This window comes from Ornithodoros turicata, chromosome 9 (genome assembly GCF_037126465.1).
Source record: "Ornithodoros turicata isolate Travis chromosome 9, ASM3712646v1, whole genome shotgun sequence".
In the NCBI taxonomy this organism is placed as follows: domain Eukaryota; kingdom Metazoa; phylum Arthropoda; class Arachnida; order Ixodida; family Argasidae; genus Ornithodoros; species Ornithodoros turicata.
This window is the reverse complement of record NC_088209.1, coordinates 25,430,943-25,688,283: the sequence shown is the minus strand read 5'-3', so window position 1 is coordinate 25,688,283 and position 257,341 is coordinate 25,430,943. Positions and strand designations below refer to the sequence as shown.

The 257,341-nt window shown below is 45.5% G+C and overlaps 3 protein-coding genes and 1 pseudogene across 3 annotated transcripts; 1 reads left to right on the top strand and 3 right to left on the bottom strand.

The window, feature by feature from the left end:
* Positions 1-6,156: 6,156 nt before the first annotated feature.
* Positions 6,157-29,842, bottom strand: LOC135368452 (trichohyalin-like; annotated as a pseudogene).
* Positions 29,843-43,928: 14,086 nt separating this feature from the next.
* On the bottom strand, positions 43,929-257,091 carry LOC135368450 (protocadherin Fat 3-like). Its single transcript, XM_064601731.1, has 64 exons — positions 256,673-257,091; positions 219,106-219,298; positions 152,806-152,871; positions 142,055-142,215; positions 132,805-132,861; positions 130,749-130,844; positions 120,835-120,930; positions 118,354-118,473; positions 114,343-114,474; positions 114,069-114,168; positions 112,658-112,767; positions 89,132-89,305; positions 88,839-88,973; positions 83,731-83,901; positions 81,207-81,418; positions 79,031-79,160; positions 78,118-78,203; positions 77,895-77,979; positions 76,946-77,074; positions 74,583-74,894; positions 71,671-71,910; positions 69,906-70,269; positions 69,716-69,843; positions 69,473-69,597; positions 69,211-69,389; positions 66,303-66,541; positions 65,143-65,326; positions 63,290-63,429; positions 61,716-62,534; positions 60,637-60,926; positions 60,352-60,571; positions 60,159-60,266; positions 59,431-59,574; positions 59,180-59,320; positions 59,004-59,120; positions 58,351-58,441; positions 58,136-58,263; positions 57,906-57,996; positions 57,138-57,271; positions 56,952-57,074; positions 56,667-56,847; positions 56,092-56,210; positions 55,766-55,969; positions 55,544-55,642; positions 55,337-55,453; positions 55,051-55,227; positions 54,728-54,977; positions 53,775-54,056; positions 53,313-53,407; positions 53,108-53,248; positions 52,925-53,027; positions 51,456-51,713; positions 50,407-50,555; positions 50,121-50,292; positions 49,908-50,045; positions 49,651-49,820; positions 49,317-49,535; positions 49,136-49,224; positions 48,989-49,072; positions 48,806-48,874; positions 47,105-47,299; positions 46,861-47,028; positions 46,004-46,180; positions 43,929-45,076 (listed from the first exon to the last, which is right to left on the bottom strand). Exons 2-64 carry the CDS (start codon positions 219,218-219,220, stop codon positions 44,989-44,991), a joined length of 10,236 nt encoding a protein of 3,411 aa, XP_064457801.1. The 5' UTR covers positions 219,221-219,298; positions 256,673-257,091; the 3' UTR covers positions 43,929-44,988.
* LOC135367832 (dnaJ homolog subfamily B member 6-B-like) lies at positions 146,741-147,968 on the top strand. Its single transcript, XM_064600949.1, has one exon. It carries the CDS (start codon positions 146,875-146,877, stop codon positions 147,922-147,924), a length of 1,050 nt encoding a protein of 349 aa, XP_064457019.1. The 5' UTR covers positions 146,741-146,874; the 3' UTR covers positions 147,925-147,968.
* On the bottom strand, positions 220,406-222,205 carry LOC135367830 (beta-alanine transporter-like). The gene has a single exon (XM_064600948.1). It carries the CDS (start codon positions 222,102-222,104, stop codon positions 220,509-220,511), a length of 1,596 nt encoding a protein of 531 aa, XP_064457018.1. The 5' UTR covers positions 222,105-222,205; the 3' UTR covers positions 220,406-220,508.
* Positions 257,092-257,341: the final 250 nt, after the last annotated feature.

The following is a 257,341-nucleotide window of genomic DNA, read 5'->3' as shown; positions in this document are numbered from 1 at the left end:
AGAGGCGAGTTTGACTCCGGGTTACGCTGTATTCATTGTATTCTTTCGCAACTGTCGGCGCGGCTTCTCTGCGCATTCCTGTTGAAGGGCAAAAACAGGAACTCGTAGGCAACAAGCGTGGAGAGAGCCGTTCCGTGTAACCAGACGCAGATGGGAACAATGTCATCTTTTGTGTCGACCGCAGATTCCGTTCGCAATATGAGAATACGTCACCGGCCGCGTCATCCATGGCATCGCTGCGTCTTCTTTCGGCTCATGTCTAGGGTTGCCACCTTTCGGAGTGCAAAATACCGGCTGAGGGAGAGGAGGTGGAATAGAGGGAAAGGAGGAAATGTTCGCGGGAAAAGGAAAGTGGGTGAGGGGTGGAAAGTATACAGAGAGAGAGAGAGAAAGAACAAGCGTACTCGCTCAAGACAACAATGATAATAATAATGAATAACTAAGAAAACGACTGGTGACTACGGAGTTGGGTCTGTGCTCCAGATTTATTCAAGCTGTAGTGGAATGTTGAAAGGAAAACCCCGTAAAAACCCCTATGAATGGTGTTGAGCCACAAATACCGGCAAAAGGCTGCCGGTATCACCTTCCTACCGGCAACCGGCAGAGCGAGCAAATAACCGGCCCTGCCGGTATAATACCGGCCTGGTGGCAACCCTACTCATGTCCTGGACACATATTTGTTCCGGTTCACAGGATAGTAAGAGTTTTAATTCAAGGCTCTCTCACATTGCTTCTCTGAAATCGAAGCTGCTACGAAGACTGAGCAATTAACTTGCCAAAAAATAAGAAATAAGAAACAGTTTTTGTGAGATATCTACTACAGTTAAGCAGTGATCACGGTGCTGAAAATTTTTTTGTACTTTTCGTGTTTTGTTTTTTGCCACATTAACCAGCTCTTGCTCATTCCAAAACATATATGCCCTTGTTGTGTTTGTGCCGGAGTTGAAACAGAAAATACAAGGTTAACGAAAAGTAGAGCCGGAAATGACAAAATAATAATAATAATAATAACGTCTGCGCAATGCATACTCATTCGTACTTCCTAAAATAATACCCAGTAGGAAATAGCGGTGAGGAACAACAACAAAAAAAAGTAGCCAGAACATCTGTAGACATACCACAGAGAATGGAAGTTACAAACTTTGTGAACAAGGTTCGAAAGCCTTTATTTCTATTGCTATATGGGAGCAGTCGTTGGCATTAATTGTGACGGCTTGTTGTTACGCAGCTAAAAAGCTCCTTATAGGTAACAAGCTACAACGAACACAACATATACGTTTTTTTGACTCTCCACGGAGAAGATTCGTGCGCTACAACGCGCCGTTAATCTGCGACGTTTCGGCCCTGAACTTGACGGAAAGAATGATAGCTGGGAGCTACCTGGTGGCCAGAGGTGAAAAGGTGACGTCACCCGCACGTGTGCGTCATATTTACTTCTCCCGGCAAATATCCGTCTCGCAACCACGATTTCCGTTTCCCCTTCTTCTCCGTGCTGTTATCGATTCGGGCAGTTTGGGCTGGTAGTTATATCAATAGCGAGTTTGAGCAGATCGGAAGACCTTAGCGATAACACTTCGGAAAGCATGATAACTCAATCGCAGTTTCCTTTGGAGTGGCTTACATAAAGTTGTTTATCATTGATTGGACAGCTTCCTTTATCGTATCTTTGCGTAGTGTTGCCGATCTGTTGCAACTCCCGAGAGACACAGGAAAGCTTAGTACTCCCAACAACAACAGATAAATTACATGGGAAGTGAGGACATACTGGTGAGTAATAAAACAGTAAAAGACAGTAAACGAAACAACCACAACGTGTCAGATCAACAAAGAAGCGATAAACAACACACAGTACAGTCAAACTCCTTTACAGCGAACACCATTTTAACGAAAATACCACTACAGCAAATTTTTTTGCGGTCCCGCTGGAGCCCTATAGGTCCAATAATAGACATCCTTTTTAACGAAAATACCTTTACTGCAAATTTTTTTTTGCTGTCCCCTGAGTTTCGTTGTAAAGGACTTTGACTGTATAATTAAATAAAGGAAATGGGTTGCATGTTTTGAGCATTCTGCCAAACGCGATTAAGCGTGGTGGTGGTGGTGCGGTAGCTTTATAAGGTAATCTTCCGATGTTGATCGCTGATCTTCGGGCGCTCGCACTCTTCTGCTTCTTCTTCTTCTTCTTCTTCTTCCTCTCAAATGATGGCCGCGAGCCTCTTCGGTGCCCGCTGTAGCTTCTTCTCTCTCCGCGACCGTTACGGACGGACATACACGGCTGTCTACGTTATAGCGCTCTCGGTTCGGTTCTTCTTACTTTCATTTTAAAACGCTCAGTGTGCACGCATTTGATGGTCGTTTTTACACCTTCTCTTCATGTGGGATTGGACGTATCCACCATCTACCACTTCAACATTTCTGTGGGTCGAAACACGGGATTGTGATTCAGCCTGAGGAGAATATCGGTTTCCTGTTCGTGGCTGTTCCTCGCTGTGGGAGTGTTTGTGTCGGGGGGGTTGCTGTTTCTATTTTTGCGCCCTTCCCAAAACAGTCGTTGCGTCAGAGTGGATCGCTTTTCGCCTTGCCTCACTTGGAGTGGGCGACCGTGCATTGCTGGCCGGGCAAACGCCTCTCTCCGATGCCACTTGGCTGCAAGGCCTGGCCTCGCCGGTCATGTCACTATACAAAAAAACACGTGGTAAGGTCGCCGACACAAAATATCATGTTTTGCCCAACACTCTTTTCGGCACACCGACGACGGAGTTTGCAGAAGTTATACCTGAGTAGCAGTCTGCCCGCTGACGTCCCCTAGCGGTGAAATCGCTTTCTTTATCATAGTAGCGATTTTCTGGCATGGAATTCAATATTTTACCTTGCTTGACACACAACTATAGCTGAAGTTACGCAGCTGGACCAGGTAAGCTTGGCTACCGCTGGTCACCTTCGGGGTGCTATCTAATGGTGATGATGAGGAAGTAAAGTAAATATATATCGTATTCTTTAAGTAATTTGCAATGTAACTCATAGCTCTTTCGGAAGTTCAGCAGATGATGACGATGATGATAGGAGAAAGAAAATTAAAAAAAAAACATTGTGTAGCACACAAAAAGGCAAAGTTTCCACGTCTTTGTATTGGAGCAAGTTCTTCATCTCAACGAAATAAGAGTATACAACGAGATAAAGAGATACGTTATTAAAAAGGCTGCTTGATCAAGCAGGACGATATAATTGTTGCACAAAGAACAGCACGTATACCTGCTTGGCGGCGAAGGATCGAGAAAACAGTTCTTTAATTTACCGGAGAAAAAAAAACTGCTTTATGATACGTCCGCGTTCCTGACTACCTTGCTGTGCACCGCTGACGATTAGTATATTTGAAATCAATCTGTTTCTAACTGGAGCGGAACTCTGAATGTGACAGTTGTCTCAGGCCCACAGAGAGCACGCCATTCCGCAAAGAGTGCAGCGTATACACCTCAAGGACTCTTACGATCAATCAGTCAATTATTCTTCGGTCGGTTTCTCGTTGCAGGCTTAACTCTCATTACGCCTGCTTTTCATAAACCAACGGTTATCTATTTTGTTATTAGACAGCACTGACATCAGTAGCAGCCAACACGGCAATTCTCACAGGACTCATAGCCATTAGTGGCTCCTCGTTCTCGTCGCAATCCTTCTGCTGTCCGTATGTAGTGTCGTCTGCAACTTGCTGCTCTGCCATGAAGCACCAATTCGTTTCAGAAGTGTTAAAAACCACGACGCTATCCAGGCATAGGTGCTTTAAATTCTTGCAGCGTTTTTTTCCCAGCGAAAGTAGGGCTTATCTTTTCGTGATTCGGGGACGGAGCCGCTAAATATACCTTGCAGACGACACAAGCTCTCCTTCACAGAAGACACATTCCACGGGTGAAAGGTACAGATATACTTATAGCGCTTCACGTATACTTGTCCACAGGTGTGTACAAGGAAAGGAGGCCTTCACATCCGCCGATAAATAGGTAATAAAGTAATAGACAATAATACTCGTTATTTTGCACACAGACTGTGTCATCCTCAAGATGTTCTTGATGGTTGCAGAAGACATGACCTCCTTCCGACACAATATCGCGTAGCTGATATTTATTATACCTCTTGCCCTCTTTTACGGAACATGCTTGAATTAACGTGTCTTTCTTTTTTTTTTTTTTTTTTCTGCCATGTGTAGCCAACACTAGCGTGTTAATTGGTTACGTTGTCGCACTCGCCTCGGATGACATATTTCAGTGGCTCCGCAGTAGTACCCACGTTTCGTCAATGACCTTATAACATCACTGTGTGGAGCTCGCCAGCAATCAATCTGGCGTCGTCGTATACATCAGAAACGTAATCTTCTATAGCGTTAACAACTTGCACGATTTTAAAACCAACGTTTTGTGTCGTTAGGCAGCAACTTTCCCACACCCTGCTCCGCAAAAAGCGACAAGACGAATAATTGTACGTTTCCTTCACAGCGGAGGCATGTGAAATATTTGCGAAAGTGAGAGGACCGTCTTTCCTTGTTGTCTCTTAGACGTGCAGCCATTCGTGACCTATATTTGAGGTCCAAGTATTCGGAATGCGTCGGCTCCTTATCGTGGATTATCCGCTGACACCCACTCCCGGAACCCATTTGGGGCCACATCGGGATACAAAGAGCGTCGTTGGAAACAGAGACATCCAGCTGGGAAATAGTGGCGTCCACCTACACTCTGGGGTCTTGCATGTCGGACAACGGGCTTCTTTCAGTAGTCCATTGTTGTAAACGGCATTTATTATTGAGCAGCATAGTTTGCATGGGCACATAGACAATGCACTTTCTGGAACTAGCAATTCTTTTCGCTGCTTCCAGCGCCGTGTGCCGGAGATTTCCGGCGCACGTCAACAGAACCTCAGGTGGTCGAAATAATCCGCAGTCTAGACCAGTCCTATGCCCTGCGGCACGTGCAGCATCCACACAATTGTTGGCGGACTCGCCTGCGTGTAAATCTACTCCCAATTATTATTATTCTTTTTTATTTTATTGGATGCAGAAGTTTAAGTAACTGTGCGTATTATATATAAGCTGTTTTACATCTTAAGTATGGCTATATAGGTTGACCCGTTGGGACCAAAAGAAAGTGTAACACAGCTCTTGTCAACCTGTAGCCTCTATACACTCCAAGAAAAAAAATGAGCAAAAATGAGGAGTAATTGATGCTTCTAGTCCCCTAGACTGCAATTACTCCCCATTTTAGTCCCATAACACCAAAATTTACTCCACAGGACTGGCAATTATCACTGAACTTCGCGAATGGTCTTCCGAATGCAACAGTCTACGTAAATATCTGCTCTTCGTGAATTTGATGGCAAAAGTGGTGTGTAACTCAGCCAACTTAGCAATTTTCCACCCACACAGAATTAGAAACAGTTAACGCTTCTTTCTTCGCAAGTTGTGCCGTATGTATGTGGCAATATTTTATAGCACTCGATATATCACGGTTGACGGTTTGATTCGAAGTACTTTCATGCATGCACACGAATTATGTACCTGGGACTCTTAGAACAGAGTGCGAAACGTAGTCTCCACTCTGTGACATTCATTTGCTCCCGTACATTTACTCCCGAAAGGGACTATTTCTTGTGGCAATGCATTTAGTCTCCAAAAGGAGCAAAACTACTCTTTTTTTTTTCTTAGAAATCGGCTGTTTCTAGATCCTGTAATAGATATTTAGGACTAATGAAATAAAATGTGTAGGCGGTATTTTGAAGCTTGGCATGCATCGGTTTGTTTTTAGATTACGTTGTGTTTCTCGTACAAAGTCAGGGGAGCATCCAATTCGTGCGAAATATACCGCATCTCGAATTGCTTACAATCGATAGAAATCCCGAGTGCTGAGTAAAAGCAGAGACTGTGACAGTGCTCTCAAAGTATACACAACAGACGCACTGAAGGCCTTGTGTTGTGTCGTCTGGCCTTCTACCTAGCACGGGTTCTTTTTGTTATCGTTCATAAGCGACGGTTAATTAACCTCCCCACATTTTAACTTTGTTTCGCATCATCACGTTTCATAAGAAGTTACAATTACATTATGTCTGCCGGTTTTTTGTGACACCTTTTTCTCATCATATTCCCTTCGTGAAAGGTGTTGAAGGAGCACAGGATCGTGTTCAACGTCTTTTATTTTCTGTGCGGAAATCAAATAGAAAGAAAAATATAAATACAAACATTGAAAGATATTAGCTTGCAAAAGGCGAATCGAGCACGGAATCAGGAACTCGGCTAGGATTGGCTCGGAGCTCTTGCTCTGCTTGATAAATGCACAACCAGATGCGGAGTCCCAACTGCATTCACAGCCATGCAGGGAAAGAGAAGAAGGAGAAAGAAAGGAGAGAAAGAGGAGGAAAGAAAGGGAAAACAGAGAAGAAGAGAAATGCCATTAGCCTCCAATAGCAGACGACAATTTTCATACGTCACAATCACGGTGTGGATTAGAGCGAAGGCCCTACTGGGGACTTGATAACAGATGTCGTCACGGATTATTACTGGAAACGGCAATCAGTTTGTAAGGTAACGTTGCTTTGGTTCACCTATTTTGATTTTCCTACATCCGCTGATGGTTGGAGCAATGGAAAGATAATCACAATCTCCTGCCGCTCGTAGTTATTGTCCGTCACAGCATAAGCCCTCTTTTACGAAGCAACGAGCATATTAGCACCAAGGTAGATAAGGTCGTTTGCACTGGGCTTAAAGAGAGCGCTCCAAAAAGGGTACTTCACCCCACAACACGTTCAGTGCATACGTGAAATTATCGCACGGGTATGCTGAGCCTTTTGCTTAAAATCAAATCTCCATCTTTGCGAACTGTCACAGAACGGTGTTTTGAGTGTTATCATATCACAAGTCAAAACGATAACATTAATCCTGATTGGGTTTGAATACGTTATGCGGTGAATGTTCTATTCAGGTGTGTGACCTCAGAAAAAGGAGGCGCCATAAGGCGGCCGAAGATGCTTCGTCACAGCGCAATTCCAGATTTCACACCGTATTAAGGGATTCCGCCTTGAGAAGAACCTTAAAAGAATTTCCGCGCATAGTACAGCATTCTTTGAGCTCTCGCTCTTGTGGTTCACGCCCTTATCAGTATGTCAGCGGATAAGCACTCTGCGGCAATCAAATACTATACTAGAAGTGGAAGGAAGAGAAATAGAAAGGTTGAGAGAGAAGAGACTGGTGATAAGGATTTGCAAAATCATGCGCCACTTTTGGCAAAAATTGTGACAGCAGTGACGGTCACGTTATCAAGTCAGCGATAAGCTGCCCGAGTGCCATGCGATTGGATAAAGGCAAAGGTGCTCTATTTTCTGGGTGGTAGCGCCAGGAAAAAAACACCCTGTTGACCCGTTGCACACAGGCAGTACTAAGCCATAACACCACCAAAGCTAACAACAACAACAAAAAAGAAGAAAAAGAAAGAAAAGAAACCGCAACATCAATGTGGCATTAAATCTGTTAAATTTCATTTGGCATTAAATCTGTTGACTAGATATCATCCATTGTTATGTACAGTCTGCCTTCAAATAGAGTCGTTCAAATATTAGACCTCTGCATCAGTAACTTAAATCTTGCGATAAGACGCGAAAGACCGTCTACGTATCAAGCGTTGTCACCAACGGGTGCCGGGAGGATGGTATTGCGAAAAATACTATTTCGAATAATATTTCGCGGTGACAAGGTTAAATTTCACCTCGCGAAGCGCTGTGGACCACAGCGTGGACTGTCATCGTCGTCATCGATATCTTATCATAGCTTATTATCGATATAATATGGGGATATCGTTTCGAGGGGGCGGTTGAGCCTGCGAGAGTTTGCAATGTAAACTATATTTTATGAGTGCTGGAATCATTCGAAAATATTGTTGGATAACAAATCTTAACCGACGTAAAACTTTGATATCTTGAGAGTACCTCTTCTTGTCTCTGGATGTGATACACGCGTCTGATACGGTATGAAAACGACCTTGATTCGCACAAACTGACACCGCGAGCAGTGCCTCCGAAGCTCTTATTTACAGTTATCCTAAGATTGCGGTGTCATAATGGACGAGGCGAAGCTATGCTTTTAGTATGGATTAAACGATTTTGTACGGGCAGGATGACCTTTAAAATATCGCGCTTTTTTAGTGATATGCGATAAGGTAATTCTTTTTTTATCTTACAGTTTCGCCACCGCCGCAGTATTCTCCTCAAAGAACTCTACCTTCTTCGCACTAAAGTATTCCCACAATACCATGTCCCAGGCAAACGTTTGTTACACGAAAGGCATTATATATCGTGGTCCTGCCCCTAGGGTCCCGCCCACTGAGCTACATGCTTTGCTGAGAACATGGGAGAGATCCCAGGGTACTTGTAACATGACGTGTCTCGTGTCCAATAAGAGCCCAGTAGCTCGTTAAGACAGTCTTTATCTTTTCTTTTTTGCGCGAACACTAGCTGTAGTGGCACTGCAGTACCTAGACACAGTTTAAAGTATCGTCTGCTTCGTACCTTAGAACAGCGTTCACGTCAGTAACACAGACAAACAAACATACAAGGCATCGTTACACGGAAGCTGACATCCATGAATGTCGACTATAGGATGATCAACGCATAATTACCTTTAAAAGAGACATCCCGCACGTCACGTGGTGTACTTTCAACCAATCAGGCGATGAGTGGGATATCAGGAAAGAGGTTACGGCACTACCAATATTTACACCCGTTCGGGTAATCAGTCTGCTTCATCACGTGCGCTTATTATCACAATATATTTTTCTTCATATTGTAAGAGGTCCGAATGGGAAGCTTAGTACGGTAGGTGCCTTTCCACGAGTGCCTGTACATAAATATGTATATATAAATACAGAACGTATCACAAACATTTAAATAAAATGAAAACAAACGGCGATATCAAATCGCAGTGTAAAGAAAATTCGCGAAGGTGCACCGTGTGACTTCAAGATGTGTTAGAATGTAAGACGCACATAAAGGGGTCCTATACCAAAGCTTAGCTGCATTGTTGCGCGACCGCTACTTTTGTGGTGTCTTAATCGAAAAAAAAAAATAAAGAAATAAAGAAAAAATAAAGCACAACCTATGCGCTCAGTTAAAGCACAGACTCGGTTAATTTCGGATATTTAACAATTGCATACAATTCGACATGACTACTCTGTTTCTTTGCCCTGCCTAAAGCCGTTTTCAGGAACTAAGATATGGCATACAGCAAAATTATACTATGAATTAGACGGAGGACACATACACATTCTTTTCACCTAGATGCGTCGTCGCTGTCTCGTTTCTTTTGTCGCCTGTCTAAGGGATGGACGGAGGATATTGCACAGTGATTGTGTATTTCGCGTATACGCCCTGCATTAGCCATCTCCCTCGACACTCGAGGCAGTTTAAATTCACTAAATCTTTTTTTCTGCGTGCACCAACGACGCCAAGGTTGAAAATTCGAGCCTCACCGACGACGTCTTACCCTCACGATGGAGGTGCTACGCAGCATGCTCATCAGGACACCGAATATACCGCAAAGTTCGGTTACTGTAATCGTCCGTCAGGATCAGTACTCTCTAATCTATCAGTTAGCCAATCCATATGGAAGAAGAGGGACAAGAGACATCATGACGTCACACGGTGCAAGACCCCTCACACTGAACACAGGCTTCAATGAAAGCCGTCACTATATTAAAGAACGATCAGTCCCTAGTGATTTTGATAGTGGGACGTGTTAGGAGGAGCCCTGTAGGTGACTGGGACGGCGACAGAGGCGTGATGGAGGAGATACTCCTCCGGGTTGTGGAGTCCACGGGCCACGGGCTTGGGCACCATTTTTGGGGCCCCTTCAGCCTGAGGCGGCGGCCACGCAACGTTCTTGCGTCCTGCGGATGGGGATCGGGCGAAGGGAGGCGTTCTAGAAGCTGTGGTGGGCGACGTCGGGTGCCAGGCGTTGCCCGCAATGCGGCTCGGAGGCCTGGACGTGCCATCGGCCTCCTCATGATCTGGTGGTGGTGGCCACATGAATCGCTTAGAATCCTTTGAACCTGAGGCGAAAGAACGGTCTTTTATGAAAGCACTCTTCACTTTTCTTCGACTGACTTCTCGAGACAGCCTCCTCCTCTAACATAGACGAGAGATATGTAAATAGACTTGAAACCCCTACGCGAGCAATGAGAAATGCTCCACGGGTTTCAAAGAGATAGACTGTTCAGGGAAAATACCCCAGGACGTGCATGCGAAGGGGAGTATACTAGCATCAGCGTGACATGTACTTGTATATGTTAGTTCTGGTCATTGTCAATGATCTTGTAAGTTGTCAGAAACAACATATGTCGGTCTTGTAGTGTTCTTGAAGCCTCTGACTTACTTTGGCGCGAGAGGTGAGGTGAAAACCCAGTCTTAGGCACCCATCGTACGCTGGATTCCTGGAAGGAACGACTGTTATATATCATACAGTTTGATAAGGTAAAACCCCTCAAAATTATGTAGCGTGTAGAGCCGTATTGTTTGGCGTTGACTTCTATTGATCATGTCGACGTCGAATTAGTATCCCTGTCTGGCACAAGATCTCTCTTGTCCCATCCTACAGTTGGCAATAAAATGTACCTTAGGAGGCCATGCATTGTCCCTCCTCCTGATGGAAGGAGAACTCTGTGGAGAGAAGGACATCCTCGTTTCCCGAATCTTGTCCTCCCACTGCTGAGCCTGATGTCCGACTTGTTCCTGGTGTTGGGGTGAAGTCGGCAACCCTCGTCGTTCACTAGACCACTGACGGTTCACAGACGTCGGGTGCTGCTGCTGCTGTGTCTGTTGTGCTGGTTTCTGTTGTGTCCGTTGATGCTGGTACTGTTGCTGAGGCGCTTGGTACTGCTGCTGCTGCTGGTGGTACTGCTGTTGGCGAGCTTGCTGCGAGATATAATGGTAGATATAACACAAAAGTATTTAAACATAATAAATTAAAGGTGTATTTCCCGTCGGAATGTTCAGATGAACCATGTCTTGGTGCTTTCATGAGAAACGCAGACGTCTGCTCTGCTCTGTAGGTGCTGGTTTAACTCCTCCCACACATCGATTTCTTTTATCGCCTTATTCATCTTTTATCAAAGAGATTGCACGCTAAGATTTTCCCACATGCGTACTGGAAGTTACATCCCCGTGTGAATTAAACTAGATGTACATCACTCTGAAACGAACCTACAAATTAGGAGGTTCACTAATCGCGACTAATGTTGTTCACATTCTCTCCACAAATTGCGCAGTCCTACCTGGACTTGTTGCGCCCTCTGTTGTTCCTCCTGCCACCTTCTATATGCCTCCTGCTTCCTCTGCTCCTCTGCTCTTCTTTGCTCTTCCGCTCTCCTCTGCTCTTCAAATCTCCTCTGCTCCTGAAATCTTCTCTGCTCCTCAGCTCTTCTCTGCTCCTGAAATCTTCTCTGCTCCTCAGCTCTTCTCTGCTCCTCAGCTCTTCTCTGCTCCTGAAATCTTCTCTGCTCCTCGCTCTTCTCTGCTCCTCAAATCTCCTCTGCTCCTCTACCCTTCGGTGTTCTTCGAGCCTCTTCTGCTCCTCCTGGTACAACTGCGCGTTTCTTCTCCGTTCTTCTTCTTGTTGTATTGCACGTTGTCTCTCCTTCTTCCAAAGTATCTCTTCCTCACTTTCTTCCTGCTTCCTCTCCTGCAACTGACGGAACCTCTGTTCCTCGAACTCTACCTGTTTCTGTCGCTCTTCTTCGTACAGACGCTGCCTTAGTTCAGCCTCCTGTATCTGGTGCGACCTGTGCTGCTGATCGATCAAGGGAGTAGGGTAGCTTTCCTGGCTGGAGTATTGCGTGTGGTAGCGCTGCTGTTGCTGCTGGTAGTAGTTGGCTGGGTTGACCTGTTGATAGGGGCTCTGGGGTGTCTGAGGTTGGTAGACGGGTGTGCGAGGATTGCTTCCTGGTGTAGACGGCTCTGCCCTCGCAAAGTGAGGTGGAGGTATGGCTAGAGGATGAGATGGGGCAGCTTTCCTGCAATGGTGTTTGTTGTGAACGTGGAGCGACAGCCTTTTCGCACTGCGTGTCCCATGGGGACTAGTGCACGTACCTTGATGCTGCGGTCGTAGCGTTCGCCGGTCGATAAACTGCAATGAGAGGGAATTGTGATGCAATTGTTTTGTCACAATACAAGAAAGCGCCATCGTTATTTTTGGAACTTTTGTGTCATGTTTTATCAGAGCACGCTTGTACAAGAGGTACAAAAGGTATTTAAGTTACTGAGTACCGAGCAAAAAAGTAACTGTGTAGAGTACTAAATACTCAATCTTGAAAAGTATTTAAGATAGAGTACTAAATACTCTTAAAAGTAACTCGTATTACTTTCAAGATACTTTGACGTTACAGCTGGAATTCGCTATCTATTTATTTATTTATTTCTATTTTTCTGGTGCCCATGAAAGGCCACAGGGCCTCCCTAATGGTTTACCATACAAACAATCAATACAAAGAAATAAATTAGAACACCATAATTACATAAAATAAAACAAAAACATAAATACTGTGACAAAAGGCAAACTATATAGATTACCAAAGAAATACGAAGGCGCGAAGTTGAAAATGGCATTACCTAAAAGCTTTACTAGCTTGCAGGAACAACTGCTTTCCAAAATTACTATCCAATAGCCTGTCCAGTTTAAAAAAAAAAATACATTAACAGTAATCCTGAACAGCTGCTCTACGGGAACGACAGAATGTACTGTCGTTTTCTTTTCTATCGTGTCGTTAACCTTATAAAGAGTTATCGATATCTTACGTGTCCTCCTCTTGCTACAGCTCTCGGCACGGGTCTTCTATCCTGTCTGATAGGGGTCTCAACGGTTCACCCGCCTACCCTTCGGGACAAGACATCGCCTCATGCATGCACCTAAACCCGAGGCGCTGCGCGCAGTGGGTTACCTAGAATTTCGTCCCTGGGGGTGTGTCCAGCTCCGCAGCGGTGTTGTGACGTCACAAAAGCTGATACCCACAACACGCAGGCTACAACATGCAGGCTACTCCCATGAATTTTTATGCTCTTTGAAGAAATATTGCGTCATCTCACAAAATTTTAGGGGCTGTCTCTCAAATTTTGGAGGGGTGTTAGGGGGGGGGGGGGGTCTGGACTGGATAGATCACTGGCTGCGCGCTAGATCTTCCCACGAGGGGCGTTGATGTCTCGAATATCTCAGACGCTGAAGAGTACAGCACATGGCGCATTGTCGAGGCAAAAGAGAATCTTTCACTCGACCTCCGTGTCACGCACAGAGGATCTTTGAAGTAACTTGAAAAATGAGTAGAAGTTATCGAGAACAGTATTTAAGTTAGATTGCTAGATGCTGAAATTTGAAAGTATTTGCAAGGTACCAAGTTACACCCAAAAGTATTTAAGATACGCAACTTAAGTACATCGTTAAGTACTCTACTCAAGTTACTGCACACGTCTGTATCAGAGGAAGTTTACATAAGTTTTGGAATCTCAAATTTTGTTAGAATAAGCATCGTCTTGGCAGACACCGATATGTGAAGGTCTCCTTGACGTAGACAATCTAATCAAAGTAATCCTGGCTTGATTTGTTATGGGAACTTCGTTCCTATCAACACGGGTAACTCTCCCAATGGTCTACAAAGGTAACTTGTTCGTGCCTTATCTTGCCCAACATTGAAGGTGACCTGTATTTGGAGAAGTCACTCTGAACCGAGAGTAGTGAAGTGAGGGCATGATACGGCGGATACCCTTGCCTTCAGATGTGTATCTCACCGAACCTGCATACTGAGTCACCTATGGTGCACCCTTGAGGAGTAATCAATGCACGAGTCTAGCGTATTGAAACGCCTGTGTTGACGACGTACCTGCTATCCTCCCCGTCTGTTAAAATAAGGTTGATTCTACTTCACGTTAATTCGGAATGTTTTCCTGGAGAATGACGGGAGTCCCCCCTGGAAGGGGGTGTCTGCTTTTGGCGCAGCCCTCCTCGTGTTGCGCCTCTATTTCGGAGTCTCACATTCCTAGGCCCTGACTCTGGGCTCTGGTTGATACTTATAACCTGGAAGGACGGCCAAGGTGACTTCCTGCCGGAGGGAGACCCACTTGAAAACGCAAGCTCGACGTCGAAACGCAGGTGTCACGCGTCTCGAACATTTTTCGTGTTTCTTTCTTCGTGTTGTGCGACGGCGTTCTGGAGCAGTCAGTGTCCGGTTAACGAGTCGAAGCACTTTGGTAGCGTTCTCATCTCGCTAAAAAGGTCCAGTCGAATCTTCCTATCGATATCCGTGACAAGGTAAATTGAACGAATGGTGACGCTTTTTGATCATCATAACGGGAGGCTATAGGAAGGGCTGAAAAGGAACCTTTAGGTTGGTAATGGCGACCAGAGCACAGACCGGGCGTGACCACTTTTTTTTTTAATCCCATGGTAGCGCCGCGAAGCAAGTGTGACTATGAGTGGCGTACTGATGTGGACAGATGGAGAGAGGACAGCAGGAAGGAGTGGGGGGCAGGGGGGTTAGTATACGTCCTGGGCCGACTTCAGGGAGAACTGTGCCGGCATTCGTCTGAAGGTCTTCGGAAAACACAGTGAAAACCTCGGACAGCACAGCCGGTGGTAGGTTTCGAACCCACTACCTCTCACTCTTCAGCACGACCTTGGCTGCCACAAACGAGCGGTCGCCTTAACCCACTCGACCATGCCGCTGGTCCTGACCACTTTGCGGCGCAGGGCGTCGGGTAAGACTTCGTGATTTTGGGACCTGTCCGATAGATCCACAGGCGTGCACTGCTCCAATGGGAATTTATGGCTATACGCCGCGAGACAACTATGACCGTCAGGTACGCCACAGTGATGAGCCCGTGGATTCATTCTGCCCACCTAAAGGCTGTTTAACGTGCACTGTCCATGTTTAAGGTCTCTTACTGGGGACACCGTGTGTAAGCAACCTGTGTCATGGCACTGAGTTGCTGGCGCCCTCGACTGGGTTTGAACCCACAACCTTGGGGTCAGTAGGCGGACAGTGCTACCAACTGACACACCAAGGCTTCTAGGACTTTTTGGTCATTCACTAAACTGTACGAGGCTTCATCTGCGGATCATTTAATCAATGCCCTTGAAACTCCTGCCGATCATCCTGCCAGCGGTTGGAGAGTAGCGAGAAAAGCACGTACCGGATTCTTCTTCGTTGACAGCTTGTAGGACAGCTGAGCGGACAAGAAGGCCTGGTGGAAGTCCTGCCGTATGGTTCTCGCTCACTCTAAGGAAATGCAGGAAATGAGAAGTGGTCACTAACTTTACAAGGTTCACGCCGATTGATTGCAAGAAGCCCAACTGTGCAACGCTATGAGGACGCTGTTCAGGGAGTTGTTCACAGAACATTAGTGGTCCCTCAGCACTCATTACTTTTCCCTTAGCTATCATATTAGTTGTTATCAGTTGTTATCATATGCTTCAGTTCCCTGGTATAAATGAGCCCATGTTTGGTGTTTATCTATTCCTCTTTCTCTTTTACCTATCTGCTTTTTGGTATAGAGATAGCTGTTAAATTATTCCCACAAGATGTGCTATTGTATGTTATCAGTGTTTTGGAACCTTGTATTTATTTGGGGCTGCGTCACAGACCTGCCCTCGCAGTCCCACATTTGACTTTGTGTGTTCATTATATTAAATATATGCTTTAATAAAAATGCCAAATAAAATGCTTTGGTCGATTGATTTGTTTGATTGACCGTGTATTTGTAAGGACGTTGTACAAGTGTCTGTGAGAAACCCTTTCCATGGTCACTTTTACAACGTCCCTAGATCCTGGTAATATTTTTCACACCTTCTTTTCTCTGTGTTAATGACGCTTAGTGCATTGATTGCCACGATAACTTCCCTTCCAGTCTTGCTTATCGATAAGCTAGAAACAGTCAAGTGCTGTTTCTGAATTTGCGAAATCTGACCCAAGAGAGAGAATGAAGTAAGGTCCACTTGTGTGCCATCGCAAAGTGTAGCTTCTACAAGTGTGGCTGCTTGTTTGTTGGTAGGTGGTTGATATTTGAAGAGCCAACCTTATCTTTTTTTGCTAGGCTTCACTTATTATACGCCCCAGTACTGATAAGTGTGTCGTTACTGTAACAGGCCCCAGCTGCCTTGTACGTACAGCAGGATGCCGTTGCAGAGACTAGCTTGCCATGGTCCTGTTGAACAATGGCCTTTCCTTAATTGTATTTGGAAGAGACAGTACTTCGCGACCCAGGCGGTGAGATGATCACTTTTTTGAAGTGAGCGATATTTTAAGAGGACGTGACGTACCCGTTCTCTTGCGTGAGGGCCTGTGCCGTGAGTGCCAAGGTCTCTGCAACTTTCTCTTGAGAGTACAGGTGCAGGGGTGAGTTGTACTGATTGTGCACCACAGCCTTCACAGTGGCCGGCTCTCCCTGTAACGAACATAAGCACCCCATATCGCATCATACATCGCAATTACCATTCAATATCGCGAGCTTACCCTTCTGGGCTTCTGAAGAAAATCCTCTCTGTAAAGGAACAGATACATCATTTTCTTCAGGCACATGACGCACAACAAGAAACCGCAATGACATTATTTGATATCATGACATCTTTGCCATTATCTGGTATTATGACATTTTTGACACTCGACTTTCTTAATTTGACATTATTTGAATTATGAGATTATTAATGACACAAAACAGTGACAATAATATTTCGTTTCTAAAATGTTGGTTTGGTTTGGTTTTAAGAAAAAATAAAATGTCTACTTGTTGCGTCTATGTTGTTCTGCGTATTGCTGCAGCGAAATACCTTTTCTTTACCAAAAGTATTTCCCACCCGTGACTTAGTCTGCGCTGCATGGCAGCAGCGTAGTTGTTGCCGTTGTCAAGACCCACCTAGAAACGGTCTCTACAGATCAACAACTTTATTTCGGGGATGATGACCTGGGTGCTTCATCGCCACAGGCGATATACTCTCCACAGAGGGCGAAGGTACAAAATACTGTGCCTCTGTCTCGAGCATGCTTGTCCTCCCATACTTTTCGCAGCACAGTTAGTATATGGGTCATGTGATGCATTCAGCAGGTACAGACTGCAGCCATGCATTCTGGGCACCAAGGAATACGACACTGCCAATAGCAAAACCACATGCAAGCAGGACAATAAGGAAACGCTTGGAAATCAATGTTTTTGGTTTTGTGTCGCCTTGATGCCGTCGCCTACTACGCCCTACTAAGCCAATGGACGAGCTTCATGGGAAAAGCGTGACGTCATTAACACCGGAAGTATTGATTGGAGCGTTGCTTTTGGCGGATATGAAGAACGCACTTGCATGAAGCACCCCGGTCTTCGGGTTAGCTTTACAAGGCTACATCGGACGTGATAAAGCATGCATGATACTAAAAAGAAAAAAAAAAAAGGCAATCTTTGAGCACTAATCCAAACGGGATGAAGTGGCATAGCATTATAGGGCCATCGCTGGCGATAAATTTTTCGTGAACTCTTTTGAAAATGCTATTGTATTTTTATTGCACGCCTTTTAATATGCTGTGAAATCGTTTATTTATTTTGCATTGTTACTGTTGTGGTGACACAATTCCACCGTACTGCAAGCGCTGTCTACTTATCACGTGGTGTCACGTGATATCGCGTGGCCCTATTCGCTGCGAGATCGACATATAGGGGGCGGCACTGTCACCTTTCTAGTGTGGATAATACGCCGGCCGATGTTCGGAGTTGATGGTTCTTTTTCGTAATTCTTGTGTATATTCACCGGAAGATCACTTGTGCCGCGATGGTACAATACTGTTCAGCTCCCCAATAATGCTCCACCTACTGCACTGAACGCGGAATAAACGTGTAAAAGCAGACGACGCGAGGAAGCTATCCACACTACGGTAGTTCATCGTTTCTCCGCAGCGCGCCGGCACCGTTCGATCTCGGAGCGATATTCGCCACGCGATAAGCGATAAGCTATGAGTGATAAGCTACGGACAGACCTGCACGGGGTTGGCCCTCAAAGCTACTGCTTTAAAGAAAAAAAATAATGAAATTTGTACTCTTGACGGCAAATGAAACATAAGGAAGATTCCTTTTTTTCTTTTTTTTTTTTACAATAACGAGGTTTCTCGCAATCAATAAACCACGTATTTCTGTCTTTTTAACACCTCATTCTCTTACTGACTTTTTCATTTAGATACGACGCATGTTATTCTGTTTTTTAGAAGTGGCAACAGTTCGTTTTTCTTTTTTTATCTACAGAGCTACAGAGCATAGTTAACCGTTGATGGGACTCTAAGGGAGGAGCGACCAATCAGTGCAGCTCTTACGTCTCGACGAACTTCTTGAAGGGTAAATGGAAAAAGTCGACCATGAAATCCAGTAAGATAAGTAGCAGCGCAGTGGCAAATATAAGCGTATCATCCATTGATAAGCACCTGAAATTTTGCCCCTGTTAGTAAAGTGCAAGCACACACGGGCTTAGAAAGAGAGAGAGAGAGAGAGAGAAAATAAGCGGAGAGATAAAACGAAAAAAAAAAATGACGTTCCTTACTGGGGATATTTTTGGAAGACGGGATGTTCACCGTTTATTTTAATACTGACAGGGCTCTTCGTTTACGACTTGCACCTGCCCACAAATGCATTCGTGACAAGTCATCCGTGGCAAGTGATAACGCATGCTTGTAATCAATTACGTTCACTGATAACTAAACGCGTAGTCAATTTTACTTCTCGTGCAACATTTATTAACCACATTTACTATAGTTGTGTTCACCTTAAGAAGGAAAAGAAATCAAGTCCGTCAAGTACATATGCCGTTGGGGATAAGGAGACGCAATAACGCGCCAGGAGAAATACTGCAGCGCCACCATGCGCCGTCAGTAGGGGAGCGCACTTTCTACCACAGTGTAGTGTCGCGCGGCCAATACGGAAACAGAGTGGGTATGATGGGTTACATTCTCTCGCGCATGATGGAGCGTGACCTCCCTGTGTCCAGCCATCCTATCTGCGGCGCAGTAATATTTTGAAAGCTGACGGACTAGATTTCTTTTCCTTCTCAAGTTGAAGGCGACTATATAAATGAGAAGTGATAGGGTGCTCTACTCTAAATACCCTAAGTAAATGTCTTTAACACATTATTTGAGAATTGCAATTCGCCGACCATTTAGTTATCAATGAATGGATCTGATTACAGGCAGCGTTATCACTGGTCGTGGATGACTCGTCACGAATGAGATTAATCAGCTAATTACATGTTACGTAGAGCTGCCCTGCTCGAAATCAACTGATACATGATAAGCTCCCAGATCTTGCAGTGGATTGATTTTCCCTCCTTCTGTTGATGTTTTCCTCTATTTTGTCGTGTCACTGCCTGTAGTTCTTGGAGTTTGCGGATCAAGGCCAAGGATGGTTACTCATATGACGTATCACAGAAGGTGCCCTACATGACGTGCACATCTTCAGCGTGTAAACAATGAGTCCCGAATTAGTTCCTGGAGGGGAAGCTTCTCTTTTGTAAAGATGCCAACGAAGGCTTGAGAAAGTACAAAGCAAAGCAAAGCTTACAAAGAAAGCACCTTCCAGTGTCCTCAAAGGATCTTCGACTGTCACGAGTGCTGTTATAATATTGTGCACTCGAAATATCAGAGAGACGAAGCCCGAGTCGCTTCGAGATTAGTTTTGGATAATAATACCAAATTTCTTAAAAGAGAACCTCACTGCATATCGCGCTCGGCCAACCATGATTGGGGCGCTCCCAAATGGTATCATTCTCTCCTTTGACTTGTTGAAAGCGCGAGGCATCGGCCTGTTTATGACACACTTGTGCAGTGGCGTTGATTGTCAGAAAAAGGCGTGCTCCCTTCGCTTTCCAGAAATCAGGAGTGAACGGTATAATCCTGCGCAATGATTGACCTTCAGCGTGCGATGTGGTGAGCGTAAAGTAGAGCACCAAGTTCCCCTTCACTGTGTGATACAACTTGAACACCGATGAGAAAGGCTTCGAAAATGCTTGGATACGCGCTGATAAAGTTGACAAATTGAGATGTACGACAGGGAAACTTCAGAGGGCTCGAACCGCTTGCCAAGCTGAGAGGCATATCCGTCCATCTGCGCACGACGGAGTGAAGCCAAAAGAGCGGTGTCACTCGAGAACTTCCAAATATTCAAGAAAACAGCCTTCCATCACTATTCGAGAACGCGGGCACACCTCCAAAAAAGATCGTCCATCGACAAGGTACTTCAACAGAAAACCTTTGAAACAAAGACGAGGTAGACACCCACGTCCAACTAATACCGATATGTACACCGATGAATATGTAGTCAGTCTAAGAAAGGGCGGAACTTACGCGGGCATTTCAAACATCTTGGACGTCTTGAATGAAGTTCGCACCAACAAGTGAAACCTAGTGTAGAGAAAGGGGAAGAGCCAGCACCGTTGGGAGGATGCTTCACACTCGATGTCTTCAGCTGCTCTGCCAAAGTGTGCCAAAAGAGTGGAGGAAAGGACGGCACACCCCACCCCACCTCCTTCTCTCCGGGAGGTGCGTTGCTCTAAAATTTCTTCCTCCGATGCTAGGCGTTGGCCGATGATTTATTTGCATAGCCACCTAGCCGAGGCTATACAACCTCGAGCCTCGAGGATCATCACTTCGTTCGCGTACACAGTAGTTCCTCCAAGAAGGTTCGAGACACGAGCAGGGTGGGGCGTCTACTGACAGGCGCATTCTATGGTTCCATAAGAGCACATTTGCTGATTGGCGGACTTTGGAGAAAAGGCAAACCCGTGACACAATTAATATTCCCGTAAGTTTCAAGATCTGTTCTAATTGGTTCCTTCTAGAAACACTCGAGAAGGAGCTGAGAAATTCGCCCTTCGAAGCACAGGTTGCAGAAGGGTAGAAAATCCAGCGAACTGGTGAGGAAATGTTAAAGGAGGAGCCTCAGGCGTTGCGAAACAAATCCATAAAAAGATCAACATAAAACAAATTCATAAAACAAATCCTCAGATGCATATCTTCCGCCAAAACAACGGACCAAGAAACCGCCTCTCAACACTGTCAATGTTTTGTCAAACGACTTGCTTTACCAAAAGTGGGTTCCCTCTGCGCTGCGTAGTTTGTAGAGCCACGTCATTGCGTGTTATCCAAAAAGAAAATGAAATCGGGTAACGGGGGACCTTTCTAAAATCAGATCCATTACTCTTCTCAGTCGCATCTCAGCGTCGTGCCAGAGACATTCTTTACTTGTTTATTGACTTTTTCCTTCCCGACGGGGGATGCGACTAAAATTCGCTTCGGTCTATATGTTTGTTTAAGCTGTAACACAGTGACTGATACTCTCGAAAAAAAGATTAGGATATTACAAAAGAAGGAAATTGAGAGCTGTCACTGGAGGGCGTGTCAGAAAAGGGGCGAACTTAATTGGTTTGGATCACTCGAACGGCAATGGTGTTTGTCTGTCACTCGGTGTTTGTCTGTTATCGTCCCTACCTCGTCTCGGGTTTTCAAGTCATGGATCGTCATCACCAGCTCGCTTACTACCTAACTTTCCTTTCGTTGGCAATGGTAGAACGCAATGTATTTTGACACTTCTTTGGTACATCGAAATGCCATTAATCGTTATTATCCTGTCACGCAGGTACTACCAGATGCAATGTGATGTTTGTTGTCAATGCCATTTTGTACTTGTCAAAACGTGTAAAAAATTTAGAACATCATTTACTCTGTCGCCCTAGCTTTCCACTATTTGTAACAATTTCCCTGAATCTCTCTTTCTATTGTTGCTGTCGCGGACAGTTCCGTTGAAGCTGTCAACTCCGTAGCGCAATCCGTTGTTCAAAACATTGGGACATAATAGCAATATTGTATACATAGCTGTATTTCGAAAAAGAGAGACTTTACGAAACACTAGGGATTTTAGAAAATACAATACGGAATACATAAATGTAACCATATTTTTATGTGGCTCTGGTGGGAAACGGTTTACTGTGGCTCGTCTCGCAAGGCAAGGCACCGTCAGGAAGACTAAGGCATGTCCAGGAGAGCAGGAATAAAGCCTGGACTGGCGCCTCGTGTGAGTTAGAATGGCGCGGATGCCTCCGCAGAGAGGATACAGAGGAGCTTGGTATCTACCAGAAAATAAGCCTGTTTCGAGGCAGGAGTGACAGCGTCTTTCTGCTAGCCTTGAGTAGCCAACAATGTCGTCATCTCAGCACGGGCTACAGCCGTGACGCTGCCCACGTGCGTGATGCCCAGCGGTTTATCCAGAATCACAAGCACGGGGATCGGTCACTATTACTGTTACGTTGTAACAGCTGTATGCATCCCACTATTCCACTACATCATCATCACTTATTTGTTGTTTTTGTTGTTGTATGCATCATCGGCGACATGTGCATAAAGCTGAAAAACCAGAGACCCCCTGTAGGGTGTTCACAGGAAAAGAAGGCAGGGGGTGTTGCCAAACACTTTGGGGGGGGGGGACTGTAAGGGGGTGTATGGGGGTCTGGATAAGTCACTCGTGATGCCAACAACGACACGTCGCTTTTCTGCACCACCACCGGATGATAATTATTTTTCTAGTAATGTAAGCAACGTAGAGATCAGCGCCAAAGCCGTTTCTAGACACAACAGGCATCGGTCATCTGCGCCCCTGGACTGACAGGAGCCTCCTGGCCAACTGTGCCTGACACGAATACCGGTTTATTTAGAGAGCACGCCGCGAATTATTATTCGCGCACTCGGACGCTTTTGCAGATTGAGTGAAGGATTTATGCACAGGTTTGGAATGCGCAAACCGAAAGTGTAAAGAACAACTTGGCACGGGAGCGGTGGGACGTGCCTTCCAAATAGACGAAGGAATCTGTAGCCTGTCTCCTTACCGAGATCCGTTGTACGGAGCTTTAAATAACGGTCCGTTCCTAAGCTGGTAGCTGTTGTGCCGAGATAAGGATAACGGCCTCTAGTTTTCAGTTCTAAACTCTGAAAACGAACAATGCTGCAATAGTCTGTTAGGTTGCGTCGTGTGTGTTTGTGTGGGGAAGCCATAAGTTGCCATGGGTGACCGTACATGCATTGCGTACTGATTCCCACAGAGCTGAGAATTCTTTAAAATTGTCAATTTTAAACCTGCTGATGGTATCATTATCATTAAACTTGTCGTTGTCTTATTTTAAATTTGTCCTGTCATTAAACTTTTACCTTGTGCTATTGATCCTGTATCATAGAACTCTTTATGTGTGTGTATGCACGCAGTTGTTCATATGAAATAAATTGAAATAAATTTCAATTAAAACACACACACACGAAACAATGAACAAATTCGCAGACAAACTGAACGGCCGAAGCCGTTCTATTAGGCCCGAAAGGCTTACTTGTTATCTGACATGACGGTATTACACTTAAGCTTCTATATTTTGGTATGAAATGTTGGACTGTCTGTAACGGTGCCATGATTTCATATCGAGCCATCGAGCAAGGGCTACCTCGAGGATGCCGTGAATGGTCTAAAGGGTGTGCTGTCTAAGATTTTCCGGGGTTTTGCTGCAGACTCCCTGAAGTCCTGACTCCTGTCCCCCACTCCTTCCTGCTGTCCTCTCTCCATCTATCCACGTCTGTAGGCCGTGCGTAGCCACAGTTGCTTCGCGGCGCTAACGCGGTATAAAGAAATCAGAAAACTGATTTTCTTCTTTTTTTTCCATGTCCTATTTAGCTGACAATAACACGACAGATTGCGGCATATGTATGTAGCAAGGCAATAACATTAACATTGCAAAAAACTGCAGTCTCAGTATGGTGCTTTGCCGGGTTCTTTGCTACATATATAGCAGTGATTCGTCTTGACATCTTAGCAGGGCGCGTTGACAGCTCTGCTATGCAGTCGTGTCAGGTGACCGTGTTGTTCTTGAACGTGAATCTGTGTCTTCACCGAGTATGCCGTAGTTCGCTAAGCCGCCTTCACAACTGTGCTGAGCAGCCGCCGGTAAAGGTGTAGTTCAAAATGATTCAAGATGAAAATGAGAGCAGAGCTGTTGCAGTTAACGGATACAAGAACGATGGACACCTTCAGTATAATCATCTGTCACCACCATCTAGACCGATCAAGAACGCAGCTGCATGATGAGTGAATGCTCAGTTGCATTCGCTCGGTGCGTCAAGATAACCTAATCGGTGGTTGCTACAGACGTCTTGTGCGTTGTCTGCCCACAGGAATGCTGCAGTGATACCTGAGTGCCATTCAAAATCACGCTGGGTTTGAATGCAACAACAACAACAACATATACACTGATGACGATGAATGAGGAAATTCGCCACCTGGGTTGTGGCCCACTACCCCAATGCCGACGGGACTGCATGAGATGTAAAATGACAATGAGGGGACGAAGGGGGAGAGACCGTAGGCATGGCCGCGTTTGGATGCAACAGCGCATGCGTGTCACTGGCCGCAACGTGTCTCACGTATCCCTCTAGACCAAAGCGACAGAAGCTGCGAAGAAAGATGTTGTATAGATTGAGACACCCCCTCTAAATGAAGTGGTGGTGGTGGTGGTGGTGGGGGGGGGGGGGTGACCAGGATCTTACCGACGACTTCACGGGGGAGGGCAGTTGTACGCTAGTATAATGTGCTATATCTATATACACTGTATGTTCCCATGTTGGAGATAAGACCCCACGGTAAGCAAAGAACAGCAACGCGGACTAGGACAAAAACAACAAGAGAAATCGTGCGTGTTTCGTTCGCCGGCAACGCGTGACCTTCCTCCGCACTTGTGTTATTTAGAGGGAGCTGCTCTTCCTCGTTTTTAAAACAATTTCCGGAACCTATCTGACCGGAAAATCAGAGGCAACAACAACGACATCCTTCCCATCCTGCAGGACATCTAGTGCACCGCAATGCCGTGCGAAAAATAAATAAATCAATTCGACGCCTACGTCGACTCCCCGGTAAAAAGCTAAGCCTCGTCTTCCAAAAAGTCCCGCTTCGTAATGGCGTCACCTTTGTTCATTCTCGAAAAAAAAGGGAAAAAATTGTCACTGGTGGAGCTACTCACATGTGTCGTGCATCGGTTGTAGGCAGTGCAACGTGCAACGTGCAGTGGATCCCTTTGCCCGAACCACACGGTGCACTCTCGGGGGGAATCTATTTTGGAACCGTCTCCAGCCCCTCCCCCCTAAGACGATGCGCCGGGAGTAACGTTCCATTTCCAATCCACCGGCTGTTTATCCAGAGTCTTTATTTATTTCTGGAGGGAACTGGCTACTTTTGTGCAGCAATGATTAATTGGGCTGTAGGTAACAACGATAATGCGAATGCAGGGAAACGAATAGCGAAAGCGCGTCTTTGGAATGTCAGGGCCTCTAGCCATGCAGACACGATGTAGATAAGGCCGTTACTGGCGCCAGAGTGACAGTCACGTGTTCAGAGGGGACCAATCGCTAAGGTACCCCTTTGTTCTGGCTGAACAATCACTGACGCGCAGTAAGGGTAGGACGACTTACATTAACCAGAGCCGTGTACTCCTCTAAAATAAGACGTATCCCCATAGCACGTGCATGGCATCGCATGTATACACAAATGCATGCATACATATACTATCTACTCTTAAAACAGTACTTCACGACCCCTTTAGGGGAGTAAGTAGCTTGTCCCTAAGAACACTCCCTTTTGGAGTAAAATTTGCACACTCCAAGAGGGAGCTCCACTTTACTTCATTTCCCAGGAGTAACCATGACACCAGTTGTACACTCTGAGAAAAAATAGTCTGAAAAGGTTAAATTTCTATAGTTCCCACCTAGGTCAACATAGCCTCTGGTAAAGGGTCTAAAAGGGTGGTAAAAGCAATTATCATATATCCAAATTGCTACAAAAAGGCATACGCCCCCTCGCTCACCGAATGAGAAGCGGTAACCCTATCATGCGTAGGTGGCGGGTAGAACATTGCATCCTTAGGCGCAACATATGCGACAACTATTACCTCCTGAAAGGTGTAACTGCTCCACCCTTTTCTTCTGAGAGTGTAGTATCATGCTGGCACTATGAAACGAGTTTATGCCAGTACTTGTGCAGCTGCCTTGAAATCCTCTATGAAATTTCTGACTTCAGAATATCTGTGTATGCGCATATAAGCAAGTCGAAGCCGAAGCCGAAGCTCAATCGCTGCGTCATCGTACATGCTCGATGGGACTGGGGAAAGTTGTGCGTGAAAGAGGAAGGAAGGTAGTGTAGAAGAGGTAGGGTGTGCGATACATGTTTGTCTGAAGTTTGGGTAGTACTAATACAGAACTATTCACCAGAAGGACGTGCGAGGTTCTCTCAGCAACCTTCATTGGCTGTGTATTTTTGTCAAGTAAGGAACCTGTCTATGGAGACAGGCCCTTTTACACGTACTCCAACTCTAACCTATACACACTGGGGAACAAGTCCACCCGAATGTGGATTGCTGCGTGTCCCCGCCAGACCATGCGAACAATCCAGAACTCAGGAGGGATCGCTTCGGATGCTATAGTACGGTCTATCTCGGCGGCTAGAACATAAATCTCCCACTCACATTGAACATGGCGAAAAAGACGTGTGAACGACAACCACCAGCGAGAACACTCCAGGGTACCATACAGGCTCTGCCCACGTCCAAGGTGAGGACGAAGACAAGCACGAATGGCATGATGGCACCCTGCGCTCCCGGAGTTTAGGGGACCGAACGCTAAGCGGCACCGGTTAGTTAACACTCGGAAGTTAATTTCCGTCACGAGCAAAGCGAACTGATTCTGTTCCTTCCGTGCTACAGGTGGAGTGTCTAGATACCTCAGCGTGGCCCAGTCAATGGAAAGCAGTCCATACAGTTTCTCTACCCGGCTCCAAATGTGTAGTGTGTTGTGGCATCGCGAAAAGACATTCTCTGCCGATTCGGAAGCTTCACATGCAGGACAGTGGTCAGGGCAAATGTTAAAGCGCGACAAACGCGACTGCAATGGAAGCACGCCGAGCATCTAACCAACCGGCCGTGATCCTACGCCGGCCACACATAGAGGGCCCCTGAGAAAGGACTCCTCCCGCGGGAGCTCTACTAATTTCACGAAGCGTCATATAGAAGTCACTTACGTCCCAAAGCGCATGTTCTCATCAGGGAACGCACTGCGCACACGGACACTCAAAAGACGAGGAGGAGGTACCTCTGCTCGCGGCATGGCCTCTACGTAGCAAAAAAGAACCTAGCGGAATGCCATAAAAAAATTTCTGAGGCACACGCGAGATACTCCAGCGAATGCAAGGTTGTAAGAATTGTGCGAAACCGTAGTGCCATGCATTTCACCGCGACAGGAGGCACACCGAACACGACCGCGTCGCGTACACTTCGTGAACCTTCATTGGAAAGCTCCCTCAAACGAGGTAAAATCCGGGATAAGCATTCGACGAAATTATTGTGTCAGAAGATCACATCTCACGATATATCCTGATGTAATGGTGAGAACTTCGCCAACTGAGAGCCTTAATGAAAAACAAATGAATATATAACCAAAATGATGCAGCATCTGATTGGCTGCACTGTAGTATGCACAAGTTTGTGATTCAAAAGTCACCGTACGAGAAGGTGGGTGACGTCACATATCACTTGTTCATTAAAATTTGGACGGCAAGAGGGAGTAGCTATTTGCAGTGATGGAGTTGCATGGCATATGCAAGGAGAAAGAGGGAGTACGTGACTTAGAGAGGGAGTGGAAATGGAGTAATAGCGGGAAGTTACTTCCCCGCTACTCCTTTTTTTTTTCTTCTTCTCGAAGTCTAAGCCTACTATATGGTTTCCTAGTAGGCTAGTATGGTCCTAGTATGGTCTCCAAGCTTCCCGAATGGCACTAGAATATCTCCCCAGATTTCTTGAGAACGGAAGACGTACGCCTCTTTGTGGCCCCATGCCCCTTCCTCAAATCAAGAGCGATAACGCTATCATGTTTTGTGAAGTTCCCGCTATCCTGCTTCAACGTGTTATGTGGTGAAGTTCTGTTGCAAGAGTGTACAGCTCACATCAGAGTTAACTTCAACGCCATTCCGGCCCGCGGACCCTGAAGACCCTAGGAGAAACAGTGGCGGAGGATGTTTGGGTCATCCCCATTTCAGTTAGAGGGGTGACCCTCGTTATGAAGGCGTTGTTTACTAATGGGCGCACCCAAGGTGGTTCTCTTCCCGCTTCGCAGGTTGGAGCGCTGTTCAAGTTAACTTTGACGCGAGTTGTACAGGCGAAGAGGGAAGAAAAGTTTGCCTTGGATTGGTTTCTCCAACCCTGCCGAAAGTTACTACTCGAAGGCTCACCTAACGATGAAGATTTCGAGCCTCTTGGTGTTGGTCTGCGTAAGAATGGAGTTGATGCGAGCTTCCGTCAAATCTTCCACGTTGTGCGTTCCTATCTGAATGAGTATATCTCCTTCGTGCAGTCCCTGACGGGCGGCAATGCCTCCCTCCACCACCTGCAATTCATCCACGAAAAAAAAAAAGGATGTTAGTATACGCGCGGCGTTTATAACACACAAATTGCATATAAGGAGGGCAGTCTCTGTCCGAAATATCGGCGGCTGTCGTCCCGAGGCGCTTCCCTAGAAGAACAGTCTCTGTTCGAAATATTGGCGGTTGTCCTCCTGAGGCACTTCCCTTAAAATTTCACATATTATACTCTACACGTTCTAAGAAGAAAGGGAATAAATGGGGGAGCAATTACTTCCCACTTTTGTCCCCTGACCCTAAAATTTACACCCCAGTACTGAAAATGGTCCCTAAACTTCGCATAAACGTCTGTGCATTACTCCCGACCGAAAGGAATCATTGGTTGGATCCGGCATCTCACCTAGTCCTCCAAAGGACTAAAATTAGTCCTTTTGTTCTTAGAGTCTAGTAAGACCGTGGTGCATATGTTAATCGAAATATTGATTAAGACCAGCTATTACACTATGGCCATTACGTTCAATGCGACATAAGTGTTCTGATCAGGGGACCGCCTGCCCCTTATGAGAACTAAAAGAATTCTTAGTATATGGGTAAGAAGAGTATTCATACATAACAATCTATGTCATACGCACCACTTTGAATTCCCCAAGTGTCCTGCACCATTCACAGCTAGGCTTGCCTAAATGTCTGGTAAGGATGTGGCGAACGTCGAGGCACAAAGCTGTACTTCTGGTACCAGTACTTAGGGGTGCGTAATTACATATATGTGAACGTTTATATCATGATGAACTATATGTAATGGGTAACGGAATTATCTCTTGAATCTCTGTAGCTTCCTGCTGGTGTCAGTCGTGTTACGACAATCTCGCTCAGAGGCACGTGCCACGAGTATCCCGTAAGAGTTCATACAGCTTTCATACATTTCAGGAACGTCACCCACCGACACCGGGTAAGACCCACGACGCCACCGTACATTACAGACCCATTAGAAACCCAGTGGAGTTCATCGGAAGTTCATCGGAACAGTTTATCGGAAATAGGTTAATTGGTCAGGAGTTAGTTGGTCAGGAGTCAGGAGACTCCCATCCAGAGTTTGCGCACGGGACAGAAGCCAGGAACTCCCAGAATGCCACCGAGTGTTTCCAGCAGTCAACGTCCTCTCACCTTGTGGACCGTTGGGGATGTACCCAGGTCAGCCCCGCCGGATATCTTGAATCCCCAGGCTTCCCTGGGGTCGTCTCGCTTGAGGATGATGAGGAAAGGCCTCTGGAACGCCATTTTCCTTCAACCCTCCTCAGCAGCTTGAACAGCTGTCGTTTCGGCGTGTTCCAATGTCGTGCTTTCCGCACTTGGAGTGGCCGTTTTCAAGGGTCTCCCTCTGCACCAGGAGCGTGCCAAAAAGTGTTTGTCTGTGCGGCGCGTTCCTGACGCCCTCACTGCCTCCTCCTTCGATGCGTTTTGCTTCCTTCGTGAAAGATCTGCACTAACATTTTTTGTTTTGTTTTTGCGCAGAGGGATTTTTTGCTGGGCGCCCCACGGGGGTTAAGCGTGCTTCTAGGCCGAATTCTTTACATTCGCGTAAACAGGCGAAGAGTCCGAGGTGAAAAACAAAAGTGACCGATCAGGCAAACGAGCTTCACCACGCAACATGACGCTCAAAACGAATCACTACAAACAGTGATACAGTTATACTTCGGTGATTTTATTTTTTTTATTCTTGCCATAAACACAAATGCAGACCCTCACAAAAAGGCATGCGCTCCCATTCTCAACAAATCAGGAATATGAACCGTACATCAATGATGATTGCTGGGCGTGAAGCTGTGTGTTTTGAGTGCACGTGGTACAGTGTCACCAAGTGCAGCTCGCTTTCCCGTGTTGCTCCTCGACTCCTTTCGTGCCTTCTCCCTCAGTGGAGAAAGAGGGAAAGACGGATATGTGTAGTTAATATTCCCGAAGGAGAGGGCGTCGGAATATCGCGCGCATATACACTTCATACAGCACGCGTCACGGCATAACGCGGTCCTAGCCAACCACCGTTCCGAATGAAAGCGTTCTCTTTCTCTCTCTCTCTTCTGATTTGTTGAAAACGGGAAGCGTATGCACTCTTGTGACACGTCCCATTTATGTTTATGGTCACAAAATGACGTACGCCACGCCACGCGTTCGTTCTTCAAAACAGAAGTGAGAACCATATCACTATGTTATGTGCTTGGCCTTGAGTAGTTCTGTTTTTAGAGTGTAAGGTGGGAAGAAGCCGACGATGTTTCCAACGAAAGATCGTACTGTACTCAACCCAACCCGAATCCACGCTACGGGTCCGGGGCCTGTCGTTTGTGGCATATTTTCTAGTAGTAATGTCCTGTGTACTGTATGTGCATGGCGCTAATCTGTCATTAATCGGTAGTAATCGGTAATCTGCCCCCTTTAATATGTAGGGGGATCTATAAGGACTCGTCAAACCTTCTTTTTTGCGTGTTTTGTTTTGTAATTTCTTTGTGTCTGTGTGCCTGGGAGTAGGGAAGAAGGCACAATGAAATAGATGCTACTGCATGTAGCTGGCTCGAGGTTTATAGGACGTGTTGTTTAAGATGCATGACTCGGCTTTTGGCCTTCTGAGCCGGGCGAAGTTTTCGAGTGAGTGTGAACAGGAGCGTTCGGTGAGTCACGCTCAGGTTGGAAGGCAGGGAGAAGCAGCTGTGAATTATTAATAGCCGTTTGCTCAGGCCGACATCGCCATGACAAATCGGCCCCGCTGTTCGCAGAGCCACGAGCCTCACGCGCAAAACACCCTGTATGTGTGCGCGAAATGGGACAGTGCGTCTTTGTGTGGAACAGAGTCACCGACAGGTACATGCGCAACGCAATACAAGCAATGTGTCAAATGCACAAATACAAAGTATTCGCGTTAGAAGGTGGTATGGACTTGCCTGTTTAATATCCAAAAATAACATCGCCGTAGTTGAGTGTTCTAATTTTGGACTTAAGCCTTTAACGCTTAATAAAATGAAAGGAAATGAAAAGTATGTTATATAATGCCGCTTGAGGCAGATTTGTAAGACGCGTACAACATTTTTCCTGCTCGGGTTACGTACTACTTGTGACACACTTGTCAGAAATCTTCATGCAAAGCTACAGCAACCTGCATTGGCTTGACTGCTCCTGGAGGAACTGTACCCTCATTGTGTTTGAGGGTGGGCAGTATGTCGAACGAGTCTATTAGCCGGAAGAAATAATCCTGAAACACCTGAAGGTTTTTGTTTTTGATTTTAACAATACTTCGCCCCTAACAAGGTGCTACTACAGGAGATAGCGCGGGAAAACAAATTAAAAACAAACAAACATACAAATTAAAATCAAGCAACTAACTGCACCCTAGCACTTAGCATGGTATACTCATTAGCGTACTGTAACGCTGTTATGCTATATGCATAGACATTTGTAACAACAATAACAATAAAAAATGACAATGAGATGGTGTGTTTCACCACGGTGGTGCGGTACCCTACCCCATTGCACGTGGAACATTACGTGAAGATGATGAAGGAAGGATGAAAACACAAGAAAGAACTAAAGCGTCTGGAGCAATCCAGCGGACGACAGGAAGTCAATGAACAGGTGAAGAACCCGACGAGGGAGCACAGGATCTACATAGGGGCCAATGACATTTGTAAGTAACAAATGTGTGTGTGTGTGTGTGTTTTTTTTGCCATAATTCTCATGGGTCTCAGAAACAATCGCGACTCCTTTCTCCCTATGGTTTGCCCAGTCATACTACTGCCTTGCCTTCTTCTGTATGTACCCGAGATAAACAGGAATACAAACTGGGCAGTTTGGTGTCGCGTGTTAAAATCCATAAGGGCCGATAAAATCAGTGCCGTGTTTGTTTGTTTGTTTAGACTTTCTTCGCGCCAAACACTGGGGCTCTTATTAATTTTAATAGCCGAGATAGTTCCCATAAAGGCACCCGTACCTAGTAGCACTATACTCTCATCAGTACTGTATAGAGCTTACATTACCTTCATCCCTTCGTTACGTTAAAAAAGACTTCGAAGGCTATATTGTAGTTTTGTCCCCTTGTTTCGAGCTACTGGTCGTTAGTATCCTAGTAAATTGTTTCTCTTTTGTGTGTGTGTGTGTTAGCGCCGCCAAACAACTGGGGCTATAAGCGGCGTGCAGACGTGGACAGATGGAGAGAGGACAGCAGGAAGGAGTGAGGTAGTATGCGTTAGTGGGGTTAGTATGCGTCCTGGGCCGACTTCAGGGGGAACTGTGCCGACATTCGTCTGGAAAGTCTTCGGAAAACCCAGAGAAAACCTCAGACAGCACAGCCTTGTGACAGGATTCGAACCCGTGTCACCTCCCAGTCTCGGCGTGGAAAGCGATCATCTTAGCTACTATGCCACGGGATCTGGTAGTAAATTGTTGTTGTCTGATGCATTTGTTGCTTTTTATTGCGCGGTGGTACGCCGATGTCAATGTAGGAACAGACTCATATACCGACTATGTATACGCAATACTACGCTTTTCACCTTCGTTTATTTGGTTTAGGGGGTGCTCTCTTTTTAAATGGGGATCTGTTCCCCCATTGTGGGAGCACTGTCAGAAACGAATAAATAGAAATAAAAAAAGATCACCAGAACAGCCCTCGTCGTTGGCGAACGTCGTCACGGCAGGAGATCGTGTGTTCCTGAGAACCAATAGGACCCAGTTCTCGCTTCTCTGTAACGTCATTGCTCGTAGCAGCCGTGTGTTCAGAGGTGTGTATTTCTATTTAATCATGTCACGTATGGGATCAATTAGCGGCTGAATATACTAAAGTGTGGCTGCAATAAACCGCAAATATCAAATCTTCGTAACGCTCTTCAGGGATCATCTCAGAGAAGGACGACGTGGTCTTCGATTCGCACGCTGTCCGAATTCTCATTTGAGGATCTCAGCCCCGAGATCATGGTCACCACGCGTCGAACGTCCACGCGTCACGAGTTAAAAAAGCGTCTTTCAAATTTAGGGACGACGAGACGGGGTTCTTATTCCAAGAACTGTGTCGTCAGTGAGCGATTGGCTGTTCGACGTGCTCCACTATTTCACTGAGGACGACTCATCCGCCGTGGTGGGCTTCTCTTGTGAGCTCGTTAGACTTTGGCAGCAGAATTTAGCCCCCTGCCTCATTGCCGAGTAAAAATAACCGGTCGACATTTTCTGACCTTGTATACCGCAGGAGAGAATACTGTCGACACCGGAACTTGAACCCGGATGTGTTTCTGCTGGCATAACTTCATATTGACAACGGAAACCTATCTTCAAGCGAACAGGCCGTTCTGTTTTTCTTTTTCTTCTTCAACGTGTCCTCGTGTTTGCATAAAGCTCTAGCTACACGCGTTTCCTTAGTCTCACGTAGACAACATCTGTAGTTTACCAAGGGATTGGGACGTTTAAAGGTAGTGAGGACATCTGGGGAATCTGGGCTGAGGAAATCATTTTTGAAAGCAGCGATAATTTGAAACTTACTAGCAACAGCAGGCAAATTAGTATGCGACACAAGCTGATAATGAGGAATCCCAACACGGTAAGTAGTTTGGCTTTGTTGGCACCCCAACACTGCTACCGTCCTTGGTCAGAATCGAACTCCCGGTCTTGAGCTCAGCAAGTGAAAAGCAACCGCTTCAGAAAACAAAAACAAAAAACATCAGCTCAGAATGTTGAAATGTCTTCTAGACTTCTTCTCTAAAGGAACAACAACAACCGTAAACAAGCGTTGAACAATTTGTAGATGTTCTACAACAACTGTACTGAAACAAAACTGAAACTGAAAGAAAAGATACAGGTTTCCAATCCACCCGAATTACCTCATATCGACTGTACCTTTGTGCTTTTTTTTTTCTTTTCAAGAGGAGACCTGAGAAGTGAGCTTTGACCTGATGGTCGACGCCCGGCGGATAGCGGATGTAGTAGTTCTTGTGTACGCTAAGAGCTCTCAAACCGAGGCGCGCGCGTACGTGCGGTCGCCTCGGGCCACTTGATACACTTTTGGATTGGATTTCGCGCGTTCTTTCCTCCCAGAAAAAAAGAAGAAGAAGAAGAAACGAACTCAACGCAAGGCGTACGCTGTAAGAAACAATTGCGGTAGGTGTTTCCCGACACTGTCTACAGCTTTCCGATTCGCATCTCGGTCATAAGACGAATAATTTGAAAGTTAACTAATTAGCTAATTAATTGCGCCATCGCAACAAAAAAAAGAAAGAAAAGAAAACCTCAGCAGATTAGAACACGCGACACCTCACAATATGCTGCAGTTTCCATCTGCTTATGACGCACCGTGTTTTTTTACCCCGCTGCATGTTAGCTTGGACACTTCGTATATCATGAACAATATCGGTCACAGTGGACACCCCTGTTTCATACCTCGTTTTACGTTGATGGTACCAACACAATTCCCCTCCGAATTAACGTCTACGGAGCTATCCTCATATATCCGCCTCATCAGGCTTACCGTGCCTCTATCCACTCCTGAAATCTCTAGCGTTTTCCATAGAACCGAGTGCACAACCTTATCGTAAGCCCCTTTTATGTCTAGGAATCCGAGCCATAGCTGCCGTCCTTCTTTTTGCGCAACTTCGATCCGCAAAAAGAAGGACGTCCCTTTTCCCCCTTTTTTTCTTTGTTCTAATAAATATATCCCTCCCCCATCTCCCTCTATTGTCATCTCTTTCAGAAAGCGGTACATATCTGCCGTCGTAAGCGTGTGGTCTATCGACGAGTGGTGTGTCCAAAACACCCACGTGATTTTCACTTGCTTTTTACCATGATAAGCCCCTGTTCGTCGCAAAAACTTAGCAGCACCCTTCCAGTTTGGTATGTTCTCCCGTCCAGCTCTCAATACGGGCATCCGTGTGCCCACAGGATGATTACCCTGCGTCTCTGCCTGAGTTATTGAATATCCCTCGATAAACAGTCCATTACCTCTTTCTATTTCTAGCCTATCTTCTCAGCATAGTGTACTCCGTCTGGCGTGAAAGGACTCTGCTTCTCTGCGAGGGAAGGGGAGGGGTGATGATGTTCAATAATAATAATAATATTAATAACAATAAAAAATAAATAATTGCGGCCTGCCTGCGGGAAAATGAGTGCGGCCTGCCTGCTCAGCCAAGGCAGCAAGTTGAGCGGCGGCGGCGAAGAGCGGAAGGAATACAGGAATATATAGCCACGCGGCCGCCATGGCGCCACCTAGCGATACGGTTCCGAAGCTTCAGAGCAGTCTCACCGAGGATTCCAATTACCAATCCAATCCAAGCGTTGGCTGAGAAACAAGTATGGATTTTGAAGTTGCCGCCGTAGCGCCGAAAATAGCCGTATTGGTGCTTGTCCGCAAGCGTTTTAATCCGGAAAATAGATGTATCTGACCGGAAAAATGGTAGTAAAAATGTATGCACCCAATGGCGAAGTTCACGGTTTCCCCTGGGAGTCCAAAGTACCGAACGAGTCAGAATAGACCCCTCAATATGCGCAAACAAATAACGTCAGATGCGCAACAGCGCCGCCAACTTGGTAGACCGGGACTACTATAGTAAAAAACCAGTAAGTGACGACGAAGCTATATGAAAATACTATAGCATTTGAAATACAAAGGTTTTTATGAAGTTTGATACCCCTGTCAGACAGGCGCACTTTCCATATATGGCCTTTAAGGGCATCTGTCAGACGGGCCTCACTTACGGAATTATGACCTTACGGCTGAAATACCGCCTTAGACATGCGATTGCGATAAAACCATGGCAAAACGTTCAATACGGCGTAACACAATCGTATTTTATTGCTTCTACTGAGTAGACATGCAGTAGAAGGTGAAGAAGTAGGATAACTTAGTTTTGCAGGTGACCTGTAGGGGTAAAAGAACCTTGAAAATTTGGCCTTAGAAAACACCAAGGACTTACATTTTCTCTCATTTTCAGCAAAAAGATAAAAGTTCTCGAATGTGTCAGAATTATGACTCAGTCGAAGGTGCTCTTTATTTTGCAGGTGGAATTGCAGGGGCAGAAGAATAGTGGAAATTTGGTCTCGCAAAACACCAACCTCTTACCTTTGTTTCCTTTTACCCTTTTGCACGTTACCTTTGTTGTTAGCTTTATTCTTTTACCCTACTTTCACTTGCATTTTTAGCAACGATAAAAGTACTTACAATGAGCCCGAATTACGCACATATACTGAGTAAGAGGTGCCCATTTTTTTCGGCACGTGGAATTGGAATGGCAGAAGAACCTTGGAAAATTGGATTCGAGAAGGACCTGGAGTTCTTCGGTTCAGCTATTTTTTCTCAGCCTGGTAAAGAACATGGACGGACAACGAAGGGGGGGGGGGGCTTTGGTACCAAGGATGGGGGGGGGGGTGTTGGGTGCAAGAAATGAAGTAGCGAAATTCGCCAAACGAGTGCAGTTCTTCAAGGGTCCCAGAGCCTTCGGTAGTTTCCTGTCGTTTTGGCTCCGAAACGTGATGGTACGGCAAGGTTATGCGTCGTTTATCATCGACTTAACGCAGTAACTCTTGAGTGTCTTACCCCTTCCCGTTCATTGAGCTATTACGTATTTCCTGTGCATTGGTACTGTATTTTCACCGCTTGATTGTAGTAGAGAGTTTTTGCAAATCCAGGTTGCCCCGGAGGATGTCACGAAGACAGTCTTTACCTCTCATAGGGGTTTGTTTCAGTTTGTATGGAAGCCTGTTGGACTGTCTAACCCACCAGCCAGTTTCCGGCGGTTAGTGGATGCCGAATTGAGAGATGTGAAGTACATTTTCGCGATGGTGTACATGGATGGTACCGTAGTAGTGCTTGCTTTCCAGAACTTTTCAGGAGCACTGAGACCACCTGTCAATCGTCCTTGCAAGCATGATGCAGGTGCGGTCAACCATCAACCCCCGCCAGGTGCAGCTGGTGTCGCCTAGGGTCACAAGCCAAAGGGGATCGTGGAGTATCCCGTTCCCAGTAGCGTTGCAGCGTTACTCCGGTATGGTTGGTTCCTATAGACAATTCATTCCTAATTGTACCGAGTTAGCGCTATTCTTTGTCCAGTGGCTTTTGCAAGTCGCACGCTCAATCTGACAAAGCGGAATCATTCCTTCACCGAAAAGGAGTGCTTGGCGATCATCTTCGCGCTCTGGAACTTCGATATCTACCTGGATGGCACCAGCTACTTTCCTGACTTCAGCGGCTCCACGACCCGTCTGGACGTCTCACCATGTAGGACCGGATGTTAAAAGGCTACTCCTTCCACATGGAGTACTGGAGGCGGGGCTCAACGAACGTGGTGCCAGACACGCTATCCCGTGCGCCTGTACCGGAGGGGAGAGAGAAAGGAACCGAGGCGTTTTCTCAACTCTTGACAGCAGCACACGAGATGTATCTTCTGCTTGGGGCAGGGTCGTGAGCAGACAGTAGCTCCTAGATACTCAGAGAGCGAACGGCCTTTGTCAGCGAGTGTGTCAATGGTTAGCCGAACTGGACCCGGTGGGCACAGGAAGGACTGACGGACGGCATGTCTCCTATCTGCTGGGCGAGCATGGCATTCTGTTCAGATGTATGCCCCAGGCGTATGACAACGATGGATAATCCTTATTTGGAGTCGAGGTGCTATAGAAGTCTCGTAAGCCTTTCGTACGTTACTTTCAGGTCTCGGCCTTGGCAGGTCACAGAAGTGGTAGGAAAGGTTATCAAAAGTTACGTCGTGTTGAGACATGGACAGGAATAAGGCGGGACATAACAAAGTATGTTCGTGCTTGTCCCGTTTGCGAAAGAGTGGTGGTATACTCCCAGGGCACTCCTCGGTTCAGAGCAATAGGCCCTGGCTGATAGTTGGTTTTGATGGGATGAGACATTTCCCCCGTAGTCCTAGAGATAATCAGTATATTTTTTGTGGTTCCTGTAGATCCAAGACTCTCTATTCAAGGTTTGCTGAGGACCTCCAGAGTCGACTAGACATTGCAGCTCGGACTGCTCTGGAGAATGGACATTACAAGGTTGGACCAGGCTCGCCGGCACAACCGTGGAAGATGAAATTTCACCTACAGCGTCGGTGACCTTGTCCTTAGACGGACTTACCCGTTTAGTGATGCGTCGCGCTGTGCTTTGCAGCTTCGCTCGCAGTTAGGTGGGATGGCCCCTTCGAGATTAGTGCGTGCTATTCCCGCCTCACTTACAGGCTTAGCCGCTGTGACACGCTGTGAGTACATATCTTGGACCTGACCTATCACCTTCGAGACCCCGAGGGTGAAGAGGCAGATCTTCAGCTTCCTCTCCAAGACATGGACCAGGACCCCGTTCCCGGACCTGCTTCCAGTCGCTACAATATGCGTCCTCAGGCGCACGTAGCAGCCACTATTTCTATTACTAAGATCTATAGTGCTCGCGGCTTAGCAGGCATTAGTGTGATTTCTGTCCCGCAGTTTTCCACTAGGATTTTTAGGGGAGAGCTCTTTCGAGCCCTTCTCACGATGCAGAGTTGCCCTCTCATCGTATTCCCTTTTTCCTTTATCTTGTCAGATACCATGCCGCGACCGACGCACCAAAGGGTCATCCAGCCACCATGTCCGACGTACGGTTTAAGGGGACCCGCTGCACAGTCTAGGCCTGCAGTTCAGCAACCTTCTCCACCACTTCGTTCGCGGACCGCGGCAACGGTTGTTGTCCCAAGGGACACCCGGTCTCGTGGGCCTCTCATAGTAAGAGGGCCGCCCGACCCTGGAAGGACGCCCTCCTTTTAGAGGGATGACTTTAATGGACCGCCATCCACGGGATCCTTCCGTACCGTTGACCACTGAGGAGCAGCGCTTCCTATGCCCGGTGTGTCGGGCTCCCAACTCCACAGGCTGACCCCTCGACGACACGCCCTCCACCATTCCAAAATCAACGCAGCTGGATCGGTAGGAAAATGATGTCTCAGCAGCCGTGTCAACCCTGTGACGCCTCCGACCGGATTTACTGCAGGAAGCTCAGGAACCCAACCGCATGCCCCCGGTAGACGATAATATAATAGACATGACGGACATTGCCGAAGACGACGATTTGTGAGGTGTGAACTTTGGGGTTTTGTGGGCACGATAGGTTTGACTCCTAGCACGCGAGTGGGAGCAGGATGAGGGTAACAAAAATGACTTGCGGAGAAAGAAACGAATAGCTCTGGAAGTTCGGGGGGCCCAGTAGGCTGTCTTGTGTTGCTGGTCGTCTTTCTGTTGAAGGTATGAAATAAACCTTGTTTTGTTACTTGTTTGACATTGCGAAAAAATAAAAGCGCTCTGGTCGGGCTGCAAGTACGCAAAGATACTCATCAGGAATTGCGCTTTAATATTCCCGGAAAATTTGTACCAAAAAATGATCTCCGATTTTCGGACCTAAAAAACAGCAAGAGCAAGAGGTTAGGCTTACCTTTTTTCTCAATTTTGGCGGAAAAATAAAAGTGCTCAGACCGGGCTGAAATTGCGCACGGATACTAAGCAGGGGCTGCGCTTTAATCCCAGCGCAAAATTTGTACCAGAAGAGGACCTTCGATTTTTTTGCCAAAAAAACGGCAAGGGGTTAGGCTTACCTTTTTTCTAATTTTTGGCGAAAAAATAAAAGTGCTCAGACCGGGCTGAAATTGCGCACGGATACTAAGCAGGGGCTGCGCTTTAATCCCAGCGCAAAATTTGTACCAGAAGAGGACCTTCGATTTTTTGGCCAAAAAAACGGCAAGGGGTTAGGCTTACCTTTTTTCTAATTTTTGGCGAAAAAATAAAAGTGCTCAGACCGGGCTGAAATTGCGCACGGATACTAAGCAGGGGCTGCGCTTTAATCCCAGCGCAAAATTTGTACCAGAAGAGGACCTTCGATTTTTTGGCCAAAAAAACGGCAAGGGGTTAGGCTTACCTTTTTTCTAATTTTTGGCGAAAAAATAAAAGTGCTCAGACCGGGCTGAAATTGCGCACGGATACTAAGCAGGGGCTGCGCTTTAATCCCAGCGCAAAATTTGTACCAGAAGAGGACCTTCGATTTTTTTGCCAAAAAAACGGCAAGGGGTTAGGCTTACCTTTTTTCTAATTTTTGGCGAAAAAATAAAAGTGCTCAGACCGGGCTGAAATTGCGCACGGATACTAAGCAGGGGCTGCGCTTTAATCCCAGCGCAAAATTTGTACCAGAAGATGACCTTCGATTTTTTTGCCAAAAAAACGGCAAGGGGTTAGGCTTACCTTTTTTCTCATTTTTGGCGAAAAAATAAAAGTGCTCAGACCGGGCTGAAATTGCGCACGGGTACTCAGCAGGGGCTGCGCTTTAATCCCAGCGCAAAATTTGTACCAGAAGATGACCTTCGATTTTTTTTGCCAAAAAAAACGGCAAGGGGTTAGGCTTACCTTTTTCTCATTTTTGGCGAAAAAATAAAAGTGCTCAGACCGGGCTGAAATTGCGCACGGATACTAAGCAGGGGATGCGCTTTAATCCCAGCGCAAAATTTGTACCAGAAGATGACCTTCGATTTTTTGGCCAAAAAAACGGCAAGGGGTTAGGCTTACCTTTTTTCTCATTTTTGGCGAAAAAATAAAAGTGCTCAGACCGGGCTGAAATTGCGCACGGGTACTCAGCAGGGGCTGCGCTTTAATCCCAGCGCAAAATTTGTACCAGAAGATGACCTTCGATTTTTTTTGCCAAAAAAAACGGCAAGGGGTTAGGCTTACCTTTTTTCTCATTTTTGGCGAAAAAATAAAAGTGCTCAGACCGGGCTGAAATTGCGCACGGATACTAAGCAGGGGCTGCGCTTTAATCCCAGCGCAAAATTTGTACCAGAAGAGGACCTTCGATTTTTTGGCCAAAAAAACGGCAAGGGGTTAGGCTTACCTTTTTTCTCATTTTTGGCGAAAAAATAAAAGTGCTCAGACCGGGCTGAAATTGCGCACGGATACTAAGCAGGGGCTGCGCTTTAATCCCAGCGCAAAATTTGTACCAGAAGAGTATCTTCGATTTTTTGCAAAAAAAAAACGGCAAGGGGTTAGGCTTACCTTTTTCTAATTTTTGGCGAAAAAATAAAAGTGCTCAGACCGGGCTGAAATTGCGCACGGATACTAAGCAGGGGCGGCGCTTTAATCCCAGCGTAAAATTTGTACCAGAAGAGGACCTTCGATTTTTTTTGCCAAAAAAACGGCAAGGGGTTAGGCTTACCTTTTTTCTCATTTTTGCATTTAATTAGCCTGAATTACTTTCAATTACCCTTTACTTACCGCAGGTAACCTGAGGTAATCTTGAATTTCATTTTATTCTCTTTAACTACGTTTATTTTCTTTAATTACTCTCAATTTCCCTTCATTTGACGTTAATTACCTTTGCTTTCATTAAATCTTTCTCTTAATTACGTATGTCTTGCATTCGTTACCTTTAAACTCAACTGTGTTTTATTTTACCTTACCTCTAATTATCTTTAATTACTCTCACTTCTTACTCTTAATTACTTTTAACTACTTCAATTTCATTTCATTTGCCTTCATTTACATTTACCCTCTTATCTCCCCTTTACATCTCCACTTATACCTCCTTTCTTATACATCCTTTTCTTCCTCGGTGAGGCTTCACCATCATACACGCACACAACTTTTTCCACTTTGACACTCCTAATACTAACGCATTAAAACGACCCTCCGTATAGTATATGTGCTAAAACATTCAGTTCAATTTGGACACAGGGATGCCCTGATTCTCCTTCTTCTTCTTCTCAGGAAGATGGCCGCGACCCGCAAGGGAGATTGGCCAGGTCCAATTCATTATGACATGAGTGTGATAGTGACACTAAGGGCTAGAACCGGTAGGAGCCGGCAACGAATGGAATGAGATTATCTGCGATGACGGGATTCCATTTTCCGGTATGGGACGCCCCGAACGAGAGTAATGCCGGTAATGAGGGAGGCACGGTGAACCCTACACTCTTAAAAATGAACTTCACCACATAACACGCTCTTAGCGAACCATCACCCCGAATGACAACGTTCTCGCCCTAGATTTGTTGAAAACGGGAGGAGGAGCCTATTTTGTGCCATTATGCACGGCACAAAATAGGCTCCTCCTCCCGTTTTCAACAAATCAGGGGCGAGAACGTTGTCATTCGGGATGGTGGTTGGCTAGGAGCGTGCTATGTGGTGAAGCTCATTTTTAAGACCCATCACCACCACCACCACTCTCATTTTTAAGAGTGTAGCAGTGGAAGGGTGAGAGATTGTAGGCGGAGGCGGCGGTATGTACTACAGCTGAGAACGAGAGGTTACGATTCACTTGACACTGGTCGCCAGCGACCTTCATTTCTTTCTTTTTTTTTTTTTCTGTGAAACGGTCTTGCTAACTCCATGTTTTGTAACGCCTTCAAGATTCTCAGCAGAAATCGGATGTCTTCTAAGGTGCTAACTTTCAGACATATTAACCTTTGGGTATCCACGTATGAACTTACATGGAGTAAAAGTGTGAAGGGGTTTATGTGTCGTTCCTCTCTTTAACCGCTGTCCGCTCCAAGTACGCGGCGAGGTCAGTAACGAAAACCTGTAGCAGCAGAGCAGATTCTTCTATTGAATGATTTTACAGTGTTTTCAATAATTTCGTGCATATGTGTATATTTCATCAATATTTAATATGAAAGGAAGTGCGTCAGGACGAGAGCCATCTCTCGTCCTTCCTGAGGTACTTCCTTTCGCAGACTTCCTTACCGGTTCGCTGGATTTTCTACCCGTCTATCGGTCTACAACGTTACGTTTTCTTCTGCTGGCTCCCGCGTAAAGATTGTGAGGTTGGACTCTGTTTGATACACTTCGGGTTCCGCGTTTTCGAAAAAAAAAAGCGCTTAGCATTTTCTTGGAAATTCGGCACGTTCTGAAAAAATCCGAATTACATTACATGCCGAAAGTGCTGTGGCCGATTGCATTTCCCCCCTCTCCCCCACTCCTTCCTGCTGTCCTCTCTCCATCTATCCAAGTCTGTACGCCGCTCATAGCCACAGTTGCTTCGCGGCGCTAACACGGAATAAAAAAAATTTCCCCCCCTCTGGGGCAAAACACATTTTCTTTTTTTCCCCTTTACCTCGTTTCCGGGTGGAATGCAGGGAATAGCGCCCTGCGAAGCCACTACCCTTTAGTTCAGGGAAAAACCTTCCCTTATAACACTTTCACTGCTGGGCCTACGGGGTTTCAACTACACGAGGAACGCCCCAACAAAGGAAAGGAAATTCTTTGCGTTCTCCATGTCCCCCTACTAAGTTGCAATGCTTCCACGAGTCAGTGTAGCAGCCGATTTTTCGACATCCATTTGGTGCGCACGTGTTAAAATGCCGAAAATATCCGAATCTGACAAAACATATAAATGATGAGAGACACCCGCCGAATCTCCCCAGGAATAAATGCCGAAAACGCGCTGCAACCTGCAAATAAAATTGAGGTAACCAACGAAAGAGGCAAAAGAGTTAAAGGAACACATGTAACCTGTAGACTCTAGATTTTATTTGATATAAACAAAAATAAAATAATAGGTATTTTAGGAGCTATTTACAAGAAACAGACAGCATGCAGGTTCTCATACATGATGTACACCTTCATTAGTTTTGACCGACATTTTTTACAACACAGGTGATATCATGAATGTGTATCTCACACGCACATGCACGCATACTTCAGAAGCACAACTGGGGCTGGAAGAGGTGATCTTTCTATGTAAGAATATGCAAAGCCCCCATAGTCGAACACTAAGACTGTCACTGCAAAAGTATGAGCTCAAGACCAACTGCCATCAAAATGGTATCGCCCAGTCTTCTCTTCTGATGCGTTGAAAACGTGGGACGCACGCCACAAGTCCGACATGAGAACGGCGTCATTCTACGGAGCGGTTGACTTTGAGCGAGTTATGCCGCTATGACTCTAGGGTTACTCAGCAAAGTTCTTGGTATGAAAGGCCTAGACACTGCGTTGTCGAAGGAACGCAGGAAAGCCGGATAACGATACATCCGACACGACGAATTACATTTAAGTTATCCAGCCAGTGGCACATTTCATAACGATTGGCACTTGTAGTGCAGCTGAAAGTATATCAACGAAGTCATCAGCATATACTTCATGATCAGCATAATCAAGAAAAAAAAAGTATTCTCTAAGCATGTTGAAGCACATGCATGAGTACAGAGAACTATTTGCCCTTGGCAATATTAGTGAGTATGCAAAATGTTCTCACAAGGCACTTACGTCATAAATTACATCATCATGAAGACCCCAATGCTGCAGGCCACAACAAGTTTGTAAAAGTCACCTTTCTGTAGCACTGCACACACACACACACACACACACTGAGACTCGCTCGAAGTGTCCCATGATGATGTCTGCAACCCGTCGTTTCATGCGTCCATTGCAGACTTGGAGCTTCCCAACGTGAAGCACATTCCGGCGTCTTCGCAGTTGTTATTGGGTTACGCTGTCGGTTGCGGGCAAGCGATGCGCACGTGTTTAAAAAATAGAAAAGAAACGCTAGTGTGAGGAGCGACGCTGCACTCATAACTCCGTTACTGGTTTGCTCCGAGACTGGTGAGACCTCCTGGAGGACCAGCTTGTAAAGTTTGAGCCCGTAACATCCGATTTTCTGAAAGTGATATTAGATCAGAGTCAAAGGGAGTTAAGCGGGCAGCATGCTAAACACTAATCGTATAAGTAAAGCCGGGGTGGGGGGGGGGAGTGGTGGTGAAAGAACATTCTGACGTTCCACAGGAGAAAGTCCACGATGACAGTACATGTCCCTGAGGGCATCCATGCACACAGAGGGGTCGCTATGAAAATTTATGTTAGTGCTCCAGTAACGAAACGGTGGGGCTTACAAGCATTGTTCACTGAACATGCATATCGATCTTACGTTACGTGCAGTGAGTCCAGCAGTAAGTGATTTCTCATCACTCTATGCATGCCATGCAGAGGAGGGCGCTGTCTGTGGCTGCGAGTCAGAGCCGTTTATAGGGACAGGTTGGCCATTAGGGGGAACATAAATTGAAGCATGTCACGTGACGTCGCTAGCGGGTCGCGACGCCATATTAACAGGCAGCTTTGCTTACAGTGCAAAGAGGGACGATGGGTGCGATCATCCCAGAGGTCTGGGGGTCGACGCAGCTGCCGATACCACAAACGGTAGTGGGTCGTACACCGGTATACGACAAATCACGCGCATAAATTGCGCCCTCTACCTGGCCGAGACGCGGTCTCCGCTTGGATTTAGGCTTTTGGGCGGTGCAACGACTCTGACTTCAACATAGAGAAGGCCAAACGGCCCCTATAAACTGCTCTGCTGCGAGTATTGTCAGCACGTGACATCCTACACATTGTTTTGTGTAAAAAAGAAAAGAGGAACACAAACATTAGCAAACATGGCAGTACAGTAGTGCCAATTTCTCGTTTCATAAATACAGCGCACTGATTCACGCACAACGCAAGCTCCCACTCAAGCCGTGACGAGCTGGCACAGTGGGGGCAGCCAGGCCAGGACACGGTCGGTACAGAACCACACGAAAGGTATACCTACACAGTGTCTACATCTCTGTTGTCGTACCAACCGGCTTCATTTTTTCCGTAACGCTCAAATCGTGGGCTACGGGGTGGATTGAGGGTTGATGCGCCATCGGGGGCCGTCTGACGCAACTTCATCTTGTTGTGTTTACTGACTGAGTAGGTATCTGTCAAACTGTCATTGTAGTCCATTCTGAAAATTTAATACACCGGTCACGTTTAACCTCGCATGCAAAGAAAAGTGAAATGCAACACAACGCAAAGCCATAGAAATGTGTCCTTCTGAAAACAGTGCGTCAGGTGCGTACAAAAAACGTTGTCTGAGAAAGGAGGAACGTCATCTCAAGTTACCTTGAACGTGATCTTCCTTTCGACTTGCACTTTACGCGTTTCCGATCGTTTGGATTAAATCAGTATAGTTAACTTAGAATTTCAATCGTGAATTAGCTAATTAGCTGAATTACATTTTCACAGTTAATTTAATTAAAAGTCACCAGATAAATTCTACGCCCAAATTCCCCGGACCTGTCCTACAGACAGAGCCCGTATAACTTTTTTAATGAATTTTCTGGAACATTCGGTTCCTAGTACCGCGTACCTACAACGCCGAAGGAACAAAAAAAAAAGTACCATCACGACATGACAGAGCGAAAGGTATAAGTAACATACTTTGGGGAGGTAGGTGGTAGAGTGTCGTTAAGAACGGGTCAAGGGGATAAGATTATCACAGTTATCGAAAGACAGGTAACCCAACGTAAGAAGGTAAGATATGTAAATGAAACAAAAATTAACAAAGACAAAACCTGAAACGGACACAGGATGAAACGAGAAGCACAAACGGACTATAGCAACATTAGAAGCAACAGGACTCACGGCACGTCATCAACGTTGTTGTACTGCAGATTGGAAGCTGGTGCGCCGACAGGAGGCCCTCCAGGAATACGGCCCCCATAAGGGTTGCCCGCACCTTTCCCCATCAGGGGATTCTTTATGCTGTACAGGCGTTGCTGTTCCCATGTCTTCTGACGCTTTCGCAATTTCCTAAAACGAAGATAAGCAGACGTTTGGAAGGGAGCTCCACGCGGAGAAAAATAAAAAAAATCGTAGAGGTTCCTACTTTCTCTGGCAAGAGGAGCAAAGAAGTACAATGCCGAGGACAGCACCCAGGAATATAACGCTGCTGAGAGCAATGATGGCGATCTCTGTCGTTCCCATCTGGCTAATCTTTTCCTGCACGGATACACCTTGGATACGCCGGATACGGAATGTCTCGAGGTAGCGAACTATCACTTGAGAGTTGTCATTCAGTACGCTGAAAAGGCGAAAAGAATATATCACCTCCAAGACGTCGGAATGAATAAAACACATTAGAATGTGCCGCACGAGATCAGTATCGCACACGATCCTCGACATTAACGGACGCTACGAGTCACATTAGTACTGTATTTACTCTCGTAATTAGCGCACCTCTCAGTTTGGAAACCTAACTGCCGTGTTGTCGTTTCGTTAGCCTAATGCACTTCAAGGGGACCATCCGTGGCACTGGCTCGCTGATCGTTCAGGAACCGCCACCAGGGACATTGAGAAGCGCACCTAGGGACTCTTGAGTGCGAAGCGGGAATACGTACGCAACGCCACCTAGATACTGAAGGTCAGCATAACGCATCCTCTCACTCCTGTGCACGTGGACATGTAAAGTCCATTCAGCCGATCGCCACGTACGATGGCTACCAGTGGCTGCCCACGACGGCTCGTCTCCATACTAAGGCACGGTCATGACTGGCGGACGTTTAATTGTTACGTCACGTAGTTTAAGCGATCAGGTTTTGTTTCTAGGTGGCGTTAGAGTACGATCGTAAATATTGATGCTCTCTTTTCGATTGGTGGCGTGTTTAACGCACCGCGACCTTAGCAGCATGGCCGTCCCACAGCTCACGGCTGCAGTCACCGCCTCTGCGCGGGTGGGCGGGCGGACGTGTGGCTTTGAAGAGAAAGGCCATGCAAGACAATTACTGAGATGAAACCGAAACTATGTGTTTGAATATTGACACGTCCATGGCGCCATCTACAACGTGTTTCTGCGTGTACACGCCTGTTTGAGGCTTCCCTTCCCTTCTCGTGTACTCCTCATACTACTTGTTGTTGAACCTACTCATACTATCCATATAGCCTCTTCCTAGTGTCCCTATAACTGTCCAATCGTAATGATCTAGCCTAACACCAAACACCATGAGATAAGGAGAGAGAGAGAGAGAGAGAGAGAGAGAGAGGGAAAAGAAGACTGAGCTGTATGCGGGGTAGCTGCAGATTCGAAAGATTCGCGTATAGCTCATGTTCTACATGCCACTTTCGGTTTCTCAGAAAATTCTCGAGGACGTTTAGTTGCGCCGTCTCGAGGGCAATGAGATGAGTACCCCGCGAAAACACCGTGATTCATCTGAGACGGAGAATGCTTGTTCATGTCAAGGACAACGATCCGAATGTTTCGGAACAGAACGACAGATGGGTGTACCCCGAGCAGTGGCGTAGCCAGAGGGGGTTTCGGGAGTTCAACCCCCAGAAATCGTACATTTGGTAGTAAATTTGGGAGAGGGAAAGAAGAGTGAAATACTCCTCCCCCATTTAAAGTCCCCTATACAGACCCTCCCGAAATATGTTTCTGGCTACGCCACTGACGGCGACTGTTAGACCAAAACTATCTTCCTCGCATAATTAGCGAACCCTTCTATGACGATACGCGAGGAGCAAAAAGGTGTGTGAATTACTAGGGTAAATACGGTACACGTACAGACATGATCAGCGTTTCGAGGTAACTTACGTCAGCAGTGTGTCCGTGTCCACAATCTCGTTGGTGTCTTTGTTGATAGCATAGAGGAACAAGTCCGATCTGGAAAGACATTGAAAAACATTTGTGCGCATTTCCCATCGTGTTTTACTTTCAGCATTTTCAACAACCAGCAACACAACATGAGTGTCTCGGAAAAACCTTGACACTGCTTACGCTTCTGGGTGTTCAACCTCGTCTTCGTGGTGTGGCTCCAGCTTTGCCATTTTGACATCGAACCCAGTAACGTTCCCTAGGTACCTGAGGTACGAAACGATGTCAGTATCATCGAACATTTGATCAGTGGACTAAACGTCCACGTACCCGAGAATTCTATCGATGTTCTGCTCCACGTGCACCGGAGGAGTATCGGTCACGAAAAGGACCAGCTTGGTTTCCGGCAAGACGTACACCTGGAAGAAAAAGGTTCTCAGAATCCCACGGGGAGTACGAAAGGGAGTAAACTGAGCGCTTCGAGAAAAAAAAAAGTTTAATGGGAGCTTACGAAGACATTTGCTACAGCGGAGTTCCCCCCTTCGGAACCTTCCCGGTCTACTGCCTTGACGTCGAACCCGTACATCTTCCCTCCGTCGAGAGAGAAAGTAACAACCGAGCGCACAATGCCAGTCACTGGGTCAATCTGGAACTTGGAAGATGCGTCTTCTGGCTTCTGAATAATTTCGTAGCGAATCGCTCCGTTGTAGCCAGTGTCAGCATCTCGTGCCTGAAACGAAACGTGCTGCATTCGAGTCCCCTTTCAACGACTTTGTATTCTTTCTTGCAAGCGAGATCCTTCGCGTGGATGTGTGCGTGTGTCTTTTTAAAGGGCGCGTACTTACGTGGAGTTTTGTGACCTGGTAACCAAAGGAGGCTTCCAATGGGACAGCAGCGACGATTGGTTTACCCTGGTTATCGAAGACAGGAGAATTGTCGTTTTCGTCGCCCACGTTGACTACGACTAGGGCCTCATCGAAAGCGACGTGTTCGCTCTCTTCTTCACCACGGCGAACTAGGAAATCGGAAGACAAGGTTTACAGGAAGCACTACAAGGGCTCTATTCAACGGTAGTCCATTTCGGGCCGCCATGTCAGCTTACTTTCGTTATCACGCACTGCTCTTCCTACTCGCCTCTTGTTCATGGCGCGTATTTTGACGACGTACTTGGGCTGCGCTTCCCTGTCGAGACTAGATGTGACCGAAAGGCGTCCGGTGTCAGGTTCAATGGCGAACAAGCCTGGAGAAGATGGGAAGAACATATCTCACAAACGTCCAGAAGGAAAGATAGCTTATTAAGAGAAAAGTATCTTGCCATTGTAGTCTTTTCCAACGATGCTGTAGTCCACCGGACGATGAGAAATTTCATCCGTAGCATTCAGATCAAGCACTACTTGAGGGGCCAACTGGTTTTCAAAGACTAGAACTTCGTACAGCCTTAATGGGAAGAGCCGGACACCTTGACCGCTGCCAACGATGATGTTAACCTGACATATATAGACAAATGTAACATATATTATAGCCGGCAGAAAAGGTAGTGCAGTGTGATCATCAGTCCCAGTGAACTAAGAAGACAGTAAACATTTGTTGTACCAACGTACTTCGGCATGGTCAGATTTGGGCGGGTCACCGTTGTCGGTTGCTGAGACGGACAGTTTGTAATGGCTTTGGTGAAGGCTATCAAGAGCCTTGCTAAGTCGGATCTCTCCGGTACTTGGTTCAACTCGGAAAGTGTCAACTTCATTTGCGTCTGAAACAAGCAGAGAGAAGACGCTCTAACAGGGCACGTGCAAGGATGTGGGCGTTGCATCTTCGTCTAGACCATTCAATACATTGTCTGTAACATCAATTTGTGTCATATACACAGTCACGTCACGTTCATCCAGAAACTCCGCGATTCAAACAGTGTCGATTACTGAATAAACAAGTATTACCTAAGCCCCTGAAAAATAAAAAAGCTAGTTTCCTTGAAAAAATATAATATAATCAATAATAATATAAAATGACATCTTTCACCCCTTAGGAACCCAGCCGGTGTGGGCGGAAATTCGGGCGAACGAGCGAGACAGCCCAGGTTCGGTTAATGGAGTCATAAAGCTGGAGAACATCAACGATATTAGAGCGTGCTAGCACACCGTTGATAAAGTCACCGTGAGGTTATAGTACCGCTTGCGAAATCGACAGCTCGCGGTTTATCTCGGGTGTTGCCAGATCGTTTCTTCCGACAAATAGACTGGCACGACAATATGCCCACCCTCAAACACGATAATGCTGCAGCTTCAATCCAATGCGGGCTGCCGTACCTTTGAATGAAGATTTCAGACGAGCGCGTAGCAAGCAGTACATACCGGAACCAATGGCAGCATGCATGATTCAGAATCTTATCGGTTGACTTGGTGCGGAAGATACGATATATTTCGATAGCCATGTTATCAAGGGTGTACGAACATCATTCCATATACGGATACAGATACCGAGTTTAGATAACTGCGTGCAGTTCTCTTTGACCCGAGCCTTTGATGTAGGACCTTTTTGTACGGATAACTAGTTTTGTGGTTATGTGAGCTGCCTTCTTCTGATAAGCAATATATGACTGTATACATAACAAGTAAGGCGACGCTTTCATAAAAAAAATGGAAACTATTCTTACTGTCTAGCTTGTAGTGGAAGTTCCCCTGGCCGGCATCCAGGGTGTAGACAACGTCTCCGACGCGGGTATTTTCCGCTACTTCCAACGTGTACACAGACTTCGGGAATTCGGGAATGACATCATTGCGATCTGTTACCGTCACCCACAGCTTGGCCATGGCGGTCAAACTTGGCTTTCCCTGATCGTACGCGATCACAGTCATGTTGTAGAACTCTTGCTTTTCATAATCCAGCTTGCTCAGTGTCCATACTGTGCCGTCTGGAAAGACATGAAACATAAGACCTTGAAAGAACTATGTTCTGGACCTTGTACAGCTGTGCTGAAGGAATACTGTGTACATATCGATGATACGTTAGGTCCCACTATAGACTAAAAAAATATATTTATGTTATTTCGTATTATAAATCAACTCAGACACTCAGTGCGCAAAATACAAATGCCGTCAGTCAACATGATGCGCCTCAACGGATTTTCAAATGAAAGCGGAGATCTGCATTATCCAAGAGTAGGTGACGACACCACGACCTGGTGACGGCACCTACAACCATAAAGCCTGCTTAGGTGGTGCGTGGCGATGGACCTGCTTGCCGTAGCCGGCCATGCTCATGCGGGGAACGTCACGACTATCGTAGGGGGAGGGGGGGGGTCGTGCGTCCTGGGCAGACTTCATAAGGAACTGTGCCGATATTTGTCTTTTCAAATGACGGACTCGTTACGTCGGAATTGTTACATCACGTCGCTGAAGCGATCAGACTTCGTCTCTTTGTTGGCTCTGGCGTCTGTCTGCTGACAACAGCGCGTGGACATTCCCGGTGTCCGCTCTCCGCCCCATTTTGGAAGGAGAGAGAGCCAGCAGCTGCACTGAGGAGACGGGTATCGACCTTGAAGGTGCAGTGTTGTCAGACAGGTGGCAGCTTGTGCACACTATGACGGAATACCCCTCACAACTAGAGATTTTATCATACTTCCGCTTCATATAGAGCAACAAGAGCAACAGTGTACTCTGGGAGAATACAACATGGGACATGTACAGGGTGGCCACCTATAAAAGGCTACCTAACATGGCTTCCATCTTGCTTGTTTTCCCATAGGGATTTGGAGATTTTTGGTTGTAACTTTAGATTGCGATGTTGAATCTGTCTGAAATTTAGAACGACGAAACAGACCGATTAGGGTTCCACGCGGGCACAGGAATTTTCCACCTGCATTGAGTAATTGGTGAGTACGGCGCGCCGGCATGGGTAAACGTTTATAAGGTTGCCACCCTGTAGATTGTGATGGCATAAATTTGATAGGGTTCTGAAGGCACAAGATTTAGTCAGTATTGTGGCAGTTAAAGAACACAACTCCATTCCTGTTCATTGTGTATTGTAATATTGTATTGTTTATTGGATCTTTATATGTATTGTGTATTGTGTGTTGGATCTTTACATGTAGAACTTTGTAACGCTCTGCGCTGTCACACTGACCTTTACTGTCAATGTAGAACTTGTTTCCGTGACCACCACCGAGCTTGTAAAACACCAATCCATTTTCACCGGTATCCGGATCAAAAGCGCGAATCTGTGTAACCTGTGAACCAGAGGGTGCACCGTTACACAAATGTAACGAATGATTGATTATGAGTTACTCTGGGTAAGCACAGCCCCGACCTTTTGTCCTGGATCCAGGTTCTCAGGAATCTGAGCCAAGTATGGGTCGGTGAAGAATCTTGGCTTTTCGTCGTTGACGTCTTCCACCGTTATCGTTACGTTCACGGTTGAATTCTGAGGCGGTTCCCCGTTATCCAACGCCTACAGAGAGGAATTCACGTTTTCGTTTACCTCTTTAAGGGATTCAATGGCACAGTGAACTTACAAGGATCTGGAAGCGGTAATCCTTCTTCGTTTCTCTATCCAGAATGCCAGTGGCAAAAAGTTCTCCTGTATGAACGTCCACGTGGAATGGCAAGTCTGGAAGCATAAAACCAACCGTTGTCATTTTGTTAACCACTGAATGAAAGGCGCTCGCGGCATATATTTTTCAAAGCGACAGCTTTATAACTTTGTGTAGATTTATAAGGCCCACCAACGTCGACAGCAGCGTAGAGGCCCATCCGTAAGAGGATGGGGGGGGGGGGGACGAAGTTACAATAGGAAGCGCGGGGCAAGTGCAGCCGCATGAAGATCAGAATCTAAAGATGGCTCTGTAAAGCTAGAGCGTTTAGACGCGTTTGACAGGATGCCCAAAGATGGAGCCGCTACCCCCTCCCCCCCCCAGATTTTCTGGAATAACCCGTAAAATGACGTGCCGTTGTCAGTAGAGGAATAATTATCGTACTTTGGTCCTTCTGCGTAATGAGTGCATAGTCCACAGCTCCATTCTTTCCTCTGTCCTCATCGACAGCACGGAGGACTCCAAGGCGTGCTCTCTCTTCCTTGTAACTTCCTTCCGGTATAGAGAAGCTGTACTCGGGCTTGACGAACGTCGGCTTGTGATCGTTCACATCCAGCACAGTGATGTTGACAACGATGAGGTTAGCTAAGCCGCGTCCGTCAGCAGCGGAAACGTTCAAGAGATAAACCGTCTCCGGTTTGAGGGTACCGACGACGAAAATTTCGCCTGAAATGGAAGGATCAGTTTTATAGGAACGCACTGATGCACTTGATCACAGTATTTGTGGAGCCTTGTGTTTTAGGGTTAAACCCGATAAAACCAGCTTTAGTCTCCCGATTTGCATCATCGTCGCGTAAAGAAATCGCGCCGGAAAACTCATGAAAATCCCCGAAAACGGACTTTACAAAAGACAAATTCAGCCACCAATATAATCACTGGAGAACGCTAAGCACTGCGCATTCAACAACACCACTCGGCATCCCGTGTTCATCTAAGCTGCGAGAAGCGTTTTTTTATTTCCAAATGAAAAAAAAAAAAAATCTGGTCTTCCACCCGATATCGCGCGATTTTACAGCTCCTGATATAAAACCCGATTTCTTTTCCCTCTAATAAAAAAGAAAAAGTAAGAAAGAAAACACGATATCGAAGTACATAATACGTTTACTCTCAGGATTAACGCACATTTTATTCCCAGAAACTGTGTTACGCAAATAAAACCAGCACTCGCTCTGCGCTACGGTGCCCGTCACCGTGTAAGAGGTGCCGGCCGTATACTGCTAAAGCCAGTGCGTGAAATAGAAGAAAAAAGAAAGTACCAACATTTGGGCGACCAAACTCGAGCGGTAATTATGCGAGTAAGTGCGCATGCTCAGTGTCACGGTATTCATTCGACTTACCGGTTTGCCTGTCAATCCTGACGTTGCCTCTGCTTCCAGACACGATAGAGTATTCAACCTTGGAGTTCACCCCTGATTCATCAGCGTCCGCGGCTGCAACCTGGGCTACTCTTGCTCCAGGGCGAGCTGTTTCAGGCAGCAGAACACGGAGTGGGCCATGTTTGAACACGGGGGCATTGTCGTTCTCGTCTTCCACTTTAATTGTCAGGTACGTGGATGAGCTCAAGTTACCCAGATCCCGCGCAGTTACCTACGCGCAGTTAAGACGGATGAATCGTATATCCCCATGCGATAGGCGCCTGTATGAAGTAGATGGTCCTTACCTGCAGTTCGTAATGATCAGCGAGTTCACGGTCCAGTACTTGAACGGGGGTGCCACCCGTGAAAATCACGACACCAGAGTCGAGAATGGAGAAGAGGTCACTACCAGATCCTCCCAAACTGTAACGCACGACAGAGTTGTTTCCACTGTCGTTATCGATGGCCGCGATTGCTGGTGTCTGGTAAAAGGAAAAAGGAATTAGGGAAATAATTCAAATAACTCGAGTCAGGAAAGTTAAGAAACACGTTTTGGGCAACAGTGCCTGCTGAGGACGGCGTCGACCTTACCACCGTGACGAGTGTCCCCGGCGGGGAGTTCTCCCGGATTGTTCCTTGGTACGATTGCATGAAAGTTGGAACTTCATCGTTTACGTCCACCACCTCGACCGTCACTTCACTTACGCTCTGTGAAACAGCAAAGAAAGCCAGGGAGATGCTAGTGTAAACAAATTCAACTTCGCATGGGACCAACGCCATATGAGCGTGACGACTTACCACTTTTGTGGTGGGTCGCTTTTCTTCGAGCATAACCGTGAACGTGTATTTGCTTCTTTTCTCTCTGTCTAGACCGACTCGCGTGTAAATTTCTCCGTCCTACCGTAAGGGGAAAAGAACATAACATAACGTCGAAGAACTCAGAACATCGAACTAAGAACAAAACGTCATCCGTGCCGCACAGTATTATTGCTATCTTGGGTACAACTTTGGAGGCATTACCTGTGAAATATTGAAAAACGGCCTGACATCGGTGTTGATGATGCTGTACCGCATTTGACTGTTCGCCCGCACGGTTCTTGATTGAAGTTCCACCTGGCCGACTTTGGCGCCGGCGATGTTTTCCAGCACGTGGAATTTGTAGTGAAGCTGATCGAACCGGGGATCACGCTCTTCGGCTTCGCTGACGTAAATTTTCATGGTGGTCTGTACAAAACAGCGAAAGGAATGCAAAAGTATGCCGAGACGTGGGACGCGTAATGTTATTTAGTCTTTTACGGTATTGGACATACAAATGCTATCGCGACCTGTAGGGAAGATGTACTCACGCTAGTTCTCCAAAGCCCATCATCGGCTTCGACTTCAATGCTGTACTCTTGGCTTTCAGATATATCCAGCGCCCTCGTAATGTTGACAGTTCCAAGGATAGGATCAATCATAAACGGAACTGAAGAAGAGAGGGACACGTGTGAATGGCCGTAATAATTGCAGAGGGAGTAGCACGGAAACGAAATATTCTATCTTTTGGAGTGTTTTGGAATTCGCGACGTTCAGCACGGCGTGTCCCCTCCCTTACTGACCACATGTCCGGTGACGTCAGAGCTCATCGGATGCACGTCAACGGACAGCTCACATGGTGCGCGTGTTCTTTCAGCGTACGGAGACCCAGTGTCATCACTTTCGGAGAACGAAATAAAAGTTAATAGAGGCGTGCTGAGTGAGTTCGTTGACAACGCAAAAAACAGTCGGCGAAAGGAGATCCTACCACGGATGATCCATATCCAGTATTCATATATTCCACTGCGAAATCTCTCTTGCTTCTGTCTACGGCGTTTAGGGCACATGCAACCACCCAAAATGCCTTCCCAGATCTTCGATTAAGAAACCAGCAATATATGCATACTTGAACCAGTGCTATGGGCGAAAGAATAGCTGATGTTTGTGTTCTTGGGCGAATCAGGATCTGTTGCTCTCACAGTGTCGATCACACCTCCCACAGGGGCACTTTCAGAAACAAATTCGTAATATGAATCCTTCTCGAACTGCGGTGGGCTGTCGTTCACGTCTTGAATGACAATAGCAACCTGCATAGAGTTATGTACGGTATATTGCGCATTATCGTCAGGTGAATTGACAAGCAAATCAGAGGAGTTGCATTGGAACCAGACCGGAATAAACGTTTACTCACAGTAGTGGAGCCCGTTCTTGAAGGTGTACCCATATCTCTCGCTGCTACAACAACCAGATGTAATGCGGCATCGGGTACCTTGTACTTGTCTCGGTCGAGTTCAGATACTACTTTCAGCACGGCCTGGAATCACGGAGAGAAAAATTAAATCCCAAATAAATGTTACCTCCGTTCCATTACACGTACCCCATTTTCATTGACGCCCAACCGGAATTGATTCTCGTTGTTCCCGTCAACTATGTAGAGCTCCACTTGTCTGTTGATACCGTCATCATAATCAGCGACTGGGAGTTGAACAAATGCACCGACGCTTGGTGGTCCTGTGAGCAAAGAGCCTACGTCAGTCATCCACTTACAATTATGGCACGTGTCATTTACGGGTATGTGAGAGTTCCCTAAAATTACACTGCTAGTACAGTGTTTCCTCCAATTCGTTCGCAGCGGACCTGGTATACGCAGACAGCTGTGGAGATCTCTTTCGCTGGTTTAACTAAGGGATTGGAAACAAATAGGGAGTTTTCGCCTAGTTTTTGACCAAACATTTGGTCTGTTCGATAATTTGAACCCGTTTTATGACAGGACGGCAACGGCGCAGGCGAAGCCGTACACGATTAGGGAGATATAACATGAATCAGGCAAGAAACAAGGCAAACACAACACGATAGTCTATCGTGTTCGTTGTCTTGGTTCTTCCCCGTCTCGAGTTCTATATATCTCTCATCTATTTTATGGCTCCTAGAAGTACAAAAAATCGGTCGAGACAGTATATATACCGTCACAAATACGTACGAAAGACACGTGACTTTTAGAAATAAAGGAAAAGACAAAGACACACAACACACAAAGGCTTACGGTGATTAATGCTGGAACAGAAATACAATTACAAAAATTAACTGACAAGAATTCACATGCAGAGCCAAAACAGGGAAGGAAGGAGGTTCGATTCCACGTTACCTTCGGTCACATTCAGGTAGAAAGTATCGTTGAGGAAGGTTGGCGTCCAATCGTTTGTATCCTTAATGATGATGTGCACACCCGCGCGCCCCTAGTGTCAAGGTAAGCTTTATGTAACTTAGTTTCGTCAGTATAACAATGAGTACTGTTCGAACGTTTTGGAACATGCAACGTTGTACAAGTAGTAAACGCCTTAGCAACTCAAACCGAATGCAATCCAGGTAACTTACAGTGTTATTTGCGGAGTCGACAGCTAGTACTTTGAGCATGTATGCGGGCGTTTTCTCCCTGTCGGGTATCACTCTGACGGAGATAACTCCAGTTGTTTCATCCATGCTGAATTCTTCTCCTCCGTTTCCTAGATATAGTGTGGCAATACACGTGTGTGTTGCAATACACTAATAAAAATGCGAGGGCTATAGAAAGCTTCTTTTTGTCTGCTCACCGTCCAAGATGTAGTATCGAATTTTGCCCTGATCTAAACCATCTCTGTCCATGGCTGTCAGGTGTGTGACCGTTTGTCCTGGAGGAGTATTCTGGAAAGATGGCGGAAATTGTAAGGCTGCACACAACCCAGCGGTCGTACTTCTGCGAAATCAGCGCTAAAACACACAGGAGTAAGGGAACAGGGACCGCGCTGAACTTACAACTGAAGCTCATTGAAATCGTGCGAAGTTTAAAGGGGCACCAAAGTGCGAAAATTTGTCTTCGTGAAATGAAATATGTAGTTACCTTCACACTTAAAAGAAACATACAAAAGGAACGCAAATTCATTCGTTGCGTCCTTCCTGATTTATGAGCGAAATAAACCGCAATTTACGCTTTCCCCCTTCATCTCCTTCTGAAGAAGTGCGACAATGCGGAGACGTCTCCGATTAGTCCCCTCAAACAATCCCCTGCGATGATTGGTCAAATCGTGACACAATGCATGAACCCCACATAAGTGAGGCCAACTACGGCAAGCCGGTTTTCGCCGCCACCACCACCACGTGTTCCTTTTGTGTTAGTGCCTATAGGTAACGGCATCTTTTATCCTGCTAGGATAAACCTTCGCAACACAATGTGACTTCCCGACTACACACATAAGTCTTTGCTTACCTCTTCTAGTTCAACAACGTAATCGTTCTTCTCGAAAACGGGACTGTTGTCGTTGACATCTTCCACAAACACCTTGACACGACTACTACCGGAACATTTGTAGTTACTTGCGGTGATCTTATGAAGGAAGACAATAGCATCAGTCATGGAACGGATTGTTTGGTTCTCATTCTTACCGTTAGCGTATAAATGCCTTGTAGAATAGACGGCATGCTGTCCCTGTCTAGAGGCTTTTTCACTTTCAGAGAAACTAGGCTTTGCTTCGTGTCCAATAGGAAGTTGTCGTTTGAGTTATCCTCGGTGATCTGGTAAGATATCTTTAAAAAAAAAACAAGTAGGATAGAGCTGAATATTAGTATATATTTTGTATAGTGCATGCCATGTACGAGATAGTGATTATAACGACAAGGAACGATAAGTAGGTTACCTTTTCAAACTTATCAGCATCTTCAGCGATGAGATTCGGAAGTACAACCGTGTCTGGAGGCGAATTTTCTTGAATCGAAGCAAAGTATTCGGTGAACGGGAACTTGGGGCATTTGACATTCTTGTCGGTCAATTGTACCACGACCTAGAAACGGTAACGCGGTTTAGTCAACTGTTACTGCATCGTAAACTGCACTCTAAGAATCGAAAAAGGGAGTGATTTTTTTCCTTTTGGGGACTAAATACATTGCCACAAAAATTTGTCCCTTTAGGGAGTAAACGCACGGGACCAAATGAATGTCACAGAGCGGGTACTGCCTTTCACACTCTGTTCTAAGAATCCTCCCAGGTACATAATTCACGTGTATGAATGAAAACAATTTGAATTTGACAGTCAACCGTGATGTGCCGAGTGATTTGGAATCTTGCGATACGCATTGGGCACAATTTCGCAAGAGGGAACAGCTAACGATTCCTTCCTCTGTGTGGGTGGAAAAAAAAATTGCCAAGTTATATAGCCGTATTCTTCACGAAGAGCACGTATTTACGTACAGTGTTAAAATTCAGGAGACTACTTGCGAAATTCAGTCCTGGGGAGTAAATTTCGGGGTTCCGAGACTAAAATAAAGAGTAATTTTAGTCTAGGGTGACTGGAGGCTGCAATTAGTCCCCGTTTTACTCATTTTTCCTTAGAGTGTATATTGTAGGATAGGTGAATAGATAGCATACTCCAGCTTCGGCCATGTGCTGTGGATCGTTCCTGTTTACTGCAACGACCATAAAATGGTACACGGGCTGCTTCTCTGCGTCCAGACGATTTGTCGTCACAATACGCCCCTACAAAAAAAAAATATATATATATATATATAAAAGTTGCGTTGAAGTTTGCATAACGAGTCCTCCCGATCAGGAGATGACGCACTGTGTCATGATTGATGGAGAACCGCCGAACGTGACTTCCGTCGTCGCCGGTGATGTTGTACCACACTGGGCTACCATTGGGAACCGTAGCACGTGCTTCCAATACTGTGGCACCCGCTTCGATTACTGACGCGGAGTCCACAGTGTATTGGATGGAAGAGAACGCAGGCGTTGGTTCGTCAACCGTTTCCCTGAACACCTCCACGCGCATTTCCACGGCACTGCAAAGGAAATAGCGCGCGTTCGTAGGACATCGACATTCGGTTGCTTAGCAATCGTAACGAACCTTGTCAAAGGATATATGGAACTGTCAGTTGCGACGATCCTCAACGTTTCAGCGCCGAGCTGCAAAGGTTGAGTGGCGAAGACCTGACCAGTTTTGGGATGAATGGAGAAGCGTTGACTAGGAGGGTTGAGCTCGAACTTGATGTCATTGTTTCCTCCAGCTGAGGAGTCTAAGTCGATGGCTTGTACGCGGTAAATGATCTCGTTCTGAGATGTCGACTGGGGTATGCGAAGCGTTCGTGGCATCGACAGGAACTCTGGGCTGTTGTCGTTCACGTCGTTCACAGTTACCTGAAACGACGTGCCGATTTTGTATCTCATTGGTTTGTTTTAGCACTCTTATTTCTCGCTACATCGTTTTGCTGCGAACGTGGTATTAAGTATTTGGTAGCCTTTCGGTATCAAGCATTTGTAGCAAAATTAATGTTGTGGAGTTAGCGAAATGATTTCGTCGTAGAAAATGTTGAGACTCTTTGCATTTCTAGGGTGGCTCCCTGTAAAGCGTGTTCTGCCACCTCACACGCTTTGGTGTGGGGGAGCCCGCTTTACAAATGCCGCGTGGAAAGGAAAACTCATGCTGAGGGTTTTGGAATAACCAACGTGTTGGTAATGAAGTGCAGTAATAGTTTACAAAAGAAGCGGAGAAATAAAGCTGGAATAAGTACGGAGCTTTCGTGCTTACTGATTTCTCGCCCTGCATCATTAGTGAGTAAGGAGAGCTCATACGTACATGCAGCGCAGCAACAACAACCCTTGTGAACCGTGCAGTGTCATAATCATTATTTTTAAACTGCAATTGTTAAGCAACAGCAACCGTGTTCAGTGCTTGATGTTGCTCTTAGATGGGGAAGAAATAAAAAGAAATAATGCATGAATGAAAGAATATAACACCAACAGCGGTTTCCAATTATTTCGAATAGCTAAGGCTCAGCACCACATGCGACTTTACGTCAAGGAAGGCTTCCTTCAGATTGTATGTCGAACTTTGTGAGCTTCACGTCATAGCTACTAGAAGGGCAAGGAGCAGAAACGTTGCGTTCACTACAAGCCATTGGTGCTACATCCTCCCTGAACACTTACCTGCACAATAGTTGTTGCAAACTGCGGCTCTCTGCCATCATCTCTGGCTTCGACGAACACCTCGAGGTGCTTCACTTGCTCGAAGTCCAACGGCGACACCAACATAATTTTACCAGTTTGCGAATCGATTCTGAAAGCTTCTCGCTTTGTCGCTCTCGCGATCCTGTAAAACACCTTTCCGGAACTACCTTCGTCAGGATCCATGGCGTGCACTTGCACGAGTGGAACATTGGCGGCATTCTCGTCGACGTTGACACTGTACGCGAACCTATCAAAGACAGGAGGGTTGTTCAGCGTACTAGAAACCTTCACTACTAGCATGGTCTTTCCGATGTTAGAGGCTGCTCCATGATCTTGAGCGAACACTTCCATTTCGTAACTGAAGTTCTTCATGGCGCTGCCGGGCAACCCGGCTGCCATACGCACAAGGCCAGTTTTGGCGTCGATTTCGAAGATACCGTGAGTGTTCTTGATCCAGTAGGTGATCTCTCCGTTATTTGCCACGTCCAGATCGATGGCGTGAAGCTGGATAACGGAGCGGCCTGCTTGGGAGTCGTGAGGGATGCTGACGGTGTAGCGCTCTTTCTCGAAGCGTGGGGGATTGTCGTTCTCGTCGACGACTTCAACGCTGACCGGCGCCTTGACGTCAAATTTTCCGTCTGTTGCGGACACGGCGAACTCGTAGCTGTCGCGGCGTTCACGGTCGAGGACTTCCGAGGTGCAGACGTCGCCAGTGCGGACGTTTACGGTGAATGGAATGTCTTTGTTGAGGATCTCGTACGTCAACTGGTCAATCGAGTCACCGCTGTCCGCGTGAATCTAGTTCGGTGGGAAAATAAAGATTAGAAGTGTCGAAGTGTAATGTTAGAGTCACTAAACAAGCTAGGCTTATTAGCGTAGGTTATTTAGTGACTCTAGGTAATGTATATGGTAAGTATAAAGGGGCTGCGATGCACTAACCCTGACGTACGTTTGCATTAACTTGTGTTTGAAGCTATGTTGGACAGCCTTGACAAAGGGTTTCATGCTATGGGGGTTTCAAAAATGCGTACTCACACAGCTGAGAGTTTATTGCCTGTGTGGCTGTTTTACAAGTTACCTTCCTTTCTTCAAACATTTTTATATGCACTTTAAAAGCACAACCTCACAGCATGACTCGTTCAACGTCAATACGGAATCATTCGAAATGATACTGGTCGTAGTTGGTGACGACGAGGGAGCACCGCAAGTTTTGCAACACTAGACTTTCGCTGATATGAAGAATGTTACAGAAAAAAATAAAAAAGCCGTCTGTCTTCAGTAATTAGAAGACAGAAAGATATAATTTCGAATTCTGGTTCCCTTTTAGCGTGTTATGTGGTGAAGTTAGAGCACAGTATCATAGCACGTGCAATTACCTTGAAAATCGAACGCATAAAGGCTCGTCGAGCGTTAGATCAACAAGTCTAATTAGGAGCCAATAACAGCAGCTGCCACGTGGAATCCGTGTGAGCTCAGATTTCGAACGTTGTCAGGCCCGCAGTCTATCGATTATCACCCCTTGTAATCAGTGTCAGTTTGCTAGCTCTACTTACGCTCAGGAAACAATGTCCAGCAGGCAAGTTTTCAGGGAGGGAAGCGGAGTACGCGGTCTTAGAGAACGTAGGGGCATGGTCATTGGAGTCGAGGACGTCTATGGTAACCATGGAGAGGCCGAAGAGAGGTGTGTTGTGGGCTGAAAGAGGCACAAGCATTGGCGTAAATTATTTGCAAAATAATGAGGTGATGTCGTTAGAGGTAAGTGAAAATACTGTTTATTGTTACAACGGAGTGTGTTGAAGCCATATCGCTGGGGATTACGATCATGAGATGCCAAAAGAGTTGTGGATTCAAGTGCTCCCTACAGACACAGGGCATGAAGAAGGTCCCGGTGGTAGTGCTGTCGAAGCATCGTATTATGTTGAAACGCTATGTTTGCAGGAAAGTTTTAGCGTGTCGCCGGATATAGTTCTTTATGAACTTCTCGAAGACAGCAAACGGGTTTAATCTCGTTCCGGTGTTCCATGCCGCTCTGTATAATCAAACTCTTGAATTATTTAGTGTGGTTATAGTGAATACTAGAATAAATTACACGAATGTTATCCTGCATCTCAAGACCGAGGGAGAGATACAAAAGAAAAAGAAGGTGTCACAATGCCCAACTTCCACAGTAAGAACATGTAGAATGTCACCGGTAACGTTTACTGTCAGACCTTCGACACTGTCCCCCTAAAGTACCTATCTCTGTCTCTCTTCCTCCTTCCTCCTCTCTCTCTATTCACGAGTTGCATGTTCATGATAATTGCATGAACGCAGCTTTTATCATCGATAATATAACACAATACGAATATAATCGCATAACACAATAAATGTCGTTACTGCAATTGAGCTACACGGCCAGGAGGAGGGTACCCTCTCGAAGAGAGTACGTAACTACAAGATGACTAATTACCTAATATTAATTAATTAATGCTTTAATTAGGGGATATCAGGCAAAAGCGAGATAGCAGAATGCGATACAATCCTCGCGGAAAGTTATTCCATTTCTTTTAGAAAACCTTAAAACCGGCAGGTGCGCTGAGATATCCACCGTCGAAGCGCTGGCAGGACAGCGCTCATTTCACGTCAGAGGGCCACGTGCTCTGGTGAGATGAAGATGATTGGGGTAAGTGCTGATGTGCTGGTCAGAACCACCGCGTTGCGGTCCAGACAAGCCTCCGTCCGCGAGAGGTCACGCGCTCCAGAGGCGCGCTGTTTTGGTTTCGGTTTCATTTGCATTGCGAAGTTCGGCAATGGATATTTCGCGGCACGCACTCGTTCGAGGATTTTTAAAATGTAGAATGGCTTTGAACGAGGATTGTTTCCCATTCCGCCATCCCGCTTTTGCCCGAGATTCCCTAATTAAAGAATTACTTAAGGAATTTTAGGTAATTAGTCATCTGGTAGTTACATACTCTCTGCAAGAGGAAGTCAGCCTGGCCGTATAGCACAACTGTTTAGATAAGACAGACAGACAGACAGACAGACAGACAGACAGACAGACCAGACCAGACAGACAGATTACGACAACGATATATGTGCTGCTCATAGCTTCGTCATAAAAAAATCCGTAAACGATAAAAAGCACAGCCTGTATAATGATAGTATGCAATATCATTGACAAAGGCCTGGGACACTATGACACGAGGCTTCCGCGGACAGATTCCGTCGACTACAAATGTATTGGAACGCGCGAGAAATAATGAGGGGGGGGGGGGCGTGCGCGGAGATGTCTTCTGCCAAATCCGGGTCGCTCGTAACAAAACGTCTAAGCGCCTGTCGATTCGCGGCGAAAACTTCGCACACCAAGAAACAAAGTCCAGATTGTTGGTGCGAGTAAAGATGGATGCGATAGCGAGGAGGGACTTACAGTCTTTGGCTTGCACAAGCATGACGTATTGCTTCTTTCGGTCGTAGTCGAGGAGATTGATGGCGGCCGGATTTACGCGGATCTCGCCCAACTGGTGGTCGATCATGAAAGTGCCATCGTCGTTGCCGCTCGTAATGTCGTACGTGATCGTGTTGTTCTGAAGGTCCTTATCGGTTGCCGAAAGCTGCAAAGACAAAACAACGTGAGATTCGCGTGTCCTGTTGCAGCAGACGCTTGCACACCACAGCTGCTAGCGACAACGCATTAGTAGGAGAGAGATAACATTACACTATGGTGGTGTCTCACTACGTGCGGCGCATTATCATGTTACTGTTACCGCACATAATTAAACGAAGACCTGGCTTGCACTTCGATTGACTAAACAGGACTTCCCATAAACAACAAGGACATGAATGACGACGGGATGTGGTGTTTCACCGAGACATCAGTGATATGTAACATTTCTCAGGAGACCACCGATGTTTAGAGGGGCGGGCGAGTGCGGTTCTACCTGGGACACTCGCGGCTACATCCTGGTTTGCGGATCGAAATATAAAGTTTCCAAATTCGCGCGCCCCCGCGGTGCACGACGTTATCCACAGTTTATCCGCAAACAAGCATTCTCTGAAGACGTCTCCTAGATGGAGCCAGTGTCTTTAGCTGCTATTATTGGACAATTCTTGTGAATGATTTTTGTTCCTCAGCAGATTGTGTGCTGAGAGGTAAAAGTGTCACCTTTTTGTACGTATCCGCCCACAATTGCAATGACCGCGGATATAAGGAAGTACTCAATATCCGCGCGGATGCGATCGCGGATCTTACATGCGCGAGTACCGTCGATGTCATTCGCTCTCACCTCCACCTTTGCTTTAGCACAGGTACAGCATCTCCATTGCAGCATATCACGTCTCGTCTGACTACGTTCTTATCAGACGCACTATGTTTATTTCTAATGTGAACCATTAGTTCATTTGTAATTGCTTTTGCGTATTAGCTCACATAACAGCCTTTCAATTACTCGACTTAATTCATTCATCCATTCCGGTAGTTATGAGAGCAACAGCTCAGAGCAACATATCATGTAGCGTATGACATATTGCATATGCATTAAGCATTATGTACGTAAAACCACACGTTGCATAATAAAAAACAGCACTTGCCTTGATGATAACACGATCAGTGGCGTACTTCTCCAAGACAGATCCTTTATAGCTGGAGTGCGAAAATACTGGGGGATAGTTGTTGACCTCTTTCACGTAAACGACGACCTGAACGCCCAGAGTGTGGTTTTCCGGCACTCCATCGTCAGTCGCCGTCACAACAAACGCATATTCCGTGCGTGATTCCAAGTTCTTTTTCACAAACAGCTTTCCTGTGTCCTTTTCAATGCCGAAGTATTCTGCGGAGAGATACTTTGTTGTACCTTGGTTCCAGTTTCGTTCAGTAGCCGTCGAACAATACTGAGTGAAGCGACATGTTTTTTTGTTTTGTTTTTTTCATCAGGCTATCTAAGCTCGCCAATCAAATGTGCCAGTGTACATTTCAAGCCATGTCACAGGTGTTGCGAAGAGCAGTGTTTACGCTGGCTCGCCAGAAGGCGACATCACGCACAACATTGAAGCAGCTGGGATTGCGGGGTAGCCAACCGGATGCAAGTGATTTCGGTCAGTGCAATACCGGCTGCTTCCATGTTGCAGAGCTGCTTCCATGTTGGGGAGCAGTTGAACTGCTCTGCTTAACACCGCCAGTGGCACTGTTTTAAATACGGGGTTCGCTTATTCTCCATTCTCTTTGTACGTTAAAGCTCGACCAGTCTAAAATTAACTAGGACTGAGCTGCCTTCAGAACCGTATGTGTACACAACACTTTTCTATCTGCATTGAGTAATTGCTGTGCGCGTTTAACGGCTAACTTTTATCGCGCGCCGCCCTATGCCCGCACACTGAACCACGTATTTTACGTGCAATTGGTTTATATGCAAATTTCGGTTTACCGTTGCGCAGCCTATACCCTATTCAATAATACTTTCGCACATAGGAATAACTTACTGCCTTTCTGCTCACTGACGCATAGATCCGCGTGGCCAAAGCTTGTCCCCAGTATATCAACCTTGATCCGATACTAAACTTTATCGCCTTCTAAGCCCCTGCTTCGCTGGTAAAGTGAAAGTGTTGCCGCTTTATCACCAAGCCCGCGAGAAAAGTGAAACCAAAAAGAAAACATTGAGCGGTAACTGCCGAAAATGACAGCGAAATGGAGCAGCCGCTCCTGCTCATTGGCCCGTCAATCATAATGGCTTTCTCTGTGGCCATTAATCGTAGCCCAAGCTGTGCGAGAATTTGTCACTTTCACCGGGACGTCGGCTTCCAAACAAAAAGTCGCCTCGGCACGTTAACCGAACATCACAGGGCTACAGACGTATGACCTATCGACTCTCGGCACGATAGCGTTTTATACGCCTGGGAGATGAAAGCGAAATGGTGTTTCAGCTACTGTACAGCGAAGAAAAACGCGCCTGCATCAACTCCTAGACCAAACTGCAGGCATATTTGTTTTATTCGCCGTAAAAATCAGCAAAACATGCGCCAAATTATTATATATATTTTTAAAATGTGGTTTATTTCTTTCCAATAGAATTACGGCACTGGTGGTATCTCCTTTTTTTTTCCCCTTCTTATATTTAGCCACCAGAAGCCAATGTAGTTTATGGATCGGTTTAGGTAGAATTTCTTCCTGCCATATTTACTAGTGATCAAAGTTATGTTCATATTGTAATGTATTATGCACTAAAACGTCCATCTGGGCTTGTTGGTACCTCTTGGTTCGTACTCCTTTAGCGGAGTACAAACCGGGCATCGATGAGTTCCAAAGGTCTGCTACCTTAGCCAGCTACGGCCAGGAGCGGCCTATCCGGTCCACTCGCGGTGTACCAACAACTCAGCTAGCTGTTTGTCTGCAGTCACGCGGTATAGGCAATAAGTAACTTGTACGTTTTCGAAAGTTAGCGTAAAGCGGTGGGGAGCGTGGTCTTCGCAAGATTACTAGAATTCAAAATTAGCAAGTTTGGCCACGAGTTGTGCGGAGTTATTAGTTTATCACGGGGAGACTTATTAAACAGCTAAAAGGGACATACATACGCACAGATTCCACGACACTTTTTTGTTACATATATACATTATTTATAATTAGTTATTAGTTCGGCATTATTTTCACGTTAGTTTAGAATTCGAAATCGAGTTCGGACGGCAAAACGAAGAGAAGAGCCGAGCTCCAAGGCAGTCGTTACACCGTATAACTCTCAGACCCTTTCCGACGAGCGCGAACTGAAATGGCCTGAAATGACCCGAAGCGGCGATGCCACAACGGCGGGGCAATTACTCGTCTCACGCTCTTGTATACACCGTCCATCCATTCAGTACGGGCGCTCATTAAAGTCTACGGTCTCGTTAAGCAACCATGAGGCCCCATTGGCCCAAAGTGCCCTTCTGCATAGGAACGGCCTAAGTTACGATCCGTAGTTCTTGCTAGCTACACACATTGAAGTCAAAGTACCATTTGCTGAAGCAAAATAATCTTAAAAAATCCGGTGATGCAGACGTGGTGCGCGCATTAGTTATGCTTGCCAAGAAAGCCGGGGAGAGACGTACTGCTTGGTTGCTTCTCCTGCGTACAGCGCGTCGGTGCAGTGAAAGCACGCTTTACAGGAGACTTACACCGACGGACGGACGTACGCTTTGTCTGACTTTCACCACCCTTTCATTTTTATTTTTTTTAGAATGGGTTCTAAATTATATGTGTACAGAAACGATATGCTTTATTGGTAAGAAGCGTAGCCTAAAGTGACCGCTTGTGTGCTCCTCTAAAGCAGATAAAAAAAATGGGTTGGATATAACTAAGAAAAGGGGTCGTGATGAGCTACAGGTTATGCGGTTCAACGTAGTAGCTATACCCGGCTGTTGCGGTCGTGATCCCGCAATGTGATTAATGTAACAAGAATCACGGGTGTAATCACGAGTCCGGCGAGCGTTCCATTGTCGCACTTTTCTAGAAAAGGGGCGTTAGACTTACCAGCATCCCCATCAGAGACAGCATACACAACCCTGTTCCCGTCTTGATCCTGTGCGTGAATCTGGCCCACGCTCGTTCCCTTGGCAGCATTTTCAGCTACGTAGAAGTTATACGGAAGGCCAACGAATTCCGGGCTGTACTCGTTAATGTTCTGCACCGATATGATGATTGTCGCCGATCTGCGGTTCCGAAAAAGCACGATGCATGTTGAGAATACTAAAAGTCTCTCGTGTCGTACTTTGAGAATGACTTAACGGCTCACCCTGTCCTTGGTGGAGTTCCCCCATCGACTGCTGACAATACGAACTCGTGAGTATCGCTAGTTTCGTAGTCGAGTTCCGATATCAAGGTCAATGAGCCAGTAACGTTATTTACGAAGAACTTGTCCTGAAATAATGAAAAACAGGAGATTAAGTATAAGGTATGAAAAGTGTGGGAACTATGGCTTGGCCCTTGCCATATCATGACCAGGACTACTAGTTCTTAGCATAGGGAATGCGCTTACTTCCGAACCAGTTATGGCAAATTGCACGATCTTTCCATTTCTTCCAGCGTCGTTATCTTTGGCTTCATAGAAGGCAGGAAGCTCGGTTCCGACAGGGAGGCTTTCTGGAAGCTCGAGGGCAAACTTGTCTGGAAAATGATGGGACAAGTTTACGCACGCGTTACACATACGGCTAGAAAGTTACCAGTACCTTCTCCGAACGTAGGGGCATTGTCGTTAACATCCAACACATCGATGATAACCGGCACGGAAGTGTTGAACGGCGAGATCGAAAGCAGGTCCCTCGCTAATACCCGTAATCTGAACTGAACCTGGTTCTCTGGCGGATCCCTGTCGACGCTGTCCATGAGGACTACCTCGCCCGTGTTGGGATTAATCCAGAACTTTCCCAATTCGTTGCCCTCGGTGATCCAGAAGGCCACCTGCTGATCCCCTGGCTGCCGATGGAGGTTGGTCGCGTTCAGAAATCCAACTGTCTCGCTACGCGTTGTGTTTTCCCATATGCGGAAGTTGTACGAAGCTTGCTGGAAAGCCACCAGCTCGTCGTTGACATCCTGTAATTCGAAATTCCCCATGAAGGATACACTCGTTCGCAGTTCACGAAGTGAGCAGGATCTTACAGGAGCACGAGAGGCACCTCGAACGTGGATTTTTTTCTTCCGCGTGATGCGAGCGTACTACTTTCAGGGACTCTCACGCAAAATATTTCATGCGCGCAGCGGTGGCGAACTTTCCCGGCTCCTTCTTGCGTGTTGTGACGTCAGATAATACGAGCACTTTTATTGGCTGCCGAAAGCCGTCGGCTACAGCGTGGGAGCATGAGAACCGGTCGACTGCTGTGGCCTCAGACGTGGAACGCGCGGCACCGAAGCCAGTCGGAAAAAAGAAGAATAAAAAGAAGGAGAGGGAGGAGAAGGAGAGGGAGGAGGAGGAACCAGAAAAAGAAGACGCGCGCCTGAGCGGGCAAAAGACGTGACGTCGCAGACTGGCAGCCGAAGGATGGAGATTTACTGACCCGCGAGATTGAACCAAGATTGAACGAGATTGTACGAGATTGAAAGCTCGTATTTTTCTGCGAATATATGTCCCATGGCTCGTAATACTAATTTCTACTCCTCCTCAACTGTTTTTCTTTCGAGACCTTCCATGTTCTTATAAAGGAACTATGAGATTTCCCGAGCACCCCATCCATAAACGTTTTCTCGCCGAAAACGGTTCTTCCTATTAGGGAGCTCGCACACCAAACATTTACACCGACTAAAGCCCACCGTTTTACCACGCACGGTTGAAATCGACTCCGGACCTCTCCTCCACGTTCCTCCTTCCTCTCGCGTTTCCCCCCTCTCACTTCTTGTCTACTATGGGCGTGCTACTCTCTACGTTATTTCTGCTCACGGGGAACATAAAGGATCGTCGCGCCAATAGAGAATGCGAACGAAATTTGTTCGCTTCTCTTCGTTGCTGGCGTTGTTGACGCGTGCGTACCACCAACGTCACCTAGATACGGAAAGCCTGCTTAATGCCTCCCGTCACGCTTTCGCACATAGACATATAAAGTCAGTACGTCAGCCAATCGCCGCTGACGATTGGCTTTCTGCGGCTACCTCTGGCTCCCCATGTGGCTGCTGGCGGCTCGTCTCCACAGCTATGGCAGCCGAAGCACGGTCGTGATTGGCAACCAGGCTTCGTTTCTAGGTGGCGTTGGTACCACGGTGACGTCACGGGAGACGTACACGGGTACATTGCCAAGATTGTTCGCACGACCCTACTCTGCTCGCCAGGGCGGCACCGACGTCAGACGCGTAACCTTCGCTACTTTGTCTGAACTGGTCTAAACTATCCTGAGAGAGAACCGCTGGCTTGCCGAAGGTTAAAACTTCGGGTATATGATCAGAAACATAAATTCTGTCAAACAGAAACAAGAGAGAAATCTCTTTACGTCTTTCTCGACGTACCTGAACTTTTACGATGAGGTTCACCACGGGGTTTCCAGTGGACGCAGCGTTGGGGCCCTGGAAAGGCTTGATGTTGAAGGCCGCCACTTGGAGCACATATTCGGGTCTTGTCTCGAAATTCAGTCGTTTCGTCGTGGAAATTGTGCCCGTGTCTTCGTTAATGGCATATGCTTCGTCCTCGTTACCGCCAATGATGCGGTACTTCATCACGGCGTTGTCCCCAGTGTCCACGTCTTTGGCCTGAAAAATGGCAGAAACGCATCTATTTGGTTCACATGGAAGAACGGCATATCGTAACGTTTGCTCCGACGATTAAAACGGCAAGTCGGTAAGGACATCGCGAATCTTCTTGAATCTTCCATAGTAGCTATAGTAGCTAACAGAAGTAAAGTCGAAACTTCGATTCTGCTGTCTTCCAGTGGCGAATGTCTTACCCATAGAAGCGTGTACTAAGAACACAACATAACCATCGTTATGGTGAGCTACCCTACCGTCGTTCCAGAGTGTCGGCGCCGTAAAAGTAATACGATGGGAACCGCGAGGGAATAGCGCAGAAGGGAGAAATTAGGCAATTGGCAAGAAGGCCCGCGGCTGCGATAGGGGCATCGACTGCTCGCAACACAAGGGCTGTGTGTGTGATAAGCGCCGACTGCACTCATACACTCGCGCAGATAAAATAACTGCGACATGATATAGGACTGACAGTACGTTACGGGCAATGCCGCCAACGGAAGTCGACGGTGGGGCAGATTTGCTGCACGTTGGGGAATTCGTGAGAGAGAAGGGAACAAGGATGGGAAAATTGATGGCGTTGATGGAAGTGACATTAGGGGTTGGGGAGTGAGGGGTTGCGCCACTACAATTGCCTTCGGGCTGGAACGAAGGAAGGCCCACTAAAACGTATGCGTGTCATCGCCGGATATTGATTGATGATTGCGTTCGGGCGTAACGTCATTAAAAAAAGAAAGAGAAACAGGACTATCGCTCAAAACGGCATCGTTGTATGAGCCTCAGGCTCTTGGGATATAATGGTTGGGAGGCTCGTTTTCTTGCTGTTAACGAGATAGCGATGATTTTAATTTGCCAGGCGGAGTACACGCATCGTAGATTAGCTGGCTATGATTGGCGTAACATAGTAAGCGTCACGAACAAAGTTGAAAAGGAGGAATTTCATCGACACACGCCTCGACGAGGTGCCGATAACAGCTTATCTTCGTCTCCGTAGTGGATTGGATCATCAATCACTCTAACGTTTTTGTTTATATACGTACACGTTACCATAATCGTTTTCTGCAGCTTTCTTTTGCTGATGAACCACATAGCTTTACTTCTCGGGCTACATGTACGCGCGGGACATATGCTAAGAACGCAATGCTTTATATTCTTTTCTTTCAGTTATAGCAGGCTAGCCGTGTGTTCGGAAGAGCCAGTCTTCAAACGCCTAAAGGGGCAATCCTGGTCCTGCATGCAAAGTCTAGGAAGCACTATCAAATGATTTCTAATACTCTTCACAGCCTCAATGCAAAATATTTGATTACAAAATATCGCATGCGATTTTTCCCAAAGTCTTTTGTCTTCCGCCTTCTATCCGAAAAGGGGCCGCAACAAGTTATCTCGTGACTTGACTATAAATTGAAAGTGAAGCGTAACTTCCTGTCCCTGTTCGCGCTCCCGCGTCCCGCGTTGATGTGAAGCAGCAAGTAGCGACTGTCGAATTCGGAACTATAAGCCCTCCTCTGCATGATTAAAATACAATCGTGATCCATCAGCGTAATTCACGCCAGGACAGCTGACCGCCGGTCGCAGTGACGTGCGTATTGCGATATCACCACGTCCCCTGAGAACGTCACGTTCACGTGGTGCGTGACGTGCACAAGTACAAGCTGGGGAATCGCTATTTATTCACTCGGTTGAAAAGTACAAGGTTCTGTGCAGCGACATTTGCATGCAACATGTGAAGTTAAGCTGCAGTCGAATGTATCTAGTTTCAAAAAAAAAAGAAAATAGAAAAGAAAAACAATCAGGTTGTTCCGGAGTGTCACTCTAAGGGTGCGCGACATGCACCTTTCAACCTCTATGCGGTTCCCGATTTTAATTTAAAAGTCGTACAGCGAAAAGATATAAATTGTTCGGTTTGTGTCAAATATGTCTCCGTTGGTAGATCTGGGTGACTTCTAATGACCCATAATGCTAGAGTTTCGGGGCGGCCCCTAGAAACATTCATACAGTGCTCATGAGATCAGAAAATAAAATCATATCTCCTGCTTCGTTAACTTTTGTAGTCACGCGCAAAATAGAGATGCAAGAAATGAGAGTTCTAGCCATTAGGCACAAATACAATTTGCTTATCTAAGATCAATATTTCGTCCTCGTTGAGCATCTGCTTCCTACGCTATTTTTCATCGGCAATGGTTAGCCGAGAAGACGCCCTAATATTTCAGATTCGTGCTAGGTGCAGGATGTAACATGGAGACGTAAAGGGTACGCCGCCGTCAGACCTAACGCCAAGGCGTGGCCTGCGCAGACGGCAGCGCCACAGACGGCCGCCGGGTTTGAGAGTAGGTCGGAGCGCGCATGCAGTGAGCGTGAATGCCAACTGGTTGTAGATGCGATAACCGCCCAATCGAACATACCAAGCCGCTGTCGTCACGTGGTGCATGTCTCATGTCTTATACTGGACGCAGCCTCAAACCCAGATTCTGAAGCACCGCAGTGACGGCGTTCACTCAGGCAGGGCGCTGATGTGTTACAGTTAAGTATGACAGTGGTTGTACATAACATATAACAAGCTCTTAACCGAATGTCCCTGTCGTGCGTGATTGGAGAAACAAGAACGCAGAATGAACTGACGCAGAAGTATAACGAACAATATGGGTGCTACCCGAAGTAAAGCGTAAAAATGGCGATCATACCTGCAATTTGAAGATCTCTTGTGGCGGATCCTGTTCTTCCGGAACGTTCACAAAGAACGTGTCCCCGTCGAAGTAAGGCGGATTGTCGTTGATGTCCTCTACTTGAACAGCCACTGTCGTTGTGCCACTCAATTGAGGGATGCCTCCGTCAAAAGCGATCACCAAGAACTCCAGCTTGGGTTCAACTTCCCGGTCGAGGCTTCGGCGTGTCACGATGTTACCTTCTTCATCAACGTACAAGGCATTGTTAGCGTGATCGCCCAGAATTGTGTAGCGAATGGCGGCGTTGCGTCCGGAGTCCCGATCGATAGCCTTCAAACAGAAAGGGGGAAAATTGATGGAGGAGAGAAATAATGAAGAGGGGCACAATTTCGCTTTTCGTTCAGCGCCTTCATCGTGTCAGATGCTGAGAAATTGGAGCGGCTTTAATTATAAGTTTTCCCACGTTTGCGCCTTCTTGTTCGCAATCGTTTTTGTGTGACGTCCCTTTCACTAACGATGACGGTGGCGATAACGCCAACTTCATCCAAAGGTACAGTGTCGCATAATACTTCTGGTTTTCAGTATTTACCGAAAAAACACCGACGAACGCTAGCCGGTAGACTTTTTACGTTTTCGATTAAAACAATTATACACCGAAAATCACCGGAATGAGCGCTTCATTTCGTTCTTACTTCCTGCCACTTCATGTTGAACTGCTCGGTAGGGGACAAGGGAAATGGGGGTACCCATTTGTTGCGAAACATCATAGCAACAAAATGAGCGGTGTGCGATGTCGCCTGGATCCATTCACACGTATACCTCGCAAGTGATTAGAACAAGTTCCGATTTAATCTATTAGTAAAGTTACTGCGGAAAACCACCGGTTCGTGGTGAAACAAATAACAACCAATTTTTCGCACCCAGTTTATAGAAAATTAAACACCGGAAGCCATAATTATGCGTCAGGAACGCAATCACAAATTCTAACTGCTAATTTACGCCCTGTGAGGCCCACCGTGTTGGTCCCCGTCTCGGGGTACATGGTATAAATATAGAAAAATGCGGAATGTATTAAAATGTGCCACTTTAAAGCGACAACCAGGACTGGTACATAGTGAACTGCCGCACGGAGTGCACTCTGGCAGATGACACATGCTGTCAACTGGTGTACGACTGTGGGTGCTCGAACGCGTTCAGGAATTGAAAATACTTGTACAACATAGTAAAACCCGCACGCATATAACGATACCTTGGACAACGATCGTTGTTACCTTGACTGTCAAAAACCATTAAATTATGAATGACGATGTCATTAGATGTTTCAAGTACACGTTGTTTCAACAATATGTATAACAATAAAAGAACAACACTGAAGCTTTGAAAGTTTAGTATGCACAACGCTTCATCTGGTACCTGGTGAAGCGTGGTCCACCACGCGACAGCTTGTACATATCGAACTTAGAAACTTAGAAACATATCAAAGAGTGATATTAAACGGTAGGAACAACTTATTTATTTACACATGGTAAACAAGACTTTCGTGCACGAGACTGCACTTCTTCAGGAAGAAGTGCAGTCTCGTGCACGAAAGTCTTGTTTGCCATATGTGTAAATAAATAAGTTGTTCCTACCGTTTAATATGACTCTTTGATTTACTCACCACCGGCAACTTGACATCGCCTATTTTTTCTGCCAAACATATCAAACTTAGAAAGCTTCAGCGATATTTTTTTTATTGTTATACACTTCATCTCGGACTTGACTCTCCTTGTTACTCGACATTTGCCGACTTGTTTCAACGAAGAAAGGACTCGCGGACAACGATGGAGCTCGCTGTTTTAAGTACGCATATAGCGATGCCGGACGTCGTGCCGCTCACATAGCATGCAACTTCGGCGCTACATTTAATTTTCGCTGGCTATTAGCACGGCATACAAGACAATCCTTGAAGCTTTTACCCATCAACCTAGTTCAGCTTATTACTTGCCGTTTTCACTCGAAAGTGTTCAGCCGGCTCAGCGCACGTGCTCAATATCAACTAAATATTCCGCGATATTAACTATGACGTCGCCTGTTTATTCCGACATGGGATTTCGTCTACTAGACATTTTTGACAAATACAAAGTGGCAGGACGTTGACACCGCAGCACGGTGGGGACATGGATGGTCCTTTCACGTACAGTGAACCCTCGTTAATATGACCCCCGATAATCTGACATACGCGCTTTACGACCATGCTCCTGGAGAACAATACTGTGAGACATTTGCAAATCCCCCCGTTAACATGGCAATTCCGCACTGTGACCAAAATTTTCGAGAACGACCATGGTCATAATAACGAGGGCTCACTATATATTAGGTGAAAAAAAAAAAAAACTTACACGGATAGTTCCAACGGTGACATTTTCTGCGATCTCCTCGACCACAGAGAAGTTGTAGTAGTTGTGCGTAAAGACAGGTTGTTGATCGTTGATGTCCACGACGTGTACGGTGAGCGGAGATACTGCAGTCTGCATGCACAAAAGAGACAAGGCGCTACGGTGTTTAACCGCGAAGATTCCATCTTTCCATGGCACTGACTATAGCGCGCAAAACTTAACTGGTACCCCAACGAAGAAACAACATGATGGTAACCACATTTACCATATTTAACCATATTTCAAACCATATTTTAACCATATTTGATGAGTAACCATATTTAAAATCGCTAAAAAGTAAAAAAAAAACTGTGCTGCGTACGAATACGACGACACAAGACAAACACGACGACACAAGCACTGATGTAACTGGAGTAACTATCACCGTCGCATGCTTTTTTATGATGCTCCCAATCACTGTACAAAATATTTCAAGTAAATTCGCACGTAAATTCTGCTTAAAACTCACACTGGAATACAATTATATTCTCAAATCCAGCCGACTGCTCCATTTAAACCTATAAACACGCCAACAGGACTGTCCTCTTTCTGACAACGTCCGAATAAATACTGAAAACCGAAAAAGAAATCTTGGGGAAACTCTGGAGTCATTCTCTATTAATGCTCCACATGGATACATGAAACTTGAAACATCCACTAAAAGGTATAGCACGCAACACATCAAAAAGCTTCACTTCCTCTGTCAACGATTCGCGTCTTGTATCAAAATGTGTGGCTGCCAGAATCATCTCGTCCCTTTTTCCTTCTGCGCTGGCTCGATAACACGACATATTCTCTCTGGAGGCTAACAGTACGCCGTTTTACCCCACCCGTTCTAAAAAGATGTCCATCGGAAAGCCCAGTAAACAGGGACCAGCTCGGCCTCGATGATCTTTAATTCATGTCCACTTACGTTGAAACCGTCAGAGACTTGAACGAGAAGATCGTAGCTCTGCTTCTTTTCGAAGTCCAGCACCGTTCCCGTCGTTATCACACCACTGAAGATCAAATGGAAAGAAGCGATGTTACTTATCATTATAAGTAGGAGTCTGAACAATATCTCGTATAAGTTCGTTGTATAATGCGTACGCTCGTATATTAAGCGACGGGGAAGACTTTGTTGCGGCTGTACTCACGTCAACTGGTCCATCCTGAAGGTTTCGTCGTCGTTTCCGGCGATGAAAGAATACGCCAGGGCTGTGTTGGAGTCCAAATCACGCGCCTTGAAAACACGATTAAAGGTTTTAATATCGAAACGAATAACTGGTCATCCGATTCGAATTCCTAATCGAATATGAAATTCTATATTCGACTTATAGAAACGATGTCTCTTCCAAACCGAATATGTTCGTGCATTTCCGAAGCTGCACTCGAAAGCCAAAAAACACCAAAAGATAACGTATGCGGAAAATTAAGCGCTGCTTCATGCGAATATACACATGCGTATGTCACGCATTTATGCGCTATGTCCGTGGGAGGGGGGGGGGGGGGGGTGTTACAGGGGTTAGTGTAGACTCCCTGAATGTGCAAAGGGGGCGCAAAAAATTCCCATGGAGGCGCTCAGGTGCCGCGTACGAATAAAGTGTCATAAGCCCTCTTCCTGACTCGAACCCTGAATTTTTGGAACCCGGGCATGTATCATTGGTGGCAGTGGGGGGATGGATGGGAGAACCGGTTGGGATCTGGGGTCCCCCTGAATTCAGGACGTTGCGCCACCCCTGGCTGCATGTGTGCACCTGTTCAGTTCAATAACTATCCGCTTCAAGTGTTTATCTATTCACCTCGCATTTGATGAAGTTTTAGAGTGACTACTGACACGCCGAATGTAAATCGGCGTCAACGAAGCTTTCGGGCGAACATGCACGACTCCAAAGTAAAATAAAAAGCGGGCACGTATTGAAACACTGCAATATCGCAACTCCGTGAATTCAAAGAGCGGCAGACTCAAAGGAGAACGCGCGTCATGCCAAGGCACGTCCATGCCGCATCCAATGGAGAAGGCGGCATAACGAAGCAATCCCTCGAGCGAGGACTACATCATGCACTTACCGAAACTTGAGTGACGAGAGCCCCCGCGGGTAAGGATTCTCCAACGTGAGCTTCATAAGGAGCTCCCACAAATTCAGGAACGTTATTGTTGACGTCTGTCACGTTCACGTGAACCACAGCCACTGCAGTTCTGAAAACGAATGTGTATTGAGTTAAGTGCAAGCCGCCTTTTAATGAGTGTGCCTGTGCATCAGCGTGTGCGCGCGGCTAAAAATAAGTGCAGTAAAGAGGCGATGCTACATATAGCGCCTACAGTCCTGTTTCGATTCGAATGGATGTTTATTCCAAACCGCATATATTCCAATAGTTCCGAAACGGCACACGTAAGGCGGAAAACGGCACAAGAGATGGTATAAGACAAAGCGAGCACTGCCTCATATTCTGATCCGCATGAATACACCGCGCGTACACCTTGTACATATGTTCCTGCGTGAACTCTGAACATGCATCATCATTCACCATGTTCTCCCTCTCAAGGAATGAGATAGGGTACCGCCTCGGCGGCGAAACATCCCACTATATCGTCATCACATATTTTTTGTTGTTAATATGTTAATATCAGTACACTGTCCAGAGGTACAACTATTTTGGTTTCATTCTTTTTTTCTTCAATTTTCTTTTTATTTTATTTCACTTCCGGATACAGAGATGTGGTTCAGGTACGAAAGGCGAGGCCTGACGTGGTACCTGAACCATCAGCAGTCGGTATTGCCCCTATTTAGCGCGAAACATGCAAATACATCAAATGCATGGGGGGTCACATTTCACAAAGGTGAAAACGTAGGTGATTTCTCAAAAAACACAAAGATACAAAATCCCGTACAATGCTACAGAAATCGGTACACGTGCAATAATACCCAAGAAATGATACCAAACGGATGAATGGCTCCAAACTATCGCATTTTTCTGCACTGGTACTCGTCTCCTTAGCAATAGACGATTTCAGGAAATTCCAGTGCTCCTTGCCCACGCATTGCATCCTGGGAGATTATTGTCATGATGAAGGGAGAATAGCCCTTGATATTTTGTGTTCGACTACCTAGACACCTCGTGGACAGTGGGTCGGGAGAGGAGAAATCAAAACACGGTCTGGAGCTCTGGACACCTTCAGAGAGCAGAAGGCCTGCGCCCACGTGACACAGCATCACACAGGAAGGCCTGCTGTGGACGCTGCTAGGACGTCAATGAAAGAGCGAACAAGAAGAAAGCTCGGAATGCTAACATGTTGTCGCGATCTCATTAAGCAGGAACTGCCATTCAGACAAATTTCATTAGATATCTCCATGTGGCACCGCACGAATGACATTAAGAATTAAGGCATTAAGCGTTCAATGTAATTTTTAGCAGGTATTAGTCTGCTACTCTCACCACTGCGAGGAGAATGAAATTTGTTATCTGCAAGATGCTCTCACTAGGACCTCTGTTATAGTGTTAGGGAGTGCAGTGGAGAATGGAAGCCTAACGGAGGGAAGAAAACACATCAGAGCGATCCGGAAAAACAACGACGAAGGAGAAGAGCGCGCGGAGACACGGCGGATCAGAGGGACCTCTCCTGGAACGTTTGGAATGCAATATCAGCGCAAGATTCTATCGTTCAGTTGGCGCTGTCTCCCTTTGTCTCGATGCACGCGGTATGGAGATGTACGTGCAGTTGGTTAGCGACACCCGCCTTTTACTGAACGGCAGTTGCCGGGGAATTTTTGTCTCTTTCGTTCTTGACGACAACGAAACAATATTGCTTTTGCTGCGAAAGTGAATCGAAGTTTGGAAACTGTTCCCCGTTTTAGAAATCTAGAAAGGGAGCGCGCAAAACGATTCGACGCGAAAAACGCATTTGTGAAGGGTAAGGAAAATACGGTAAGGTAAAGAGAGATAATAAATATTAGTACATATATTAATGGATGACAAGACAATTAACGAGCTTGATGCGCCATTCGTGTGACTGTAGTTATAAAATAATAATTGCTATTATTACTGTAGTTATAAAGTTTACTGCCATCAGGCCAGCTTGTTTAAAGTTCGTGCCAGACGCTCAAAGTGTACCAGCTAAGCTCACGTTCGCATTAATAAAGACTAGTAACGGCCTACAGACGTTTCACAAAAGCCCAAACTTTCTCTCTGTTGTGCCCGTGCTAAGGACTGTTTTACATTGACGCCTATAGAGTTGAACACATACCTCCTTTCATGTACGCTCCTTGCGCTGTCCGATGCGACGACGAAAAAGGTGTAGCGTTCCGGCTTGACAGCAATCTGAGCGAAGCGGCTTTCCACGTAAATGGACCCGTTAAACGGGTGCACCCCGAAAGGCACACTGGAACTCAAGGTGTCGTTCTGCTTGTAGAACACCACGCGTCCGTTGTCACTCAAGTCAGGGTCCAGTGCTATCACCTGTGGGAACAAGCATCTAATATATTGTTTCCTGTTGGAGGAAGTACACTTTAACTACCAGTTCCCTTTCATCAAAACATTATTCGACAGCTGCGTACATATATATTTTATCCATAAACATTTTCCGACGGAACACACGTACGTTAATGGCACACATAGATAATACAGCGTAAGTGCAGGCAAGCTGGTGGATAAATTGCATAGCTGACGAAACCTGAGCTTGGGCATTATCGGCGGCGAGACCCTCACTAGGGTCATCTAGGGTGCCTAATACTAGCTCCCTCTGTGCAGAAGGAGCTAGTATTGAGGCACTCTATAGGGGAGCCACTGTGGCGCCTCTTGGTGGGGACCCTCGTTTCGGTTTCGTTTCTGTTACTTAAAGTAAAAACTGTCATATTGGAGTGAAAATACGACTTACTTGGAACATATATATATATATATATGTCGTTTTCGTCATGCATTATCAGGAAAGATCAACGTTGCACAGCCTCTTACACGTGTAATGCCTTGGTACGCAATGCACTGTGGGAATACTACCCGGGTAATATCCCCACGACACGGTTCGTTCTGTGAACACCAGGGGGCGACTCCCCGTGTGTGTGTGTCTGTCGTTATCTTCCTAGTGCTCAAGCTCAAGTTTCGTATACTATGGAATTAATGGTACTCGATTGTAGCTTCGCGTGCTGCCAAAAGCACGGCGGCAAATTTCGATAAAAAGTGTCGACAAAATGTCTAGTCGTAGCGTCCTCATCCGAAAGTGTTTACTCCTGGCAGACTAATATTATGTAACACACATATTTCCCCGAAATGTGACGAAGTGTGAACGCGTTACGACTTGTAACGCGTTCGTTCTATCATTCCCAAAACTCAGGAGACGCTGGACGCAGCCTTCACGACATGCATTGCCGCGACAGACGTTCCATGTAATGTTAAAAAAATAGTACTGCAACGTGGGTAGGGTGTTTTTAAAAGCTGTTAGAGGGGTTGCATAACTGTGTGAGTTAGCGGAAGGTTCGCCGATTTGTGCGCGCACTTGCTAATGTTTTTGACGTGTAATTATACGAACAGGGACGTCGATAATGTTAGCGGACAAATATCCAGACAAAAGAATAAGAAGACAAAATCTAATCACCATTAAACTCAAGCTGATCCGCGGCATATGTGAGGACTGTCTCGCAGGCAATGGGAGCGTATTATGAACGAAATGCAAAAAGAAAAATGAGGATTAATTCTCGAGGAGCGCTAATTAATACAGCCGATGCAATTCCACGAGGAAAATGCTGTGCTCCTAGTTTACTAAATACCTTCTGCTGAACGCGAACAATGCAATGAATATCGTCTGTGGAGTTGGGACAGCGCGCTGTCGCGGAAGTGTAGCAGACGAAAAAGGAAGAAATACAGCGAGAGTCTCTAGTGTTCAAGAATATTGTAGCAGTGCAGACTTAATCCACGAAGCTTTCGCTCTAAAAAAATAATAATTAGAAAAAGGAAGGAAGAAAAGATCAGATCGACGACAACGACAGAGCTGTTTATTTGAGGAAGGTCACGACAATGACTTCTGTACAGACGCCGAAATCACGCAATGCTGCGACGTTTTGTCAGTAATATGTATTACTCAACACTATCATTCCGCCATCCTTCATATTAAAGCTTCAGTTTAGAAATCAGGGATTTTGAACAACTGGGGTATTTTAAACGATGGATTTTTAACGGTGAGATATCAGACTACTGATAACGACTGTCTATATGCAGTACAGTGCTGATGGAACGACGACTAGGTGATACACCCCCTACATTCCGCAAGCATCCCCCCAAAATTAGATGATGATGATGATGATGATGATAATTAGGGTTTATTGCGCAAAAGCTACCAAGGCTATAGAGCGCCAAGCAATGGTATGTGCAATGGCAAAAGTAAAATCAGAGATGATTATTTAAGAACTACCGGAGACAGTTACCACATATGATAAAATGACTAAAATAACAGTATGAGATCACAAGAGACCAATTAGCTGGATGTCCTTGAAATATTTATACACAGCCAAAATTAGAGTCCAGGGAAAATCCCTGGCCCTGTTGATTGTGGTCCGCCGCCGCCACTTTTTCGTTGTTTCCTCCTAAGCACGTGACGCCAACGTCACAACCAACGTGACTCTCCGAATTGACCAATCTGCATCGCGCGCCTTTTCTCTTTCCTTGGCTTTATCTCGCGCCAAGGGAGAGAAGGGTTTCGGCGATGCGACGTAAGGGACAGGATCTTCGCGAAATTGATCACTGTAGAAGAGAAAGGGATCCGAGTAACGTGTACATACCGATCCGATGATGGTCTGTGGAGGGTCAGTCTCAGTGACAGAGAAGACGTAAACGCCCTCAGGGATGAACTGGGGATTGTTGTCATTGGCGTCCAACAAGGATACCTCTACCACTGTTGTACTGGCCTTCGCCTCGGGGTTCACATTGGGCTTCCTCTCCAAAGCCAGGACCTGAAACGTACAAGAAGAATTACTCATAATAAGGTTCCCGCCCTCGTTCAAGATTGCAAGTAGGATAACAAAAAGCCTCATCGTGTACATTTCGTTTACCGTACCCATGTGAAAAGCCATTAAGATAAAATCAAAAGGATATGAACCATGCAAATATGCGGTGACATATGAAAGGTTGAAATATAGCATTCGCGGAACAGGCCACATAGCTGGCACGAATCGAACCCGCATCTCTTGATTGCGGGTCAAGTGCGCTAACCACTACGCCACGCTGGCGCGCCAGTGACACGCCTCCTCTGCCAGTGTGGCGTAGTGGCTAGTGCACTTGACCGGCAACTAAGATGTACGGGTTCAATTCTTGCCGCTGTCTGGCTGTTTCGACGACTGCCGTATTTGAACCTTCCATTTTCTTAGGCGCCCTGAGCCTTGTGTTGTGTTTGCCAGTTTGTGTGTTCTAGCCTCAGAACAGTCGCTTTCCATCATATTCACAGGATGACCGCCGATTTTATCCCGTACCATCACTTTCATACTGGCGTTCGTAGAAAATTTCCATGCTGACGAAGCGTACGTGTCATACAGCAAACGCAATAACATTAAGAAATATGCATATCAGTACACGTCGTCATGTTATCTTTTTTTAATAATATTAATAATATGTTTATTCGTGCCCAATAAAAGCCACGGGGGGGGGGGGGGGCATGGTATTGGCGCACACATACATTTACAGAAAAGTACAATTGATACAATAAAATTAAGCTGAAATTATTGGCTTTCGATCAGATCATTTAGAAATTAACGCAGGTTTTCCGCAGACGCTTTTAAATGTATCTTGTGTGTATCACCGTGTTCGTGAGACCATAATTGGTCGACGACCTTGAATTTCAAATAACTTGTAAGAGTTCAACGAAGTTCAAAGGGCGACGAACACACGAGAAGGGTACCAAATAATGACAGAAAGTATATTTCCTCTATAGTAAAATACTTCTTCCCTTCTTCGTGATTGAGAGCTCCTTCATGAGCTTAACTTACAGCCTTGAAATCCGATACGCTTTTGCTACACTCTTAAAAATGAACTTCACCACATAGCACGCTCCTAGCCAACCATCACCCCGAATGACAACGTTCTCGCCTTAGATTTGTTGAAAACGGGAGGAGGAGCCTATTTTGTGCCGTGCATAATGGACACAAAATAGGCTCCTCCTCCCGTTTTCAGCAAGTCAGGGGCGAGAACGTTGTCATTCGGGATGATGGTTGGCTAGGAGCGTGCTATGTGGTGAAGTTCATTTCTAAGAGTGTACACTTGCAGATACATTTCAGATACAGTTCTCTCAGACAAAAACTCTTGTTCCTATTGGTTGTAATAGCTAACTCTACATCCCGAAAGGTAGTGCGCCAATGTCGAACCTATACATTGTTAAAACAGAACTTCACCTCATTGCATGCTCCTAGCCAACCATCATTCCGAATATCATTCTGTGTCATGATTTCTTCAAAACAGGAGGGAGGCGCCTATCTGGGACAAGATAATGTGTCCCAGATAGGCGTCTCCTCCCATTTTCAACAAATCAATACACAGAATGATATCATTCGGAATGATGGTTGGCTATGAGCGTGCTACGTCGTGAAGTTCTGTTTTAACCGTGTAGGACAGGACAGAGCTGCTGGACAGAGGCCCTGTGGGCGCCATCTGGTGGGTTGACGGGATACATTTCGCTCGAAAAAAAAGCTCGAAAAAACTTCCAAACGAAAAAGCATTAAGTAATTTGGAAAACCGGAAACGGCAAAAAACGAATCGGCGCAATTGGAATTCCCCTGCCGTAAGCGAATCTTCATCCTTCGACGTCATCCATTTCACAACCGCCTTGTTTCAAGTCCCGCAGACTATACTTCCATCTCCTGCCTGCGAAATTTATGAACGATGTCTGCAGAAGAAAGAGAGCCACCGCTCGAGACCCTTTTTGTCCATGTGTGCTTTGGCAAATTGCACCGCATACGGCGCAGAGCATGCTTATATGAGGAACGCACTATGATTCTGGTTGATCCGGGCACCTGTCCTCAATCTGAGCGGCAAATAGCCCATTTTCCGGGATGGCCCATAATTTTCTTGCTCCGCAGGGCCTTCAGCTCAACTTTTATTGCGCGCCGTCACAGTTGAACCTCATACGAGTCGACTGGACTGTAAAGAAGCCGAACAGAAACCCGTTTCAATGTACGTTCGCTCCGCATAAAGTGTAAGTAGGTTGTGCTGTGCATTTTCAGCTGACATTTTTCGTGTTGTTTTTTTTTTTTTCTTTTTCTTCTGGGTAATAAGCCTTAGGGATACTCATTGAGGTATATTATATGTGGTCATCTTCCAGTGTCATTTTCTCTTGTGGTCAATACTTGAGCGTTCGGAAAACATAACCGGTGTCATCTGTTTGGTGTTATGGAAGGAAAAACCTCAAAGGATGAACACTACGAAGGAATTAGCGCAGGATCCAACGAGGGAGTCTACAGAAACAAAAAAGTATTAAGAAATCAAGAAAGGCTACGAGATGTGAAAGAAAAAAGGATCAGGAACGTTTTCTTTGAGTATATCTCCGAAACTCTACGCTATATGCTACGGTTCCATGTAGGATTTATTGCGGGAGAGTTTATGACTCCTAAAATTCTTCATCGTTCCCCAGGCAACGGCAGGGTGGGGGGGAAGAGAAAGAATCGTGAACAATGTTTCTTGAAGCGAAGACCGTACCTCAGACACACCAAGCCGCAAGATATAGTACACGATTTATTATGCGGTACGGAAGGGCGAGACGCCGAGCGGGAGAAAAACACGAACTGGCAGAAAGCTATGTATGAACATAAATGAATACAAAGCAAGTAGAATACTCTCCTTTCCGCATCGGCAGCTTCCGATTTTGCACTATTCGCCATCCAATCTTTTCCTTTTGCGGTCTTATGTCGAGAGCCTTAAATCTGTCATGCTATACTTACAAACAGAAGTAAAATGAAAGGAGCAGAAATGGGGAAAAGGATCCAAGTAGCATCTCTTCCATATGCCTGAACGAATTTTGCTTTTTCTATTCTTCCGCTGTTGGCAGCGGCATCGCGAAAATAATACGCTTTCCATTTTCCGAGCCGAACGCATTTCTCTGACTGAACACCGCATAATAGCATCCTATACGCCGCGTCGGGTCACTGAGCGCGCGTCTCCGTATGTGTGCGACCGCACGGGCGGCGGTGGTGGCCTGGATTCCCGTCAAAGAACATCGCACAAACAGGTGAAGACGCTTACTTGAAGTAGAACTAGGACGAGGGTCATAAACTGACAAATGTGAAATATACTTAACGTCAGTTTTTCCAGGGCGTGTCATTATTTTATCTCGTGAAAACCATAGAACATCCCAGCATGCATGCTGCGTTGCTTTTACATTTGACATTTGGGAAGGCGTCTCGTATATACCTGTTCACCGTAACCTCGCATGAAGTAGGCAACTTCAAGCGAACCGGTAGCCGGTAGAGTATTAAACATATACGCGTCACTAGCACAGGCTCACACTTGACCCGGGCGGGCTACAATAGAACGTAACCTGTGGGGAGGGAGAAGTAGTATGCAAAAAAAAAAAAAAAAGAGATTATCCGAGGGGGGGGGGGGAGAATGTTTATTAAAAAATAAAAAGCGAAAAAGGAAAGGTTAGTCACGCAAATACTTATAAAATAGAAAGAAAGAAAAAGAACAGAGTAAGTAAAAAGAACACAGAAAGAAAAGAGTGAGTAAACAACGTGATGTCACAACCCGTTCTGTCGGTTGATTATGCGGAGCTCTCGGACTCTGTGAACCTGCAATTGAGGCTTTCTCTCTCTCTCTCCCTTTCTTGCTCTCCTTTGTTTTTTTTCTTTTTTGTTGCTGTTGTTGAATATCTGAAGCCGTTAGGAAGAGCCAGCAACGAAAGCGCTGCCACCAATGACAGCTAAGGTTTGACAGCGTGATGGCATACAACGTGATATCTTGGTTTTAAAAAAGAACAACGTGAACAGTGTCGCTCGTCTGTTGGAAATCAAATTTGATGCGTCACGTTGATCAAATCATGTTTGTATCAATTTTTCTAGAAAAAAAATGGAAAGAAGACGTTACTTGTCCCCATGCTCCAGGTAGCTATACAAAAAGACGTCGGCAGCAACATCTCCTATAGGCAACTATCTTGTTACACCACCAACAACAAATACATGAACTGACGATGAATCAGGAAATTTTGCACTAATTTCTGGCTCACTACACCAGAGCACACACTGGTCAGTCTGTAATATGAAACAAGGAGGCGATGGGTGAACAATGATCCAAGTCCTTGGTATGTCGAAGACAGACAAGTAGAACAGAAGGTGAATACTGACTATTGAAGGACTATTGATGGACATTTAACACCGCTCGTGGTGTGTTCCTCAATCGATGATCACTCAAGCTCAAAGGACAAGCCAATCCAACTCTTCGAATAGTCCAGAGGAAAGCAAAAATGCATTTAATATGCAGCAACAGCCACCTATGATGTGAAGTCACACAAGACATTGTCCTGTCAGGATCTATCTTGTAATTTCCAGCAACCCTGTATCCACACGAGCGACTTCAAGAAGATGCGCAAAACGTCATAGCTTTCTGCTGCCACGTCATGTCTCGTAGTGCTCTTCAAACCATGAGAAATATCCTCTGGCTCAGCCATTAGACGCAGACGCCACCGTCCGTCCTGTTGTCTGCTCCTGTGATACGATACGATGTGATACGATGCCCCGATATTACGCGCAGAACTTCGTCCTGTGAGCAGATTTTCTATTTTTTCTTTCGCTAGAATATTCCGTAGGAATGTCGCTCGTCTGAATACACGGTGAAATGGAACTTTTGTTGACATAAGAACCTCTCGAACGCCTTGCGCTGTAGAGTAATGCCTAGAGGAAAAATTCCTTACCTTCATCCCAAGCTTCTCTACTTTCTCCCTGTCCAGCTTCGAAGGGTCCTTCACCCGAATCCAACCTTCTTTTTCGTCGATCATGAATCCTCCCGTTTCGTCGATCAGGTGATACACGAAGTCTGCATTTTCACCCTGGATAATGAACGTGTCTTAAATCACTTTTTTTTTCTTTTTGGGGAAACTCTCTGAAAAAATATGCTTGGTGTTTCGGACACCGCAAAATCGCCGTACGGTTGTTCATGTGCATCATCAAAAGAGAAATTGAATTGAATTGAATTGAAATAACTCACGGAGTCTCTGTCTATAGCGTGCACCTGGACGACGGTGAAACCCGGAGGCAGGTTCTCCATGATGGTGATGTTATACATGTCGTAATCGAACACCGGTACGTTGTCGTTGATGTCTTTCACCGTCACTTCCACCTTAGCGATGGCATACCGCAGGGAGTTGTCCATTTGCGTAGCCTGCGGGAGCAATGCACATTGTATCAGAAAGCGTAATCAAGACCACTAGAGCGATACCTTGTATGCGACTACTTGCACTCAATAAGAAAAAAAAAATAGAAAAAAGAATAGTGGGCTCTGTTTGTTGGAACGGTCCGCGAGGCTTTGGGCGTATACTGCGTATAAGGGGTGATTTTCGTGAGGGCTTCATTTTCGCGAATTTCGAGAATTATAGTTTTCAGCGAAATTAAAGTCTCGCGAAGTAAATGATTCCCCTCCGAACTCTGTCGTCCAGTATCAACGTACCGGGAACTTAAGGTCCCGCGAAACATTCCCCAAATGCGCCTCCATGCGATTTCGCCAATTATTAGGACTGCGAAATTAACCGCTTATACATTAATTCACTCTCGTGACTTTTAATCTAATTCTATCAGTTTCCGTCGTTTTATCGGCCAATGCAGCTAATTTAACCCTTACACCGTGCCGTAACTCCAAAACGTTGCATGAAATTTCTTAATGGGGCACTAAAGAGCAAACATTTTGTCCTCGCGAAACGAAAGGTGCAGTTACTTCGACAACAATACAAAAGTAACGGGATTGATCCGTTGCGTCGTTCGTCCGCGAACGGAACCGCAGTTTTAATTTCCTTCCCTCCTCCTCAAAAAGGACGCTAGTGCGGAGCGGCCTGTCGTTGGTCTCCTCAAACGATGAGAAATCGTTGCGCTTTATTGTTCCTTTAAGTGTGAGCACCTAAAAGATCGGAAAGACGAAGGTTCTATGCCTGAGAAATGAATAATTTTACTCCTTTAAGAGACTAGATGCGGTGCCAGAACCATTAGTCTCTCTTGGGACTAAATGAGTGGCAGCGGGGACGACATTTCACGCTTTGACGTCACACTCCTGTGTACGTAATTTATGTGCGTAAACGCTGTGAGCTAAACAGATATGCACTCTTGCGTCAAATTTTTCGACAAGGAAATTTAATACGGGCAACATTGTGACGGAGTTGTCAACAATTTCGCGTTCGGCTCTACGACGGCAAAAGTACATCGCATGCGCATAAGAGTGGGTCTAAAACGAAAATAGTCAGCCAGGTAGCAACATCTCCATATTTTTTACATCTCAATCAATCAATCAATCAGCCACGAACCCATCAGGGGCAGCACTGTTTCTTGGCGGATCGGGGATTACTCCGGGATTACTTCCGACGCCATATTACGACGCCAACATAAGCTGCCTGTCTGCTGCTCCCTGTGGTACCTTTAAACATAAATCCATACAGGAGGCTTTCTGATCGTTCCTCTCATAGAAACAAAACGTTCCACTATTTCTTCCTACGTCAACGCCACACCACCCGTACGTGACAACCCAAGTCTCATCTTGCCCCGATTACGGCCAATAATAGAAGGCGGAATCTGCTAGAACATTCACGTCCATGTGCCGACATCACTCACAGAGTATCCCTTGGTGCAAGTAAAGGCAGCACACGGCCGATTGCGTACATTTGCCATGTTTGCAGCGCGCTAGGCCAAACAAACAACGCGCCCTCCATCTTGTCGCTTCTCGGCCAAAATGTTTGCCGTGCCTGTCTACCTGACCGTTTTATCCCTCGTCGCCGCCGGAGAAAGTGTCAGACATGCGTCAAGAAAGGCTGTACAGCCGAGGTCGCGCTGTAATTTGCTTCAGAGGAAGAAAGAGACTGCCTTGTGTCTACAACCTAGCTCACGAGCCCAGTAAGTGTGTATAGAAAAAGAAGTGAGTGACTGACTGCGCGATGGGGGTTACTTTATGTTCACGTTGAGATAATACATTTTAGCAGGCTATACAAGTACACCGCTTTGTGCAAACACTACTTTTCAACAGGATTAAAAAATTTGAGTGAGTGAAAAATAAAAAGGATATGGAAGATTTGGCAACACCAACGTGGGTGGAGGGTACTCCAAACCGCTCAAACTAGACAAAATTTAAATCAGATCAAGTAGATTAGATAGAAATTAGGTGAACGAAACAGATCAATACAGCAATACATATAGTTGAAGAACGCTTACAGAAAACCAATTGAAATACGGCAGTCGTCGAAAAAGTCAGTCAGCTGCGGAAAACCAACCAAGCATCTCTCGATTGCCGGTCGAGTTCTTTCCACACAGAAAAAACGCAGAAGACAGCACAAACAGGTTACAGAATTTACATAAAATTCCCTTTTGTAATTGTGGAAAAGGTATAAGATACTATATCTGTTTTCGTAATTGACTCTTGACTTAAGTCAAGAGTCAATTACGAAAACTAAATTCCTAACCAGAACACATACACACAAAAGAAAACGTCAAAGTTCTGGCTAGTACGCTGAAGTAAATTAAAAATTCGAGTACTTCGCATACATGACTTTTTGTGGAATTATTTCTTGCACTATTTCTGTGTTTTATGAATACTGTATTATCGGTATTGCAAAACGCCTCCTGTTTGTTTAACAGTTCTTTTCTTTCACTGCTTCCTTTCATTTCGTGTTAGCGCCGCGAAGCAACTATAGCTATGAGCAACGTACAGACGTGAACGGATGGAGAGAGAACAGCAGGAAGGAGCGCGGGACGGGGGTTACTATGCGTCCCGGGCCGACTTCAGGGGGATGTTAAACGTTCAATTGCACCAGAAGGTCCTGCATGACTGGCTAAATAATGCGCAGCTGCTGCCTGTAACCTCGCAAAGAAGTTTTAATAAGGCTTAAGCACGTGCTTATGAGTGTATGTATATAACAAAAGAATACAAATAACCGCCATTATTATCACAAGAAATCGATGTCGCCCCCCTGCACCAGTACAGTATGAGACTACGTAAATAATTAGTATTCTAAGCAGATCTATCAACGTGTTACCCGATATGCTTTTGTTGGGATATGTTTTTTTTTTTATGTTTTGGGAAGTTTTTCAGAAGGCGTCACTCATCAAGCTTGATACATCCATCAACAGATGTTAAAACACGAACTTTCTAACGTGACACGTGCTCCAACATTCGTCAGGTAAAGGTTTAGAAAGTCCAACAGCGTTCTGTATACACTACACGTGCCTCACGTTTCCCGTAATTAAAATGTTCATGATGCGTGTAACGATGAAACCATTTTCATAGATATGTGCATTTACCATCCGTCATGCTCCACGCAACCGAGAGACCTTAAGTGCGACGTACCAAACAAAAGTCGCAGGCATATATATAGTTAGGATGTTGTTGCCCCATTGAGAAGCACAAGAGTGGCGCTGTAAAAATAGCGTCTTTACGGCTACGTTCGCAATGCAGTACGCTTTCACCTGCACGGGATGACGACGTGTGAGGGGGGTCGACGACACGAATCTCCCACGCTAAATGATTTACCGCTGCTCTCATATACAGTCATCCTTCACTGTATTCACTCATGCGTCAAACGGTGTTTGTAGGTGCGTCCTTGCTTTCAGAAACAGCGTTGCGTTACTTTCAATTTACTATGGTTGACAAGAGACTGTTCTCTTTGGACACCTCAGTTAGTTGCAAGCCGTTTTTCGTTTTCCTTTTCTCTTTTTTCTCTCTCTTTCTCTCTTTTGACGTGGACGAAAATAGCTGCCGTGCCTGAAGGAGGACTTGTGGTAGAGGTGTGCATGACGAACAACAACAACAATTAGAGGATGAATACCGATGAAGTATAACGAAGCAGTTCGTGATTTCGACACGCTTCGCAGATCAATAAGTTGAATGCCACTCGTATTCTTGTAAAGAACGTATCTAGAGCTAGATCTGCAATGTCCTCTATCCCCTAACTCGCAAAGCAAAAAGAGTGACATTTACTTTTCAGGTACGTATTACGTAAAAGCGTAGCACAGACTATGTTTATCTGAAAAGCTTCCTTACTTTCGTAAATTCAACAGTTCGTTTTCTTCCTACGACTTTTTGTTCACTGCGAGCAATGGAGTGGAGTATCGCCTGTGGCGATGAAACACCTCAGTCAACATCAACATAAACTTGTTGCCTTTCTGTTTTAGTTACATTCGAACTTTAACTTTCCAACTTTAGAACACGTTAAGCATGCATAGTGTGCCATTAACAATAAAAAAAGGAAGAAGAAAAGCAAGCAACGAGAGTACGTGCACAAAACAGTTAGTAGCGAAACATTTGGTCATAAATGATAAACGTTAATTGCACAGTTAAGTAATGTAATCACAAGACATCGCTCTACACTCAGATAGTGAAGTTGTAGGCGTTTGTTGCCATTTGCACCACGGACTTGGCTAACGCGGTCTTGAAAGCTCCTAATGACTGCTGCCAACCGCAGGAAACCGAAATCTCTGAACCCCACGCTCATGGACAACAAGTACCGTCAGTGATACCAGAGGTGAGACGGATCAATCAGCGATCGAAAAGATGGGGCGCACATTAACTTATGCGGCTTAGTTACTTAACTGGTATAGAACGATATACGTTGCAGTATAAGTTGTCATAATTATTTCGGTTATTACACTCTGTCACACTAAAAGGCGTCAAACGGCATAATGCAGTGCATCCTACGCTTTCGTCTGCAATTAAAGCGACAACACTGTCGTCTGCGTTGGTGTCACGGGTGTCTGCTACGAAATCGAATACGCCCTTCGCTCGATTTGTCGAGCTGCGTCAACAAAGTCTCCCTTTCAAAATTTTTCGTTTCTACAAAGCCAGTCGCTGCAACGACACGACTGAGCTTGAGGAAAAGCCCGGAAGAGTACCCAAGAAGTGTACGGGAGGCGTTGTGTGTGATATGCGAAAAATTGCTCCCTTGGGTGACACTCGAAAATCAGGAAACACTTGTCACGCCTAAAATAATTTTCACTGTTTTCTTTTTGCCTAAGGGTCGACTAAAGATTGCATGCATCTTCTTATCGGTGTTGCCCCGAGAAATGTCTTCTTTATAAATCGTGTCCTTCGAATATTGTAAACTGTACTTGTACAAGTTCATAGTTATTAATTATTAGCTTATTATTATTAATTAGCTATCAAGTCACGAATTTTAGTATTCACCATTCGTAGTACATTATATGGATGGAGCATAATGACAATCTGCCCACTAGCTGCTCCGTCGCACCTTATCTTAGCACAAGTTGTTCAGACTGGGTGATTTCCCCTCGTCTTCCTTCTGCACAGTTCCTCATGAAGTAAGCCCAGAACGCCCGATTCCTCCATGCGACAAACATCTTTTGCATGCACTTCATTACAACGTATGAAACCGCTATTAGTTTTAAATAACCCGCAGCATCTAAAAATAACGTAGTCAAGACACATCATCTGCACTGACATCAACCTTCAGCTTATTCAATAAACGACCGTTTACTGGCTCTATTTCAACTCGTTTAGCTACCATTAATCATTTAGAAGATAAAGTGAAACGGAGGGTAAGATAGCCCGCATCGAAACGAAAAGCTTTGCGATAACGACGTCAGGAGAGAAAGCCCATAGTCATTGCGACCAAATGCGGTCACAATACTCCTCAAGAGCACGGTTAATGCACGCCCTAAGGCTAGTCATCCACGAACTCCCAAGAGACTTGTGCAAAAAATTAAAAAATAAAAAAAGGACGAAGAAGAAGAGAGTTACTGAACGCTACGAAACGAAACAATTCAGCTCGACGAACGAAACAGAAGATGAGTGAGAGTATCCCCCCCTCCCGTCCGTCCCTTTACAAAACAAAACCAGACGGAGAGCTCAAGGAAGGGAAGTGCCCTGTGGCGTGCGACAGATTCATTCGCTATAGAATAATCGGCATGGATATCGAGGGTGCTGGTTGTTGTCTTGTACTAGCACATACGCCTAAACAAATGCAGAAGGAAGAATTCGTGTCGAGTAATTAGCCTATATGAAAGTTGTCATCTGTGATGCCTTCTGTTTCGAATCCAGACACGTGCCGCTGCGCTGCCTAGGGGGTTTGCAGCTCCGTTTTGTTTTCGCACCAGGATATTTTTTTAGAGGACCTTTTGTGTGCCGACATTCAAGAGGTTTCTCCGAGCTGATCCCATATAATATATAGATTTACCACTTTTATTTCTTTATGTTTATTCCTTTGCTTGGTATACTTTACTACTGCTTGAATTCATGCGGCGCATTTTGAACGTATAGTTCGCACGATCGCTACTGTAGCGAACTGAAAGCAGGTTACCATAGGAACAAATGTTTCATGCTCGAAAACAAATGATCTTTCGAATTTATTCTGAATGACGGCACATAACACGGGACGGCCTCCCAACTCTGTAGGGAAAAGCGTACCCAGAAAGACTGCCGGTGCTTGTCACAAAAACGCTCATTCCGTATTACACGCGTAATTATGAGTGAAAATGGAGAAATAACTTGTATTGAAGTGAGGACTTGCGTAGGCTAGCACAACATGCAGCCGCATTCATGAAGCATTCATTCTGCCTCGTCAAAACGTGATTGCAGCTCGCGAAAATGTTGCTGTGATCTACGGTAGCGTGCTCTTGCAATTCCGGCAACGTGCGGGGATCTGTGGAGTGCCGGAAGGAACGGTACCCAGTAAATAATTGCAACGCAGGTAGATCCATTGAACACTGGCAATGACAAATAAGGGCAAGAACGCGTGCGCCAGCGCCTTGTTTGTAGAGCGAATATGAACACGGGACTGCTTCCGCACCGTGCGCTCGAGCTGTTTACAACAATAATATAGGGACTGCATGTTATGTTATGTTAGGGACTTCTTAATATGTGTGTTGTTACGCATAGGCGAATGATAATACGCGCGCTGCTGTGTTGATCGTATTAGTCTCCCGCGTTACGAAAATCATATACACTCTAAAAACCGCAACTTCACCACACCATGCCTGTAGTCAACCACCGCCGGAGTCAAGGAAAGGCACTTCCGCCCCCCCCCCCGCCACTGCCCCGACTGGCCGGATGAAAAGCGTTTGCGGACCGCGGTCCAGAGCTGGAGCACGGAGCAGTTCTCGAAACGCAGATGGAAAACACGTTACGTTCGTCGCTTCGCGTCTGGGAGGGCGCGGCGTCGCTTCGAAAAACGCATGTGTGAATGAGCGCTGAGGCGGCACCGCTTTTTGAAACTCATGTGTGGATAACGGCAACGTTAAACGGAAACGAAACTCAGATGTGGAAACTCGGGTGAATAAGCAAAAGAAAGATACAGAAAACGGCAATCCATTCATTCTTTTGACCAAATGCATTGCTACAACTATTATTCCCTACTAGGACTAAACGCACGGAGGCTTATGCGAAGTTTTGGGGACTACTGCAGTGCCAGGGAAATATTTAGGGTCAGGGGGTCATTCTTTTTCTTTTTTTTATGTATATAAGATGCATTATCTGGAATGATATATTTATTTCTTTCGTGATCTGTTGGGAACCACAAGGGTAGAAAACCATTTTTAGAGTGCGCCGTTGCTGTCATGGATGCGTACTTTCTGTAAACACAGTTGCAGCACCTAAAACGTGGTTGTTTTACAATTGCATATGGTACACATTACGTTGTCCAAAAACGTAACTAAGAAAGATAACTGAAGCAGCTACATATGCCGGAATGCTTTGGAAAACTGCTAACGAGTTCGTTATACAATATTATGCACGTAGTATGTGGTTTTCTTTTAAGGGATATAACATATCCCTGCCCTTAGCCGTGCAGGGCTGCTGTATACACAGGAGTATGACCCGCCACATTGAAGTGCTACCAAAGCGTAGATAGTTATAATAGCGCAGCTGTACTGTTTATGTCTGCCACACTGGGTCATTTTTTACAACTTCCCAGAATAATATTGACTGGAAAAGTGTTCTAATACAAATTTTATTCTGCTCCTTTGCAAATTATAATTCTTAAAACGACAACAAACATCAAACGCGACTCCGCATACATGCCAAGATATGCCGTTCGGTTCGCCCACTTCTTCGTACCGGTTAAGAAATATGTTCTTCACGTCAACGGTAAAGAGGAAGCAGGACTTACTAGATTAACTCTGCAAATAAATGCAGTCGCTCAGATGTCCGCTTCAATTTTTCTTCAGCGTACAGAAGCGAGACTGTCTGTGCAATGCATCTTTTTCAAGTCGAAAACAGCAGGTGGCTGTCACTTGAAAAGCAATTACTCTTCATTTTTTAGTAGAAAGGAACGACGATGCAGAACGAAAATCGTCCGAGCATTGTGCACAAAGTGTCCACTTTACGACAAAGGAGTCCAAAAATAAAATACGAAGAAAACAAGACAGAATGCCGGCACGCTACGTTAGGCAAACATGCAGCAATTTCTCTACAGCGTGTCATACGAAGTTGACAGCCATAATGGCAAAAATATTGCTCTCGGTCGTGCGCACATCGCTTCGTCAGAAATGAGAGCAGAAATACGTGTGACGCGTGCAGGATAACATGGCTTCCACCAGGGGTCGTTGAATTTTCATTTCGGGAAGCTGTTGGAATCCGGTAGAGGACATGGAATAACATACCTCTTACCTGGCTACTTCTGTGTGTATTCACGTAAGATGTACTACTAGGAGAAATGGGGGGTGGGGTTTTTAAACTCTTTGGGAGCCGTTTGTGATACGCTGCTAAGGAGATTCTGTGCAAAGTCTATACAGTGTACCGTGAACTATTCAAAAGTGCCAAATCTTGCTATGAAGTGTTTCGTATTGTTCTCGTTAGGACACAGAAAAGAAGAAAAAAGACTGGCGAGCCCTAAATATACCAGTACGAATAAATTTCTGCGACGTTCTGCAATAAAAGGGAGGGAAGAAAGTAACTACCGCCAATAAAAACAATAAATTTCAGGTCATTTCAATGTACCAATGGGTTTGAAGGACATGAGGATCGTTCACCGGTGTCATCTATACTTTGTTGCCAACTGCTCGGATTGAAATTTTCTTCATTTTAAGGTGTGTTACTCAAGTTTTTATAAGTCAAGCGAACGGCGAAGAAAATTCACCGCTTTCAACGGTAATGAGGAAGACTGCAAAGAAGAGCAAAGTATTCAGTGATCCAGTAATTCAATAATTCCTCTCTAATTCAATAATTCCAATAATTCAATAATTCCAATAAATCAATAATCCAATAATTCAATAATTCAGTAAATGGTTCTTCTCTCCTGCCTGCACCATGCTGCACGTCGTAATAGTGTACAATACATTTTAAAGCTGGCGTAAATCCTTTAATCATTAAAACCATACGCACAACGTCAACCAGCAGTGCTGAACAATGTATTGTTGTATATATTTACCCTCTTTGTTGTCTCAACACTTTTTAAGCGTAGTGGTATATCTCTCCTCGGCACCGTATCAGCGGCGGAAGCTGCTCCCCTAGAGTTTTCGCACTTTATTATCTCCACGTCGTGGCAATATACACCCCCGAAATCTATATTTTATTGGCCGTAAACTACCAGCTTTCTCTCGCCTTTCTGCGCTAGTTTCGGAAAGAACTGACGCTCGGCTGCCGCCGTTATAAACCCCAAGAAAATAAACAGGAGAAAACGCAAGTCCCACGTTGCCTGGTTCCGATAAGATATATATATATATCTTTTTATTTATTTATTTTTCGAAGTTTACTGGGAACGGGCATAACTTTCTTTCGCCTTCTAGATTGAATCTGAATGTTGCTCGCTGGGGATAGCGACAGAGAGAAAGCACAAAATAAGATAGCAAAATATAAGGGCATACACAATTTACGAGCATCAGACACAGGCAGAGTACGTGCAGTATCGTGTTCCGCCTTTCGCCTCAGTCGAGAATTTATTGTCACGTGCAAGAAAGGAATTGTGCCTGAGAAATGAAGAATGGGCGCTCAAGGTGAATTGCTGCATTCAGGAGTGCGGTAGCCGTGTGCATCGGCACTGAAGGAACTCGGAATAGAGGGGGAGGAAGAAGCAACTGCAAGCCATACATTGCACGTGAATCGATGATATTTCAGGGCCAATACCTTCCGTCGTTTCATCGTAACTGTGACATATGCCTCGTGTCGCATCACAACAGCAACAATAATTACTTTTCGGTGACAACCGATTGGAGTGTTTACCATTATCAGAGGAAATATGCTCTTACCACATATCTGATGAAAGGGTGCATCAGACAAGAATACCTCGTCTGTTCCGAAGCAATTAACGTGTTGCACGAGCAAGATACGATAGCGATATTACTTACGCTTACGTCAAGTTTTGCCTTGAAAAGTGCATAATAGTAATGTTAGCTTCTAATGCGCCTGTATGTAGGTCAACTTCAGTTTTTTTAATGCATCTTAGCGCCGCGAAACAGCTGTGGCTATGAGCGGTGTACAGACGTGGACAGATGTAGAGAGGACAGCAGGAAGGATTGGGGGACAGGGGATGATTGATTTTTTTCTTAAAATCAATCAATCAGGGGGTTTAATATGCGCCTTGAGCCGACTTCAGGGGGAACTGTGCCGACATCCATCTGCCGGAAAACCAAGGGAAACCTCAGACAGCACAGCCGGTTGTAGGAACCGAACCAACCACCTCTCATTGTATAGCAAGACCCAGGAAGACGAACTTGGTGCCGAAGCATTTTGTCCTATAGACTCAGGCACATGCCCATCGAAAGTTTGTTATGGTACTCAATAAGCAGTCCGTCAGATAGAGGCTCCCATAACGTTCCGACGGCACGGTGCAGTGACTCTCAACGAAGCCGCAAGAAAAGTTAAAAAGCAGAAACGTCGACTGCTTTCGACGCTTCACCATCGAAAGGCATGTCAACTATGAACGCTACGCATCGGCTGTTGGAAATTTCGTCTTGTACGAAGTGCGGTCTTATGGAAGGTGTTACCTACTAACGAACGCAGCAATTAACCCATTTTGTCCGGTCAACAAGGTGGTGGTGGTGGTGGTGGTGGAACTGATTGCCGTAGTCAGCCGCGCTCAGGCGAGCAACGTCACGACTACCGCAGGGGGTATCATGCCGTCATGCGTCCCGGGCCGACTTCCCAGGGAACTTCGTAAATATCGTGTTGGCGCCGCGAAGCAACTGTGGCTAACAGCGGCGTCCAGGCGTGGACAGATGGAGAGAGGAAGGCAGGAAAGAGTGGGAGACAGGAGGGGGCTTAGTATGCTTCCTGGGTCGACTTCAATGCGAACTGTGCTGACATTCGTCTTAAAGTGTCTGAGGAAAACTCAGGGAAAACACTGAAGCTGCACAGCCGGTGCACGGATTCGAACCCGGGTCACCTCGTCCGCTCGACACAAGAGCAAGGAAACATTTTAATTGCAAAATTATTGAGAAAACTTTTCCTTCTCTCCGATGCAAAAAAAAAAGTAAAAAGAAAGAGAAAACTGCAACCATATCCACAGCGAACTTTGTGTCCCATTTATGTATTAAACAACGGCCTCACCAGTCGCATCGTCTCTTCGCCATTCGTTTTAATTTGCACTGTCCTTAATTATCCCCAGTTATTGAACGTCCACCTGAAGCTAGTGCACCCGAACAGAACAAGCGCGTTACTTTCTATTATTGCTGCGAGACAGAGTTTTAATGCTCTTGTCTGCACGCGACCATTTGCAGGCTTGTTTTGCCGGCGGCAATCGAGTTCTCCCTGCTATTTCTTTCTTTCGCTCGCTTCTTGTTTATTTCTATTTTTGTTTTTTGCGCTCACAAAAGTCGATGGGTGCATGAAACGTTAACTTGCTCCAGGCAACATTGTGTTTGTGTTCTGATAACATCTTACGTTCCTGGGATAACGAGTGTCTCATTAAGTGGCACTTACACGACTACGTCCTCAATTTCACTGCTATACTTTGAGCACCGGCCGTCCTTTAAGGCAGCACACAACGTGCGGTGTCGTTCCCTCTCTCTCTTTTTTTTAAAAATATATTTCCGTGTTATCGTCGCGAAGCAATCGTGGCTATGAGCGACGTACAGATGGAGAGAGGACAGCAGGAAGGAGTGGGGTACAGGTGGGGGGGTTAGTATGCATCCGGGGCCGACTTCAAGGGTAACTGTGCCGACATTCGTCTGGAAAGTCTTCGGAAAACCCATAAAAAACATCAGACAGTACAGCCGGTGGTAGGGTTCGAACCCACCACCTCCCAGTCTTCAGCACGCCCTTGGCTACGACCAACGAGAGAGACGCCGTTCGGCCTTGACGCTTGCCCTCTCCCTCTCTCCCTCTCTCTCTTTCTTTCTAGTGCATTTCGTGTAGGAAGAGAAGACACGCTGTTGTTCTTGCTTCCGCATGACATCACCCCATCCGGGCTTCATGAAACCGTATCTGCATATGACAGAAACTGATGGATGGAGAGACAGCTTTGAAGATGATTTGTCAGCGCCAGGCCTCTTTAGGTCCGCGTGTGACGTCAGACGTGGTACACGATATGCTGAAGTTCTGTAGGTTGGACAATTTAGTCGGCTGTTTATATAATCTGTTGAAATATCGAAGAATGGTTCTTACATAATCTGTTGAAATAGACGCATCCATGATCATATGCGTCAACTGTTCTGCGCGAAGACTGTCCTCGGCCTCAACACTGCACGACACTGAACCACAGGCATCATCATTTATGATTTAATTGCTGCTGTTGAACGACAGACAAGACTGCCTTTGTTAGACGTAGCATTAGGTTAAGCTGATGCTTATTATGAACGGAGGGTTTGTTATTAATAATAATTGGGATCATGGTTTACATATAAAGAGAGCCAGCATATATTCGGGTCACGATACATGCACGCGTTTCATTGATAAGAGCTAAAATCTGAGCGGTGCTCGTGAAGTAAAGATTGCATTGTGTGTATATGCGCTGTCAGCCATTTGGATGAATGATGCATGCCCTTTCGAGGTGAATCTTCGCGTCACCGTACGTGGCACCTCTTTATACTTTAAAACAGAGTGCTTTTCTCCCTCAAGTTTCTTTTGGCTGCCGCCCGTGAAACGGCCCAGGCTTCGGGTTTCTACCGCACGAGATTGCAGGAGAAGATTATCATTCACTTTGATTTAAGAGGGACTTTGGACAAATAACTAGGAAACGGGAAACCAAGTGAGGGCGCCGTTATTATCACATGAAATTTTTCGCGGCATCAAGTCTCATATGCAAGCAGTTCTTCTGGTTTTATTTGCTTATGTAACGAAATAAGAGGAGGATTAGGACGAAGGAAAAACAGAGTTACTATAACCTCAAAAGCTCTTCTTTTTCTTTTTTTTTTTTTTTTTTTTTTTACAAAAGAGTCGTTCGAAACTGGTTCACGGAGGGTGAAGCCATTTTTGTCGTGAGGTAAAAGGAGGGCTTGATAAGGGAGTTATATAAGTGCAGCATAGCAACGAAACGAGACCTGGAGCTGAATTAGATCATGTAGTAGATACAAAACAGTGGGGGGGGGGGGGTATACAGCGCAACCGGGAAATATGTATACTATAAGCATGTACAACCTGGTTTCGTGATGATGATACGATAGAGTGATTGTCGTTCGTGTGGATCCTTTTGCTTTTATTATCGCAGGTTGGATGGACAGCGTGAGGTAGATAGGATACCAACGTAAGATGGAAAGTGTATAGTTTAGTACGCCAGCATAAACACATCGGTCATTTATTTAGTGCATCTTGAAAGAATCTCTGGTAAGGCCATCATCTGGAGTCGTTATCATCAGAAAGAAAGAAATGCTTTGTAGCAGTAACCCGAAGCATGCGGATGGAACGAAGTGTGACATTAAGTGGCTCACCGTCATGGGCAATAGATACGATATTATGTGACGGGATCGAATAATTGTATCACGTACACAAGATCGCGTCGAGAACGTATGCCATTATAACGTATGCCATATGAACGTATGTATGCCGTTGACCGTGGCATGTTCGTTTAAAATAATATTCCAATTACCCACTGTTCTCCTGTTTTTTTGGGCTTTTTGTATATCCAATGACTCGGTGCAACTTACGGCTAGACGCTTTTAGAGGGCAGTCAAAATAAAAATTACAGATTTAGGTTCAATCTGCATACCGATACGCGCAGCCTGGTGCAAAAAAGTGACGCAATTCCAACTTTACATTCCGAGCTTCATCCTCTCGTGCCCATGTAGAAACATACTTGTACGAATAACGGGCCACGCAGACCAACATGGCGAAAGCGCCTCGTCAAAACTTCACTGCAAGGCGACCGCCTATTCCACGAGTAATTTATACGCGGAGCACGGCCCAGACTCAGCCACTTCCTTGGAATGTCCGTCATGCCGACCTCGATTTGCAAGGCCCGCCGTTATTAAGGCTAGCCATGTATGCAGATAACTTTGCAGGAGGCAACGGCGGCGTCGGTCTGATTTGTCTTTTGGGGTTTTCTTTTTGTACTTTTCTCGTGTCACCTTGCACATAATAAAGGGCAACCGATTGCTCTGAGATGCTGGTGAAATGAACGAGGCGTAGTTTCATGGTCTTTGTCATTTTGTGGCATGTAGGGTGGAGGGGGGTGGAAGAGAAAAGGAAAGGTTAGCCCGGCAGAGAGCCGGCTTGCTATTCCCGAATGGCCTTTCGGAAAATCTATTGCATCGTGTGTGTGAGGAACATGGATGCACATATATAACAACGAATTGCGTTACATAAGTATTTAGACAGGTAGATAGACACATAGAAGTAATTACGTATACGTAGTCACAGGGACTTACATCCGCATATTTTTAATCAACCAATCAGCCATTAATCGATCAATTAATCATTATTAAAATTTAATGTGAATAGAGAATACACAGAGCCCCATAATTAATTACTGAAACACTCAGTATATATCGGAAATGGGAACAGAAAAGGGATGTAAATACGGAGATTAAATGAGGTGATGGTTAGCAGCTGCAGTTTTTCACCAATGTAGCTGGTACAAGTGATGTGGAGGTGCTGGCCTCTCACTAGTGAAGCCGAAATCTTTTTCTTTTTCCTTAAAATCAAATAAAATCAAACCAAATCAAATCAAGCTACGCGAAACTGATCAGGATCAGTTAAAGTTACGCTGAACGGAGGCAACGAATTCTAATCTACTACTGTCCTATTTGAATGGCTTGTATAGGAACGCAGCGGCTATAACATATAGGCCACATATAGGCCTTCAATAAAACGTGTATTCGTCATGTCAGGGCCGGTGAGGTGCCGTCTCAGTCTTACTGCGATGACACATACGTTGCATTGATTGGTGGAATTATACCTCGCCCAAGCAGAACGATGCAATGAAACTTCGTACGGCAACGCATCGCTTGTAAGAGGTATATATCAGTACCTCAATTCACCCTATTGAGAGCGTATCCAATGTCATCATCACTTCTCATTCATTTATTGTTGTTGTTGTTGTGGGTGCGTACCAGTAGCGACTTTATGAATGACCAGACTTGTACCCGTTACTCCAAAAAAGTAATTGATTACCGTTACCGTTACTTGTACGGAAAAAGTAACTGATTACCGTTACCAATTACTGGACTCCAAATGTAATTGAGTAACGAGTAGAAAACTAACGCGTTACTCCGGTCGTTACTCTGCATTCACGCAAATTATACCCGTCTTTGTGTGCCTCGGAGGGTGGTGGGGGGAGGAAAGAAAGAAATCGTTCAACAGCGGAACAACAGAAGTAACACGAAAAACAAAAACGCGCAGGACAAGTAGATCCCCAAGCAGCACAATGTACTGAAAGTCGAGTGCAATAGGGGTGGCCGGGTGCGTGGAAGGCCTTGAACAGACTGGTGAAATTAAAGAACGTTGATAAGACACATACCGTCCAACCCTATTGCATTTGACTTTCAGTACATTGTGCTGGTTGGGTCTGTACGTCTACTGTATTTATCGCATTGCGTGGATCTTCCCATGACTCACTACACCTCCGAAGCTATCACAATGGTACCACCACACTGGTGTAGTGAGAGATTAGGGAGAGAGGCCCTGAAATTTCATAACCTTATTACAATGACCTCCGCTTGGTATAGTAGAACGGTACAAAAAAGGCTCACTGCACGAGGGTCTTGACTTGGGGCAGAACATCTGAAAGATGAGTTAATCTCTACCGGAAAAGTAATCAATTACTGAGTAATCGATTACTCATAAAAGTAATTTGATTACTCGAAAAATTACTTTGACAGTAAAGTAACTGATTACTCGAAAAATTACTCATAAAAGTAATTGATTACAAGTAACGCAATTACTAGTAACGCGTTACGCACAAGTCTGTGAATGACCAACATATCCGCTCTGAGCATTAGAACTAGAAGGAAAAACGAAAACTGGTGGAGGTGTTCGTCCCGACACTGACCTAAAAAAATAAAAAATAAATAAAAAATATTAAATAAAAAAAAGAGGGAAAGAAATCCGCTTGACCAACAAACCTTGCATTCGTGACCATTATCTATTTTGCTATATTATGTTTCAACGGCGTTTTGCGTCTTAGCGTGATCCGTTCCCACCTCGTCATCCGAAAATGCTTTCTGCTTCCGTATCCTGTACACATGCGGTCTTTCCGTAACGGTTTGTACCACTACCTCTAATGTACAACAACATTTTCTTTCGTGTCGTCATCCTGTCACCAGCCCCGGTATTAAAAACAGCAGGGAACCGTTGACCGGACGTACAATTATACCTTAATGATAGATCCTCAATTAAGGTGTAACGACTCAAAAGACCCGTCTCTGCACAACCTTCGTTACATATCCCCCTGTCAGAGATGAAAAGAGAAAAATAACACGACATAAGCATGCTGAACACTTTTTTGATTATACCGCTTATCCTTCTTTCAAGGCATCGACCATAGCCGCTTTACTGTCAAACATTCAAACTGCTTCCCAGACGACTTCACTGACACAAACAGCCAGTCTTCAGCCGAAAAAGTCAGATGCAAAGTCACGCCTCTCACATAAAACATTGAGCGCAAAACAGCATTGACCTTTTCTTGAATATTGTAAAAAAAAAAAACGTTTTCACTCCTTTCGCGGTTAGACAGGCAAGGTCGCAAGATGACATCACGCAGGGGCGTTGCTACAGGCAACAGCTCCAAACGGAAGAGACAGCTGTCTTAGCTGCCTGATGATCTCAGGGAGAAGCATCGAAAGGCTGAGAAGAATGACGCGCATCGAACGGGGTTAAGTTTGAAGAACGGAAGGGCATTTCAACGATCAAGCAAGCGCGCATACACGAGGCCAGGGTCATTGAATGTGCTGTCGATTTTTTTTGTATACTTTTATTGTTCTCTTTTTGAATTTTTTAACGTCTTTACCTCTTTTGCTTAAGAGATTTTATGGAGCGTTTTGACATTACGAGGCATAGCGTACCGCAGAGCATAGAGGCAGAAAATCTGCAGGGAGTCATTCGATTGATTGACTGATTGGAAAAAGAAAAATCATTCGACGTCGGTCTCGAACACGCTCGATCGCCATGCAACGGTCGTCAACGGTCGTCTGCCAGAGATCGTTCACTTACTTCGGAACTGTCAACTAGTGCTGCAACTAACCAGTCAAAGTCTTAAGCTCATGAACATAATTAACACCACGAAAGTCACCAAAGCAAATTACATGATACCGGGACAAAACCTCGTGGATCCATCCAACAGAGAGAGCACTCTTAATCTTTAATTATTGAATTTAATTGAATTGGAAAAGAAAAACACAGAGATGTAGCCTACTGCATATCACTTATAGTTGCGCGCTGTATGCTAATGAAAGAGTCAAAATACTTTGTCTGCATCGATATCCTGAAGAATTTATATCAGAGCATCCAGAGCGGCAACAACCGTGAAAGTATTGAATGGGCGACTATCCAGGGCAGCGCGTGTAGCAGAGCCACCTTCCGTGTGCCCTGCCCTGCCCTGTAACCTCTCCGCCCTTGTCCCTGTAGCGCTATAAAATTATGATCTCGTACCAACAGGCCCAGTTCTCCTCGTTACATGAGTATTGTTTCGCGCAACGTTAGTACTGTTTTTGTAGTACTCCGTGTTAATGTAGTGTAGCGCAGTACATTGTGTGTACTGTAAAACTGTAAAGTTGTTTCACCATTTATATGTACATTTTATTGCATTGCCTTATATCCCTATAGTTTTCGTTGCAACGCTCCAAAGCCCTGAGGGCAAAAATAAATACATAAATAAACTTCGCGACATTCTGGATTTCATACTTGACGCCATTCAACAAGGCCTACTTCTTTTACACACTTTCGCTCCATTGTCGTGGTTTTTACTCCACGAGTGACAGGCCCAAAAGACTCGAACAAATTCCGTTCATGAATGGCACACCAGTATCATTATTCTGCTCAGGATCCCTTCTTGAGAAAACCTAAGGTCATTTAAATTCTGGTGGCCCTTTGGATGATACGATTGCGTAAGAGAGCTCGTCGTTCGTGAATCCTTTGTGTACGACGGAAAGGAACAACGCGGAGCCGGAAAACAATAGCACGAGGCCGCTCGGCGACGATAACAAAAGGAACGTGTAGCGGTCAGTGCTATAGGGAACGACTGGCGTGACCTTTAGCGTGCCGTGTGGAAGAAAGTGAAGATGGCATCGCCAGCCACTTGGAGCCACGTGGGCCGTAAGTGAAACTGCGCGCGATTGAATACTCTAGCGGAAGATGCGAGAAACATCATAGCCGTCTGCTACCGCGTGAGCACGAATGAGTATGCAGTGCATACTCGTGTGTTTTCGTACTGTTCCAACCATGGGAAATATCCTACCGCGCAGCTCCAAGGTATTCCTTAGAAGACGACAGAGTCGATCGTGTCGTCTGCCGTGTGCGTAGTACCACAACTCCCGATCTTGTAGTGCTGCGCAAATGCTCAACATAAGACGCGAGGAAACTTCTGCCCCGTGAGCGGTGTTTTGATTTTTCTTCCACTAGAATATTCCATTGGGATGCCGCTCCTGTGAACACACTTTATAGGGGAGGGGGTAGCTATAACACACAGAAACAGAACAAGAAAGTCTCCTACGAGTATGTGCGTTATAGGCGTAACAAGATATAGCCGATGCTCTATTGAAGTTCCACGATGTGAAGAAAACGAGACGAACGGGCATCGCTGGCGAATGCAAATCCGTGCCGTTGTCTTTTTGATAACTCGCGCGAAAGAGTTTTCCGTAATCAACTTGTGGAGCTCAGTTACGCAACCTGTCTCGACAAGGGATGAAGTAACCCGTCCGACGCACGTGGCAGGATAATGTCATTGCCTTCCGTGAAGTGAATTACGGAGGGGTTTCTGCCGTGGATATTCGCCAGTCCTAGGCGTCCCGCACAAAAAAACAAAAAGAAGAGTTGTCCCTTTTTTGCCCATCCTTGTGCAAGCTGAACATTTGCATATAGAGCGAACCTGTCCAGAACCGACTGAGCACCCTAGAATGAGGGAGTTTACTGCATTTCTTGGAGCAAAATGAGCTGGACCGTTTTTCGGCTGTGGTTTCGTAAGTTCCAATCCCAAAACGAAAAACAAAAAAGAAAGAAAGAGAAGAAAAACAAAAAGGATACACTACCATCTATACTTGGTACTCTTAAGTTTCATCGCCAAGCAAATTTTCTGGGAGTAATTGTCGACTCGCACTTACGGCTTCAATCACATCCCAGGCTCGTTACCGAAAAGCTTTTTTTTTTATGGTATTAGTGCCCTTTTTTAGAGCAAGGAATTATTTCCCCACATCAATTCTCCTTCACGTGTATTATGCTTTCCTTCATTCTCATCTCACCTTTTGTGCATCTATAAGCCCCATCTAAGCCCCACTTTAATATTGTACAAGTCATGCAACAACAAATAAGTAATAACGATGTAGTGGGATGTTTCGCCGCTGAGGCGGCACCCTATCCCATTGCTTGAGGGGGAGAAGACGGTGAATGATGGTGAATGTTCACAGTTCACGCAGGAGCCCTGTTGCTGCTATGAAAGTGATGAGGGCTTGAAAGCTGATGCGCTGGGTTGGCCGGAAGCCCAAACAGTTGAGAAAGCGCAAATGAGGGTGTCCCTTTGGCTGCAAGTTGGCGCTGGAGGACGCACCGCTCAGTAGAGTACTGCTGACAGTCGATAAGAATGTGCTGGACGGTACTTGGAGTATTACAGCAAGGGCATAGCATTGTGTTACTGTACAAGTTATGCAAAATCGGGCCATTAGGATCGTTTTCTGACTACCATAATGACTGGCGCACTATACTTAATGCAGGACAATTAATATCTCTCGGCGTGCTAAATATAATATATGTCTTTAAAGGAAATTGTACTTCACATGTTGTAAATTACCAAAAATCAGGTGGACGCACTACACAGCAGGAACAGGGGGTTTGCTATACTAGCCTTCCATACAAACTGTGGAAGACAGCCTTTTTTCGTATCGCATGTTAACGAATGGAACCGGCTACCACTGGAAATAAGAATGTGTTCAAACGCAGCATTGTTTAAGCAAAATTTGAAAGGGTTTCCGATACATAACTGTTTCTTGCTGTTATTTTTTATTATTTTTTTGCAGCATGATGTGTCGTTGTTTTAATCGTATTTCAAGCCTAGCGTGTTAATTATTGAGTCACTGTTAACGTTGTACTTTTTGGTTGTGTATGTAATATTAGTAATTGTTTAGTTTATTGTGCTCTTGTGATGTGTATTTATGCTCCGTTGCAATCATTAGGGAGGACCCTTTAACAGGACATTAATCCAATACTGGGTCCTCCATGTACCACATTTTCTGTAATGCCTACTTTCGTGAGTAAATAAAATAAATAAATTTAAAAAGAACAGGATTCGTCCGTCGCGCCGTTTGTGATTTAGGAACGAAAAAAATTTAGCTTAAAAAATTCATGAAAATTGCGTTTTCCCTCACCTGTGATATTAAATTAATGCACTTCAAGCAACCTTTAAAACATAAAAGCAGACCACTTTGAAAGAAAAATTAACTCTAAATAATAGGGCAGCCCACAACCAGCAATTCGAGCAACCTATAAGTAAATACATATCATCAGGTAAATGTAATAAATTTTCTTTATATATAAGTACATATCATGACTATAAATACAAAGTTTCCAGTTGCTTAAACAGATCCAAGGAAAGTTCACCACGTTGTTTTCCCGAGTATTGCACAGTAAGTACCACGCGAATTCAATTTCTAAATACTTTTTTTATTTACTTAACAACTTATCAGTGTACCGTGCTAGATGAGACGTGCCTACCTAGTTTTGTCTCGCTTACATGTTTCGAAAATTGAATCCCGTTCATGACAACTGACACAGTGAAACCACTAACTGTCCTGGGTATCACTGATGTGCTGCGCTTCGCTCAGTTTGAAAACACCCTATTGCTTACAAACGGGTTTTTGGCGAGGTGAGAACGGGCCTGAGATAAAACGATTTTCAATACTTCTAAACCATTTCCAAAACATTTAGCTATCGATTATAGAAATACCTTGAAGCGAAATGGATCGATAATTTTGCGGGCTTATTCCGAGCAAGGAAACGACAGATTTTGCGAGACAAGAACCACCGTGACTTTTTATTTTTATTGATTGATTGATTGATTTTTTACAACAGGAAAACTGCAGGCGCTCATCGATCGTGGAAGATAAAGCGAAATGTCTGATAAAAACTGCGCTATATGTTGCCTGTCCGTGACGCTCCTGGACCAGCTCCGTTCAATATGCATTCACCGAACGCAAAGCAGCCCACTATAACACTTGGTAATGTGTGGGGCGTTCAGAAATAACGGCCACGAAATACGTACTTGAAAATACCGTTCAGTTTCCCTGAAGACTACGCTTTAAAGACTTTAAGGTCAATTAAGTCCTCAGTTTCGTTGCGTTTACTCTTACTAAAGAAATTGAAAATAAGCATATCGAGCTATTCGGTTGTCGGTCACTATCATTATGTTCCCGTTAATGTTGTTAATGTTTGTGAGTCAGAACATCAATCTTTGGCGTGAAGACCTCGGATCATCCTCCGTCGCAAGTTTCGTTACCTCTACTGCACATATTTTGCACATATTGTACATATACATATTTTGTACATCTACTTGTACATATTGTACATATACATATTTTGAGCTTCTTGCTGCGTTGCAGCACAGCGGCCATAAAGAGTCACTAAAACTGAACGAGGAAGTTTGAGACCACCTATTGGGTACCGCGTTTGACGACGACGGCGATGCCAGCAAAGAGCCTAAGGGTTCGAGACATAAGATGACAAAACCCTGCCTGGTATCTCTCCGTTAGACACACAGAATTCGCTACCAACTCACCGCCAGAGCACCAGCATCACAAAGCGATCCATAGATAGAAAAAAAAAACGGCAGTGTCCAACAAGCATCCATCCCCTGCAGAGATGGATGGACCCCACTCTATCGAGGGCGGACGCGCCAAAATAATTAGTGAATAACGGCTGGCTCCTTCCGTGGAAGCTCTCATTCTCACGCGAAGATGGATCCGCCTATATAGTTTCGCTGACGAGGTTCGGAAAATGCGATGTATTCAGAGAGGCGAAAGGGTTGCTTGTATATACATTCAGGGCTTATAGTATCGTCATCACGAGATTTTTGTTTGCGCTTCTTATGCGTTTCTGAAAGCGGCGCCGACTGAGCGTTCGCGACGCGGCCGAGGGGAGCCGGTCACACATAGTGGCCGCGCCGCCAGCGTGCAGACGCGACTCGTTGCAGTTTATACGTTAACATCACATGTACACTTCTCGCACTCTTCGGCCAAATTTACACTGTGAAGCATTTCTGCTCGCATCATCCCTTGTCGGAACGACAGACGTGACACAATATAATGCAGGTGCAGAGAAGGTACACGAACGAAGGTACATCACGAACGGCAGGAGATGCGAGACACACGTTTTCCTGCCGGCAACCAACAGACATGGTCGCACTCAAGTCGTATTCAGTTTCGTTGATTCTGCGGTTCACGTAAATTCCCGTCTCGTTGTTGACAGCTTAGACGACAAATAACTGTTGGTGACAATGAATTCGCTTATACTGTCCCATCAGACACACACAATAAAGGACAAACGATTCCCCTCGCGGTATTGCTATTGTGTTGTTTTCTTTCATTTCTTTCACTACCTTTCATTTCACGAGAAGAAATGTTTGCATTTTAACGCCCCCGTTAAAGAATGGGAAACATCATTAGTTTGTGTTCTAGTAATGAAGTACAACAACGGGTCCACTGTGCAGATAACTTCAACCGCGACGCCGAATCGGAATTTTACAATCTAAAGTCAATCCCCGTGACGGCCTAAAAATCGTTAAAGAAATAAAGGCTACTCATGAAACTTGGTAACGTATCCTGAAGTAACAAACGCTTGTTTCTTTATACGTGACGAAAGAATGCGGCAATCTCAAATGGACGGGCTCTTCGCTCACCGTGCGTTATTTACTTTCTATTCCTTCCCTAATCGATGTTCGCAGCGGCGGTTCTGCTAATGAACTCGTCCATGGCGTGTTTCCCACCAGATGGAATAGACAAAAACGGCAAAGAAACTCACTTGGACTTGGAGCGTGAACACTGGCGATGGCAGGGATTCCAGGTCCACTTCGCGAACCATGAACAGTTCAGCGGTCTGTTCTTGAAGCTCAAAGATGCCCAGTTCGTTTCCTATAAGAGAAATTGCGGCACATGTGTTACGCAATAAATGGGTTATTTTCGTATGCATAGTAATAGACAATCAATCACTCATAGTAATAGAAAGACGAAAGGCGCATCAAAAACGTGTTTCTCATACACGTGCGACTTCAAACACGTTGAATGAAATTGAAAACTTCTCATCCCTAAGTGGCACAGACAATTAGAAAAGAAATGATTTCCTTTGAGTGATTAGGCGCTCCTCCACGGAAAAGCGGTCCAGCAACACTGGGCTCCACCTCACCCGTATTCCTCGTGTACGGCTTTCTGTAGGTTTTTGCTTTAACGCTGGCGAATATTTTAGAGTGAAATCGAGGAAGCAGATGACCGGTCATCCACGCGGCACGAAGAAGTTACAAAGCGCGTGTCCGAGAAACAGCCGCTGGCCCACGTGAGACTACCGATGACGTCACGCATGGTACAGCAGGTAGGAGAGGGAAACTTCAGAAGCAAACTTTATTCCTTACTTCGGAATAATATATCGAACCTATTTACACAGCCATTGTAATAGGTTCGGATTGCCCAGGAGTCTCGCAAGGCAAAAATGCAAAGCAAAAAACAAAACAGGAAGTGAAGTGAAACCAGAGCTAGAACAATCTGTATTACGAGATTGGTCCCGTAAGCAAAAACAGATAAAATCAGTCTAATTCCATTGTCCAACTATTGTCCACTCTCGGGAATATAACGTATCAGAGTATTGATTGATTGATTGATTGATTTGATAGTGCCTAGCAATGGATCATCGTGAGCATCAATGTCATCATCACAAAAATACACGTCGTCAACGTTTTGTTATAAGAATAATAAGCCATGAACCGTAACCCATAAATATAAATCGCACATCAAATTTTTCGTTCTCGAACTTGTCAGCAGTTCAGCGGTCTGCCTTGAGCCAATGCATATTGACGTGTAGCAACGTACAGTTCTCGAAATACGGTTACATCCATATAAACTCGGTTAATGAACTCCACCGCATTATAGTCCTAAAATAGCATCACACGAAACAGTTTGTCATCTTTTGGAAGCGGGTTTCGTCTTTGACATCGCTCAGAGCTTTTAAGTACACGCGTAGTCGTTCCTCCTCGCTAGCACTCGCAAAACTTGCACAGTGTTGCCACTCCACCAAATCATTCAGATATTAAGAAGGAAGCGACGTCCGGAAGCAGTAATAAGCGCTAGATGAGGCCAACGTTTTCGCGAAGTTGTAGGTTCATTCGAAAGATGGTCACGGGGCAACCGGTGTGTATATGTGCTGCCTGCGTAGCGATGCTTACCGTGAATGATGGAGTAGCGCAAAGGAGCGTTGATGCCCAGGTCTTGATCGAAAGCGTGCACTGGGGCGTCCATCTCGAGCTTCACTCGTAGTCGAGCGCCCTGGAACGAGAGACATACCCCATAAAGTATGGGATTAGCCTCACGCGTTGAAAGGAAGTGTGGTGGAGGAGATAATATGACCAGGAACCGTGAACACTTAAGAAGCGTTTCAGTGGAAGTGCTCTAGAGCCATTCGCAGCCGCACTATATAGGTACGGGGAGTGATGTACTTACGGTTATGGCTGCTGATTCGGTAACGTTGGTTCTGTAAATGGGCCGAGTGAAGATGGGACTCTGGTCGTCGGCATCTTTGACGCGAATTGTGACGGTGGTTACGGACTGGAAGCTCTCCGGAGAACCGTGGTCCTGGAAAGGTACATGATTGGCGACCTAATTGGTACACAGCCGGTAAAGTGTGCGCAATTGCGTTGCTTGCTATGATTGGAAGACGTGCTCTTCTGATGGAAGAAGCAAGGTAAACGTATGGGGAGGTTTGCCTTCATTATTTAGACTAGGTACGTTCACGCACGCGAGCTTGGGAAAAAGAAGGGCGATGAGAAAAGGGAGGAGGAATAGAGGACTGCGGAAAGGGGGAAAAATACAGAACAGAAAGTAGAAGGGGACAATGGTTTCTGCTTTCTTCCTACTAATTTTTCTAGGCTTGTTTTGATTTGAAATAAAATAAAACTGAAATAGAAATCGTTCTGTCTGTCAGTAGTGCACGGCTTGTGCCACGAGAAACATTGGAGATTGTTCGCATTGTTTGTCGATTTTGTTCATTCAACACTGATTCTGTTCACTTCGGTAAGCATGATAAGTTATGGTAAGGTCGGAGTTGGTAGTACAGAACAGTGTGGAGGCGTACGCCCCACTTAGGCTGAGCCCTGAGAACAGCTGCCCCAGAGCGATTACTATGTTGCAGACTGGGTCGCAGACACGCTGTGCGTTGGCGTTTAATTAGGCAATTTGTGAACTTCCCCAAATGGCTATCGTCTGCCTAGCGAGCTAAAATTCGATTCCCTTAATTGCGCGTTGCTTTGTCTGCAATGACTTTCGATTTCTTACAGGCGTTGTGTTCCTCTGTATCAATGCAGTTCGATTCACGCCGCAGACGTGATACGCATGGTCATTTAGTTTCAAGGATGAACGATTTTTCGAAACATGGTTTCTCGCCCTCTGTTAAAGAAACACGAAAGGGAAGTGTATGTGGGGGACATGTTTCATAGAAAATAAGTGAGAAGAGGAAATGTCAGCCGGGCTGATGCCGGAAAGTGGAGCATTTGCTGTACTTGGCATTATCTGGCCATGAAGACCTCATATTATTCAAAGGATGAGGATGTCATATATCGTTAATCACCAAACATCCGATCATCTCGCCATTTCATATCTCATACTGGCCAGGTGTGCGCTGGGATAGTGAGCCACAAATCAAGTGGACTCATCTTCACTACATGTATTCGTTGTATTGGCCAACAGGTCTTAACCGAGCAATTACGGGAAACTGCAAAGCAATATGAAGGCAATTTGAGTTTGGGGATTATTTCCGCTTGTTCCTTGTAAACCCGGAGGAACTCCGCGTATTATACACGCGACAGAGTGCTCAGAATCTCTTTAATTTGCTTAAAAAAAAAAGAGAGAGAAAAGAAAACGGGGGTGCTCGGGCAGACGTCTGGTGGGATGTAGTTCCCAATTCGTCAAGCAACACTGACCTATGCACCCAAGATTTGGTTACGTAGCTTACCCGTTGCCGATTTGTTTCGTTTTCGGCTCAAGGTTATGCGGATGCAATGTGGTTTTGCCACCGTACTCGACGAGCAATGCGATTTTGGTGGCAACTTCGACACATTGTTGTCCGTACCTTTTAATTTTAATCTTCTAAAAAATATATATATATATATATACTACGAATGTGATTGCAACGAGAATGGTAATGTAACGGTACTGAGGATCCAGGTTATGGAATAGACACTGAGATTCCAACTCTAGTGCATTTACGGTTAACTTTAATAATATTTTTTATTGTTATTTTACTTTCAATCTCATCACCACTCACAGGTGACGTTCCAAGCGGCACACCGAAGCGCTTTTCGCAATCTTAAGTCGGCACAGTGCATTATCGCCTGTGTAAATGTGGAGCAGGGACGGACTTGTGCGTTAATGAACACTGGAAGACACTTAACGCCGGGGTAAGATGAGCGCTTCCAGAGTAAAGTCATCCGTCTTCATTGCTTTCTGCTTTCCCGAGGGAAAAACACTGTTGGGCTCATTTTGAAAGCCTTCAGTGTTCGCAGACGCCCAGTGAAACACAGAAAGGAACTCCGAGGAGACTAAAGTTGTCTTTCTTTGTTTGCTCAAAGTGGCGTCCGAGCAGATATACTGCAGTGGAGGCTGCACTCCGAAGCGAATCCCCATAGTATAAACAGCTGCATTGGGCCTCGGAAGATTGCCTTCAACAGCGGCGTCTGCCATATTATTTTTCCCGTCTCCGATTAATGTGCCCGTTTGTTTGTTTTGTGCTTGAACTTACGGAACGGTGAATACTGATCTTATCGACACGTAAATTGAATGATTGATTGAAGCGGAAGGAGTCGAACCATACACCTCTTGCCAGTGAAGTGCGCTAACCGGCCATCAAGAGGTGCATGGTTCGATTGCCGCACTGTCTGGCTTTTTCGGCGACTGCCACGTGGAGGCCACGGTCATTTTCCTCAAGAAAGCCGACCTCCTTTCACTTTACATGCAATGCACGCCTTCTATCGGAGTGCGTTCTTTACCACATCACCATGTGGTATCATTATCAAACCTTATCCACATTATCAAAGCTTAAGCCTCTATCCTTACCATCTTTGTTTTTCTTTTTCTATTTTATATATCTATCTGCCCTTATCAGTCTACCTATCCAACATGTAAGTCTTCATGCAGCCGACGAAGGCTTTTCCGCAACCGCTCAGTCTGATCACTTTTGCTATCCTCGTGGGCAAACAATTTGGAATTCGCCGTCGTACGGTGAGCTGTGCTTTCATTACCTGCGTGTAGGCACGCTCAAAAGGGATCCGTAAAGTCAAAAGCTCCGCCGCAAGCGGCGCTGATGTTACTGGCGAAATAAATCAAATCCAGTGACTTTAGGGTGAAACTGACGTTGCCGTTTGAAGTATCCACGCGGCCTGCTTTTACCGACTCAACGGTTGATTGAGTTTCGGCTTACCCCCTATCTACGTGTTTCTCGATGCCTTCTTGATGTTTTTGAACATGCGGTGCAGTACGCCATGCGTTCAGGTAATATGAGAACATATTCAGAATGAACAGAGGTGGCAGGCTAGTGGTACATCATCTTATTGTATTCACCCCGAGATCAAACGGTGTCGGCGCGCTGCGGAGAAACGATGAACTACATACCATAGTGTGGATAGCTTCCTCGCGTCGTCTGCTTTTACACGTTTATTCCGCGTTCAGTGCAGTAGGTGAAGCATTGCGGAACCGAACAGTATCGTACCATCGCGGCACAAGTGATCTTCCGGTGAATATACACAAAAATTACGGAAAGGAACCATCAGTTCCGAACATCGGGCCGCGTCTTATCCACACTAGAAAGGTGACGGTGTCGCCCGCGATAGGTCGATCTCGCAACGCACCAAGAAATGATCATGTGACAGAAAAGCTAGTAAAATTGTTCTGTTTTAAAGCGTTTTAAAGACGCATGGAAGGCACCTGAAACATACATATATATATATATATATATAGATGAAATGAAAAATGAAACACAGACTACGAAGGTATGATGTGACGTGAGTGACTGGTGACGAGTTAAATGCCTTTCTCAGGTTCGGGGAGGGGGGAAGGGGGGAGAGAGGAAATCGGGCGCTACTTTTAAATCTGTAATTCATGGAGAAATCGGGCGATTGTGCCTTCGGGTGTTATCGTGTGTTTTTGTTCCTCTTGTCGATTAAATCCTTTTCTTTAGTGTGTGTGTGTGTTTTCTTTTTTTTTCCTTTTTTTTGATGGGGAGGGGGACCTACCAACGCTAATCCCCGAAGGCATAGAAAGTGCTGACACACATGGGTGTATTTCTGGGAACGTAAGTGGCCCATTCTTACATGCGTTACCCATGGCGACCTTTGTTCGTCTTCAGTGGAAACGTTCGTCGCAGGTCAGGGGGAGGGGGGGAATAACCGGGCGGAATCGGGTTTAACCCGAAAGCCTCACTCCCTTTTATATATGGCATCTTTTAATACAAGCTATACTCACCCTAGCTCGGATTTCAAGTTGATAGACACGTGGCCCGTTGTCGTAATCCAGGGGCTTATTGATGACGATGATGCCTTCCAATGGATCGGAGAGCGCGAACGAGTTGTTCTCATTTCCGCCCTAGACGGAGAGAAAGAGTGGATAAAGCACGAGTTGCGAGCACGCGTGCTCTGAAACGATCTTGCGAGCGCGACGCAACGAAAAATAAATTCGATAAAAATTCGTTAGAGTACGCACCATGTCAATAACCCAGTGGTTTTCTGCGTTCAATAAGAACAAGGAAATAACCGGGGCCGTGTTCTTACGCACTTCGTAACTCGCCAACATTAAACCTGGCACCAGAAATATAGATCTCTCTCAACCCAGAAAGTACGCAATAGTCCAACTGAGAGAAATTGATCAGACGAAGAGAAATCACCGACAAAGAACAGAGCTGGAGTCTGCTCCCCACAGTGTTACGTTTACACTTTTCCTTAGGTTTCCTCTTCCTTTTTTTGTACAATTTCCACAGGCTGCGATAATTTTCGAGCCTGTACTTGTAACTCAGTTATCGGCCTGGTGTCTCATTTTAATATGGAGATTGAGCGCAGCGCACTGTGAAAAGAAAAGAAAAAAAAATGATGGAAGAGAGAGAAAAGAAAGTTGGTCCCGTTGGCTCCTTTGCGGCAGCAATGGAAAGGAACGAGATATAAAATTTCACCGCTTGAGAGCGGCAAAGTCGATTTATTCATACAAGTTATAAAATGAGTAAGCACGGAAAAGAGAAATACGAAAAGAACTGCAGAAGTGATACTTTCTTTTTCATGAAGTTTCGTTAACTATACGAGGCTTCTTTCCTTATCGCCTTCAGTAGTAGTCCCGACTTTTACGAACAAGGGCATCAAAACTGAAATATGATTACGATATGATGATGGGAGATACCATCAAAAATGGTATGCTGTAGTGTTTTTCATGTGGAATCGTTGGGAGACTATAGTGGTGCGGAAGTCACGGCACTTGTAAAAGTAATAAAACAAAATGTGCGATCAATGGTAGCCCGATAAGCAGAAGAAACTTTAAATATCGGGGAGTCCTGCTCATGGTATACTTACATATTGTACTTACTTATATACTTACACTTACTTATGGTACATGGTATACTGACTTGGCGTTATGTATTTGAAAATCAGTAAGTATGAACATACAAGACGGAAATAAAGAGTTACAGTGTCGGAACTACAAGTCGATGGGGGGCGGGGGGGATGGGGGGGATGCTCTCACTAAAATTGACAGCGAATTAGACACGCATATCAACAACAATGGTGCTTAATGGAAATGGAAAGTCTATGTCCCCAGGCGGCAGCGTATGTGACGGTAACGTTTCGTGAACGTCATCCTGCGACGTTACCTAAACGTCGCGACGACTTCAACGATATTTGCGACATTCATTTGTAACATTGGAGCAACATGTGTGCACAACAACAGATTACATCACACATACTGTGCGCCTCTGGTACACATTAGTACTGCAGACACCTATAGTTACGAGGATTGAGTTACAGTTGTCGCTGGAAAATGACCTATTGAAACCAATTAGTCCTCGAATGCTTCGTTCTCTTTTACGCTCCCCCAAGGATAATTAGGTTTTTGACATGCTGTCATTCGCGCCGCGTTAACTCAATTCAGGTACGTCTGCAATACTAGTGCAATGTTTTCTGTATCCCTTTGGATTGGACCTAGAAATAGTATCCTGTTCTCGCATGCTCACTGGCATAGTGAGAAGAAAACTAGACACGCCAGCAGTACCAATTTAGGGAGAGAACTCCTCGTTGGAGAGCTCCACGAGGTTCTCGGCGTGCTTCAGCAACATTCATTTAATTTAATTAATCAAGTTTAGTCTTGCTAGTTAACAAATTCAACTAGTCATAAAATGAAAATATTTTATTAATTAAATTTCTTTCCACTCAATAACTAAAATGACATTAATTGCACGAATTTAATCACTTTAATCCTACACCAAACCGGCGCATAAACCATCTGAAAGCCATAAATTGTGGTTCTGAAAAGGATTATTTTATTTATACGATATATATGCGATTTATTCGCAACGACTACTTAGCTGTCACAGATGAAAATCAATCGCCGCCTATTTACACGAGAATGGCATGCCTCTGCCTTCTTCGTTAGAAAAGAAATGTTAGACAGACTCGGTTTCCCGGTGCATCATGGTTGCTTCAAGGGGGTGGGGGGGGGGGGGGGAATTTATTGGCAGAAAAAAATAAAAAGGAAAAAAGAAAGGGGAAAGGTCAGCCATGCAGCACGCATGAATGAATTTTCAAAAAGAAAAAGAAAGCAATAAAAACAAGAAAGAAAAAGAAATAACAAAAAAGACAAAAAATAAAAACAAGAAAAAAAATGCTTCAAGGTAGTCGGTTCACAACACAAGCGTTGGATATGACGGTATCGAAAAAGGGAACGCACCAAGTCGGAAGGTATACTTACCACAATGGCGTATGTGACGTCAGAGTTTGGGGTGTTCGGCTTGTCGCGATCGATGGCGTGGACGCCACGAAACACAGTAAGCCCCACGGGAGTGAGCTGCAAAGGAACGAAATATGTAAGCGTCAATTCTGAGGAGGCGTTGGAAAGGGCAGTACGCTAGGACAGTACGTCTCTGCGCATGAGAGAAAGAAAAGGTTGAGAAAGCACGTGACAAAGCGTCTGTCCACTGAGAAAGCAGCAATAAGTGGGTCTTCGCACACTGACCACAATACTACAGCGAAAAAGGTGAAGCAACGTGATACCAGCTCCCGTGGCTCATGGAATGTGCGTCCTGGGGCGACTTCTAAGGGAACTGTGCCGACATATGTCTGACAGCGTCCGAGAAAAACCCAGGAAAACCCCAGACAGCACAACTGGCACCGGGATTCGAACCTGGGTACCTCCCAGATTCGACGTGACATTGCCGGCGCGCAAAACACGGAGCCACGCGAGCTGGTGAAGCAACGTGGACCTCACGTGTAGTTCTTGTGGTACTTTATTTAAGAGCAAGTCAATGAGACCGTTCTACGTGCACGAGGGGAAAGAGAAAAGTTGGGGGGCTGCGCGAAAGGCTGACCTACTCTCTTAGAAAAAAGTGTGGAGTAGTTATACACGTTTTAGGAGGTAATAGTTGTCGCATGTTGGCATGATACACATGATACGACATTTATGTAATAACCTACATGTGATTAGGTATGTAGATGGGTAGAAATCCAGCGAACCGGTAGAGATGTAGGAAAGGAGTTGCCTCAGGACAGAAGCCGCCTTCTGTCAGAAGCGGCTTCTGTCCTGAGGCAACTCCCTGTGATCAGGTATGGTACGACAATCCCTGCAGTGAAGCCCCGCACGCAGTCATGTATCCGCTGTTGATGTTGTTCTGGTAACCTTCCTTCTGTCTATGTGTCTGTGTGTCTATGTACGCCACTGGAGAGCCTTAGTACTCGACTGCGTACGCGAAGAAATAGCAGGTGTCCATTCCTCATGCTCCGAACGTAGCTCTGCATATGGCGCGCGTGCAGTGTGAACACTATTTCTTTGCGTGCGCAAGCGGATTGCGTACGCCACAACTGAAAATCTCTGCGACTGCGACTCACAAGCGCGGTGGGTTAAGAATGGCAGGGGATCATGGCTGCGTTTAAATTCAAGTACCGTATAGCAGCTGCAGGATGCAGAATAAGCACTCCTTGGCAGGGGCAAAAAATTCCACGGGTAATCCCTATTCCTGCACTTCATGGACGGAGTTTATGGAAGAACCCGTTTTACGCAACAATTACATGCCTCCATGACATGCTTCTCCTCTTTGCTTTCTGGCAGTAAAAACGAAAATTTACTCGTAGTACTATAGATTATACCGCCATAGTTTATACGATAGTTTATAGTTATTGGTTATAATAAAGCAAAGCGGCCATTCCATTGCGCTTATCGCCTGGCACCATTCTATAGTCCTTGCGAACCCAGTGCACGTACGTATCACGCCTTGCAGCGTCGGAAAGCTGTGCTGTTCCTCAATCAACTCGACACTTCGAAAGACACGTGCACGAAATAATATATGGGAGACGCAAAGGAGTCGCGAGTCGATCACACACACACATAAAAAAAAGGCAATTCCACGCGAGTTTTTCACGGTACCACCAGAATGAACCCCTGGAAAAACCGCGTTCTCGCACGCCAGTGATTCTCCCATTTCACACTTCTCTCCCTCTTTCTCAACGCAAACCAACGGGTTGTAAACGAGAAAAAAAGCGGAGCCATTCCAGAGACGCTGGAACGGGATCCCGCAACAAAACTGGACCGGGGAATAACACTGACAAAGCACACACACACACACGGGCTGACCGGAGGAGGAGGAGGCGGCGGAGTGTCTCCCATGTGGTGCCCCAAGACGGAAGATGTTGTCTTGCGTTACATGAAAGCTGCGATCTGTCGGTTTGAGCTTAGGGTTTTAGAAGGAGCACGCTCCGTAAGAACGACCAAGATGCCGAAGAAAGCACCCCCGAGGGCCCCATAACGAGGGCCAGTGCAACAGCAAATGTCCGCTCTCGTGGAAATGCAGTTTGCCGGAAAACGATGTGTCGTGAGCGTGCCAGACCCCCCTTCCTGACTGCATTGATTCAATCACGTTCGCCGCGTTGCTGTCTGTTTGTTGCTAACAGTTGTTAACAGTAACTCCGCGCGTTAGCAAGAAGCGCGTTTGGCCGCGCTAACAGCCGAATTCGCGACGGATGTAGCGAAAGGTTAGACTGAAGATGAGGGGAGAATGGGTGGATGGAGGGCTGCGTGTGTGTGCAGTGCGCGCACGATGAGTTGCGTAATGAGGCGTGGGCGTAATGATTTATTTCGGAGTGGAATGGGAACGTTCGCTGATGAAGGACCTTCCTTTTCAGCGCAGGAAGTGCTATATTGGAAAATTATGACGGAAAGTTATTATTAAGCACACAAGGCGAGATTATGAGGCGCCAGTTTTCTTCACGGTTTAAACAAAAAGGGGGAGAGCATATATTGAGCTTGAACTATAACAACTTCCCCCTCTTCATTTTTTCCCCCTCCTCTAGTCTAATCTAATCTTAGATTGAGCTACTTGAGGAATAACACTCTAAAAACGAAACTTCGAGCTCCGGACCAAGCGGCATTCAGGATGACATCGATCGGCTTACGACCCTTTACCATTTGTCACACTGCAGTCAGTGTGAAATCAACAATTGAAGCCAATGGCCACTGAACCATATTGAACATGCGCGAAGCGCCACCATGCGTCTGACGTGTCAACTTCTCAAACAGCATTGGATCCAATGCTACCTGACAGGTTGGCACGTTACACGCTAGGTGGCGCTACACGCATGTTCAATGGTCATTGGTTTCAAGCATTGGTTTCACATTGCATATACAAGCGAAATGCTACGTAAAAGGTGTACGTCATCTGTTTCGAAACTCCAGAAAAATATAATGACGTCATTTTATATCGCAGTTGGCTCTTAGCGAGCTATATGTATATGTGCGCCGGAGTTCTGTTATTAGAGTTTGGAGTAAAAAACGACACTTGGATCCCGACAATATCGCTTAGTGAAAAAACGGGACAAAAAAAAAAGAAAGAAAGGAGGCGATGTGGAAAGCTGCGATGCCTTTGAAACCGGTACTAACTTCCGGGAGACTGAAATTTTCGGTCGATATTCCTCCGTCGATAACAATGAAGAAAACACGTAGCTTCCCCGTCGTTGTTAGAGCACATAACACGCGTGCACTTTCTATAATGAAGAAACACGACGTCTTTATTCCGGTACGATACACGGGGCCGTTTCGAAACAATGTCGTCTTCATCACTTATCACTTGATTTTTGTTGTTGCTGTTCAATAACCACGTAAAAAAATCTCTAATGAAGAAGCACAGTGCTGAAAAATATGCGATCGATGTCATTCATCAGTAAGGAACTTTCGCGTACTGCAAGTAATTTTGCCGAATTTTTATTAAAACGAATTTTTTTAATTAGGCCCTGAAATTCGCCAAGCGAGAGTAGCATTTTCTTGCCAGAATCGGGAAGCGCATTGCGGATGTATCCACGTCCATCACAACGTACGCTACCTATAGTGCAATGGTAACAGTTTCAAACAAATGTGCGAAAATGTATAAGGCTGAGGGCGGCAGGCTAGCTGGTGAAACATTCTACTGCGTGAAACCCCCGAGACACGGGAGCGAAAAAAGGAAGGACACGTGTCGACACGACACGTGTCATTCCTTTTTTCGTTCCCGTGTCTCGGGGGTTTCGCTCAGTAGTGCGAAAATGGTTGCTTAATGCAAGAAGCGGCATAAGAAAATGGCGGCCCGCATCGTCCTGTTTCCTTCTCGTCGTTGTTAGATAACTGTAGTGTTGTAACCTTGCAGCCGTTAGCAGCATGGAGGAAGAAACGGAAAGGTGGTAACCATGTACCTCTCGCATCGCTTTGCTGAAGCATCGTGTGGAGTGGTACACGTACACGCACCTGAAAGGTTTCAAGCCAGCATTTAAGTCTTCTGTAGTATACAATGCATGCAAGAAGATTTTCTAAACTTCTCTAGAATAGCCCATTAGACTCGCCGAGGAACGTGGGCAGCATAGATTTTCCTTGCTGAGGGCGCACAATCGTAGAATGCGTGTGGGTAGTACAGGACACAGTTCTTTCATCTTAATTTCAGCGATAAAATTGTAATAATTATGAAGAGAATTCGAAGAGAGATTTCTATTAGGCGAGAGCGGAGCGTTCTTTCATAACGAGAATCGATCCATTGAGACACTAGAGAGAGAAAGAAAGGGATAATTCTTTGGCCCGAAAATACAGGTCATCTTCCTTAGCGCTCCAACCTTGGCTTCTACGGGAAACACTAATACCCCTGTCACACGGGCATTTTCGATCCTGCACGACCGAACCTGCTTGAACCGAATGCAGATCGGATGGTGCTACACGGCCGCTTCCAAGCAGGATCCAACTTTGATCCTGCTTGACTCAAGACAGTTCCCATAACAGGATTGAGAATTTCAAGACGGCTCGACGGCCGCCATTTGCATCCTCGACACCGGTGAACTGTCATAACTTAAGACGGACATGCGCGCGAAGCTACAAATGATGCTTACATCGGTATACGATAAATTACCACTAATATCGCTGTTATATAGGAAACGCGAAATTAATGAGTTCCGTTTATTCATTTGCACAGGTCAACCATTCAATGCGCATTGAAAGTGGCCGTGTAGCAGCGTCAAAACTCGAGCGTGCTCGGGAAGTTCGATGCAGATCGGATTCGAGAAGGATCGAAATGCCCGTGTGACAGGGGTATGAGTAGCGGTCGTAGTTTTGTTTATAAAGGGACAAACGCAATGGTGACGTATTCGAATGTTCGCAGACCTAGCTATATCCTTGTCGCACGGCGAATTGAATGGCATTTCCAGCGAATGACAATCGCGCCGAATGTCATTCATTTGTAGCATCGTGCTACACGAAGAAAAAGAATGTAATTTGCAAATGATGTCACTGTCGATGATTAAGACACCAGGGGCTGAACCTATGAAGCTATAGTATATACAGGTACAATCGTTGCATTTTTATTTCTTTTTCTCGAAACTATAGCGAAGCATTAGAATATTTCGCGAAATCGTTGTGTTTTGGACGACGCTCAGTTGGCTAAGTATCACAAGCCAAGACAAGCAACAAGCCTATGTGCGATGTCAATCCGTCAATCGCACGGGTGTGGGAGTCGACTGGGAACGAGGGTATATAGTTCTCTGAAAAACAGTGTGAAGCCTTTCTTCCTTCCTTCGTGTCAGAAGTTATTTAATTCTTGATAAAATATTGGAGTATAACTTTTCATTCGTGTTTAATTTTACCTAACGGTTTATCGCTGTTGTTTTTGCTACCCCTCTACGGACGACGGTACGCCGTCGATGCGAGACGGAAAAGCAAATGAGCTCCTCGAACTCATTCGCATGTATTGCCATTTGGTTTCACCGTGTGACGCGGAACTAAAGTCATTCAGTGCGAATGTCATTCGCTGAGAATGAGATTCAATTTGCCGTGTGACAGGGTTATTAGCTTTTCAACATCATCGTCGTCATCAGCAGCTCGCAGATAGGTGATTAGCAGGGTTCCTAGCCATCCGCGCTACAAACATTCTAATTCCGCGCCAGAATAGACAGGAAGTTCCGTGTCCCTCCGTCAGAAGGATAACACAGAGTAATTGTCGCACGCCATCAAAGTATAACGCCGCCCTATTGCAACGGCAACGTTGAAAAGTTACATATACGTTACTCGCAGTAAAATGGATAGATTATGTATTCTCATGCTTGGTACATCACGGCACTTGTAGTATAAGTTCTCCGAAGTGACACACGTCCCCGGCGCAGCGCAAGGTTGTTCCACATTCGTATTCTCATAATTTCTACCAAAACGTACCTAACTATACTCTGTGGTGCATCATCGTTAAGATAGAACTACAGCAGTGAGGCAACAGTGTCTCGCTTGACGCGTTGGCATTTGGAGCGGAACTAAATTCCTAATTTGCTTAGGCACCGGCTCTATACCTTAGCTGACGAAACTCGGCAAGCCGGCTATCGTCACCACCACCACCACCACCACGAAGCTCGGACATGAAGCGGGACGGCCTCGATTTTTCTTTTCAACCGTTCATTTTGCAGCGTGGATTTCGATCACTTTATTTCGCGGTACACCCCTTGAAGCATGGGTATCGGCATTTGAGAGAGTATGCACGGATTTGTTGGGCGAGGGCCTTCAAAAAATGTACCGGTTTGGGGGAGGGGGTCTTGCGCATATTCACGGAATACGCATGTTGTCTTCTAGTCGTCTGCTGTGATCCACTAGAAACTATAGCGAAGACATGGCCTAAGATTCATGGCAAAGTGCTAGCACTATTTTCGTATCGAGACGAGGAGTAAAATGCACGTCTTTCAGCAACCAAAAAGAAAGTTTGTGAACGGATTTTAAGTTTGAAAACGTGAAACCACGTTTTTCCGTAACCAAAATTAAAATCCCAATTTTCCGCAACAAACGGAGTCCTAGCACCCATGGTGATTAGATATGAAGAATAAAATAAAATAAACCAATTAGAATGTCGCAATAACTGAAGCTACCAGTAATAGCGCGGTAACAGGACAGTTGCCAGTATCACAGCTACCGAGATAAGGCAAGTTACTGGGATAATTAATTATCAATATTAAGTAATAGCATTACTATTATTACACAAATATGCAGCATGGCATCACACTAAACCATATTAAGGGGAAGGTGAGTTTCGGTTCTACTCGCAAACATTCACAATCATCTTCAATATCGCATATCACGACAGTGTTGTTTGCACTTTCTGTTTGCTGCTGCACTACCAAACTTTGTTTTCGTGTCATGGGACGACCAATACAGGGCGTTCGAACCAGAAAGAAAGAAACGAAGTACAATGACGGATACACGAAGACCTGCAACCTTGAATGTACCCCAAGGGTGAAGCTTACTCGAGAAATGCTCAGCCAGCTTCCAGGAAATTGGGTACTTCGCAGACTCTTGCGACTTGGAGACCTACGCGAAGGATGTCGCACAGTGTGAAGTGGTCTGACTGAGCTTCACGGGCAATATAAATGGAAATCACGCGACTGTCGGTGTATTTCGAGTAGTCGTGCGTAATGTTGGAGTACGGTGCCTGGCAGAAGTTTGAAACGCGTACATCCGCCCTTAAATATTGTCTAATTACGAAACGTGGCTTTATTCTTCAATCCCTCCCACTTCGATTCACTGTTATCAGAAAGGTAATATCAGTGCAACGGATTTCACTGATGCTAGCCTTGCTTGCCCTTAAGCACGCGTGACTACATTTCCAATTGTGCTTCCTTTCAAAAGTAAAAAAAAAAAAAGAATGAAAAACAGCATCATGCGAAAGAAAACTATCCAGTCGCAAGCAAGAATCGTCAGGAATAAGGGCTACCAAGAGACAGAGCGAGCTCGTGAGGGTGCGAAGCTTTTATGATATACTGCAGTTGCTGCTGGAAAGTCAGTAGAAAAATCATAAATCGTGTTACTAATCAAAATTATTATTGCACGAATAACTGGAATAAAAAAATAAACAAGAACGCGCGCGCCTAAGCATCAAACCGATTATCTGAGCGTGAAAACATAATCCATCCAGGAAGCCAGGGCCTTCCTCTTCAGCTTCCACTCATTTCAACATACCGTAGCCTTAGGTCAGCAGCGCACCTGCAGCCTATTTACACACCTAACATGTGTGCGAAAGCCTTGTAAAAGGTAAGGGATAAAATAGCATAGCCGTAGGCCAAGCTGGTGAGGGGATATGTTAATAGAAAGAAAAAAAAAAACTGGTGGATCTCTCATATTCGACTTCCATAAAACGCCTATAGGAGAGCTGTGTTCATTCCAGCCCGTGGAACTGAAGGAGTCCAGATAAATTCGCGCTCCCATTATGATGCAAACAAAAGCAGCGCCCGTCAACCAGATGGTGCCCTCACAGCGCAAAAGAGTGCGCACATTTTTCAGCGAAACTTTGAAGTCAAGCACCTCAAAAGTGCATATCCAATTGAGAGAATGAGGTGAAGTATAGCGAAACGGCAGATAAAAATGCCAAATCTGTTTTCTTGTTATGGCTCACTTCGATGGATGGAACGAATGGAAGAGGAAAGAAATCCTCGTTTAGGTATCTGATTAGTATATGAATCATGATTTGGGGGGGGGGGGGGAGGATCTATTTATTAGAACAGATATAAAAAATAAAAAGGATGAAAGGTCAGCCAAACGGTATGCCGGCTTGCTATTAAAAAAAAAATACACAAATAAAATACAATAAAATAATTAGGAACGGCAAGGAGGGTACAACAGCACCGGTAATGTTTAGTTATGTCTAATGGTAATCTATTCATTTTGCTTGGGCTATAATGAGTAATGCAATGGGAATACGTTTTGTCTAATATGCATAATGAAAACGCTGATTATTTATGATTATTATGATGGAAAGTAACTCGTTCTGAAGCTCGAACAACACAAACTGACAAACACAACGCGCCATCTTTCAATCTGATTAGTTTTGTGTCAAAGAGTGATTGGAATATTCCCGAATATTAGGGAGGCTCATAGTCAGTAATGAAATCGGCAGTGGTAACATCTCTACAACAGTAGATGTTAGAGCCCTTCTATGGTTTTGATTTGATTTGATTTGACCTTACCGGCGCAAGGATAACAGCCCTTCTATGGCAATACAAGAACTGCGTTTAGTGGTATAGCATAGCATAGAAAAAAAATCGAGGTGTACCCGCATTGTATCACATATACGCTTCCGCGATATGGTGCAACTCAAAGGTATTTACATGGGCTTCCTCCTGCTCAATTTCTGCGATTGGATATTCGAGTGCAGACTGGCTGGAGCGCATTGGCAAAGTTTCGGGGCAACATTTTCTGCCTTCTATTTCGGAAAGGCACGCTGCAATTCTATGTCGATCGGAGGCAAGCTATGATGGGGCAATCCACGACAGCCGCGCCAAGAGCCCATGAAGAAGAGCATATTTGGATTCCGATGGTCTCATATGTGTTATGTAATGTTCCTTCGTACCAATAATGAAACCTTTTCTTGCCGTATACGTACGTATGATGTGTTTATTGCCTTCGCGGCAATTTAACTGAAAACCATCGTAATGATTTCTGCGGGGATTTGGGTCACCAGAACAACGCTATCGACTGCTTCCGGCCATAGTCCAATGGTTGCCACCAACATTAAAGCAAGAAAGCTACCTCCCATTAGAGGGAAAGGCTTACGTTCCATAAGATACGGCGCCGAACTTTCAATGCTCTAATAAAAAGCCCACAGAGACTGTTCTAAACGGCTTAATGGCAACTTCGAAAGTCCATATAAGGTCCTTCAACGAGTCTGAGAAGACGGACGAGTATAGAGAATGCAAGTAGAATATACCCAGTGTTGGACCGCGACACAGTTTCGATTATGACAGGTTCGGGGGGTGATGGGTCTCAGTGGCAGAACTTGGCGGTCCGTGAAATTGTTATCAACACCTGAAGGAGGCGCCAGTCGTCACCCTTTCGAGGGTCTTTCCGGCCCAATTCGTCCCATTCCGCTCGAAAGAAAGTCTAACCCGGCCTCTTCTTCTTCACAGAGGGCGAGAGTGGTCGCTAGGGTACGTCTGTTCGCCTTAATGCGTATCCTCCGGTAATGAGCAAATAGACCGAGTCAAGATGCGGCTCACAGGTGAGCGGGAGGGTGTAAGGGACCGAGTGCCAGCCTATTAAGGAGGCTGTCTATCCTTTGAGACGTCTCACCGGCCGAGAAATAACACTTACAGATAACGCGCGAGGACGACGAAGGAAAGTGCGGGTAGATTTCTTACCTCGTCAACCTCCAGGTGATAAGGCACGTTTTGAAACTCCGGTGCGTGGTCGTTGACATCTTGGATGTAGACTGTAACCGGCAGGAATGCTTCTTCCTGCGAGCGAAATAAGCTCAAATTAATTATAAATACAGAAAATTGATTAATTTAAAACTTAATTGGCCCAATAAATGATTATCTAATTGACTTAACACAATAGAACTTAATTTTTAAAGTTAAATTAATTGGTAAAGGCTCGTGTGGCGCTGGCAACCATAGTTTTTTATATTTGTTTTGATGTTCAAGGCTGGAGGATGGGATGCTAACCACATTTATTCTTATTTATTTTATTTATTTAGTCATACTCCCAGCCCCCAGTTGGGCTCAAGGCAGAAGTGGAGAAAAGAAGTGTACAAACACACACAAGTTTTCTACGCAACGAAAGTGCAACATGACGCTGCAGCTTATTCAACGCACGCACAAAGGCATCAGCAGTGTCAATATTAACCGCATGTGTCGTCAGGTGATTCCAATCTAAAAACGGTACGTGGGAAGAAAGTAAGTTTAAAAGAATCGTTACGCCGTGTGAACTGTTGGAACTGTTAATCGTGCATTTTCCTAGTTCGCTGCCCAGATAAAGGAGTTACATAATCTGACGCTCGAATTCTGAATTTACCGTGCACTAATTCGTAAAATGGTTTTAGTGCCTTGCTTCGTGTCTTGCTAGCTTTGTAATTCAGTCCTCTTTGTATGGATCCCTCGCATCAATATTCGAGTACCGAACGGACATAAGTATTATAAGCTGTTAGTTTAGTGGCAGAAGTTGCATGTTTCGGGTTTCCCCCTGAGAAACCACAAATATATTTGACGCCTTCCGGCACATGCATGCGGTAAATGTGGATTTTCCATCGCAAATAATGAGTTATGAACATGGACATGAGCATGCTAAGATAGGATTCCTTCCTATCCCTTCCTCCTAGATATCTGTAATGTGACACACGGGTGATAGATACATTATTCACAGAATAATTGAAAACCAAATGTTTTTTTTTTTTTTTCGTTACCGTCAGCACTGCACGCTTCTTAAGATTCAGACTCAATTGCCAGGATTCACGCCATTCATAAACACGGTGCAAGCAGTCATTACATTGAAAGCCGAAAGTCGTGCTGACTCGGATAGAAGAAATTTAATGAGATCAAGATGCGAAGTCAAGTGCTTGAATGTTACCTACTCCAGGATTTCACTACACGTGCACAGTACGGATGCTGGTCGGTATTTCGACGGATCAGCTCGAATCCCAGACTTGTACATATAACTTTTTTTCTGTGCGTTGTGGATCGGTTAGGTGGGTCACGAATAAGGTAAGCCCTTCTTCGTAAACGTACTTGCATTAACTGGCGCTGCCCACAATTATTATGTCTGTGCGGGAAAAATTTATTCAGTGGGTGCGCACAATTATTTTGTATTGCCAACCGTATAGGATGGGCACAATTATTTGGAAGAAGCAACGGAACCACGGCATTAAGACACTCTCGACTTCAGCAGAAAGCGAAGCATTCTGGTACTCTTCGATGAAGGACATTTGTTCTGGTGTGCACTGTGTTATGCCGCCGCCATCTCGGATTAATGTCAGTAGTGTCAGTGTCAATGGGAATTAAGTGAGTGTAGCTCGTATGCTTGCATGGAGTAGCCTCAAAGTTACACTACCTCTGTCTACATCAGGTCGAACAGTCACTAGACGCAGTTACATGAAACCGACAGAAGCGCGTATCCTATCGAGTTATCACACGTCCTCGCACCTATCCCAACCCGGTGGATTGGTTGACGTGGCCCTGTCGGAGAGGATTTGCTGCGATAAGTCGATACGATACGCATTGCTCGCATTTAAGTAAACGCGGCTACTGGCTGGAGACCGACAGATGTTACTCGGTGATTCTAGCTCAGTCCTCCTTCATGCTATTAGGTGCGAATCGTAGGATGAAAAGTATGTCCTATGTTAAAGAGGTTACCCATTCCTCGCAACTCATCATCACTCTATTGTGTCGAATCATACTATGGTCCCATGCTCTGACTTACCGTTCCTGATGCTGCTCGACAGGTCAACTTGAACTTCAACACACTCTGTGGGTCGGGCTGAAAAAGATGAAAAGAACAAATACTGACAAACAATCTTAAAGCGTAGCACGAAAATAAGTTTCGTTCATAACAGAATATCCACTAGCAAAAACAAGTCGTTTAAGTGTCATTTTATTCTGCAGGTAACTAGGCATTTCTGCACTCGTGACCTTTGAAATGACGATAACACATGACACTTTTCTTAATGACACTTGATTACCATCCACACTCTTCTTAAGGGGCCTACCTCTATAGGTAGTTTTCCCAATTTATGACAATAGACACTTTTATTAAACCACCGTCGTTTTTATTACACAATTGAGAAAGCAATCCTTTAGTCCGTTACTAAAATGCGCCGTCTCACATTAGAGCACTGCAGACAGACACGCATCAAGTACCATCAAGGTCCTCATTTAGGGACGCGCACCATTCTAACCGTTCGACCCAGGCATATGAAGTGTTGTCTTCGCCTAGCATAAGGTATACAAAACACAAAGGTGAGAGCGAGGGCTTTCTCTTAATTGGGTCGCGGCGATTGTCGTAAAGACAGGGTTCACCATTGTCTCTGAAGCATCTCTTCAACCTGTAGCAGTGCTCACACGTTCTAACCCAGTTCGAACGGTGAGTGCACTTCAGTCCGTGTACAGTTCGGGTACATCAAAAGACCTCATGCTACATACAGTATAAGCGTAGAGCACATCCGAAGGAACATGTAGATTTTTGAGCACCATAAAGTTCGCTGCGTGTGCAAGGTTCATCGTCGTCAATTACGCGTCTTCAGTGGTGTCCCCGCTTACAAGCCTTACACCAGCGAGATAATTTTATTGGGCACGCTAGTTTGAATAACTCGTGATAGAGGAAAACCGCTATGTTACTCATAGCTACATAGGTAGTGTTGGTGAAAGGGCTCGCCGTTGTCGACCTCGCGGAGGAGGGCAACGTCACGACTAACACCCTTGGGGAATGTGCGTCCTGGGCCGACTTCTAAGGGAACCGTGCCGACATGTGTCTGAAATCGTCTGAGGAAAACCCAGGAAAAAAAACCCAGACAGCACAGCCGGCACCGGGATTCGAACGCGGGTACCTCCCAGACTCGACATGACATGGCCAACACGCTAACCACTAAGCCACGCGAGCTTTTTTTTCCCCACCTCTTATTAACGAATACATACGAGTACACACAACTACAAGTACGTCACACCCTTGCAACGCAGAGGGCCATTACAAAACCTCTAAAGAGAAAACTCAGTACCTTTTGAATTTGGACGTAACGATTCTACAAGCACGTAAGGGCCTCAGACAACATTTCTAACCAACCTGGCAGCTCTAAACGTCGCATAAGGCACAGCTTAAGTTGGGATATCTCCATCTTAAAGTAACTCACAGGAGGCGTTAACGGTTCTTCATTCCTGTCAGCCATATACGAAGTTTCCAATGACAGTACAAGGCTATAAGCATGGCACTGTCGTACCTGACTGTTTCCCTTGGGTGTAATGGGAGAAACCGTGTGGTGTGTGGGTTAAGCCGCAGTCGAGTTTTTAAAACTTTGTACTGGAGATCGTCCCAGAAAAACTGGGCTTCTGTGCAGTCTAAGAAAAGGTTGAACGAGAACAGCAAGTTGGGCTAGTTGGTACGTACTCAACAATATGGTAGCGCGCCAAACAGTACAGTCAATCAATCAATCAATCAATCAATCAATCATCAGTACACGTGGAACAAGAACGACGAGAAGGGGCAAGCGCACCCGAGAAGGGGAGTGCGCTTGTCCCCTTCTCGTCGTTCTTGTTCCACGTGTACTGCTTGGCGCGCTACCCCGTTGTTTTGTTGTTAAGAAAAGGTGGTCATGCGTTTCAGGAACTTTGCATAATCTGCAGTCTACCGACCAGGCCACGTATATATACCCTTCTGCGCGAGCCATGCCTTGACAGGTAGTGTTGAGGTGCGAAGTTCGTAAAAGAATGTCTTCATGTTTGGTTTGATTGGCATCCTTTGGACTCGAACCAAAACATCCTTGCCTGGCCGACTGGGTGGAATCTCTCGATAGGCAGGCACAGGAAACAATTTGTCGATCAAGTGGGACGCTAGCGTTTTCTTGTTGACAGACAAGAGGTATTCAAGGGTAAATCTGGCTTTCAAGAACCTGTATGCACTCAACGACCTTCCTGAAAAAGCCTGCTAACTGCATCGTTCCCTCTGAGAACGTGACCTGCAATTCCGAGCTGATTGATGGCTAGATAATTGATTCAGTTACATAAATACCTAGGGAAGTACGCTACGCGTATCGTTTTAAAGTCGTTTTTAGGTCTAAGTACTTTATCGGTCTTAATATATGCACTATCGATAAACATCTGGATATTCATATTCGTTCTGGACCTGACCAGTCGGATCTACGTAAGTGAATGATCGATCGATACTTTTTTCTGACCATTTCCATGTATGCACAGCTAATGGGATCATTCTTTCATTCGCGAGTTGTTGTTTACATGTCGACAATGGAGTCAACGGCGTAAACTTTAAAACCAGTGAATAGTGCAATAAGACGTCATCTGCACCACCTTGAGAGAGAGAGAGAGAAAATACCTTGAAGTGTCGCGCACGTAAATATTCGCAAACATTCCAATTCCGAACGCTTCTCAGTACATTCAAACCTCCTGAGTGGAGCTCAAGCTATCAGGTCCGACAAAAAGGCATTCTTCCTAGCACTTTAGCAGCTCGTACGTTCAACGAAGCTCTCCGCCTCCACGTTGCCCGGGAGCTGCCACCTAGACGACGAAAAGGCGTGCTTGTTTCGAACAGAAACATCCAGCCCTGTTGCGTTGTCCCGGATGCCTGTCTCGCATCCAGCTCGGAAATGTATATTACTCGTGACGGCTCGGCATTGTGAGAGCCACTTAGGGACATGAAAATGAAGCACCGAGCAACGAGCGCCGGGCATCGGGGAGCAATTCGGCTGCGAGCAACGGCGGGATAACGCAATTAGCCAGCCACCGAGGACTGTACAAGAAACGTCACTGCAGCAATTACTGCGCTGTTCCATGTGCGCCTGGTATGGCACAAGATGTACGTTAATAGCGAGGGTGGCACCCACTCTGTCTCTTGCTCGCCCTTGGCATAGTAAGGAGCTAACATGAAGGAACTTTACACTCACAGTGTAAATGACTGCCCACATTGTGTATTGCACCCAGCAATGAGAGAAGATTACGGTAACTTTATTAGTAGTATACCTTAATTGCGCGGCCATATTACCGCATTGCGCAACCACAAGCGTATTACGCAACGCGCACCAAGTGTCTTTGCGCAAGAACAAATGACCTGCAGCACGCGCGCGCTAGGTTTCTTTATGTTCACACCCTCCTGAACCCACTTAACTCTTTCAGAGAGCCAGAGTGGTGCTCCCGTTACTCAGTGACGAATAGAGTTCCCCGTAAGTAGCACCGTGCCTTGTCTGTAGCAGACCAACCCCACCTAGATAACACAAGGCCTCTTCATGCTTCCCTCTCCCTGCGTGTGACGTAATGCTAGTTGCCCGGGCCTGATCCCGAGTCCGGTGGCTCGATGCATGCTGATGCAAGCGTTGTGTAACTTGCCGGTCATATCTCCATGCTTCTAGTGTCTGTTTCGTGATTTTGGCCTGTGCGTCGCGTACTGCATTGTCAGATTTCTCGAGTGACAGGTACGCATGCTTTTGGAACGCTCGTAGAGATAGGCAGTGTCCGTTAACTGAAACGATGTTGGTGAGTCAGTTCCACATGGGCCGGTGCTGCGCTCCTCGCACGACGAGGGCCCAATAGTGCATGTGTTCTCGTGTCCACAGGATGAAACTCTCAAAGAATCGTAGCTGAAGGCGATTCCACGCGCAGATTTTAAACCGAGCATTCGCTCCAAGGTATGTAAGCAAACTTGAAGTCACTGCCGCTGGAACGCGCTGTGGGATCTTGCTTACATGTTGATTGTAATACGGTCGTCCTCATTCTCTCGCAGGTCTGCGAACTGCATTTTCAGCAAACGGAATTGTGCCGAAACTCACGCACAGCGATGGGGCCACTGGGAAGACGACTGAAATCGAAAGCGATCGACTACGACTGGTGCCAGGTGCTGTGCCTTCAGTTTATTAAAACTGCCCGGCCTACATGTCATCTACGCGTGCTCGTTGCGAATCAACGAACTCCAAACGCGCCAGGATGAAGACCACGACCCTTCAGAAAGCCCTAAAAAATTCACTAGGAACCAGAAGAGAAGAAGTGATGAAGAATTCAGTGTCTTCTATGACGACTTAAAAAGCAAGTTAGGAGGCATCTTCAACACCAATTTTGGACAATGAGTGTGACTGACAAGTGTTTGATGTTTCTTCACATTGAAAGCAACCCATCATCGCACTTAAGGTTTTGTGCAACCATTTAAGTGTTCGAAGGAGTAAAGTAGTATTTTCAAGGTTCGGATAAATATATAAACTTAGAAGTGCTTCATTCACCAGTTGGCTTTGTTCCTGAGTTGATGCTAAACTCCATTACGTTCGTTAAAACACCGCTTTCAACAACAAGAGCGCCACGTCGCTTGCTTAGGCACGCTGTGGCGGCCGTCCAAGTATCAGAGGCAAGCAGCGGAGGGACAACTAGAGTGACGTCACGGCGTGCATGAAGAGGCCTTGTGTTACCTAGGTGGTGTTGAGCAGACGAGCTTTCAGTGAGAAACGAGATCTCGCGTCTGCTCACCGCTGAGCTTACGTCATACGGACCTGGCTACGTCACGCCATGAGATGGGGCCTTACCTCCAAGGTGACGCCGCACTCCCCAAGCTGCTGTGTGAGGGCTATTTTGTAAACTGAATTGCAGTAGGTAATAAGTGGGTAAAAGTGAGTAAACGTTATAATAAGGTAATTTAAATGATATTGTGCATGGTTTCCCCTGATAGAAACGGGGTTTCGAGCAACAATAAATTTCGCTTCCTTGCCCCCCTTTAAAATGAATTCGGCTCAATATTGTTAGTCCATAGTCCACAAAGGCCTTACGTCGGGTTTTGTGCGAGCTTGTCTAAGTAAGTGTTTGGGAGTTTTGGCACGGGCCGTTCTACTCTCCGTAAGGTACGTCTCCTTCATTTATTGTTGTTGTTGTTGTTGACATAATCAAAGGGCAAAAGAGAAACAAATGAATCGATGAGGTCGAGCTGCTTCGCGCCCTCCTAGAGATGCATTGCCTGCCATGCGTGCCTTGAAGCATAGCTCATTCCAAATCAAACAGTTGGGATGTCAAAGCGAAGCGATCGAAAGGTAGGGATGACGCACGCTTCGGTAATGGTCGCGTCCATATCCATTAAGGAGTTCAACGATTTCGGTCCCTTAGATCGTGACTCCCTCGAACAGCGACGCTTCTGTGGAGGAGCAATAGCAAAGTGACGTATGGGAACGTCAATTCGACCGGGCAAGGACTACATTGTGGGACACCTCTTTGAAGCGAGGGAAGGTCGTGATAAGGTGATGTTCGCTGCATCAGATGTCAGCAAAATCAACGAAAACGCAAAAACGGGCAAGTTTACTGAATTAACGTTTTAAATAACAAGAGGGAACGTTTGAATTGAGAAATTTGACAATCGCGATTCTTGTGTGTTTTTGTTTATTCGTGATCTGTCAACCTAAATGAACGTACAAGAATAATCGGGGAGTTGTGGGAGCCATGAATGTTTAAGAAAAAGATGAACGCAATAATCGAATACTGTTCACTGGGGAGTGGAACTCGCTAGTCGTGTTTGAAATCACGTACACGTACTATTTGCATGAGGGTTATAGGAGAGCGCAAGAAAAGGACACAACGGAAAGCGAGTAGACAGGACAAGCGCTCGTCTTGTCTATACTCGCTGTCCTTAGTGTCCTCTTCTTGCGCTATCCCTCCATATGCACCAACTAGTCCAAAAGATAGTGTTGTTAAACGTACTATATATCTAGTACGCTGTTAATGGGCCCTAAATATCAAACTGAAATCGAGATTGGTTTTAATTAAGTTTTAAAGTTTGCCTCTCTCGATGAAATATAATACGATAATTATTTGCTCCATCGAGAGAGAAAGAGTAATAGAGACTTGTCGTGGCCGCGGTTCTCAAAAGCAGAGAGCTTTTGTTTTATTATTAATTATTATTATTAATTTATTATTATTTTTGTTAGCGTTTCTTCAATCCATCACCATTACTGGCGACAACTATTGCTATACAGTGCAGTTGCAATATCGTGTTCTAAGTTCATATATAATGCGATTGTTTGTATCGCAACACTGCAGCACTCAGACAGGGTAATTGGGTTACAACAAACAGACAGAGACTTCTGCAGACTCTCAACTGACAGGATTTTTATTTTTGTAATTTATGATTTCTATAAAATCTTGTCAGTTGAGAATGTGCAGAAGTGTTTGTCTGTTCGACCTAACCCAATTATCCTATTACAGTGTTGCGATATGAACCATCACCCGCTCCCCTTATCCCATTGATAGTGCAATTATCACTGACGTTGCATGGTTCCCACTGAATTTTGGAACAATTCGAACAATTGGAACAACAACAAAAATTCGAGGATCTTTCAAGGACCTTTCCACGTTCAGCCGTCATTTGGATGTAAAACACAGTTTATGACCAGGGCTTCAATATTTCACAAAAATATTTACTTCGGGAATCACACGAGAGTTGTTGTTGTTGTGATCTGTTCACAAATGTGACTGACGACTCCTGAATGTTAAAGGAAAATTTATTAATGCAACGAAGGGATACGTAAATTTCTCGCTGCTGATTCCTATTGCAGAGAGTGCCCACTCCTGTGGATTCGAAACTATAGTTTGGAGTCCAGATCAGCGGAATTTGCATATATAGCAGCTCCATGAGAACAAGAAAAAGGTGCAAAATCATCAACCACCACCACAACAGATAAATTAATGATGGTGAATGGGGAAATTCGCCACATGAGGTGCGGCCCACTACCCCAAGGCACAAATGGACGGAATGAGATGTGTGAAAAATCACGGTTTTTCAAGGAGTGAGAAAAAAAAACGATTCCAGGGTTCTCCAGTCATAGAAAATGACATTTTCAAATTCCAGGGCATTCAACGGTGTCAAGGACCGGTGCGAAACCATGCCTTTGTATAGGTGAAAAGAAACGTAAACTAAACGGTAGCACCATCCTAAGTAACAAAACAAAAAGAAAAACATGAGTAAAAAAAAAGAGAGAAACGCGATACTATATAAAGTCTATTCCGACAACGCAGGTTCTCATCACAAACAATTTCCCGACCTACGTTAGCACACCCAACAAGGATTACGTGCAACAGAAGTCAAGGCTCAGAAACCACACTATAGACGCAGTGTTGCCAAACACACTTTGAATTCCGTCTGTCAAGCATATCAAATACATACCGAACAACAAAAACAAAGAGAACAGAAAAATGCAAACGACTCGAACGTAGGGGTGATGAGATACTGTATACACGTGCAAGACCCACTTCCGTTCAGTAACAATGCATTCTCTCACCTCGCAAGGAAGAGTTGCGTAAACACCTGCGACTCAGTCCAAACTGCCCCTAAAAAGCCGTTGCTTTGTCTTTCTCGGCAACCCTTAGTAAGGGGCGACAACGTTTACATCGGCGAACACAAACAGCCCCTGAGGTCGTAAACAAGTAGTAAGACAACGTGCGGTAACGACTGCACTGCTACTGGCCTTTTTACAGCTCTTTTCGAAGAGCGCAGAATACAGGAAGTATGAATTCCCTGGGTTGCATGTCAAAATCGCTTTGAGACCAAATTGCCCCAGGCTAATAAACATTTCCATTTCCTGGGTTTTCTGCGAGTCATCATAAGAAACGTTGGGAAAGTCGATTTCATTTAGAAACTTCCTCCGACCTTTTTGGGGATCAACTTCTTTTTAGGTCACATTCGTCCTCCAACGCCATTCAGGGAGTACCACTTCAAACTTCTTTAGCTTTGAGTTTTTGCATTCAAACTCGTAACGCGCGCCCCACAGAAAGACCTCGGCTGATGATGCCTGGATTACTGCAGAGCGCGCTTTTGCCGGCGCGAAGAAAACCCCTTAATGAGGACGTCGTACACGCTCGTACGCATTCTTAAGAACTCCTGCAATCGTGTGCTACAGTGGTTTCTAAGTCCAACTCACGAGTGCAGAAAATCAAGCATCACATGAAATACAGGTCGTCCCGGAAGAAGGCGCCTCTCAGTGTAAGAAGATAATTTCGAAAAGAAAATTTGTAACGGTTCAGAGAGTCTTCTTGTGCGCGGGAGAGCGGTTCGGTGCGACTTCGCTCTCATCAAATCTTCTCTTCATGCAATTTCATTAAACCGTACTTCACCTGACATCATGCTTGACCCCCTTCATTGGCACTCACGACGTTTACCTCACGGGAGTAACCCGTCCTCACTCTCCCGCACAATTATTATTGAACGACCTCTGTCAAGGTGATTCAGTTCATGACATCATAGTTTTTTTTTTAAATCATCTTGTATTGTTCAAATGCACTGTCTTGACATATCTTTACGAAACTAAAAATAAAAGTTGGACAGTTCGGTGCGAGACGTACATGTACGATACGCGGCACGTATTCGATATACCCGAATATGGTATCTATTCGATATACGGGAATATCGTTATCTGCCCTGATTTGCTGAAAACAGGAGGCGCACGCCTTTTTTGTGACACTTATGCGGTTCATGATGGTCACGAAAAGGGCGTACGCCTCCCGTTTTCCACAAATCAGGGCAGATAACGATATCATTCGAGATTATGGTTGGCTAGGAGCGTGCTATGCGGTGAAGTTAATTTTTAAGAGTATAGCTAATCATGTTATGTGTTTCACACGCACACTTCAACTCACACACGCTCACGAGTGACGGGACGTTCAATGTTCTTTTAAACGAGTGTTTACGTACCTTAATGACTGCCCGATACATACCTGACCACACTTTAGTGGTATAGGGTAAACTATACCAATATGGCATCTTTTTTTAGTAGCTCGTAGGTATTTTACGAAAACGATACCATAAAGGAAGCTACAAAACGAAACAGCACCAACGTGATGCGAGCCACTTCAAAGGAAGAAGGTAATTGGCGTACCGTATTATCGGAATCGTTATTGCGAACACTTTCCGGTCTGCACCACATCGCAATTAACGCGTGCGGTCGGATATCGCTGATCGCGACCTCGATAACGCAGAAAGGGCGTCTTACCCTATCGACGAGATCCTCCAGAGATTTGGCCACCTTGATGGAAACAGCCCGATCGTCGATGTCTTCGTGTCTGAAGTAGTTGATGTCACTCAGGCTGTTGTCCATCGCTTCCACTCTGAGCTCGCGCCGGGGATGGACTTCCACCCGGAAGACTTCTTGTCCTGTAGAATTAAGAAATAAAATGCATTGTTATGTGCACTGAATGACGCTCGCTTATTATGTCGGTACACAATGATGCAGAGAATACCGCCTTTAGTCTGTCATCTCTCCTCCCTCCTCTTTTTTGCCCCTTCTCCTCCTTTTTTTTTTGTTCTAGTAATTATATCCCTCCCCCTCTGTCATGGGTAGGCTAATAAAAAAGTAACTAAGTTGCAGTTACAGTTAGCCTGCAAAAATTTTAACTGAGTAACAGTTACAGTTACCGTTTTTTAAATGTAACTAGTTACGGCTGCAGCTATTAAGTTAAATTAGCTAAGTCACTTTGCAGTGAACTTTTAAGAGACAAGCCACACAAATGCAGCTCTCAAAAACTCTGTTCATGCAGCTGTACTGTCCTATCTATCATGTTGCCATGTACATTCTTAAAACGGTCACTTCTAATAGAGGTAAAACTAGCGTAATTAGCGTAACCAAGCACTAACACGGCATTGCACAACGTCGCGTAATACCTGGATGTGGTTGCCTGTCAAGAACGAAAGTGTGCCGAAAATACACTGAAATTAATGCTCAAATTTCCCCATTCTGTGCATAGTGGTTTATGAAATAGGGTGTGACTACTTCGCCTCGCGGCAGAAACCTGGGAGTACTCCGCTGACACAATGCACACAGGACCGTCATAAGCGTTACCTGTTTCGAGTAACAGTTTGTTTACGGGTTACAGCGAGCACATTGTGATGTGGCCACGAGAGAGTTTCGTCTAAGCTCGTTACGGATTATGTAACCGCTACACCAGGAGTTATCCGTTTTCAGTGGTAACGTGAGAAGGGACCGTTTTAAGAGTGTACCTTTTACTTTTAGAGGTAAAATATATACATTTTTACCTCTATTAGAAGTGACCGTTTTAAGGGTGTACGGTGGAAGCTAGTCTAGGTCATCCTGGCTGCGTATGAGATGACAAAATTCCTGGAATTCCTAACTGGAAGATATGGCAGGACATTTTGAAGCCTCAACAAAACGACGCTAACAGGGAACTGGCGCGAGGAAAATATTGTCATGCTCGAGTTAACTTAGTTACGGTGACGTTTTAGAGTTACTTTTAATCAAAAGCGGTAGCTAGATACAGTTACAAATTACTTTTCTAGAAAAGTAACAAGATACTACAAAAGAGTACCTAGCTACAGTTACCACCCAAGACTGGCATTAGCGGAGCCCCATGTAAACCATTTACTTGTGGAACTATAGCTTAGGAGAGAGAGAGAGAGATACATGATGACGATGATATGGAGATGACTTCCGCTCATTGAGCAGAATGTTAACCCATTGCTATTGGGAATAAAATGGGAGGATGGTGATGAGGATGATGCTGACGACGTTGACGGGGTCTTATAGCTTAGGAACAGCTTACGTAGAAACGGCTAAGCATATTGCAGTTCTGTTCGTCGTTGCTTTGCTGGCTTTGAAACCGGTTGATACGCAGGAAGAACACTGTATGTGATCCGGGCACCTAACACGTGTTCACAGATGAGCCCGACAAAGATATTGAAAGATTGCACGAAACTAATATTTGTCTCGATGCACCCTGCACAACCATGAACGAAAGCGTTACTGACAATAGAATAGGAAATTAGGGAGAAGAAGCGACTCGAAGTGGCACAGCTTTTTTTTACACCTTTCGAGGGTAATTGTCGCCCTATGGCATGATGAGTCTACTTAATAAAGAGAAACGTGTCTATTTGTAAATAGCACTCCTTGTACGTGCGGAAGCGTGCAAAAAAGAAAAAAAAATACTGCGTAGAGATTCACCTTATCCACCTCAAGCATGAACGTGTCTGTCCACTCTAAGGACAAAGTAAGTAACTTTAATCCTTTTGAGGCCTAGCTGCATTGCCAGAACCATTTGCGCCTCTCGTGAAAAAATGCGCGGATATTTATACGTAGTTTAGGAAATATTTTTAGTGGTGGTGAGAAAATTTCGGGGCCCGTGCAATGAAATTGAGACTAATTGCGATCTAGGGGACTAAAAGCTGTAATTTCTCCCGAATTCTTGTTAGAGTGTACCCTCAATTTCCAGCAGCTACACATTCGGTGCAGAACGCACTTTTTTCGTCTTAGCCATGGGACATTTGGTTGAAAAGGAGCGACGCTCCAAACGCAATTTAACGTGTCGCGATAAAAATCGATTGTGCGAACCACGAAACGGATGATCGGTTCCAATAAATCACGGCCAGTTCCAATATCGTGTCAAAACTCAAGTGAACCAAACTCAGTTCCGCTGTTATGGAAAGGAAACATCTGGCTTTGTTGTGAGGCAGATTGATTAGGTTGTTCAAATCTTTCGGAGGGATCGAAGGCGAACCCTTTCTTATAAGAATGGCGCGAGCGGTTTTGAAGTGCCGAGCCGATAATATGAAAGAAAACGGTTTTCTGGTCGCACAGTCCAAGGGAAAAAAAGAAAAGGGTAATTATAGTCTTTTGGGGCACTAGATACGTCGTCACGACCATAAGTCCTTTTCGGGAGTAAACGCACCGCAGTTAATGTGAAGTTTAGGGACTATTTGCAGAGCGGGGGAGTAAATTTCGGGGACATGGGGCTCAAATGGGGATGTAAATACAATCTGTGGGACTAGAAGCTGTAAGTGCTTCCCAATTTGCTCATTTTTCTCGAGTTCTTGGGACGTCGAAGGCAATAATGTTGGACGTGACACAACAGAAAGCCTGCAGGATAAACAGGGAAAGTCGTGCAAGTTGACTGTAAGCGTGAAAACGATTCCGGAACGTTTGCGCACTCTCCTGTCGTTGCGCTATGTCTACGTGTACTAGAAATATCTAAGCAAACAAGAAACAAAAACAGAAGGGAAGCACGTAATGGATGAGCTTATAACTCAAACGCCGCCATACCCGCACTGGACCTTGTTGGATTTTCGTAAGCGCTACGAAGGTCCAATGTGGCTCATACAGCTGTCCAGTGACGGCGTTGGAGTTGTAAACTTTTCGATACGTCGTTTGACAAGACCCTATATTGCTTTTGTCTCTGTTTCACTAAGAACTTGTATGCACTGCAGCATTTACAGTTCTTTGTTGTGTGTGTGTTTGGAGACTAAACTCTGCTTTCGACATTCTTCCGAAAAAATAAACTGATAAGTCGGGTATTTCCATATCACATGAGACTTGCATGCACGGTATTTGAGTTACGCTTCCAGCATAAATGTTCCCATTGGGATAGCAGCATCGTCATTGTGATCAAACTTCATCACGGGCCGCTGGCAGCAGCCCGATATGCGAACCTTTGTTCGTGTGATTCCAGCGCCGTAAAAAAAAATCGTGCTTCTCAGCGAGTTTGATGGGGAGGTTTACAGCGCCGGAACCTTCCGCCGGACCTGCGTAACCCAAGGAGCGGCCCGCATCTAAAATTATCCCCATCTCCTCCGGAAGAGACAAGCACCGTCGTCTAACAACGACGAATTCATCTGGGTCCCACGGTATGGCACAGCCGGATGATTACTACAGCGTGTTGGGTGTGACCCGAAATGCTACCGTAGCCGAAATCAACAAAGCCTTCAGAAATCTCGCTCTTCAATACCACCCAGACAAGAACCTGGAACGCAAGGACAGTGCGGAACGAATGTTTAAGCTCATATCCGAGGCACACAGTGTACTGTCAAACGATTGCTCGCGACAACGTTATGACGTGGATTTAAGTAGGGGAACACTTCGTAGAACCACTTCGGGAGTTTTGCGTGCGTTCTACTACTACATACCCGCGTACAGAAACACGGTCCCACAAGACTCCCGTTGCTTCATTCCGGACCAGACCTGCGGTCAGTATTCTACGACAGAGGTACACGAAGGTAATGCTTATCCTGGTTACGGACCGTACAGTTACGCCCAGCAGTACGGGTATCCTCCGTCGCAGGGCCACTGGCTCAGCAGAGAGACCATGGCCAGGTCAGCGAGCATGTATTTCAACCGCCCTTCCTACTACGGCGGTGTGCCTTCCGGAAGCCAATGTGTCATCAACGCAAACCAGCCTTCGCCCCAGCAGGCCATGCAGGCCCTTCCGTCTGATTACGAACGTCAAACGTCCACGAAAGTTGTTCAGGGAAAGAGAGTGGACTTGGAAGTGATCAAGGAGAACAACACGGAAACTGTTAATGTGTATGAAGACGGGGTACTCACTCACAGCACGTTTCGACGCATGCCAAAGTAGATGGAAGATGTTTTTTTTTAATTGTTCACATGTGGTTCCTCTAAAAATCTGGCAATAAACTTGCACAGACGTGCTCCTGTTATGATGCCCTACCAATCCCGAACGTGAAATAAATTAATAATAATATGAAAAAAAAAAACGCGGGAGCTCAAGCAGTTTGGAAATAGTTAAGCAAAGCTTCGGTCAAGACAGAAACAGTAGTGGTCCTAGAGGATCACAGACAATCAGGCAGTGTTTGAAACTCAAGCTTCGTAACAGAGGCAAAAGTATTGGTGCAAGACCATCAGCAGACGAAGGCGTAGGCAGTGTCGTGGAAGAAGAAGAAAAACAAAATTGCACGTTCTAAGGGGATCCATGTTGCTCGAGATTGTGCCTGATCCGTGAACCGGATCTTGGACAAGATGTTAATATTCTCACCCTTCTGTGCTTAACAAGGAGATGGTTGGATTCCGGCATGGGCGACGATTATTACAGTGTCCTGGAAGTTGACCGGAACGCGACGCCAGAGGACATACGCAAGGCATACAGGCGCCTTGCTCTGAAATGGCACCCTGACAAAAATCCAAACAACAAGGAAGAGGCTGAGTCTCGTTTCAAATCCATCTCTGAAGCCTACGAAGTGCTCTCCGATGAAAGCAAACGGCGCCAGTATGACGTGTACGGGAATTCAGACTTTCGTGACTCACAGCATTCCGATACATCAGCGCGGTACAGTGGCGGAGGGTACGCGTTTACCTTTCGTGACCCCGAGGAGCTGTTCCGCGAGTTTTTTGGCACGTCCGATCCTTTCCATGACCTTCTTCGAAACATCCAGACAGGATCCGGTTCCCAACCAAGGGGCACAACAGTTATGACGGGTATCCCAGGTGGGCTTCCTTTCTTCCAACCGACATGGGCCACCCTGCTGAGACCAGGGTACCTTTTCGACCTGGACGACATGCTTTTTCAAGGGGGCTGCAGAGAAAGTGGAGGGAACGGAGGAAGACACCCGCCTTTCTCCGGTGCCCCAACGCAGACAATGACGTCGATCCGGTACGTTAACGGCAAGCGAATCGAAACGCGCACAGTCATTCAGGACGGGGTGAAGACTGTCCTGTGCTTCGAGGATGGGCAGCTAGTGTCAAAGACAGTAAATGGGGCTCAACAAGAAATCGTGGCCGAACAAGACCAACAGTTAAACCCGGTCAGGGCACCCGGATCGAGGACTCCAGACGTTACGGACAATGCACGTCCGACCTCAAGTGGAAACGCAACTCCGGCTACGTATGGCACGCACGAGCAAGGTTCTCCCGCGAAGGGCCGGACCCCTGGAACTCAAAAATCGGCAAGCGATAAGCCTGGATTGCATCAAAATCAAAGCCTCAAGGTCGCCGGAACAAAGACGCCATCCAAGGGTGCACGTTCAAATAAAAGTAAGGGTCACGCGGGCAAAGCAGGCAGCCCGACCAAGAGCAAAAAAGATGACAATCCGAAGGGTACCAAGAGGCAGGGGAAGAACGTGTAAAGCGCATTTTCACTGAGAATAAATGAGTCGAAGGTCTAGTAATACGCAACGTCTTTTGTGTTTTTCTTCTTTCGTAAACAAGCCCCCAAACTATCATACGCGCAACTTGTTTAGACAACGTCATATTTAAGAAAATGCACCTGCACCACACTAACGCTTCGTGATGTGTTTGTATTGTGTATATTCTGTCTGGTTGTGTTGTGTGTCTCTATGTGTTACCTCAGGTCTGCACTATGTTTCCGTATAAAGTGTGCGCCGGAATAAGATACCAATCACAATAACGCTTGCTCATATGGCTCCGAATGGCGGCGTTGTAGGATGTTGGATGCCGCTAAGTGTAAAATGTCATAGCAAGTGTAACAACTTAGTGTAGTAACATTGCAAGTAAAGGCGCGCTTTTTTCGTTAATTGAATTATAGCTGGTACATACGTGCACCTTCACACGCGTCTATGTGGGTGAGGAAAAGTCATGAGGACGTCTGCTACGTCGAAGTCCAATAGGTATAACATTTACTCGAAGACTTAGTGCTAACAAAGGGCACGTAAGTGGTACACATAACGTTTGCAACTATACAGTGGGGAGGCCAGAGCACGCAATTGCCAGGGTAGACGGGAAGTACGGCATAGCTGTTTCTCGAAGCGAATCGCATTCTGTTTAACAGCATTTCGGGACGTGTGCAAAAGCATGACAAAATGGCAGTTAAGTGAACTAGTCTGGCACAGGGTTCTCGAAGCTTTTAGGCCTGGTGTGAAAAATGGAGTCCTAAGTTCAGTGAGCCACGATCCGCCCGAGACGATAAGACAAGAGTAACGTCTGAAACTTATCGGTACATGGCTGCGGGGTACCCGCACTGGGAGGTACCCGGGTTCGAATCCCGGTGCCGGCTGGCCTGTCTGGGATTTTTCCTGGGTTTTTCACAGACGCTTTCAGACATATGTCAGCACAGTTCCCTTAGAAGTCGGCCCAGGACGCACATCCCCCCAGGGCATCAGTCGTGACGTTGCCCACCTCTGTGAGGCTGACAACTGCGAGCCCTTTCACCATCACCACACCACACCACCACACACATGGCTGCGTAATGTTCGTACACTCTCAGAAAAAAGTGTGGAGTAGTTACACCTTTCAGGAGGTAATAGTCGTCGCATACGTTGCGCCTAAAAGGTTGCAAAGTTCTACCTCCTACCTACGAAGCCGCTTACCGCTTACCGCTTCTGAGTCGGTGAGCGAGGGGGGCGTACGCCTTTTTGTAGCAATTTGGATATATGATAATTGTTTTTGCCACCCATTCACACCCTTTATCAGACGCGATGTTGACCTAGGTGGCAACTGTAGAAGTTACCACTTTTTCACACCCTTTTTTCTTAGAGGTAGAGTGTAAGGTGGGTGGAATTTCGTAGCAGAAAACGAAAGACAAAAAGGAAAAGGAAAGATAAAAGGGGGAAAATTAAGATGGCATTGAAGTTACAGCAGTGGATACAGTTCGAACAAGGTGTATTGAAAAGAAGAGGACGAAGTATTTCACCGTCACCGTCATCATCACCACACACGAGGCGCGCCGTTCGCACGGCACAGATTGGGCTTAGCTCCATGGTAGCAACATGGTAATCTGATCAGCTAGCAATTCGACGGCCTACTCAAAAATTCCCGCAGTCGCACCTTCGGCACATCCACGACCTCCGTTTAACATGTTGGACTACTACAAAATCCTCGGCGTCGCACGAACAGCCCCGGTAGAGGAGATCAAGCGAGCGTACCGCAAGCTGTGTCTGCGCTGGCACCCAGACAAGAACCTAGAGGACAAGGAAACAGCTGAGCAGAACTTTCGCAATGTAAGCCAAGCCTACCAAATCCTGTCGGACGTGACGAAGAGGAAAGATTACGACCACCAGTGTGCTATGTTGCGAGGGCAAGCGAGGGCGACCCACAAGCCGGCGGCTAGTCCCTTCTCCACGCTGGAAGAAATTATCAAAGGTTTCCACCGCCGTTCCTGGGAGATTCACCCGGAATGCCGCCTCTCCAGTCCCTTCACGGCCAGGAAACCGACGACAAGGGTTGGAGTAAGCGTCGGTGGAGTGCGCACCAATGCCGACCTCAACGATTTTCGAATGATTCACCACTGTACCATAGGAAGAAGACATAGGAGACAACCACCCGGGATGTCCCCAGCATCTTTTTCAGGTGGAACAAACGCTGCTGCTGCTGCTGCTGCTCAGAAGCCAGCCACTACGAGGGGGACCGTGTTTGAGGTCAGGACAGTGATGTGCGACGGCATACAGAAGGTGTCCCATTTACAGGAAGGAATACGAGTATCGCAGACCACGTATGTGATGCGCAAAAAGTGACACAACCTGAAGGTCGCGGAGTGGAGCGATGTGTTGACTATTTCGTGGTAGTATAATGGAAGATAAATTTCTTGGAGCTATGCCTCTCAACGGATACTGTCCTAATTGCGTATCGCTCTTCCACTGGATGCTAGTCACTTCCGTGTTATTGTGCTTTTGCTATTCAATTTTGCTACAACATTATCCCTATCCGTTCTTTGCTTTGTCTTTTTTTTTTTTTTTTTTTTTTGCACGGCGCTGCTATATAACCTGTTGTTTTGCCTTTAGAAACGATTTGTAGCCAATAGTTTGCGTAACGTGGATAGTGCACGGTCCCGAGCTATGGCTTTCGCTCACTGGCGTCAAAATTATCAGGATAATACGACATGTCACTTTGGCTGCCAGAAAGGCACATTCAATAATCGCGCACCCCAAGTACTAGATTACGTCGTCTATTATCTTCTTGATACCTTGGCGTTCGCCTTCTCTGATTTGATAAACCGTTTGTGTTAAACGGAAGACGTTTATCATTTTCTTTTACAACGCCACATGCAAACGAAGTTTGGGACCGAAATGTACCAACAGACGTTACTTTCCGTTGTAGGCATGCTATATCCTTCCCTGTATTCGTTCCGGGTTTTCGGAGTTATGCGAACAGCTCGAAAAACATACGCCGGTAAAACCTTTAAAAAATTCATCCGAACTGATCAAGAAAAGCCATGCCGCATGACAACTGGTTGACATCGTTCTTCATTTCCTTTTGTGTAGAGACTGCCTCGTATTGCGGTTTACCACCCCCCGCTACAAGGAAAGATGGCTCTCTAGGCCGAAATCCACTATGCAACAGTCTATATAACAGTAGGTGTTATTGCAAGGCAAATTCGCGCTTTTCTTGGGGGTATGCCCTTCCACAGTCGTCGCTTTTTTCCTCCGACTTTCGGATGTAAAAAAAAAAATTAACGACGAAAAAGCCTTAATTTTCGGAAAATAATCAACTCCGACAAAAAACAACAACATAAAACTTCCGAATATGCCAAAAATAAACTCCGAAAATTCGCAGCCCCAGTTACAAGAAAGAACAGAAGAGGCGAAGAAGAAAGCCACGGGTGAGGCTCATTTTATATACTAGCGAATGTTAGGCCGACTAAAGAGATTGCGGAACCCATTAATTTACACGTGTAAGGATATGCCTCGGAGAAGGGGAGGCACAATACCCCTTGCCTAACAAATTTATCATCACACTCATCACGTAGATGCAGATTACGTCGTAAAGCGAAGGCCCGCGTGCGGTAATTGTGCAGCTACGATTACAAGCTCACGGCTTAGAGTCTTTGAAAGTGAAATCTTTTCGTACACTGTTCCACGTCCCACTTCTGTGTGGTAGTTCTCGATGCAAAATCAAAAGTGTCTCAAAGGGGAAACGCTGAAACAAAGTCGGAGGGAAAGGTGTTGTACGCGATCGAAACTTCCCATTCATTTCTCATTCCTTTGCGTTACACCCTCGCAGAAAATGCGAACCTGTCAGTATTTGTCGTTCGGTGCCCTGCAAGTCGGAGCCCCAGGATAACATTGGCTACAAAGTTTGTGCGTCATGGAGCTCGGCGGGGGGATAGACGATAACAACGCCGTAATTTGAGGGGAGCTGCTTTCGGCACGCGCTCTCATTAAGATGCACACCCTTGGATGTTTCCAAAGGAGCTCATTTAAATACGGCTGCAGGCTCGCACAGCGCGTCTCATCGTGCGTGTATACGGATATGCACACGCGGGCGCTCAGGGAACCAAGATATTCCACCTCTCATATCTGCGGTGGGACTTTCAAATTGGAGTCGTCGCTTCGCATTCGGACACACACAAGTTTCCGCCGGCAAAGAAGGGAGGGGTGTATTTAACGTAATGAGTGCGTAAGAGCATTAAAGTCGCCGTTAATGATTGACGGTATTTTCGGTGTGCATACTTGAGTCATGATTTTACAGAGTCTGCCATTGAAGTATAGTATCTAATACAGACGGAAAATCATTCACCATAGCATTACTTTCTCTGTTGTTAGGTTTCTTTGTCACAGCTTATGCAACTTTTTCACGCTGCATACTGGCTGTTTCATTCAGAGTACAGCAGGTGTACATAAAGCACATCCTGATGGCTGTTATCCATGGGAACAACCATAAAGGCACTAAAAGGTCTATTGTGTACGGGAATGTACCGTACAGGAGTTATCAATAGGTTGATAGATTTTGGGTGTGCATATAGGGGAAAAAATAAATTTCACGATTTCGTCTGCGTGGATGTCCAGAAGTAAGCGTCAGTAGCTTTTTATTTACGGTTATTATTTACTTTTACCAGGACTACTTGAAGGAATCCACGTGCTCCTTCAATCACTAGCTTTTTTTTCGTTCATGCAGGGGCTTCCTTTCACCTTTTCTATTGATTTCTTATGCGTTTTGGTGTCCCAATACAAGGGAGAAAAGGTCCAACGAAGTTCAAGTCGCCGCACAGATATCCGACGAGAATAATTTACCGAAAAAAGAAAAAATAGCAAGAAATGAGCAGTCTTACTTACCAACTTTGATATTTTCTGAGACGCGCTCGAAGCGCCGGTTTTCTCCTAGCGGGTAAAACTGGCATGCTGCAAAGAGGAGAAAGCAAGAGTCAGCATGAATGTTCCCTGTCACTTTATATGCAGTTATCACAGTGCCACGAAAACATTCCCTTAAGCTGTTCCAAGATAAATGAGATTACCAGATGTTCTGTACTATTCCTTCAGACAAGTATAAACAATCTCTCACAGTATACGCATTATCTATCAAACAAGGTCTTAGTGTGTCTTGTCGCTTAATAACAACTTTACTTTAATGATGACTGATTGGCAAGTTTCATTGCCAGGGGCCATGAAACAAGAAATGAAAAAGATACAGACAACAAATGAAAAAGAAGTGTTTAATCGTGCGGAACGGATGGTTCCCGTTCCTTTTGTATTCCTGTCAAGGTAACGGGATCTTGCATTCTGCGAGTATATTTTTTTTGCGCTGTAGTGCCACTTTAAAGCTGCACTCTACACTCTTAGAAATGAACTTGACCGCATAGCACGCTCCTAGTCAACCATCATCTCGAATGATATCATTATCTGCCCTGATTTGGTGAAATCATTGGCGTATGACCTTTTTGTGACAATTTTGAACAGCATAAGTCACAAGAAGGCGTACGCGTCCCGTTTTCAACAAATCAGAGCAGATGAGGCTATCATTCGAGGTGATGATTGGATAGGAGCGTGCTATGCGGTCAAGTTCATTTTTAAGAGTGTACACTCCAAAAACAGAAGTTCACCGAAGAGCACGCTGTGCGCCAACCGTTGCCACCAATGTGGGTAGGCTTATGTAGGTAGGGTTTTTAACCAGTCAGGGGGCAGAACGACGTCATTCAGGAAGGTGATTGGCTAAGAGCACGTTATGTGGTGAAGTTCAGTTTTTAGTTCTGTTTTGCAGAAGGCAGGTCGTACTCAACGACCCATCTAATACTTTGCTCTCCCCGACGAACTCATGCACCCTCTACGCATCTCTACCCTTCACCCTACATTCGTCCGTCTTTTTTTTTTTTTTTGCTATAGTCGTGGCGGAGAGCTGATCCTTTAACATGTAACAACCAACGGGTTTGAAGCTCCAAGAAGGAACTGCACTTTATATGAAGGCAGTCGACGATATACAACACGTGGTAAAGTTCCAAGCGCACTCTAAGAAACAGAGCTTTACCGCATAGCACGCTCCTAGCCCACCATCATCCCGAATGACAACGTTCTCTCCCTTGACTGATGAAAACGGGGCTTACGCCATTTTTGTGGCAATTACGTGGCGCGTAATGCCACACAAATGGCGTACGCACCCCGTTTTCAGCGAATCAGGGAGAAGCATGATGTCACTCGGGATGATATGGTTGGCTACACTCTTAAAAAGAAACTTCACCGCATAGCAGGCTCCTAGCCAGCCATGATCTCGAATGATATCGTTATCTGTCCTGATTCGTTGAAAACGGGAGGCGTACGCCTTTTTTGTGACACCTATGCTGTTCATAATTGTCACAAAAAAAGGAGTACGCCTCACGTTTTCAACAAATCAGAGCAGATAACGATATCATTCGAGATCATGGCTGGCTAGGAGGGTGCTATGTGGTGAAGTTTCTTTTTAAGAGTGTAGGAGCGTGCTATGTGGTGAAATTCATTTTTAAGAGTGTAGGTGCGTGCCGTGTGGTGAAGTTCATTTTTAAGATTGCGGATCCGCATTGAACGCTGCAACAGACTAAAAAGCCGGAAGGACATTTCACTGTGAAGATCTATTAGACAGCCACGAGACTTGAGCTTCATAGCTAAGCGACGACTCCTCGTCCGGAATGAGACGAAGAAACTAATCTAGGCCCTGGAAACAGCCGCACAAAGGCACTGAAAAATTGCGCGCTGCGACTCGACAATGGTAGTGGCGCATCCCAATTTTCGCCGCCAACGAGCCAATTTTGAAACAGCACCCTAGGAAGAGGAAATTGGAACAGGAAGGAACTGCTTCAAGAGTGCAGCCCTTCTCATAAGGCAAGCTTTAAGCAATACCACTACGCCAGTTAAGAGACTGGGAAGTGAAAAAATAAATAAAGAAAAAGAGGGTCGTTCATGTCTGAACGAAGTGCAACTTAGAGCATGACGTATGATGTTCTCGTCCGAAAGGTTGTTTCCTGTGCAGGGCTACAGTAAAAGAAAGAAAGGGGTTGGGGGGAAGAGCAATCGTGGCCCGTTTTGGGGAGTAGATGAATTGTCGCAATCATTAAGCTCGATCGGAAATAGATGCGAAGAAGTTTATGAGAAGTATAAGTACTATTTGCAACGCCGGGGAGTATGTTTTATGGCTAGGTTGCTAAAGTGAGAAGTCACTTGCGATATATACGGGACTACAAGTGTAAGTGCTCCCTAATTTGCTCATTTGCTCCGTGTGTAGATCCATTATCGTGTCTCGAATACGAGTAAGTGTTTTGGTTTCTTTCGAGGTTTATAGCTAATGCCAGATTTGTAGGGCCACTTCGAGACTCTGCTAACGTCACCTTTGAGACCTTTGAGCGAATCCGGTGGTTTTGTCGGGTTGTCAGGGATCCAGACGACCACTTTATCCACCGCTGATGATGATGATGATGATAATGAATTTTTCTTTTTTTTCTGGCGCAAGGCGACTCAAGTTATAACCACTTCCACCTCTCTCTCTCTCTCTCTCTTCAAGGTTCCCTATACCCCGGGGCGACGTCTACTTTTCGCCTTCGGAGGGACAAGCGGGAAACTTGCCCCCCCCCCCCCCTCCTTCGTCCAAGAGAGGCTTCTTCCTACCAGAAAGGAATTTCTTTGGCGCCCCTTCATGTGGGCTCCGGGGAAGGGCAATAGCGCCCTGTGCCCTCCCGTAGACGCCGGCACTGCCTCTATACACATTTTTAGTTAATAATGCGTCATAGTCACAAAATAAAGTCGTTGCTGTTGTTATCGTTGTTGTTATACAGCGTGTGTGCGAGTTTCACAGTACGCGTGGATCACCCACCGCCACCTCTTACATACAGGCAGAGACAAGCGCGACACACTAAAAACACAACTTCACCGCATTACACACTCTGAACCAGCTTCATTCCTAGTGAAATCGTTCTCTGTTCCTTTTTGTTTAAAATACTAAGCGTACGCCTTTTTGTTACCATCTGGATACATATTAAAAGATGTATACACTTCCAATTTTCAACAATCCAAGAAAGAGGACGGTATAATTCGGAACGACAGCTGCTTCTGAGTGTGCTGTGCGGTGAAGTTCCGGGTCGTGTTTTTCTTCCCCATGATTTGCAGGGGAATGTCAATACTTCCCTCAGTGCAATTACGAGTCTTGAACGCTCTTTGCTGAAAGTCGAACTCAATCTACGTCAGACTGTGCGAGGAACTAATTGATCTGAATGACATTACGATCAATTAATTTGCCTACTTTTGTTGGCGTTAATTAAAGCTCATCTTCAACGCAGCAGACACGCATTCTTCGGAAGGATCCACGCGCAAACTATGCGTGAAACGTGCGGGAAGCGATAAAAGACGGAAGACGCACTGAGTGGAGCCTACGGCGCATCGAAAGGGTTGAAATCTCCAAACAGGAACTAATTAGAAGGGCGCTGCTTCAGTAGTGAGGTACCTTGTGCTATACTACTATCTATATTTCGATGCTTATGGGCACTACTCTCGTTGATAGCATCCGGGGATCTTCAGTGTTCAGGTATCGATTCGTGTCCTCCGTGGCAGATCTCTTGCAGATACCAGTTTTTTTTTTTTTTCTTTTGTCATTTGTTTATCCCGTCTAAGCTAACGTATGACTCTGGCTGCACTGGTTTTATGGAATTTGTATTTCGGAGAAGGTGAGTCCGTCGGATTCAAGTATATCCCATCACCGCTGCCGGATGCTCTCGGGTATGTCGAGTATTGCGAGCCTGTCGAGTTCAAGTGTGTCCCAGTATTTAATGAAATAGTGCTGATAAATTTAACGTAATAAATACAATGTTACAAATTCACGTTGATGCACAGAAAAGCATATACGGCAAAGGAAGTACTGGCTCAACAGTATGAACGCAAACGTATAGCTCTAAGAACACACTGGAAGCTTTAGTGCACATTTAAGCCCTGATCTAAAGTTACTTGTTGAAACTATTAGCTACAAAATTTGCAGCAGCGCATAAAACAAAGAGTCAGAGGCACCTTCCCAGGCAGCACAGAATCTTGGACCAATATGGGTTGGTCATTTGAAGGATTGGTCCAATATTGGACCAGCTTTGCCAATGGCCAGCAAATAATGGCTTCGGCATAGAAATATTCGTCCAACGTTGCCAATTACCAGCCTATGCTGGCTATAAACGAGCAGTAGCTTGCCAATGTAGGCAATAGACGATATGCAAAACGCAGCGCCCCCTCGTAGCGCGCACGGAAACCTTCGGAATTCCGCCATATCTGAGGCTCTCTCCCCGACACGAGTCATACACACGACTCACGTCCAGCTGTTCTATCGCGCGTCTTGCCTCACACATGTGCTGCTCACCATGTTATTGACATGGTGAGACGAGGGAATGCAAGCAAGGCTGAATTCTGGATTTCAATTTTGGGAGAGAGACTTACCGTTAACCTAGTGCAAATTAACCTGCTCTTTAATGCCGTCCTATAGACAGTTCAGTACAGTCCATTTAAGAACTATTCAGTGCACTGTATATGGCATAAGCATTTGGCACAAAATAAAAGCTTAGTACGGTTGTGGAGTATCGATGGTCAATTATCCTAAAACTGTCTATGTTTCTGGATACCATCCGTGACTGATCGATAGTTTTGCATCACTACGCGTTCCCTTGGTAGTTTTCTCTCTAGCTTCTTCTTCTTCTTGAATGTGAAGACTGATGGCACAGCAAATTCATAGGTGCCCCGTCTTCCATTTGGCACGTTTGCATCAAAATCAGTCTCTTTGAAGGGCCATGAACACACATTTGCTGTGTCAGCATTGAACTTCGTGTTTTCTCTTGATGGCTAGCAGTCATACCTGTCTCAGGGAAGCTGTTGAAGGTGACTGTAAGGCGGGCATGAAGTGTCCTCGTACTAAATGGTTGAAACAGTCAGAGTGCACCGTCTGAGGGGCCCATCTAAGGAGGACTATCTGTCTGGTAAACAGTCACTTGAAATGAAGTGCAACAAAACGTGACAATTATGTGGGAGATGGTCAAATAACGAAAACTCAGATTCACCGAGCTGAGAAAGACCACATTTTATACCAGTGCGTAACTGTGAGCATCACAGCGGGTTTTATAGCAACAGCTACAATCGTACTAAGTTTTTATCTTGTACCAAGTGTTTCTGCTGTATAAAGTGCACTACCAACTTCTCAAATGAGCTCTAGTAAACTGTATAAATTTCTCTTGGGCTGGGATAACAAAGCATCGTTGCACTAGGTTAACGTAATTTTCTTGCCCAACCTATGTCACAGCGCTCAATGCTTTCAGTGCAGTAAGGAATACTGACATTTGAGGCTCTCTTACCTGGTTTACATTCCCCTTTGAAACCCGCGTCTTATCACACAAATAAGATAGTGAACCAGCATATTTGAGAAGCAGGACACGCAAAAGAACTGTTGTATGACAGTCGTTTCCATTGCTCGGGTCGGGGAGGACGCCTACGACATGGCGCTAGGTTTTGCATACGGTCTATATGGGAAGTACACACCGGCAATATGGGAATCCAATATAGACATGCCAATATTGGTCCAATATTGGACCAGCTTTGGCGATGGCCAGCCAATAATGGCTTCAGCATGGAAATATTGTCCAACATTGCCAATTACCAGCCTATGTTGGCTATAGAGAGAAAAAAAAGGGGGGGAACTGGTGTACCGAAGAGGGGAGCAAAGAATATGGGAATCCCATATGGGCATGCCAGTATTGGTCGAATATTGGGCCGGGTGGCATTTCCAAAATTGCGCCAATATTGGCATCACCAATTGCCAATATTGGCCCAATTTTGGGCCATTATTGGCGTGCTGCCTGGGTTCATAATTGCCGCAGATACAAAAAAAAAGTCAATTTACTGATTGAACACTTCCGCACTTCCTATAGAGACTGCAGAGCACGTGAAGATGATCGTTTCTAACGTTTCATAAATGCTAGGGAGCATGCACGTGAAGCGATGATCCTTTCTGAAGTATCTCCCCTACAAAACTACAATGGCAGTCAGCCACTGACCCATATTTCCCGTCACGCAGAGATGTGCCGTGTTACGTCATCGTGCATCTGGTGCATTCTTCGAAGAAAGCCATTATCTTTTGTCGCGTCCACCTTTTACATTGAAAACCACGATAAATGTGGTACACGAACGGAGACGAGACAGCGGCGATTGTGAAGCCAGTCATGTAAAACCGATACCCGTTAAATGCGAAAAACGTGCTGAGCATCGTCGGCAACGAAACGACAATTTGTCCCTTGCTGCTGCTGAAAGGAGAAGCCGTGTATTGGAGCGAGGCGCCGAAACATTGTTGAAAAAAAAAAAAAAAGAAGAAGAAGAAGAAGGTTTCTTTCCACACAGAAAGCAGAAAGGGCGCCACTGCGGTTGTGACGTTACTAGGCGACTCTTTGCTTACTGATATTCATTACAACGCGCAATATGCATTCGTATATGGTTGATCGCTTTGTCTGACGACACGACTAAGTGATAAACGTTATGTGAGCCCCGCCCTCTACACTCTAAAAACAGAACGTCACAACATCTCACGCTTTTAGCCGTTCACCATCCCGAATGACATCGTTCTGCCGCCTGATTGGTTAGAAGCGGGAGGCGTACGCCTTTTTTGGAACACTTATGCAGTTCCATAAGAGGCATACGCCCCGCGCTTTCCACAAATCGGGAGTGATAAATTCTGTGCAATGGTTGACCTTCACCGTGCTATGTGGTGACGTTCTGTTCTTAGTTTGTAGGCCGAGCACATCTATTCTTAGAGTGTATCATTCCGACTGACATCGTTTCCCCCCCCCCCCCCCCCACCTGGTTTGCTGAAAACGGGTGGCGTGCGCCATCTTTGTGGCATTCTGCAGTTCATAATTACCACAAAAATACAAAAATGGCGCACACCCCTCGTTTTCATCAAATCAAAGCAGACAACGTTGTCATTGTCACAGTGCGCCAAGTATGCTTGAGCATTATTTGTATTTCGTATGTTTGAATTCATTTTTGAGTTTCATATCTGTGTTCAATGCCGAGATAATTTTTTGTGAAGAGGCATCACCTGCGGGTTTTTGCGCGCAGACGAGAAGTCTGGACTAAACAAAGCGGCAAGGACACCTGGCTTTCGACTTGGGCTAGTCGCGGAGACCACTTTTAAGATTAGCAATCACCGCCACCGCTCCCCAGTGTGTGAGGCGGCGGTTGGGAGTCCCAGGGGTAAAAGGGTAAGAGCTTTCGGGAGAGGTGCCGGCGCCAGAAGTCAACAGGTGTGACATATTAAGATCCATGTAGCAAGGGGGGATCGGAACATCAAACACATGCCAAAGTACGGAGAGCCAGGTGCCTTCGATTAAGATGTTTTCAAGTGTCGGCCTCGTTTGAGGTAAAGAGGTGATTTAAGGGAACCGCCGTGTTTTTGGCGGCAGTGTTGGTCGGACTCGGAGCGAAGAAGGACACTCGGGCAACGTAGGAGGTTTGACGGCACACGGCCGTCGGGGAAAGTCGTACGGACGAGGGGACACCGGGACAGCTCTATTTGTGTGTTCGACGGTGTTGTGATGTTAGTGAGGTGCAGTGCCATAAATCCAACCACCGAGGACAACGAAGACAAGGAACCCCGGACTCCAGCCCCAACTCGGAAGACTTCCCGCCTCAACAGATAAGACTCTCGATTAGTTGTTGAAATTTTGATTCTGGTTATGATCGGCTAGAGTGGCCAGTTGTGCGTTAGTTCGAGCGTTCAAGCCTGTATGTAGTAATCGAATTCCCGTTTGTAGCCGTATAGGTATTTGGGGCACTGTAATGATATGAGTTGAGTTTTGTGTGATCCTGGTTTTGTGCTAAAGTAAATTTTGTTTTGTTGAGTAAACATGGCTCCTGTTTCGTGTCACTTGCACGTCTAGCTGTTATTACCCAACGCCTCGACTGTGTCAAAGATAACCTGGTCGCAGAGGCACCCGATCTCCGGACTCTGTGACAATTATTGGCGTCCGCGACAGGACACAGTGTTGCCGTGGGGGAAAGCAGTGTGACGGGTAGGTGATCACGAGAGGAATACCGTGTGATTTGGAAGCTATGGAGCTACAAGAACTGTTGCTGGTCGGGAAAGAACTTGGCCTAGAAGGCACAGCCTTGAGGGAATGGATCGAGAAAGAGCAGGCTAGAGAAAGAGAGAAAAGGGCAGAAGAACGAGAGATAATGAAAGAACAACTACGGGTAAAAGAGGAGTCAGCTAGGCTAAGGGCAGAAGAAGAAAAACGGAGTTTAGAACTAAAGATAAAGCTACAAGAACTTCAGAATGCGAGTTCGGGCCATGCCGCGACTCCAACGGGTCCTAGGGAGGCGCCCAGTACGTTACCTATCACCCCGCATCGTTGGCTCACACCGTTCGATGAGAAGAGAGACGATCTCGATGCCTACCTCCTTCGATTCGAACGGTTGGCTACGGGACAGCGTTGGCCGAAGGAACAGTGGGCAACCGCTCTGAGCGTATGCCTTGTTGGAGAATCATTGGCCGTGTTTGCGAGACTCACCCCCGAAGATTCCGCGGATTACGATCAAGTTAAACGGGCACTTCTGCAAAGGTTCAGGCTCACTGCTGAGGGGTTCCGGGAGAAGTTTAGGAGCGGAAGGACCGAAGATGGGGAGACAGGGACCCAGTTTGCCGCAAGATTAAGCAACCTGTTTGATCGATGGATCGATCTTTCTGAAACCAAGAAAGACTTCGACAGCGTGCGGGACCTGTTCATAACCGAGCAGTTCATCAAGGGATGCCCTACGAAGCTGGCCACCTTCCTGAAGGAACGGAAAGTGGGAAATCTGACAGAAATGGCCACAATGGCTGACCGATTCTTGGAAGCACAGAGCCACGCAAGTCGGAGTAGAGGAGAAGAGCCGAAATCATTAGAAGAGCCAAGACGTGCGGCAAGTGGGAAGAATGGTCGTGAAAAAGAGGACGTGCGGAAGCAGAAGAGATGCTTCTTGTGCAACAGGGCAGGACACGCAGCTTCGGAATGCAGAGCCAGGGTTGGAGCCACACCGAGGAGCGTCACCTGCTACTCATGCGGAAGGGCGGGGCATACAGCAAATATGTGCCAAGAGAGAGTTTCCAGGGCCCCACAAGCATCGTGTGTTGTCACCCCAAGACAGGAAGAAGGGAAGAGACGCGAATGGCCAGAAGATGGCTACGTTGAGTTGAAGAACGGAGAAAAGCTCCCAGTTGTAAATGCATTCATTGCCCGCGACACGAAATTTTTGGTCGACGGATTGCCAGTAGTGGCAGGAAAGATTGGGTCACGCGAGGTAACTGTTCTCCGTGACACGGGAAGTAACACTGCAATTGTGCGGAAGTCGCTGGTAGGACAAGAGGACATGACAGGGGAATCGAATCCTGTTGTTTTGGTGGATGGAACGGTGAGGTATTTGCCGGAGGCGCAAATACATGTATTGACGCCCTTCTACAATGGGCCATTGTCGGTCAAATGCATGGAGGACCCACTGTATGACCTGATTTTGGGGAATCTTCCGGACGTTCGAGCGCCAGATGATCCTGACCCTAAATGGGATGTGAAAGATGAGGAAAAACACTGCACAGAGGAAAGCAGAAAGGATGAACGTGGAGCCGAATTTTCAGCAGCGGTGGAGACAAGGAGACAGGCCCAGAAGGCCCAAGGTACGAGGAGTTGCGGCCCACTACACGTGCCACAGATTGCGGGATGGCCGGAGAAGCCAGCGGAAATTGAGCAGGCTCAGCAAGAAGACGACACCTTGAGATGTTGTTTTGAGAAGATGGGACAGAAACTGCAGTGTCGAAATCCAAACCACAGTTACGAATACGTGGTCAAGGGAGGAATATTGTACAGGATGTACAGAATGGATGCCGGCCGAGAGTTCCAGCAGATGGTTGTGCCAAAGAAGTTTCGGCAGATTGTTCTCCAGATGGCACACGACGGAATCATGTCCGGACACCAGGGCATTCAGAAGACGACGGACCGCGTTCTCACCGAGTTCTTCTGGCCTGGAGTACAAGCAGAGGTGCAGAGGTTCGTCAAGTCATGTGACCAGTGTCAAAGAACCACGCCGAAAGGACGGGTACCGAAAGTACCGCTGGGGAAGATGCCGACGATAGAAGAGCCTTTTCAGCGCGTGGCAGTGGACATCGTCGGGCCAATCACTCCGAAGACAGCGAGAGGAAACCAATACATCTTAACGATGGTTGACTATGCGACGCGGTATCCGGATGCCGTTGCGCTTCCTGGTATCACGACAGAGCACGTCGCTGAGGGTCTGGTAGAAATGTTCACCCGGACGGGTATCCCCAAAGAAGTGCTAAGTGATCGGGGCCCTGCATTTGTCTCGGAAGCCATGCGCGAAGTGAGCCGCCTTCTATCGCTCAAACAGATCCATACTACGCCGTATCACCCGATGGGTAACGGGCTAGTAGAAAAGTTTAATGGCACCGTCAAGACCATGCTCAAGCGTATGTGTCAAGAGAAGCCCAGGGACTGGGACAGATACCTCGCCCCATTGTTGTTCGCGTACAGGGAGGTGCCACAAGCGAGCCTGGGCTTCTCTCCTTTTGAATTGCTATATGGCCGACACGTGAGGGGGCCATTGTCGGTGTTGAGAGAGCTGTGGACCAATGAAGAGATTGAGTCCGATGTCAAGACGACATATCAGCACGTTTTTGATCTCCGGAACAGGCTGGAGGAGACGTGCAAGGTAGCGCACGAGGAGTTGGAAAGAATGGGTGCACGATACCGCCAATACTATAACAAGAAGGCTCGTGCGAGGAAGATGCAAGTGGGTGACCGGGTACTTATATTGTTGCCGACAGATCACAACAAGTTGCTCATGCAGTGGAAAGGGCCGTTCCCAATTGTGCAGCAAAAAGGGGAAGTGGACTACGCAGTCGACTTGGGCCACGGAACGAAATTGTTCCACGCCAATATGCTAAAAAGGTACGAAGAGCGGGAGGCCCCAGAAAATACGGCGAAGCGTACCGAAGCTTGCGGCGTAGTCACCATCGACGGGAGTGAATGGGAAGACTCTGTGCCTATGCTGAATTTGGAGCAGAAAGAAGATCACAGACAAGTAATGTTCGCTACGACCCTGACGCCACAACAACAGAGGCAAGCGGAACACCTGGTGGACGAGTTTCAGACGATCATGTCAGACGTACCGGGACAAACTAACCTAGTCACGTGCCAACTGGAACTGTCTACCCCGAAACCTGTGTATACCAAACAGTATCCACTGCCATTCGCAGTCCGTAAGACCATAGAGGACGAAGTGCAGGCAATGCTACGCCTGGGGATTGTCGAGAAGTCCAGCTCTGCCTATAATTCGCCCGTCCTGGTTGTTCGGAAACCTGATAACACACATCGCCTGTGCATCGATTTCAGAAGATTGAACGATGTGTTGAAACCGGATGCCGAGCCGATCCCCAGGGCGGACCATCTCTTCGCTGACATTGGGAAGAAGAAATTCTTCTCAAGGCTTGATTTTAGCAAGGGGTACTGGCAAATTCCTCTCGACGAACAATCACGGCCAAAGACTGCGTTTTCAACAGCATCAGGACTTTATCAATTCCGATATATGCCATTTGGAGTGAAGACGGCACCAGCAGTTTTCACGAGGCTGATGCGGCAGCTATTCGGCGACCTGCCTGATGTTAGGTACTATTACGACGATGTCCTGGTTGCCAGCGACACTTGGGAGGAACACCTGGCAACCTTGAGAGAAGTCTTTAGAAGAATACGAGACGCTGGGCTTAAAGTACGGCCTACTAAATGCGCACTGGCCCTGGAGGAAGTCACGTTCGTGGGACATAACGTCGGACGAGGACAGGTGGCCCCGTTGACGAAACTGGTGGAGAAAATCCAGAATGCCGAACGACCAAGGACGAAGCGTCAAGTTCGTGCTTTCCTGGGACTGACCGGATATTACCGGGATTTTATTCAACACTACGCAGAAGTGTCGGCACCATTGACAGATCTCACGAAAAAGGGATGCAGCAACAATGTTGATTGGCGAGACGAACACGAAACTGCTTTCAACGAGCTGAAACGTCTGCTGACCCAGGCCCCGATTTTGCGCCTACCGGACCTGGAAAAAGAGTTCGTCCTTCGAACCGACGCGTCTGATAAAAGTATAGGAGCTATACTCCTACAGGAACACGAAGGAACGTTGCACCCTGTTGCGTACGCCAGTCGCAAGCTGCAACCGAGAGAAGTAGCGTATGCCACGAGTGAGAGAGAGGGACTTGCCCTCACCTGGGGCATACAAAAGTTTCACACATACCTGTACGGAAAGGAGTTCATCCTCCAGACGGATCACCAGCCCCTCGTGTATCTGAACCGTACGAGGCATATGAACGCGCGCATTATGCGCTGGAGTTTATTGTTGCAAGAATATCACTTCCGTATACAATATATTAAGGGTAGTGAGAATGCAGGAGCCGACTACCTCAGCAGAATGTAATATGGGCATGAATAGTTTATTTGAACCTTGTTGTGCTGGTTTTACATAACCCATTTATTTTAATACCGCTGACGTTCTTTGTGTGTTCTCGGGCTCAATAAGTGTTTGTCTCTTTCGTGGAGTGTAAAGCGGTGTAGGATGTCTGATTGTAACGGCCGTTATGTGTCCCGAAATATAGGGATGGACGTACATCCGCTAGTTTTACCGTAACAGTACATACTTGTGCGCACATGTGTCTTTTGCTTGTACATATTATTGTATAATATTCTGGAGTTGGGGGTCGTGTCACAGTGCGCCAAGTATGCTTGAGCATTATTTGTATTTCGTATGTTTGAATTCATTTTTGAGTTTCATATCTGTGTTCAATGCCGAGATAATTTTTTGTGAAGAGGCATCACCTGCGGGTTTTTGCGCGCAGACGAGAAGTCTGGACTAAACAAAGCGGCAAGGACACCTGGCTTTCGACTTGGGCTAGTCGCGGAGACCACTTTTAAGATTAGCAATCACCGCCACCGCTCCCCAGTGTGTGAGGCGGCGGTTGGGAGTCCCAGGGGTAAAAGGGTAAGAGCTTTCGGGAGAGGTGCCGGCGCCAGAAGTCAACAGGTGTGACATATTAAGATCCATGTAGCAAGGGGGGATCGGAACATCAAACACATGCCAAAGTACGGAGAGCCAGGTGCCTTCGATTAAGATGTTTTCAAGTGTCGGCCTCGTTTGAGGTAAAGAGGTGATTTAAGGGAACCGCCGTGTTTTTGGCGGCAGTGTTGGTCGGACTCGGAGCGAAGAAGGACACTCGGGCAACGTAGGAGGTTTGACGGCACACGGCCGTCGGGGAAAGTCGTACGGACGAGGGGACACCGGGACAGCTCTATTTGTGTGTTCGACGGTGTTGTGATGTTAGTGAGGTGCAGTGCCATAAATCCAACCACCGAGGACAACGAAGACAAGGAACCCCGGACTCCAGCCCCAACTCGGAAGACTTCCCGCCTCAACAGATAAGACTCTCGATTAGTTGTTGAAATTTTGATTCTGGTTATGATCGGCTAGAGTGGCCAGTTGTGCGTTAGTTCGAGCGTTCAAGCCTGTATGTAGTAATCGAATTCCCGTTTGTAGCCGTATAGGTATTTGGGGCACTGTAATGATATGAGTTGAGTTTTGTGTGATCCTGGTTTTGTGCTAAAGTAAATTTTGTTTTGTTGAGTAAACATGGCTCCTGTTTCGTGTCACTTGCACGTCTAGCTGTTATTACCCAACGCCTCGACTGTGTCAAAAATAACCTGGTCGCAGAGGCACCCGATCTCCGGACTCTGTGACAGTCATTCAAGATGATCGTTGGTTGGGAGCGTCCTATGCTGCGAAGCCCTGTTTTTAGTGTGTAGGCAGTGTGTTCTGGATGCCCCTCAAGATATCGTGATGGACGTATTTTGCCTTAGTATATATATGTATATACTCATGGAACGATGTGACAGCACCAGAGGACACGTGTTTCGCCGTGTTTGCGGCTCGTCAGCTCTGGGTAGCTGCGCATCGTTCGGAATCGGCAAACCAGGGGTCGCTCAGCGAGCGGTATACACCTGGGAGGGTGACTGAGCACTCCTGAATGTCACAGTGCAAGCCAGTGAATTATAATTAGGGAAAAAAGCCATTAAAGAAACAATGTCACCCAGTCACCCTCCCAGTCACCCGTCACCCTCCCAGGTGTATATCGCTCGCTGAGCGACCCCTGGTTCGCCGATTCCGAACGATGCGCAGCTACCCAGAGCTGACGAGCCGCAAACACGGCGAAACACGTGTCCTCTGGTGCTGTCGCATCGTTCCATGAGTATCTGTTTCTCTGCATGCAGCCATAGAAGCCATCTTAATATGTAAAATTTCAAACACGTCTAGTGTCATTTACTTGTTTCTTTAATGGCTCCCCCCCCCCTCATTATATATATATATATATATATATATACTGTTTTTTGCGCTTCGGGAGCATCCCAAACTTTCTTCTTTTTTTCCTTTTTTCAGTCACTTTACACCCAAGGAGCCACATACATCTCTCTACACTTGCTTGCTATTCTTCGTGCTTCCTTGCCTTTCATTAGCATAACCGCATTAGCACACAGGGTCCCTATTCTCGTCAAAATAATCGACCTCGACTACTTTGTGTGTCGTCTGTCATTTGATCGTCACGCCTTGGTGGTCACGCCTTCTTCACGTAACGACCAGTGACAGGCAAAAACACAAAGTAATCGCTATAACTGCTGTGGAGTCGCATCGCTATAACTGCTGTGGAGTCGCAGGCATCTTTGTTAAAGGAGCCTGCGTCGCCATGTTTCCTCTTTCGCGTGTTTTGTTAATCGCTGTTCGCCACTCGTACACATCCCTGAACTACATACGACACCTAACAGAACAGGCCGTAAAAAATACTGCGAATGAATTCACTGCGGTCTTGCATTTACAAATATTCCCCACTGCCTTCTTGAACTATACTGAAATCGAATCCCGCATTTTTTTTCTTGTTTTACGGCCACGAAACGTACTGGAGTGCAAACAAGCAGGGAGGGTTCAGATTTAATCAATTATTCAAACGAGTCAAAAGACTCAACAAGACGGAACTAAACTCGGTTTACTTCCGCCCTCACTCAATGTCACCCGATACCTTTGCCGGTTCGTCTTATGCGCATTTCAGTGCTCCCAAATAAACCCTGCCCAAAAGTGAAATTAATTAATCGATTCGCGTGAGCTTTATTTACTGGGACGCGCGCGGCTTAGTTCGCGGAATGGTCATTTTTTTTTTAAATTTCTTTCTTTCTCGAGACGAGGCAAAGCTCCGACCCATTATAGGAAAGATACTTCAAAAGCGAAAGACAGGAAGGATTTAATTAAATCTACGCGCGGGCTCCGCGGTGTTTCCGTACAAACTTGAGTGACTTTTGTGGCTGGTTTTCGCGACGGTAGTGTATACGGGTTACTTGTAAACCTTTCATGCATACAGAGAGGCCTTCGACAGACGTATTAAACTTGACGCTAAAATGTTGACGCGGGAGTAGGAAAACAGGTTACGAGGGTATCAATACCCGTTACCTCTTTAAAGGAGGTAAGAACTCCTTTCTGCTGGTATTTAGTTACGGGTGTAATAGGTGTACCATTGTTCTCCTACGCTTCGTAATTCTGTTTACAATTTATTGTTCAATACTTCCCCTTCATAACGTGTGCAGCGTTAATACAAAAACGCACTTTTTTTTCGATACGGGCGAGCAGCGCGCACCGCCATCCAGATACCTCTATCCATTGTTACGTCATTTGAAGAACTGTAGCACCCAATCACACGCCGACATTGTGGTACACATAACGCGTTCTGCTCTACACTCTTAAAAATGAGGGGGGGAGGGGAGGGTAATGGCAGGATCGGCTCGCCGTTGTTAAAAATGAACTGCACCACATACAGTACGCTCCTAGCCAATCATCATCACCAATGACAACATTCTCATCCCTGATTTGTCGAAAACGGGAGACGGAGCCTATTTTTGTATCAGTTATGCCGTACATAACAGCTACATAATGACTACATAACAGGCTCCACCTCCCGTTATCAACAAATCAGGGGCGAGAACGTTGTCATTCGGGATGATGGTTGGCTAGGAGCGTGCTATATGTGGTGAAGATACGGACCTATCCAATTCATCTATACAAAATGTGTCACAGCCAACAAGTTAAAATCGCCGTTTGGAGTCGGCGGGGTAGCTTGGTAGAGTTCATAGCCCCTTTAACTATACGTCCAGTGTCTAGATGAATGTATTCGGGATTTTAGTTACAGTTTCCTTCATTCGTTACATTGCAGTACACGAGGAGATTGGATACAATAACCAACTGAGAACAAGAACAGCAACACAAATACAAACAGAAAAAATAAGAAATGTTTTGGACGCATGGGTGTGCACCTTGTCCGATCAACTCCAGTAGAAAAAGTGGCATCACTTGCTTTTCCTGCTCCAACCTCTCTCTCTCTCTCTCTCTCTCTCTCTCACTCACTCACTCACACACACACACACACACAAACAAAAAACAAAAAAGAACAAAGCAATGCATGTGCTGCGTAAAAAAATAGTAGCCTGTATTTCGTTCCTACATTCGTCGCCTTTGCCGTTTTAATTACGAGAGCTGGAGTATGGCCGGTCCTCTTCATCGCCGCCGCGCTCATTACTTGATTTTTGTCTTCAACCAGATCAGAGCAGTCACATTCGTTCGAATATGGGCTATGATCGGGGGATCTCTAGCGGAGATCACCAGTCGAAGGACAAGGCAGAAACAATGAAATAGAAATGAAAATGTCAGGCTCGCAGCATTAATTATACCGGACAAACACAGTTTTTTTCTTTTTGACTAAATAGCTGACCTGAAAAGTTTTGTGTCGCTTCATGAGACACAGAAGAAGAAGAATGCTGAAGAAGCTTTAGCTTTTTGCCATTTTGTATTATACGTATGTATGAGTACTTTCGTCTATTTATTGTTATGATTAATAGATTATATCAGCGTACGTGCATGACAGATTAAATATGCTATAGCATTACCAATGAGAAGAAGAGCGGTGTGTGATTTTCTATTTTCGCACAACGTTGATTCCTTTGATTAAAATTTACTGTGCTGAGATTCTCAATTATGTCTGCTTCCATGTTCCTGTCAGACAAATTCGACCATTTTTATCCGCTTACCTCCCAGTCTGTTGTAATGAAAGTCATAGTTATTCGTATTCAGTAGCTTTTTCTTATAACATTGTTGACAATTATCAACCTTTGCACGCGTTTGAGTGGGACGTGTGGAGATTTTTCTACGGAAGCCGAATTCCCACTTCCACGCAATGGATGTAGTTGGATTTTGATAGTGCGGTTTTCACTGTCGGCTTCGTGTCAAACTTGGTTTTTTACTTGATAGCTTCTAATCTGATAGAAAATCAGGTGAGAAGTAAATAGAGGTATACGCTAAGAAAATAAAAGAGCAACTGGAGATTGACTACAGCTTGTAGTTCCCTAGGTTGCAATTACTTCTTTCAGGACCTTGCATATAGTCCCCTGCTTAGTCCCCTGACCCTGCAATTTACTCCCCAACACTAGGAATACGCCCAAAACTTCGCATAAACTTTCGTGCATTTAGTGTCGAATGGAACTTATGGTTGTGGCAATGGCGTCTATAGTCCCCGAAAAGGACTAAAGCTACCCTTTTTTTTTTTTTCATCACAAGCCGAGTGAATGATGTGAAGTATCGCTTTCAGAAAGTACAATTAATCACAAAAACACTTCAAATTTCTTCTTCCAAAAGAAGGAAAAGAACAAGGAAGAAACAGGAGATAAAATCAAAATAGAACAGGAAATATTAAATTCGCGATCAATAAACGCAATTTTAATAACCATCCCGATTCGTAAACGCCTTATCCCTCTTAAAAATTATCGCCTCTTCTCATCTACTTGCTGAAAGTGCCATTCAAGTGAAATTCACTCGCTACTTTACGACCGTGCAGTAGTAGCGTATGCTCGCGCGGGATCATTAGGCTCAAATTTCGACGGTTTAATGGCTTCCCCCCCCCGTCCGATGTCCGACCGTCGTTTTAGGAAAAGTGTCGCATTTAAAGAGAACGAAGACAAAAAAAAAAAGAAAAAAGAGGATAAAGGGAAGAGTAAGGGGAGATGAAAGTCTAATGGAGCCATCACCGCGCAATCAAAGATTCCAATCCGGACACGAGGGAACCAATATTAAAAATAAAAATGAAAGTGTGACAGGGGATGGCGGGATGAAGAAAGATGACAAAGGATGAGACGCGAGATCAGGAAGCTCAAAGCCGACCGCACATAGGCATCTCCTTATTAAGACGGAAAGACGGTGAATATAGTCGGAGTGAAAGCGGGAGCGATTCCGCCATCTGCTACAAATAGATTTTATTAGCTACAGACATTTTCGTAAACCTTTTTTACAGACTTTGAACGTAATTTCGAAAGGCATTCAGTGACGTCAATACCAGCAGCATTCCCTGCAGATGCGCGTTCGCAAAAAAAAAAAAAAAAAAAAAAAAAGAAAGCAAGAAAGTTAAAGAAAGTCAGCATGAAAATTGCGTGCGCTGATGAGAACGCCACGTGCGTAGGTTTAAACGCCTCCTGTGGGAGCGCGTCTAGACTTTCAAACTACTACTACTTTTTTTTTAACTTTTACTTTTACTTTTCAGGCCGAGCTATTCATAGCGGAAGAGAAACATCTGCATTTAACAGCCGCGTTGTAATAGTTAGTGAATATGCTACTGAGTATAACAATGGGTCAGAGAGAAAGATATGATTCTTTTTCAGCCCTATTTTTTAAATGAAAATTCCCTCGAGGCGTTCTGTGCTGGGCTCTGCAACAGTAGGCAGCACAGTATAGTAGGCACATATACTTTACATAAAGTAATTGCGGATAAAATGGTTGTCTGTGGCATATAATACGTACACTCTTAAAAATGAACTTTACCGCATAGCACGCTCCTATAGCCAACCACCATCTCGAATGATATCGATACCGCCCCTGATTTGTTGAAAACGGGAGGCGTACGCCTTTTGTGTGACAATTATGAACAGCAGAAGCATCACAAAAAAGGCGTACGCCTCCAGTTTTCAACAAATCAGGGCAGATAACGATATCATTTGAGATGATGGTTGGCTAGGAGCGTGCTATACGGTGGGAAGTTCTTTTTTAAGAGTGTAGTAGCATTTCGGAAGTCACATGACATCCGAAACGTCAAATTAACTGTTTTTATTTGTTTTGCTACACCGGTGTATTTTACGTGTAGCAAAGTTGTGTTCTTCCTAAGTTTCCCCTCATGGAGTGCTTTCATTGCCTTGATAAGCAGCACGCATTCGCTGTAATTGGTTAATATAAGCGATTATATAGGCCACCATCCTTTTAGTCCAAGTGAGGGCGGAGGATTCCACGTGTCCAAACTAGTTAATGTAACCAATTAGACAGTTGGTTTCACTTTCTTTTGAATGTTTTGATTGGCGCTACCATGTTGGTGGGCCGTGGCCAATTTTGGTCTTTATAAGCGGACACCCGCTAATTTGCGACAGCTCGAGTGGGGACTTTCACCACTGGAAGGTCTGTGACCGTGTCACCTTCACGTCCCCCGAGTTCTTAACCAGCAAGCCTTTGCCTTGATATGTATATGCCTTGTATATATCTGTATTAAATATTGTTGCTGTTCTGTTATTCCTCTCGTCGGACGTCTCCTGCTGCAAGCCGCTACCGTATACACGCAACACATCACCGAACCTCTCTAGTAGGAAAGTAGAAACTTTACTACGACCCCCTCACTCTTGCTATGGATAAATTTGTTGTCTATCTATTAAGCTCCTTAAACCTTGTTTGCGCGTGCTCTTTCTACGTTCCCCCATGGTCTCGGGGTTTTTGATCATGAATATTGTTACGGATATTGTAATTTATATACAACTGCGATACTGCATGGTTTCATAGCTGGCTGGTCATAGCGTGTCACGTACATGTGCCATCTTTCAACACCACGTATAGATCCCCGGCTATAGTTCACTTAGGTCCGGTTTCACTAACCCCGATTAACACTTAAACCGAGATCAACGGTCCCTTAACGTGAATTTAACGCTTAACTGTGCTTCACAAAAGGCAGTTATTATTACTGAAACATTCATCACGTCGCCAACTAGCGTTAAAAAAAAAAACAAAAAAAAACAATTGAGCGTTAACTTCAAGTTTTAGCAACGCTTGATCTCGGTTCAAAGCTAACCAGCGTTGGTGAAACCGGGCCAAGTGAGCCAATGGGGATTCTCTCATCTTGCATTTCCTTATTAGATGTCCGCGGGCGCACCTTTCCTATTTAGGCCATTTTCCGCGGTGTTCAACTCGCCGAAAAGCCCCCAGCTTGCCCAAAGAGGTTGACCTTGCCCCTCACTGATAGTCCGCTTAACTGCATTCGGCGAACTGGGATTCGGCAGATGGAGATGTGACCCTGATTGGTCCCCTCAAACGATTTGCCCAATAATCGCCGGAAATCGTTTGAGGAGACCAATCAGGGGCCTCTCCGCATCCTCCCGCTGCCAGAGAAAGAGAGGAAAAGGGAAAGCGTACGTATTGTTTTCTTTTTTCTATCGATAATGACTCACGAACGACTCAACGGAAGAATTCGTTTCCTTTTGTGCCGGTATCAAGGTGACGGCATCCTTCATTCCGCGAATTTTTTTGCACTCTAGTAGCCATCTAACATGTTGATCTGATGCCTTCATATTTCTTTCTCCTGAATGAGCAAGGGGGAAAAAAGACGAATAAACTAAAAGCGAATACGTTACCTCCGCCCAAGCGACGATGCGCGAAGACAGAGACATCAGCAGAAAAATAAAATAAAAAGGAAACAACGCGAATAATCGTAATATCATTGAACGGCGAGACTACAGCGGTACGGATCCAGTTAAAAAGGGTGAGAATAGCATCCCATTAGACGCCTTCAAAAGGGATACATGAATGATACACGAGCTGTGCTTTAATATTCATGCGATACCAACCCATAAGCTGAGGACGGCAATGACCGCGGGAACTTTCATTGTGCGGGAGAAAGAAAACGAAAGCGATGACGAGGAAATACAAAGGCCCCATGTAGGAGGTATTCATGGCGAAGATCATTAAGAGAGAGAATGAGAGAAGAAAAAAAAAAAAGAACGTGAGAAAACAATGGGAGAAGGGTGGTTGGTTTCAATAGGTGGCTTTTAAAGTGGTCGCATCGGATATCATCCTATGTGAACGAACCTTCAGACAGGGGACCCGTGACACAATGAACGCTGGTGACGTTACATGCTAAATAGAGGTTTCAATGCCACTGTCAAGCGTGCACCACCAAGAGCCAGAAAGTAGTGCACTGCTATTCAGGAAGCGGTAACACTGACTGGTACAGACGTCCTTTACGGGTTTCCAGTTTTCGAGAAATCACGCTACGTGCATAATGGGATATTTTTAGCTGTTCACATCGTTTTACATCTATCATTCAGGGTCATTAAAAGACATCAAAGTCGTACGCCAATTTGTCGTGTGTGTTCTTTTTGGAGCGCGCGTTCCATGAGAAGCAGCAGAGGTCAATACGCGTCGGTTGAAACAAAGAAAAATGAAAAAAAAAAAAACAAATGAAATCAAGAAACAAATGAAAATTCACTTCACAGTGCAAAGGCCTAAAATTCGTATTTGTATGAAGGATTGACTTCTGGCGATATGTCGTGTGCTTAGTGTAAGAGAATAAGGGGCTTTCGTCCGTCTTCTCCTTCATTACACAAATGTACCCTGGTACGTTGTGATACATGCTTTCAAAATGGAATCCGGAGTGCTCTTTACTTTCTTTTTCTCGCCTGATTCGGCTTTAATAATAAAGTTCGCGACCATATAGTTTCGTGATTTACCGGCCAACATGTCTTTCTCTTTTTTTTTCTTTTTTTTAATTCTTTACGCGAGAAAGTCGGGTATTTAATTAACCCTATAGCTTTATAAGCTGGGGGAAAATAAATCACTGCCCACGAAAGTAATGTAGCTACGTATCTTGCTCTTTATTGGAGGTATCGTTTTTCTTTCTTTTTTTTCGAGTCACCGACGCCATATCTTTCTCATATAGTGGCTGTCCTTGCTCGGCTATTGCAACCCCATAAAAAGACAGCAGAGCTTTATGGATCCCGGTTTGAAGCTGAACCTACAAGGGAATAAGAAAGAGAGAGAGAGAGAGAGACAAGAAAAAACAAAGACATCAAAAAGTGTTCCACAAATAGTTTGTGTATTGTATTTCTTCAAGTAACATTTCTATGTTTTCGTACTATTTTCTTCATCTTAGTGCGGTAAGCCGAATGAATTGGCGGTAGTCGTCTTGCCACTGTGGAGCAAAACTGTCTTTTAGGCTGACACTGGTTGAGCACATGAACAATGTCCACTGAGACGGTATCGGAGCTCGATCTGTTCTAGTAACTCATTATAGTTGTTTCAGCAAACTATACTTTTATGCTTTGAAACATGCTATGAAAAACTACCTTTATCAGAAAAACAACATTTTTCTTCCTGTTACGAGGTGACATTTCTGATCGGGCAGTACACCAAGCGGCCGTGCTTTTGATTCTAAAGGAATTAAACTGACGAACAAAATCCATGAGATATGATTGGGTCAGCCAGCCTAGATCTCTCACGAGCTGTCAATAGACGATTTTAGGGATATGCGCGCGCCACCAAGCGCGCGGCGCAAAGCAGCATGGGAAGTTTGAGGGACACTGCATGCTTCGTCGTCTGCTTCGGTTATGGTTTACCCCCGCTGACGCTGCTGCTGCGCACACCGAGAATGTTGTTGTTTTTCTTCTACCTCCGCCTCTGCCCGTCTCGTGATGCGCTCTAAGTTCCCATGAGCCTTTGCGTGCCACAGGTGGCGCTTGCTTTTCTGAAAGGGTGTATTGATGATGAATGTTTCCTCTTTCTGAGCTTCAGCCGGGTATCAGATGTGACAATGGCGGCACTACGTTAGTCGACATATAGGTAACTCGATCTGGAACTTACATGAAATAGTTCATCATGAGGGGATCGGCCTTGTTGCACATGAAGTGCTTGGATACTGAGTTTACCTGAAGGCTTCCTTCTTTCAGCCATGCAAAGCTAGTAGTCCTCCAGAAAACATTTTCACGAACGGGGAGTTTCACCGCCAGGGGCGAATCACAAAACGGGGGTATCTGGTTCAACACTAGAAAGCTTGCATCTGCACTTGAACTGTATGGAAGAGCATGAGGAATTTTCTACTTCGTCACAGCTTGTACGGTGTAATACGAACAAAGATTTTTAATGACTATATATCAATGACTACTATTCTACTATTTCAATGTCTGAATGTACTGTGACATGATTGGCAAACATCAACGTCCTCTTCAAGAAATGTATGGTTGTTCTTTCGCCATGCTTCTAAGCTCTGACACAGAAAAGAACGTTTTCCCTTCTTCGCTATCTCTCCTTGCAGTCACTGAGAAGGCTATCACTGAATTTAAAATTTCATATAACTTCACAGTTTGCAAGAATAACCACTTTTTTTCGCATATTACCGAAGAACATGCACGCCCAGAACAATAAACCATAGTCACCCGACAAATACTTTCACATCTATAGCCTACATACGAGCCGGAGAAACAGAAACGTGTCAGTATATCTAAATTACAATGGTATTGACGATGATAATTAAAAAATACGGGTTTACTTATATGCCAGCCGTTTTATCGTCATATACTACGCACTCACACCCACTTCATATAACGATGATCATCCGGACAACATCATCTACAACGTCGAGACTATATATATATGGTCCCGCAAGGGTGCGTTCCAAACATGGCGTAACAAGAACAAAAGTTGGATTCATCTGTGTCCTCGCTATTTTCCTTTTGGGCTCACTTTCTAACTCAGTAAAGCGTGGACAATTTCCCATCGGAGTATGGCGAAGATGAAAATGAAACGAGCGAAAGCGAGAAAGCGGAGGAAAAACGTCTGAAGGGGGCCTAATCTTTCATCAAGGGAACCGTGCATGAAAAATGTAGCCTATGAGGCGCGTTGCTGTTCCCATAAGTCATGGGTCCCCCCCCCCCCTATCTTTCTCTCTCACTCTCTCTCTCTCTCTATCATCTTTTCTAACCTTTGGGTCTTTAGGGTTTATGTCCCTCCACAGTCTGGGGGTCGTTCCTTCGATGGATTCGAAAAATCTGGCCTCCAACTTATGGCGCTTTCTTGTTTTTCATATTCTGCCGCCGACTTCACAAATACTTGCATCCGATAGCGTTATGTTCCTTGCTCTTATTTTTTTTTTTTTTTGCATATTTCGTGCGCAGGTGCACGGTAGTCGGAGAAAGTGAAATATATCGCAAAAATATTGAATACAAAAAAAGAGAACGAAGCGGGGACGCTGGAGCATCGATCCAGTACTGAAGGCAACTGGGAGCAGCATTCAGATTTTTCTCTGTGTTTTTTTTTCTTCTTTTTCTTTTTCATACCAGCGCACGAAAGGTTGAGTGAATTTAGAATAAAAGTGCAAAGAGACAGATTACGTATGTATATATCTTTCTTTGAAGACGACAAAAGCGTGGATAGAGGAGCACTGCGCAATCTGTTTGTTGGGAACCGATATGGATGGTTTGGTTTCGTTTGGCGGAAGACAAAATAAAGTGCTGGCAACCAAGCTTTTGTTGTGACTAGTCCTGCTGCCTCAGTGATTTATCCGAACCTCCCTCCCCCAAATGTTTGGCGACACCTCTCTCCCATTCCTTCTTTACGTCCCATTTCGCCTAATCAAAGTCGTCCGACTAAAGAGATGTGATGGGTGAGCGGCGTTACGCGAAATGGGACTGCGTCGTGTAATTGAATTAGGTGAAACGCGCAGGGGGCTGTCTTGAAGTGGACAGTGACTCACCCGTCCCTCAGCGTTAGTGATTGACGTATGCAAGAAATGAGCTCGCTCATGGGCCGACGTCTTACGTATAGCATAGCAACTCTTACCCGTGCGCCCCTGCAGCGGAGACAGGGCTGTACTTCAGCTTTGGTTGCAACGCAATTGTAATGATGATACCCCCTTCAATTTTCTGCAACGCGCCAGCCGTTCTTGCGTTTCGGGATAAACCATCGCAGCATCGCTACAATTTTTGTGCAGAAGAATCCAGACGGACGAGGGAGTACTTTTCGTAATTCGTAGCCTGTCCGACGCTGAACGGAAAGAATGATGATAAGGAAGTGCGGAAGTGCGTGCTAGTCGTGACGTTGATCATGCGCGCGAGGCCGGGAGGTACGGGAAGCGGAGACAACACTAGCACAACCGTACATATTTTTGAGATGTACCGTACTTATTTGTTATAAGGAGGGGAGTTGCCCTGAGTTTAAAGGTTCATGAACCTTTAAACACGTCACACCTAACCCTTTAAATACCATGCCAATGATGAGGACGGTGCCCAGAAGAAGAACAGCCTCTGTTCGAAATATCGGCGGCTTCTGTCCTGAGGCAACTCCCTTCCTACATCTCTACCGGTTCGCTGGATTTCTACCCATCTACTTATTTGTTATAAAATGTTTTTGCGAAATCCGTCGGTTTTGAAAGACGTTCATGCGAAAACGTTAGCATAATCATCTTAAATAAGCGACCCTTTTAAGAACCGGTGAAAGCACTGTGATTGGGTAACAATGGAAAAGTCATATATCTCAATACCAGTCGTGGTACATACTACACCCTAAAACAGGAAGTAATTGTAGTCTCCGTGGGGGACTTAGGCCCGATTTCTCCAACGCTGATTAACTTGGAACCGAGATCAAGGGTTGTTAAAAGTTGAAGTGAACACTCAATTATTTTTTTGCAAACGTTACTTGGTGACGTGATCAATGTTTCAGTGCAGTCCCAGGACGCATAGTAACCCCCCCCCCTGTCCCCCACTCCTTCCTGCTGTCCTCTCTCCATCTGTCCACGTCTGTACGCCGCTCATCTCGGTACAAGTGTTAATCGACGTTAAACTGGGCCTTAGACGCGTTCCCACCACCGTTAGTCAATTATTCCGACGTTTAGGGACTATTTTGAGTGCTGGGAATACATTTCGAGGCCAGGGGACTAAAATGTGGTGTAATTGCAGTATTAAGCTCTAATTACTTCCTAATTCACCGCTTTCTTCTTCTTCTTCTTGGAGTGCAGAGCTGGGCGAATATTGTTTTTGTTTTTGTTTTTTCGAATACCGAAGCGAATAATTGTGTATTCTATTCGAATTCTGAATTGAATACGGAATTCGATCTGTATTCGAATTTCGAATCGAAGTGATGACTCTTCCGAATATATCTGAATATCAGTGATGGCCAGTAGTTAACTACATGTCGTTAAACTACCAGTTGAACTACCTGATTGTAGTTAAAAAGTAGTTATCAACTACTTGCGGAAATGTAGTGGCAACTACTAGTTAACTACTATTTTAAGTAGCTAACTACAGTAGTTAGGTTACTGCAGGCGCCAACTACTTCCGATTTTGCCACAAGCTTTACGGCACGATTGTGCTTCCGAGTTTTACCTTGAGCTACTTGTTTGATGAGAACGGAGGTGCAGAGCAATTGTGTCATGCATGTATACTAAATCTTCACTTTTAATGCTTGTCTAGTGAAGCCTCACTTGCTGTGAAATAATTCTGCACCTTAGTTTATCGCGTAGGCACAGAAAGAATCCCGCCGCAAGCTTTGTATTTGACGGTCGTAGCAGTGGCTTGAGCAAAAGTTTATCATTGTTTGTGATTCATATTTAGGTGTCCAAGAACACTACAAGGGATTAGTGTTGCTGAACAACGTTAAGTAGTTATAAATGTAGTTAAAATACATTGCAGTAGTTAAAGTAGTAGTTTTAACTACTCCCCTGAAAAGTAGTTGAACTACTAGTTAAACTACTCCATCGCGAAGTAGTTAATAGTTATAGTTAAACTACTGTAGAAGTAGTTAGTGGCCATTACTGCTGAATATACGGTTTCGACGCTGCACTCGAATAGCCCCAAAAACACCAGAAGAGAAGGTATAAAACAAAGTGAGTGCCGCTTCATGTCGTATACACGTCACCACGTGTATGGTGATGTCACCACGTGTCACCACGGTCACCACGATGGTCACCACGTGTATGGTGATGTCACCACGTGTCACCACGGTCACCACGATGGTCACCACGTGTATGGTGGTACGGTGATATTATTCGCTTCGGTTACAAAATTACTATCCGCGTACCAGTGCTACTTACTTCGCTTACACTGCTCTGCTGGATCCCGAGACTGCTTTCAAAGTAAATGGACCAAAACGATAAGGACCAAATAAGTGATCGTGATAATTTGACAAATAGACGAAGCATCCCTGGTACAAAGCAAAAGTTAAAAAAAAGCTTCCGACCTCATGGGAAGACGCAGAAGCCAACAAAGCGACTGAACCACGCCTAAATGATTTTTCGAGAACAAGGAAGCGCAAGTGAGGCTGCTGCTCCCCCTCCTCCTCCCCCTGCAGCTTGGCTGCTCCTGTGAAATAAAGCTGAAACTCTCGAACAGACAATGGCGCCCGCCATTTTCCTCCACGAAAACGCGCACGCGACATTTTTGTATTCCGGAACAAAGATGTGGGCGTCAGGAGGCGGAGGAGATTTCGCTGGGCCGCGCTTCACATAAATCAGCTCTCTCTCCCTCTCTCTCTCTCTCTTTAGGGCTTGCTGATATATGGTTCTCAATGGATCATTGTGATGTTATGGCAGACAGTTCACTATATGGGTGGGTATGGATAAGGAAACAAAGTTGGTCGCCGCAGCAGATGATATAGGCATCTACGCCTTACCAAGCTTGTAAACTTGTCGTGGTGTCAGCTCACTGCTTCGGGTTAAATATCTCTCGCAAATTTGGGGATACAAATCGGACGCGTACAAATAGTACGCGTCCGATTTGAATGCCCAAATTTTATCTCTCCCCTATTTAATCTCCAAAATTCGAGAATGCGGGCTGAAATCGCGTGCTCACTGTAATACGCCATACGCGTTCTATTGACATAAAAAGGCTTCTCGGTCAACATTGCATCGTACACCACAACTGTACAATACCCGGACAAAGGAATACTTGTGACGCGGAGGTTAAATCCTGCAACACGAGCGTCGTTGCAGCTATGATATAATTTGCTGCTATTCTTTCAGGTGCAGGTAGGGTTGCCACCAGGCCGGTATTATACTAGCACGGCCGGTTATTTGCTCGCTCTGCCGGTTGCCGGTAGGAAGGTGATACCGGCAGCGTTTTGCCGGTATTTGTGGCTCAAGACCTTTCATAGGGGCTTCTGCGAGCTTTTCAATTCAACATTCCACTACAGCTTGAATAAATCTGGAGCACAGACCGAACTCCGCGCAGTCACCAGTTGTTTCCTTAGTTATTATTATTATTATTATTATTATTATTATTATTATTATTATTATTATTATTATTCCACACAGGAACACGTCTCCTCGTATTGTCTTGAGCTCTCTCACTCTCTCTTGTCTTCTGTGTGTACTATTCCACCCCTCACCCACTTCCCTTTCCCGCGAGCCTTTCCTCCTTTACCTCTATTCCACCTCCTCTCCATCAGCCGGTATTTTTCACTACGAAAGGTGGCAACCCTAGGTGCAGGCATGCTGCAAAGGGTGTGCTGCTGGATTCAGTGCTGCTTCTTTGCTTTTCTGGTGCACTAAAGTTGCGAAGTGTGTGGGTAATATTTACCACTTATTTACTCAACCCGCCATTCACTAATCCACCATCGAGCGTAGAATACCCAAGAGCCAGGACAACACACGGATAATGAATAAGAAATAGTGTAATTATGAGTAGATTTATGCGTAACGTGAGTCGATCTTTCAAGAACAAGAGAGCAAGACCGCAATAGGTCACCATAGGGCACTTTACTATATTACTCAGCGGCTTGTATGATTTTTCCGTATTCATTTTGTCCGCTCGCAGCGCACAAGGCCTTGTTATAACGACGGTGTACTAGAGACTGTCAGTATGAAAAATGAATCGATGACGAGGTCTTGCTCTAGGATCTAGTGCATAGGCCTTGGCGATGCCGGCCGCATCACATCATCTTCATATGATGAGCACATAAGCTTAGAAAATATTTACTTTTGTACGGACGCTAAATTGTTTGCTAGATGACCTTGTTTCAGCGCAATTCCACATGGAGGTACCATTCATTTTGGAGGTACCAGCAGTATAGAGGTACCAATGCACCGTCGAGCGAATGGACCGTGCGCGCACATGTATACTTGCTAAAAAAACTGATATGGTGCGATTTGACTGGCCACTATTTCCCTATCATTCCTAATAAACGAGATTGCGCAGTCACCATATGGAGTGAAACGACTATATGGAGTGAAATAGGAGTAAAAGTAAAGTAGTAGTAAAACGTAAAGTAAAATTAAAACAGTAAAAGTAGTATGGATTGATTGGTTGAGATATAATAATATGGAAAAGTAGTATGGAACTAAGTAGTGTTGTGGTTAAAAGTTCGTCTAGTAAACTGGTACAAATAGTAAAGTGGTAAAAGCAAAACATAAGTAAAATACAACAAGAAGAAAAAGAAAGAAAGACAAAGTACATCGCATTGCCCGCACAACGAACCAACTGCAGATTGTTTTGTCGGAACAATGCATCCATCATACGCCAGCTCTCGACTGTACGCTTGCTTCGAAACAACTAGGCAGCTAGACAAGGGAAAACAAAATATATATAAACAAATAAATGAAAGAGAAAGAAGGAAAACAGTGACCGTTAAAAGCAGTACAGGGCCAAAAATTAGAATGACGAAATGTGGCAGTGTGCGCTGATTACTTTAGCGTGACTTTTTTTTTTTTTTTTTTAATCTAAAATTCTGCGCAAACAGAGGAAGCGTGATTACGAGGGCGTAGAGTAGAAGGAATTAGGCTTTCGAAATTCCTTTCGGGACGGTGACAGGCGAGCCCGCGGGGCGGCGGCTTCTTGAGACGTCCGCCGCGTTGGCAAACGGGGACACATACAGCCCAAGTGCCGGTAACCGTGATGACTTTTGAAGGTGCGATGGGAAATCCAAGGCGCGTCGGCTCGCGCGTATTCTTGTGTCCGTGCGGCCCTGGGAAAGGTTGAGCGTGTGTCAGCCGCCGACTGCGAAACGGGCTCTGATGGCCATCGCGCGATTGCACAGAGGCGCCAGCGGGGAATAAATGGATTTGGAGAGCGAAGGTTTCTGTTTGTTATATGCAGGCTGCCGTTTATCTCTGTACACGCCTTCCACTGTCGTGGACGAAACAGCGCACGAAGCAAAGCCGAAAATGGGAATGTGGTAATGCAGTTGCATACCTTGGAACGGGTCATTGTGTTCTGGAGGTTTGCATTTCAACGATTAAGGTTGAATAATCTGGGAAACATTGGCGCATTGTGATAATCCGATAATGTGGCATAACGAGGAATTGTGTAGTGCAAACGTGCTCGTATAGTATGTTGCAAAAAAAAAAAAGCGAGTTGCGCATTGAAATCAGCTCATTTGCGTAATATACGACTTAGTCAGAGAGAATGACACTGATCCTAAAAGATATAGAGAAAACAGAGACCATGAAAGGCCTCCCAAGTATTGTTCAACATATCATACACGGACACAAAAGAAAAGAAAAGAACAGGCACGGACAAATGCAGCTGTCCAGAGGTCTTGAAGTCTGACTTTCGTTTTATTAAAAAGGAAAGAAAACTTCTGTCTTGTGATTCTTTCAGTAGCTTAAAATAAAACGTAAATAAATGCAACATATTTCAATAAAATTAGCTACCAATTATTTATAGATACTCGTGTTTACTTCTAAAAGGTTTTTAAAACTGCTGGGGTTGACTGAACGAAATTTCACGTGTCTCACAGCCCGTACCAACTCAGTGCTCCAAACAGTCGCAATAACGACGTGATCCATCCGTCCCAGCTGACAATCAATCAATGGCTATTTGAAGCACTGGAGTGCAAGAGGGAGATACAGCCAAAGATGCAGCCCCTCGACTAGCTAAATCTACGTGTAGAATGATTAACAACCCTGTGTTTGCAATAGGACGATCGAAAAAGCCTACAGATCAATGACAAGACGGTCCCCTGCAACTGACAAAAATGAACCCCGATAAGGTATATCAGCAAGAGGAGCCTGTAACAAGTTTATCCTGTGTATTCCCGCGTATTGGATACTACGAAGTTTCAACTGATATTTGACAGCGAAATATTCAAACTAGAATATTTCTTTACATTCTTTTTAAATGCTCATTAAACACTCTTTACATTCCTCTTGTTCTTTCCTTCCTTTGTTTCTTTTCTTTCTTTCTTTTTTTTTTGCGTTTCAGTCGGAACATTGATACCTTCGAAAAAGGCGTAAAAAGGTCATAATTCGTTCTGCATCGAGGCAATGTCATCTTTGCGGCTGTATCTCGTCTGAGTACAAACCCACCGTTCCCGTGTGCCTTACAAACTGCTCTCTAATCAACCCTTTCAAAGTGATAAGAGAATTCCGAAACAGAATCCCCCGCGCGTCGCACTGCCGGCAGGCGGGACTTCCACCTCGCGTCCCAGAAGAGTGGGGAAACAAGCCTAGAAAATTGACAGCGATTAACGCACGCCAAGCAAGTATGAGTCGCAGTGCGGCGATGGCGGGAAGGACAAAAAGAAGACGGTACTTCGGCCCACTCAGCAGCACGCTTCGGTGCGTCCGCCCATACGTCTAGCAGAAACAAGACGAGCAGCGTTACGCTCCAAGAAGCACTTCTCTCGGGGCAACAATCGGCAGCTTCTTCTTGCCCACCCGTTTGCTAGGGCATGCTTCCCTCCCCCCCATCACCGACAGACTACAAGAGTGTTCAACCCGCACAAGGGGGCTCGCTGATGGCTCTCGTGTGCTTTTATACCATGTGGTTGATGTGAACGTGGTGTGCTTGAACCGAGCTGACTAGTATTTCGTGAGAGTTTCACGTGGCTTATTTTTCTTGGGTGCAACGGTGTGCGAGCGGAAGTCTAGACAGCTGCTATTGATTGGACGCTGTATAGTGTTTGATCAATACGACTGAAACGAGTCAAAAGTATACGAGGGTAATATGTTGAATAGCTGTGACTAAGGATTATGATATGGGAACGTACGCCATTTGTGTCTGACTGGAAATATAAGTGAGTTTTAGTGCCTCGTACGCAATCGCCTTTGCGTACGTAAGGGATAGCGTGGTAGTTCTGCGCACGCGCAATACATAAAGAGAACTTCATGCCATTCTCAGAAACACCACGCTATCCCTTATGTACCAAGCAATTTTGACGAGGTGAGGAGGCGAGAGTCCAGCTGATAAAGAGACCCTGAAAATATGGTTCGGGAAGGTTGGTAGTGCGGGCAATGAGGAAATGTGTTCTCTAGATCTTCCAGATCATCGCTGGGACGGCATCTGGGACAGTCAACGTGTCTCAAGCGGTACCGCCACTGAGCTGCAAAAGCCACATTGAGTCGCATCCGATGAATTAATGCAGCGCCTCGACGAGAGGTGATTCGCGGCATCCGGAAAAGCGAGCGTTGGATCAACTTTTGTAAGCATTGATGGTAGGCGAATGTCATATGTCCATTGCACGGCCTACTAGATTACAGCGACGATGTCATAGAAACCCCTACCCAGCGCCGCATTTGGAGGCCAGCGGTGGCGCTACTCATCGGCCCGTTTATTGCTTCCTCAATTTCTACAGTATTCTGTACTTTAGCTTACCTTAGTATTTTTGTACAAGCGGTAGATGTCCCACGAGAGATGATTCGTTCTAAAGTTTATTATTTTATTGATTATCATCATTCTACGCGTCTTCGTAGGAACTGGCAGCTTTTTGTCTGGGACCACCGCCATCTCTTGATGGAAACAGAAAATAATAAATAAACTGTTACTGTCGTCTGCTACGGTATTCGTCCGCTTCTGCACGTTCAAATTTCAAATTTCCATCGTCCAATCATGATGTAGATCTCGCGGGCCGATGAGTAGCGCCCATAGCAGATCGTGCGGACGGGCTCCTCATTGGGTTTGCCGATTATGACATGGTCGTCATAATCTAGTAGGTCGTGGTCCATTGGCGGGATAGCCAGGTGCCACCAGACTTCGAAAAATAGAACCACTGCATGTCTCCTCTCAGCAGTGCAATGCTCGTCCGTCTCCGAGAGAGAGCTGCTTCGGCAGCGCTGTCCTCCTGTTCATTCACCACGATACCACAATAGGCGGGAACCCACTGGAGAACCAGCCTGTGTCCTGCTTCGTACACATGCTCGTAACCCATTAACACATCCGTCAGCGAAGATGTTGCTTCGCAAAATGCGACTTCATTTGCCACATTCACAAGTTCACCTTACCTTTCACTGTTTCTACATCATGCGGAGACAGATATTCCATCTCATGGCTCACGCGCTCAGAACCAAACGTGGGATTATTCCTGGAGTCATTCAAGGTAACCATATCGCTTGGTGAGAGCGCGCGTAACGTGGGTGTACAGCGGAATGTAAAACGAGGTTAACCGTCTCCTAGGGAGCGGGAGTGTGCATGCCATAGAGTGCGCTCTTCGTCTGACCTGAAGACTGGGTCAAGGAAGCGGACCTCGGCGATCCAGCTTGTTTTGCTTTCATTCGGTTAATACTCCATTGACATAGTACACATAGGCCTATGCAGCCGTTCTGGAATTCGTCCTGTGATCGGCTTGGGCGTTTCCTGTCGTAAAGAATGCCAGGCGTATAATAAAACCTGCACGCCTGCCTGCTTTCCAAGGTGTGTTTCGATCACGCGGTAAGATAGCGACGACAAATAGATTATAAATGAGCTGCGGAAATAAGCTGGAGCTATGAAATATAGCCTGTACATGTAACCAATTAAATTACGGATTAACGTGTATAGCTTTGAGATATACTTATCTCGAAAATAATGATGTAATGAGCGCAACCGTACACGGTATAGCAGGCTGGTCTATGATAGTCCCACGTTCAATACCGCTTTTGATGTTCCTTTTTATAAACAGTAAAAAAAAAATCTGAATCTGAAATCTGACAGCGTAAATTTAAATCTCACACCATTGTCCATGCCATTAACGTCAGTCTACAGTATTACTTTTAGTCGTACACTAGTGCTATAAGGACAACAATAGATATGAGTCGACACAGTCATAGCTCGAGCCATCGCCTTGTCCATTTTGTGTAACGTCCGATCTCTGTGCACCCCGCAGAACCAGGTTAATAATACGCACGCACCTAGTCAGATAGCAATGCCTGTGACAGTTGCGTTAAGTCAACGTTCAACACTATATGCACGAATGCGAGAGGCGGGACCCGTTTGCTATATATTGAAAGGCGAGCAGGATAGAGCTTTTCCTATTTCCCATATGCGCACAAGAACCACCAACTGTGGACGGAACAATATTTCCGCTGGGAACGATGAGGGCAGAAAGTGAAGCGCGCGAGGCTTTTTCTACTCGACGAAGCAGGTCATATCCTCTGCGCATATTGGACCAGAAAGGTGGCCAATGAATACATCGGACGAGATATTAGATATACGCAAAGTGTCGGCGTTTATCCGTGTGGAGGCGCTGGGGCAGCATGCAGGGAACCAATTCGGAAGCTCGAAATGTACGCAACACATTGCAAACGTAGTCAGCGGAAATAATAAACCCTGTCCGGATTTCGCCATGTTTGCTCGTGCGGGACAAGCATCGATGTTTAGTATATAGCTTCAGCTGCCAGATGTTGTTTCTGGTTCTTTGTCAATGTCTGTGTTTAACCACACACTGAGAAGAGTAAGTACAAAAAAAGTTTTAATTTGTCACTCGTTAGCCAATACACTGAACGCAATGAAATGTAAGCTTGCGTGTGTCATCATTATAGCAGGTAGCACAAAAGCTTGCTGTACACATACTATCGCTGTGCTGATATAGTAGACTGCCTGGCTGTGCGTGTTGCAAACGCGTCGCAAGGATGTATCGTTCTGTATTTTTGGCTCCGTGCCAGCACTGCGAGGCGACTGTGGCTAAGAGAGGTGTGCAGAGGTAGCCAGACGGAGAGAGGACAGGCAAGGAGACGCGAATGACCCGTTGTGTCGTACGCATTATTGGTACATTGGTACGCCGAATCAAGGGGTACTCAAGGTGAGAATTCAAGGGGAACTGAGCCGACGGCTTTCTGGAACGTCTGCAACAAAATTTAGAAAAACCTCAGACAACACAGCTAATAGATGGTTGCGATCCAACCCCCTCCCAGTCTCTTATAGCGTGACCTTGGAGTTAACTGAACTGCAATCGACAAGCAGATTCACTGTGCATTCGGCCACGGAGTTGGTCTCAACCATGTAACGATGGTGTCGTTACACCGGAGGAGGTAGTGTGTCAAAATCGTAACTAGTAATCACATGTAAAAGCTACCCCCTCCCCTTTCCTTTTTCTTTTTATTTCAAGGCCAGCATCCAAGAGAACACGCCCGTGAACAAACATCACCCCGCGAAACAAAAGACGTGTGCGGTTTTTGCTTTCGCTCTTACAATATCCCGGATGTAAAAAAAAAATAATAATAAAAATCAATAGAGTCCCAAACCTTTTCCGGAAGTCTTCATGCCATGCAGTCGAAGCCACCACGCAACGTGGTGGCTTCATTTGGCTTAATTGGACGTGCTAACAAGCACTGAGAACTCATCAGAGTTTCGCAGTGTTCAGACTTGAAAACCTATCTCGTTAGGTAACCTTTTTCACTCTTCAGACAAGATTCCTCCACATGCTGTACAGAAACATGTTAAAAGATTTAAAATTCGTGAAAGCGCGCAAGAAAAGGAGCTGCACAGAAACAGTTAAGAACGGAAAGGAAGTTAGCACGTATAATCAGTATAGCATTCACCATGTGGGCTGGACAGCTGGATGGATGGATAGATGGATGGAATTTGCGGCTTTACCCCTTGGAACGGGTGTTAGCTTGAGCTACCTAGCCTAGAACTACAATATTATAGTTTGAATAATCATGTACCAGCGCCTGTGCGCGTATTATTCGTCGTAAAATTATTTCTAGTCCACCAATCAGTTAGGCGTTCTCTAGTGTTGCTAAAAAGTGAACTTGGTCTCTGTCGTTTCGAAGACCCAGTACTTCCGACATGATCACATCCCATTGCGCCGGCCAATACCCTTACATTTGAATACGACATGTTCCGCGGTCTCTTCTTCCTGCCCACATATACCATACATATTTGTACCCATTTGTCTGTGATTTCCGGATATTTAGCTACATGGGTTTTTGTTCTCAGCATCCGTGTCCTTGCCTCAAACAGCAAGCGCTCTGTCTAGAATTGTCGAAAATTCCGTACGATCGTATTTCCTTTTTACGTGGGCCGCACATCATGCGGCGAATTTCCCCATTCATCATGATTAATTTATCTGTTGTTCTTGTTTTATGTTCCCTGTACATTCCGAGTGACGGTTTCGCCTGCATCTTACGAGTCTACATCTTACTTACCCAGAGTCTAGTTTCCGATTCTCTTTCCTCATCCCAGGTTAAATACTTAGCAGACAGACTTCATATCTGTATTACTTTTTGATTTTCTCCCTTCCAAAGAGGACCATCCCATATCCCCTATTAACCACTCATTGGGTGTATTTCCGTGTGCTCCCAATCACCCAATGCCAATCTTCCAACTCCTCCCTGTCGCGTATCTATGAAGGACAAGATGCCCGAGTTTTGACAGATTACTGCATTCCCAAATGTCAAGCCTGGAAGCATTACCCCTTTCAAAATCATACGAGTTACCTCATACCTAGCTGCTGTACGCCCAAAACGCCTTATTTTTCATGATTGCTGACTTCTGTTTGTTTTTATTTTGTTTGTTTTGTTTTTTCATCAATGTTTCTTCATGTTCCATCAAGTAGTTGTTACCTGCATTAAATCAGACTCCTAGGTATTTATATTTGGAGACTCCGTCGATTGTTTTACTTTGCATATTTAAAGGTTGTCTCGAACCGTCACAAAAACCATGTACCCCAATTTCTCACTGCTGAACTCGAGTTTTAGTGCCTTCCCGATTGTGCCGCATATATCCAATAGCTCCCTGCAATCCTCCTCTGGCCTCAGCCATGATAACAGCATCATCCGCGTACATCAGGCGCGGTATGCTTTGTTTCCACTCTTGCCCATTTTTCTTAAACGAGATATCAGCGCCTATTCTTATCTGTTCGAGAGCTAACATATAGCACCATAATACTTTAGAAGTGGCCCCTATAGCGACTAAAAATTACATTCATTTTATTTCGTATTACAAATCGAACTCGCTAAAAGACTCAGTACCGTCGGTAACCGTCGGTGAGCATTACGCGCTTCTCCAAGGATCGATGACGTCTTCTCCTAGAAAGAGCGTACGCCCCTTCCCCGTCTCCGCCCTCCGCCCCACGTTGGAAGACTGCCAGCAGCTGTGGCGAGGAGATTGATAATCGACCTTCGAGGAGCAATGTTGCAGGACGCGTGGCAGATTGCGCTCCCTGCTGACGTCACTCTGGCGTCACACTTCTCAAGAGTATAAATTAATTTTGTTACATTTCTGCGTCGCATATACATAGAGAAACAATATTTTTGAAGACTACAGTGTGGGACACGATGATATTGCAATTCGGCAGGGTTGTGGCGATGAAACTGCCCAATCATCATCATCAATCATCAATAAATCATCAATCCCAATCATATCATCAAATGAAGTTGTTGTAGAAAGACTATATGTATAATAGGACTATAATAAAGGGAGTAAAGAAACGTGACGAGATTTTCCATTTCTTCATTGAGATTTTCCGGCTTTCCTTCAAATATTCCGACTGCGACAGGACATTGAGTCGAAGGGCAGAGCCTCTGCAAGTACGCTCTATTGAAGCTGTTGTTCACGTTTCATCATCGACAAAGAAAGTATTCCTTCGTCAGCGTAATTCCAGGCCCGGAAGTAGGAGGCTAAGTCCTGTGCTCTGTCCCTGGGTGCGGGCACAACGTCTTCCTTCCTAACAACTCCACTCACTTGCACAAGGGCTTATGCAAAACCTTTCTTTCGCCTCTGCACAGGGGAATCCCAGCGCAATGTAGACGTTATTTTTACGTGCCGCAGTTTTAAGTCCCCATCTTAGCTTTTCTCCCTTAGATTTCGTTCCGTTTTACGACTATTGGAAAGATTTTCGCCATAATAGCTTGTATCTGAATCCATGATGAAATAAAAACAAAACAAAAAGACTAAAAAACAAAACGTGTGTTTTCTTACCAGAAAGCGGAGGCGGTATCACATCACTACCCCCACTCCAGAATCCCGCCAACAATAGAATTAAAGCGCAGTGAACCGGATCTTGAACAGAAGAAAACGATTCGATTCGCTACAAATTCGGGCGCGCTGTTTCCGATATTCTGGAAGAGTTGCAACATCAACTGCGAGGTTGCGATTCTGAACGCAAAATCGCCTGCCTCGTGTCTTTTTTCGCCTAACTTTTCTCTTGCGGTAAGAACGCTTTTATGATTTTGGGCAATGATGCTCCGAAAAGACAGAGCCGCACAACAAAATAAAATCGTGTCCCCTCGAATAACGTGAAGATACCATTCAATTAATTACTCGGCGGATAAGACCGTGTACGGCAGGAACATCGGAAATAAATATGCGTCAATTGGCAAGGAGACTTTCTTCACGTAAAAGGCATTGACGCAGGAAAGTATTACACTATGTTTAAGACTGCTGCAGAAATGATGCAGCAAAGCAGTACAACATGCACGTGAACTCTATACAGTAAAGTCCGTCGCGTCCTGGAGTCAGTGTTAGCAGCCCTGAACAAACGGCCAGGAGCATCCTAAGGGTACACCCGCGCCGTGGGGCCTCCGAGACAGGAATCGGGCGTTCCGTACCGTTGTATAGAATATGTCCGGTAGATCCAAGTGGACATCAAGTACGGATGCACAACGCCATCACAAAGAAAATTGAACTTGGCGATCACGCATGGTAATCCTGCACACAGCAATCCAGCAATGCAGTAGAGTATCTCCCTTGGCCATAAACCTCTCCAACCATCATCATAATAAAAAGTAGTTGTTATTATTATTAGTATTATTATTGTCAATCCAGTCTGACCCAATATTTTCTGAGCCCGACTTATGCATGGCATATAAACAATGACTCGCACAATGGAATGATCGTGCATATTTTTTTTTGTTTTTGTTTTTTTTACGTTCTATACTTCCTCTGCTCGCAGTTAAATCGAGAGACAGTCCCGGTTGCGTCACAAGCGACCGAACTTCAATTCAACCTTGTTCGCCTCAAAAACCAAGAACAATCACCGAATGCGGGCAATGCGGCTAAAGACACGTTGTGCGCACGTGCCGAAAGTTAAGAGACGGTTACACATGTTAGTTACATGCTTCCACAGTGTGGTGGTCGCACAGGAATGTCCTAGTTTCGGATTTAAGGAGGTTTCACGCACGTAGCAAATACAGTTATTTTCGCGAGGACATACGCGGGGATAGACACAGTAATTGCGTTTTTGTCTCCGCTAATTGAAACGAAGTGACCCGAATAAGACAACACATTGTTAAAGGAGCATTAAAATTCAAAAGCTTCTCCATGTGGGATGAAGGATGCTGCTACCTTGACAAAAGAAACGGGATTTGTCCGTAACCCCAGTTCTTCTGCGGTAAAACGGCTCCGGGCGACATCTGGAGGGAAATAATCCCAAATTTGTCAGGCAACAGTGATCTATGTTCCCCACTGGCTTGCTGCTCCTGCCCGACGGCTACGTAGACGACACGTAGCAGACTTCTACCGTTTTGAGCATGCTATGTAGTTGTACCGCCGTACTTGACGGTAAATGCGCAGTTGGTGCCGACTTCGACACAGTGTTGCCTGTATTTCAGTTTTTTCAATTTCAATTTTCTAAAAAAAAAACGCTATGAGCGCAATTGTGACGTAAGATTACTGAGACTGCTGCTCCACTGCTCAACGGTAGCTTTAACATGGCGTTGCTCAGAGGCTGTCCAGTCCAGTCAGTGGTGGTGGTGCTGCTGCTGCTATTGAGAGAGCTCACCGTTGCCGGCCTCATAGGGGTGGGCAACGTAACGACTAACGCTGTGGGGGAATGTGCGTCCGGGGCCGACTTCTAAGGGAACTGTGCCGACATATATTTGTGTCCAATCATCGCGGAAAACTGTTTGCGGAGACCAATTAGGAAGCCATCGCACATTGTCCCGCCTCTTTAGAAGGAGAGAAGGAGGAAATCGCGGTTTACTTCGTCCTTAAATTGATCGGATCGAACAGAAGAAAAAGTGTTTTTGGGGGTGAGGGTGCGGAGAATTTATGTTAGGACTACCAGAACATGTCGGGAGATGAGTTCAATTTCTTTTTTGTTGTTGTTACAAACAAACAAACAATCTATTCATGCGAACGGAACGTGACGTAAACTGTGACGTCATCTGGGTTTCTTTTTTGTGGGTGCCACAGCACCTATGTGGTAGACAGACAAGCTCTTCTATTCGCTTCTCTTTAGTTAGACGAGTCTATAAGTGAAAGTACTCAGCAGCTACGTCAGCAATCCACGTAAAAAAAAAAGAAATGTGCCGTACTAAACGCAAAATCTGTTCGTATACGCATAAATAATTTCCCGTTCATTTTGAAGTCCGAAGCCAAATTAACCAATTTCCTGTCCCGATGCTGACCGGGATTGAACTCGCCTGGTTGAACCAATCACGCGAAGTAAGAAAGCGGAGAAAGTGAAGGACAGCCACCGTACAACGTGAACACACCGCTGCGAGAACGAAGCGTAAAAAGTAATAAATAAAGAGCCAATACAAATACGGTCCAGCAAAACCGATCACGTTCATTTCACAACAGACAGAGATGGATTGCACCACGTAAGAGCGCTGTGTTGGCCTCCCTGCAGATGAGAAGTGTAAATAAGAAAGGACCAGCGTTCAAATTGAACTTCCTCTCACGATCCTATCACTGCACGAAATGGCACTGAGCGAGAACAGAGTTCCCCTCTCCAACAGTGTTACTGTTACTTTTATTTTTTATCATTCTGCGTGTACCGGAGAAATGAAATCTAGTGCCAGCAAGTAAACGACTGCCCTGTGCCGCTTAGTGAAAGAAAGGAATGTTTGCGGGGAATTCAAAGCTCCAGAGTGCATGAAAGGACATTGCTGCTGCCGTTTTGCAGCATACGGGTCCTTTTCCATATCCAAGCTGGCTGTATGAGGGACTGTCCGTTTCCGCAAGTAGGAGAACTTTCCCGTTGACTATCGGGGCAAAAAAGAAAAAAAAATGTGTGTGTTGCGTGGCCAAGTAATTAGTAGAGTGGGTTTGAGTTTGAACTATGAGAAATAAGGAGGAAAGTGTGAATTGTTACCAATAGCCGGGTTTCTTGTTGTAATAAGGAGGCCAGTGCAGTCATACGCAATGTCGACTTACTATGCTATGGTAAACAAAAGAAACGGTGACAAAAAGAGAAGAAGGGCGAGAGGGAAAAGCTCAACTGTGGGTCGTCACTAATCCAGGGATCACTCATAAGTTCTGTGTCTCTCAGGAAGTGGAGCACTGCTCTGGAGGAACACTCCGCGAGGAATAAGAAACAAACTAGTGCAACATCGTATAACCTAGAGTACTTCCGCCCGGAACTGTCATCGCGTTGCAAAGTGAACGTTGATCTTGCAGGAGCTCTCTCTCTCTCTCTCGTTTTAATGCCCTGTCACAAGTTTATGCATGCATGTGCCGAGCCAATTCAGCGGTTTATCCAGAATCGTAAGCATGAGAATGTTGCTCTTTTCCATTTTTTTTTTTTTTTCCGGAGGCGGGGAAGGGGTGTCAAAGTTGAAATTGTAACATTCTGGTGCGTCATTGCCGACGTGTGTCTAACGTTGAAATAACAAAGGCCCCCTGCCGGAGATGCATAGGAACGGGAGCGGGTGCATGGATGGACGAATTGATGGATGTGTGAAGAAAAACTGTGAATGCCTAGTACTCAGCAACCTCTTGGGGTTTATTTATTTATTTGTAATATCTTCAATGTAATAACTTTACACTGGGGAGAGGGTTACAAATAAATAGGTGTACCATGAACGAGCGTTGCGAGTTGGGGTAGTTGGCACATGCTTGCTAAGAAACATGCTTGCAAGATGTGTCGCCTTTGGCTGCATTTTTTAACACGGTATACAATGCTATACATGGGATGGGAAACCATGAAACACATAGGAATAGGAAGTTGTTACACGTAGAAATAGGGTTGTATAGAAGAAGTGAAGTTAAAAATTAAAATGTGAACAAGGAAAATGAAAGAAAGGTCGACGAAGTTACTGTCGCATGTACGAGAGGGGGTGTCGGTAAACATTCGGAATATGGATAAAGCACTGATTGTATAATACGGATCATACAGCCTAGTACGTACGTAACGATCGGTATTGTTGGTTGATCAAATGGTGGTTTTGCAGGTATTGAAAACATACCCCTGTAACAGTTACCTGCAAAAAGAAAACGTTCTCTTGAACCGCAGGATCAGCATGTCTCCAACTGCACGGCTGAGCTTAACGCGGGACGAAAAAAAAAAAAAACATTGGGGAACGCGACACAGCACTCTAAAAAAAATGTTATTTCTGGACTTCTTTCCGCTTCCTTGAGTGCGTGTGAGTAAGCTCCGCTCGCTGGCTTTCCATTTGTATATATTTCTTTTGGTTGTGCGGCTACACTTTAGTCAGACGCGTTCAACCAAAGCATAAGTGTTGACATGGAAACCTGGTGAACCCCCGCGCATACTTTTTTTTTTTTTTCTAATGAGGAAGCGTTCGTGCACGACACCTCGGTCGTTAACAAAACAAACATCCCGGTACATTAGGAAAGCTTTTGGGAAATGCAATAGATACATTACAAAGGGCAAGTACATCTCTCTATCTGTCGGTATATTTATGCAAATACATGCAGTGATCATTAGTAACTTGTTCCTTCGGTGCTCAACGCGCCTTCTGGCGCTATACGAGTGACGACAATGAAGAAGGCAGGATTGATTGACTGAGTGAAAAAGGTAATTATAGAGATGTGAGTACCGACAAAGGCTGGAATGGCTTGTCCAGAACACGAAACTAGAAGAGAGAACAGGTCAACGACGCAGAAACCCAACGGAAAAGGCAAAACAAATTCAACCCAAGAACCATAACAAAAAGAAACAAACAAACAAAATAGGGGCCAATTAATGATTGAGTTCAGTTAATCAGACCATACTCCAGGAGTCCGTAGACTAAATACATCAATCGATCTCAATGCATACTGCACAGTGTACCGTGACCACGGTGTGACCGTGACACACACGAGACGAGACAAGTGAAGAGAACAAAGCAAGCACATTCTACCCAGCAAAATGGTATACAGCGGCCTGTACTATGATGTACAGTGTACTGTACGGTGTCGGCAATAACAAATTGGTTGCCTGTAACTTTCACCCACTGGATATTTCGTACCAAAGTGCAAAGTTGGGGTAGTTGGTGTGACATTACTAGTTTAGGCTGCATAGTTACAGTTTAGATTACTAGTTTAGACATGGATATTTCGTGCTTCTGCGAAACGTACGTATATATATATATATATATATATATACGTACATGCATATAGTAACGCCATTGCCAATACCTGGTCTTCGGCGCACTATATACAGGGTGTCCCAGAAATCGTGTCACTGAATTATAATTTAAAAAAATCTACACCACCTATCATGCGATCAACGGCATTTGGTCTTACTATAGGTTTTTACCACCTCATGATGTGTATGTTGTGTAACGTAAGTTTAATTATGTAAATTTTTGCTAACTGAAGTCGGAAATTTGCCAAGTAAAGGTCACTTTTTTACCACACCAATGTGAAGAGCGTGTCTAATTTACTCAAATTAATGATATTTGACAGGGATATTCAGGAGCTATCCCATCGGAAAAAATTGCCGAACACCATGCTCTACGGAGCTCCCATATGATAGCGTGCGACGAATTTTTCAGCGCAATCTTTGTCAGTCCGACGAAAGGAGGTTGGAAACCCAGCCCACACCTGCATCGCAGAAAGCGATAACGCAGGCATGGCTTATCGCGTCCGGCTTTCGCTGGGATCATGCTTTTCCTCTCCCAGTTTCAGGAGCGGTCACTTTTTCTACTATCACTCTGTGCGCTGGGTTTGGAACAGTCCTTTCTCCGGACTGAGAGCGATTGCGCTAAAAGAATCGCCGTGCGTTATGGTCCGATGCTCCAAAAAGCATGACGTTCGATTATTTTTTCCGATGGGACAGCTCGTGAACAATTATCATGACTTTGACTGAGTTCAGCACGCTCTTCATATTCGTGGGGTAAAAAAGTAACCTTTATTTGGCAAATCTTCGAGTTCAGTTCGCAAATATTTACATACTTAACCTTACGATACATGAAATTTACGCCAGGAGGTGGCAAAAACCTAATAAGAACAAATGCCGTTGACCGCATGATTCTAGGTCGCGTAGTTTTTTTATTATAATTCGATGACACGTTTTCTGGAACACCCTGTAGATATGCGATGATATTACGGAAAAGCGAAGAAGGCATCCATTTTGCTTTCCCCTAGACTCTTAAACATGAACTTCACCACATAGCACGCTCCTAGGCTATCATCATCTCGAGTGGTATCGTTCTTTCCCCTGATTTGCTAAAAACTGGGGGCATACGCCATTTTTGTGGCATTATGCAGTTCATAATTGCCACAGAAATGGCGTACGCGCCCCGTTTTCATCAAATCAAGGAAGAGGACATTGTCATTCGGGATTATGGTTGACTAGGAGCGTGCTGTGCGGTGAAGCTCTGTTTTTACAGTGTGCATATTTCAATCCCTGAAAACGCATCTCTCGGCCACTTGTTACGAATCTGTTACGGACCGTTCAGCTGAACCAAATAAAAATGAAATGGGAACGGCACGCAATTCATGCAACGGCATGCGTTTCATACAGAGCGGAAAAAGAGGCCCGAAATACTCGAATAACCCAGTGACCTCAAGTCGATGAGATTTGAATCCGGCATCGTTTTCTTCGTTTTCTTGCGTGTAGCGTGCAAAACGGTACTGTATCAGGAATACATAATTCATACCGGCGCGAATATCAGACCCGCCCATGTGTTACCTGGCCCAGAAGACGCAAAGGGATCTTTATCGTCTTTCGCACACGAGGCGCTGCTAGCGTTTTCTTTATTTTTTTCTTTTTTCACGGTTCGCCAAACAACGGGAAAGAAACCCCTGGGTGTTGGGTCTCCGACACGCACCACGTCTGCACTGATATATCTGCAGCCTCGATCACCCAACAGATGGCACTGAGGAGGATATCGAAGGATTACAGCGCCGTAATCCTTTTCTTGCAGGAGGAACTAGGGCATGCGCCGCAGTCGGTGGCGCCTGATATTAATACGACGTGGATGTAGTTGCAGCGAGGCAGACGAGGTTAGATTCCATATAGATTCCATTAGTCGAGGAGGCGTTAGCCCTGATGCCGTCGGGGACACGGCTAGTCTACTCTGGGAAAATTGGTAGAACGAAGTGACGAGGTAGCTTCAAGCTGCATGCGTTCATTAACGGTACGCGGTTCACGCGCACTGACTGCTCGTGCCACTGGGGAACATAAAATAGGAACGTTACGCAAAGCGAGGGAGTCATTTGCCCTATCATAATAGATTTCGCTTCCTTTTGACCCTAGCACATGCAACTGGTTAGGGTTCGTGCCGAATAGCCGAGGTCCATCAAGAAAGCGGCAGCGAATATACGTGAGAAGAGAATAATCGAGATACCCGCACGTTCGTAGCACATAACGTACAAATACGAAGTGCAGATGAACGTATAAGCGAAGGCAAATGAAATTAAATGAAATAATTGTTGATGGCACGTCAGCGCTGCACAATATCTGTGCTGGTGTTCCGTAGTGGTTAGCGTACTTGTCCGGAAATAGAGAGGTATGGGTTCGATTCCTTTTGCTGTCTGGTGTTTCGACGACCGCCATATTGCAACGATTTGAACGACGCCGTTGCATGTCACGAACCAAAATTTGTTAACCAGCGGTCCTCGACGTACGCCTGCTGCAGAGATGTTTACGGAACGCGCGAGCGGCGTATTTTCTCCTCGGCGCGCCACCCTAGCGGAGGCGGGCGGAAGCGGGCGACTTCATTGGTTTACAGAGAGGTGCACGCGTGCGCTGGTTGCGACACGCCGCAGTAGTTCCGGCATCGCTCGAATTTACCCTCCTGAAGAAGGAGAGGGAGAGGGAAAGCATAAATCGCTAACGACGCTACGGACGACTCCTGTTGTTTTTGTATCGCTGTCATGGTAAAGGACATCTTTCAGTCCTTGAGAAGAAAATTTTACGCTTCAGTGCCCTTTTAAAGACGCGGAATACTGCCGAATTTCTGCCGACATATTTATTTATTTTTTTCGTTCCGGGGGACACGTCGCACATTCGTCGACACGTGGATGTCATTGAAAGGTTTACAGGCCGTGGGAAACGCGAGACAGTTTTATAGTCACGCATGTATTCAGGGCAGAGCCCAACCCATTTGCAATACAAACGAGGGTATCGCTGTGTATATCTATCGCGGAGCCAACACTTCGCTGGCGGAATAACGCCACGGACGGGTGTATATACACAAAATATTCCATTAATTCTGTCTTGCAAAGACTCTTTTTGACGTGTTCGATACATTTTGAACTGTTCGAAAGTGCTGCACGATTTGGAAGCGCCACAGGAAATAAATAACTGTAGATATAAAATAGCGAACTGCATACGCACAAGTTGTTGTTACTATGTTCAACACCAACCCCACAGCAGTTGGTTTATGGCAATTTGGCAAGTATACCTACATTATGTACGTATGTCCGTATACAAGATTTGAAAGGTACGTGTAGTATTCCGCAATAAAAACAAACAAACAAGGTACACATCAAAAGGAAAGAATATGCCTCCACGAATGCACGCGGCTAGCCATTATGCAATTTTGAAAAGGGGCCTATGCATACTCAATTTTGTTACGCATCGCAGTACAAATACCGCTGCCGCTTGAGTGCTGCCATGACAAAGAAACAGCTATCGGCGACTATATGTGACATGCAAATCCTAAAATCCCATTACAGTCCTTCTGCATTCGATGCTTTTCGACGTATTTCGTCTTATATGTGTGCTTTTACGACACATGCCGAGTACGCCCGCATTGAATATCGAGCCATTTTACTGGTTTGTAAGTACTCGAGGTATACATTTGGCGATCGTTATTTTTGTCCGTTGCCATAAGGAACATAGATCGATATAATGCTGCGGATAAAGGGAAATGTGTATGATTCCATGACGCACTACCGAACACAACCTACCGCACAGACAAGCTTGGAGCTTCATGCACCAAACTTCATCTGCTGGTAGATACTTATCAAAATCTGAGCCTAAAGGCAAGAATAGCTGATAGGCGTAGCGAACTGTATTGGTCAAGGCAAGCAAGCAGGTTTAGCAAGCAAGGAGCTCGTAACTTGCAAATGAAAATGATTGGATTGATTGCAGACTATTGTATATATCCATGCATGGCTGTTGTATAATGTTGCCGACGACGTACTCGCACGTGTTAAACATAGGTAATTTTATCTGCTACACCTCAATCTATTTACTTTCCGCTAATACCGTCGTAATTATGAGCAAGGTCTATCCCTCGAAATTATATGGATTGATTGATTGGTAAAAGAAAAAAAGTGGAGATGTTAGTCCCAAACTACTTGGGACTGGCTACTCCAGGACGCGTTATATGGCTTATTATATGTAAAACAAACGAAGGGAAAGGAGGGTGGGGAAAACAGAACAGAGGGAAATTATATGGAAATCCAGAAAGACACAACAATTCTTCGAAATCTTCGAAAAATTTTTTGTTTCAGCTAGAGCGTCAGAATGCCGATACGAGGCAAATAACACAACGGGTTTATATATTTATTTATTTTACCCCAAGGTTCTACTCCTTCGTCTTCCTTCCCATTGTTTTCGTATTTCTAAGTCATGCCCTATTGCCTGCGCACATTCGCGAGAGTCGTGCACTCACATAGGCTTAACGCAATAACCAACATTCGTCAGCGCACCAACATAAGGAACCGCATAAATAACTCGATGTACTCATCCGGTATCGCCGGATGGAAGTCGGCGTTCTCTCGGCACCAAAAGCAGGTATTCCGACCCATGGATGACAGCCTAGCTGTCAGCCTTCAGCTCAGCGTCGGGTTCCGTTCTGAAGGCGCGTGGAGCGCATAAAATCTCGTCGATTCACATTTACATCAACTACGCCGAAAGGCAGAGAGAGTGAGAAGGGGAGGGGGTTACGGCAGAAGCTCGCTTCCGCTCCTGCCGTATACTTTTGCGGCAGCGAACGACTTTTAAATAATCACGCAGAGCTCGATGCGAAGTGACAGTTTTCCCGTTCCTGACATTCGAGGGGGGGAGGGGGGGAGATTGACGTAGATGTAAAGCAAACGGTTATATATATATATATTTTTTTTTTTCAACCGTCGTTGTTCGCGGGTATAGAGGTCACGTGTGCTGCTGAGATTTGAGAGAGGAAATTCGGAGGGGAACGCGCTTTCCGTTGTATTCGTCGAGGATGGGCATGTATATACGACTGTTCTTGATATGTGAATTGTGTAATTCTGATACACTGACTTCGTTGAATTAGGATAGTGACAACAACGAATTTATTAGCATGATCAATGCGACGATTGTCTCTCGACATTGGTATATGTGGTCGGTATATCACGCAGCTGCAAAACCAGCACCAGTGGGAGCAATTACTGTTACCAGCGATTATAGTGAGTATCTGTGAAGTAGAGGGGGGGGGGGGAAATCTGTTTAAGTTACGGCAGATTTACCTTAAATGTATCTGTAATCTTCTCTGAGAATTTGGTATATTCCTTCAAAAATAAATAAATAAGCAAATAATGATAATATTTATTTATTTTTATTTATTTGTATTTATTTAAAAAAAAACACAAGGCATTGCAGCCAAAATAATTTTGTAACGACGCCATCTTTTAGTTGAGGTCAGGCCACCTGAGGTTACGTTTCAGAAATGTTTCTGAATATTTGCACATTATCTTTAGCGCCGAGAGATGTGCTTTGACTTCTGAGAATACCGTTTACTGCATGTATGGTCGTAGCGGTCCGGGCTCTGCAGCGAAAACACACGTCCTCTAGACATATGTCACCTCATTCCTCCAGCTCGGAGGCGAATCACAGCACGATATTCCACAATACCCCAGCAACGTTTTGCAGTCGTTCCCTTTTTCTTTGTCTTATGATGAGTTATACGTATACAGACAATAAGCGCGACGAGTTCCGCTAAGTTGAACGACAGAATGCAAAAATGATGACGCAGCCATCTCATTAGCACGTCATTAGCATGCAAGAGAATGACATTCGCTCTCCGCTGGTTGTTTTGGGCGAAAGAGAAAATGAGGCAAAATGTAACACGCCAAAAAGGAAAGATAGGCCGTTTTCATTTCAGTGTCGCACTCGAGCTGTTTCGTTGTCGCGTGTTCTAGGCAGGCAGGTTTATGGCATTTACGGATGCGTTGCTGGTCGTCCGGAGATTTTGTTGGTTTCCTTGCTTGTTCTCGTTTGTAATTTGAGAGGTCTAGGCACGGCTATAATATGTTCCACGTATTCCAAGCGTAAATTAAAGAGTTAATTGAGGTAATTGTTAAGTAACAATGGTGATATCAGCGCCAAAAAAAGAAAAAGACAGGAAAGACTTGGCCATGGATCAAGCAACTTTGACCTTGACTTTGGCTTTGGGGGCGAGCGGGAGTCCAGCAATGAACCCTGTCTGCACGCTACTTGAGGGAGACACACCTCACACAGACAGGGTCCACTGCTGGACTCCCGCTCGCCCTCAAAGTCAAGGTCAAAGTTGCTTGATTCATAGCCAAGACCACCAGCCCAACAACGCTCTGCCCCAGTGCCGGCGGGGAGGGGGGGAGGGCAAAAAGACGCAGCTCGGGCTGGAAGAAGGGCTATTAGGACGACAGGAGAGAGAGAGAGAGAGAGAGAAAATAATACAGGGAGGGTGCGAAAATTTCCCACTTGTCCCCCCGGAGGCCAAAAGTAGAAGCCGACCCTGCTCTGCCCCAGAAACACTTTTTTGAAGTTTTTAGACTTTGTGGGACTTGGGTCCTCACTCTAATGCGATTCAATATTCCATTTCACAACATTACCGCCGGCAATGGGGTATAGAGTAACGCCCCTGGCGATTAAATTCTCCACTCATCATCATTTAAATAAAGTTTTTTTTGTTTTTCTTTGTTTTTTGTTCTTAGTGCGACCAAGGACAAAGCTCACGTGCGAGCCTCATCTTATTATTCATCAATGCATAACACGCAACAGAAGTTCTGTTAAAGAAAAAAGAAAAGGCTAAGCAGGTGTAACATCACGCACATTCCTACTTGTGTTCATCAGGAACGGAGCGTCCCCTTCGCAGTATTGACACTGCTTCGGAAGAACAGCTCTGAGCGCCACTACCTTGACAGAAAGCTGAGAGAAATATTGAAAGAGAAGAAGCAAAAGACAAATACGTGGTGACAGACTAATGGTTCCAGCAAGCAGGACATCACGTTTCTTTCGGAGAGCGCCGGTTCGTCTGAGGGTGCCTATTAGCGTCACACGAGGAACCTCCACGGGGAAAGTAACACAGCCCTGAGCAACACGGAAGAGCGGTTAGGTGCTTTCCGTTTGACAGATGCCCAGAGGAAAGCCCGAGACTACATTCGCGCGGCCTGGTACCAACTATCGTATCCGTCCGCTTTTGCCAGTTAGCTCGAGGATATAACCGGAGCATTAATAACAGCGTTTTCAGCCGCCGTACGATGTGCTTTCTGGAATGCATGCATGCTGCGAAACTAAAAACGGTACGTCAAGAAAAAAAGGTGTGCACCTATCTGTTTTCCTATATCCGTCCCTGCGTTCTTCAGTGAGTGCCTCTTGTGTCGCACGACCTGGTTATCTCGTTTAAGGCACCTAACTGGTCCCCGAATAAATAAATAAAAAAAAATTGCTGTTGTTATCAAATATGTGGCCCATCGCGCGTTGCTGCAATCTGTCTACAATCTCTGTTGAGATACTATGCGTACAACAAATATGTACCTTCTTGCATTGGGCCGCAACATGGCATGGCCATTGTCGAAAGCTACTGCGGCAAAAATCAATCCGCCACAGATCCTAGAGCGCGCGCCTTACACTTGTGCTGCTGCAGGTGCAAGGAGTATCTGCTGGCGGCACACCTCTCCTTTTACCTATTGCCTATCGTACCTGCTGCAGTGCATGACACCCATGTCTCACGTAGATCATGTTTACTAACCCTCCTTCTGACCTCAACTCATGGCTTTCTGGCCCTACTGCAAGCCGCCATCGCTTACGATGTAATCCATGAACATAACACTGCAGTTTCAGGAGCGTGACCTACACAGCGGATGATATTGCCACGTTCTGAGACACCCGAAAGCAAACTGCCGAGAAGCTAACCAGTTTTCGCTATACGTGCAGTTCATGAAGCTTATAATGGTAGGAGTATGATCGGCAAGTGGATGACCGTCTATATGCGATCACGTGTGGTTCGCAGTTGCAGAGCTGAGTCACTCAGCCTGAATGGACCACACCTTATCTTTCCGCATCACTTTTCGTTTGGTTCTGTCACGTACAGCCTTCGAGCGGACGTAGCTTTCTAACGCGTCTTTCCTTATCAGATTGGTAAATTGAATACGCCATGCTTCTGTATACGTGCAGGAAAGCAAAAGGCACCAGCACACCACCGCATAGCCATAGACACCAGCGCAGCCATTGGACCTGAGGAAATTGTTTGGGCACTGGCCGGTTGACCGACTGGTGCTCGAAGATTTAGTCAAATTTCTCATAGGCATAGCGGCTAACAACTATACCTATTCTGTACCGCTCACGTGTTTCAAGTACAAGGAATAACCGTCTCTATAAGAGCTAGCACCCCATATATGTATCTTTCAACACAGAACCCAACCTCCGTGATACAGGAAGCCTAAACCAGACATGGCGAAGCAGACTAGGATGTCTCCTGGACCTCCAGCTACCTGACATACCAAACGATAACTTGTTCGTTAACCTGTAACACATTCACCAACAGGAAGGGCGTTACACGGCACAGATCCTGAAAACCTTCCCACCTGACACCGAAATAATGCACGAAAAATAAGTCATTTTTACCCTGCGGCCCTCACAGACAAGAACGAACCCGCATGCCCTACCTATCGTAATGAAGTGGCTCTCACCGCATTTTCCCGCAGATCTGTCGATAAACCTGCGATAACACTTCCTGCTACAGTTTCCGCTGCAGAAACAAGCGTAATAAACAAAGATATAAGAGGCGTCGACGATCATTTTTGGAGCCAGCGCACAACCGAAGGCAGACTGTATGAAGTTTTTTTTTTATAGTCGAACCCTGGGCTGTTCCATTCGGGCTGAAGTGCAAGTATAAATCTCCGGTCACTTGCCCCGAGCAAGAGGGGGACGTCCTAGCGAACCGAACTTGTATTCGGAAAAGTGGCACTCAACGAAGAATGATTCTGGTGCAGCCAGTCTCCGCAAGCGAGAAATACTCGTATCATGGAATGCACAAGGGGCTGCTTTCAAGCGGATGGCGATATTTCGTGGGATATGTTTCTTTTATTCCTTATTCTTTCCTATATATAACGTTCTCCGAGACATAGAAAATAAACAAACGACAGTAGTAGTAGTAGTAGTAGTAGTAGTAGTAATAATAATAATAATAATAATAATGTCTAGATCGATAGGCGACTACAGACACCATTCGAAGCACGATTGTGCAAGTTCGTTGCGTCTGGATGGAATAGCACTTCCCTTTCACTCCTGTATGGGGTTCGTGTTTATCGCGCCCTCCCACGACAGGAGGCGGGATTACCCATAGGCTCAATGTCAGATTTGGTGCACCTTAGTGTCGTTTATTTGAATTCGACTCGCTGCGCAGCAAGGCTTCATCGGAGCTCGCCCTCGCATTAGCATCCAGTTACAAGCCTCGATAGAACGTATTCGGAAACGAATGACGCGAAAAACTGAGACGCACGCATAAATGGCTGCCTGATGCTGTGAGCTTTATTCTTCGTCGATATGTTTTCCATCCTTTCAAGCCGGGATTTTCTCGCTGCCTGGCGGGAGAAGTCTTTCTCCGATGCGTGTTTATCTTCTGTTGCATGGAAATGGGATGATAATAGAGCATTCAACGTGCCATCCCGTTCGCTTCTCTGCTTGCAGCCTTTCAAATTATGCGACGGAGTGCGGATATTGTTCCATGTAATGAATTCATTTCTGCTATCATTGTGCGTTTGTTCCTACCCTTTGTGTCGCCATATCGGCGTGGAGATTATTCTTCAGTGCGCGCTGCATTCAGCTTCAAACCTAAAGGTTAAAATGTGTTTATCCGCAGGGTTGTGTGCAGATAAAGTGTACCCACATTTACCGCACGTAACGCGTGGCCTGCTCACTAGACGTATCTCCGGTGGCGCACGACGACGTATCTGTGCGATAAAAACCAACAAAAACATTGTGGTTACGAAAGGTATCCAACGTGGTTATTTATTTTTTATTGTTCTTTATTTTTATATTAGGTATTTTTTTATTTCTTTTAGGGAATAGCAAGCCGGCGTGATGCATGGCTGACCTTTCCCTTTCCTTTTTTTTTGCGAATAAATCCCCCCCCCCCTCAACGTATATATCTTATGCCTCGAGAGATTATGACACTTCGCCCCAACAACAACAGCAACAGATAAATGTAAGAGGCGGTTATTTATTTATTGACACCCTCAAGGCAAGCCTTACAGAGACATATCCATTTCTGTCCATGTGAAACATGCATTCTATGAAAATATGGCTAAGAAGCTAGCGAGCTGGTGACGTTGATGCATAATGTAAAACCCCGAGGCTAGGGAACACGAAGGGACAGGCACAACACGAAGTCTCTTCGTGTTCCCTAGTCTCGGGGTTTTACATTATGCATGCATTCCATGTTTTTATAGCGAATGGGGTCACTAGACGCGCGGAAAACGGGCGCCGTGAATTCTGAAACAAACCCGGCTGTGGCATCGCGGCGGAGGACCCCACCAGTGAAGCGACCGCGGGAGAGGTTCACGTGCTTACGGGAACCAATAGAAACGGCAGAGGCCATTTGCTTCTTCGAAGTCTGAGCCAGCGCGAGGCCGAAGTTCGCTCAAAGGTTTGTAGCTTGCCGCTATACAGCGTAATACTTATCCGGGAACGCCCTCGCGTGTAGGACAATAAATGCATTCTGTAATGGACTACACGTCTCCATCTTTATTTTTTTCTTTCTATTTCTACTTCTTCACATCTCAAAGTGCCCCAACCGCTTTAACCAATGAAGATTACATATAAAGGGCGATTGCCTCGCAGCGTATAGCTGTATACTTCTTACTAACAAATCGTAAGTTCTTACTAATAAATTGGAAAAATGAATATACGTGCGAGCAACCGTGACATTACTCATGACTATATAGCTGTCTCGAGACATGAAACCCAAGTTATACTAGTGCCATGTTCTGTGATACATGGGAATGTTTTATTACATCATACTAAACGCTTGAAATTATAGCGGATACAGTCCGACAGCCGAATTCTCACTTCCAAACAACGTACGAATGGCGGTTCAATCAACCCATATCTAGCGATCAACATTCAAATTCCTCAGTATTACCCCGCGTTGATGTCAAGGAGAGATTCGAGGGGCCCCAATTTCCTCGAAATCCTAAGCAGAGCATGCATGCTCACAAACCGTGTTTCCCATCTCAAGTAACCCGCTGAGCCCTGCCCAACCCGCACACGCACATCCCATACATCACGGGTACACCACAAGAGGTCTTCGCGAGCGACACCGCACACAGGGCATTATCCATGCGGCCACTTGGTATCAACCGCGTGTATCTGGCGTTTCGCTTCCGGAAACCAGGGGAACCAGTTGCGGCAATCACTTTCTCCTGCCCCAGCAGCGTATACGTGAAGATAGAGAAAGTGAACGATGCCAGACTGCTCTTAACGGAGTTCCATTCTCTTCTGTGGCCCGTAGGGTGCTCTAAGAGGCAAAGTCTCTTTCCGTCTCAGCTATATTAGGACGTGTAATAGATGGAGGTTCGTGAGACCCTCGGATGGTATACCTACTATCAGCGCTGTTGTTGTTCCTCTACAGTGAGTCGATGAAGCGTATTGACTTGTTAGAACTGAAAGAGGCCGGCGCAACTTTCAGGCGAAATTCTGTTTGAGTGTCGATACAGCTGGAGCTTGATATTTTGCTTCCTTGGCCATTCTATTCAGCTAAACGTTACTTATGCAGAGTCTCATGTGATTGAGTATGAAAGCTGAGACGTACGGCGGATCGAGGGTGCATATAAATATGTAAATTTCCGTATTACTGGTATGACATTTTTGTTTGTTTGTCTGTTATTGATATTGTTTACTCACGGTTGTATGGATTGTTATTTTTCTGTTTCTTATTCTTATTCATGTACATACTGTGTTTTGCTTTACCATTTTGTGTCTCTGTTTCTCGACACATCCTAGGGGAGTGATATATCACCTAACAACAACAACAACGGATAAATGAATGATGATGAATGGGGAAATTCGCCACATGAGGTGCGGCCCACTACCCCAAGGCACAATGGACAGGATGAGATGTGTCCTGATGATGAGATGAGGAATGACACTGAGTAGGGGTCGATAGTCAGTGGAATCAGTGAGACAGCATCAAAAGAACGCTAGGGAAAAACACACACACACACAAAAAACACAGAACATACAGGTAAGCAGACAGCTATTATATATATATATATATATATATATATATATATATATATATCTTGAAAAGTTGGAGTTGGATCGGACGGCTACGAAATTATAGCTCTTTTGTCCCGAAGAAGGCGGAGCTTCTGCCGTAAAGTAGACATCCTCCCTAACTTTTATAATTTTTAAGTTTTAATAAACCCCTTTTTTGTTACTTCCCCTACTTTCGTCTTCTGTCTCCCATTTATTTCAACTATATATATATATATATATAACCTATTTTTTCTGTTCTATCAGTCTAAGTTGGGGACTGCTTTGTAGCCAGCACTGTTGATGACAACAATTAATAATATATTTCTTCCTTCCTCCTTCTCCTTAAAAAATCTGTAAATTTTTTTAACCTAAGCAGCGTACCAGAATACGATACTATGCAAGAATATGCAAGAAAAGCCGCGACGCTTCAAGTGAGGACCATGCTTATGTCATGCGTGTGTTATTGCACGAGCTCGTTCAGATCATGTATTTGATGTTAACAAATACTAGTCAATAAACGAAAGAACAAACAAGCAAAACTGTTGGCTGTAGGGCTATGTTTACGATGAATTTGATGTCGCTCTTTAAACTGTGTGTTCGTGCCGCGAATGAACAGTGGCTGTGAGCAGTGTATAGAGGTGGACAGGTACAGCAAGCACATTAGTAACGAGATGGGGGGAGGGGGTTTGCGGAAGTCACTATGCGTCCTGGGCCGACTTCAGAGGGAACTGTGCTAACACCCGTCCGAAAAGTCTGCCGGGAGAGCCCAGAAGAGTCACAGACAGTCGAGCCAGTGGAACTGATGTAAACTTTCAACTTTGTGTCGTTGAATTGTCATGAGGACACGCAGGCTACTTGAAGGATAACGTACCATTGACCACACTCCTCCACGACGAGACGACTACCCTCACGCGACTATCCACCGATCCAAACGGGACAGAGTCGCCACCGATAAGGAGCATGTCCTTTCGACATAGCCTACCGAAAGGAGTGTCCCGTCCCTGTTATACTGCCTCGCTCCATAAACCCAAACGAGCAAACGGAACGAAGGCGTTTCCTCCCAACCATAATTTGTGCTTTCCATTCTATAGTAGGAAGTAATTTATGACCTGCTCGATTCTGCATTGCTCAACAGAAGGAAGCCGCAAGCGGAGGAGAATGAAGCTCGGAGCCAAGGAAGAGTTTTTCTCCGTCGATTAACGGCACTTTCCAATGGCTTCCGGCGGCACAAGGGCTGCGTTGGCAACAGTGATAGCCCTGCTTGCGGAGAAAGTACTATAAGCCGGATCAGGCTGATGATGCATTGGTCTATATGAACGTTCGAAAAACCTACGGGAAAAGTTTATCGACTGGTCGCCGTACAAAGCGCATCAATGAAAAGCAATGGACGGCTGCGTCTCAAAAACAAACTATACATTTAGCTCCGATATAGCTACACGACTGTGACCCAGCCGCTTGGGTTCTTCCTTAATGGGTATGGCGGTTATACCTCGCCTGCGGGGTGTGCAATATGGGAGATACGGATTTTGTAGAGTGTACTTACGGGCTTCGGGGGGGAGGGGGGGGGGTTAATCTCGGTGATATTACTGCAGCAAGGAAGATCTACAGTATAGTAGCTTGTTGGCGGATTCTTTCCTCTCCACTTGAAACAAATAAATATAAATGAAGTACGACTAGCATCTTCTACTGAACAAACAACAGCTTTATCTTGATGATGATGATAGTTGGGGTGTTTCATTGCCACAGGCGGCACTCTAATCCGTCGCAGGTTTGGTGAAAATATGGCGATGGTACCGCAAAGTGGAGGACCAAGGTCGCACACTGCCCATAAAAAGGTTTGTAGTGTTTTTAGCGCAGGGCATAGGGGCATGGACTGTATTTGACGATGAACCAAAGAATTATGTCACAGTGAGAAGGCGACAGTCTAGCTGACTGATAGCCCTGGACGCCCGTGCACGTTTGAACTCCTTTACACAAAGGGACACCTAACGGAAAGGCGTGGCGTGGCGTGACACACGGCAAAGGAGAATCTCCTTTTACGAAGCGGTCCTTTTGGGAAGCTGAGATCGGCTATCTTATTTTCATTTGTAAAGGCGTGTGGCGTAGCCTCGAACGAAGGGCATATGCAACGACAATACTCTCGAACGAAGGCTACTCGGTGTTTTCGTTTTTCGAGTACTCGAAGTCTGCGTGCAGATATCGCAGTTGGGGTATACGTATTTTTAATTCATTGGTCGTATTGTTCTGTGTACTGTTACTATGTCCTACAACAACAACAACAACATAGATGAATGGATGATGATGATGTGTCCTATGTCCTACGTGACAGCTGGTTCTAATTGAAATATCTAGCGCGACATCTTCGGGTCTATGTTTCAAACGAAACACCAAAAGGAGTTCGCTCGCGAAGGTGTCCTTTGCAGCTGTAAAGGACCCTTATAATGGAGAGGAGTTCCGCCGTCCGGTTCCCATATTCCGCCAATGTGTACTGGGCTAAAATATTGTGCTACTTGGGTACATTCTACGTCCAAAAGCATCACGGACTTCTCGAACGCAGAGACCCGATCCCCCAAATTTATTAGTGATATTTTTCTGGACAGCTGCGTGTATATTTTTGTGATTTTGCTGCTTCCGTGTACAAGAGCAAGTTCCGGAACGAGGAAGCGTCTAATGATGCATGAATGAATGGAGCCGTTTAACGTGTACGCTTAACATCCAGGATAGTGTGTCGCAAGTCAGTGCTTGAATGCAGCATCACACATGCAGGGAAGACCAATGTCGTCTTCGTCTCGGAGGCATTCACGCTTGACGCGGCCCGTTAGCTGCTGGCAATCACCGCACGACGATCCCAGAAAGAGACAAAAGGAAGGACCGTAAGAGAAAATGGGTCGTCGTCACAGCTTCACGGCGACCTTCGGGTGTCGAACGTACTCTGCATAACCAGTCCAGGCAACGGCTGGCTGGCCTTGGCTTTTTCTGAGCGAGGAATGTCGTCCACGGGGCATTTCACGATCATCGGGAAAACTTATGAGCAGAAGAATTCCAGTAATTTCCTTGAGCACCGTTCTTTCCAGGCCGCACCCGGTATGGCAGGATGGCGCGCAATCCTAGATGTGTAGGAATACAGACGCACGTGTTGTGAAGCATGCGTTCCGAACGTGAACGATCGTTATGAACATTGATGAACGCAGGCAAGCTGACGAACGAAATCCACAATGAAGAGGCCCGAGCGTGAGCTGCAAGAACAAGGACAACGGCAAGAACAGACAAGGCAAGACAAGAGCGAACAGCTGTCTTGTGTTCGTCCTTGTTCTTCATCGTGGATTATGAATGCCGCTTGTCTAATGCGGCATTGAAATCTATTTCAACACAGAATTTTATCCTGTATCTCGTTCAGCGGGAGAGTAACCGCAGCTACATAACCATGGATTTGAGGACTCTTTTTTAGTAACGGCTGCGTGATTATTGGTTGGACATTTTGCTCCGACATGCTCATATGATATACACGAATACCCTGCATTTATGCAGTGATTGCACTAACGTTAACGTATCTTGTAGCTAGATTTATATGACACATGACATGCTGCATAGCACCAAACGCAAATACAGAAAAATAGGTAAAACGTATGTATGTAAATGCAAGTTTTCTCCATTCATCATCATTGGTGTATTTGTTGTTGTCGTTGTAGTTTTATATGCACGTACCCATGCGAGTTGTTTCGACATAGTAGAGTAAAGGAAAACGCAAATGAACACATATGGAAAAAGGACAGGGTGAGACAATAAGCTGAATAGGGTTAAAAACTGCGTGTTGCCCATATACAGGGTGAGATTGTTGTACTAGGGCGCAATAAGGACAAAAAAAAAAAGGGTGAGACAGTCGCAGCGCCTCAAAAAGTTCTATTACATTTCGTATGCAGTAAGCTCTTTCTTCATGACCACTCATCTTCAGAACAGTAGAAAAACAACCATCGCCTTGCCCACGAACAGTAAAAAGAAGGAATAAAAACATATGCAAATACTGTGCAATTTGCCATTCTATACGGGCTTTCGGAAATGCATATTTTACGCGTGGAAAGGGCAATGTCAAAGCACGCAAGAGCGTCTACATATGCATAGCACACACGCGTCTTGTCCGGTACCGAGCGATGCCTTTTCGTTCGAGAATATAGCCTGGAAGACACTACGCATCGCTAACATGCATTATGAATAATGGGTCGCCGCCTTCACATTTTACAACGCGAAACAAAAGTGGTCATGCAGCGCGCATTGACAGTGTGTGTTAGCAACGCGTACTAAAACTACCCCTTCCTTCTTGCTTTTTTTTTATATTTATTATTGTCTTTGTCGTTTCTGGTGAAAAAAAATGCACCATAGAAAAACAAAAAATAAAAGCGATAGCCTGCGTCTAGAAACAAAGAAGCGTGGAAGGAAAAAGGCAATTTAATCCTTTAGTGCCGGCGCACGCGCGTAAAGATATATTCCGTAACGGTACATTCTCCAAAACAAAAGAAGGTAAACTACCCCTTTCTCAATAAATCGCAAAGAGTGCCTACTTTTACGACGCTCATACACCCTGTGACATTTCGTGGCGGCGGCGGCATCTTAGGCATTAAATTGAATTCCACGTAGCAGCACTTTGTCTCCGACCTGCGAACGAGAAGAGCGCTGTAAACAGTGCGTGCGAAAATATGCATGCGTGGTACGCGGTGCTCGATGAGGAGCAGTTTTCTTTCCGTAGTTTTCTCGTCCTTTGTGTACGCCACGCGCAAAGTAAAAATGGGGCATTTAAGCTCAAGAACGAGAAGATGGGGATGATACGGGTAGGGCGGCGAATTTCTAATATATTACACGACATCGTGGCGTAATTGAGAAACAGCGTTAGCAGTGAGGCAGTGAGACAAAGAGACTTCGCTTTTGCTTGCGTTGCATTTTCCTTGTTTTAACACTGTGACGCAATTATGAAAGTTCATAAACTGACAAAAATGTAAGACGGCGTCGACCCCACGATGGGGGTTGTCGAAACGGAGTTTAGACAGTTGCGAGCCTTCGTGTAGGAACCTCATCACAGGAAGGACACCTGGTGAGAAAAGTATAAATAGGAGCGTAGCTTACGCGAAACGCGAAACGTTGGTTGGAACTTATACCACTGTACTTGAGGACACCACAAAGCGCATCGATCTCGCCCGGCAGGTACCAGTGCTCGTGAAATTGAGTAAAATAAAGTTGTATTTATCGTACCAGTCTGTTCTAGAGCGCGTAAATAAACACCGTCGTCATCATCATCATAACTGATGTTTGTTCACGGCACTCCACAGAGACCTTGAGCCAAAGACAGTGTGCATACTCCGCAGTACACGACAAACGGGACATTGGATTAGCAGACTATTGAACGTTTGGTATCTAACGATTTTGTTGCTACGTAGCTCTATTTCCGGACGATATCCTTCCATGCTCCAGAGATTGCCTCGAGGTTAGAGCGTGCAGTTCTGTCATTTGCTTTCGAAAGGTCAACTGGCGGGCGTGGACGGTGAAAACAGCTTCTCTTGCAACGTTGCTTGCATAGCTGCTCCAGTTTCATTATACCGCCAGTTGCACAAGAGTACGCGATAACAGAATCGTGTATTGCGTGTATAGGAAATAATAGATGCAAAGAAATACCAAAGGAAGGCGCCGAGGCTAAATATGTTGCAAGAAAAGGGCAATCATTGGAGCTCGTTGTATTATGCCAAGGCCCACTGTACCTGTCCTCCTCGACTACCGCAGATTCGACACCCCTCGAACCACGCTCAGACGACGCCTACTCAAGCTGCGGTGCACAGACGTTTCTTTGACCACTATACACTGCCCAGTACGACATCCCACACAGCGGTCTGTGACCAAAGCAAATTTTTAATGCTCCTCAGCGACACAGGTCTCGTGCACAGCCTGTGAACTCGAGTATTATCATCTCATTCGTCAGTGCCCCACCCTCACCTCTCACTTTTATACACCTTACCAGAGGCGGAGAGTTTTCATTTTCCCGGGGGGGGGGGGGGGGGGCAAGGGGGCACCGCGAAGTAAGTACTCTGGCTGGGGGGGGGGGGATATGTTTATTAAGAAAACAAAAGAAAGGAAACGTAAGCCAGATGGATGTCGGCTTGTTATTTAAAAAAAAAGTGAAAGGGGGAAGACAAAAAAAAAATAGAAATAAGCAAAACAAAACGAAAAGAAGGAAAGAAAGGAAAAGGAAAATGAAAAACACAAAACTAAAGCTGAAGAATCACACACTCAAGAAGAATCACACATGAAGAATCACACACTCTGCTTGATCCTATGATGTATGCAGAACTGGTATAGAAATAAGAGAGAGGAAGAACAGAAAAAACAAAACAAAAAAAGAAGAAACAGAGAGAACGTAAATAGTGAACATGTGCACAACTGAAGGCATTACGCCTTTGAAAACTGAGTGCAAAAGGAACAAAATGCATTGAATCCTCGGTGTTTGACCCGAAATGCGCGCAATATAATGAATATGGTCAATGAAATGGAGCAACGGGAGTTGAACCCCCTCCCAACGGGTATGCGTTCCGAATATCCTGCCGTTACACCTCACTGGCAGCTGCTGGTACCTTTTCGACTGCTTCGTTTCATTGATCTGATTGCTTTGGGCGAAATTCAGGCTATGTGTTGTGTCATCCTCTGTGTTTCTTCGCCTCACCTTCTACTGTGCTAATGAGTATGGTGGGCGGATACATATTTTACAAATTGCAAGATGCATTTTTGGGGTTGGTGCCTCTTCGCTCTTTTGAACCGGGTGCGCCGAGCCCCAAAGGTTGGTGTCAGTCTCTTAGCGGGACTTCCCGGGGGAGGCGGCGCCCCACCTAGTTCATGTTCCGGGGGGGCAAGGGCCCCCGCGCCCCCCCGCAGTCGGCGCCTATGCACCTTACCCTCATATTTTTTTAAAAATCATATTTGTCTTTAATCTCTCTGATCTTCCTTTCACCTTTGTTAGTTATTTCCCATTACTATTTTCTTTCATTTCTATTTTATTGCGGAATAGCAAACCGACGTCCCGTATGGCTGACCTTTCCTCTCTCTCTCTCTTTTTTTTTTTTTTCTAGTACATATATCCCCTACTCTAAATTTTTATTGGCGCTATATTTGCAACATCGATTCCACACTATACAAGGTCAAAGTTTCGGAAAGACATGCGCCGTTCGGAGTCTCAAAGGAAATGGTCTCAGTATGAGAGTAATTCTGAATTTCTCTCTGTATAGTAAAGCATTTGTCAAAGCTTAGACAACATGAAGCTTAGATGCCGCTTGCTTAATGTAATTGGCTCCCTCGAGAGTCTGCTCTGGAGGAGTACGCAGTACCCGTGCTTCAGAGTGCCACGCGCATCGATGACGAACGAACATGTCGTTGTGCATACATGAATTCCTTTCCAAATATTGTGCATGTGCATATAAATCACGCGTGAATGGGCTGCATGACCCGCATGGCAGAGTCGATGTTGCGATAAGGTATTCAGACTGCCGTCGAGATGCATTGCAAATTGGGCTAGCTAGGGCTGAGTATTGCTACCACATATTTCTAAGCGTCGCGATCATCTGAAGGATGCGCTCATCTGCCAGTAGTTAATTGATTTCGTACTGAATGGCTTCTAATGCATGCGTTATGCAAATCCTAACAAAGGTAATATGCGTGTAATGTCTGATCTGCGTCTTGTAAAACGCTGCAATCGATAAACACGTAATTATTCAATTCAGTTCTGCCGGAACTTGAAAAGTCAAGTTGATTTAGAATCCCCGACGTTATTAATCGATATTAACCAAATTGACAATACACTATATAGCTGAGCTCTAAGTTTCCTTTCGTGCAGCGTAAGAAAAATAGCCAAACGACGAATAAGTACACGCTTTACTTCTCTGTTTCATTGAAGTTTTATTTTATTTCATTTTATTTTTTATTTTTTTAGGTTCTAACCACGTGCGCACGAACGATTCAAAAAAAGATGGAGAGCAGCTTCAAGTTCTTAATCCCTCGGGGAAAACAGAAGAAATTGCGCTCCGCGAAATAGGGCACTGGTGGATTGTATTTCGTACTCGAATATTAAAAAAGTGCGGTATTTGACACGCTCTTTCTATTACGTTGCGGGAAATTCCTCAAAAATAATTATCGGCTCAAAAGTTTGATCACGATTGCGGAATACAGGAACTGCTCTACTCAATTCGTTGAATGAAGAATGCGGCAAGACAGATATTCCACGTGTCTAAGATTAATAAAGCGACGGAATGCGACAGCAATTTCAAAATCAAACCGTGTTCGTGGAATTTTCAGTCAATAGAAAATCTGACGGTAATATGCACACAATGTCGCACGTTCGTTTTATGACATTGCGGGGAAATTGCTTCATTACAATAACCTATTGACTCAAAAGTCAAGACGTGTCTGGATTATAAGAAGTGCTCTATTCAATTAGTTGAATAAAGAATGCGACGAGAGAGATATAAGAGATATATTCCGCGTGTCTAAGATAATGTAAAGCGACAGCAGTTTCAAAATAAAAGTGCGTTCGTCCATTTTCGAGTTAATGGAAAATTCTGATTGCATTATTCCGTCGAAAAAAACAGAGCTCTCCTGTTACACCGTTCACTTGTGTACACAGTTTCAGCCGTATGAGACAAACGCCTGGCACGAACTTCTGGCTACAAAACTTTCTATACGACCCTTGAGCTATCGTGTTCTGGATGGAACGGTGTTCGGAAACAGAGGGATCCGATATCCCAAGAGGGCTGGGCTCGTTTTCCGGAAGTCATACGAAGTCGGCGCTCACACATTTCATTGCATCTGAAAATCAAAAACCCATTTCTGAATGAAATAAGGCAAAAAATGATGAGCTTTTACGCCCGTGAAAAGAGACACCTACAGGTCGCCCAACGCGGTGCGCATTTCACTGCGTGAAACTTCACGCAGAGCGTCGATTTTCCGTCCGTGGGGCAACGCGTCAAGGGGGCCCCGAATTTCATGCAATGCGTAAAAGACTCGGTGCGCAGTAGCCAATAGAAATGAAGAAACCGCGTTCTTCGGCGTTGCCTTGACAACACTGACATCTCGTTTTTACGCAGGGGCACAGACGTACACTACAAGGTGGTTCGCTCTGCGTATATACTGGCTAGTTTAACTACGCGTTCTTCAGTAGCAACAGTTGCGTTTCTGGTCCTATACCTCGGGGAGTTGCCCTAGCAAGGTAGCGCAGAATTTGAAAAGCACATTTCACCCAGCGTCCGAAGGACGATAGCATTAAATAGGATGCAACCAACCACGCATATCTTACCGGAACTCTTGATTCAAATGAGGTCTCGGTGCTGACAAGAACGGCGTCACCGTAAGAGGCCGTCAATATCGTTACTCCAATCGGCGATATCTGCTATGGCGCGGTCTAAATCTGCGCAGAGTTGCTGTCATGCGCGTTGTCATGTCAGCTACCATTTGTAACAGGAGATAGTGCTCTGTCCTTAGGCCCTGTTGATGTCACTTCGGGAACGAAATATACATGACGCAACGATGGAAGTGCAGTAAGTATTAAATAAAAAAAAAAAAGGCAGTTCTCGCGCGACGCCAGTCATGGTAATGGCATTGGAAACTGAATGAGTACCGAAAGGCAGTGCCAATTTCCGTTGGGAAATAACGGCCTAACAGGCAGCGTCTGTTCGAAATTATTATATTGAAAAAAAAAAAAAAAAAAACAGTGTTGAACTTGCTTTCTAATCGATTTCCGGAGCTTCTTCATTTTGTGAACGAAGTGCAAAATATTTATAGGTATTCATGCGAAAACGAAGACCGTAGTCTCACCTTCTCATGACAATAATTCGGTGAAGTGTATTTACGGTGTGGAATTTACGTGCATGTTTCACTGTTTTAGTTTTCAGAAGAACTGAACAGAACGTTAAATGGTATGGATGTCGTTTTCCGGACAAATCCGACACGGAAGCAATAATTACCGACAGATGTTCATTGAGTTTTACGGAAGTAATGTGCGAGCTCAAATGTTTCCAATCTAAATACTTTAAAAAAAGCTAGATAAAGAAAAAGAATGCGACAAGAAAAAGAGAGAACGCGGTACAGGCATCACCGCTTTTTTATTCTTTAAAAATAAAGGAGGTACGAGACAGATACGCTATAGTGTTGCTTATTGCTGTGCTTCTTCACGCAAATTGATTCGCGAATACGAAATGAAATACTCACACTGTGCTCGAGCATTCTGAGCGTAGACGAGAGCCAGAAGAACGGACGCTGTAATCCACCTCCACATAGTCCTTTCTTGGCACATATTCACACTTTGAGCTTGGCCCAGCTTCATCGCCGGCACTTCGAAAGGTTGTCTTCACCACCGAGAGTCAACTTGTCATCATGACCGCACCGAGCCTCACTCGGTGCACTGCAACGAAAACACAACTCGTCAGTCGAGGCACGCAAAAAATACCGCCGTATGTAACAGCGCAACATTTGAAGTGCACAGACATGCGGATGGCATCGACCCAGACCAGTTGTCACATGTTTCTTTTTTTTGTCTTTTTTTTTTCTTTCAAAAATTATGCTGAAACTGAAACTGACGCTTTCGAGTTCTACTCAAACTTACTTCTCATCCATGTACGAGTAAAAATAGTTGCACACATGAATGCATGCACTATTATAATAGCACACGCACAGATGAATTTATCGCTCAGATGTCAAACAGGGCGCAGATATTATACATGTACACTTGCGTTTTCTGATTGTTTTTTCTTTTTCTTTTTTTCATTGTAGTTCATTTTTCGAAACTGCAAAAGTCGGAGCTGCAACACAGGGTAAAATCGCGCGAAACCGGACGGGACAAAAGCAATGAAACAAAAACTGCACTGCAAAAACTGCAAAAGCATTTCAGACGAGTCTGAGATGTAGAGTTCTCCTAAATGTGCAGTACTTAGCGTACTTCGCTTTCGGGGTTTTTCGTGTTGTACCATAAGTGAAAATGATGGAAATCGTGAAAAACAAGTTTTACTGGGTCTAGCCCTAAAATGCATGGCCTTATATGGTTGCCCATGCAGTAGTCCTGGTACACGTCTACGTAGGAGCATCGGGACGGTGGTATTCAACAAACGCTCCTAGCAAACCACTTTACTCTTCGCAACAGAAAAGGCATTCACCATGTACAGTAACTGTAACTGTGCCATGTAACTGTACAGTTACTCTTGTCACGCTGGGACACGTACTAAATTTGCATCGATGGTTTACAGAATGCTCCAGTGCTCCAGAGTAATGTCGCTTGATCAGAGCACAGAGCTATGTAAACTAATGTGATTGATTCTGTATAGCCGGTATTCTACAGGACGTTATACATCCAATCTACTTCACAAATCTCCCGTATGACGTAAAATCGGGGTATAAAGGAGCACCACATGTTCTGCAGTATCAATCTGGTTTATCTCCACCGAAGATGTATATGCAACAACAATGGTATTTGGTTTCGCGGCTTCTACATTGAAATCATTAGTTTATGCGCAAATAAAAGTATGAAACATGTGTTTTTCTATTGACGAATCATTGTGACACACTACATGACGGGTCATTGCTTCCATCGTCAACCTCGTGTCAGAGACGTCCTCTGTTCACCAAGGCCTGCGCTTGAAGTCTGCAAGGCCGCGCGCGCACATCTTATTCTCCGGCACTGTGCCACCAACGCGGTCTGTCAGTCGTGGCGTGTCTGGAAGGTCACGTAGCAGCATCAGAGACGTTAATATGAGGGCTACGCCAATCGCAAACGGGATGCCGGGATGTGTCCACCGTGGTAGCACCTCGAACAGCACTGCAGCGAACGAGCCCAGTCGGCCACAAAGATAGCAGCACGATATCCCGGCTCCTCTGAAGGCGGCAGGATGCAGCTCTGCGCAGTACACATACGTGACCACAAGCGCCACGAAAGTGGACATGACTGTGATGAAGCGAAGTAGTTGGTACAAGACAAAGTACACCGTCGTTGTGACACATAAGCAAGAACAGCCTGCTACAGCTACGTACAGGCACATTCCTATGATCTGCCGCCTTCCGTAAGATCTCATCGCACAGATGAGGCTAGCCAGGGCTAGCCCTTGCACAGCGATGACGTAGAGGTGGAGGAGGAGCGTATCTCGCTGTCGGAAGTGGAACGCGGTACCGTACATAACAAACTCGATTACGAACCAGGTGCTGGATAGTACAAGAACGCGTTGCCTTGTCTGTCTGTTCGTCACAAGTTGCACGAAAGTCATTCGTCTTCCCGGAGTTTCGCCCCTCCTCATGCATTCGTGCTTCTGGGCATCAAATTCTGCACGAACCTTCTGCGAGCTGAAAGGATAATCGTTGTAGAAGCATGTAGATCGTACAGCACGCTCTAGCGACCGAATGCTGTTTGTGGTGAACAGCCACTGAGGAGATTCCTCCACGACGTACAAGTTGTAGATCAGGAAAGACGTTGGCCAGAGAAGGATCATGAAAGTCGTCATCATGTCAAGCACGACGCCGTCTAAGGTGTGGACAACACCGAGACAGATCAGTGCGCCGCAGTGCGCCAGGCAACAGTAACAGTTGCGGTGGTCCAATGGCGTGAGTTCGAAGAGTAGCACGAAGGTCGCTATCTTGAGCGCGCTCAGCGAGGCTGCGAGAACCATCCTGGTGACAACGAAGATGCGGAAGCTTAGGGAAAATGTGACGCCGACTGCGGACGCTACGGTCATAAAGGTACTGACATAAATGACTGGCTTCCGTCCAACCCTGTCCACCACGTGACCCGTTACTACGACGCCAGTGATTCTGCCGACGAAGAACAGTGTGGTCGCCAACTGGACGAGCCAAGCCCTGCCGCAGACGAGGTTCCATTCGCTCAGGATGGTACGTACGCCTTCTCCGAGATCGTACTCCCACGAGGTGCAGTTGACAATAGCGCGGGTGACGTCCGACGTAACATTGGTCAAAGGCGGGTCGTACATCTGGCAGCGACTGTAGCTGCCGTTTATGATAGGGATGTTCATATTTTTCCAGTCTCCCGGGGTAATGTTGAAGAAACTTCCATATTCAGGCGTTACGCACCAGTAGTCCACATCGGCTACCAGGAGGCGCATGGCAAAGGCGTGCAGAACGAAAACTGCTCCCGATAGCTGGGTGCAGCAAAGGACCCGTCGTTGCTGTCGGCCGTAGCCATACAACTGAGCGCAGTCGTAGTCCTCCATTGACAGCGCAGGCTGCGCCGAGGGTGGCCAAAGGCACCTCGGAAACTGGCAGTGTACGAAAGAAAAGTCGAGGAACTGCTATCAGAGGAGCTAACCAACGTTGCCTTCTAATTTGCTCGTGCTCTATTCTTCTTCTTCCCCCTCATCCCTCTCCACCTTTCATGCACCAAGGGAGATTGGCGAGGGCTAAACTACATCTAAACGTGACTATGATTGATTGCCAGTTATGGCCGAATATGTGTGCACAGACAAGGATACAGTGTAGAAAATGAAAGTACAGAGGTACAGTGCACTGTGTCCGAGTGTGCACAGGAATGCGTGAAAGATCAGAAAAGCATTGGACACGTCGTTTTTCTTCTTCTTCACTCTCTAACTTTAGACATATCCTACCCGTACGGTGAACTACCAGTATGGCGGGCTAGAATGCTCCTTCTAGAAGGCTCCTTCTAGCCCGCCATACTACCAGCAACGTCGTCGTCATTCTCCTTGCGCACTGATGGTGGTGGTGGTGCTGCTGCTGAAAGAAGTCACCGTTGTCGATCTCACAGAGGTGGGCAATGTCACGACTAACGCTCCGGGGGAGTGTACCACATGCACCGACTTATAAGGGAACTGTGCTGACTGCCGACATATGTCTGACAACGTCCGAGGAAAACCCAGGAAAAACTCCACACAGCACAGCCGGCACCAGGATTCGAACCAGCTCGCGTGGCTGAGTGGTTGGCGTGCTGGCCACGTGACGTCGAGACTGGGAGGTATCCTTGCGCACTCTACATTGACAAGTCTAGCGTAAAAAAAAAATCCTCTATAATAAAAAAAATGTGTTCGGATACAACGTCGTACCATAACAACAACGACAACAACAACAACATTTTATTTCGATAACCATGAGTGGGGTGATTTATCGTGATAGGCGATATCCTACCCTATCACTGTAATTTATTGAAAATACAGGGATGAGCTTACGTCGTACAGGTTGGGACAAAAGTTTACGGAACACGCGAGCGATGTACTTTTTCTTGGTTGCGACACCCTAGCGGCTGTCGGAAGAGGTGAGCTCACTGTTTAGGAGGGGTGGAAGGGTGCGTTGTTAGCGACATACAGCGGTAGTACCGGTGTCGCTTGGGTGTGCCTGGGAGGAAAGCTACCGCTGTGTGTCGCTAACAGCGCACCCCTCCACCCCTCTGAAACAGTGAACTCACCCGCTTCCGGCGGCCGCTAGGGTATCGCACCCAAGAAAAAGAACGTCGATCGCGTGTTCGGTAAACCTTTGTCCCAACCTGTACTAACAAAGTGAATGTTCCTTACCCTGCACTCTTAAAAAAAGGGTGTACAGTAACTTTTTTGGGGGGAGTACACCCTTGCCACATATACAGGGTGTCTCGCGTAACGTGTCACTAAAGTTTATTTGAAGAGAGCAATAAAAGAAAAACGACTGCTACTTTTCTGCTACTTGAGTTACAAACAGGTGCTACATCAAAAGTATCACCTGTTTGTAACTCAAGTAGCAGAAAAGTAACGGTCGTTTTTCTTTTTATTGCTCTCTTTAAATAAAATCTATTGACACGTTACATGAGACACTCAGTATAACTCCCTTTTGAGTGTACAATTACTCTCCAGTAGGGAGTTAAAGGGTCCCCTCACTCCCTGAAGGGAGTGAGGAGACTCCCTCTTGAGAGTAATTGTACTCTCCAAAGGGGAGTGATATATGTGGCAAGGAGAAGGAGTTCAAGTACACCTTTTTTTTAAGGATGTGGTAGAAAAGTGTATCTATCGCCTAATGCAGCAGTACATCAACCAGTCATAGACCACACACGCAACAGAACAGCATAGGGAACACGACAGGGATATCACAGGATGGACGCTTCCTTCTATGTTGAACTATGGTACGCCATAATTTAACGTTATAACCTCAAGATGCAGCCAGTTTACATTACTTGTTACATGTGTGTAGCGTGTTTTCACAACAAACATGGCGTTTCGTGCGAGTAAGATCTCTATACCAAAGCCTGTTGACTCATCCACCGCGGGAAAGAAAAATGGCACATTTTGCGGAAATTGAGGAGTAGCGGCAAGAATGTCGACAAGAGGAAAAAAGAAACATCTCTCTCAAAACCCGCGTTTCTCACGAGAAGAACTCAGCTGAAAGAAACGGACTTAAATGTCAAAACTATTTAGAAACGAACACTGGCATTGTTTCCCGACAGAGCACTGCGTTAAAAGAAGAAAGAAAGAAAGGCATTGTTAAGCAGCATATTCTTGTTCCTCGGTTGGCTCCCACGCCTTAATCTTCAATAATTACTCCGGCACGTATACTGTACGGACGTTACGTTATTTTGCGGACGTTAAACTCGCGTATGTCAGCGAACGGTATTTAGGCTTCTTCTAAAATGGAGACGTATATTATTAATTAGGGTTGTGCCAACCGAATCCGCGAATCCTCGAATCCACGAATCCTAGGCAGGGATTCGAGATTCGGGAATCCGAATCCCAGTGCCCAAAACGGCGAATCGAATCTTTCGAATCCACCAACCACGTTTCTTCGTTTCTTTTTTTTTTAAATTGGCGCCTCCGAAGTCCGCCGAAAGCCTCATTGACCGACAGGTGTTTTCTTGTTTGTTTGTTTACATTGCTCTGGACTGAAAGAGTTCAGGCAGGAACTGTTACATTACAAGTTTAAAAGTAATACGGTTTTGCTTTTGATTGTTGCTTTAGCTTTATGGAAATAAATCAGACTCGAGAATTTATGTATTTCTTGTAGTCGATGAACAATATGTTAAATATGTTAAGTAAACTATATGGGCATACTTCCTCCCGAAACTGAAGTATTATTATTATTTTTTCATTAAAAGTATATCATATTCTGCTTCAAAACACTCTACAGCAGAAGTTTTTTTTTTCTTGGCTTTTTAAACTCTTTTTAAAGAAAGGATTCGAAAGATTCGAGATTCGTAAGATTCGTGGATTCGCAGAACCTTCTTTGGATTCGGATTCGGATTCGCAAAATTCTGGATTCGTCCCAGGATTCGGATTCGGATTCGTATTCGCAAAATTCTGGGTTCGTCCCATCTCTACTATTAATGAAGCACAAAGCTATACACCGCATTTAAACGCGTTCGGCACAGTATCAAAAGATGCGGCGAATTTTTTACTGCAACATTTGCATGTAGAATATTTCTGAGACGACGGATGCATCAGTTATGGACCCCAGGGTCTGCGTCGACACTCTGGGCTGTACGTCGAGGCCAATATTTGCTTGCGCGTGAATGAGACACTCACTCAATAGCGGTAGACCATCACCATTTCCCAATTCACCATCGCGTAACCGCAATAAAGAGATGACTTTATATAATTACGTACCCGAAATTGTTATTCTTATTTTATATGATTCTTCGCGCTCGGTTCCACCATCGGAAACCCAAGCCATAAATCAAAGTTCTGCGGAATAAATTCACGGGCAATTTGCTTCGAGCGGATGCGAGGAGCGAGAACTGCATTTATGGCTTTCTCAGAGCAGTAAGATATGGCGGACGAAAAGGAGTATGCAATAAAAGCGGGACAGCCACTTTTCCTTCGCGTAACAACATTTGTGCTGTGCCGTTCGTGAATCATGTTCTGTATCGAATATCCCTCGGGCGGCACGTCGCGGAACGGGGACAAATATTGCGCGCATTGAAGACCAAGGAATATGCCCGTGAGAGCAACGCGAGCCTGTACCATCATATGTGATACTGAGATCCATGCATCATACTGCTATTATATTAGGATAAACCCTGGATCGTCAATAAATAAATAAATAAATAAAACAGCAGATGAACATTTAATTTACCGTCCCAGACCCCCTGAGTCGAACACAGATCTCCTCAAACGTCGTCCAGTTCGAGGCGCTTTCTGCTTCTGTGCCCAGGTTGTGAAGTTGTCCCACTTGTATCCGCCGTGTTGTGTGTTTTTCTTTACTCCGTGTTAGCGCCGCGAAGCAGCTGTGGCTATGAGCGGCGTCCAGACATGGACACGTGGATAGAGGGAAGCAAGAAGGAGCGTGGGATGGGGGGGGGGTTATAATATGCGTCCTGGGCCGACTTCAGTAGAACTGTGCCGACATTTGGCTGGAAGTGTTTGTGGATTTCCTGCGTGTTGTTTGTCAGGTTTGTTCATTTGGCTACGGTAGGTCGACGAGCGACCAACAAAGTGGTCTCCAGCTCGTGCAACTCGTGCACTGATTCTATCCCCATTTCGGGGTTCCATGATCCTGTCTCGCAGCTTGTCTTGCGCGTCTTAGCGTGTCTCGCAGTCTCGGAAATGCCACACAGCGGCAGGTATGGTCGGGAACGGAATCGGACCTGACGCAGTGCAGATTCTGCAAAAATATGTTTGTCATTAAATGCTCCGAACTGTTTCAATTTTATTCTGAGTACCTAAATTGGCTTACATACATCGTTACTGTAGAGGGGCATTCAATTGCCCCGAACACCACGACGGCCGCTTGAATGTAAGTCGATCGTACGGAAACAAAGAATAACCTTTATGACTGTGCTATACTGAAAATCGCACCTCATATGGTCACAGTGGAGGTTAGACTTTCTACAACCCAGGAAGTTCAATCACTTTATAAGCGCACTTTACAACAGCCTACCTTCTTCCTTTTCCCCCCTCTGCTTTACACGGGAGCTAGCCCTTGAAGGGGGGGGGGGAACTGAGAGAATGAAACTTATCGGCTACCTAGGAAAATCCCATTGCTTGCGCGACAGGAGCTGCCACCGTCGTGATCTCGCCGAAAACTTCTCAAAGGATGAGCGACTTAAAAGAAACAAAAAAGTGCACTGCACATTCTGTAAGTTCGCACTGCAGGAAGCAAATTTTATTTTCCCGTCCCTGCAGCAAAAGCGTTTAACTTAAGCCAATCTAGGAAATAGCGTCGTGGATTTGTTGTTTCGTGTGTGAGAAGATTAGGCGGCTTATTTTCGCTCAGGAACTCCATGAGGAGCCAATCATGATTACAGGCTGGAAACTCTAGAAAACCTGCTTCCACGCCATATTAAAAAACAAAAGTTGGCTATAGAAAATCTAGGTTGAAGCTGAAAGACAAAAGCATGGGCTCTTTCTTCTGTCATTTTTGTATCGCTTTCCATTCTACAGTGTAACTAGGTGAGGAACAAAGCCTGCTGGAGTGACCGTGTTGGTGTTATTTGAAACGCTCTTTGTCAGGCTGTGGCCTTGGCGTTGCTTGCGCGTCCATAGTATACATAATGCTGTCTACACAACGGTTTAGCTACGTTTTGATCGTTATTAGCGCACGTATTTCTTTGTTTGTTGGAACTGTATGTATCCTGCAGAACTATACGTTAGCTAACGGGAGCACTGCTGGAGAACGGGAGTTGTTTTTGTGCTATTAAATTCGGATAACGTTCATCATCATCATCAGCATCATTCCAGGAGTTTTCCGCCAATGTATCTGGCGCAAGTGATGCCTCACATAAGTGAAGCCAAAATCTCAATTTTTTTTCTTCTTTAAATTAATCAATCAATCAGCGACAGTGATTTGCGAAACGCCACCACACTTGCAGCGTCCACTCCTAAGCAGCAGAGCATCTTAGCCCAATATTGTCTGCATATTGGCAGTACTGGTCCCATATCTGTCCAGTCTGGCCGATATCCGGGCAATGTTGGGCCAAGATATTGTGCTGCTTGGGAAAACGACACCAGCACGCCAATACATTGAAAATTCTACTCGACATCATGATCTTAGTTCGTCTCATTGTTGTTTCCGTCCCCGATGCGTCATTTTGGTATGCTCAAAGGGATTCCATAGGCCAAACTGTAGTTTCAGCCCTAAATTATCAACATAATTTTTCGAAGTAGTCGAACGCAATCACCACGAACAGCAGGGACCGACCTGGAACATCGTTCGCGCTTTCGTTTTGGTTTCGATTCCGTTCCGTGTCAGCGCCGCGAAGCAACTGTGGCTATGAGCAGCGTGCACACGTGGACAGGTAGAGAGAGGACAGTAGGAAGGATCTGGAGACGGATGTTAGTAGGCGTCTTAGCCGACTTCGATGGGAACTGTCTGTGCCGACACGTCTGAAAAAAAAAAGGCTGCTGGAAGACCCATGGAAAATCTCAGACAGCACAGCCGCCGGTAGGATTCGAACCCACTTCCTCCCATGTCTAGAGCAGGACCTTGTAGATACTACCGACTAGCGTTATGCTCTTATCCACACGGCTGGTCGGCGTTAATTAACCTTCTTGCACGAAGTGGAACGAGGTGCCCATTCCTCCTTCAACAATGCTCGCCTTTCAAATACGTATAGCCGAGCAAACAGAAACTGCAGCATGGAGAAACGAGCGAGTGCGTTCCTAGTGGTCTCCTCTGTATAGACAAGGCGCTCACGCAACATTACGCACAAAGCAGAGGACAAATTCCCTTAACGGCGCGGCGAAAAGATAAGGACACCGCTAGAAGAGCCGTCCGTTCTATACAAGCGCGGATCGTTAGATTTACGGGTTCTCAGACGGTGCTCTTCTTCCCTCTTAAGCCTCTCCGACGGGGGAACATCCGATTACGGGCTGTACGAACTTGCCGAGGTGCGAGAGACGCTTCAACGAGCGCGCCCGCTGTACATATAGTTACTCCGTACCTTCAAAGCGCCCAGGAGAGCCAATCCCGGTAATTTTCATAACACAGCGGCTCCTGTCTCTCGAAGTAATAACTTCTGCTTGCGCGGCGGGTCGACTCAGATCCCTGTACGACGACACGTTCAGTTAAAACGCGTATAAACTGGGGCGCGTGTGAGGAACGAGGCCCCTGCGCCGTGGTTTGAAGATGCCGTGAGAACTTCCGTGATGCAGTGTCGTGGAACGAACACGTGTTGGAAAACCGTTACACGTCGTATTAACAAAATCTAGCTTTTCTAGTTCAGTAGTAGTGGGACGCGTGCGGACAAAGCGTGATCACCTTGCACGGCCGCGCTTCAAGCGCATCAAGTTTTAGAAGCAGGATGCTGTCAGGGCGAGGACTACATTTACTGCTGAGCAAGTTCATAGCGAGATTGGCCAAAAACGAACGCGCGCATAAATGATTTTCTGTGTTGGGTGAATGTTCTTGGAATAAATATTGCATGGACGTTTCAAAAGCTCAACCAGTCGAACTGACTTTTGTGGTATTATTACGTCTCTCTGTTCGTTTCTATATTTGTTTTTTTTTAATTTTCATTATTATATACAAATATATATTCATTCATTTTTATATTTGAGCAGTTTGCACAATCACATGAGAGATATCGAAACATTCAGTTTAGTTATCGCAAAATACCTGCGATAGATGGAAAGTAGGGGGAAAGCTGTGTTACAACACTTTGACTACAATAGTTGAATCTATACAGTCTGAATTGCAAAGCCATACCCCCTATATCGGTCCGCGTCGTTCAACATACGCGAGGCAATATTATAAGATGTTTTCGTTCACTATACTAACACATACTAACAAAAGAAACTTTACAGCGCAAACTCGTACTGACATTATCCAACAGTATCCCTAGCAACGCCAGCTCACAGAGCTGTGTTAGAGATGTTGTAACCTGAGTATTCTACCAAGGTACCTCGTATGCGCATACTGAACAGATTGTAGAGCGCAGCCTTGAATTATAATGACAAAATGACTCCTGGCGTACTTTTTTTTATTTTTAGAAAAGAAGACATGGCGTAGGATGGTTCGCCTGCGGAATAACGAAGAAAGCAAAATGTTCTGATCGTTATCTTCGTTTTCTTGCAAGAACCCTCAGGAATATCGATGAAAGCGCTATCGCGAGTACCATTATTTTTCACATCTATTTATACGCTGGCGTTGTGAGATAGCAAGGGTACAGAGCACGCACCAAGTCGATCACCGAACGTGCACCTTCCGCAGATTTCTGGAGCCACCTGGTCAACCACTGAGTATCAGCTGCAGGGTCTCTCCTTTTTCCGAAACATTCTGGCGACGACTAGAGTCACTAAATAAGCTACGCTAAATAAGCTAAATAAGCGTAGCTTATTTAGTGACTCTAGCGACGACCACGCGCTCGAGCGAACTGTAATCGGCTAACGCCCAATAATCCTCTCACTATACTCCTTCAAACGGCAAAAACAAACAACGGCAAATACATGAAGTGATGATGCGTCAGGAAATTTGCCACTTAATGTGTAGCTCACTAACCCTGGGCTCACTATCCTATGAAATGATGATGTGATGGATGAATAATGGTCAAGTGGCAATTTGGCGCCAGGTCAGCCATGGTGGCGTACCGATAGTCACGCATCGTCGACCGTCATCCTTGTATTTATGTGTTATGGGGAAAAAATGAAGAGTATATTTAAACGGAAAACGTGCATCAAACTTATAGTTCGATGGTTTTGGTGTTTAGTACTAATTTGTTAAGCGTGATACCATTATACCGAAACTTTTTATGTTCGATTTATTTCGTTTTTCCCTTATATTATAGCTGCTGCTGCAGCATAAAACACACACACACACGAGGAAGTCACAAAAGTCTTTTGAGACCATCTTACGACAATTTCGCAATCGAGCACAAGTAGAGGTATCCTAGGTGACCCTACACACCTGACGCGTTATGCTCTGCACACTTCAATCTCTCATCTTACGCAACACAGTCGCATACGCTGACAGTGCAACTCTGTCATAGTCACTCACACTTAATGCAAGACATGGAACGTACTTCTATCTCTACCCTGCGAAAGCTAGCGAAGAACCTCGAATATTCTTTGGAAGCCTTTACCACGTGCATCGTTTTTTCGGCTGTTACGCAGAACGGAGTGATAAAACGTGAAAGCAGGAACGGTGTCACATTTAATAAGAGCGCAGCGCGACAAAACGGAGAAGAGCTCCAGCCGTCTCCCTGGGTGCTTCACATCATGGATTCAGTGCACTAATTCCGTGGGCAAGCAGAGACAGGAACGCGCAATGCATGGCGGCTACGGGGTGGGATGCGTGGGACTCCGAGAAAAGGCGGCTGGCGAGAGGGGAGCAGGTCGTGATGCAGCCAACATTTGCACGACGGCAATATATGCTCGGTTTGCCGCTGGAGATCGCGTCGTGCATAATTATAAGTGCTCCGACGGGGATGGCACGGTTTTGTGTTTTCGCAGGCACGCCGTGTGTGCTGTACAATTGCGCGCTCGATGTATAGGTTGAGCATTTTTGTATTGCCCGTCAGCTGGTATAACGATAAGAAAACATGGTACGAATTTCACTGTTTCGTGTACTTTGTGTGTGCAGGGGTATATATATATATAATATATATATATATATATATTCCCCCTTAACTTTCCACTAGTAAATAAATAACTCCCCCTTTTTCTACTTCCTACATCTTCGTTGTCTGCCTCATATTTTGTTAGTACCTATTTAATTTCGCGGTCGCCCGAACCCCTTTCTTCCAGTATATATATATATATATATATATATATATATATATATATATATATATTGTTATGTGTTTGTACGATGTATATATATATTATTATGTGAGTGGGTGTGATGTAATGACATCGATGGTTGCGCGGACGGGATTAATACGTGGATTTTTTTTTTTTTTTGCGTGAAGAAAAGGTAATTAGAAAAAGGTGTAGTTAGGTGTGGGTGTAGTTATGTCTACCTTGTAGTATCTACCTGAGTAATAAACAACATCCTGACCAGAAAAGGGAACGATGTCGTGCTTTTTTGAAGTCTTCCGTTGATACTGTTTAGGATGAATCGTTACGGACGTTACCTGTCCTACTCAAATGATCTTTTTTTTTTATTGCGTGTGAGCGCCGCGAAGCAACTGTGGCTGCTCAAATGATCAACCGTATCACAAGATACCCGTTCCGGGGGTGTTCCAGACCATATGGTGTACAAAGCGGTGTAAGTTATAGGACAAGTCATTTACACTCATAAGGGTGTTTTTCAGTTTACAGTGTAGCCACCCAACTGTGGGCGGGCCCACCTTAAATCTACTCCCAGTTATTATTAAGTCACCCTCCCGCCACCGGTCCTATAGGATAGGAAAAAATAAACAACCTTTGCCAGGTATCTCCATGGCAACGAAGTGCACATTAAGTACACAGTCCATTTCTTATTCTGCTGAATGACACATTACGAATTCAGTACAGACATTTCCCGTGTACAACCATCTCAGCTAAAGGCGCTCCATTAGCTGACTGCCGCAACAACGCAAGCATGAACACGACGTTCGCGCCGCACTGAAGTGAACAGCGTTCTAATCCACTCGAGCGACATTGCGACGACTTAGCTTCCGTCGTATGTCCTAAGAACCGCACAGTTTCCGCGGCAGAGCAGCCGCACGTATAATCCACAGGAATCGCGGAATACCAAACGTGCTTTATATCCCTAGACCACAGGAGCCGCGGCGCGCCCATCTAAATTTTAAATTCTCCACTTGGAAACTCTCCGCATCTGCCACTTTCGAGCGCACGCGATGATCTTTGCAAAGTTCACAGTCAAGTGTGAATTCTTCGGAAGCCGCTTCTTCCGTGCTCGCCTTATATGCGTCGTGCTCACGGACGCGGACGCTATGAATTAGTTAGCGTCCTTTCTGGTGAACGTTTAAGACTGCTCTTGCTCGAAATTGAGCGTGCATACTTGTGTACATACGTTTTCTAGTACTTTTAGCGACTTCAAGTCATGGCTGTGTTTCCCCGGCTTACGTTAAGCTTGCATATTTGATGATGGGGCGCACCAAGCGGTCCTTTCCTGCATGTTATTAACGAGCATTGTCAGTATACGGAGACAAAAGTAATGAAGACGAAAGGTTCGGCCTGATTATAGCACTTGCTCGGTCTCCAGGTGTCCTAAGTGTGCTTAAAATGGAAATAAAAACCTCGTAAACGCAACGACAAATGTGAGTACGCAATTTGCTTTCATCTTGCAACCAAGGCACGGAAGGCATCTTCGTCGGGGAGATGGCGGAACGCGGATTGCAAACGTGACCTGTACAACTCTTCTTCGATGCATTGTTGCATCGAAGTAACTTGGAAGCGGTTCAGGAATATTTCGAAGTGATCAATAAAAATGTATTAGGCGTATAGAATGCTTCTGAGTGAGCGGTACGATGCCACTCCGAGTCCCATATAGTCCTCGGCACTGGATAGACCGTCCCTTTCATATTTTGACGGTTCGGGGCGCTTCGCCCTCACCTCACAGGCGGCGAGTGCTACGGTACCATTTCTTCAGGTTATCGTGGCGGACGACGCCATAGACACAAGGACAGACACAGACGGTCAAAAGGCCCAATCTCGCCTTTACGTGGCGAGACGACTGTGATCATGAGCAACGCCACGGGGAAGACGGCGTGTCTCAGCAACTTGTACACTTCCAACAACTTGCCACCGTCCACGGCCGTGTTTGAACCCGCGATCTTGGGATCAGCAGGCGTACTCGCCACCGACTGAGCCACCGAGGCCGACCCCGGACTCAAGGAGATGTTCTAAAACAACTATAGCCAATGCACAGCTTGCTTGCATTTTGTTTCTACGTTTTATTCTGTGTTCTGGGAGAGCAACGAAATGTAGATTAAAGAAAATGTCTGGATCAAGCGGCTAATCACGGCAATAACTTTATCTTTCACACTCTGCAAATAGCTATATAGGTGGGGAGCAGCGGCAGAACGCGCACTATACAAGCAAAAAGATAACGTACCATCTTCAACATCAAACTAAACTCAAGGGCTCTCTTGTGCAATGTCGTGCCTGTGCTGCATTAAACTGTTCTTTCTTTTTTTTTCCTTACTTTTTCCTTTTATTTCTTTCTTTTTCTTTTTGTTTATTTTGAGTTTCTTTCGTTTTTCGAATAGCAAGCCGGTATTAGCCTAGGCTGACATTTCCATTTTTGTCTTTTTTTCTTTCTTTTCATTCTATTAAACATATTCCCCCCCCCCCCACAAAAAAAAAACTCCTCAATTACCTCGCCGACGAATAACATCGTCGCATACAGATATCATTCACGAACACGGACAACACAAAACCCCCATTTCCGCCCAATAACATCCAGCGATCACCGTCTCCTTTACTCGCCCACCCCCCAGTATACTGCACCCGACTTCATTCGGAAGCACAAAGCCACAGTTCCAATCCTTGGATTCCAGCTTCCCGAATCATTGGATCACAATGCCCGAAACACAATTCCGCCCGTCCGTTCGGGGGATGCTGGGGATGCTACATTCCGATCTTCGGAGCGCTCTCCGTTACCGGAACCGATTTCATTCAGCTTGGAACAATAGCCGTGGTGGCTGACCAGTTATCGTCCGTCGAAAGGGAAAAAAAGACCTCGCCGCTAGACGACCTACATCCCACTTCCTGGCCCCTTTAGTACTCGGCAAATTTTTGAGACGGGGAAGACCGTGCCTGCGTGGAACCGATACGCGCAAAATGACTCCGAGTGCAGCTATAAATAGCCAAGCGCATCCGATTCGCTATCGCCGACTCTGATAGAACTGGCTCCCTTCATTCAACCGTCCACGTCGATGTGTCAAACTCGACGACTGCCACAGAAGGAGTTGGTTACGGGCAATGCCGCGTCTGTCGTTTGTGCCCAAGCGCTAATAGTAGTGGTTTGTCCAGAAAAGCAAGCACCGAAGGGGAGTCATCAGTCATTATTACAGTTACGTTGTATAGCAGCTTTATGTATCATAGCCGACATGTGTCTAGGGCTAAAGTAACAAGGACCCCCGTGTATGGGGTGCACAGGAAAGAAGGGCAAGGGGGTATCGCTAACCATTCGGGGGTGCTTGGGGGGGGGGGGGTATAGGGGGTTCAGATAGTATCATATTGGATAACACAAGCTGCAGTAAACTTTTCCACAGTTCATGCTCCTGCAAATCTGTTATGAAGAGACAAGTGCTACAGAATCGGTTTCGATAAACGCGACATTGCTTATTTAAATTGCATTGCATTGCGTTCGCATTAAAGAGTCGCTTAAAGGGTCGAGAGATTACTGTGTTCAAAATTGACGCATATTTCAACTTTAAAATATTTTTTTAATCCTTGTAAGTCAGATGAACCAACGCTTACAGCACTTGGAAAACTTTGTTCCTACACACCAAAATGACCGGTAACTCACAACATCCTCACCGCCTTCCGAACTCCACATATGTGTTTTCTGCAAGGAAAAAAAAGTTTCACCAGAATTGGCGACATGATGGGAGACTTTTCTCTCTCCTCTTTTGTTCCTCCATCGTTCGCATTGTTTTAGCAGCTGGTTCCTTTCTTGACTTGCTTCATCACTTACTATAATGTCTATTTCGTCTTCAGTGACTCGATATAGCAGCGATGTTGTGGTCAGCACCGTGACGACCTAATTCGTGCAAGCCCGTGCATTTTGATATAGCCTATACTGCTGTTCATACACTTCCTAAATACCACAGCGCGGATAGATTCATGACTTCCCTGTGGATATGTTACATGCAAGCGTGCGTTCATATGGGACGTAGCCGTGTAACCTAGACCATTGCCCATACATTATTTTCTAGGATTATCTCGACCTCCCTCACATTTATCCTTGATTCCTTTTTCAATCACAAGCGGTCACTTAGGCTGCTCCGCTTAGGATCCGTCTGTCCCTCGTAGTACGTGTTAGCGCGCTCTATAGAAAGCCACCTTCTAAACGAATACAGCTACCGAATAGAATCACTTGAATGCATGACGTCATACCGATGCGGCGGCGCTGCCGCTGCTGCCCTGTTTGTTGGGCACAAATCGAAGTCAATGGGTGTTTTCTGTTACTAAAGTCATGGGGTAAAGTGGTGTTGCTGTTGGATGTGCTAAGCAGTACAGAAAAGCCAAATACGCCGTCCACACCACGCGGTTTCCTGCTCCCTTTTGAGCACCAGCGATATCTGTTCTATGCGCCCTCTTGTTTACAAATAGAAGTGGGTCTATACAGGTCTGTGAATACGACACGGCAAAATAAAGACGATGTAGGGCAAGGTGGGGCAAGATGAGACAGAAATTTGCAATTGAGTATGAAATTTTTATGTTTCGTGCTCTTCAAAAAAAAAAAACTATCCATAGGCGAAACGCTGCTGTACAGATGACAAATAAAGGACTACAGAAAATCGCGCCGTTTTCGCGGGTCTTTACATTCCAGGCAGAAGTAAAAGATGTTCTTTTTTTTCTCTCTCTCTCTCTTCAACGCATAGACCAATCAGGACAATTCTCACGTGTAATAAAGCGGACATGCAGAGCCACCTATGAGTAAAATTGCAATCCCATGTAGCAACGCGTCTCTGAGACAGGCGGCGTCGAGCAAAAAATGTCGCGTCTTGCCCGTGTCTCATCGTGCCCCACCCTACCCTAAATCTTATAAAATAAATTGCCGCCGAGACTGGGCTTCAAATGCGGGCACTGGCTGCGCCGTCTGCATATTTTCCCAGGGTTTTCCGCAGACGGTTTAAGACAAATGTCGTTACAGTGCCCTGTGAAGTCGTCCCAGGACGCATGATACCCCCTCTGCGATAGTTGCGATGTCGCCCGCCTGAGTGTAGCCATCTACAGCAAGCAGTTCCACCTCGAATCTTTTACATGTGCACAAATGTCTTGGCATTTCTCGCACCCGTGTAGTCACAGTAAAGCTCCAACGACACCGACGTAACGCTAGAACGTCTGTAGCTCAAGTATATATATAGAGTTACAGCGTCACGTGACTTTGAGTTTAGCTACAGCCTCAAAAAGCAACGCCGCGCCACGGGCTGAGCAGGAAATCTCAACCCGCGAATAATACGTAAAATAAAACCGCGAGGTCTTTCTTCTCGCAAGCTGCCTCCTGAAATTTCCCCGTTCACAGAATGATGTATTGACGCCCAGCTACAATAGCATAGATAAACCTCCAAAAAGAATGCAGGCGAAGAAAAGTGAAAGCTCTTGCACTCGTGTGCAGTTCACAACCATCGATCAGTGGGAAAACTTGGTTAGCGCGAAAACGAGAAAAGTAGCTAGCTTTTCACGAAACCACGAATTTTCAATGGCGGGCTTCCAGACAGCACTTTCCATGGGGAAAATTGCGGACCGGGGCGCCGACCTTCTTGTCGATCTCAATTATCATACCCGTTGCACTCAGTTTATATGCTCTCTCGACAGCTTAAGTGAAGCGTGTGCAGACCGCCATCGTGTTCTGTTTACATGCTTTCGCGCAGACACGCTATAAAGTACGACGTGTCGCTAGCTCAGCTATTACTTTGCGAAATACTGTACTGAGTTTGTGCTTCAACAGCGCAGTCCCGGTCATGACCTTGCACATGCCTGACCAGTGATGTGAGATCGGTTCTTTAGTCGGGCAGTTCCTCGAGATCGACGGAAGCACTTACATTGCTTACTGCGTGCGATGTGTTGTCCTTTCTTGTACAGAAAACGGGGGATTCTACGGTTCTTACCGATTTTGATAACACTGCACATTAGCGGGTAGTTACCGGTGGTGTTCACCTGTACCTTCCCCTGCCTACTCAGTCATAATACATACATGGAGACCAAGATGCCTCTGCTGCAGCAGTCCTGCGGACAGTTAGAGTGGTGGTATAACCTGTGCCTTCTGCCGTTGAGCGTATAAGCATACTATGCCGTAGGCCCTGTGAGGACCAAGACGTCTCTGCTGCAGCACTCATGCACTCATAAGCGTCCTCGGTGGGAGTGCAGACGTGTGTCCTTGTCCGATACGCAAATATCCTTCGTCGATGCCCATGCAGCTAACGTTGATACTTTCTCTTTCAGGACCATATAATGTTGTCTCCAAGTGGCACATGCCGTAGCACATGACCTAGCTGTGCGTGCATGTGCGAGGCTTGACAGACACTGCGCCAACCGCATGAATATAACCATTACGTCCCTGTGAAACTGTCATCACCGAAGCGGACGCCCATTGACCATGTTTATGAATCATTGAGCAAGCGTGCAGTATACAGGAAACTACGCCACGGTTTATTCGACAAATAGTTTGCGTTCCTTTGTCGCGCGCATTGCATCGGATGCGCATCGGATGCGCCTGAACGATCTCCATGTTGACTGCGAAGCCAGCCTGGCGAACGCTTTCACCTTCACCCCTAAGAGTTCAATGCGAACATGCATTACGTACACGTGCTCCGTACGTACATTGTTGAGGGGTACACGAATGCATAATTAAATAGGCGTCGCACACACATACAAGAAGAGAGAGAGAGAGTAATAATATAACAACGATATCGATGCAGTTGTTTCTGCCTCCAGGTCGAATGGTAGAGTTGTCTGAACTGGCACCTACTCTTAACCCACTTTTCATGGAAATTGTTTGAGCAGCCTCATCTTCCAGCGTTATTCACAATGAACGAAGTGAGGTCTCCAGCTACGATGGGGAACGCTCACGCATTGCCTTCTGAGAACTTTTGCGCTTTGTCTCCCAGTCACCTTCCCTTTATATAGGGTGCCACATGGCGCAATTCTGCGCCCGTATATCGAGCTTTTTCTACTGAACCGCACTTGAATCTCTGTAAATATTGTCCTAGTGCATACGTAACGTGCACGTACTCCCTTGGGTCTTGCTCAACTGCGAAAATCGTCGGCTCCTTACCAGATTACACCAACTTATTTCGCGAGGGAAGCACATTACTACTACGACGAGCTCGGAAGCTCTAGAGGTCTTTCCGGTTTTTCGGCAAGCTAAATCGTAACGTGGAAACCGTCGGCTGGCGGCGAGGCACGCAAAGCGTAAGGGACAGTGCCTCCTTCTGGATATAATTCACGTGCTCAACGTGCATTCACTCAAATGAATCATGCAACAAGACGGTAGGGCTAAATATCATCAGAGACGGAATGGTTGGGGTGATTGCGCATGTAAAAAGATTAAAGAAACACTGCGGAAAACACATCGTGGCGTTTTCTTGCAGCAAAAAAAACAAGATCGTTTAATCTAATTTAGACGCTCAGTGCCTGCGCAGAGTCGATTAGGAAAACAATTACCTTCTATCGGATACTTCCACGTACAGTATTCATCCCGTTGCTCGAGGCACGAAATAGGAATTTTCAAAAAGCTCGTTTTATTAACGTGGTCAGTTAGTGGATCTTCGTCTGAGATTCATGACACGCAGCCCACACAGACTCGTCTCATAGGAGAACCCGCGTTCTTTCAGTGCTTTATAGCACACATCCTGCACTCTGCGGCAAGAGCAAAATACATTTGCGAGATGCAGTTTGTAAAGGGGAGCCTGAAGCATAAAAAGAATTCGAGTCGGCCCTCCGAGATCGTTCTCCTCATAGGAAACGTCAATTGGATCTCTCTCTCCCTCTCTCTGCATTCTGTGTACAAATGTATGTATTATGTGTGCGTATGTGTGCTATCTATTTTCTGAAGTTCTTGTGGTGGGGACTGAATTACAGAGCTTCCTCCCGCAGTCCCATTTATATATTTGCCTGTAATGCGTGCCTGTGAGTGAAACCAACTCTGAGAACATGCAAAGTCTGTAACGCGCCGTTTACCTCTTGCTGAAGCCTGATATGTGTTGTTATTTTTAAATATGCCCATAATATCATATTATCGTTAATCAAATAATCACACATCATCAATGGCTATGGGCTTTTTTCCGGCACTGTTTCCCCAATATTAGCTCTTGCAGCTTCAATTATCTCCGTGTTCCTCAGGACAACAGAAGTACATCAAATGTTAGATGTCTATAGCACCAAAGGCAGCGAAGCTGCAGCTACAACATCGCGGGAAAGTGCGAAGCGTTTCGTAAATTCGTTGCTTGTTTGTAAGAAGAAAAAAAGAGGATAAATTGAACTCTTCTCCCGACGTGCCCTGCTACCCTTAACAAATTCTCCCCCGCCCCCCCCCCCCCCCCCTTAAAAAAAAAGAAGAAAAGAAAACTACTTTTTCACTGCTTCTCAAGTGTTCTGCGCGCAAGTTCGCTATTCACAAGTTCGCTATTTACCATTCACATGTTCACTATTTAGAAGTTCACTATTGACATGTTCACTAGAAGTCCACGATTCACAATTATCCCAAGATCATGCACAGAAAAGCCCAGAAGTATATATTCATCCCACAGCTCTGAACAAATTTCATAAGTGCCACCAGGGCAGCATACCTCGTGCTCGATACCCAAAGTCTCAACACCTTCACTATATCGATGCCCCTGCTATCCAGTCGATCAAGGGTAGCTTTCAGTGTAGCTCTTTGTGATGCATACCTAGTGCAGTGCAAAATTATATGCGCACTATCATCCGCCATTGCACAAACCGAACAATATAATGAATGAGCCCTTCATACTTTATGGAGAAAATGGCGGCCATAAGGCACATTCACAGAGCGCGGTAACGTAGACGGAACACAGAACTTTAGATCCAGATCTATGCGATGTAGAAGCGACGAATCACTCTGCAGTTGTACCCATCGCCGTCTGCACATTTCCTCCGATAATCACCTTAATGAAGATGTAACGTCTGACTGACTTTGAGTATATCACGGGATGTATCGTTGAAGGTGTGCTATGTCCGCTAGTCCGTCTGCAGCTTAACTCCCTCCTATATACCCACAGGTCCAGGAATACCACTGTATATAGAGTTACTTCGTGGTCGGCGACTCTACATTTTCTTTTTTGTATTCATTGAGTATTTGGCGAACTGTTGGCGTCACACAGCCCTTTCGCAAGAATGAAAACATGGCTTGGAGTCCGGCTTTTGAATCGCTGTATACCACCCACCCGGCAGGTGACTGTTGTGCTGCTACGTACTAATGTATTGCCAGCTGGATGGCTACCATTTCTGCCGTATTTGAAGATGTTTTGCGCGACAGTCGTGCCATTCCCTCTTTCCTAGCTGATCTGTGCGTTTCGTAAGTTATAATCTTTTGTCACCCTCAGCATTAGGTAAAGAGCAAAATATGTAATCAACAAGGACCAGCGGCATGGCCGAGTGAGCGAAGGCGTCCCTCTCATTGGTGGTAACCAAGGTCGTGCTGAAGATTGGGACGTGGGTACCAATGCAAGGCAAGGTGGGTACCAAGGTGGGTACCAAGACTGACGGGTGTGGGAGGTGGTGGCGAATCCTACCACCGGCTGCGCTGTCTCAGGTTTTTCCAAGGTGTTCCGGACTTCCGGTACACTTCCCAGACCAAGTGTCGGCCCAGTTTCCCCCGAAATCGGCCCAAACGCACTAACCTCCTGTCTCACACTCTTTCCTGCTGTCCAATCTCCATCTGTACAGCGCTCATAGCCTCAGTTGCTTCGCTGTGCTAACACGGAATAAAAAATATCGACAAGGAGGTTGATTTTGCTGCTAATATACATTATCGATCGATATATGAAATAAAAGGTAATATATAGGTGCAACTCAATGCTTCGTGAGATCAGCGAACATACGCGTACTGCATCTCGTTTTGCCGTGCTACCACAAAGTATCCTTTAGCTTGTATCAGTATTAAACATTAACATTAAACATAAACATTAAACATTAGCTTGTACATGTGAATAAAATGTGCGCATTATTGTTGCAAGGTACGAAGGGTACCGACAATAAATAAGTGGGGACGAGACACGAACCCAGATTCGAGAGCTCCTGCTGTTCAACACTGTCGGGTCTCGAAAAGGTCCTTACAAATACATGTTTGATATTTCATTACGTTTTCAGAAGCTTCTTCTAATCATCGCTGATCTCGAAAGACACCATAACCAGCTCGGATACAGCGCGGATGGTTCTCGAATATGTAATCGATCGTCACATCAATATGCCATCTCTCACAGATATAGAGAGCTAGGGAAGTGGAAGCTGGTAAAAAATTCAGCCGTCGACAGCCACAAGAAACTGGTGTTTCTACTCGGCGAGATGCCGGGACGCTAACCATGAATACTTGATATCAACAACGCCCTAGAATAACAATGACACGTCACTTGTTACGTGTGCTCTGCTGTATACATGCATAAATATGCAACGACCAAGCTCTTTCGGAAAATGCTTTGCTTTCAACGATTTGGAGCAGTCAGACGGTTGTATTTCATACCCAACGAGTAGGGATGTACACGACTCCAGAGGAAAAGTGCAGCTGAATAAGTCATTCAAGCTGGCTATGTATATACGAGATGTTAGTGGAACGCCTCTCTAGACACTTTGGGAGGCCAATATGTATAGCTCCTCCTGCGATGCCGTTCTTTCCTGTTTGTTGTTTTCAGCTTGTAGTGCTTTCGTACGTCCGTTCTCTCTGGCATTGAATACGGAATGGAGTGGGGGCTTTTAGTTATTTTCGCTCGTTCTAGGGCATACGCAAAATATGCATGGTTGAACATGAAAATGTGACCTGCATATTTTCCTGGCACTATAGTCGTGTTTAAACTTAAGAAAGAAAATAAATCTAGTCCGCTAGCTCTCAAAATATTACTGCGCCGCAGATAGGATGGTTGGACACAGAGAGGTCACGCTCGCTCCTCCGCCACATAATGTAATCCATAGTCACTCTGCTTCCGCATTGGCCCTTAACCACATGACACTACTCTGCGAGGTGGCGCCGCAGTATTTCTCCTGGCACGCTATTATGCCTCCTTATCTCCAACAGCGTAGTTGACGGACAAGATTTCTTTTCCTTCTTAAGTTGAACACCAGTATAGGCTTAAAATGCGTACCAGGTTACAGGGTGAAACATGCAGAGTAGAAAATAAATAGGACGGCGCGTGATATCCATATCGCTGTCATCATCATGCTGTAAGCAACGTTTATGCCCACATTTGATGTAGGGTATCGCAACGCTCAGAGCATATAGTACAGGATGGTTACCTATATAAAAGTTTACCCATGCCGGCGCGCCGCACTCACCACTTACTCAATGCAGGTAGAAACGTCCCGTGTCCTCGTGGAACTCTAATGGTTACGTTTCAGCGTCGTAAATTTCAAACCAATTCAACATCGCAATCCAAAGCTGCAACCAAAAACATCCAAATCCCTATGTGAAAAAAAATCAAGATGGAACATGGAAGCCATTTTAGGGAACTTTTATAGGTAGCAACCCTGCAGTATAAAGGAACTAGAGGGACCATAGGAAACTATAGTGTTGTTTTACTCCACGTTCATCACTGACAATAACGCCCAAACTCCGACGCGGATTTGTTTAGTAGTTCTTGTGCAGTTTGGTGCAACGCATGGCAAGAGCAGACGACGGGTATTGAGAGTATTCCGGAATTCCGTCTCTGGAAATGGGAGAAAACGTCACTGGGACAAGGCCAATCAGTGAGCGCTCCTTGGCGCGGACAAGTCCAAATCACTCCAATCATGGAGCGGACTCCAGTCAGGGAGTGACTGGAGCGCCCTTGGCGACCGACCGGCGGCGTCTGCTGGTCTGGTGGTGCGGGGAGTCTGTGATCGGCTTGTGGAATGTTGTTTCTGGTCAGCGTCGGACGCATTCGTACAGTTGGGAGCTCAACACCTCCGCGTAAGCGAAAGTGGGTGGAGCTCCAGGTATGCGCAGGTCCCATTAATGGCTGGACACCCTTTTTTATACACGGCTTTGGTAAGTGTGATACGATACCGCCCTGTGCACAGGGCACTTGGCTGTTGTGTTTAATGTAAAACGTGGATTTCAAAGGAAAAATGGGAAAACTGAAACGAACACCTTTGCGGAGACCAATGGAAGGCAGTCACGTCTTGTGCCATGGCGTGCCTGTACTGCACTAACTGTTTTTCCTTTCTTCTTTCCTCACTTTTCCTCTTTCTTTCTTTTTTGTTGTTGTTGTTTATTTTGAGTTTTTCTTTTTTGGAATAATAAGCCGGCATTCGCCTAGCTGACATTTCCATACTTTTTCCTTTCTTTTCATTATATTAAACATATCCCCCCACCCCGTCACGCATTGTCGCGCCGTAGCGGACGAATCGCGTTCCTTTTGTATTGCTGTCAAGGTAACTGCATGTTTCACTGCGCGAGGAGAAACTTTTGCACTCTGGTGCCACTTTGGTGACTTGTCGACCTTGACATTTAGTACCGCACCTTACCATACAAAGTATTTTGCGCACGTCCAAGGCAACCTCTTCCTCGTCCTCCTTGCCTCGGTCTGACTGAGACTCCAAAGCACAGAACGTTCAGACGAAGGTAAAAAAAGGTGGCCAGAAATAGAACTTCCCATGGCTGTTACCGCCCTTATACTCTGTATTGCTTCATCTCGCGTTCGTAATTACCGTTCTGTTTGCGTTGGTCCATTTCTTTAGCTATATGCCCTCAGAAGCTCCAGACTCTGGTTGCCAGACCATGAAAGAAGAAAGGAGGCATGTCCAGAGGCGTGTTCCTCTCATATTGGCAATAGTCCGTATAGTCATCGACTTGTCTTTTCAGTGCTCATCTCAATGACTTGGACAGGAGCTTGTCAAGAGCTCTTTTCATCAGTCCAGTACCTAATATGTGGGCGTGTGTGCAGTTATCATCGAACTCAATAGATTCTCCCTGGAAACAGTGCCCGCGGGCAGATTAACGTGTCGGACGTCAGAGCTCATCGCGCCACGCGGAAGTCAGTGGGTCCGGCACAGTTCTACGCGGTAGAAACCGGATTTGATTTTCGGTCTCAGTCTGCGTAGATGGGCTGTTGTTTATACGAGTACGTGACCTAGATACGTCACAAAAGCTAAGGAGGTGGTACGCCTCGGACTTGTTCGCACCTTTCTCTACTAGTGCGGTGCCACCTAGGGCTTCTCCAGACGTGGTCTTGAGTGACGTATAGCACACCCCAAGAAAGAAAAAAAAAGAATACTTTTCATCGTTTTGGGGGTTATACTTCGGGACGGGTAACGACCACAGGTCAACTCCCACAAATGTAAAGATGTCTGTGATTGGCCTAGGCAGGCGCATGACGCCCCCGACTCACAACGCAGTGCTGCTCGCGTGCTTCGAACTGCTGCTCGTAAATTGATCATGTTGCGAAAGCACTCATCGGAGCCAACGTACATAGAGCCCATTTGCATGCTTTTATAGCACACACGTAAAAGGTTCACATTAGCGAAACATGTGAGCAGACTTCCCCGCGTCTGCCTGGCTCCCGTCACTTTCATCCGTGCACTCTCTCAATGTGCGGACTTCATTCTCCGCTGGCGGAGATACATCTCTGCGTCTGTAGTTCTTGGGTTGTCTTGGAGACACATTGTCACAACCATTATCCCTTTCGGGACTAAATACACAAAGCATATGCTATGTTTAGGGGCCATTTGCAGTGTTGGGGAATGAATTTCCGGGTCGTGGGATAAATGGGGAGTAATTGCAATCTAGCAGACTAGAAGCCGTAATTGTTCCCAAATTTATTCCTTTTCTTGTTTTCTTAGAGGGTAGCTTGTTAAGACTTGCATGATACGGAAGGACATTGGGTGCTTGGGAGGTTCAGCGTCTGGATGTGCACGTCTAGCATCGAGGTATAGTCAAATAATGAAACAGTATACTTCTCGCATGCTTGCTCACTGCAGGGTTTACTATCAACAATTAATGTTAGAAAAGATGTCTCGATACTTACTCCCTACTTCCTGAACATCTGTCCAAGGTGCGGCGACTAGTTTCAGCAACAGCGTAAAACAGAAAAGGAAGGCGGAGGGGGAGCTTGGACGAAGGCACATTAGCGAAATGGCAACTAGCGACAGTAAAGATTTCAATGAAACAAGGAAATTATAACGCTAAGCCTCTTCTATAATTCGATTTTTTTCCGTTATGATTAAGTTTTCCCATTATGCAGGCAACCAAGGGAATATTTTTTTATTCTTTTCTGTCTTCTTTGCGTGCGTTTTCTTTCAAAGAGTAAAAGAAGGAAGGGAAAAGAGCGAAGGATAGTTGTATATTAAGAAGGATAAAAGACGGGTTACCCAAAAATAGTTAATAAACGTACGTTAATGCGCTTTGCATGCACGATTCCCAATGCAACCAAAATATGATATACGATGCAAACTAACAGGCAGATCGATAAAAAATAATGAACCCGCCCGCATCCTCCATACCATGTGCATCATTCAATATCTCCCGCTGCCAAGTAATATTAGCGTATCCGTGCCTAGCTCACTCTATTAACCATTTATGTGGCGTATATAGACGAAGGAGTACCTATATAAGCATATATCACGTTTGCAATTTTGGTTCCCACAGCAGAATATTTTGCTACTCATGAGGTATGCGTACTGGATCCCTCAACAAAATTATTATCGTATGTATGAAGGGCCCATGATAATATATGAAGAGCCTATATATACTTGGTCTGCATGGTTTAACCTCCGATGTATGTTCCGTCAAGAGCCTAGTATCCTGTATTCCTTATACGAATCTGCTGAGCATGAGAACCTGATATGGCCTACCGTCGTCGCCGAAGACTACATTATTGGCGCGTCCACGATTCGGTACCAGGCCAGCCGCTTTTTGATCGATATCGGAACACGCCGACCCACAGGGAAAACAAGGGGAAGAAAGATACGAAGAAGAAAACGAGAAAGTGAGTCATAAGGAATAACAAAAATTCGAAGATGAAGTAGCAACAAAAGATGATGAAGCCTCCATCTGTGCCAGTGAATCTTGCAAGAAACCGTTTCTTCTTGTTCGTGTGTTTGCTTGTACTCGCATTCGCCTACGAACGTTTGAGACGTTGAACAGTTTTTTGGTACTGGGTAAGCAAGGAAGTAGCCTGTTCACACTGCGCATGCGCTGTTCAATTGTCCTAAACACATTTTAAGGAAACTTCGGTGGCTACAATGAAAAGATAATGGAAAGATGGCTAAGAAGCAAGCGAGCTGGTGAAGTTGGTGCGCAATGTAAAACTCCGAGACTAGGGAGCACGAAGGGACAGCAAACACGAAGCTGGTAGGTAGCTACGTAGCTGGTATAGGTAGCTAGGTATGGTAACTACGTGCCAGGTACCTTCTCGTTTTAGAGGAGATGGAGTTCCTAACGCTGCATGTTTTGACCTCAAGGAGTGTGTGTTTTCCAGATGTTCGGCAAGCCGACTGACATATGCGCGTCTGTTTCAATTCACCCCAGAGTGCTGATCCCTGTGATACATCCGCTAGGTTATAATGCTCACAAGCACGACCATAACTGGTACTGTGCTGAATTATGCCGCCATTATCAAATTTTCAGTCCTTTGCGCTGGAATGCGAGTTTAGAACTGAATCAAGCTTTTGTGATGACGTCCGCGACAGCACCGAGGCACAACTTTTGGTTCGTCAAATCTAATCTAGTCGAATCGAATCGAATCGAATCGAATCGAAATCGGCATCAAGCTGCCAGCTAATCTGTGGAGTATGCGACAGGGCGTTGGACTTGCAAGAATTATTAGGGAGTTTTAGAATAGCGTTTGTTGAAACGCAAATAAAAACCGTAAACGCTATATCGGACGCAACGAGTCTGTCCGCACAATGCTTACAGAATAGCGTTTACGTGACGTAAGGCTTCTGGCTTGCGTTAGTCGCTTGCAACGCTATTACGGCTAGAAGTGTAGACTTAAAAAAGAATGGAAAATTAAAAACACAGAGGAAGTACTTTTTTTAAGGCAGCTTTGTTTTCCCTAATAAAAATATATGCAACCGCAAGACAGCTCCTGCCATGTTCAGAATGCTCACGCAGTTACTCGTCGGCGACGAGAACAACGCAGAGCCGCAAAGCCAACTTTGTGTGGCCCCGCAATTTCCAATATATAGCGAGCTTGCGCAAAACGCAAAAGCTGATTTTACGTTCTGGGCATGCGGAGTGGTGATTACGCTATTTCTCGCGCACCCAAAGCTTCTGAGCCCGCTATTCTAAAACTCCCTATTGTCACCGGAAACACACGCTCCCTTTAGGGACATCAAATGTTTGTTTTTGTTTTTTCGAAGCATGGTTACAAAGTACTTTTGTTTTTCTTTCTGAAACCAACGTGTTGAATAGCCCTTATGTCATCACTTAGCGTAGTGACCGCTTGCGTGAAAGCGTGTGTGACTCCGCCCTTTGAATGCGAACTTTTCCCTACGGGAGAAGGCGCATGACCAGTCGACGAGCAACGTAGCTTCCGCGAAATCTTCCGTCGACCACAATGTGAACTGTAGAAAGTACAGGATACCCATAGATTATCTTGACAGCAGTTTATGCATTTCTGGAAATGATTCTTTATGCCCGTTACAGTGCGATACTGCAATTCAATGTATACATTGTTACTCGTAACATATGGGATCCAGGGCCTCGTCAAGCCTTTGGCTCTCTGCCCAGGCTTTACCTCTCACCCTCGAGTGTCAAATAAAGCTTCTCTTTATTAATGCTATCATCTAGTTGGGCAATTGCTGATGGCTACAGTGTATAGTTTGCCGCCTATAGTTCCCACCTTTTTGCACTAAAAATTCCGCAGGGGATACCGCCCAAAAACATTGCCCTGGTCGTTTTAAAAGGATATACAACCACCTCGGACACCTAAAAGCTAAAACATTCTGCTTCATATAACGGGCTTTTACATGTACTAATCGTTTTCTTCTTTCATTCAATCCAGTACAATCCAATCGCCCTTGCGTCGTCCAATGTCAGGGAAAACTGCAAAAAGAACATACCCTGTTCTACCCACAACAATAATCTGATCTGCAACAATAAAATGAGCACGTCGCGATACTTCAAGAAGAGAAACACATAGAGCATAAAAAACATGTATTCTAACGACCTGCTCCTCTGTTTGTGTTCGTCGAGGACGGAGTAACCTACAAATTACTTTTGATTTGCTCCGCTGCCAATGATGCCTCGTCGAGAGAAGACGAAGGCAAAAAAAAAAAAAAAGAAACGAAGAAAACGAGACTCGCAGATGCCTTCTGCAGGATAGGCGAGCGACTGCCTGCCCCCCCCCCCCCCGCTCCCCCCTTGACAGTTTCCCTATTCAGGTAGATCGCGCCGTTCCGAAATCAATTGAACTGCAATTCGACGAAACGAACCGTTACAAACGCGCCCCGTCTGTGTCGCCGGAGATGTTTACTCGCCGAAAACGACGTAAGCTCAATCAATGGTTCCAATGGCATGATGCTATCTAAACAGAGCGGGGGAGACAAGCGGACGTCGTGTGTTCGAAGAAGATACCGCTCGAGGTATATGGAGGCTCATCTGATTCGCTGTGCATGGTATACCGTTCGATTTCTTTCAGCAGAACATCACGCAGTGCTCGATAGAATCACAAAACTTGAATTATCTGGAGGGGTTCCTTTGGTAAACTTTGGTAAACTAAGGGTAAACTTTGTAGAGGGAAGTTTGGTTAGGTACCGGATGTATACTGCTTATGCATAAGCTGGTTGATGACTTCACCACTATTGACACTGCTAAACTAGAGAGATTGTTAACGCCATAGACAATTTTTAATAGACTGTTTACGTTTTTTTGCATTATTTGAAGTTCATGTGATTTTTATTGATTTCTATATTGGTGACTATGCCCTCCAAAGTATTATTTCGTACAATGTTTCGTTAAGAGAGCGCAACACAGGTTATCCTAACGATCTCTCCCCGAGGTTGTAATTTCAAGGAAATACAAAGTGTGCCGTATTGTAAAATTTGAAATCGAAACGAAAACACAGCTACTTTCTTCTCCTGTGGCTACAGTACTTGTGCAATGCATGACGCCTTCTTAGTTGAAGATTTACATGCGCAATGAATGAGAGGGAAAGGCGGGAGATCTTAGCAGAACTTATCTAAGCACGGTGTCTTCCCTTCCTGTGGATTACTGGGGCATATATAACAGATACTTATAGGAAACCGTTGATAACGTGGTTTGCGTCGAACCGTGTCAACCGGAACCAATCAGTGGATAAGACTCTGAGACGTTACACAACTGTGATTAGCTCCGATATAGGCACGATAACCTTACCACCGGTGTGCTAAACCTGCCTAATGTCTCTCGCAGACGTGGGGCACGGACGTCAATTTAATCTGCACGTCGTTGAAATCGCTGTTGCTGTGAAGAAACGAAAAGCGCCACACAAATACCTGGCTGAACCAAACGAATAACTGAGCGGCGACGCGAGCGTTGTTCTACATCTTTCTTTTTTAATCATTTACCCTGTTCAAACTTTTGTTGTGCTTATGCTCATGTCCCGATTAAGCGGCTTTCGCATATTTTCATGAAGAGTGCTTATACTGTCTGATTTGCATTGCGAAAAACGCGCATCCGAATTAGCGCAGACTGGATGATTATGAATTGGAATTAAACCACTCATGGGTCCTATCGAAACTGTGAGGACTTATATACTGTGTTCCTCTTCAAAAGATAAACGCGCTTTTATACGTTTGGATGTTACACGTCACATTGCGCAATACTGCGTATTGCTGCATATTGTTGTGTTAGTTAAAAGCAAAGTGTAATCGGGGCAGTTACTCGTGTAATTAGATAATTATGTTAATAAAATGTTCTGAACAGCAAGCTAATACAATTCACTACTCAACCTAAATATAGTTACATGCTGCTTAGAGTGCTTATTGTAAGAAGGTCAAGGTATTTCACTGTTGATCAAGAGATAAGCTGAAAGTTTTACTTGCTTATTTTAAAAGATATCTCTAATTCCGAAGACAAAAGGCACGCCGGCAGCACAACAAGTCAAGACTGACCAAAAAAGATTAAAAACAATTAAACAGATGACGTTTCGTGGCCCATACGGTACCCATAATCAGAAATGAAAAAGCCTAGCTGACAATAGCGTGCTTCTTGTCTTCGGAATAAAAACCGGCCACCATCGGCGTATCGACCACTTGCAGTTATGAGATATCAGATAAGATAAGATAAGCTGGAAGCATAAGCTAAAGAATCAAGCTTCTAGTGGGGGTGCGGGAAGAACAAAGCTGAACTGACGCATTTCAATTTTGGCAGGTTCCTTAGCCTTTTTCGTGCTATTTATCCTTTAAAGTCACGGGGGCAAAGACAGAAACCGCGCGGCAAAAATGAATAAGTAAATAACCGTGCGCGCGTGCATACCGAAGAGACCACATTCGTACCGCTTCAGCACTTCCTGCGGCAAAGATGACAGAGAAGAAGCGAGCATGCATACGCATCGCCCTGTTTTTGTGGGCACAGTGTGCAAATGCCTGCAGTGAAGGAAAACGGCTGAGGCGGCAGAATACAAAACTGGGAAGAATGCCACGGTAAAACGGCGAATTGCGCGTATTCTCTAAGGAAGGCCCGTTTGGGGCTGGGGGCTTTCTACGGAACGACATCTTTCAGGTAGTGCGTTGTCGACGAGGGGATGTGAAGCCTACGGCATACCCTTGACCATGCGCGCTTGACATCCATTCATCTGTATGGTTGATCGGTGGCTCGGTTGTGGTCACGTGTTACCAGGATTGTTTGGATTTAATCCACATGGATTTTATCCGGATTTTTTTATAGATTTTGTCCAGATTTGATGTGAGGGACAATCTCAATTAAACGTCACACGGAAAACTCCCGGTTTATTTTATGGTAGCGTTGGCTGTTTGCAAAAGCCCAGGTACGCGCAACGTTAACTTTTAACTTTCTTAACTTATAACTTTTCAGATTTAACTTTTGTCCTGCTCTCTTCTACTTCTGCCCATTCAGAGAAAGGGTTTCTTCCGCTTCCTGGAGGCGCTGTAACTGAAGTACGACAGCTAATCCATGCGTGTAGGATCTACACCACTGAACCACGCGTGCATGAACTCCACTTTTCGGAAAACAGTAGAAACTGATACAATGCTGTTAGGACACGCAGTTCCATAATCCAAGACTATGAGAGATCAACCGAAATCAAGAACAGCAAAACACATTTGTTTTTACTCTGTGTCACATTTCTATAGGCTTGTATATATATTATCCAAAAATATCCGGGTTTTATCCAAAAAAAGGCCACTGGAGAGGATCTTTTTGAAAATATCCGGCCCTGCTTTTTTTCAACCCTGCTTCACCCAATTTCAACCCTGCTTGTTACCGAGCTGTTTTGCTGCCGATATGGTATGCAGATACAGTAAAGTGAAAATGCAGTGAAATTCGAAAAGTTGTGTGTATTCGAATGACAGCTAGGTACCATACGCTCTTAAACTGACATTAATTGCTCGTGAAAATAACGGCATCGTGGGACAAACTCGACTCATATCAGACGCACAGAATACAGCGAGCTCTGTATTCTATAGCGCTCTATAGAGTTTCAAGAAATGGAACGCAAAGGAAAAGGAAATAGATTGCTTTCTCAGAAAGCATTTGTGATGCTCATAAAACTGACAATAAACATGGAGGAGAAATAAAACTGCTACTTTATAGAGCGTTTCTTAAATAAGGACAATATTTTTTTAAAAACAAAAATATATATTGTGAGCCATAAATACCGCACTACACATGGGTCTGATGAAACAGAAAAACTGTAACCGACGGCATACAAACATTACGTTACACGCGAGCACGAAATGAACACATACACTCGCTGAAGGAAAAACCATAAAAAAGTAAAGCGTGCCAGGACCAAGTAAACCATTATCCGCTAATAAGGCTCTGCGCCAGTCAGTGCTCCTGCCCGCTAATAACGCAGATTTATTACGGCTCGACAGTGAGAGCCCAGCAAAGGGTTGAAATACACAAAAGGCAAAAGCAGGAGGAAAGACCTTGCCCAGAGTCTCCCACGCACAGCAATCATTTCAATTTACTCTTGTATTTCTAGCGCGTTCTTCCATAAGAAGAAAAACAGGCAGTTATGTGGTCACGGGTGGACTGCTTTACTGGTCTTACGTGAGTCCGAAAGAACGCGCCATTCGGGGAAAAATCTTTGCTGGGAGGCGACGAGGCGGGACGCCGGCTGAATGTAAAGTCGGCCTCTGCAATCACGGTGTCCTTGTTTTATTCAAGGTAACGACGGTAAGAACGCGTTCGGACACAACAATGAGGTCGTGATGCAGCATCTCTGTATCTTGGAAGCATCACTTTGTTTAGCAATCACCCGAAGATACGAACGTGGCATAATAAAAAGGTTCCCCCCTTTGGCTACGATCAGTTGTTAAGATGGCGAACAGCTCGCGTGGTCGCGGAAGATAGGGCTGCGATTTCGTTAGATAGCATGTGTGCAAAAAAAAAACAAAAAAAAGTGTTGTACAGCAGGGAAACAGAAGCCTGAAGCTCTTTGGCTGCACGTAAACTCGAATGTCAGCATAACAATAAAGGTTAAAGGCAGGCACACAAGACAAACACGACAGCTGCTACACTTCAGTTGAGAGTTGCAATTGTGTTGTCTCGTTGTTCGGTCCTGTCTGTTACGCTGCTTGCACAATCGGGCCGCCACACAAGCAGTGGACAGCTGTTTTGGCGTCATTGGGGAAGCTCCAGTCAGCAGTGCGGTGGGCACCGTTTGACGGCGTGACGTCCAGAAGGTCAAGGGAAACGTGATGTCCACTGCTGTCGAAGGTCCAATAACGCCGAAACAGCTGTCCAGTGCTGACATAGCAACGTTTGCGATACACGCTAAAACATATTGTATCAGGGGACTTGATAATGCGCTATGTGCCTTCACCACACTTTCCTGGTATGCCTGATAAAGCTACTAAAACGACTATACGGCCGCATCGACTCTAAAAGATATTGAAAGCGAATGCTATATGAATTCACAGAGTTCTCCCACGATATTAAAACACTTTCCTACTAAACGGATTCATTCGAGCATCGCTTAATTAAATTTTGTCGGGAAGGATGGAGCGGAATTCGTGCTCTGATACAGACACCCGTACCAGTTTACTAATGAAACGCTTTCTTTGTCGTCCTCTTGCGTGCGTACTTTCTTTGTGCCCATTGTGCGCGTTTCTTACGCACAGCGGTGGTAGTGCCGTTATTTCGCGAACCTGTTCTATGCACACTTGTGGCAAGCGGAAATCTACGGCAGAGTGCAGCGCGTGATTTGCTGTTGCACGGATTCCACTGTACACTGCAGTATACTTTGTGGGCGAAGTCGTGCTTCATTCGGACAACAATAAAATGTGTGTTTTACTGTGTGGGGCGCACATCGTGCAATAAACGTACGATGTCCGTACGGGAGTAATAAAGTGCGCGAAGGACATACTGTACAGGCGTGAGCGATACGCAAGTGGTGAATTGCTACGGAGCGCATTGGACACACGCGTCAAGAAGACCTTTTTGACGTCAACAAAGTACTCGGTGAATGGAGAGAAATGAGAAAAAAAAACATGAAGAGGTTAGTCCCGACCCAGTCAGAACTGGCTACTCCAAAACGCGTTTGTGGGTGAAAAAAAAAGAGACAGAGAAGAAGATGAGCTAGGAAAAGGGGAATAACAAACAAACAACAAAAAACAGGAAAGGAGTAGAGTGGGTGTAGCAGGATAAAGCATAAAGGAAAACGAGGGAGGGGGAAGAAACGAGGAGGGGGAAGCTGCCGGCTCAACGTATATAGTGTAGCGAAAGCATCTCCATGTCTGTCTCCTTTTTCCAACCCACACCAATGTGAATGATGAAATTGGCTATAATTGATCGGAACTTTTCTTTTCCAGTCCAATTGGAAACAAGCACTAGATTTTCTCCTTATTCCTCTTTCCTTCTTTTCTTTGTTTTGTTTGTTACTGTTGGAATTCACTATCAATTCCTGGATCCCTGGTGTAGGATTCCAGTGATTGCAATTGATAATTCATGACTTTACGTTGCAAGAGGACTACGATCACGGTTGAACATTTCGCTTCCAGTCTTTTATCTCCTCAATTTGCTTTCCATTTATCTAACCCCGACGAAAATGCAGTGATAACTGCGCGAAAGCCATACTTGGCGTTAGTCCTACTTCGACGTTGAAGGTCAGCAACGCAGAACGAAAGTGAAATCTTGATCCATCATTGAAGTGGATACTGGTTCCGTTAGGGTTCTGTCGCTATAGTACGCACGCTGCCAGCTCTCCCAGAGAATGCGTTATTACATCACACATTACTTCAATGCGATTATATCTAAACAGGAGGTGTTGTTGCGCTGGAAAACGCTTACGCGACGCCAAGCAGATCCGTTGTATAATGCAAGGCCAACAGGCGAAAATTATGGAATGTGCATAACGGGGCAACTTATTCGATACGCAAATACGCTTTCCCGGCTTAACCTAATTTGAGGTGGGCCATAATACCCGATTGCAGGGCTCTGTGTTCTCCGCTGAGATGGCTCAGATAACACTAATTTCGTAATATGTTAAAATGAAAGCTTTTATAACGCTCTCAACGTAACGTGAGTCGGAGTGGTGGCAATATGCTTGCACACCGCGACTGACGGACTTCGTCAAAAGAATTTCCAAATAGTTTAACTGTTGGATCCAAGCTTAACGACCTGTATAGTGCGGATGCCGCAGAAGTGACGGCTGTTCTGCTTCTGGGATGCGGTCTGACGTCCTTGTCAATGATGCGAGCTAGTACGGGTTGCAACCGCGCGCTCGGGCAGTGCTCTGCCTCACTAAGAGGTTGACTGCAGTGAAGCTCGCTTTACAGTCATGCGTCACGAAATTAGAGAAATCCTCCCATGCACCGAATAAATGTGCAGTGATGTACTGCAGGTACAGAAATGCCTCGAACAGTGTACTATGTACTGGGTGCACTCCGGTATAGGCTGGGCCACAGCAACACGGCGCTGTGTACAACTTGTGGTGTCCCGGCAGCAATCCGACACATTTTAGAAGACTGCAGCCAGTACGTATGCGAGCGACTTTAAATGTCAACTTGAAATGCTCGATCAGAGGCCATTCAACATCTGCAAAGTTCTCGGCCCATGGAGTAACCCTGGACATCAGTGCCGTGCACTTGGCGCTTTTCTTTCCTTTCTGAGGGCCACCGGCCTCCTTCACGAACTGTAGGGATTTCCTTCCCTCGTCATCCTCTCATATGAACCTCTTTGAAATGGGGTAGGGTCCTCCACTCAACGCAGGGAAACATCCCACATCATCATCATCCATTCATCTATGTTGTTGTAGTAAGTGGTGACAGAACATCGCTACTTGCTCTTATGGGTATGTGTAGAGCCTGACACGTAGGACACGGCTTTTACACCGAGTAACTTCTGCTCGTTTACTTCCATTGTGGAACTCGGCGAGAGTACATTGCGCTTCGTTGAAACTTAGTCGAACATCACGCCATTAAATTTCTGCAGCAATGTCAGTGCATCCATAATGTCTACACATGCGACGCTTCCGAAATGTGTCTTCGTGTTAGCGCTCTTTGCAATGGCCGCAATTGGACATCGTTTATGTCTTGATATATTGATTGATTGAAAAAATAAAATATCGAAATGGACAAGGTACTCCAGTGCACGTAAATATCGACTCAAGAATTGACTTCCGACTGGCTCTCAATGTTTTACAGCTGCGTCATTAATATCCATACACGTTCTTCGGGTTTTGCTAAATCATCGTGTCTGTATTTTCTTTCTAACCTAAGCGCAACTGCAGCCCTGCGAGTGTTCTGTATTCGAAATTCGGTCTCTTCGGTAAGGACCCCGATTGTGACCATCACTTCAGACCTTTGCGGGTGAGTGAACACATAAAAGCTGATCAGGCGAGTACTCAAGGCCAAAACGAACCGTATGAACTGGATACGAAGGACCAGACCCCGCCGTGTGACATTCACCATAATATTGTTTTCTTCGCCACTTCGAAACTCACCTTTCACTGAAACCGTAGCTGCGCAGCACAACTCCCGCGACACTTAATCCAGCTTTATCTGCCGCCAAAAAAAGGTAGGTCTTAATCCAAACTCAGCTCACACCACCACCCACAAGTATCCGATGTTCGCACAAAATTCACACCAATTCACCACGACAACACGAGACACCATCCACGAAGCACGTTGTTTCGTTGTGTGAATCCGGAGTGGTCGCTCGACGGAGCCTGCAGTGGGAGAAAACGGGCCACTTTCCTGTCACGGAGTGATGAGGCGATATCTTGAATTCCGACGTGGACGTTTCTCGGCCCTTCAACACAGCAGACCCAGTGGCACCACCTGATTCGACGGGAGCCCGAAGCGCGACTGGCCTCAATCTACTCCTGCGCGTGGATGGAGGGATCAAGGTGGAGAGGAGGAGACTGATGGAGCGAGGAGGGAATAGCGGTATTCCTTACGGGACCACGCGTTGGATCACCCCTCTCCTTCTCTGCGCAGCAAGAGAGTCGCTCTGGCGGGGGGCAACGTTTTCTACATGGAACCCGTAAAAAAAGAACACAACGGGAGAAAAATATTTAGATAAACAGGACCTGATAAAATATGTGGAACTGCGACGTTTTTGTTTTCTATGTGTCTAAAAGATCAGTATTTTTTTTTTTTTTTTGTATGTG

Coding starts and splice junctions, on each gene's coding strand:
- LOC135367832 (XM_064600949.1), top strand. CDS start 146,875: ATGGGCGACGATTATTACAGTGTCCTGGAAGTTGACCGGAACGCGACG.
- LOC135368450 (XM_064601731.1), bottom strand. CDS start 219,220: ATGAAGCTGGGCCAAGCTCAAAGTGTGAATATGTGCCAAGAAAGGACT. Junction 69,598..69,715: donor TTGCCATAACTGGTTCGGAA/GTAAGCGCATTC, acceptor TCATTATTTCAG/GACAAGTTCTTCGTAAATAA. Junction 60,572..60,636: donor TCCATATATCCTTTGACAAG/GTTCGTTACGAT, acceptor TTTCCTTTGCAG/TGCCGTGGAAATGCGCGTGG.
- LOC135367830 (XM_064600948.1), bottom strand. CDS start 222,104: ATGGAGGACTACGACTGCGCTCAGTTGTATGGCTACGGCCGACAGCAA.